We start from the raw sequence: 288,358 nt of genomic DNA, 5'->3' as shown, positions 1-288,358 counted from the left end.
TGAATGTGTCCTTCCCTCTCATGGTCTTGACTTTTCAGAAATTTAAAGCTCCTTTAATGCTATCAACTCTGTCCTCCTCTCTGCACACACACAGAAGAACACACATAGCACAGATTTCAGACACACATAATGCACACACGCATGCCCACACACACAGAGCAAAGATTTATTGCTCTGGAAATGTTAGCTCTTCTACAATTCTTTGAAAAGTGAGAGATTCCCCTCCAGGGATGGAGCTGGAGGGAATTGGTTGGGGGAGAGAGAAAGGCCTGCATATTCAGGCAGCCCACCCAGGCTCCAGGCATCTGGTGGGAATGGGGTAGGTCAGGAAAGGGGAAGGAGCCAACATAAATCACAAAGGTTGGCAGACTGGAAATGCCACTTTTCCTTTGAGAGAGCTAAGGCTTTAGAGTCCTTGCAGGGATTCAGATGCTTCAGGGCTTTATCAAAACATCTGGTCAATCTGCAGGTGGATAAGCACCTCCATAGGAAAGCTCTCATTTCCAGAAGCAGAAGCTGCAAAGCAGTGAATCTCAAGGTGGAGACAACAGCTCAGTAAGTTACCTGGGGAGTTGGTACAAACTACACATGCCCATTCCTGAGACTCTAAGAGGCATGTCAGGCCTCCAAGGCCAGCTTGCCTAACTTTAAAAGCTCCCAGTGGGGCTTCCCTGGTGGCGCAGTGGTTGAGAGTCCGCCTGCCGATGCAGGGGACACGGGTTTGTGCCCCGGTCCGGGAAGATCCCACATGCTGCGGAGCGGCTGGGTCCATGAGCCACGGCCGCTGAGCCTTTGCGTCCGGAGGCTATGCTCCACAACGGGAGAGGCCACAGCAGTGAGAGGCCCGCGTACCGCAAAAAAAAAAAAGCTCCCAGTGATCCCATTACGTCGTCACTGTAAAGTCTTCCTGATACTGGTTTTAACTCCACGATCTGGGCTGCCACACACACATACAGGAGGGATGGAACCTGGCTCTGAAATGTGCAATACCAGGTTGATTGGAAGCCCAGCTGCCTGGGCAAGGAAACTAGAAGGAGGAGCCCAAAGATCTCCACAGACTTCTGGGAAAGAGTCGGGACAATATTTTAGCGTATCCCTGAGAGCTCTAAATCTTCTTGCTACTCATAATGGCTGCATCTAAAGTTGTCAAAAGCAAATGCAATCTTGGATAGCATCTCTAAGAGTTTAGGGTATGACGAAGAAGACAGTGCAGACCTGCTGCCCTCCACCTGTCAAGCCACCCAGGGAAGGAGACTGTGTTCAGTTCTGGGTACCACTTTATAAGAGGAAGGTGATAAGCCACAACTCATCCAGAGGACAGCAGTGAGCACACTGCAGGTTCTGGAGGGCTGTCACATGAGCAAGAAGAAAGGGGTTCATTAATAAGGAAAGCAGAAGGCTAAAGTGAGCAGCACAACCTTCAGGGCTCTGAAAGGCTGTGCCAGGAGGAGAAGAGGTTGTTCTGTATAGCTACAGGAGGAACAAGTGAGAGGAATGAAGGGAAAGGCAGTGCAATAAGCATTTCACAAATATCACCATTCAGCCCTTACCACAACCCTATGAGGTAAGTGTTTTCATACCCATTTTCCAGACAGGCAAACTGAGGCTTGATCATTTAAATAATTTATCCAAGTTAGCCAGTTCCCACTGGAAAAGAATTACATTCCAGTCCACATCTGTGTGATTCCCAGCCCTATTCTTTCCATTACTCCATAAAAGAAAATTTACCCCAGGAGCAAAAATTAGAGGAAAGATCGTGATTCAACATAAGAAAGAATTGTGCTGGGTGCTATCAGTGCCTCACCCCAGCCCGTACCCCAAGGTCTTTCCTAGTTGTGCATCCATCTCCCCAGGTGCTGAAGAGTGTTGACTAGTAAATGCTATCTGCTCCCTTCTCGGGAGATTTGTCCTCTAGCAAACAAAAAGCTAGCCCCTTGCCCCACACCAGACTCCCCACACTGCATACCTCAGCCAATGACTGACTGGCTGACACAGAGATACAAAAGGCTGGACCCCTGAGCTCCCAGCAGGACCGACTCTGTGGTGTACTCATGCTCCAGAGCATCCTGTGGGACGAGACTGCGGCTAGTGGCCAGCAGTGCTCATTATTACTAGCATTATCCCCTGCCTGATTCACTCTCCTGAGCATACTCCCCCACTTGCAGAAGAATCCCCATTTAGAGCTGTGCTTCTGGAGAAACCCTAAGGTGCCTTACACCACTGGCTTCTTAGAGTCCGCAATTCAAGGTGTCCAAAGGGTGTGAGTTTGCAATGAAGAATCAAAAGAAGGGATGGGAGATTTATAATAGGGAGGGAAGGTTGCTAAGGGAGAACTCAGGGTCCAACACTGTTCTTGCCCTGCAGAGTTGCAACCTCAAACACTCCCCTGAGAGCAGTGTGGTTGACTGAGCCCCAGCCCTAGGCTTCACCCTCATGGCTTGGGTGATATATGGTTACAGCACAACTTTATTCCCTGGTAGAGTTTCTATTTAGCATTCATAAAATGTTCCAACCCAGGGGTCAAAAGAGAGAAAAATAAAGGGAAGGAATACAATTAAGCAGAATCATTTCTTGTAAATACACTAAAAAGAAATCGTTTCTCTTTCCCTTTCTTCCTCCCACACATGGATCAACAGAATCGTCTACTAAGCCAAACTCTATGGATGTGGTTGTCCGCAGTCTGAATGTGGAATGGGGTTGTGGTGGATTTGGAAGTGTGCTTCTCCAATCCCCCTTCAATGAAGGATTTCCGGCCCCAGTTGCTGGAAGTGCTGGAAGCAGATAGCCTTCAACTGTCAGCTTTCAGGTGTTGCCTTTGCTGCAGAGAGCCACCGCACCAGGGTCACACTTTTGTCCATGTGGTCCACATCCAGTGACCAATTCATGCAAGAATACAGAGGCCTGGCCATCTCAGCCCGACTTAGGACAGCCCCTGTGGTCCCCACTCCCTGGCTGCTCATGCCCAGATGGGATCCCCTCTCCTTGAATGACTTGCTTCTAACAGACAGAATATGGCAAAGTGATGGGATGTCACATCTGTGACTAACTTACAAAGACTATGACTGCCAAATTGCTAGCTCTCTCTCTCTCTCTCTCTCTCTCTCTCTCTCTCTCTTCTTGGAACCCTCTCTTGCCCTTTATCCTGCTCACTGTCTTGTGAGATGCCGTATGCAGAGGCCCACAAAGAACAGAGCAGGACTTTTACCAGTAGCTTGTGATGAACTAATAGCCCAGGAGAAACTGAATCCAGCCAACAAATACGTGAGTGGGCTTGGAAGTAGAGTCTCCTGAGCCGAGCTTTCAGATGAGACCACAGCCCCAGCTAACCTGACTGCAACCCTGTGAGAGCTCCTGAAGCAGAAAATCCAGTTAAACCATGCCCAGATCCCTGACTCACAGAGGCTGTGAGATAAGCTTTGGGTTCAGTGTTCCTGAACAATAAATAACTAATACAACCCTGAGGAGGTATTCTAGCTCCAAAGCTCCCCACAGGGTCAGCTGAGGCTACTACTGGACCTTCATTAAAGTAAGAAGGAATACACCCACCTTTTTAAGGGATACACTCCCTCTAGCCCCTCTATTAAGGAATACACTCCCTCTAGCCCCCTAATAATCTTCTACTAAGGAATACACTCCCTCTAGCCCCCTAATATTCTCCCTTTCCCCTCCCTTCCATGGATGTTGATGCCAAGAGCGTTCCTTAATAACCATCATGTAAGTTAAACTCCCTCCCTGACTCTGCTTCCTGGAGTCCCCAGCCTGTGACAGGGCTCATCCAATAAACATCTTATGGAATAACTGCAGCCTCCAAATGCAATTCTGGTTTAGTCGTATTTAGTAACATCCCTAAAAAATACATGATTCCATTCAATTCGGTACATATTTATCAAGTGCAAAAGTGAACAAGGCTGACAGATGTGGTCACTGGCCTCAGGATCTTATCACCTACTGGGGAAGACCAGCATTCAACAAGTAATTAATGAACTATGAGTACAAACCTTCAGACTCTTGAAGAAGAAGGATCGAGAGTTAGCATCTCATCTTTCCTAATCCATTTTCTTCCTCCTCCTCCAAAAAGAGAGATGGAAAGGGCACCAATCTGTCTACTTCACCCCAGATGATCTTCTCTTCCGATGCAGAACTGGGAAGCCCACATTCTCCCCAGGGTCATACTCTCAGGACAAGGCTGGGACTTCTACCCCTGAACTAGAGTGAGCCAATGAGTCTCTTGATATGCTGTAGATTTTTGGGAGCTCCCCCAAATGTTAAAGAATAACCTAGGGGTGAGGAATCTCCAGATCAATCTGTACCCAGTGAATCTTCTGGGCCCTGGGGGTCAGCCAAAGTACATCAGCATGTCCTTTCCCATAAGTGACATAAGAGAGAGAAGAATGTTGGAGAATGTCTCAACCAAAATACCAGGACACGGTCCCCTACCGTGATCCTAACCAAAATCATTACCACTTGAGGAGCTGTGTTTTATTTGCCATCTTCTTCATAGCATTTAACATTACATGAATTATGGTACCCATTTGTTTACTTTTTTATTGTGTGTATTCACTTAGAATGTAAGTTTCTTGACGGCAAGGATTTAGATTGTCCACTGCAATGTTTCTAGTGGCTAGAGCAATCCTAAGCCATAGGTGGAATTTGATGAGCATTGGTTGAATGAAGGAGTCAATGAATGAACGAGTGAATGAATGAGTGAATAGTTTAGGGCCAACCTTGGGATCCTCGGATCTTGCTCCATTTTAACAGTATAGAAGCTCTAGAGGAATGGAGAGAGGGGGTATCCCCACATAGCAAGAGCTCTGGCTGAAGAAGCACAGGAGATGTTTTAATACTAGGCACTTTTTGTCATTTATTCCTCACAACAAACCTATGAGGTAGCGCTCTGATCTTCATTTTACAGGTGAGAAAACTGATGAATAGAAAAGTGAAGAAAATTCTCCAAAGTCACACAGCTGGAAAGTCACAGCCAAAGTTTAAACTCAGATCTCTCTGACCCCAAAGCCTTAGCTCTTTTCCTTCGGCCTACCTTACCAAGACTGGATTTACAGACACAACAAAAGTATAATCCATTTATTTCAACAAATACTTTCGTACCACCAAAGGTATGTCAACTGTAGGCCCTTTAATAGCAGGAACTGAGTCTGCCTTTACTCATAATTGATCCCCAAGCCTGGGACCATGCCTGGCACAGAGTCAGTGCTCAATAAATATTTGGTGAATGAAATATGTGCTAGGTGCCTAGACTACATAAAACAGCCACCATTGCTTTCCTCATAACGCTTAGAATATAGTGGGGCCACAACCACACAGGAACACACCAGAAAGGATGATTATGAGAAGAATTTATTGAGCATTTGCTATGTATAAAGTGCTCTTCTAAGCAGTTTTCACTGATTAATTTATTTAATCCTTTCAGCAGCCCTTTGTGTTTGGTACTACTATGATCCTTAATTTACAGATGAATGAATGGAAGCCTGGAGAAGTTAAATAGCTTGCTGAAGATCACAAAGCTAGTGAGTGGCAGAGGCGGGATTTGAATCCAATCAGTGTGGCTCTGCACCTGTGCTCCAGCCATAGGGCTCTCTACTGCCTCTGTAGGATAGACCATGATGATCACAACAGAAGTGGGTACCTGAATGCTGAGAATTCCTAAAGGCATTTGATAGCATGAACTGAGAGAGAAGTGGATTGACACATATATTAGTCCACTCAGCTGCCATAGCAAAATACCACAGACTAGGGAGCTTAAAAATAGAAATTTATTTTCTCACAGTTCTGGAGATTGGAAATCCAACATCAAGGTATCAGCAGAGTTAGTTTCTCCTGAGACCTCCCTCTTGGGCTTGCAGATGGTGGCCTTCTTGCTGTGTCTCACGTGGCCTTTTCTCAAGGCCTTTGCATGTGGAATGTACGTCCCAGGTGTCCCTTCTACTTCTTATAAGGACACCAGTCATAGTGGATTAGCGTCCCACCCTTACAACCTCACAAACCCTAATTACCTCTTTAAAAGCCATGTCCTCAAAAACAATTACATTGGGAGTTAGGGCTTTAACATACGAACATAGGGGCAGGGGAGGGGCACAATTCAATCCATAACAACCCTGTTTGAAATACAGCACCGTCAAAAATACAGGCTTCACATCTGAAGCAACATGGATGGATCTAGAGATGATCATACTAGGTGAAGTAAGTCAGACAGAGAAAGACAAATATCATATGACATCACTTATTTGTGGAATCTAAAAAAAGATACAAATGAATGTTTTACAAAACAGAAGCAGACTCACAGACATAGAAAACAAACTTATGGTTACCAAAGGGGGAGGGGTGGGGGGTTGGGATAAACTAGGAGTTTGGGATTAAGAGATACACACTATTATATCTAAAATAGATAAACAACAAGGACCTGCTGTATAGCACAGGGAACTATATTCAACATCTTGTAATAACTTATAATGGAAAAGAATCTGAAAAAGAATATATGTATATATATATATATATATATATACACACACACACATATATATATATATATATCTGAATCGCTTTGCTGTATACCTGAAGCTAACGCAATATTGTAAATCAACTATACTTCAATTAAAAACTTGAAAAAAATTACAGGCTTCATATATCCCCAGTGAGAGCTTCCACAAGCCCTGTGAGACCAAGCACAGCCACAGGTCAGGAGCAGAGCCATGTCTCTGTCCTGATTTGATCCATCCGTCCCCTGCCCCTCTGATCTCTGATCTCTCATAGCCCTGACAGATGGAACCCCAGTTACACACACAGACACACCAACACCCACACCTCTCCCAAGTTCTCAACCACTAGTCTGTCTTTCAGAGCCCCCTACTGTGGTCAGAACTGGTTTTCTCAGTGGCCCAGCTCAATCAGTCTCCACACATAGATCACACATGGATTAAGAGATAAATAAGTACCACCCACTCCCACCTCATCCATCATTTAGAACCAATCTTTCATGGGGAAGGGACAGCACGTGCCATAGTGGCTCAGTACAGAACTTAGGTCACATGGAGTTGGATTTACATCTCCCTTCTCCCACTCTCAGTCTATAGCACTACTCCAGAGAGCATCATTCTGTCACCTCCAGGGGATGCCATTCACAAACTGCAATGTGAATGATGCCCCCAGAGTGTGGGCAGGCCATAGTCCTACCCACTAACTAGCTTTAAACTAGTAGTTCTACTTGAGCAAGTGCTTAACAATCTGATCCTCAGTTTCCTTTATTTATAAAGTGACTACTTTAATGTCTACATCACCAACTTATTATTTTTAAGGTCACCTAATCTAGGATCAGGCCCACACAAGGACTGTCAGAGGGACTTGTTTTAAGGGCTTCATGAAAAGAAGTCTACAAGCCAAAAGTTTCCCGTCCCTACCCATGAGCTTTACTTAATTTGCCAGCCAATCTCAAACCCAGGTAGTTTTTACTACCTAAGTTCTTCATGGAAAGGAGTGAAGTTGAGGAGAACAAAGCCACTATGGGACAGCTGAAGTTTGGATTAGAATGATAAGGAGCCATCCCCACCATCCACTCCTAACCTGCCCCCATCGGACTAGGGTTATGCCACCTCATCCTCAGAATAGGGGAACCATGAGACTCTCACCCCTACTCTTCAGACAAGGGATTTGAATATAGAATTAACAAGGATAAGAGTTGGATATGAAGGAAAATAATCTCTTACATTTTTATCATGTTGTACATGTCATATAGTCTGTTGTAAGTGGCTCTTCCCAACTAGGGTTCTGGGAGACAGTTATGCTCTAAGGCTAAAGGGCAGACGCCTTCATACATACAAGCATACACATCATACGTAATGAATTGACTTCTCTCCTTCTCATGGTACTATCTATGTACCAAGGTTAAGAGAATTGAGAAAATCGTCACTCAAGTTGCCTTCAGTGTTCCTTAGTTAGGATGAGGAACCCAGGAGATAAACAAGGAAGACAACATTATTCCCAATTTACCGATGAGAAAACTGAGTTTAGAGAGGTGAGTCACCCATGGTGACAAGACAAATAAGTGACAGAAGTAGAATTTGGTCTCCAAACTCCAAACCAAATGCTCCCAAAGGCACTCACATAGGTGCCTAAGATGTGTCTTATCAGCAACTGTAATCCTCAATCACGTGAGCGGGAGCTCAGAGACTTTCAAGGAGAAAGGGACTTAAAGTTCATCTGCTACAATGCTCTCATTTTACAGATGAGAAAACATCGTAACAGGTGTCATTGCAATGTCCACTTCTCTCTAATGAGGTTGTTTCCACATTCCAGTTAATAGTCCATATTAATGTAACTTTTCTAATGTGGACATAATGGATTCTGCTAAATAAAAAAGATGCAGTGGTATCTATTCTTTTTCATTCATTGAATCACTTTGCTGTACACCTGAAACTAATGCAACATTGTTAATCAACTATACTCCAATATAATATAAATTTTATTAAAATAATAACAATGATAAAAGTAGAAAAAATGCAATGGTAACAGATGGATTCAACAAGTCCTGTCTTTTTAGTGACATATTTATGTTCAGTGCCCTGGCTGGCCAGAAACTAGCAGTGTGACCTGAGGAAAGTCACTTCAACCTTTCCAGGCTGGAGTTTCCTCATTCAGATAATGAGGAGTTTGGATTGGAGGATTTACTTTCCATTAAGGTCCCTTCCAACTCTAAAATCCCTTACCTGTGAAAGTACTTTAAGAGGTCATCTACTACAGCCATCCCTACCCCAAACCATTGTTGAAGAGCAGTTTTAGTCCCACTTCATCGTTCTTTGTGTCTCTCCTTCTGCAGATGGCTTTGGAGAAGGCACGTTTTTAAAACCTGTAAGGTCCAAGCAACATTAACTCCAAACAGCCAGGCCAGCCCTTCAGACATTAAAAGACAAGAGTGTCCCATTCCCCAGATGCAGCCCTAAGGCACCCAGCTCTGTGCCAGAGTGATGTCTACACTCACATTGGCAGAGCCCTCTTCCTCAGACACCCAAGATTTACTGCTCTAACCTGAGGCAGCCACCTGCTTCTGAGCCTCTCTACCCTGGAAAGGAAGCTAGGTACAAGGTATTCCCAGCAGCTCAGTTTCATGTGGTCAAAGTCTGTCTGATGGTGGCAATTCTTCTACGAGAGAAAGAATATCAGGTGTCCAAAGGGGTTATTGAAAATAGGAAGTCAGTGTATAGAGTCCAATAGACACTAAGAAGATGACAACAGCAGGTAACAAGTTGGACAAGACAAAATATGATGGGATTTAGAAACGCAGAGCTTCACTCAAAATTGAGGGTTTTTTTTTAATAATTTGTATTTGAGGAAGTATAAAAATACAGAAAGTAAAAAGAAAGAAAATTAAACTAGGTAAAAAACACCCATAGTTTCTCCACTCAATTAAAAATTAGCATTTTGTTACATGACTCCCTAAATGATAAAAAGAAATAAAACAGAATAAAAGATGAAGCATCCTCTATAGCCTACTCTCTGGAGCTCCCCTTCCCCCAAGACCCCTGTAAAGTCAGACACATACCACACACACACACACACATACACACACACACACACGCATGCATATGTGCACACACACGGGCATACTTAGTCATAAGACCATTCTCATGAATTTAGGGTCTAATCTTTTAACACATTTCATAACTCAGTTTTTGTTTATATATCTAGATCAGATTCATTTAAGGGAGCATGAAATGCTCTGTAATAACGAATCACAATCTCTGAGTTTTTACTTACTGGTGATGCCTTATGGGGATTTTTGCACTTAAGATACCTCTTGCTTATTCTAAAATATATGGTTTCCATTACACAAATGTATATATATTTGCAAATTTATATATATGTACATAGGTAATATAATATGCCTATTTATCCCACTAATGATAAGGCACTTCTAATCAGAGGTTCACTCACAAATACCTGCACTACTTCTCTTAGCGATTCTTTGGATTCCCGTGTCTGCCCTCAGGTCCATATAAACACTCAGTCCTTGTCTGGCATAAAAAAGTTATAGTATCAGAGGTTTACATCTGGTTTTAACTAGAGAACTAATGGATAAAATCTTGTTTGTCTTTTGACATTTCCTTAAAATAAGAAAAAGTAGTCAGTCCCATTTCATGATGGGGCCACTGAAACAATGTCATTATTGTCATAAATAGAGAAGGATCAGAGAAGTACCAGGTCCAAAACTTACAGTCTTTCCTGACCTTAATCAGGCAAACAATCATACAGACAAGTGAAACACTGCCTTGAAGGCTCTTCAAGACCTACTTCCGGATCTCAAGAGCTACTTCATCCTCTGGTTTTGCAGTTGAACCACAGCGCATGGGGAAAGTGCTCAAGTGCTGGGAAGGGGGATGGAAAGTCAAGTTCCGGACTTGGGGTGCTTGACTTCCCAAGTCATGTGAGGTCCATCCTAGAAAGCTGGGAGTGAGCGTCAGGTTCTAGCCATAAATCCTAGAGGCGGAACCCTGATTTTCAAATGATACTCCATGGAGCAAAGGAGATGACTATGGAGCAAAGTAGTGACTATGTCAAGCACTGTGTTGAAATACTGAGGCCACTTTCAGGCTCTACAACAAAGAATTCTGTGATCAGTTAGCGATGTCTGCCATTGTCACTGAGGGAAAATATCATGATGTTACCTGTATGCAACTTCTATATTGAAAGAAACTATCAAAATTAAAATGTTAATATTCCTATTAGATGCCAACTGGTTTCTTTATAACACTCTTCTTCAAACGTTCATTTTCATTCTCCCTAAAAAGTTTTTGAATATCTATGTATTTTTTTAGTTGACATCTAAAATTTTTCATCCTAAGTTTAGAATCACAAAGGGTGTGATTTATGGGATGTTATAAATATTAATATTTTAAGATAAATACTAATATTAGTCTTGTAAGTATATGAGATGGAATTTAAGTAACAATTTAATAGCCACCATTATCCATTTTTTTAAATAAATGAGCAACCCTTTATGTCAGAATATTTGCAACACTCCTTTTCCTCCTTGATTTTAGTTTCTTTCTATTTCTCTGAAAGTTTTTATCCTAATTAATATAATATTTTATTTGCATAAAAGTGTTTTATCATAATTCACTGCAATAAAATATGTTTAAGTATTTGATAACTCTAAGGCTTTAAGAGTTTTTAAATTTTCTCCTGGATTGAGTTATTGTTATATTTATTAATATAAAATTGATCAAAATAACATGAATATATTAAAATTTTCTTAAATAAATGAGCAACCCTTTATGTCAGAATATTTGCAACACTCCTTTTCCTCCTTGATTTTAGTTTCTTTCTATTTCTCTGAAAGTTTTTATCCTAATTAATATAATATTTTATTTGCATAAAAGTGTTTTATCATAATTCACTGCAATAAAATATGTTTAAGTATTTGATAACTCTAAGGCTTTAAGAGTTTTTAAATTTTCTCCTGGATTGAGTTATTGTTATATTTATTAATATAAAATTGATCAAAATAACATGAATATATTAAAATTTTCACAAAATAATTATTAAACAAATGTCATTTTTAAAATTACATCTTTTCATAAGATTGATGAGGCTGGTTTTTTAAATTAGGTCTTCTATATGCGGATAAAATTACTTATAGCTAGACTGAGACAGTTTAGGATCTGTTTAGGAAAATTGTGAAAGATTTTGACATGGGCAAAAGAGATTTTGGGGTGTTCTTTCAATGAAAATCTGTGTGTTGCCTAGAAAGATGCCTCTGCTCCCACGAAGGTTATCTGATTCCATAGGGTTACATGACTTTGGTTGTCTTTGACAGTTTACAACTCTGCAAACTGTAACACATTGAAAGTAATAAAAACTATTCTTGTCCGTAGAAAATGTAAACTAATTCTGTCCAACAGAGATACAATTGATTTCTGCTTTTTAGAAAACATGATTCCAAACATTAGATTCCATTGCCCTAGAAGATTATAAGCAGTATTGCATCTATTAGCAGATTCATTACAACATTTATGATTGCCTGTGTATATGTATGTCAGGATTTTTCCTTTTTGAAAATTATGTTGTAAATCAGTTATATTTCTACTTTTTTTATAGACAAAAGCACTAAGAAAATTTGTTCATATATATGAGATAGATAGATAGATAGATAGATAGATAGATAGATAGATAGATGATAGGTAGATGAGAATGGAAGTTTAGTTACAGCAAAGTCACTCTATCTGATGTTCTGAGTATAGGTCAAAAATCATATAATAATCTACAATCAAAATTTATTTTAATGGTCTTAGAACTAAACTCAATTTAGTCCTCCTTCAGTTTTGAGCCCCAGGGAAAGACTCCGAATGGGAGAAAGTTATTCATTTACTTTGTAAAGTGGAAGCAGGGTGCTCGTAAATAAGAAGGTAGGAGAGAAACACTACAGGCCTGTTTTAAGAGAGAGAAATTTTAGGAGAGAACGTGTGTAGGAATTGAGGATATTGATATTGATTCCCTTAAAAGTTCTCTGGAAAGTCTTTGTGAACCTTCATGAACATACATGCACAATGTGAAGAGCATTCCTTGAAGTCATCTGGGAGAAAAGCCACTCCATGCAGAGCAGTTGAATTCAACAGAACCAGCTGAGAGTCCTCCAGACTTTGACTTTGTTTCCCAATTTTCAATCTTTCCTTCCTTCCTGATTTACTTCTAGCATCCACCTTGCTGGACTCCAGGTTTCTTCCAGCAATTTCTGTACAAGTCTTGGTTGCTTTGCCTCTGGGATATGAACTGACTCAGTCTTTGATTCACTAATGCCCTAAACTCACCTGACCCTTTTTGTTTGCTTTTCTGCACAATCTTCCCCTTATGCCAGGAAGTGTTTACAAAATGCTTTTTAGGCTTCCACCTCCAAAGTTTTCAGGCACTAAAACTTGTGAGAGTAGAGGCCCAGAACACCGCACAAAGAGCACAAATTTATTGTCTCATGCTCTAGCTTAAACTTTCACTTGAACTTTGCCTTCTATTTCGCAGTTTGTCAGCATCCATCTTAGTTTTCTAAGATATTTAAAATCACCTGCCACTGAATAAAAATGATTCTCAAAGAGGAAATATCAGGATTATCTTGTGACTTAGAGTACCTCCTTGCGTTTCACCAGGAAGTTCTGTTTAAAAAGTGTCTCACGAAGCCATTAAAAACCATGACATGACACGTAATCAGGTCAGACTTAGCAGAGAGCAGGCCCTGAGAGAATGAAGCATAAGTTAGGTAAGTTTTAAATTTGGGAAGAAGGTGGATAAGAAGGTTGGGAACATACAACCCTTCCATTACAAATGGATGTTGTAATGGAGTCCTAGACAGTTGTGGGGGAAAACGTCCTGGAGTAATGGATACCCGGAGAAAGAAGGCACTAGGAAGGCATGGCAAGAGGAGAAGGAAGGGTGCAGTAGAAATATACAAAGGATAAAGTTAGATTGTTCACGATTTTGGACAGTCATCCTCCAGATCAACAAAGTTGTAGTCAATAGCACATAATATAGGGAGGAGACAGAGCTAACGCTTTTATTCAGACTTCTAAAGAGCATAACCCAAAAACTAGCCTCCTTTGAAATGACAGCTTCAAAAATAGCTCCTGAGTCAGGAGTGATCTAAGCAAGAACGTCACTTTAGGAGGTGGCAAGAGAAACACTGAATCTTCCTCACCAGAGAGGACAATTTCAACCTCTCCTTTTATCCCAGGCAGAATTAGAAATATACACTCATTATTTCCAAGGTTGCAGGGGGAGAAATAAAAACAGCCTATTATCATCATACCTCATTTGCAGAATGGACAAGAGAGAACACATAGCCCAGAGGAAAATGGGCATCCTCTTCAGGTCCTTGGGATGATGGGATCTGCTCCATCCTTGAAGCCCAGCAGAGGGAGGACCTACTCCCACAGGTTCACGTACAGCAGGGACCAAGACATTAGCTTGCTTTGTTGATAATAATTTTATTGGCCCCCATCAGCCTCTAAATCATGGAGCATCTAACTGATAATGCACTATGATGAATGGGCTGAATACCTATCAGAAGTTCAATAATTATTGATCCAAGGGCAAGGTTGGGACAACTGATGGAAGCCACACATATGGAGAAGGCTTTATTGCTGCCCTCAAGGAGTCTTCCTTCTAATGCATGCAAGATGGTCAATAGCCAAGTCCTTTAAATATGTCCATAGTGGGGACTTCCCTGGTGGTGCAGTGGTTAAGAATCCACTTGCCAATGCAGAGGACATGGGTTTGATCCCTGGTCCGGGAAGATCCCACATGCCACAGAACAACTAAGCCTGTGTGCCACAACTACTGAGCCTACATGCCACAACTACTGAAGCCCACGCACCTAGAGCCCTTGCTCTGCAACAAGAGAAACCACTGCAATGAGAAGCCCGTGTACTACAATGAAGAGTAGCCTCCACCAGCTGCAACTAGAGAGAGCCCACGTGCAGCAACGAAGTCCCAACGCAGCCAAAAATAAATAGATAAATTTATTTTTTTAAATGTCCTTAGTGCATATAGGATCAATCCATCAATATTTATATATTATTCATCCACTTTGTATCAAGCACCACACTAGACGCTATGAGATTCTCAAAGAAGCAAAAGATTTGCAACCTGACTTGAAAATGTTCACAAGCTGGTTGGGCAAATGGGATTCACCCACGTGTGACATTTGTTGAGCAACAAAGAGTCAAAATGTTTCACAGGCAGGAATGGGTGTTCAGAAAAATGAGGGGTCAGTGAGGTCTGGAACAGTCCCAGAAGGTTTTATGGAAAAAGAGACATTTAGCCAAGCCAGAAGAATAATTAGTATTTGGGCAGAGCTGAGAGAGAAGACACACTTTACAAAGACAGCAGTTGGGGTAGAGGCACTGAGGAAACAACAGCCATAACAGGAATTGGGAGCATGGAAGGAACACCAAAGATGGGGCATGATGGTGTGGACAGTCTGTGTCAGGAGTGGTGGGAAACAGAGTCAGATTAAGGAAGGTCAGGCAGAGAAGGTAGGCTTGACAAGGTCATCAAAAGAGGTTATGATTGGGCTTCCCTGGTGGTGCAGTGGTTGAGAGTCCGCCTGCCGATGCAGGGGACATGGGTTTGTGCCCTGGTCCAGGAAGATCCCACATGCCGCAGAGCGGCTGGGCCCGTGAGCCATGACCGCTGAGCCTGCGCGTCCGGAGCCTGTGCTCCACAACAGGAGAGGCCACAACAGTGAGAGGCCCGTGTACCACAAAAAAAAAAAAAAAAAAAAAAAAAAAAAAAATTAGCTCTTGAGTAAGGAAAGGACATAGAAAAGCAAAGTTTTGAAAAGAGCATCTTGAAATAAGTGTGTTAATCTAATTGGATATGAGTTTTATCTTGAAGCCTAACCTGGAGAAAATGCTGGAAAAGGTAAGCCCCAAACTCAATTTGCAGTGTTCACAGTGCCATGTGCACAGCAGTTGGTCTTCATTCAGTCGTGCGTTCAGAAAACATGGAGTACCTACTATGTTCCAGGCACTGTGCTTGGCACTAGGAGTACAAATATAATGAATAAAATATCATTCTTTTCCTTGAGTCCACAAACTGCTCACCTTGGCTCTGTTAGACTGAATTGGTCACAATTCTTTATGCATGACACAAGCAGCAGTTTAAAGTGTGCTTGTGTGGTTGGATAAGCTCTCTTGAGCTTCTGCTATCTTGATGAGAAGAGCTTCCCCCACACACCTCCTGCCCCTTCAGGCTGGACCCAGAATGAACATGTATAGAGCAGAGTTTCCCAGCCAATCCATGGACCTGAAGCCTGGAGGAACATCAGCTGACCAGCAGATATACAAGAAATAAATGCCTATTGTTACAAGTCGGTAAGTGTTTGTGTTTGTTATACAGCAATAGCTGACTGATACACTTGCTCTCAAGGCCCTCCCTAATCAACCCACAGTCTACATTTCCAACCTTATCTCCTACTTCCCCTCTACACATATCTTACAGTCCAAGTAAAGTGGACTATTCACTTGGCCCTCAACCAACCCTGCTTTCCCACATTCGTGTCTTTATTTGATTCAAATCTCACTACCAACATCATTGTATCTCTGCCTATCAAAATCCTACTCATCTCATGTGCTACCTTCCTCTAAAGCTTTTCCTAATTCTAACTGTAGAGATGTGAACCACCCTAGACTGGCTCAACCCTATCTCCTCACCCCCAGCCCTACTCACTTGTCTTACATCCAGGCCAGACTTACCTTAGTGATAGCTCATGTTGTTTCTATGGTTACAAAGCCCAAGCCACCACTGCTGCCACCACAGACCAAAAGGCACTCACGGTTAAAAACTGACCATGTCTGTGCACTGGACAGACTGGACCCACTGAGGCTCTGGCCTCCCAAGCGACCCCCTGAAGGCTGGATAGCACAACCCCAAATTGGGAGGAAGTTGGTGTCCACGGAGCAGACTTTAGCTAAAGACAAAGAGGAGAGAGGTAAGAGCTCCCTCTTCCTTTTTTATGACTTTTCCATGCAGTATCTCTGGATATGGCCCATGTGATGGAGCAGCCATCTAGTTCCCTGCAAAGCTGCAACCAGCTTAGCAATGCACCACCTTGCATTTGCTTTCCCTTCCTGCCTCACTTCCCTTTTTGCCTCACTGCTGTTTCCCTGGGATTGCACCCCCAATAGAGTGTTACATTATAAGATTTTGTTTCTGGTTCTTTTTTCCTAGAACTTCAGCTGACACACTAAATAAATATGATCTCTTCTTCCTTTGCCCCCAAATGGTACTTTTAACATGTCATTGATGATACTCTTTTCATTCTGCTTTGTGTTAAAGCTATTTCTGATGGATCCACCCACATCATTTGCTATGTACTTTATATGTAGTGGGCACTCAATAGTGCTATAGTTAAATGAAATTAAATTTATATCATTAAATTCAAGTCAATGAGTAAAAACAATCATTCTAGTATCAAAATATATTTGTCCCATTGGTCCCATGAACTATATTACCTTCAGAACTCTACTCCAATTTCTGCTTTTCTCAGAAGTATTGACACAAAACAATGTTTTGTTCCATTAGACCTCACTATAAATAGAAATATGAATACTTGCAACAACTTCGTGGGGATGCAGAAAGGCAGAGAAAACATGTGGCTAATTAAGGACTGGGCAGGGGACAGTTAATATTTCTAAATCCTTAATAGAATAACAGAGTTACCACCCCCTTGCCAGCATCATGACAACGTCCTCCTTCCACCTCTGTGTAAAGAGTACTTCTAGATGTTTCCAAACACAGCATGTTCTCATAAATCACAGTGGCATTAACTGAATCACCTTAGACTCACAATCTATCACTACAATGATAACAACAGGAAAAATATTACAAAATCCAATGCATTATTGATGCATTGTGTAACAAATGCCCATTCAGTAATTACACTCCCTCCTATTAAAAATGCCGGGTAGTGTAATTGGCAAGAATTAAAATGTTTGCTATAAAAATAAATTTGAGGATTTTCTCCTTTTTAAATTTTTATTGGAGTGTAGTTGATTTACAATGTTGTCCTAGTTTCAGGTGTACAGCAAAGTGAATCAGTTACACATATACATATAGCCACTCTCTTTTTAGATTCTTTTCCTGAGGATTTTCTGATTCAAATGCACTGTTGTTGTAACGTTGGGCATATTTATGCCAGGATACTTACAAGCACCATTACCTCAGCATAAGCAGTGATTCACTTGTTGTTTTTACCCACTCTCCATAACCCCCTTCCCATGCCTCCACCGCCAAATCCTCACTTGTGGCCCACTCTCTGTAGAGGATCCTTTTCTTATGGCCAGAGGCTTAGGGCATGGCAAAGTGAGTAACAACAAGTCAGGGTCCCAAAATGGGACAAAAACAGGGAAGATTTCCAAAACGCTGTACATGGCTCTCCAGAAAAGAGCATGGATAGAGCCACAGTGACAGGACAGCTAACGGACAACAGTCCTCCTCCCCTGAACTCGTGGTTTGGAGCCCCACAACCAACTGGGGTTCGGGGGGGATAATCTCCATGTGGAAAGGATTCATCGTGGCCACAAATCAATCTTAAACAGCCCACCCCACCAACATAAATGCTCTGGAAGGTCACATCCTCCCATCCAGACTTCACCCCACAGGTTGCCTTCTTGTGGTTTCCTTTGCCCTCTGAGTATGGTTCACTTTCATGCATTTCCCAGAATAATCATTTTGCAAACAGAAGAGCAGGTGATACAGTGTTCTGGGATCCTGAGAAAGCCAGGGATAGGGGCAGGGGAGGAGCAGCCTTTGAGCAAAGGAGGTTTCAGTTCCATGAGACATGTAGACACTTTCTTATTAACAGATAAACAGGACTTTTTAAAGTTTCATTTGGCTGAAAACATTATTTTGAAACAGACCCTTTCTACCATTTACAACTAGAAATGTTTTATTCCTAGACTCAGAAAAAGTGAGAGTAAAAGATAATTCCCTGGGGGACATTGACAACCTGGACCCTGTGAATGAAGATGAACTGGGTAAGGAGGAGCCTGGAAGATTTGCTCTATCAAGAACAGTTAAGGGGACTCAAGCACTGTTCTAGATTGAATTGGCTCTCCCAGAAAAGACATGTCTAAGTCCTCACCCCCAGAACCACAGAACGGGACCTTATTTGGAAATAGGGCTGTTGCAGATATAATTACTTAAGATGAGGTCATACCGGCATAGGGTAGACCCTTAATCTAATATGACTGGTGTCCTGATAAGAAAGGGAGAGAGACACAGAGGGAAGATGGCCATGTGAAGACACAGAGACACAGGGAGGATGCCATGAGAAGATGCAAGCAAAGATTGGAGTGATGCCATTACAAGCCAAGGAACTCCAAGGATCATCTGCCATCACCAGAAGCTAGGAGAGAAGCATGGAACAGATTCTCCCTCGGAAGGGTCCAACACCGCTGACACCTTGATTTCAGACTTCTACATTCTAGAACTACGTAAGAATAAGTTTCTGTTTTTTTAAGCCACCCAGTTCATGGTGCTTTGTTACAGCAACCATAAGAAACCAGTATGGATGCTGACCATGGAAAAGCTGTCTCCCCACATGAGAATGACTGCTACATAAAACAGGGTGTATACTACCTCTGTGTGGAGTCAGCAAGAAGAAACAGGATCACTGGTTGCAAGACACAGCTCAACATAAAAAGAATCATGTAGGGGCTTCCCTGGTGGCGCAGTGGTTGAGAGTCCGTCTGCCGATGCGAGAGACACGGGTTCGTGCCCCGGTCCGGGAAGATCCCACATGCCGCGGAGCGGCTGGGCCCGTGAGCCATGGCCGCTGAGCCTGCGCGTCCGGAGCCTGTGCTCCACAACAGGAGAGGCCACAACAGTGAGAGGCCCGCGTATCGCAAAAAAAAAAAAAAAGAATCATGTAACAATTAGAGCTGCTTACCTAACTGAGTGTGGACCACCCAGAAGTCCATGAGACCCTTCACTGTATTTTGACTGTTCCTACAGAATCTAGATGACATTTTATAAGGGCGATGGTACAAGGGGTTCATAGTTAAGATGATATTTTCACCTCTAAGATGTTTTAATTCTGTGTGGTTTTCACAGATATGGTTTACCACCATCCCCATCCTGATTCCCCAAGGAGAGCCATAGGGTTTAATGAGTCTCTGTACACCTGTACCTATTTGCCCTGAGGTGCTGGTGTATTATACATGTTTGCTAACATATTTGCATTTCTTATTTTGTTTCATGATGCTGGTAACAGAATGGGTATGCATTTCCTAAGAACCCACCCGTTTTGTTTTGTTTTGTTTTGTTTTGTTTTTTGACAGGAGGTAATGCTGTGATATGCTGATGGTAATGGGAAGTGGTGGCTGGCTTGCAGATGGATGATCAAGATTAAAAACAGAAAAAAAAGAAAAGAAAAAAAAAAGCTTTGCATCAGGACACAGGACGCTGTTTAATCCATGGTGAGAAGGCTTGTATGTCTTGTACTAACAATTACCTAAAACCAGTCAAGACAATTCCTGGCACTTTTTTGGTTGCTTTTCTCATCTTTGAAATAAAATGCTATTTGCATTCCTTAAAAATCTAAGCAGTGAGATGAGTAAAATGTCTTACAGTTAATGAGTTACATTTAAACCTGAGCAGCAACTCCGTGTGATCTCCAAGTCTAACAGACCAGGGAGGTCTTGTAAATGAAATTGCTATTCAGCAAACATGTGTCCTTGGCGGTCCCTATTGGAGGACAGTCAGTGGGAAAACAAAAACAAGGAAAACCAATTACTGCAATTTGTACACCAAGAAGGACTGCATTCGATCTATGCGTAGAAAAATTCCTGGGTACAAATGGAAAAATGGCACTTAAGTGGTTTCACCATCATTTTTACTGATGACTTTTCACAAGTATCAAAAGGCAGAGGATGAGAAGTGAGGGAAAAGGGCTTACGGTAACAGCAAGTTACTTCCAGCCTCTGGTTTGGATTACTCTACCCCATAACGACTACAGTGAAATGGGTTCTTTAGTTGATAGGAAAGAGAGTGAGAGATTGTTAATGATTAGTTAAACCAAGTGACTCTGTCCTCTGTTTCCACCCCAGCTGGATATTCTACAACAACTCAATTCTGACACTAACCATCCAGGGTTATTACCAAACTCCACAGACTTAAAAACTCAGCCCTCCACAAGAACACCCTTATTCCAGCTTCCAGACACAAGTTTCAGGGGTCCCCAGGCCACCCACATGTCTGACAAAATTGTTACAAATTTGGGGGTTCCCAGGACCCCCTCAGGTTCAATAATTCACTGGAACAACTCACAGAACTCCAGAAATTGCTAAGTTACAATTGCAGTTTATTACAGAGGGTCCACACAGGGCTGGGTCTGGGAGGGAGTCAGAGCCTCCGTGCCCTTCCCCTGTAGAATCAAGTACATCCCTGTGCCAGCACATCAGTGTGTTCTTTAGCCAGGAAGCTCCACTGAGCTTCAGTGGACAGAGTTTTTGTTGGCATTTGATTACCCAGGCATAACTGATTCAGTCATTGGCCACATGATTGAACTCAATCTCCAGCCCCCTCCCTTCCTCAGACGGTGAGTTGGTCCAAGGTTCCAACCTTCTGATCACGTGTCTGGTCTCTCTGGTGACCAATATCCATCTTGAAGCTAAGGAGGGATCCACCACAATTCACCTCATTAGCATTACCAAGGCACTCCTTCACTCAGGAAATTCCAAGGGTTTGTGAAGCTCTGTGCCAGGAACCAGGGAAAAACACCCCCAAATTCAATCACCGAGGTCGACCACTAAAGACCCAGTCCCATCCAATCTCTTGTGTTCACCACACACTTGACCAGCACAGGTGTTTTACAGGGAACCCAAGACATCTGGCCTCACCCCGTCCCTAGGCAGGGACGCACTCAGTTATTCTTCTATCTGATATAACCTTTTAAAAAATGTCATCAACTTGACCTCACAGTATCTTCTATAGTACTGTGCTAAATGCAAAGCAGCTGCCATCTGCAGTAGTAAGAGGAAAGGGACAGACAGAATCGTTGAGCCTGGGTTCTGTCATCAACTCTCTCTAGGCTCAAGTGAGGACAGACCTAGGAATGAAGCCCTGTGCTTGTTCTGTTAATAGACATATGGTTTTGGAAGAACTCAAATGTAAGCAGTTATTCCTCTTTACTAAAAACTCTGAAACCAATCACTAACATTTCGTGAGCACTTAAGCATTTTATATGTATTTAATTATTCAAGCCCCTCAAATATCTTATGAGATATTAACCAATCCCCTCTTGATGGACATTTAGATTGCTTCTGAAGTTTTTCTTAACAAAAGCAGTATTACAATGCAAAACAAGGGTAAACCCCAAGGTTTGGGTGTCATGAACCAAAACTTCAGCCACTTATTATTATCCCCATTTTATAAATGAGGAAACCAAGGCACAAAGAAAATAAGGATTATGGTTAAAATTTCAAAAAATATGAAAGATATTAAACGATAAGTTAAAATCCCCCTCCCTCTCTGACCCTCAGACTATTCACTAAAATTAATAACTATTAAAATTTCATTGTGAATCCTTCCTTATTTTAAGAATATCATTCAGTTAGGACAGTAAAATAGATGATAGACAGAGAGATAGATAGCTCTTTTCTTTATAAAAATGGAATCATAGTAAAATATATGTTCCTTTTTTACTTAATGTTATTAATTGGCTATTTCTCCATATAAGCACGTACAAATTTACCTTACTCTCCTTAACGATATATCATGATGTATTTAATCCATCCCCTCTTGATAGACATTTACATTGTTGCCAATTTTTTTCTTAGTAAAGCAATATTACAGTGAATGATGAGGGTAAACACCGAGGTCTGAGTATCATAAACCAGCACCTCATTTATCTCTCATCTCTCATCCAAAGCCGTGGTAGAATCACAGATACCCTCACAATACTGGCCCTGAGACAGCCTCAGAGTCTGTGCCCCAGCAGTGTTCACGAAGCTCTGCAAGAAGCATCTTGGGTCTGTGTTTCTGCTCAGTGCAGGAATGCAGACCCCAATCAGGGAGCTGTCCCTCCCACCAAAACAAAGTAGAAGGTAAAACTTCCCAGTATTTCAAAACAACAGAGAACACAGAAATAAAACACCCAAGCAGTTGGTCAAAACACAGAATACTTATATCAGAGGAAAGCCCAAAACCTGACCTGGACCTTCCATGGGGGGAGGAGCATCCTGAGGGGAAAGGGCAGGTACTTCAGAGTCAGGAGCCACTGCAACCCTGCCTTTTACCAGTGATCTGACCCGAGCATTAGCCCCATTTCCTGATGTCTAAAAGGCAAAAAGGAATAATAATTTGGGGCATACGGAGGAAAAATTTATGAAGAAATGTTACATAAAGTACTGTGATACCAGCTAATGATACCTTCCAAATATTCCCTCACATATGCCCAGGTAGCCAGAGATGTTTGTTATCATCTTGTCTATGCAACACTTCATTCAGGCACTTTACATCTGCAATCTGCTTCATCCTGTAGTAAAGATGAAAGTGGGCAAAACCTTCCCCAGTTTACCTATGGAGAAAGCATGGAAAAGTAGAGAAGTATGTAAGGGGCAGGCGGATATAGTTATAGCTGAAGGCACTTGACAAGGAGAACCAGAACCAGAATGCTGCTGGCTGCCAGCTCAGAGGGCTTTTTCTAGTCATTTACATCCTGTTTTTTGCTGTGGACATCAGCACATAATATAATGCCATGTTCTATCATCTCTGAACTGGAGTAAAAGATGTAGCAAAAAAAAAAAGATGTAGCAAAGTGTATCATTATCATGTACCCACTTTTGTGACTCTATTTTCCCCGTTTTCCTGTGGTGGCTTAATTCCCCTGGAGGCACTGTTTTCATTCTACAATCATTAGCTGCAGACATGAGTTGCAAGGATTAGAGAGCCACAGTCAATCTGCGTGATAGATGGTGGTCCTGTGTTCTTGCCTCTCCTGGCCGGGGCAGCTCATGTCCTGCCAGAACCAGACCCCAGAGCAGCAGGCTCCACATAAGAACAAATGAACCTCCATCAGCTTAATGCAGGGCATGATCCAAGGATACTGAGTGTTAATAGGCTGGATTCCCTCTCTGGAGAGTCTAAAGACAGGGATCAGAAGTGAAAGGATTAATAATGCTGAAGAGTTCCTAGGCACTTAGTACGATGATTCATCAGCTTTATAAAGCACTTAGCAAGACCATTGCAGAGTTAATATATACACTTTCAACGCAGAATGGCACAGAGCAAAAACATAGACTCAGACTTCAAAGAGCTGGTTTCTAGTCCAAGACCTGCCACTTTCTAGCTGTGAGAGCTCAGGCAAGTGTCTTACCTCTCTGGGCCACAGTTTACTTATCTGCAAAACGGCGATAAACGATACCTGACTTGTCTACCTCTGAGATTGTTGGGAGAATCAAGCAAGATCACTCACGTGACAGTGTTTTATGAACTCGGAGATACGACATAAAGTGGTTTCGATGACACAATGAGAGTGACGAATGATGGATCGATTGATTGATTGATTGATAGCGTCCTTCCTTCCCAGACCTACCACAGTCCTCATTATCATATTCATCGTTTTGGGTTTTTTTTTTTTTTTTTTTTTTGCGGTGTTCGGGCCTCTCACTGTTGTGGCCTCTCCCGTTGCAGAGCACAGGCTCCGGACGCGCAGGCTCAGCGGCCATGGCTCACGGGCCCAGCCGCTCCGCGGCATGTGGGATCTTCCCGGACCGGGGCACGAACCCATGTCCCCTGCATCGGCAGGCGGACTCTCAACCACTGCGCCACCAGGGAAGCCCCATATTCATCTTCTGTGAACAGAAGAATCACGATTAGACTTTTGTGAAACAGATTTACTCCTCACGTTCTTTCTATAAATGAGTTTTAGGTAATAATCCTGCACTGAACTTTCATAGCGGGAAGAGACTAGATTCCAGAATTCCCCACTTTTCCAAGACCCAGTCAAGAGGCAATGGGAAGTTTGACGCCGTGTCCTCTCGGCTAAAGGTCAATGTCTGTGAGCAACTAGTAAGTTCAGGCATATCTCTCTTTCCCGTGCTAAATTTTCAATTAAAAGGACTTGTCATCAGAACCATTAGCTTTGAAAATTGGTTTGCTGAGCCTGACTCCCTGGCTTGATCGGCAATATTTTGCAAATTTAAATGTAATTTGCAGAATTGCAAGTATACTTTTATTTCCTGAAGTCTGTAAAGAAGACAAATGTCCTTGTTCTGGGAAAGAATCACAGGCACTATAAAATTTCTTTTTTTTTCTTACTTGTTCTCACCACAAAAAAGAAATGATAATTATGTGTCATGAAAACGGTATTGGCTAACACTATGATGGCAATCATATTGCAATCTATAATTGCAATCATATTGCAATCTATAGCACAGGGAACTCTACTCAATGCTCTGTGGTGACCTAATTTATCAGATCAGCACGTTGTACACCCCAAACTTACACAATGTTGTATGTCAGTTACATCTCAGTAAAATAGCTATATGATAGATTGATAGGTAGATGGATAAATAATCAACAAACAACTTAATCCCTGGGACCCATGATGGAAAAGAAAACTATGTTGCAGAGGTGATCAAGTTAAGGATCTTGAGATGGAGAGACTGCCCTGCCAGTATTATCCAAGTGAGCCCTAGATATAATCGCATGTGTCATATAAGAGCAAGGCAGCAGATTTGACACAGACATACAGAGGAGAAGGCAGTGTGACCAGGCACAGAGGCTGCGATTGGAGTGATGCAGCCATGAGCCAAGGAAGGTCCCAGCCACCCAGCTGGACGAGGCAAGGAATGGTTTCTCCCCTAGAACCTCCTGAGGGGACACAGCTCAGCCAACACCTTGATTTCAGTTTAACTACACTGATTTCAGACCTCTGGCTTCTGGTACTGTGAGAGAGTAAATTTCTGTTGTTATCAAGTTGTGGCCATTTGTTACAGCAGCCACGGGAAACTCATACATTGATGTTAGGAATCAATAATTCCAGGGTAATCGGAAAGATGTGCAATTATAAAAATCAAAGAAATTAAATATACTGTACATACTACTATTAAAATTAAGTTGAAACTATCAATATGAACTCGTGGATTCTTAAACAAGATATTGCATTGACTCTAAGAGTTACCTTTTCGGTTAGCCTTTTACTGAAGTGTAATTAACATATAGCATTGTGTTGGTTTCCGATGTACAACATAATGATTCAATGTTTGTCTGCACTGTGAAATGATCACCGCAAGATGTCTAGCCAACATCTGTCACCTTACATGGAGTTGACCCTTGAACAATACAGGGTTTAGGGACGTCAACCCCCCACACAGTCTAAAATCTGTGCATAATTTTGCAGTCGGCCCTCTCCTCCACAACCATGGTTCCACATCCCTGAATTCAACTAACCATGTACATCTAGTACTGTAATATGTATTTAGTGAAAAAATTTGTGTATAGGTGGACCTTGCAGTTCAAATCCATGTTGTTCAAAGGTCAACTATGGTTACAAAAATGTTTTCTTGTGACAAGAACTTTTAAGATTTATTCTCTTAGCCACTTTTCAATCTGTAATACAGATTAGCTATAGTCACCATGCTGTACATTACATTTTATATGTTTTTACTTATTTATTTTATTTTTTTAAGTTAATTTTTATTGGGGTAGAGTTGCTTTACAATGTTGTGTTAGTTTCTTCTGTACAGCAAAGTGAATCAGTTATACATATACATATATCCCCTCTTTTTTGGATTTCCTTCCCATTTAGGTCACCACAGAGCATTGAGTAGAGTTCCCTGTGCTATACAGTAGGTTCTTGTTAGTTATCTATTTTATACATAGTAGTTGTATATATGTCAATCCCAATTTCCCAATTCATCCCACCCTCCACCCACCCCTTGGTGTCCATAAGTTTGTCCTCTACATCTGTGTCTCTGTTTCTGCTTTGTGAATAAGTTCATCTGTACCATTTTTCTACTTTCCACGTATAAGCAATATTATATGATATTTGTTTTTCTCTTTCTGACTTACTTTACTCTATATGACAGTCTCTAGGTCCATCCACGTCTCTGCAGATGGCACAATTTCATTCCTTTTTATGGCTGAGTAATACACCATTGTATATATGTACACATCTTCTTTATCCATTCCCCTGTTGATGGACATTTTGGTTGCTTCCATGTCCTGGCTATTGTAAATAGTGTTACACTGTTTGTGGGACTGTAAATTGGTACAGCCACTATGGAGGTTCCTTAAAAAACTGAAAATAGAACTACCATATGACCCAGCAATCCCACTCCTGGGTATATACCCAGAGAAACCCATAGTTCAAAAAGATACATGCACCCCAGTGTTCATTTACTTATTTATTTTATATAAAGTATTATTCTTCCTTTAACAGATATATTAACCCTAAAGACTAATGCAACTCTTTCTCATTCCTCTGACAGAGTAGAGTGTTAGGGGACAGGAGGTTGGCTGTTCCTGGTTGTTCAGTTCCTTGGGGTCCAGGGTGGAGCCCATGGAGGGCGGGAGGGGGTCACAGAGGTGAGACCAGTGAGGAGAGTCATGTGCCGTGTCCTGCAGGAGAGCCGGAGCCAAATTGGAAATGGATGTCAGACCAAGCTGTCAACCCTGAGGATTTAGCCAGCAATGGAATAAAGACAATGGACCAAAAAGGGACATCGAGCAATGAGAATATGTCCCAGCGTCACTATCTATGGGACCACCTTATCAATTGCTAGCATCCATTTGCCAATGTGCGCCAGGATGACCTAAGTGAATTAAGATGATGTAATACTTTGTGAGTTGCATGACTCCAGAAATCTGCTCATCTAAATATTTTAAAATACCTTGTTTAAAATGTGGTTCTTTACTCTATAATATGGAATCGAAAAGGTACAGTGTGGGACTAGCAATTATCTGATCAATCTCCCTGCCTATAGGCAGTCTTCCTTCATTTATTTCAAGCAGACAAAGGTCTATCCTTAAGAAGTCTGAAGAAGACAAACTCACAGCTTCCCCAGGTAATTTTCCTATAAATTTAATCATGTTTACCAAAAGAGACTTCTCCTGGGATTGTGCTTCCCAGTTCTAAAATCACCAAGCCCATATTTGCCTTCCCTCCTCCATTTTTTCTTGATCTCTGCTATATTTTCCTAATGACCCCTTCCCATGTAGCTCTTCTAACACACTAAATTTGCTTTTTACTTCCAGTGGCATCAAAATAGATATTATACACTTAAAGATGTATGTGCCAGAGACTATGTAAACAGCCAAGTCTAAACTTGACTTGTTTATCAGGCAGGAAGACAGAAGCTCCCTGGCACCTAACTCAGGACATGTGCACAATTAGAACCAAAAGTGCACTGTACCCAGTCCAGCTGGACACATGCCATGGCTTAAGCCAAGAAAGTGAGCATTGGAGCCCCATCCAGACCTGTAACACACGAGCTCTTACAAGGAGGCTCAGCACTAATCTCCCCTTCTGGCAGGTCACAGTCCTTATGCCAAGCATTCCAATGACACTCCTTTTCTGGTCCTTCCTCAAAGAAGGAGCTGGGGATACTGCCAAGAATCACATCTTGCATCTGAAAGATGGATCCCAGAGACATGTGTGCACTGATACCAGGGTTGGGTCTTACGGTGCTAAACTTCCAGATTCTATTTAGAGGAAGGAAAGCTGCTTCCAGCTTCCCAATCACCTTCCTGTCTCCCCAGTACTCTCTCCCCACAAACACATACACACACATGTAAGGTCATGGACAAATGTCTATTAGCCTCCTGGAGGAAGTGTGACACTGTCTGCAAGACTACAGAGGTTCCATTTGTATTTTGAATTGTTTTATTAGGGCAAGAATTTGTTACAAGTGTAGCATACACATACACATGTGACATATCCCTGGTAGGCATTCCCTCTGTTGCACAGATTCATTTATCCAACAGAGCGCTGGTATCCTTAGGAATCGAAGTAGTTGTGGCATCAGTAGTAATAGCTAATAGCTACCATTTATTAACTGCCTCCTATGTATTAGATATTGTTCTGAGTGCTTTACATCCATAATTTCCAATCATCACGTTCACACTTTGACTTGAGTTTTTGCTTCTTCTTCTACTGATGCTGAAATGGAGGCTCAGAGAAGCTTAGACACATGATCAAAGTCACACTGCTCACCAGCAGAGACAGAGCCAGGATGCAGGTCCAGCTCCATTCTGGTCCAATGCCTGGGCTCTTCACACTGCGCCACAACCAACCCCTTCTCACAGTGAGAACAAGGTGGAAAAAGGAATGTGGGTTCCAAGTCCAACCTGTCTGTTAACTAAATCTCCTTGGATGTAATTTATGACCCCAGTACTTGGTTGAAATAGAGTTGGCCTCTTTTATGACTTTTTTCTCGCTTGCAGGCATTTTGGCTCTCTTCTCTGAGTGCTTTTCTCTTTTCTTAATCTACTTGTAGCATGAGAATATTTGCACATATAAATAACACCCCCTCATTTGCATCTTACCAAGACACAAGTCAAAATGCTCTTGCGTATATTATCCATCTTCCACTCTATGTTCTCCTCTGCTTTGCCAGTTCCATGTTTTCTTTTTCTTTTTCCTTTTTCCAATGCAGCCATGTAGGATAAATAATACACTTGCTCTACAATTGAAAATTAATCTGAAAACAGAGGGCTAAGTCGTACAGTATGTGAGGAGGACAGGTCCCGGGGAACATTTCATCTCCCTCCTTATATTAAATGGTTTCACCAGATGTTATGAATGTGAGGATATAAACTTTAACCCCCAGAAGTCTGAGTTAATAAAATTTTTTTAATTAAAAATAACAGAATAAGGGCTACTGTAAGTGGGAAAAATTGCCAAGCTATAGACTATGTTATTTAATAATAGGCTCTACATCTCCAGATTATCATTAATTTTATGAACCTAGACACTTTATAAAACATTGATCTATTTAATAGTCTTCTTCTCTCTACCTGAAACAATCATACTCTCTTCCCTGCTCTACTTTTCCCTCCCCTGGCTAATTTCACTCATCCTTTGGGGCTCATGTTAACTATCACTTTTCCAAGAAGTCTATAGACTCCCCAGGTCTGGGTTAGAAGACCTGCCTATGGACCCACAAAGCACTGTATTCTCCCCCCATTATAGCCCTTTAAGTCCTCACTCACAGTCCTTTCCACTCTTACTCGTCACCAAATCCTAGACGATACGCATGTCCATGAAGATAAACCACCCACGTGATGATACATCCAGCAATGTGATCTTGAAGTTCATGGATCTCCCTAACTCTGCTCATTTACTCCACTGCATTTGGACCACCCATCCTCATGGCCACACCTGGTTTTGTCATCACCCAAAAATCTTGAACTCCAATATGTTACTCTCTGGCCATTCTGCTAGCCTTTAAGTTCCCGTAGTTTCTCATTCCTACTACACTTACTCCCTGGCCTTACAGAGTATTCTAGTCTCTTGGCTTCTCAAACTTTTGCAGTCAGCAGTACTTTTCCTTCCCATCCAAGTCTACATCCCTGAATAGGTTACCTGAACTATCTTGTCTGTTAACCTTGATTACCTTGCATTGTTATCTGTCTACCACATTACTTAGGAATATTCCAACCCTGAGTCAACCCTCCAATCCTCCTTCTCCATCCCTGTATCCACCAGCTGCACCACTGACAAAAATCAGGCAGCTCTCAGGATTGGTTCCGCTACATATTCTTGGCTTCAAAATTCATCTGAGCTCTAACACCAACCAGCAAACCTTTGACTTGTCCTTGGTCAGTCCCTTTTTCCATTCTCTGCAATAATTATTCCAAATGTTTACCATTCTCTTTCTATCCCTTAGATTCCTTTCTTTCAGTGGATGATCTTACCTCATTCTTCATCAGTGAAGCTGAGGTTATGAAGTGTGATCTTCCTCATCTTTTCTCACAATTATCTGTTAATTTATTTACACCCATATCAGTTTTGATTCCTTCCCTCCAACCTCAGAAGATGTGGTATCCTTCCACCTAGGACCTTGCTCTTATCTCCCTGGACATGATCTCCTCCAGAAACCTCCATAACTTACCCCCCATTCCATGAAGAACATGAAAGAAACAAAAAACAATATACCAGCCTTCAAATAATTTAAAATCTGCTTAGAAAGACAAGGTGGAGAGACATTGGGCCAAATAATAAAGCAGATGAGTAAAATCCTCAGCCTAGTATTGTCTCATGAATCTACTACCCAATCATAAAAAGTCAACACTGAAAAGGACTACAAGGTCATCAAATGCCTCTGTTCCAGGCAGGCATCCAACTAAATGGACCAAGAAAGATAGTTGTCTCATCGCCCATTAAAATGCTCCAGAGATGGAAATTCCAACAAGTTTCCATTCCAAATTGGCAGTTGAACTTCCCCCAGGAGCATTCAGAAGAGATGTATTTTGACGGTGAGCCAAACCTTTCAATTGTCTCCTATTTCTTAAAATGCCTCATTCAAAAAGACCACAAGGCAATCAACTAAAATTACTTTCTGGAAATGAATAACGTGAAACTCTGGGAAAGTACAGTCAGCCCCGGGACTATCAGAGTTACAATAGATAAATTTCTTCTTGGAGGACTTGAAGATAACTTACAAGAGTAGGGTGATCTTTGCCTGGTATCTGAGAGTAACCATATCTGGAGAGTGAGACATACACGCACACGTGTGCACGTGCACGCACACACACACACGCACACACACATGCACACACACACGCACACACACACAGCTTACTTTGCCCCAGCCAGAATCTCTGATGTCCTTCTCTCCCTTCCTCTGCTTTTTCATTTCTCCCTGGGAGACTCAGTCTGAAGCTTTGATATTTGCCCAGCCTGCTTGATGGAAGTCATCCAACTTCCATCAGTGACTGATAAAGGCCTTGCAACAAGGTCATTATTCCTGGACAGTCAGCCAAACCCAATGCAGCAGTCACAAGGCTGATGCTCTCTATTAGCCATGGAGTAACTCCACTTTTCCTCTAGCCTACAGCATCACAGATGCGAGACACAGCGAGACACTGGAACCTAAGAGCGAGGACCACTGCACAGGGGCAGCCAGAATCCCCCAAAGAAGATTCCTGCCAGTGAATGTGAGACCATCTGTAATAGTCATTAGTAAAGTAAAGCCATGTTTTAAAGCTCCTGCTTATACGATTTAGCCAAACTTTATGTCCAAGATATATAGCCCCCAGATTTTCCACTCCTAAAATAGTCTTCCTTCTTGGAAGGATTTAGTCACTGAAATACATGAAGAAGGCTTGAAGTTATTGGGAAACAGTGTGGTGGTATGTATTAAAGGGCAGGGAACCCAATTAAGGACAGGACTGAGAACCTGGACCTGTCTCCACCACTAATGTACGTACAACAGTGACCAAGTTGGAGTTCTCTGTATCCGTGACCACAAAATAAAGAAAAATAAGGAACACAATGCAGGTAACTAGAAGTAAATTATATATATATATATATATATATATATACACACACACATATATATAATTCATATATAATATATGTGAATATATATACATATATATCCATGACATTATTACTGCTGCACATGTATAAAATGGACCTTACGTTTAATAAAAAGAACTAAATAATTTGATGACTAAATTTATTCATTTCAAATCATCTGCTCCTTCCATCAACTTTGAGAAGCATCATGGCATGAAAGGAAAGAGTACTATATGGGGAGTCATCTAAATTCATTTCACCAGTGAGAAATCCAAGACCCAGAGAAATTAGATGACTTATCCAAGATCTCACAGCTTTTAAATGGCCAAGTCCAAATTCCAGCCCAGGTCTTCTGATTCCAAAATATGGTTCATTCTCTACGAAAGGAAAATGCTGCAGGTTCTGCACAACTTATCACTGAAACTTACCAGTTATTGCCCCTCCTAGAATATTCTTCCAAATTACAACACCACATGGATCTTGCTGAGCAAATTCTATATCAAATTTAAAGCCTCCCTGACTTTAAAGCTCTACCTGTTTGAACAGGTTCAGTGTCTCCAGTCTCAGTACTAAATATATGGAATTCTGTACAATTTTTCGGTTTGTATGACAGCTATTCAAAAAGAACAGGGCTCAGAGGAATTGCTGGTACAACAGGTGTAGTTTGGGATTTTGCAAGGAGCTCAGTACCCTATTAGAAATGTGTATTTGGCATTACCTATGACTGTTTTGCTATGGTCTTTAAGAAAAAAAGGCCACTTTTCTAGACCATAATGGTCAAAGAGTTCTCTATGGAAAGAGTTTTAAACAAAATACTGTTGGGCAGATATAGATCACCAACTTACATGAAGTTCTTTGGAATATAATTACCTATTAAAAGGAATGGATTAAAGCAGTGTTGTCCAATACAAATATAATGCAATTAATTTCATATCTTCTGGTAGCCACAATTTTAAAAAGTAAAAGGAAATAGGTGAAATTAATTTTAATAATATATGTTATTTAAATTCAGTGCATCCAAAATATTATCATTTCAACATGCAATCAACAAAAAAATTATTAACAAGATAGTTTACATCCTTTTTATTTTCATTCTAAGTCCTGGAAATCTGGATTAGCCACATTTCAAGTGCTCAATACCCACATGTGGCTAGTGGCTACTGTATGGAACAGAGCAAGGTTAGAGAAATCTATTCATTCAAGGGGATGCTCATGGTGTGTTTTTAGGGGGGAAGTGTAAGGTAGAGGATATTAGATAGTAAGAGTTCATGTTTAAGGGGAAAAAGGAACCTACACATATCAGGTGTATTTATGTAGGCTTGGATAAGTATGAAGAAAGATGTTAAAGAGTATATGCATCAGGCTTTTATACGATTTGAATGGGCTGGGTGGTAGATAGAATATTACTAGCTATTTTACATACATCTTTGTATTGTTTCACCATTACAATGAGTCTGTATTACTTTTTTACTTTGTCTTCAATCTACCAAATAGATTGGCAAAAGTTGGGGGGCAATGGGTTTAAGAAGAGGAGAATTTTAGTTGATATAACAATCAGAGCACAAGCTTTCAGAAAGAAAGCAAATTAAAGAAATTTTATATTTAACTCAACACACTTAATGGCAAAAACAAATCTGTTTGGAGATGATGTAGAAAAATAATAAGTTGTTACTCGAACTTTAGAATCAAAGAATATTGGAGAATCAGAAGTCAACTCCTCCTCCTGCCCCATCAAAGAAATTCTTCCACCTCAGCTTGAAAGGAAAACATTTGGTGTCTTACCAGATATAGCCAGCGCTAAAAGGTCACTCCTTTGCCAGGAATCCCATTCCAAACCAACTGCCTTCCTAACCCAAGTTTCTCTTCACATTTCAAATGAAAACACCAGAATTTAACAAGTCAGTTAATAGCAGGAAGAAGTAAAAAGACATTGTCCCAGTCAGACCAAGGCCAAAGGCTGCTTTGAGAAATGGATAGTGGACGGCAGGGTATCAATATAGTTCTGAAGGTAGATGAGGATCACCAAGCCCAAACCCATCCCAGCAGAGAGGGGCCAGGCAACGGCTAGAGAAAGGAGTTCAAGGAGGGCTCAGAGTAGATCCCCAAGATCACCCTCACCACTACCCCTTGACAAATCTTCTGCCTATTCCTGTAATTCATCAAATTATGGCTTAATCTTTGCACACGGCAAAGTAAAATGGAAAACTGTGTCAATAAAAATGCTGACAAAAATACGGCCTAAAACATACACCTGGATGATTCAGAGAAATTAATTGGAAACAAGAGTTGGCTAAATAACTGGTTCTCCATTCCACTGAGGTTAGGAAAGCAGGTCCCTTAAAAACAAGATAGAATGGAAGCCTTAAACTTCTTTTAAAAAATAAAATCTTAATAATAAAAGAAAGAAAGCATGACAACTCTTTTCCCATTCAGCTGAAATTATTTTCCATAGTCCTTTCCTGAAGATTATTCTCCACATCCTGCTGTAATCAACATAAGAGACTTGCACTTACAAATCAACTCATCCATGAGCCATATCAAATGATGAGCTAATGCCTTTTGCTCTGGCAGACTCTCTTACTAACATGTGAAAGAGACTCCCACAATGACTCAATACCAGAGTTCTGAAAAGAATAAATCAGCAGACACTGGTGACTTTTTTAAAAAGTCAGCTGTGGGACTTCCCTGGTGGTGCCGTGGTTAAGAATCCACCTGCCAATGCAAGGGACACAGGTTCAAGCCCTAGTCCAGGAAGATCCCACATGCCATGGAGCAACTAAGCCTGTGCACCATGACTACTAAGCCTGTGATCTAGAGCCCACAAGCCACAACTACTGAGCCCGTGTGCCCCAACTACTGAAGCCCACACGCCTAGAGCCCGTGCTCCACAACAAGAGAAGCCACCACGATGAGAAGCCCGCACACTGCAATGAAGACCCAATGAAGCCAAAAATAAATAAATAAATAAAAAATTTTTAAACTCCCTAAACCAACCACTTGAGAGTAAAGGGCAGCCTGGGACATCCATCATACTGAAATAAATGCAACACCACCCCGTGACGGCATGGTGTGAGGCACAAGGAGAGGGGAACACTAAGGGTCTCTGTCCTCAAAGAGCTTCAGTTCAACCAGAGCCCTCAGATGGACGAACATGGAAAGTCAGCTCTAGCAATCCCTGAAATAGGCCAAGTAACAAGTGGGGTTGGCTGGGGACAGTCTCAGTGTGTTGTCCCACCATAAAGATTAACAGTCTTCCTTCCCACCCTCCCAAGAAAAAAAAAGCTCCCTCTGCTTAAATAAATAAAGTCAGCTGTATGGAATCAAGGTCTAAGGAAAGGAAGCAAGGAAAGAAGAGACAGACAGAGGACATGGATAAAGCATGATGGGTGGAAATGAGTAGTGAGACATGTAACAGAGCTTCAGTTTGCTATTTGCAGTTAATCATAGCTCTCTGATGCTATAAGTCCCTATTCCAGAAAAAAAAAAAAAAAAGACAGCAGAGTGGGAAGACCCTGAATTTACCTTCTCCCACAGACATCAAAATTACAACTACTTACAGAGCAACTATTTATGAGAATGTCCTAATGATTAGCAGAAAAGAGTTCCCACAACTAAAGACACAGAAAAGGAACCAGAACAAGATTAGTAAGGGGGCAAAGATCTAGTATAGTCAGGACCCACACCCCAGGTCAGCGCCTGACACATGGGAGGAATATCACAATCATACATGCCCTCCCCAAGAAGCTAGGGGTCTGAGCCTCACATTCAGCTCCCCATCCTGAGGTCTCCCATTAGGAAAATGAAACCCTAGAATGTCTGGCTTTGAAGGTCAGCAGGGCCTGCATGTGGACAACCAGAGGGCTATAGGAAACAGAGACATCACTCTTAAATGTGCACACAAAATCTCACACACTCCAAGGCCAGTGCAGAAGCAGTAGTTTGAAAGGAGCCTGGGTCAGACCCACTTGCTGATCTTGGACAGCCTCCTGGTGAGGCAGGAGGCAACTGGGACAACCCCCCCCCCCCAAGGATGGAGACACTGGCAGCAGTCATTTCGGGGAGCTTGTTCTACAGTGATAACACAAATGGTAGCAAGCCACAAGTTTTGGAATCCTCCCTCTAGCCTATAAGCATCAGGGACATGGCTCCACCCACCAAGAGGCTGGAACCAGCCCGGAGCCCCTCTGGACTGTGCAGACAACTACAAAAGAAGCGTAACTCACCCTCCAGCAGACCTGCAGCCATTGCACAAGACATGGCCTTGTAGCAAACCACGGTGGGGTTCATCCCTGCCTGCCAGTGTGCTCACAAAAGTATAAACCTCCAGTCATACAATAAGCAAGCCATGGAGATGTAATATACAGCATATGGAATATGGTCAATAATATTGTAATAACTTTGCATGGGGACAGATAGTTACCAGACTTATCGTGGTGATCATTTCATAATGTATGAAAATGTCAAATCACTATGTAGTACACCTGAAACTAATATAATATTGTATGTCAACTATTTCGATAAAGAGAGAGGCAGAGAGAGAGAAGTTCAAGAGAGTGTGCAAATAAAAACATTCTAGATATATATTGCTTAGGGAAAAAGCATTGTCATTGTCTTTTGGAGTCTCATGACTGTCTCTTCCAGTGTCTCCCTTTGGTAGCATTTGAGGCATTTTAAGACTTCCATGATGTCAAAACTTGATGGTAATGTGATTTATTCCCAATATTCCTTGATTCCCCTAGTAGCTCATTATGAATCCATCATATATTAACTTGTCTAACGTCTTGGACTTTTCTGTAATCTCAATCTGTGATGTGTTTTAGAGAATAATAGTTCCATATAATAGAGTCAGTGAAGACTTTGCTTGTGTTTGTCCTTAAAGCTGTTTCTCTCAGGCTTTAAGGGTTGCCTCTAAATTCTGTTACTGTGAAACTTACCATCAAGCCCATGTTTGTGCTATGTTTGCTCCCTTATAGTTTTCTTAACTTCTAGTGTTCCACCCTCAACCTGTACATACAGGACAGCCAGAAAAACAGACAGATTGGACTGTTATTATTTCTGCCTGGAAGGGTTTCACAGTGGATGATTTTCTACCAGAAAAAAAAAAAAAAACAAACTTTAAAAGCCTTAGCCTCACATTAAGTCTCCACTTTATATCAAGGTATGAGGTCGATATGGAACTTCCAGGAAAGAATATAAATAGAAAAGTGACAAGAAACATGGAACCTATTTAACAAATTGTTTGCTAGACTAAGAGCTTTAATCACCTGTCCCTAGATCTTTATCTTCTTACCTCCTACCTATCCTCTGGTTTAAGATTCAGTATCACTTCCCCCAGAAAGCCTCCATGACCCACCAGGTCCAGGTTGTAAGCTCTCAAGGGCCCCTATAACACCTTCTCACTCGCCATTTCATCATTATATTATAGTTGCCTTTTATTTATCTGTACCATGTTCCCTGAACCAGACCATAACTCCCATGGCAGTCTTGGTTTCAGACATTATGTCCAGTGCCCATCACAGTGCCCCCAGACAGTGCAATAAATAGGTGAGAAATGCATGGATGAGCCATTTTATCATAAATAACAAACTTTTTGACTGCATTAACAGAACAATGTAATGTGCATCCTTAAAAATGTATAAGCCATGTGTGACCAGGTCCCATATGAAGCCTCCATCACACTATCCACTCCCCTTACAGCAGGGCTCAACACCTCAATATACCCCCAAAATTGATTAAAATTCATCCTTCATTAATAAAAATGAATACTGTATTGAAGAGTTCATAGGAAGACAAGGAATGAGGTTTACATTCTCATACCATAAGGAAAATTTTCTTTAAAATCCCCTGCATACTTTTCTATTCTTTCCCATGAAGTTCTCCTAATAGCCACATCACCCATCTTCTCTTCTCACGGCCCCCTTTCCAGCCTCGGAAGCCCCCTGGACACAGCCCCCTTCCTCTCTCAGCCCTTCCTCAGCTTCTGTCCAAATCCATGCTTTAGGTAGCAAAGATTCATTCCAACTTGCATTTGCCCCATCATCACCCAGCCCAACAAATAAATGCTTCACCTTGGGATCCACCCTCATTAGAAAGCTGAACTATATATCAAAATTACATAAGCTTCCCCTGAAACCTACTTATAGATTGCAAGTTCATAGAGGGTAGAGATCATGTCCACTTAACCAGTCAGACAAATTCCACATCCGATCAACCTTCTTGGCTTCCACTCCTGAAAGATTTGACAAAAAGATCTTTCCTTTTATTCTATGTATTCTGTGATCATCACCTGTCCACTCAGAAGTGGGAGGGGACAGGGGTTTCAGCAGAAATTGTTTTTAAATACATTTCAAGAACCTTGAAATACCTCTTACCAAGTGGGCATCAAATACTTTGAAAACTAATCATCTCAGTCAAGGTTCAATCAGAAAAGCAGAAGAAGTAGGAGCTTATATTAAGAGATTCATTACAAGAAATTACCTATGCAGTTGTGGGCACTGGCTGAGCACACCGATATCCCTAAGGCAGTGAGTCAGGAAAGAAAGATCTCAGCGTTACCGAACTCAGGTCGGGCTGCTCACCGCTAAAAAATCAATGCTCGAGAGAGAGACAAATGTTGGTAGAAAGGAAAGATGCTTTTAATCAGAATGCCAGCAATCTGGGGAGATGGTGGACTCAGTGTCCCCCAAAAACCATCTCCGAAGATTCTGCTCGGCCATGAAAGTTTTTAAAGGGAAAAGGGGAAGTAATCTCAATCAGGGGGTCAGGGTCATTACCGTGAGATAGGGGGTCAGGGTCATTACCGTGCCCCACTGTGTGCGGGCTTGTGTGCAGGCTTGTTGACGCCTTGTATCCTCCTCTAGATATTATCTTGTTCACACAGTTTAGTCACACAGTTTGGGAGATTACTAAAGGGGAAGCTAGGGAAGAGATCTAGTCATCTGTTAATCACTTATTCTTCACTTCCACTTACTTGATCTACGGAGAGAACCAACAGCTTAGGCAAGGTATTGTGTGATCAAAAGATTTGAAAGGTGTGCTTGGGCCAGAGGTGAGTGGAGCATGGGGGGGAGGGGGGGACCTGGTTAAAGGTTAGTGACAAGACCAAAGGGGTCTCCCGCAGAGAGCTCTTTCCTGCCCAAAGCTGCTTACGTGGGGCTGGAATCCACAGGCACAGACTCAAGCTGTCATCCAAGAGCAGAATTCCTTCTTCCCCTTGGGAAGCCGCAGCCCTGCTTTTAAGGCCTTCTACCTGATTCAGTCATGTCCCCCGCAGGTGATCCAGCATGATCTCTCTTAGTTAAAGTCACTTCCTTGGGGGCAACATGATAGATAATTATATCTGCAAAATGCCATCACAGCAAGACCTAGATTAGTGTTTGTTGAATAACTGGGGACAGTAGCCTACACAAGTTGACACATCAAAGAAGCCGTCACACCATAGTAAACGCAATAAGAAGAAGAAGATGCACCTGTGGATCATTCCAGGCCACACACTTCACATACGTTATCTCTTCTACTTGTCACCATCACTCAATGTGACATCACAATTAGGGTTAAAATGCCATTGGGAAGGCAGCAGCTTGTACAATACTCTGATACATTTTAGAGTTATTAGCCAAGTGCTCTCTGTTAGTACAGACAGGAACATGAAGGGTGGAGAGGAAATTCCTCCTCCAGCATCTAGCGGAAAACGTGACAAAAGGCTCCTGGTTGGTGCCCCTGTACCCCATCCACCAGGGCCCACCTCCCACTTCCTCATTCAGGGACTGTTCATCAAGGGACTTCAGGGGCCAAAGACTTAGTACAGAAATTTAATGCAGACCAGGGTTTCTCGGCTGCATCATTACTGACGTTTGGGGCTGAAGAATTCTTTGTTGAGGTGCTGTCCAGTGCATAGATAGGACATTTAGCAGCATCCCTGGCCTCTGCCCACTAGCTGCCAGTAGCAAACCCCCTCCCTCTAGTTTTGACAACCAAAAATGTCTCCAGGTGATGCCAAATGCCCCTGGATATGGGGAGGAGGGAGAGCAAAATCCTGTTGAGGACCACTGGTGTAGACCAAGAGTTCACACAGATGACACCTGCAAGGAAAGTGTGGAGGCTACAACGTGATCACTCCAAACTAGAGGTCAGTGGTCTCTCTCCAGGAATGCACCCGTTATTTGGGAATACAGTGTACTCTCGCCTTCAGGCATACTCTGCTCCCTCAGCTACCTGTCCTCTTTGCCTGGATAATTTCCAATTGTCTTTCAGACTCTCTGAGCACCTCAAGTCTGGGAAAGGTGCCCCTCCCATGTGTCCCCCACAGAGGCATTCATTGCCTGGTCTCCTGCCTGTCTCCCCCACTAGATGTATGTTCCATTCCAGCACTAGCTGTGTCTTACTCAGCACTCCATCGCCTACGCCTATCACAGTGCCTAAGACTGGTGCTCAATTAATACTCTTTTCTTGATAATACTAAAATCTAAATTTTATTACCTTTTTACCCCGTGCCAGGCACTGTGTTAAGAAAGAATGAAAGGGTAACTTGTTAATGAGGAATGAATGAATATTGAATGGGAAACCTGATATAAGCTACATGTTATCCATCATGGTCAGAATTATACTAATTATCTCAATACTGAGCATATTCCTAAATATGCAATGCAAAGACTAACAATTTGTAAAGAATTCGTACCCTGCTGTGATATTGTGATTATAATAAATATATATTTGGGTCATCCTTCAGGGTTCCTGGCTCAGCTCCCAAAACCCTTGGAATTTCCTGAAAAATAAGAGAAATGGGATCACTTTTTGTTATAATATTTTGTCCTTTGTCCTCATTTCTTGAAATCCCTTCAGAGCCCTCAAGGTGAAATGGGTATCACGTTATCAGCCCCTTTCCACCACAATTGAGTTTATGTTAATGAGGGGACTTTGGGAAATCACCTAAGAATGGGGGCTGGTTGCCAGGGGAACCAACCTGAATAGATGGTTGGAATTTTTAGTCCCACCCCTTGATTTCTGGGGAGGCAGAGGGGCTGGATGTTGAATCAGTCACCAGTGGCTAATGATTTAATCCATCATGCCAATGTAATGAATCCTCCATAAAAACCCCCAAAAAGGACAAGTTTTGAATAGCTTCCAGGTTGGTGAACCAGAACACTTCCATGTGCCATTGTGTTGGGACCCAAATTCCGTTAGGACAGAAGCTCCTTTGCTCGGGAACTCACCCTATGTATCTCTTCACCTGGTTGTTAATTCCTATCCTTTACCATCCTTTGTATTAAACCAGAAATCAAGTGACTTAACTGGTTTCCTGAGTTTTGTGAGCCCCTCTAGCAAATTAATTGAACCCAGCGAAGGGGTTGTGGTCACCTCTGATCTATAGCCAGTCGGTCAGAAGCACAAATGACAACCCGGACTTACAATTGGCATCTGAAGTGGCGGGCAGTCTTGTGGGACTGAACTCTGAGCCTGAGGGATCTGACACTATCTCCACGTAGATAGTGTCAGATGGAGTTGAACTGTAGGTCACCCTGCTGGTGTCTGAGAACTGCTTGATGGTGTGGAGAAGAAAGCCCCTACATTGTCATCGGTCCCAGAATTGAACCTATGAAATACATCTTACATTTAAACTTCAGTGAACATAGTTTGTCCATCCATAATAATATGGGGGTGCACATTTAAGGTATTTCCATCTTTCAGAGACATAAGTAGGAATATCAGTTATCACGTTTCACTTATGGGGGATGAGTCGCTTGATATTCAGTTCTTGTTGATAGAACACTGGACAAACAGCCTTTTCTGAGGCAAAGACATGGTTTCTACAGGAACTTAGTCACTTTTGAACCCCTGAACCATAATAAAAGGATCACCAATTTTCCTTTCCCCCAAAAGGCAGTTACCATGGGCCCGAAGAGACATTTCTATTCTGTACTTAGCCTAGATTTTACACAAGGGACTAAAATGTTGTATTATTTGAGCCCAATCCATCAAAACTAATGAGCCTCCTGCACTTTATGGTCCCTCCTCTCCATCATAAGCTATTATCGGTGACCTAGGTATCCTCCCCTTTCCAGAGCTGCCCAGGGGCTCAGCTACATAACTCGGGCATAACTGCCTCGTAGTCTTGCAAGCAGCCCTGCATGTTTGTGCAGATGGCCGTGCTGAGAAGCAATTCGTCAGATGGCTCCAAAGAGCTCTGTGCACTTAAGGATATGCAATCTGGAAAAGCCCCAAGCCCAGACAGTGTACCCAGTGCTCTCCATTCAGGCCTTCCAGTGATCATTGGCTCAGCCCTGTTCCTCCAGTGGTGAGAGGAGTGACCTAGAAGGAGAGGGACAGGTGTGCTCCTGTGTTGGAGAAGTAACCTCGAATAAATATTCATGAGAAGAAAATCAATTATCCACCTTATGTGCCACCTGCCCTACCAACCCAACTTAGCCCACACCTGTGGGAAGCAGAAGGGGGCATACACCCAAATCACGACTTCCCCTCGAAGGCACTCACGGAGTCCAAGGGTCCAACGCCAAACCAGGAATTTTGGCACACCTGACCTGAGAAGATGGAATTTTGTGTGCGTGACCTTTAAAACAGGAACCAAAGCCACAGAAAGATGACATGGGGTAATGGAAAGAGCAAAGCTTTCTGAGTCAGACTAGCCTGGGCTCAAATCCCAGCGTTAACCCTTCTTAACTCCTGCCGCTTAGTACTGATTAGCTGGACAGCCTCACCATCCATCCTCACCTGCATAGTAGCGAGAGACACCTACATGTGTCGAGGGCTGGGAGACAGGACAGAGGGACTGAGATAACAAATAAGAAGCATCCAAGCGTGGCTGAAATGAACAGCTATCAGTTCCTCCTGTCCCCAAGGATACCATGTCATGGGGGAGAGACTCGATTTGCCAGTGTCAAAACCATTAACACTGATTGCCTAGTGGTGGACGAAAGTATGCAATTCCTAGAAGTTTATTGGCTCCCCACAGGACTTTTTAAGGACTTGACATATTTAAAGGATTTGGTATTAATATAAAATATTTCTTGACTATTTTTCAGTTGTTTTAAATAATGTAGGTCATTGCATAAATTCTTTATTTCTGCATCCAGAGCTATGACAAGGTCAAGGCCACCAGGTTTACCCAGCATTAAAACATTTAGAGGGCTTCCCTGGTGGCGCAGTGGTTGACAGTCCGCCTGCCGAGGCAGGGGATACGGGTTCATGCCCCGGTCGGGGAAGATCCCACATGCCGCTTAGCCGCTGGGCCCGTGAACCATGGCCGCTGAGCCTGCGCGTCTGGAGCCTGTACTCCGCAACGGGAGAAGCCACAACAGTGAGAGGCCGCGTACCGCGAAACAAACAAAAAAAAAGAAAACATTTAGAACACCTCAAAATTATAAACTGTTCTTTCAAAAGTGTTTTACGAAATGGCGGAAATGAATAGAACCAGAGAGCCGAGGTCAAGAGCAAAGACCCCCATTCACCCAGGGGCCCCTTCTGAGCTCAGGGACTGTAGTCCCACGCTCACACCCCACCCTCCTCTGCACCACGCCCAATGGGAGGCAAAGGATGGTCTCCATTGCCCCCAAGCTGATATTCCCTGGCAGTACACGATCCCCAACCTCATGAAGCCATCCGAAAGCAGACTCTGGCTTCCTACAATGAAAATTCCATCTTTCAACATCATTCCAAGTGGGTGGGGTAGGAGAGATGGCAGTTAAATCGGGGGACCCTATGAAGAAGACGATTTCTATTCTAACTGCTTATGATTTGCATCCAGGCTGTCCCCTTTTTTGCTTTGTCTTTTTTCCCAGTTTGTTCATCTGAGTGTGTGTTTGAAAAACCCAGGGAATAGAAGGAGGAAGAGAAAGGATTTGGGTGACTGATTACTCCACTCGATAAACACCCTGGGCTCACGATTCAATGATGCCAAGAGAGAATCGAATTATTCTAATTCTGGGCTGTGGAACCACTTTCCTTTGCCAAAGCAGAATAGGGAGCAAGTCGTTGGAGGCACCTAGGCCCCTTCCTGCCTTTCAGACAGCCAGGTGGCCATCGCTGCTGCCTCCAAGCAGAGACAGATGTCAACCACCAGAGCCTCTGTAACCTGGAATTCTGCTTTTACATCGAAATTTCTCACCCTCCTCACAGGGAGGGGGACCAAAGTTTGACTCAGTGTTGCAAGCTGGCTTCACCCATGTGACACACCTGCCCTCTCCCAGCCTGTCCACAACATTCACACCTCCCACTGATGGCCGTGACTGCCCCTCAGCTCCCAGACCCACCCAATTCCCCCAAATAGAGATGGACAGTTTGCAAGAGAAAAGGCAGCAAACAAGAGACCTCTCTGCAGTCTCACCACCTCTCCTACCCTGAGGGGAGAAACACACACACGCCAGCCCATCATCAGAAGCCTGAAGTATCTATGTTAGAACCTCAGCCTTTGAACCCATGAAACTTCATGCCTGAGGGTGGGAACAGAATGCAGGTTTTCCCCTCAAACCTGGAGTTGTGCAGAGTAGGGCAGCCCGGAAGAGGCAGGGGAGGGAAGGAGGAGAAAAAGAAAAAAGTTGGGGGCTTCCCTGGTGGCGCAGTGGTTGAGAATCTGCCTGCTAATGCAGGGGACACGGGTTCGAGCCCTGGTCTGGGAGGATCCCACATGTCGCGAAGCAATTAGGCCCGTGAGCCACAACTACTGAGCCTGCGCGTCTAGAGCCTGTGTTCCGCAATAAGAGAGGCCGCGATAGTGAGAGGCTCGCTCACAGCGATGAAGAGTGGCCCCTGCTCGCCGCAACTGGAGAAAGCCCTTGCACAGAAACGAAGACCCAACACAGCAAAAATAAATAATAAAAAGAAAAAAAAGAAAAAAGTTGGTTCATAAGACCCTGCTGTTTGGGGTCAAGACCCAAGGCAAGTCTTCTTTTTTGCAAGTTCATGACCATCCTCCTCCACCATAGCCTTTCTAAGGGTTTTGAGAAAGAGACCTAGAAGGAAACTGTAGCTCCTTCCCTGCCCTTGACTCTCTGGAAGCCCTCTCCATCTCAACCCCTGGGCCCACACAGCCTGGCCCTGGCCTCACCTGTGACATGTGTACACTCCTCGCTGCCCCTCTCTCCGAGGTCCCTTGGTACCCAGCCTTTCCTCCCTCCTGCCTTTTGCTTGTAGGCCCATATGCTCATTGGCTGTGCGCACCCAGCTGTATCCCAGTCCTGTCCATTGGAAACACCCCTTGATCCAGCTGATCCTGGGGAGACCTCAATGAACGGTCAACTCAGAGCACAAGAAGGAACTCATGAGGCCACGGAGCTTGTGTTTGTCATCATCGTCCCAGGTTCTCTTCCATACATTTTCCTGTTTCCATTCCATAAAAACCATGATGAAGGTCATTGAGGGTGATGAAGAGAAATAGGAAAAAGCAAATAAAGCCCTCGTGTCTGGGGACGCATGGGCCTCAGTCCGCAGGCAGAGCTGCTAGAGTGACATGCGGCCTCAGGCCAGTGTTTATCAGCAGAGCCTGGCCCAACGGCAGCGTCAAAGGGAGGCTGAAGGATTAGAGAAGGGCAAGATGGATGCGGCCCCTGTGAGTAGTGTAGAGGTCAGCAAGTCACCCTGTCCAGCTATAAATACACGAGGTGTGACATCTTGACAAATGTGGAGATCTCCCTTATTTTCTTTTTTTTTTTTTTTTTTTTTGCGGTACGCGGGCCTCTCACTGCTGTGGCCTCTCCTGTTGTGGAGCACAGACTCTGGACATGCAGGCTCAGCGGCCATGGCTCACGGGCCCAGCCCCTCTGCAGCATGTGGGATCTTCCCGGACCGGGGCACGAACCCGTGTCCCCTGCATCGGCAGGCGGACTCTCAACCACTGCACCACCAGGGAAGCTCCCTCCCTTATTTTCTTTTTGATGGCAACTCTGGACATATTGCAACCCAGTCGCTGTATATAAATATTCAGGCCCTGACAGCTCCACAGAATGCCTTTCCCCACCCAACACGGGTATTCTCTGTTGCAGCCTGCGACTCGAAGCTGGGACAGAGTTAGCCTTCAGGCACCAGCAGGAAGGTGGCTCCACCACAGCTGGGAAAAGGGCTCACTTGTCTGCCCCACAGGTTTGGGAAGAAGTAAGGATCCTGAAGGGTCCTGCCATCACCTCCACACTGCCTGAGCCACGTGGTGAACAGTCATATTAAGTTTCAGCTTTAGATGTAGCACATGGCTTTGCAAAAGTCTGGAGAGAGGCCTTGTCATCCCCTCTCCCACTGTCTTTCCGGGAAAAGAGACGGCGGTTAAGATGATAAATCTTATGCCCCTTAGACAAAACCAAGCCCATGATTCTCCGCCAAAGATAATTTCGTTCTCCATGCAGTGACTCAGCATAACATCTGTTATATTAAAGGTATTTGAACGTCCTCTTCCCTACCCTGTATCCTTGAACCGTGGTCTTTGTTTCTGCTTTTCTACTCCCTGCCCCAAGCCTGCATCCAAGAGCTTGTGTTTTCCATCCAGGGGAAGTTCCTCCCCAACCCTCACTGACTACAGAAACCTCCTTATTCTCTTTCACACATTGTTACCTCTGCCTGGAATGTCCTTCTCTCCCTCCTTGCCCTTTTGTCCAACAAGAAATTCCCACTTCCAAGCTCAGCTGGGAACCCCGCTTCCAGGTTGTGCTGACCCCTCGCTGCCTTCCCACCTTGGAAGTAAGCGCCTCTCCTAAAGCCTTGACTACACTGTTTTGCAATTACATGTTTACATGTGTCCTCCCAGGAGTATCTGATTTTGTTCGTCTTTATTTTCTTCATTGCTCTGCCCCCAGCCGGCATGAGAAGCATTTTAGATGAATTGAATACACTGACCAAGACCCTGGTCTCTCTACTTAATTCTCCAACTCTCTCCCAAGACCAGCATTATTCAGCCACAGCTGCATTCCCGCCCTGCTTTTCAGAGCACGGAGGGAAGTCGTGAAGGGTGTTCATCATCCCTGACAGTTTTCTATCACACCTCTCACTCTAGATAACCTCCTAGCACAGGCCACCTAAAAAAAATATTTTTAAACTATGCTTTGGAAACCAGGTTTGGTAGCAAAACCCCTTTGTCACACCAGGAGGGTCAACAACACACTAGGAGAGAGTCAGAAGAGGGACAAGCAGAAGGACCTCGGATCCTGACTTAGCAGCAGCGATGCCCTGAGGATGCCAGCCCTGTGCCAGCTCCCCAAGCCCCAGGGCAGACCCTTCCCCCCGAGGGCCTTTAGGCAGAAGCACCTCCCACACAGGGCATCTGAGGATGGAGGGCAGCCCACAGGGAACAGGCTTCTTCATCAGACATGTTTACCCTGCTGCCTGCTGGTGGGCAACTATTCTTTACCAGAACTAGACGATACATTTCATAACCCACCAGAACTTCAGCAGATGGAAAACTTGATGGGGATGACGATGAAAGAATCACTTGAAGGGGGAGGGATAAATTGGGAGATAAGGATTGATTTATACACACTACTATCTATAAAATAGATAACTAATAAGGACCTACTGTATAGCACAGGGAACTCTACTCAGTACTCTGTAATGGCCTGTATGGGAAAAGAATCATAAAGAAAAAAAAAAGAGTGGCTATATGTATATGTACAACTGATTCACTTTGCTGTACACCTGAAAACTAACACAATATTGTAAATCAACTGTACTCCAATAAAAATTTGAAAAAAAAGAAAAAGGGCTTCCCTGGTGGCGCAGTGGTTGAGAGTCCGCCTGCCGATGCAGGGGACACGGGTTCGTGCCCCGGTCCGGGAAGATCCCACGTGCCGCGGAGCGGCTAGGCCCGTGAGCCATGGCCGCTGAGCCTGCGCGTCCGGAGCCTGTGCTCCGCAGCGGGAGAGGCCACAACAGTGAGAGGTCCGCGTAGCACAAAAAAAAAAAAAAAAAATTAAAAAGAATCACTCTAAATAGGAGGATCATAATATAGGCTGTGGGCCTCTGTTAACCCATCTAAATATCTCTGTACTCCAGACTCAAGGGCAGCCGCCTCTTCAGCACAATAAGTCCTAAATTTATGGGACCTGGCCACCTCTCAAACATTTCTCTTATCAGAGGGATGTTCCTACAAGGTGGAAGGTCTTGACTGCCTCCATCAGGAAGAAAAAAACATCAAACTTGCACGTGACTGACCCTCAAACTAAGTCCTTCAGTGTTTCCCATCTATCGCCCTTCTGCCTCCTTGGTTAAAAATGGGAATGGCATTATGAATTGGCGAAGTAAAAGGAGAACGTGATCCGGAGTAACAGAGACCAAGGTTCCAATCTCAGCTCCACCATTTACTACCTGTGTAACCTGGAGCAAGCTCCTTGATCTTGCCAAACCTCATGTTCTTCATCTGTAAAAGGTGAATGAAAGTGTACATTTCAGAAGGCTAATGTAAGAAACAACCTAATGTCTATAAAGCATCTAGCAGGTTTCCTGCAATGGAAGAACTTCAGTAAATGCTACTCCCTTCACTTTGACCCAGGTTCCCAGAAGGTAGGTGTTACATGTGTAAAAAGGGCTTCATAGGCAAATAAATTTGGAACATGCTTGGTTAGACAACTTTAAACCCATTTCTTCTCTGCAGGACTTTTCAGAGCTTTTAACCTGCCAACATGAGCTGTGAATCTCCAGGAGGTACTAGAGTACCGAGGCTTCCCAGGCCACTGTGACCACAAAACCCTCTTCATAGACACCACTCGGGGGCAGTGCTCTGCGGCTTATCATTTAGGAAATGATGCTTTCAATTAAAGAGAATAGAGCAACTAGATGCCACACTGTTCAGACGACCTCTTCTGGAATATGTAAATAGCCACTGGTTCCCTTTAGGGAAACCATCATCAAAGTAGAGAAGTCAAACTCAGTTTACTGCATAAAAGGAGTGCTTATCCCAGCCCTAACTTTCTGCTAGACATGGACCATCTAGCAGCACCCGCTGCCTCAGCTTCACTGCTAATTATCTCTGCTGATGTTTCCCAGCACTTGCTTTTCTGGAAGAAACAGGGGCCAAAAATAAAAGCAGAGGGGTGAATGATTAGGCATTTTTTTTAGGTGTTTGTCTGATTGGATGCCTCATATATGAATGTACTCTAAATAGGGATTTCTGGCCCAATTTGTAGCAACAGAGAAATTTTCAGCCATTTTATTAAGTTCTCACACCCTCGTAAAGGAAGCAGGCTAAAGACTTGCGTGCCCGGTTGGCAGAGTTAGAAACCGACAGCCAGACAGTGCAGCTGGAGAGCAAACCACCATGAGAGGAGGGCATAGCCTCCCTGAGGCTCTGATTTAGAGGCTTAACATTGTCTTCTATTGTCATCGTCACTTCTACTCATCAGTTGCGGATCCTGGCAAGTTGTGAAACACGGCCAAGCCTGCTTGTAAGTAAATGTCACCCTGCAGAGGAAGGGAATTAACATGCATGCTCCGTCTTTCCAAAACTATCTGCCAGGTGTGAAGAGCCCCTCTAGACGCTGTGGTCCAATCAAGCTCTGCCTAGTGACCTGCCTACAAGCTTCACACGAGGTTGTGGATTAGATGCAAGGACAGTTTATCCCTTCATGCAGATGAGAATGTCAGACGGCTCGCCATCACCACCGTCCCCTGAATCCCGGGGCACACTTAATCCCGCCGCTAAATCAAATGCAAAGCATAATGGTATCGACTTGGGCCAGGTGGAGGCGAGAGCTTTAAAAATAAGTGTTAATGTTACCAAGTTGCAACCTCAATATCCCCCTGTCCCCGCGTACCCCTCCCAGCTCCCTCCAGCTGCCTTCTTCTCAGTATCATCCCATGCCTAGAGCAGTGCCTGCTCCAACAAAACACACTGTCATTTCTGCAGAATGAAGAACCATCTGTTGAGCTCTTATGCTAGGAAGCCCTGTGTGGGGATCTTATCCTCACACCAGCTCTGCTAAATAGATAGTCTTCCCATTTGACAGATGATAAAATCATGGCTCGGACACATTCAAAACATACCCAAGGATGCTCTCGCAGCATCTATATCCCAGGCAAGGCCAGAGAGGACTGAGGAACTGGACAGCCAACCTCCCTGTGTCTGAAGTGGTAGACACCTGACTCAGTCACTGTTGAGTTGCCATTCCAGGAACTTCGAATATCGTTGAAAATGGGAAACAGTAATGCTGCATTTGTAATCTTGACACAATAATTTCCCTCATCCATCAAGTGCTTCCTATTTGCCAGGCATTATTCTGCATAATTTATATATGTTACATATTTAATCCTCACAACAACGTAATTAACTAGGTATGATTCTTGTCTCTCATTTCAGGGAGGAGAAGACTAAAGTAAATTAAGGTCAAATGAATTTTGAAACATGCAAGAGCCAGAATTCAAATCCAGACAAGGCAGCCTGGCTCCAGAGCCCACACAGACTCCAAGCCCTCCATTTTCCCATCCTCCTGCTTTACTCTCATGGCAGGGAGGACTTCTTTTCTCATTAGATTAAGCGTAGTGACCAAATTTTATTCACCTTGTATATATGTGTATGTATAAACACACACAAACACACCCTTAGCACAATACATGGCACATAAGTGCCTCGTAAAATTTTAATTCTTACATTAGTTAACTCTACCTGACTGTCTCTTTTATGTTCCTAATTTGTAAGTGAGAAATCATGTATTATTTTGGTCCCATTTTCATAGGTAAGAGGTTGCCTTATCTCTTTCCAAACAGCTTTCAGAACTCATCAAAAAATAAGAAGGGAATCCACCTGGAACAAAATAGCAGAAGCCACATCTGAAAATAAGCTCTTCCTAACAAACACACCAAACTCTCAGGAGGAAGTTTAGGGAAGCAATTTGGAGAATTGATATGACTCACTTTCACCAGTGATCATCGACAAACTACCTGCTGAGGGCTGAAGAAAATCTAGGAGCTTCTGTCCTGCAAGATCTTGACAAGACCTGCTTCAGCCCTGACTGCCACTAAAACCACCTGGGAAACTTCAAATAAATGATGCTCAGGCCCACTCAGAGGCCAATTTTGTTGGTCCGGGGAGGGGCGGGGCGGGGGGGTTCCCCTCTGGCACATCAGCCTCTTGTAAAAGCTTCCAGGTAAATGTAGCCAAGGTCAAGCCTCAATATACTGCATTCAGAGCGGGACAGATTTGTCGGTGGAAAGACTCAAAGAATGTTCCTTACAAATACAGCCCAAAGCGTAGGTCCTCACTTTGGAATGGTGTTGCGTTTTCATTCAGTTTTTCAGGGCATCTTCACAAACAGAAGGTGTATTGGTGGGTGGCTGACCTCTGCCCACCGAGAAGGCAGAGAACTGAGGTAAGTCCATTGCAGAGACAGGTCAGTGGCAGGTGAAGACTTGAAAAATCACCGGCTCACCATCTATGGGGTCAACCTGGCACTCCCCAGCCCACCACATGGAAACAGCTTCTGCCCCCAGCCCCACCCCAGGACACCTGGTAACAGTCCAGCCAGCACAGCCCACGGTGGAAACCCCAGGGGATGCTCACAACACAACGTCTGAACTGTCCACTGCTGCACACCCAGGGCCTGGAACAATGCCTGGCACGTAGTAGGTTCTCATTAAACATATGTCAAATGAGTCATAATATCGGGAACACTTCAAGCAGGACAGTCAACAAATTCTCAAAAAGTCTGTGGGAGGAAAATAACTCAAATGACTAAGGCCACAAATATTCCAAAAGCACTCGACTCAACCAACAAACATTTCCAAACTATTATATATAGAATGGATAAAAATACAAGGTCCTACTGTATAGCACAGGAAACGATATTCAATATCCTGTGATAAACCATGGAAAAGAATATTAAAAAGAATGTGTATATTATATATATAACTGATTCACTTTGCTGTACAGCAGAAATTAACACAACATTGTAAATCAACTATACCATCAATTTTCAAAATAATAATAAATAAACAAACAAGCATTTCATCAGAGCAACTAAGAGCTTAAAAAAACTACATATTTTTATGATTTCATATATTTTATGTAATGTCCAGGCATGTGCTCAGCATTGTATAAATAGGTATTTATACACAGTCTAACCTAAGCTTCAGAGTAACTAAAAGCTTCAGAGTTACAAAGAGGTAGAAACTAGTATTAACTCGACTTGAATGTTACCAATGAGGAAACTGCAGCTTATAAAGTAACTTGGCCAAAGTCGAGCAGTGAGTAAATGGTGGGGCTGCCTGATGTGGAGTCTGTGCCTTCTCACCTCACTCCTCCAAGACAAGGTATGGAATACTCTGGATTAGAGACTCACAGCTGCAGGGAGAACTAGAAAAAAACAGAGCATGGATGACCACAGACTAGGTCCTCCACCCCCTACCCCAGGTTCGGGGTGTTGAGGGCAACAATATGACCTTGTGATGGTTTCAGGGAAGCAGCTGTAAATCCTCTCAATCCTCCCAGATCCAGGAGCCCAGGATGGAGTCAGTGAGGTGATTCAGTTGATTCCCAATCTCTCTAGCAAGACTCTAGAGAGAAGTGTCCCCACCTTCCTTGGGTCTCTCCCACCTGTGTCAGCCTCCCTCATCACAGAAGAAGGAATCAACACCACGGAGACCACCTGCACTTGGTCCTTGGAGGCTGGGGTGGAGGCAATGGTGAGGTCATGGAGGGAACTGTGGCATGATTCAGACTACAGCAACTGTAATCAACCTCGGTATGAATATTCGTGTCTCACCCAATCACTCACCTGCAGAACAACTTAATAGCCCAAGCAGACCCTTCAAACGAAATAGTGTTGTAGATCTACTAACACGTGAGCGGTAGGAGGCTCACATTCACCCATCCTGCACCTGTCAGCTCTTCTCTCCTTCCCTTCCTCCCTCGCTCCTCATGCCCCCTCACCTGTGTTCCTGAGCACCCTATACCCACACATCTCTGAATGAGTCCGTGCACACGGCAGATGAGTCATTCATGTATGTATCTGTCTCTTCTGCTAAGCTGGGATACCCTCAGGGCAAGGTCCAGGTCTTAGGTATCAGTAGATCTCCAACATCTTGCCCTGTTCCTGGCATGTGATTTGTCCTCACGTTGGTGGTCCGGGTTAAAGTCCAACCATCAAGCCAAAGTGAGCAACATTACCGAGGTCTTAGATGTCAGAAGGTCCTTGTGCCTTTACAGGGGTTCAGCATAAGCTGTTAAAATATAAATCAGAATACATGGGATCCCTCTTAGGCCAACTTTCCTTCCCTAGACACCCCACCACTTCAGCCTTCTCCAGGTCTCTGACCCACAGAGGCACAATGAAGCACTTTCTTTCTTTTTTTTTTATTTTAAGATTCTTTTGATGTGGACCATTTTTAAAGTCTTTATTGAATTTGTTACAATATTGCTTCTGTTTTATGTTTTGGTTTTTTGGCCACGAGGCATGTGGGATCTTAGTTCCCCAACCAGGGATCGAACACACACCCCCTGCATTGGAAGACAAAGTCCTAACCACTGGACCACCAGGGAAGCCCCACAATGAAGCATTTTCATCACTGTGATGACTCATTAATACAGACACACAGATTGGCCTATTCGCCAGTGCACGTGAAAAACTAGATATGGAAAAGGAAAAAATTGATCCCAGGGCAAGGAGTTTGCACAGCTTATATTTATCCAAATTATTTTGGCTTTATTACCACACTGCAAAGTCTACAAGACATGGAAGCAACTTAAATATCCATCAACAGATGAATGTCTAAAGAAGATGTGGTGTGTGTGTGTATACACACACACACACACACACACACACATATATATATATATATATATATATATATATATATATGTAATGGAATATCACTCAGCCATAAAACAGAATGAAATAATGCCATTTGCAGAAACATGGATGGACCTAGAGGTTATCATAGAAGTCAGTCAGACAAATACAAATATATGATATAACTTATATGTGGCATCTTTAAAAAACGATACAAATGAATTTATTTATGAAATAGACACTCAGACATAGAATACAAACTTACAGTTAGCACAGGGGAAAGGGGGAAACAAAGATAAATTAGGAGTTTGGGATTAACAGAAACACACTGCTATATTAAAAATAGATAAACAACAAGTACCTACTGTATAACACAGGGAACTATATTCAATATCTTGTAATGACCTATAATGGAAAAGAATCTGAAAAAGAATAAATATATATATAATATATATATATGAATCACTTTGCTATATATACCTAAAAGTAATATAACATCATAAATTAACTATACTTCAATTTAAAACTAAATAAATAAAATGAAAAAAAAAATGCAGAATTCTGGTAATGGGCAAGTTTAAACCAAGACCCACTCCTGCAGTTACTTGCAATTACCACTTACTGCTTGAGTCTGCAGTGAGCTGTGTAGAACTAGCCAGTGTTCCCCTGGGGCTCTGCATGCCACCTGATGAGATCTCTGGTGCCACCTGCAGCCTCCCGATGCCATCTCCATCCTCAGTAAGGCAGAGAGAGTGAGGGTAGTAATGTGAGGTGTGAGAGAGGGAGAGGGTGCATATAATAATGAGATGAAAATGGAGGTGAGGCCTTGTGTGAGCAGCCTGGTGACAGCAGATAGAAGTATAAGAAGGATCCTGACTTCTTGGCCTGTAAAACGTTCTGAGCACCTCAATTCCAACGGGACTTGGAACTCAACACTGCCAAGCAATTCTCAGGTACCAGCTGGGTGTCCTACAATTCGACTCAGTCTTGACACTATTTACACAGAGATAGCATTAGATCCCACACGTTAAGGGCTCAGTCACAGTATCACAGCCTAGCATTCAGTCATCCAACAAGACTGGAGTCAAACCCCAGGTCACCATGTACGAGCTGTGAAACTTTGCGCAAGCCCCTGCCTGTAAACTGGGTTATCATGACTGCATGTCATGGGGCCACCATGAGGATGAAGTTACTAACCGTATATAACTGTGTTGGAACAGTGTCTGGCACATCATAGGCGTCATAAGTTTGTTACTGTCATTATCTGGATTTTAGTCCACATTTCTGATCACCTAAGTGGCATCAAACTCTCTTAGCCCTAGTTCATTCAACTTTCCATCATTCATTCAAGAGATACCTCTTTTTATTTTTTTGAATTTTTTAAATTTATTTTTTATACGGCAGGTTCTTATTAGTTATCTATTTTATACATATTAGTGTATACATGTCAATCCCAATCTCCCAATTCATCACACCACCACCACCACCCCCCGCCGCTTTCCCCCCTTGGTGTCCATACGTTTGTTCTCTACATCTGTGTCTCTATTTCTGCCCTGCAAACCGGTTCATCTGTACCATTTTTCTAGGTTCCACATATATGCGTCACTATACGATATTTGTTTTTAAGAGATACCTCTTAAGTACACAATAAATTGAACTACCTGATCATCTCCGTACTTGCCCTCAGGACTTTCCCACCTAGACCATATTTCCTTCTCTGCACGGCCAAATCCAAACTCTTTGAATTCCCAACCACCTCCCCTATGAAGCCTTCCAGGTTAATCCCAGTGGGTGTGGCCCCCTCCTCAATTCACAGGGCACTTCACTTTTCCTCTCATATAGCATTTAATACTGTATAGCTCAAACCTTAGCTTGAAGCTCCCTAAGGGCAGAACCAGTATGTTATTCATCCATATGTTTCCCACAGTATAATCTCTCACATCTAGTATGGAGTCAGTAAATAAGTGTGGAATAAATGAAGGAGAATTTAGGCTAGCAACCAGGAGAAAGAGGCTCTCTGGCCTCTTACAAGAACCTGTTTAAAGAAACAGGAGATCATCAATTCAATTCCCCTCCCCCAGAATTGACGCCAAAATCTCAGCTTCTTTGTCCACCGGTGCCAAATTGAATCTCGGAGACAGAGTTTGGGGTGACGTAGAAAAGGATAGTTTTATTACTTTGCCAGGCAAAGGGGGAACACAGCAGGCTCCTGCCTCATAAAACTACGTGTTCCCCACTTGGAGAGGATAGTGAGAAGTTTTATAGTAATGGTTCAAAGAGGGCGTGATCAGCTCATGGACATTATTCTGATGGGTTGGTGGTGAGGTAAGTAGGAGTCAGCATCATCAACCTTCAGGTTCCAACTGGTCTGGGGTCTACATGCTTGTGGGCAGCATACCATTGTTAATCGTTAACTTCTCCCACCTGGAGGGGGGTTCAGTATCTGCAAAACAGCTCAAAGATATTGTTCTGTGTATCCATTGATGGGGAACCAGGACCCTGCCCCAAGGATGCACTATTGTTTCTCTTGACTGTTCCTCCCCTGTCTCTGAAAACCCTCCCTTCCCTAATTAGCAACTGTTTGAACCTGCCCTTGGAACTCAGGGGAGGTCATGGAGGCTGAATGAAGCCTATGTCCTGTAATCAAGAAATGGGGGACACGGAAAGGCTTTTGTGCCCAGGAGGCCCACAGGGTCCTGCTCGGTTTCATGAGGCCTTCCCATATGCCCATAGCACATAGTTCAAACCTTCTTTGCCCTCCCTAAAAACTGCACAGTCTCTCAAGGCCTACCACCTCATGGCACACTTTACCATTATCCTGGGGCCACCGGAGTGAATGCCTCTGTTTCTCCCACTTACGCCCATCCTCCCCCCTTCCCCACATTGCTAGGAGACCCAGCCTTCTTCCTTCCAAAGGCTGCCCTTTCCTGGGCTCAGGACCCTGTTCCTTATTTTGATTTCTCCCAATCTTGCCCTCTCCCTCCAGCATCTTCCCTCTAAATTTCCATAAATTATTTCTCCTTTGCTTACCAGGATCAGCTCTGCCCAGGGCAACCTTGGGCAATTCACTTAACCTCAGCTATAAACATTAAGATGATAAAACCCATCTCTCAGATAACATTAGGTCTCCTTGAGAACAGAGATCACTTATTTTTACTCTTATTTGGGCATTCCTCAATATCTTGCAATGGGTCTGGCATATACTAGGTATTCAATAGATGAGACAAACATAAGATTAATGAGTAAGTCCCAGTATGAGTTAATCAAACCTCCCATATTAATTGAATCAGTTTTTCTCTGAGGAAGAGCATTTGACGTTAACACCTCACTCCCAATCAAGTGAGAAAATCCCGGCTGGGCCCCTTATCTCAGAAGGAGTCTTTTTTTAAAAATTTTTATTGGACTATAGCTGATTTACGGTGTTGTGTTAGTTTCAGGTGTACAGCAGAGTGATTCAGTTATATGTATATGTATATCCACTCTTTTGTACATTCTTTTCCCATATAGCTCATTACAGAGTATTGAGTTCCATGTGCTATATAGTAGGTCCTTATTAGTTTTCTATTTTATATATAGTAGTGTGTAATGTCAATCCCTATCTCCCAACTTATCCCTCACAGCCTCTTTCCCCCCAGTAACCATAAGTTTGTTTTCTAAATCTGTGACTCTATTTCTGTTTTGTAAATAAGTTCATTTGTACCATTTTTTTAGATTCCACATATAAATAATATCATACGATACTTGTTTTTCTCAGTCTGACTTACTTCACTCAGTATGGTAATCTCTAGGTCCCTTCATGTTACTGCAAATGGCATTATTTCATTCTTCTTTATGGCTGAGTAATATTCCAGTGAATATATGTACCACATCTCTCCCCATTCCTCTGTCGATGGACATTTAGGTTGCTTAAGGAAACCATAAACAAAATGAAAAGACAACCCTCAGAATGGGAGAAAATATTTGCAAACAAAGCGACTGACAAGGGATTAATCTCCAAAATATACAAACAGTTCATGCAACTCAATATCAAAAAAAAAAAAACAACAACAATGCAATCAACAAACGGGTGGAAGATCTAAATAGACATTTCTCCAAAAAAGACATACAGATGGCCAAAAAGCACATGAAAAGATGCTGAACATCACTAATTATGAGAGAAATGCAAATCAAAACTACAATGAGGTATCACCTCACACCGGTCAGCATGGCCATCATCAAAAAATCTACAAACAATAAATGCTGGAGAGGGTGTAGAGAAAAGGGAAACCTCCTACACTGTTGGTGAGAATGTAAATTGGTACAGGCACTATGGAGAACAGTATGGAGGTTCCTTAAAATCTAAAAATAGAGCTACCATATGACCCAGCAATTCCACTACTGGGCATATATCCGGAGTAAACAATAATTCAAAAAGCTACATGCACCCCGATGTTCATTGCAGCACTATTTATAATAGCCAAGTCATGGAAGAGTCTTTTAGATTCAGATCAAAATGTGATGCTATCGTCCAGATAGCAATGCCATCCCTAAGCCTCTCACATCTCTAGGCAGAGCTGAGCTGCTGGGCAAGTTCACGACTCTCATCAAAGTGTAATAGATCTTGATCAATTATAAGACTTCAGTCATTTATGGGAACAGAATGTTTATGCTGTTGCATTGTATTAATCTGATTTCTTTGGGCTGGTATATAAATATTATTTGTCAGTATAAATAATTTGTTATATCAACTTGCTGGTTTTACTCATCTGTAAATCCTGAGTCTCTAAAAACCCTGATGTGTGATTCATGTACCCATGCCTCCTCTATCCTAAGGGACAGAAAGAAGCCTTTCCTGTCACACATGCTGCCCTCTTAAACTGCCATCCTGGCTCTCACCTCCCTTTCCTTATCAAACCCTGGTCACAGTAACTTGAGTCATGCCCTCCCATACCTGAAGCTCCTGAAATGGGGGTCACCCTCTCCCATTCAGCTGCATCCTCCAATCCCACTGCCAGATTGGTTAGCATTTTCTTGGACTTTTCTGCAAGATTTCAACCCACTAAGCAGCCCCTCTTTCCTCATTCTCTTGCCTCGGTTGCCGGGACACGACAGCACCTCCTGGCCCCCTTTCTCCCTCATCCCTAACCCACCCTTGTCCCCCAAGTTCCAGCCTCAGACCTCTGACCCCTCATTCCTGAAGAGCTCACTTATGCTTTGGCTCCCACCTCCCCTTCATGAGGACACAACCTCCAACTCGGGCCCCTCTAGGCTCCAGGCTGGAATTTCCAGCAGCGCCCTGGACACCTGCACCTGGGCGTCCTGCCAGCTCCATGTTTCTAACACTGGATTCCTCATCATCTTCCCCAAAGCACATTCCCAGTCAGAGATGCCACGTCTCTGTCCATCCACTTGTTCCGCAAGCACAGGGCAGGTCATGCAGCAGCGGGCAGTATATCCGGCCCTCGCCCTCAGGGATGAGAGAACTCAGACAGTAATCAAAGAAATAGATATAAACTACAACGCAGATGGTGATGAAAGAAAATACAGCAGGCTTCAGAGACAGCTGCAGTGAGAGGCTCTATTTTACACGGATGTTCATCGCGCTCGGTCAAGATGCGCTCCTCCAATAAGTGAGTCTGGAGAGAGAAGAGAAGATCTCACCGCGGGACGCATTGATGTCTAGAGAGGAGGGGAGGCAGCCTGGGAGACCGAGAAGGAGCTGCTAGGGTAGTAAGAGGACAACGAGGAATGAGGGCCTCGAGGCAAAGGCAGGAAAAGTGTTTCAGGAAGGTCAACCGAGGCCAGTGCCCCAGTGGGGTGAAGACTGAGAATAGACCCTTGGATCCGGCAACATGGAGGTCACAGAGACGAGACAGGGGTAGATTCAGTGGCGTGTGGAGGAGATGGGTGAGAGAACGAGAGGTGAGGGACGAGCTAGAAACAGCAAGTCTTCCGCGGAGCTTTGCAAAGAACTGGAGCAGCAGCTAAAAGAAAACAAAATCTAGGGTGGGGTTTGTTACTTTGGGAGGTTACCGCATATTATTTGTATGCTGGTGTAATCCAGTGGAGGAGGAAAATGTGTGGGGCAAAGAGAAGAGGTCGTTGCAGAAGCAAAGCACTTGATGGAAGAGAAGGTTTAGGACCCGGCACGCCTGTGGACAGCGTGCTTTCAAGAGGAGCAGGAAAGGGTCTCGTTGACACCTCCCTAAAGCCCTAATCTCGCCTCTAATCTACACTCCAGATTCTTCAGTTTTGAATCAATGGCCAAACATGGTCTTTTATTCACCCCATACTGTCGATCACTTTCACCGCTTGGTTTTTGCTCTCACTGCCCTCACTCACAGCTTTATTATTACAAGTCTTCTTCTCTATAAAATATGTTTGCTTCAGCGTTCAAAGCACAATCACAGGGAGCCCTCGCCTGCCCAGATGGGCAGGCCAAGAAGTTTCTCCCCATCGCTGGACATGGTCTGTGGAGAAGGGGCGCTCCTTGAGGCCTGTTCCCGCAATCATGGCCCTCCAGATGCTGGTCTCCGCTGCCTCCTGCCCATCTGGGCTCCCTGATGGAGCCCAGAGAATGAAAGCAGGGCAAAGAGAAGGCCCCCAGGAGCCACAGCTGCTGTGACAGGTGCTCTCCACACTCACCCACGGATCCCAAGACCACCAGACCTCTCGTCTTCTGACCTGTTCATTCAGCAGAAACAGCCTAGACCAGGTGCAATGGCTCTTAGCAATGACCTCTTTCCAGCCACAAATTCTTTAGGGAACAAGTACAGCTCTGCGGATGCCTAAAATCAGTCCTGGCTTCTCCCATGGCTTTGCATGAAGGTGTGTACCTGGCAGGCACAAGCCAAACACTGCTGAAGCTGCTCCCCCACTGCCACAGCTGGGAGTCACCCTGCAGGGTCAAGGGTAGCTCATCCCCAGCGTTGGAGGTGCCCCAGGCCTTCACACAATGAGTCTGGGACTGAGAAAGGAGGAAGATGCTCTTTCTCCCAGCCCAAGGACTGTCTTACTCTTGCCCAGGATGATTGACCGTTGAAACATCAATTTCTTGAACAGTAAAATCCCATCCCTACCTGTAAGGACCTGGCCATTTTCTAGGAGCTCAACGATAAAATAATCCAACATGGGTATATTTTCCAAAGTCTAAGCTATTCAGGCCTCTCAATGGCTTGTCAATGAAGGTAATGCTAAATTTTATACAGATAAACCCCCAAATATTAAGAGTTAATCCAAAAGAAGTTAATTATTGCTCTCATAAAATCCACTGGGTACTGGAGAGGTGGATGGAGCGCTGGTCCATATAGTCATTCAGGATCCAGGCTAAGCGAGCGTCAGGCATCTTCAATACCCGGCTTCCAAGGTCACTGCAGTGCAATTCTGACACCAACTATCTAGACTCAGCAAAGACCCCACAAGCTTAGGGCATGGCCCCCACTTAAGACACCAGCTGCCAGCTCAGGCCACCCACACTTCTGCCCAACTAGCTACAAATTCGGAGGTCTTCACAACCCCCTCAGGCTTGATAATTCACTAGAATGACTTGCACAACTTAGAAAATTACTGTATTTGCAATTACAGTTTTATTATAAAGGATACAAATCAAGACCAGCCAAATGAAGGCAAGGTCTGGGAGGGTCTCAAATGTGGAGCTTCCATGTCTTCTCCCCAGGGAATCAGGATGTGTCACCCTTCTGCCACATCACACCAACCAGGAAGCTCACCCAATCTCAGCATCCAGGGTTTCCATGGGGGTTTCATTACATAGGCACGATTGATTGAATCATTGGTCACATGATGGAACTCAATCTCCAGCACCACCACCCCCATCCCTTTCCCAGAAGTCAGGAGATCAGGCTGATATCACATGACTCAAAACTTCCATCTTCTGACCCCATGGTTGTTCTTTCCCATGGCCAGCAGCCAACTGAAACTATCAGCGTGCCCATAATGGGTCACCTCATTAGCACAAACCCAGCTGTGGTCCCAGGGCCCATCATGAATAACAAAGACAAAAGCTCCGTCACCTTGGTCCTCAACACCCACCTGGCTGATAACAGAAGAGAGAAAGTAGACAATTTCCCAAGAAGTAGGTATGAGCCAGGCCTGGAGGTGATGTACGTGGCCACACCTAATTGCAAGAGGATCTGGAAATTTTGGTCTAACTGTATTCCCAGGAAGAAGAGAAAACAGATTTGTTGAACAGTAATGCCACAAGGATACCTTATTAACCTGGGATAATAATATTTGCCTTAGAGGGACAGGCTGAGGATAAGAGATTATAAAGTTTCTTAGCATATTACTTGGTACATGATGGGCAAATGACTAGCCTCCTAACTATTCTCCCTTCTTCCTTTCTCCCTGATCTGTCTTCTCTCTATTCTTTTCTACCCTTTGTTTCCTCTTTAATATTTCTGAAAGTTCTACTTTTCTCAAATCTTTCCCTACTCCCCACCCCATCTGGAGAACTTTGACAGTTCCCCCGTTGCCTTCAGGGCAAAGTCCAAACTCCAGAATCTGGCATTAAGGCTCCCACCCCAAATTTCCTACTCCCCCACCAGTAACCCCCCATCATGAAACAACTCCTGCTCTCAGAACATATCATGCAGGTCTGCTTCAATTAGATTCTATCTGATCTCTGGCCCCGCCCAAATCATACACATATTTCAAGACCTAACTCATTTCCCAGTTTCTCCGTGAACCTCTCCTGTCCACCCAGGTGTCACTCCCTCAGACTGAATATGTCATCTCTTCCTACTGGGCATTTGTGATACTTCTTCATATTATTCATTAACTTCCATCTGTGTAAGTCTTCTTACCGCAACTCTATTCTAATTCCCTGAGGGCAAGAACCGTGTCCTGTACTCCTTGCATCTCTCTAGGTTACCTAGGGCAGCACTTTTTTGCAGAAAAGAGACCTAAATAAGTACATGTTGATTGAGGCATGAACTTCAATAGTACAATGTACTAGGAAGAGTTCAGATCTGAGCCTAAAATCCAATTACAACATTTTCAAGCTGCATAATCAGAGACAAGGTCATCCTTGAAGACATCTCTACATCAAGGCTAATTAGTGCTACCAGACAGGGCGGTTGTGAGTAGTAAGTGAGATAAACGTAGGTAACGCACCTCGTGGGTCCCTAAAACACAGTGTGCCCTCAACAACTGTTAGTTCCCTTGCCCAGCCACCCTACCTGAAACTGACGACACAGAATGACCTGGCAAAGCTGACAAATGTACTTTACATTCCACAGCTCAAAGATCCTGGCCCCAGGGAGGAGGGTGGGGCTCAGCTCTTTTGACAATATGTGGAAGACAAGTTGCCCTTTGACTCTCAGGAGACCTGAAACGAGGTTTGGGAGATGGTGAGATGCTAGCAAGTTCAAAATCAGAGTTATTTCAAGAATCATTTGCATCTCAAAGATTTGATTTCAGCAGGGAGCTGGAGACTGTCCACCACTCTGTCACTTTGGCAGGAAGGTGAATGTTCAGCCCCGAAGAATCATTGGCCCAGACAGCCCTGGTTTAATAGCCCAGCAGTAAGGGGACTGGCCTGTCCCAAACCAAATGGGGGAGCATGGGGGCTCACTCGCTCAGGCCTGGACCAGCAAGCTCATGTCCCGCTTCCATGCTGAAAGATGTCTTAAAATGGCCCTTACGAGAGCCACCCTGTGGGACACCCAGTTTAGTCCATGGCTCTTTATAACACGATGAATGTGTGCAACTCGGGATAAAAATAAAGCCCTGCACCTACATGGAGTAGATGTATATCTGTATGTCCTTTGAATTATCATCAGTGATTGAACGAGAACTCATTGCATATTCTTTCCAGAGCAGCCTCTAGGCACTTTCTAATCCGAGGGAAAAGGCAGAGTCTCTGCTTCTCATATGGGGCAGTTGAGTCTCCTGCCTACCTGCTTTCTCAGAGACCTGAGTTAGCCTCCCAGCTCTACCACCCACCTGCCCCAGGACTTTCCGAAGTGATTCACCTTCATTTCCTCAGATGTACTGACCTTGCACGTGCCGTGAGCATTAACTGAGAAAGCTGATGTCCCTAAAGTGCTAGCAGTGCCCCGACTGCGCCATCCATGAGAGCTCTCAGTACATTATTACACGTCAGGAAACTGAAGAGCAGAGACTAAATTGTAACAGTTTATTAAGCATATGTAGGGACCGAGTCTGGGCAGACACAAGCAAAAATGAAAAGGGACTGAATTGGTGGGAATGGCATCAGCCCATCTCAAATCGAGGCCCCTCTACTGGCTTGAACACTTCTTCTGACATCACGTGTGGCTGTCTGGCCACCTGATTTGCAAACCTTCTAGGTTCTGATCGATGTGCATGCCTTTGGAGAAGTTCAGGCCCTCTCGCAACCATCCTGCCCATTTAATCTACATTTTACAGATGAGAGCAGAACATGAAGGCATCAGTGAAATGACATTTCCAAGGTCAAAGGGCTAGTTGGTGGCAGAGCTAGAATGCAGGACTGTTGGGTCTGCAGCCACCCTCTCAATCCCGTACCTGCCTTTCTAAAGCCCTGACCCACGTGGGACTTCACAGTAGCGGCTACAGATTGTGGAGACCAGTGGCAAGATGATTGTGAATCTGCATCAGAGCCAGTGAGTCCAAATCCATTTACAATTGGGTTGGAGAGACCGCATGGTAACTGCTGGGCAGAGGGACCAATGAGAAGTTTGGCCCCATCACCATGACAACATGCAAACAGCACTTCCTCCTCTCCAGTCCCATCCATGGCCACCTGGGATCTTCACTCTGCTTACCTTCTAACGTGGGCCAGAAAAGTGATCCCTATTCTAACTGGTAAAAAACCTGAGGGTCAAAAAAAGTGGCATGGCTGCCTAAGTGCAGGGCCAGGCCGCTCGTAATTCAGGAAGAGCCAACCAGACAATTAGAAGGGTCTTCGCATGACGACTACACTTTTATGCAACAGTCGTGACAGAGGCACATCAGTGCCAGATCCCAGGCCTATGGCTGAGCTCAGCTGCTTCTCATTCTCTTCTGAGGCCAGGCCTGCTGGGAGGTTTCATTTAATTGTGTATTTTTATCATTTGATATATGTAGCCAGATGCCTGTAAGCAATAAATGCCCTTTTCCATCAGTTCCAGCAAGAAAATGTACCTGCCACGGTAGTATTTGCTTCATTGGGCTGCTGACTTATTTTAAGAACTAAATCTTTCCTGTTACTATATTTTTCACTCTGGGGTGCATGTACTCCAAGACTGACATTAATAACTTAACACGGAAGGCACCGTCCTCTCGCGTGAGAACGTAGCGCCACCTAGTGTCCATTCTTTCAACCGCAGCCAAGATAAGTAACGGTGGTTAACCTTGACAAAAGTTTTGTGCTCTCAAGGAGAATCTCTACGCGCATTCTTCTCTTCTCGCATAATAGAGCTTGCCTAGCAGTATTATATTTGTGTTATTTTTAATATAAATAAGTTAAGACACAAGGCTCCAACAAGAAAGCTGAGTAAGTTTTCTACTTGCCAGCTCCGGGTCATACTTTCCAACTTGGGTGGCTGTCATTTATAAACGATGAGCTCATGAGAGACGAGGACTAATGCAACCCCCAGGTGCCCAAAGCACAACCGTGGAGAAAGGCAGCCCTCCCGCGGGACCTGATGCAATCGTCTTGGCTTCACTTAGCCTTTCATACCAGCGACTCTAAGCTCTGGATGCAGTATTATCCTCACAGCACCCCTAAGGAGTATAAATCTCCGTGTTATTATTACCTGCAGGAACTCATATGTAAGAGGTGTTAAGTCTTTCCTCTGTGGCAGCTACCCAGAGATGGGGCTGTTTACAGCCCCTGTAAACTCAGCGCCCCTTTGCTCCCCTGCCAGTGCAAGAACCAAAATCTATCATCCCGTTATCACTCAATGGTTCTGGCCTTCAAGCTCCCCATTCTTTTCAGATATCTAGAGCAGAGTTTCTCGACCATCAAACCAGAGTTTGGCACCATTGAGTTGGATGACTTTGTTTGGCGGGGGGGTGGCCTGTCCTGTGCACCATGAATGTTTAGCAGCATCCCTAGTCTCTACCCACTAGATGCCAGTAGCATCCCTCTCCCCCGTTATGATAATCAAAATATCTCTAGACAATGCCAAGTGTTCCCTGGGCATGAAAAATCACCCTTAGTTAAGAACCACTCTTCTAGAAGGCAAGTACATAGAAATATAAAACAGTAATACTAACAACAACTACTACTACTGCCACTGCTACCATTTAAAAGGCACAAATTGCGTGCTAAGGGGTTTATGACATTATCTTATTTAATCTTCACAACCAAGAAACCAGTTTGTGTTGACTCTCTGAGGAAATACATTACAGATAAAGAGACTGGAGCTCAGAGATGTCAGGTAATGTGGCCAAGGTCACACAGCCGGCAGTGGCAGAGTTACCATTTAAAACCAGGCTTTTGTGACTCCAAGCCCTGAGCTCATCACCACTTCCAGATCCTGGGACCACAGATCACGAGTGTCTCTGGAACAGTCTTGATTGTCCACAGTCCTTCTAGAGTGTGCTAGCACCATTAAAATAATATATCCAGATTTAGGTTTAAAGACATAAAAACTGTAGCTCTTCTCTGTAAGAAAATCAATCCAAAGTGTTATGGCAGAAGAGATTTTGCTCCAGGGGAAAGCCCTGGGTCTGGGTTCAGACCCTGTGGCCAATAATTGACTATATGGCCTTTATTTGGGGTGAATTATTTAAGCTCTCAAAGTCTCTGTTTATTCATCTACAAGATAAAAAGGGTGGGTTAAATGAGGTTTTCAACCCTGGATGCACACTAAAATCAGGGAGCATACTAAAAGGAATGCCTAGGAGTCACCCGAAACCAATTAAAGCAGAATTTCTGGGGCCTGGGCAATAACATTTCTAAGCCCCCAGGTAACTCAGGGTGCGGCCAGAACTGAGACTCATGGGACTAAGCCCCTCAAGTTCTGTGTTTCTACCTTAGGACCCAACTCCCCTTAGACGGGAGGTCCTCTTTTCCCCCTTCCACAACACACAAAGCTGTTTCGGGGGTGCCTAGCTTCTCTGTCTCCTAAGACTGTCCCAAAAGCCTTGAACAATTTCCTGGGACCTCCTCAGTGTCTCAACTGCCCTCCAGTCCCTGAACTCAACATTTCCAGCCTCTCATCCTACCAACCCAAAGTCTGGAAATCCCACCCCACTGTCTATGGCAGGTGGTGGGTGGAAACTCCTTCTACAAAAGGCTGCAAAGAGCAGGGAACATGAAAGAAGACAGCTGACAGCTGCGTCCAAGAAAGACTATCCCCCGCCTGGCCTCACTGAGCGCTTGCCCGGCCTGACTTTAATAAGGTTAATTCTAATCCGTGGTCTTTGGGGAGGTGAGAGAATCTCCTCTTTCTGGACATGACTCACTGCCTCCTATAGCAGCTCAAAGAAGAGTGATAACATCTCACTCAGCAGGTCCCCGAGAGGAGCTCTGGATGCAGAAATGGGGCTGCATCCCCTCTTTTGCCTCCTGCCACCTCCGTTTCCCACAGACGATAGGAGGGCTTCACTCAGTACTTCTAGGTACAAATGAGTAATAAAAGTAATTTACATCAGTACGCGCTCCCCAGACACCAGGCTCCGGATAGAGTATTTACACGCACTGCTTCATTTCTTCTTCCCAAGTACCCGCATGAGAAGGCATATTGTTATTAACATCATCATTATCCCCATTTTACAAATGAGGAAAGCGAGTTGTCTGCATTCACTCTTCCTGTTCCTCAGCCTTGGTCCCCATGATGCCACCAACTATCTGAATGATGGCGGTTTCCCACCGGCCCATGAGATCTACAGGGACAGGGACCACATCCGGTTTGGTTCACCACTGACCCCCAGACTGGCAGGAAAAGAGCCAGAATTCAGGCTCAGGTAGGCTGGGCCCTGCGTGCCTGGACAGTCTGTAAAGAAGGCTGAGAAACCATTTCCTGGGAGCTGAGCCACCTGTCAGGAGTGTGGACCATGACGGACACGAAAGAGAGAATCGAAGGAGGATAAATGGCCGGTGGTGTCAAGTGCCGCCAAGACACCGAGGTTTTATCCATGACAAGGCCAGGGAGGGTCATTTCAGGGGAGCTCTGGGGTAGAAGGGAGCTGGAGAGTTGAATGAGTGGGAGGTGAGGAACGGAAAGAACTGTTACCAAGTCCAAGTTTGTACTGCTCTCCGCAAGACGGGCCAATAAATCAAGAGACAAATTGTTGGGGCAAGAAATAGGGACTTTATTTGGAAAGCCAGCAGACCAAGAAGATGGCGGACTAGTGTCCCAAAGAACCATCCTCCTCAAGTTGGAATTCAGGCTTCTTTTCTACTAAAAGAGGAGGGGGGAGAGTCCTGGTTGCAGCCAAACTCCAGAGGAGATGTGTTAATTGCTTCCTCCCTGCAGCCATTCACACATGGGCCTGGTCCTGTGAGCTAAACAAAGGTATTTTAGCTTAATGCTCATTACCTTGGAGGCAGGGTTCCCAGAGAGGGGCCATTATGTATAATTTAAGCTTTAGTGATTAACTTGTAACAGAATACAAAGTGTCTTCCTTATTATGGAACAAGTGAAGACAACTCCCTAGGGTGGAGGGAGAGTTTGTTTTGGTTTGTTTTGTCTTGTTTTATTATGCTTTTTGTGAGAGAGGCTCCAGCATGTTAAAAGCTGATGGGAAGTGTCCAGTGGAGACTGAGAGGCTGAATGTTCGAGGAATAGAGGGCAGAGTAGGTATTGCAGGTCCCCGGCTGTCTCTGCCACAGCCAGAGGGAAGGCCAGAGGGCCGACCAGACCTCGCAGGTCCACGTGGTGGTGGTACCTGAAGGGGAAGTGAGTCTGGCCCTGGGCTGGCATCTTTACACCAGAATTTTGTTCTACCCTCACGACCACCCTGAGAAGGATGGACACTTTAGCCCCTCTGCACAAGTGAAAAAAACGGATCCTCAAAAGTTAGGTAACTTCGGTGCAGCCAGCAGAGGGCGGAGCTGGGCTGGGCACCAGGCCCCTCTGACAATGAAGACTGAGCTGGTCCATGGTGCAGCCTGGAGCCCTCTGCAGTCAGCAAAAGGTGACCAGGACCAGGTGTCACTAGATTCAAACTCAGTTACCAGACCCCAGAGTCCCTGGTCTTCCCAGTGCCCTGCCCTCCCCCTGCACTTTGATCTGCAAGTGACCAACTTTCACCCTCCCGGAGTGAGCCAGTCTTTGTTGGCTCAGCAGCTCATGAACAGATGCCAGGACCAGCGGCACCAACCAAATGAGACCTTGTCTGAGCTAGTAAACTAGCTCAGCAGGTGGTGGGGCTAGGGGTGCATCTTCTCCAGCCTCTTTGGTCTTCACCCCTCCAGAGTCCTCCCTCCCAGAACAACCTAAACACCAGCGACCCCGGTCCCACCACTAACTGGCCGTGCGCCCTGACCCAATGACACCCCCGCGCGGCTGGTGCACACCTAGCTCCAGACTCAGAATTGAAGCGCGTGCATCGATCCCATCCAAAAGGCCAGCAATCTGATTAAAATCCTGTCTGAGAGAGGTCTATTTTGCATGAGATGGGACCAACATCCAGGAGATGAATTTTGTTACAATGATTTTAATAAGCATGTGCATTCCATCGGGCATAGGGCAGGGAGGCATTCGCTCTTGAACTGCCCCCAGGAAGGTCAGACTCTGCCCACCCATGTGTGGGACGCATCTGGCCTGTTAAAATCAAACACAGGGCTTCCCTGGTGGCGCAGTGGTTGAGAATCCGCCTGCCGGTGCAGGGGACACGGGTTAGTGCCCCGGTCCGGGAGGATCCCACGTGCCGCGGAGCGGCTGGGCCCGTGAGCCATGGCCGCTGAGCCTGCGCGTCCGGAGCCTGTGCTCCGCAACAGGAGAGGCCACAGCAGTCAGAGGCCCGCGTACCGCAAAAAAATAAATAAATAAATAAAAATTCAAACACAGAGACCAGACTCACAAAGTCCCTGAGCAGACAAGACCAGTTTAGTTATACAAGCAAAGCTTAATTTAGCTTCTTTTGCAAAACAAGCAAAAGGTTAACTTGACCTAGATCACTTCTTCCTTATGCTGCTGAAAATCAGAAGCAAAACATAAACTGTTCCCCAAAACTGATACGAGGTAACCAAGAAACCAATTCTTTTTCATTTCAGAAAATTCTAATATTGTAAACAATTCTAATACTGTAACCAATCGCTGTGAAGAATCAACAGTCACGGACTCCACACTATATAAGCTGCTCTATAGCAATATTCCTTGGAGCCTCATAACATGGTTCGGTTTCAGTGCTCCCCATTTGCAAACCATCTTTTTGGTGCGTGAACAATACTCTTACTATTTACTGCTTCAGTGATTCATTGGTTTTACTTCTGTTTTTTTTTTCTGAACTCTTGACAGCTGGAAGCGGTATGGGTCCGGGTTGTTGAGAAGAGCTGTGTGCCCTGAGTCATTCTAAAGGATGCTACAGCCCCTCCCACCAAGGGTCTGGGCAAATAGAGGAGAGGGTCATCTAGGACTCAGGGTCCCTGACCCCAGCATCCCAGATTCTGAGCCCCTGAGCCCCTCCTGTGTCCTGAGTTCCTATCAACCTGGGGGTGGGGGGGAGGTGCGGGTCAGAGTTCAGACACCTGGGCCAGGCAGCCAGCTTCACTGGACACCAAGAACATTGCAATGCACTCGGGTATTTATCCCTCCTCTCTAGCACTAAATGGAAACCTGGATGGCAGGGATTCCTATTCTGCTCATTTTGAATCTCCTGTAACTAGACAACCCTGTATGCTCTATGCTTCCTGAGACATGGGGCCACACTCCCTAACTGCTGTCACTTCCACTTGTGAATCTGTGTTGGGTTTATAAAGCAATAGGGTCCTCGGCTTCCTGCCCCTCCCCTTCTTTAGTGTTGTTCCTCTCTCTCTCCAAGCCCAGACTCTGGGGTTCTCCCAGCTAAGGGGTCCTATTCCCACCCCACACCCCTAGATCACTTGTGGGTGGGTGTACAGAGGGACCAGATCCCAGGGAGGACCCTCCAATTTCCTCCCTCTCTTCACATCCTGGCCCTCGGGTCCCCACTGAAGAGCCTACCTTTCATCGTGGACGTCAGCCCCTTCCCCTCCCGGGTCCAAACTTCCTCATCTTCAAAATGAAGCGCAGGCTACATAAACTTGAAAGTCCCCCCTGACCCTTACACCTCACATCCTCACCTGATTTTGGATGGGATAGAATAAGGCCTGCTCCCGGGACAGCGGATGCAGGAACAGTGATGCCAAGGACAGTGCAGCAGAGCCGCTGCCCCAGGTGGGTGGAGAGCTGACCTCCGTCCTACTTCCCCACCTCCCGGATGCAGGTGACTCAGCCCTGCACAGCTGGAGAGAAAGGAGAGCTTGTGGGTGACGGCAAGCAAAGCAAACTGCCATGCAGACTGCTGTCTTACAGAAAAAAAAAAAACAAACACAGCATAGTTGAGGGACTTCTGTTTCCATGTCCTCCTCTCCCTTCACCCAAACTGGACCTTGGAGGCCTTCCCTGCTCCCAGTGCCTCAAGCCGGAATCTCCCCCTGAGATGTTCTGCTCTGGGTCAACCATAGACTAGGGGGAGATGTTCAGCCTATGAAGAACAACGCCTATCAGGTTTGTATCTGGCACTTCACAATCTCTGACCACTGTCAAGTTCACAACTGTGTTGAATCCCCCAAAGTGCTCTGAGATAGAGCCAGAATGATGGCCTCCATTTTACAGGTGGTGAAAGGGCTTGAGCTAGGGCTCGATGGAGGGGGTCAAGAGAAGGAGGAAGGGGGCTTCCCTGGTGGCGCAGTGGTTGAGAGTCCGCCTGCCAATGCAGGGGACACAGGTTCGTGTCCCGGTCCGGGAAGATCCCGCATGCCGCAGGGCGGCTGGGTCCATGAGCCATGGCCGCTGAGCCTGCGCGTCCGGAGCCTGTGCTCCGCCACGGGAGAGGCCACAACAGTGAGAGGCTCGCGTACCACTAAAAAAAAAAAAAAAAAAAAAAAGAGAAGGAGGAAGGGATATAAAATTAAATATAAAACCCTCCCAGACATGGTCCTCTAATGCCGTGTTACTTATGAGCAAATTACAGTCTTTATAGGATGCCCACCCTACTGATCTTTCATCCTGTCCTTCATCCTACAGTTCAGAAGTTTGAGTTGAGAGGAGAGGGTCCATTTTTCCGTCACATCCCACCCGTGGCTGCCTGCAGATCCTCTTCACCAGGGCTGTGGGGAAGGCTGGTGCAGGTGAAAATCGCTAGTGAAGCTCCCACTGGCCAGAAGCAGCATGGGATCAAGAGAATGGAGGGATGCCTTGCTGCTGCCTTGATTCAATGCCTGATCTACTTGTTACAGGTTAACTTGTGTCCCCTCAAAATTCTCATGTGGCAGTCTTAACCCCCAGTACCTCACAATGTGGCCTGTTTGGAGACAGAGTCTTTACAGAGGTAATCAAGTTAAAGTGAGATCACTAGGGTGGATCCTAATCCAACATAACTGGTGTCCTTATAAAAAGGGAAATTTGAACACAGAAATGGACACATATAGAGGAAAGAGACACTGGGAGAGGACAGCCATCTACAAGCCAAGGAGAGAGGCCTGGGTGGGATCCTTCCTCAAAACCCTCGGAAGGAAACAACCCTGCCAACACCTTGAATTTGGACTTGTGGCCTCCAGAACTGTAAGACAATGCGTTTCTATTGTTTAAGCCCCACCGTGTTTGATATTTTGCCAGGGCTAGAAACAAATGCACTCCTCAAAATCACCTCAGATGGAAAATAAGCCAGTTCTTGGTGCTTTTGGCAAGATGACGTGAGACATTAAAATCAGGCTAAGATGTTACAAGCAGAAGAAGCCACGTAAAATGAGAAATGGAGGGGTTTCCTAGGCTTGCTTGAGAGGGAGGAGAAGTTTGTATGCAAACAATGAAACTACCCGAGGAGTTTGCCCTTTATCCTTAGAACAATGAGAAGCCCCTGGAGGCTCCTGGAGCAGAGGGAGGAGGAAAGCCTCGCAATAGGCCAATCAATCTCAGAGCAAAGGGCGGGGAAACAGGACAATAAGAAAATCCGATAGGCCGAGGAAACTAAAGGGTGTTAAAATTTCCAACTTGTATGGAGAGGCTGTGGAAGTGGAAGTAAAGGAAAATGATGACACGACACCTCCCAAAACGTCTCCCTGATTTCTCCTGGCTCACAAAATGAACATCATCGTAGATGTCATTCATTCAGCATTTATTGAGCACCTACTGTATGCTAGACACTATTCTAGATGCTGGGAATACAGCGGGGAATAAAACAAAAACCCTTGGCCTCAAAGAAGGAACATCCTAACCTGGAGAGAATAATAGACATAATATTAAGCGCAGGGCTTCCCTGGTGGCGCAGTGGTTGAGAGTCCACCTTCCGATGCAGGGGACAAGGGTTCGTGCCCCGGTCCGGGAGGATCCCACATGCCGCGGAGCAGCTGGGCCCGTGGGCCATGGCCGCTGAGCCTGCGCGTCCGGAGCCTGTGCTCCGCAACGGGAGAGGCCACAACAGTGAGAGGCCCGCGTACCGCAAATAATAATAATAATAAGCACATTATCTAGAAGGAAAGAAAGCTAAGTAGCATGGGGCAAAAGGGCAGGATAAGGAGGACAGTGCAGCTTTAAAGGGGCAGGGGGTGGGTGTCTTGTTGAGAAACGGAATGTGAGCAGACACCTGAAGAAGGTGAGGGAGAGAAGCCTGCAGACCACTGCGAGCGGGCGACCACCATCCTCCTTCGCGCGGTGACGGGTCATGCTGCGGGCATAATTTCATCCCCTCAGTAAAGAGTTAATTAAGCAAAAGGAAATAAGGCATCGTTTCATGATCCCAATCATTAAAAAAAGAGCAGGGACAGAGCTTTACTTATTCACTCTAATGTCTAATAGTATGTAATTAATAAATGTGTTGAATCAATTAATTCATCGATAATCAATAACTTATTTAATTTATAAGAACCAAAGACACCCCCCATAACTTCCTTATAAGTGCAAAACTTGATACAATTTGTCATATAAACACTAGATTGGAGAATTTTTAAGACGTAAAGGTACCACTCATAACGTCGTCGGAACATTATTTCATTTTTGCATTTTCCCTTCCAGCACTTATCTGTATGCATAACTTATCGTAGGTATGATTTAGTATTTTGTAATCATAAAATTTTGAGACTGGGCTTTTTTCTACTTATTATGCTGTCTTTATAATTGTCACTGATAGGGGATGCACAGGGTCAGTTTCAGACTGCCAGAAAGCAATGCTGCTTCCAATGTCCCTGAACTACAGAAGTGCAGGTAGAAGGCAGGCTCCATAGCTCAGTGGTTAGAGCACTGGTCTTGTAAACCAGGGGTCGCGAGTTCGATCCTCGCTGGGGCCTCGTGTTCGTTCGTGCTATTTTTTAAAATCGTCCTGTGTAAACACCCACCAAAATGCAAAGTGATTTCTGAAAACGTTACTTCTGGCAGGATTAAAAGTTACTCCTCAAATGCAAATCATGAGCATCCTTACTGTGCTTTAGAAGTGACCCGGAAGAGAAAATCCTGGAATGCAACAAAGAGCAGGAAAAAGAAAAGAAAAGCGGTCCTCTGCGACCTAGCGCTACCCGGACCTGCGGCCCAAGAACCGGCAAAAAGGAGGCGCGAGGCTCCACCGGCTAGTTTTCAACGCCCTGCAGACCCCCAGCACTGAGTTACAAAAGGAAAAGGGGCGGCCGGCGCTGGGAACTCGACCTCCGGCGGGGCGCGCGGGGCGCGCGGAGGCAGTGCGGCGCTTGCAGTTACGCCACGAGGCCGGCGGGCGGCGCTGTGGCCAGGCTCCCACTCTCCTGTTCCCGGCCGGCGAGTGCACCTTCCGACACTATTCCCGGGGCTCAGAGAATGGCCAGCGTGGCCTGGACTGAGGCCCGCGCTGTGATGACACGTGGCAGCCCTGGCTTCGGAGCCCAGCCTGGCTCCAAGGTCCTGCCCCCTTCGAGAGGAAGGGGGAGCGATTCATAAAAATAGTCTCGGGCGGTTTGGGAAGCCAAGTTTTGCAACCGGTTTCATTTCTCCGTTTTTTCCCTGAATTCCAGAATGTCGCGTGACAGTAGGGTCACGAGAGCCTTTTCTGAATAAATGAATTCTCTCCACCCAGGATTTCTTGATAAAGGATTGTCTGTAAAGTAGCCACTAGCCACATGTGGCCACTGAGTGCCTGAAACGTGGATATTCCGGATTGAGATGTGCTGAAAGGATAAAATACACACACATTGGATTTAGAAAATTTAGTACCAAAAAAAAAAGTGAACTGTCCCATTAGTAATTTTTAATTGATTACATATTGAAACGATTATACTGTAATATATTGGATTAATTAAAATAAATACATTAAATTTACCTATTTTTTTAATGTGGCTACTAGAAAAATTTTAATTACGTGTGTGGCTCCCATTTGCAGCTCTCATATTTCTGTTGGATGATGTGGGTTCAAGGAGCCAGGGTCCTGTGACCTTGAGTTCAAGGTTAATTCTTAACCCGTGCTCACACCAGGTAAACCTTTCATCTCTGGGTCTCCCAGAGCCAGTACTGTGCCTGGCAAGCAGTAAGCATGGCATTGGTTGAAATGAAATCACATATCTCCCCAACGTAATCTAAAACTCCACAAAGAACAAGAGAATGTTTTTGTTTTTGTTTTCTAACACCTTTATTGGAGTATAATTGCTTTACAATGGTGTGTTAGTTTCTGCTTTATAACAAAGTGAATCAGCTATACATATACATACATCCCCATATCTCTTCCCTCTTGCGTCTCCCTCCCACCCTCCCTATCCCACCCCTATAGGTGGTCACAAAGCACCAGCTGATCTCCCTGTGCTATGTGGCTGCTTCCCACTAGCTGTCTATTTTACATTTGGTAGTGTATATATGTCCATGCCACTCTCTCACTTCGTCCTGGCTTACCCTCCCCCTACCCCATGGTGTCCTGAAGTCCATTAAGAGAATGTATTTCTTAAAGTGCGTTAGTTTTGAGAATGATGTAACTGTAAGAATTTCTACCTTGGCTTGCAAGATTTTAGCTCTGGAAAAACACACATGCTTTTGTTGGTTATTTTGCCCTTCTATGGTCTGGATATGTGCTGCTAGGAGTGCTGGGAGACAAGTGGTCAGAGTGCCTTCAGGAAATAGGCCCCATTTATGCAGGAAAATATATACATAATTATCACATAAGGGGCATCATTTCACTGGCGCTGAATGCCTTTTTGCAAAGCCATTTCAGATCCTCAAATACCTTAATACCAAGACTCCTTACCCTGGCTTTACGTGGTCATCAAGTAACAGAGTTAGTAAGAAAAAGATGCAATCCAGTCCCATCTCCCTCCAGCCATTCCCAGCCCTCATGTTTCATCCCCTTCACCCCCTCCTGCCGGTTTCTATAAAGAACAAGCACATGCATGCGTGCATTTTTCTGAACCTTTCAACTCCTCAGGCTCTAAGGAAGTTGAATACATGTTGGCTGTGACCTAGTGGTTGTTTTCTCACAGTCCTACCCCTTCATGAAAGTTCACGGGCATTGCCAGCCACCTTCCAAAAAATAAAGCCACTTTGCCGGAGAGGAATACCCTGCCTCTCCCCCAGGTTCCCAGCATTTCAGGGTACCTGTTCAGTGCCCTTCTCTAGACCCGCTATCCTCCTGTTGAAAAGCTGTGTTCAGAAAGCCTTGAATTTGATGGATGTGGTCCTCTACTTTAACAGATGAATTCTGAGCACCTTTCTCTCAGGGCTCAAAACACTTTCCAGTGTTTAGGACTCTGCTCTTTCACTGTTGAGGGTGCAGGTTCAATCCCTGGTTGGGGAACTAAGATCCCACAAGCTGCCCAGCATGGCCAAATAAATAAATTCATTAAATTAAATAAAAGCATGACCAAAAAAACCCACTTCCAGGCCAGAGCCTTTTTTTTTTAATTGAAGTATAGTTGACTTACAATACTGTGTTAGTTTCAGGTGTACAGCAAAGTGATTCAGTTATATATATACATTTTTTTCAGATTGTTTTCCATTATAGGTTATTACAAGATATGGAATATAGTCGTCTGTGTTATACGTAAATCCTTGTTGCTTATCTATTTTATGTATAGCAATTTGTATCTGTTAATCCCATACTCTAATTTATCCCTCCCCACCTTCTTTTCCCTTTGGTGACCATAAGTTTGTTTTCTGTGTCTGCAATCTGTTTCTGTTTTATATATAGATTCACTTGTATTATTTTTTTAGATTCCATGTATAAGTGATATCATATAATATTTGTCTTTCTCTGCCTAACTTCACTTAGTATAATATTCTCAAGGTCCATTCACATTGCTGCAAATGGCAATATTTCATTCTTTTTTATGACTAATAGTCCATTGTGTGTATGTGTGTGTATACATACACACACACACACACACACACACACACACTCACATATATATATATATAATATATATCACATCTCCTTAAACCAATTGTCTGTTGATGGGCACTTGGGTTGTTTCCATGTCTTGGTTATTGTAAATAGTAATGCTATGAATATTGGGGTGCATGTGTCTTTCCAATTAGAGTTTTCATCTTTTCTGGGTATATGCTCAGGAATGGGATTGCTGGATCATATCGTAACTTTGTTTTTAGTTTTCTAAGAAACCTCCACACTGTTATCCATAGCGGTTGCACCAATTTACATTCCCACCAACAGTGTAAGAAGGTTCCCTTTTCTCCACATCCTCTTCAGCATTTATTATTGTAGACTTTTTAATAACCAGTGTGAGGTGATACCTCATTGTAGTTTTGATTTGCAGTTCTCTAATAATTAGCGATGTTGAGCATCTTTTCATATGCCTGTTGGCCATCTGTATGTCTTCTTTGGAGAAATGTCTGTTTAGGTCTTCTTCCCATTTTTTGATTGGATTGTTTGTTTTTTTGATATTGAGTTGTGTGAACTGTTTGTATATTCTGGATATTAACCCCTTGTCAGTCACATAATTTGCAAATATTTTCTCCCATTTCATAGGTTGTCTTTTAGTTTTGTTGATGGTTTCCTTTGCTGTGCAAAAGCTTTTAAGTTAGATTAGGCCCCATTTTTTAATTTTTGCTTTTAATGCTTTTGCCTCGGGAAACTGAGCTAAGAAAATATTGTCATGACTTATGTCAGAGAATGTTTTGCCTATGTTCTCTTCTTGCAGTTTTATGATGTCATGTCTTATATTTAGGTCTTTGAACTATTTCAAGTTTATTTTTGTGTATGATGTGAGGGTGTGTTCTAATTTCATTGAGTTACATAGAGCTGTCCAGTTTTCCCAACACTTGCTGAAGAGACTGTCTTTTCTCCATTGTGTATTCTTGCCTCCTTTGTCATAGCTTAATTGACCATAGGTAAGTAAATTTATTTCTGGGCTTTCTATTCCATTCCATCAATCTATATGTCTGATTTGTGCTAATACCACACTGTTTTGATTACTGCAGCTTTGTAGTATTGTCTGATGTTTGGGAGGGTTATACCTCCAGCTTTGTTCTTTTTCCTCAGGATTGCTTTGGTAATTCTGGGCCTTTTGTGGTTCCATATAAATTTTAGGATTATTTATTCTAGTTCTGAGAAAAGTGTCATGGTTATTTCGATAGCGATCACATTAAATCTGTAAATTGCTTTGGGTAGTATGGCCATTTTAACAATATTAATTCTTCCAATTCAAGAGCATGGGATATCTTTCCATTTCTTGAATCATCTTCAATTTTCTTTATCAATGTTTTAAAGTTTTCAACATATAGGTCTTTCACCTCCTTGGTTGAGTTTATTCCTAGGTTTGTTTGTTTGTTTTTAACACAATTTTAAACAGTTTGGTTTTTTTTTTTACTTTCTCTTTCTGATATTTCATTGTTAGTGTTAAATACAACAGATTTCTGTGAATTAATCTTGTATCCTGCTACCTTGCTGAATTCAGTTATTAGTTCTAATAGTTTTTGCATGGAGTCTTTAGGGTTCTCTATATAGAGGACCATGTCATCTGCAAGTAATGACAATTTTACCTCTTCCCTTCCAATTTGGATACATTTTATTTGTTTCTCTTGTCTGATTGCTGTGGCTAGAACTTCCAATACTATGTTAAATAGAAGTGGTGAGAGTGGGCATCCTTGTCATGTTCCTGAATTTAGCAGGAAGGCTTTCAGCTTTTCGCCATTGAGTATCATGTTGGCTGTGGGTTTGTCATACATGGCTTTTGTTGAGATATGTTCCCTCTACCCACTTTGGTGAGAGTCGTTATCATGAATGGATGCTGAATTTTATCAAATGCTTTTTCTGTACCTATTGAGAAAGTCATATGGTTTTGTCTTTTCTTTTGTTAGATCACATTGATTGATTTCCATACGTTGAACCATCCTTACAACTCTGGAATGAATCCAACTTGATCATGTTGTATGATCCTTCTTATGTATTGCTGGATTCAGTTTGCTAATATTTTGTTGAGGATTTTTGCATTTATATTCATGAAATAGGGCCAGACCCTATTTTTGCCACACGTCTTTGAAGAAAGATTGTACAGGAAAAAAATGAGACAGAGTGAGCTCATATATTCTTTCCAGAGGTTAGATCCAGTCTCCCTGAACTGCACCAGGATTTTCAGCCATCTTTCAACAAAATGATGCAGGGTGTAAGCCCTCCCATCTTTATGTTGATATCTTCATCTGAGAAGCTAAAACTGTAAAATATCAGGGTAGGTCAGACCCTGAAGTTCATTTCTATCCTGGAGAGTGTGTACAGAGAATGTCGCCCGCCATTTCAGTAAACAAAGGGTGTTGTGGCTATAAGCCATCAGCCACTGCAGCCTCCCCTGACAGTGCACCCTGAGGAGAATTCAGGATGGAGAAAAACAGGAGACTGGCTCTAGAGAGTTAAGATGCATACCTAAGGAATAATTTCAGTGAGCCCAGACTCTTGCATCTTCCCATACATAGAAAAGCACTAAGATCTTTAACTTGAAATGTCTCTTTGTTGTGATTAGCATTAATCTTTTGATGTTCAACCACATGTTGTTTGTTTGTTTGTTTGTCTGTTTGTTTTCAGCAAAAACTCCCATATATCCTGGCTCCTCACTTACCTCTTTGGAACAGCCCCTGAGAGCTAACTGAGAGGCTGCTATCCTGTGCTATAGTCCTCAGTAAGTCTGCCAAATAAAGTATAATTCTCAACTTTTAGATTGTGTGATTTTTTTCAGTCAACTAGAGTGTTCATAAGAGCTACAAAGGTAGGCAAAAGTAAAGAAAAGCAAAACCATGAGACAGGGCAAAGGAAGGTAGATAAGAGATGATCTAAAAATGATCTTCAGAAAGTGATGACCAGTGTTTTGCATCGTTAATAAAGAGAAAGCAAGAGGAAGAGAATCAGAGAAGTTTGGTGTATTTAGATTAGGTTAGGTTACCCTACAAATGGAGTTTGCTAAAGAAACAAAATGGAATCTACTTCTTTGGAAGTCTAAAATAACCTGTCCAGGATATGTCCAATCTCATCTAAAGCAAGGATCACGTGACCTCTAAAAGTCCTTAACAACCCGGGCATTTTTGTTTTCGTTCTGCTTAAGTCAAATTGCCTATACCGTTCTGGATGCTTTGCACAATTTGGAGAACTTCTTGAAGACAGGGGTCATTTCCTCTCTTAGCCCTTTCATTCCTCAAATACCTGGTTAAAAGCTACCAACCCTCATTGAGGCCCCTCCAGGGAGGCAAGTTCACTGGAGGTTGACAGGGGCATTGGCTCAAGTCCAGCTGAACAATTCCCTGCTCCCTGGCTGCTGTGGTCTAGGGCACATGGCTTAACCTCACCAAGCCTCACTTCCCTCACCTTCAACATAAATTATATGGCAACACATAAGAAGCAAGGTTTTGAGGTTTCAGATAATATAACATATGAACTTAGCACACAGTAGGTATGCAAAAAGTAGTCACGTTTATTATGCTATTTGTCAGGGCAAAATAGTAGGCACTGGAGGTACAGAACAGGACCTAACCTTATTCAGACCCTGATCTTTAAAGGGGGCAAAGGAGATGACCATTTTAGAGGGGCTCTCCAAGCTCAAAGAAGCTTGTCTATTGGAGCAAGTGTTGATTTACTACCTTAGGTCAAAGGCATTTACAAAGCAAAACATAAACACACAGTGGAATTCCAAGCAGGTTTACAGACTAGTGCACATGAGTAGCCAGGTGCCCTGGCAACATGGGGTTTGGTCTCCCCGCAGAAGCAGACAAGGAGCATCCGTTTAGATGGAAAAATTCCCGTGGACAGGACAACCGTGCCGCCTAAATCAAGCTCTCTCCGCCGGTTTCCACCTCCACCCCTGGCTTCCCATGCGTCTAAGGTCACCTTCAGCAGTAGCAGCTTCCGCGTGGCAAGGTGGTTCTCTGGGCACTCGTCCCCTGACCTGCCACCATGACCGAAGAGGCAGAGGGACACTTCTGCCAGCTCGCCTCCACTGTGCCAACTGGCTGCCTCTGCCTCGGGGGCATCTCGGGCTCTTCTTTCTCTTCCCCTGGGGGCCTGGGGACCACGCTGTAGCTCTCTGCTTTGCACCAGACCTTGGAAACGTCTTCCCGCTGCTTGTGGCAGAAGCCGGCTTCTTGGAGGAGCCTTTCTGAGATGAGGTCCAGTCTGGACTGGAAGCTAAAGTTGCATTGGACAGTTTCTTAGCAGCTTCCTCGGACTTCTTCTTTAGCAAGTCCAAGACCATTTCTGGGAAACAAGCGTTTATTTAGGAGAAATATTAGTTCTGGAAAGTAGCTCGAAGGGAAGTGCCGCCCAGGAAGCCTATGCCCACTTGAGGGTTCTTGAATATAAATTCTTTTGAAGTTAATATGTTTAATTCCCTGGCCTTGATCTAAATAGATTACTTTTGTAATGGGATCACTCCAGAGATGCATGGCTCTAGAATAGTTCCCTGAAGATACTGTCCCTCCCCTGTAAGTCTTTCCTGACTACCCTCCCGGGAGGAAGAGGTTCTCACTCTGAGGGCCTTCTCAGTCCCCTGGGCATGCTTCTAGCCAGAACCTCAATGCTATATTTATTTCTTCATTTGCCTGTGCTACATGCCCTCCTCTCCTTTGATTCTAGACTCCTACAGGTCAGGTTCACTGCTGTATCCTCAGGGATTGGCACAGGGACTGCCACAAAGTAAGTACTAAGTGAATGAATGAATACTTGAATGAACAAATGAATGAAAGAATGAATGACAGCAGGTCACAGCAGAAGGAGGTGCTGCCACCTCTCACCCTGGTACACAGAGGAGACATACAGACCACAGGTAATCCTCAGCCAGAGGATAAGCCTTAGGTGAGAAAATAAGACCTGCCACCCCGGGATTGCCGCTGTTTGCAGATGGCACTGTGCCGGCACCTGGATGCCAAGGCCTGAGCCTAAAGACAGAGAGGGACTCACTAGCAAGTGGCCTGAACTGGACCCCGCTTACTCTTGGTTTTCACCGGCACTGGCTTGTACTTGCGCTTACCTGGATGTGCTCGCCTAAAAACAGAGAGAAAAAGTGAGGATACAAGACTCTGAAGATGGAACCATGAAATTCCGGTCACCAAAAGGCATACATGTGCAAGAACTGGGTTCAGCCCTCCCTTATCCATAGGGATGGGACAGATGTAACAGGAAATCTGCGATGAGCTCAGACAGAGAGGAGAAAGGACATGGACATCACAGGGACACTGTAGTGAGGCACTTCGGGGACAGTGCCTGGGGGGGGGTTGGAGCATGGGCTTGGCAACAGAGAGAATAGGGTACAAATCCTGGGGACCATGGGCAAGTAAACCTTGCTAAGTTTCGATTTTCGCTTCTGTAAAATAGAAAAAGTAATATCACCCATCCTCACAGGGAGACAAGGAGGATTAAATAAGAACTGTGTGCTTGGCACACCATAAGCGATTGATATATAATTTTTTAAATTATTTTTTTGTTTGTTTTTGTTTTTGTTTTTTTGTGGTACGCGGGCCTCTCACCACTGTGGCCTCTCCCGTCGCGGAGCACAGGCTCCGGACGCGCAGGCTCAGCGGCCATGGCTCACAGGCCCAGCCGCTCCACGGCATGTGGGATCTTCCAGGACCAGGGCACGAACCTGTGTCCCCTGCATCAGCAGGTGGACTCTCAACCACTGCGCCACCAGGGAAGCCCTAAATTATTTTTTAAATGAGATTTTAAAAAAACGATTGGAGCAGTGCTCAGCACATACAAAAGTGATTCCCTTTAAAGAAAATCTCTTCAGATACTCATGGCACGGCCCCTTAAGTAATGGCAGACTCTCTGCCTCCTAGTATTCTGATTCTCAAACTGTTGTCCCCTGGGTGCACCTTCTGAAACAAAAGGGACTTTGCAGACTAGGTGGTAAAGCTGAGATTCAAACCCAGCATCCAGGGTCTATGATTCTAAGGGAAGGGCAGAAGGAAAAGGTGGAAGGGTAAAAGCATACATAAATAAACCAACTGCTCCTTAGAATGCTGGGGGAGGTGCATTTAGTGCAAAGACGGGCTAAAGAAGTAAGCAGAGCAGAATCTGGACCCACTGCTACAGAAGTTTGTACAATTCAAGTCGTCATTATAACTGAAGTGAATAGGTAGTGCTGAAATGATTGAGCCACAAAGAGGAATGCGTTCCTATCCTCTGTCACCTCTTACTAGCTCTACCTCGGGCAAGTGATCAAAGGTAGCTAGGCTCAGTTACCTAATCTGTAGATTGAGGGTGTTACCCTGTCTCACTGGGATTCTGCCAGCATCAAATGTCAGCCTGCACACACAGCACCCAGCACAGTGCCTGCGACACAGAAATGACTCCATAAATGTCAACTGAGAGAAAGGTGCATGAGAAAGGGTGTCTTCAGCATGGTGCAGCCTTTACAGTTGCTTTATGATTGATCTCTCATGCCACTAGAGGTAAGCTAAATTATCCCCCAGCCAAATCAGGAAACTGTCAAAGGAAAGAAAAAGGGATTCACATAGGAAACCTGTTGATAGAAAGAGCAGAAAACTCCCCGCCCAGGCACCTTCAGCCTCTGGAAGCACTTCAAAGACCCTGGGTTTGCTTCATCCCTCAAGCACAGGAGATCTGCATGGAGTAGACCCAGCAGTGGGGACAGCCAGTCCCTAATTCACCCCTGACAACGCTGCACTCCACCAGGAGAGCCCCTGGGCACAACCTCAGGGACTGAGTCTCTTCTGGGAACATCTGAGAACACCAAACCCAAGCCCAGTTGCCAAGGGGAGCTGTGCTGGGCTGGGCTTCTGAGCCCTCACCAGCAGCAAATGTACTCTGAACACCACCCCGGATATGGTAACAGACGCCTCACAGGGAAGTCTTCGTCTGCAGGTCTACCTTCAAGCTGATTCACGGGGAGACTTTCTGGCTTTGGGTAAAAATCCTGAGATAAATCCCGCGCACTGCCCAGAGCTCTGAGGATGGATACACTGGATCACTCCCCCAGGGACAGATACGGACACACCTTCAACAACCTCACAGATGGGAGGCTGTAGTATGGCTTTTGCCTGATGAGTTGAAGGTTGGTTAGTCTCTGAGAAAGGTGGGCAGAGAAGCAGAGTTAAACATCATAGAGTCTACCAAGTGAATAAATACTCTCACTGAATTCCAGGAAGGATCAGGTGGAGACACTGAGAAACCTGACAGTTTTAGATACAGCTCCCAGGGATTGGTCCCAGGACCTCACAGATACCAAAACCCACTGATGCTTAAGTCCCTTATGTGATATGGTATGGTGTTCAGCATATAACCTACGCATTCTCCATATACTTTAAATCATCTCTAGATTACTTGTGATACCTAACACAATGTAAATGCTATGTAAATAATTGTAAATAAATATAACTGCTATGTAATTAGCTGTAAATATGACATAAATAGTTGCCAGGGCATGGCAAGTTCAAGTTTTGCTTTCTGTAATTTTCTGGAATTTTAAAAAATATTTTTGATCCACAGTTGGTTGAATCCACAGACGTGGAATCCATGGATACGGAGGGCCAACTGTATGTGCCAAAGACCAGCCCATGGGATAGGGCGGCAGGGGTGTACACCCACTGTCAGATGATCCCAGACAGAAGTTTCCAGAAGCATATTTAAAAAAAAAAAAAAAAAAACAAGACAGGAGCCACAGGTCTGGACTAGTCATCCTAGAAAGGCTCAAGATCCTCATTTCCAACCACAAAGAGACCATTTCCCAAATATTCCATAATTCCTACAGATGCATTGTCCTACACATTTGTCTGCCCAATCTGCTTTTTTTTGTTTTAATGTATTTATTTGGTTACGCCGGGTCTTAGTTGTGGCACGTGGGCTCCTTAGTTGCAGCTCACTGGCTCCTTAGTTGCAGCGTGCATGTGATATCTAGTTCCCTGACCAGGGATCGAACTCGGCCCCCCTGCAATTGGGAGCTCAGAGTGTTAACCACTGCGCCACCAGGGAAGTCCCAGACCAATCTGCTTTGCATCTAAAAGAAAGATACCCTCCGTTGATCATATCTGGTAATTCTTGGGGAGTGAGGACTGTTTTTCTGACCTGCCATGGCGATAAAGATGAATTCCAATCACCTGAGAAGAAAAGGTAACCCAAGTCTCACCTCGATGGGTCAACAAATTTGTAAATGGATCCATGCGGTGTGTAGGCGCTCGGGTAAGAGGTGGCCAGGAAGTAGAGCTCCCCTGATAAAACAGGAACAGGCCATCAAGGACAGGACACAAGGCCGGGCCAAGACAGCTGAACACAGAGAAAATCATCACCAGGGGTTGTGGCCCTGAAATGCGTGAGCCCCAGGAAGGGGTCCCTGAAATCCTGACTGACAGTGAGGCCTCAAGGTCTGTGAGCTCCCCAAGGAGAAAGTCCATCTTAGCCCCCCAGACCGGCTTGGGGTGTCCCCCAGCAGAGGCACGTTTCTGTTCATGTTCCCTGAGCCAAAGGGCTTCTCATTTATCACCTCTTTGCTTTCAGAAACTTCACCTCAGTGAGCCTCCATCTCCCTCCCCAGTTCTCCACTACTGATAAGGAAGTCTCCGTAAAGCCCAGAGATAGGCAAGCCACAGGCTGAGGACCACTTATTAGATACTTTACATTCTATTACCCCTTCCTTACTGTGTTAGTCCCCTTCCCCCATCTCACCGTGTCCTCCAGCTCCACCTTCTTCAGTCTTGGGTTCCTTATTTCCTGTGACACCCTCCACTCCTCGGCACCCCCTTGGTCTTCTCCACACCCCACAGAAATCACCTCCACCCACTGTCTTCCTCATCTCTTTTACCAGGGACCCCTTTTTCCTCCCATTTCCTCATGTTTGAACTCCAGAAAACACTGCTCCCTTCTCATGGTAAGTACCTCATTCCACCTCGTTTCACGGTTCCCTGTGAGGGACAGTGCAGGGTTTATGAGCCCAACTTTGGGTAGATAAAACTGAGTTTGAAATCTGATAGCACCCATTACCATCTGTGTTGTCTTGGGCAGCCTCTCCACCTGGGTAACGCTCGTGTTATTTATTCACTTGTAAAAGGGAGATAAGAATACCCTCCCTGATTATTAGGTATTAAATGAGAAAGTGTTCAGTCATCCGCAGTTCCTCTTACTTCCTTATGTCTCTGTTCCCTAAAGCCTGGCACCGTGACAGTTTTGTGAGCCTGACACAACTTTTATGCTATCGCACTGGGTTTAATGCACTTGCTGTTGTGTGCTTTACACAAGCTCTCTCTCAAGCTTATGGAAGGAAACGTCTTAATAAGGTAAAAATTGGAAAAGCCTAGAGCTTTAGACATCTCTGAGCTAGTTAAACAATCTTCTTCCTTGAATTCGTGGAGAGCAGTGACTAATGTTTGCCTCGGGCCGAGTGTGAGAGACTGATGTTCTTTGCAGAGGTGACAAGGTAACACACAACAAGGTAACACACAAGGTAACAACTGAATAATAGACTTTGGTTTTGTGTATTGACAAACTGTATTTATAACCTTCCCCTTGTAAGGGGGTCTGAGGACTTAGGACAAACCCTTCCCTAGAGGCAGTTTGCCCCTCTGATTAGAAACCCCAGGTACCATCCAAGATGATGCTGACATTAGATAAATGAGGTGCCTACCAACTGTCTGCATGTGCACAGGTCACCCTCGGGCAAAGGTCCCTTCAAACCACGCAAACAATTTCTGGTCTAAAAGGAGAATTGGAAACCCTGCATTGCTGCATATTCCCTACACATGACTACAGTTGGTGTAAATTCTGGGTTCCAAACATGCCATAGATTTGGACATGCATGTATTTTCAGGGGAAGACAATGCTAGAAGTGAATGTCATCTGTAGGGTCTGACATTTTTTAAAAATGTATTTTAGGGCAAAAAACTATAACAGGCCATGTAAAGCAAAATGCATGCAATGTGAATTTACTGCAAGCTTTGTGACCTCAGCCAGTCCTCCTGAGGCTGTGCTTCAGTGACTGACATTCAGAAATCCAACCCATCAGAACTCAGCCACGGGTAGCCCCATACCCGCCACTCACTCATTTATTTATTCACTCGTTTATTTGTGCCAGCTGTTGGTTAGAAGGACTCGGGAAATAAACTGTAGCAACAGTGAAGGCAGAGCTCTGGTGCAACTAAAATGTGGCTTATCTCAAGCGGGTGACTAATAGTAAAATAATGAAATAATACTGAGTTCTAAACAGGTCAATAATGGGAAAGACTATAACACATGCAGAAAACCTGAATCACTCTTTGCAAAAACACAAAAGCAAGCAACTCTGGAAGAAAATAACTTGCCTCGGGGACAGCCTCCCTGGCTTTAGGGCTGCCCTTGGGCAAAGTCTGGCTTGGGAACACTTTGGCAAGTCCACTCCATCCAATTCAGCCAAGGACACTTAGTTTTGTCTGCCAGATGTACTTGAGTGGTATTCAAAAACTGCCTTGTTTTCTCCTGCGAGAAGTCTACCAGCTCAACAAACCAAATCTTCAAAACCTGGGTATTCTGTGGCATCCTGAAAAGGAGCAAGCCACAGAATGTGGCAGCCCAGGGGCCCCAGGCAGGTGGCCTCCAAGGGTCTCCAGCCTCAGGGGCTCCAGCTTCCTTTGGGCACCAGCAGGAGACAGGGCCCCACCATGGCCTGTGGCTTTCACATCATCTACTTTCCACTGAGCATCACAGGCCAGCCTGTGGTTTCTCTGCTTTTTAGTATGTTTGGACTTCCAATTTGGAACTCACAAAGACTTTTCTCTATTAAGAACGCTTAAATTTTCCAAAATATCCTCTCCTACAAAATATTCATCCTGGGCTTCCCGGTGGGGCAGTGGTTGAGAGTCCGGCTGCAGATGCAGGGGACACGGGTTTGAGCCCCGGTCTGTAAGGATCCCACATGCCGTGGAGCGGTTGGGCCTGTGAACCATGACCGCTGGGCCTGCGCGTCCAGAGCCTGTGCTCCGCGACGGAAGAGGCCACAACGGTGAGAGGCCCGCGTACCGCAAAAACAAAACGAAACAAAACAAAAAAATATTCATCCTGAACTATCTATTCACAAGCTAGCTGAGAGGAAACGGTGCAGCTGCTGACTGGTTTTCTTTATGTCCCACTCAAGTGAAGCTCCTGTACAGCCACCAGTGGCTCAGAGTAGAAAGTGGGAAACCATCAAGGCTTTGGTTTACACTTGTAGAGTCCTGTGTCTCGAAGGGACCCCTAAGAGATCATTTTATTCTCTTCCTTGCCTCCAAGCATGGCTAGGTGCAGTGCCAAATACCGGAAGGATCACAGGCCTTGTTACCACTTACATAAACAAAATAAAAATTTAACTTTCAAATTGACACATAACTTATGTAAAGCTGAAGTTAAAACCTCATTTTCTGATTTCAAAATTTGAGGATATTTACTAAAGCTGAGTCTCTCTCTCTCTCTCCCTCCCTCCCTCCCCACCGCTCTTATGTGCACGCATGCCTTGCTTTGCTGATGCCCTTAACATATGCCTAATCTCTCTAATGAGTAGCCTCCTACCTAGCTGTCTACCCTTTTCTCAGATCTCTCAGGAAAGAAATTCTCCCTTGTTCATTCACAGAAGTTGCCTAACAAACTGTTGGCAGCGTCAGGAAGAGCCCAGCCCAGCCGGTGGATCATCAGAGGTACCTTCTCTCAGGCAACACCAACAGGATAAACACCCACACTGCCTGCCCCACTGTTGGCCCTGTCCACATTTGTATAATTGCAGATTAGAATAAAATCAGGAAGGAAGGAGTACATGCACCTCCTTCATAGTCAAAGAATTGAAAAGACTACAGTGTAGACCTTGGCCTGCCCTGCATAGAGCTGTGCAGTTCAACAAAGAAGGGGTAAGTCGGCATAGTCACTCTGTTTCCTCATTGGTGAAATAAACATAACAGTTACATCATGGGGGTGTTGTGATTACTAAATAAGATTTGAAAATGTAAAGTGCTTAGAACAATATCCAGTACATTATAAAAGGTGACTAGGGCTTCCCTGGTGGCGCAGTGGTTGACAGTCCGCCTGCCGATGCAGGGGACATGGGTTCGTGCCCCGGTCCGGGAAGATCCCACATGCCACGGAGCGGCTGGGCCTGTGAGCCATGACCACTGAGCCTGCGCGTCCGGAGCCTGTGCTCCGCAATGGGAGAGGCCACAGCAGTGAGAGGCCCATGTCTCCCAAAAAAAAAAAAAAAAGTGACTAGATTACAGTGAAAATAGAAAAAGTGGTAGTTGCTTTTTCAATAACAATAATAAGAGTAATAATAACAATCGCAATAATAATGATTATTATGGTAATAAATGTTCAGTTCACAATGCCTGTGATTATCTAAGTTCCAGTAAGCAGAAATAGAATAACCTTGTACGTTTGTTACCTGCTTCATCTTCAGCAAAGGAGATGAGAAAACTGCTGTATGTGCTGATCAACCCTGGGAAGGCACAGGACTCAGTGTTGCCCAGGCACATGTCCTGTTTCTCCCATTTCTTGGTTTTTCTATCTTCCTGCAAAGCCATAAGTCGACTAGATGAAAAGCAAAACCTTATATTTTAGGAATCCATATTTCCACCCTGCAGGATATTTTTTCCTCCTAGGATCAAGGAATCCTTGACTACCAGGAGTGAGTCTCCCATAGGAGACCAATAACTAGCCTCTCTCAGGAATCAAAAGAGCTGTTGCAGAAATATTTCAGTCACCCACTTGCCCTAGATGGGGAAGTTCACTTGCTATTATAAGAGGAGCTTGGTGCCCTGTGAAGGTTGCACCACTACAAAAGACTAATCTAATTTTTATTAACTGGTGAGTTGCTCAACACCTCTAAGCCTCTATAAAATCTATCAATCTATAAAATGGGGGATGGTAAGAGAATTTACCATAGGCAAGCATTGTGAATGTTAAATAAGATAATATATATAAATATCTCACTAAGTGTCTGGCATACAGTGAGGGCTCAAAACCAGTAGCTGGGGCTCAGCCTTACTCTCCGCTCTACAAGAACTCTCAGTCCCTTCCTTCGGGCAGCCACACAGAGGTCAGTCTATCACTTCTTCATGCTCTTTTCAATCCCCTAACCTGTCTATATGGGAAGAGAGAGACAAGGCAGAAAGGAGAAGGAAAGAAGGCAGCATGGTAGAGTGAAAGAGCAGGAGTGTAAGATCAGTTAGAACTGAGCCGTTCATCTGACCAGATATCAGTAACTTAACAGCCTTGCGTCACAGCTTCCTGCAAGGATGAGAATTCCCGTGTTCATGGTAAAGGGCCTGGGATCTAATGGTCACGCAATAATCAGAGGCTGCTATTACATTTAATATACTGATATTATCTAAAATCATTTCTCAAACCCTTACGGCTGCCGGCCTTTGCTTACCCTCTGTAAACTCAAGCAAGCATGGTTCCAGGTATAACTGTAAGGTGGGTGGCTGTAGCCATGAAGAAGCCATGGACTCAAGAAGCTAACTTGGGTTAACCTCAGTAATCAACAATGACTCCTTTATCATCATTATAAGCTAGTAGCTCTAAACCCAGGAAAGCTCCCCTGTATCATCTCAGAGGACTGATTGGCAACATTTTGAAACACAGTACACAGCTGCAGATTCTCGTGGGTATGCCTCACCTCTCCGATTTGGGATCAGCTTTGCTGGGATCTGCCCGAGAAAGCTTCATCTCACTAATCCGGATCTTTTCGACCCTCTTCTTGCCCAGACATGAATAATAAATATAGAACTTGCGGTTGCGGTGGAATTGGGGATGAAAAGCCAAGCCCAGGAAGCCTCTCTCATCCCCCATCCAGGGAGTGATCAGCACGATGCTCTTGAGGTCCAGGAAGGGTTGCTCCAGGCGACTCCCATCAGGCAGATAGACCCCCACCTGCTCGGCCACGAGGAGGTGACGGGTGCCGTCCCCAGCGTGGACCATGGAGACCGGGTTCCTCAGCCCGCTGGCCACAGGCAGCCCCGAGGGTCCTCGGCCACCACCCCCAGGTTGCGGTTGAGATGGTCACTCCTCAGGACGTTAGGGAAGCAGTGGTCCTTGTCGGGAAGGTTGAGGAGCTATTAGAAGCGCGCGCCATCCTTTTCATGGGGATTCCTGGAGGTGGCGGTCATTGGTGACCAGGGAGACTGCGGAGCGGCAGTTAGAGTGGAATGCAGAGCAGTAGTCAGAGCAGAGGTCGGGAAGGTTCCGGGGGGGGCGTCCGCGGGTTCTCAGCATCATAGCGGTGGGCTGCGCAGCGCGAGCACTCCTGGAAAAGAAGAGGCAGCTCAGCCCCAGCGGGCAGACGGACCACGGTGGAGCTGGAACCAGTTTTTGAGCAAACAGTGGGAAAAAAGATCTGGGAAAGAACCAGGATTCTGGAGCTCCTGTTACCAACTACTGGTAAAGTTCCTCTCTGGGACCCAAATTTTCTACCCAGTTAATGCTTCTGGAAAGCAGAAAGGAAAAAAAAAAAAAAAAAAGCCTCATATTCATTACACCATCTCTAGCATTTTAAGTTCATTATTGACATATAGTTTTATTAAACGATCAATTTTTTCTAAAAAAGAGAGAGTACCAAATGTCTCCATCTTCCCCTTTATCCTAAATGCTGTGTCTGTAAGATTTAATTTCTTTCTGCACATCTGAAGCAATGTGGCGAGGGTTTTTACATTTGTTGAATCTCACTGTTGGATCCGTAGTGTTAATAACTTAATTTTCTGTGCTTTTCCATACGTTCAAAATATTGTATAATTTAAAAATAAAATGATCAAAGTGAACACGCTACATCATTCCCAGGGATTAGGCATCTAGCAATTTCTTCCCTTATTTATTAAAAATATTGAAGTGTTTAATATACACAAAACACCATGCTGGGAGCCACACAAATTTAAATGGTGGCTATGGGGCCATATGACTGCTCTTTACAAACATACAAGGACTGTGAACCAAAGGAATATCGCTACTCGGGCCTCCCTAAACTATAGCGTTTTCTAGGAGGAAAATAGAATATTGTGGGCAGACAACCAACTCTCAATAGTGACGAAAGGCAGAGGCAAGTGAGATGAGGAAAGTAAGAAAGACCAATTTAAAGGGGGTAGTTTGGGGCTGTGGAGTAGGGCAGGGTCCTCTGGCCCAGAACCCGCTTCTGGTCACTGATGCCTCCCCCAGGGCCGTCTCATTCACGTCTGTTCTCTCATCACTTTAACAGAGGGACCAGCAGCATTTCTCAGATATGTTGAGTTCCCCATTCTTTCTTATTTCAGCCCTGATTGCAGACTGCAGAGTGACTTCTTGGTTATCAGAAAGAGCAGAAGAGAGAGCCCAGAGAGTCACAGCATCTCTCCCTGGGCTGTTGTCTGCTTCTATTCAGGATACGTGTCAGAGCTGCTGACAAGAAGCCATACGAACCGCTCTGAGTCCCTGGCTGAGCTGTCCACCCCTGGGGAGTAGAAAGAAGAGAGATGGAAGACAAAAATAAGGGTGAAATACCCAGGAGCAAAGGAGGCTGTGGACATATAATCACTACCATGGCACACTCTTATGCAGCAATTTAGAGCCTGCACAGTTGCCTTTTACTCAATCAGCTCAGTAACTATCATTTCTCTGTCTTAGAAAATGAAGGCCCGGGCTTCCCCGGTGGCGCCGTGGTTGAGAGTCCGCCTGCCGATGCAGGGGACATGGGTTCGTGCCCCGGTCCGGGAAGATCCCACATGCCGCGGAGCGGCTGGGCCCGTGAGCCATGGCCGCTGAGCCTGCGCGTCCGGAGCCTGTGCTCCGCAACGGGAGAGGCCGCAACAGTGAGAGGCCTGCGTACAGCAAAAAAAAAAAAAAAAGGAAAATGAAGGCCCAGGAAGAGTCTCTATTGTGTGCCAAGCACTGTCCTCTGCACGGGGGCTATGACAGTGAGCAAGGTGTACAAAGGCTCTGTTCTAATGGGCCTTACGCTTGCCCCAGGTCAGAGAACCATTGAGTGGATGGGCGAGGGCTGTTGTGACTCTACTTTGGCGTGGTGTGATCCAAAGGGCACGAGACTTGGAGCCTGAGCCTCCGGATTTGTGCCCCGACACTGTTTGACCTTCAGTAAGTCCTTTAAAACTCCTGATTCCTCATCAGTAAAATGGGGGTCCTAATAGCTGCCTACAGGATCATTGCTGGGAACACACCACGTGTGGGGGGGGGGAAGAAAGAGGGAGAATAAAGTTGTGAATTTTAATAGACACTTGTAGCTTATTCTTTTTTGTTTCATTTTTGGTTTTGTTTTTAATTTTATTGAAGTATAGTTGGTTTACAATGTTGTGTTAATTTCTGCTGTACAGCAAAGTGATTCAGTTATACATATATATATTCTTTTTCGCATTCTTTCCCATTATGGACATGTGTAGGTTATTCTTATTCCTCAAATTCTTAAAACTGGAGAGCTGTTGAATTTGGCTTTCTGAAACCTCACCCAAAAGGGAAGGGGGAGGCAGGAGAGAGGGAGGGAAGAGACATTTTTATCAGGAGAATATCTCAGAAATTAAGAGTCTCAGTGTTGCTCATAAGAGCCCAGCTTCTGCCCAGATGGTTTTCCCAGAGTTAATTCTCCAGGAAACAGACAAGGGGTGGAACCCGAGGTAAGAGAGGACAGCCCGGAGCGATGCCTCACAGGTGGCTGGCTTCTGTGCCAGCCTCTTCTATGTTCCCTTCACTGGGAGTTGGGGTGGCCCGTTGGCTCTGGAATCACAGCAGGAGAGCCAAGTAATTGTGCTGACATGCCCAGGCGGGTCTCAGATCAAAGGTCTGCCTGGATTTGCTGTGTCTCACCCCCAGCACATCATGAGAACACTCCTCACAGCAACCTCTTTCACCTGCTCTCCAACACAGACTCTCCCCTGTACCCCTGAAGCCCTCTTCCCACAAAGTCAGTGTGTGCAGTCTGCATCCAGCGTGGGTTCGGGCTGAGACCTACTGAGGTGATGTCTGCCAAGCATGTGGGTTTTGGCTACTGGAGAGCCAGGAGAAGCAGAACCTCTGAGTCATTGCCACTCAGCAGCTTGAAGCTCTCCTAGGCCAGGTCTGGAAAGCTGGGGAGAGCCCCCATCATCACACCAGAGACCCCCGGCACAAATGACCAGGATGAGGGCTGCATCCCCACAGATGCCACCACTTCCCCCATGCGCTCTGTGAGCACCACAGATGTGTGCTGTGCTCAGCTCTCAGAGACCTGCAGGGAGGACCCAGACCACGGCTGCCCAGACAGCTCCATGAAGAATACCAATCGCATTCTTCTGGGGCCTGAGAAAGCATCAGGGCCCGCAGAACCCCAGAGGGAGAGCTTTGGGAAATCTGTGGAAACCAAACTCCACCTCAGTGTGTCTGTGCAGAGCCCAAAGCCCCAGGTGGAGGCAGCTGGCAGGTGAGCAAGCTTCTAAAGGGCTTTTAAAATACAAACGTTTTTGTAACTAAGAGAAAAGTCAAGGGGAGGGAGTCCTTAGAATGATCCCTGGGGTACTGTTCAACATCATACCTCGTTGAATGTTGCTTTTTAAAACATAATACAGCATCAGTAATTCATTGGTGGCTGTGCTTGATTCCACGGGGTTGTTTGCTCGAAGTTCAGATAATGTCATTGCTCTGGAAGCCTTGGGCGGGAGGAGCTACACTTGGACCAACTTCCGCCAGTGAATCTACAGCCCTGAGGCCTCGAAATGGGAGGTGACCGTTTTACCCTGTGACGTGTAAGAATGAGTGCATTCTCTTGTTCCGTGTAGGACCTGAGAGTACTTTTTGATTGTACTAACGTTTGTCTCAGTTTTCCTTTGCCATGAAAAAAAAAATTGAGTCCAAAGGAATGCCTCCTTTTTGGAAAATAATTTTAAATGATCCTGTTTACAGAATTAGAACTCGGCATTAAAAAAATTAACTTGGACATATGAAAACACAAATCTTCCTACCTACCCAGGACATGTAAATCAGATCTTATTGCTTTGGGCAGAGTGATTACAAAATTAGCAGGGAGAGGACTGGCTTGCCAGGTCCATCAGATGTAATGACAGCATGAATTTCTCATTATTAAAATATGTAATATTTCAGATGGGACTGCATATTTTAGATATAATACCATAATACATGTGGTTATGTAATAATTATGCAGTAATTAATTTTATCATAGATGTCTCAATGTCAGTTCCGTAGGTTTGTATGAGCATGTGCAAAGCATTAGGCTGGAAGAGGAATGTTGAACAGAAAACTGATGCACGAAACAAACTTTTGCAAGAAATTTATGCTCTGAGAAGAAAAGTTAAAATAAATTTCCAAATAATACAAGGCAGATTATATTAAGATAATAAGGAAGGAGCAAACTGCCAGTGGATTCCAAGGAGGGAGAGATGACATCAGGCTGGAGGGGACAAAGAAAAAAGTCTTAATGAAAGTTGATCAGGGTATTGAGATAAGGTACAGATGGGGAAGAACGGAGGACAAATTTTGACTGTGAGGTGAGCTTAGGAGATAAACCTGGAACCACCAGCTGGGCCAAGACCGAGTATCTGAAATCACTTTAGCTCTCACTTTTGAAGCAGACATGATATTTCCTTTAAAAATTATTGTGTTAATTTGCTAGGGCTGCCGTAACAAAGTACCACAAACTGCGAGGCTTCAATAACAGACATTTATAGTCTCACAGTTCTGGAGGCTGGAAGTCTTGAGATCAAGGTGTCGGCAGGGTGGGTTCCTTCTGAGGGCCAGGAGGGAGAATCTGGCCCCCGTCCCTCCCCTAGCTTTTCAGGGTTTACCAGCAATGTTTTGCATTCCTTAGCTTGTAGAAACATCACCCCAATATCTGTCGTTGTGTTCATACAACTTTCTCCCTGTGTGCATGTCTGTGTCCAATTTCCCCTTTTATAAAGACATCAGTCAGATTAGCGCTCACTTTAATGGTCTTATTTTAACTTGATTAACTCTATAAAGATCCAATCTCCAAATAAAGTCACATTCTGAGGTACTGGGGGTTAGGATTTCAATGCGTTGGGGACACACAATTCATCCCATAGCAGTTACACACACACACACACGTTTCCTATGGCAAATGACTTTTTTTTTTTTAATATATCTATTTATTTATTTTTGGCTGCGTTGGGTCTTCGTTGCTGCACGTGGGCTTTCTCTAGTTGCAGCGAGCAGGGGTTACTCTTCATTGCGGTTCGCGGGCTTCTCATTGCGGTGGCTTCTCTTGTTGCAGACCATGGGCTCTACGCACACGGGCTTCAGTAGTTGTGGCATGCGGGCTCAGTAGTTGTGGCTCGTGGGCTCTAGGACGCACGGACTTCAGTAGTTGTGGCGCACGGGCTTAGCTGCTCTGCGGCATGCGGGATCTTCCCCGGCCAGGGTTCGAACCTGTGTCCCCTGCATTGGCAGGTGGATTCTTAACCACTGCGCCACCAGGGAAGCCCAGCAAGTGCCTTTTAAAAACGATATTGTGAGGTTAAGGTCTGGTGTTTATCCTAGAATCAGGTCATGGAATAAAATAGAGAAAAGATAAAAAGAAATGCTCCAGCTCAGTAGCCTTGCATATAGTTTACTGATTTCTCTGGCATCTATCTGCCTTCTCTCACAGTCTGAAAATGAGCAGGCGCGTTTAAGCTTAGGGAAAGTATTAACAATTCTTCTCATTTGCATTATGTACTATAGTTTATGAAGTATTTTCTCACTTCATCTCATGTGATCTTCACAATAATTCTATTAGCTAAGCAGGGTAGATATGCCATTACCAATGTATAGACAAGTGGCTTAAGTCTGAGAGGTTTCATGAAACATTTAGGGTCATGCTTTAGGTGACCGCAAAAGATGGCAAGAAAGTTTAGGTGTTCTGAATTACATCCCAGATTTTTCTCATTCCATCATGATGTATAAAAGTATTTTTTTAAAAAGAAAGTACACGAACTTCCCTGGTAGTCCAGTGGGTAAGATTCTGCACTCCCAATGCAGGCAGCCCAGGTTCGATCCCTGGTTGGGGAACTAGATCCCACATGCATGCCGCAACTAAGAGTCCACATGCCACAACTAAGAAGCCCGCATATGGCAACTAAAGATCCTGCATGCTGCAACTAAGACCCAGCACAACCAAAATGAATAAATATTAAAATAAAAATAAAAAAGAAACTACAGCAATCAATTTTACTTGTCTCCATTCTGTAGGTAAAGAAACAATGAAAGCATATGATAAACCCAGGATTCAAACCTAACAGTCTCCTGAGGCCCTACCCTTGGCAGAAATTCACCAAGATTATTACTGCCTATGGGACAGGTGCACTCAGTCCATAACTTTCATAAATTTTCATTCAGTTCTACTCAATATTTAATAAACCAGAAATTCTGTTAGGTGTTGGTGATATGGAGATTATTAAGGCTAGGTAATATACTACTGAGAAAGACAGATGTACAAAGACCATTAAACAATGTGGTGATTTCACAAGAGTCTGTATGGGGAGGGATCAGTGAGGACACAGAGAGGGAACCTTCCATGCCCAGGAGAAAGGATGGGTGATGGATCCCCTCTATTCTTTTTCCTGCCCCCTAGCTCAGGGCGCTACAGGTTATAAACATGACTAAACTGGAAGGCAGTACACAGAGTGTGACCTTTGGAACCACACTGATCGGGTTATAGTTCCTGGAGCCAGCACCTACCAGCTGTGACCCTGGGCAAGTGACTTAATCTCTGAAGACACCACTTTCTTGTTAAGATAGGGATAATTCATAGGGACTGCAGTGATGAGATGATGAATGTAAAGCCCAAAGTGCTTGATAAATTTTAGCCATTATGACTCATGAAACTAGCTTTTAGTGGGCTTAAAAATTTTCACAGTTGGAAAAAAATTTCACATTGCTCTTATTGCACAATTAGATACAAACATTTGATAACCATATCTACTCATTTCTCCTTCATTCTCACCTCCATCCTGCTAGGGACCATGAGAATTCATAAATCCTATTTAGAGTTTTTTGACTATAGGTTTCAGGGAGTAGATGCCCTGACGATCTTGGCTTAGGCTTTGAGATTCTGTCCACATCCTCTGGGAATTTCACCCTTATAGTGTTGATCTTATACGGAACTCCTTTACCACCCAAGCATGGACTCTCAGTGGTGAAGCTGACCCTATTCATTGGTAGTTTTCACTTGCTTTACTTTGGTTCTGTGGGGCACCTACTTGTTTCACACAAATATTATAAAGTTGGGTAGTTATTTGTTGACAGTCATTTATTTACAAAGTATAAAATATCGAATTATTGACAAAGCATAATTTGTCCCCTAATTTTCTGACAGATGGTTTGAAATTGGTAGGAATATAAGCCAATGGGGAAAACGTGCGGTTTGCCACCTTAATATTGGACTTGCTCTGAAGTTAAGGAGCCTTCATGGAACTCAAATACTAGTTATCTGAACAGTAAATGTATATGAGCCAAGACAGTTTTCAAGAAGCACTTACTCCACCAGTTACCACAACATATTAGAAAGCTCAGCTGATATTCCAGGAAAGTTGTTCTTGGCTTCTGAGCAAAGCTTTCCAATGGGCTTCCTGTATGACCCTGGGACACTATTTCTCCACTGTCCAGCTACCTACTTTTGCATTCTGGTTTCCAAGAGCAAGGAGAGGGACACAGTAGTTCTAGAACATGTCTTAGATTGCTGTGCAAGGCAAACAAGCAAAACCAACAAAGCTAGAATCCTTTAAAGTTAGGCCAGTGCCAGCTAAAAGCAACCAGGCCCCTCCTACCCTCTCTGACCCAAATGAGTCCTCCAGAGTCAAAGGTAGCTCTCTACCAGAGGTCACTTAACTCCACACTGCCATGTCTTACTACCAAAAGAGAAAGAGAAGGAGTTCTTTTCTAAATCCTTCTCTGTTTCCTCAACAGAATTCATCACCAATATGTTCTTCATGGTGGTAAACCTAACATAGACCATTTGCATCTAAACGAATACACACGCTCATTTAACAGTCCCACAAGTTATATTTCATTACACAATTATCAGAGGCAAATTATCTGCAAACAGCAATAACTGCTGTAGAGCTATATGCTCTGATTAAACAAATATATTTTTATTTGAAGATTATTCCTTAATAAATGTTACATTTAACAGTACAAAAAAAAAGGAAAAATATATTTACAAAGAGCAAAGGCAATGAGACTGTTTCTTCAGCTATAACCGATAGTAAAAGAAAATATAACTTTTTCATAGCCAAATAAGCTACCTTCTTAAAATATCAAATAAATAAATACATTTAAAGCTATCAACTGAGTTACTATTCTGTAGCTACTAATCTGAAGTAACTAAAATTCAGTATCAGAGTCCTGGATTTACAATGCTGTATTTTTTCACTGATTTCTTCATCTGCTTAATTTTCTTCTTTAAGACTTGATGATCTTGTTTTGAAATATTCCGAAAGTATCTACAACCTAAGAAACAAAACAAGGCAAAATAAAAAGTTTTAATACTTATCATCAAATTCTTCAAGTATATTTCTACATTTTAAAAATTTTGCTTCAACTCTGGCATACTGATGATTCTAAAAGTAGAAGGATTTGTATTATCTACACCGATATGTCTAAGCCCGTTCTCAGAGCTGTCACCAATGAAATGTACTGCTTCCTACATACAAAAATATTTCTGATGCATCATAATTAAAGCATATACTTTAGCTTGTTTTCTACCTTCCCTCCTAAACCTTAGTTAAGGTGATATGCATATTATATATATTCATGTATTAAATGAGCCTTCTCCAGAAGCAAACTACTAGAGCTTCCTTCTCAATGATAAGTTGGTAAAAGAGCCAAAGATGCATTTATGACAATAAGGAAGTTCTCTGTAGAAAACCCTGATGTGAAGAATTAGAATAAACAAATCATAGGTTAGAAGAAATCAAAAATTTAATCTAGTCATTCCTGCCATCTAGCAGGCAGCTGGATGGTGATCATGCAGATATGCCAAAGGTGCCAAAGGTGCTCATCAGAAGTTCTACCTGCTTTTCATAGTCTTACAATGCTAAGAGGATCACTAGTTAAGTATTTCAGAGACATGAATCAAATTCCTGTAAGAAAAATGTAAACTGGATATTATAAGAGATTTTCTCTATTTAATAAATGAGACCATAAAAAACATAGGAAAAATTAATTTTATTACAGTCTCAGTTTGCATTTATTCATATTCTCTGGGAACTTGCTAGAATATATATTGTACCTAGAGTAACAATTTTTTTTTTTTTTTTTTTTTTTTTTTGCAGTACGCGGGCCTCTCACTGTTGCGGCCTCTCCCACTGCAGAGCACAGGCTCCGGACGCACAGGCTCAGTGGCCATGGCTCACGGGCCCAGCTGCTCTGCGGCATGTGGGATCCTCCCAGACCCAGGCATGAACCCATGTCCCCTGCATCGGCAGGCGGACTCTCAACCACTGCGCCACCAGGGAAGCCCTAGAGCAACAATTTTATTATCCCTGAAAATAGTAAGGTGAGAACTGCTAATATTTTATTAGCTGGGAAGCAGTGGCGTGTGTGGTGTTATATAATAATTTGTGTTTCTAAACACATCTACCACTTTAGCAAAAACAAAATACTTTGTACACAGATTTCTGCTTCAGTCTAGAATACAGAAAACTGGAAAAAACTCTGCTACCAATCTAACACAGAGAAAAAGCCAAATAAACTACAATTCCTAACTTCAAGCCCACCAAGCTAAAGTCACAGGGCAGCCAAGCAGCCTGAACTGTTGGGAGGAAAGGCCCCTCCAAGGAGAAATGGGCCTGGTTCACCTTGAGCAGAGCATGGGAGGAAGGGCAGCCACCATACCCTACTCCAAGCTCAAAGCAAAGGGAGGCCACGACTAAAATTCGAATCCCAGGATGTACTGAGGGTAACCAGATCAAGAACAAAACCCAGCACAACCCCTAATAGACTGACTCAACCCCCATACTAACACCCTGAAAGAAGAAAAGGTGAGCCCATTCTCAGACATTTTATGCCTGATATTCGCAGGATACCTCAGAATGTATAAAGCACTTTGATGTGATGTTTGTGTGATGCTTAACAATCCTGTAAGCAAATAGGGCAGGTGTTACACTGCCCATCTCAAACAGAAGGACCCCAAAGGTTAACTGCTTGACCTAAGTGACATGGCAAGTAAGGGACAGAATTGGAAGTTAACCCAGGTCTCCAGACCCCACTCAAACACAGGTACCTTTTGATATCTGTACCAGGAACCTCTACACTCATAAAGTAGAAAGTCACAGTCCAAATCACATTTGTTTCTTGTCATCAGTACATCAGAGAGAAATTTTAAAAACTACTTTCATGTTTGCTAATCCCTTTCCTCCCATAAAATCAGTATTTTACTAATCTAAGTAACCATCTGAAACATTAACTGAGAATACTAATTCCAAATCCATACAAATTATATCTAAACCGACCTGAAGAATCTCTTTAGGATACTTTAAACTCCCTGGCCACACAGTGCTTACTCATGGCCACTGCGAGGTCACTTTCTTCACCTCTGGACATGTTCTGTGACAGTCTCATTTCAGTACTGGCTACCTTTCTATATTTCAGTGGTACAAAGCAGGTAAGAGTTTTAACAGCCAAGATATTCCCCAAAGAAAAGACCAATTTCCCTTTCTTTTAAGAGGACTTTTAAGTAAGTTAATAGGAGGTATTTTTTTTTTCTTTTCTGAAGGGAAGAAAATGTCTCATCCTTACAGCAACAGGTAAGTAAATATAAATAACATAAAGCTGTCATAAAAAAATGAGGTCAATAAAGAATATTTTTCTATGTCTAATATAGTAGATAATCTCAGTAAACTTTCTCTACAGCACAGCCAAATGGTCATTTGCTGTGAAAACGGTGCATCCTTTATCTTAATGGCCCCTAAAGATACTCAAGCTAGAGCATAAAAACCAATGACGATCAACAATATGAAATCACTGTTTCTAATCCACGGAAATTCCCTACAAGCAGATCACCTGGCCCGAATTCAGTATTATTTTTCCACTCAGCAGTTATTTTTCCAGCATCTAATACCCTTAGATACTGTTTAGGTAAACTCTAATATGAATGAATGGTCACACTTTGCAATTTCAAAATCACCTGAAAGCTATGGCTAGATAAAAAGAAAACAAAACATGTACCTTTTCCTAACAATAACCCAGCTACCAAAGCTTTCTCACAAGCCAAAGCTTTATCTTCCTTCCAATCACTTTTTGCCCAAAAGTAGCTGAAGTGAAAGCTTGGCCACCAGTTTTTCCTGGAGTTCCACTCTTCTTGAACCCAGGCAAGATGACTCCTGGAAAAGAAAAGTGTCAAAAGGGAAGGTCAGTGATGGAGACAGACCTATAGTGTCAGAATCTGAACTTAAGTAGGGTCTGTGGAAAGATGACAAGGAAGATGATTCCAAACTAGCTTCCAAGTATGGCCATGGCATAGCACACGCATGAAAGCAAATCCTTTTTCGTCCTCTTTGATCTCCACGTCCCATTTTCCATTTAATGAAAGAGCCAGTTCAGTACAGCACAGCAGTTAACAGCATAGACTCTAAGGTCAAAATCTCAGATTCAAATCCCAGATCTTCCATCTACTATCTATGTGATCTTCGGCACATTGCTTAATCTTTCTGAGCCTCAATTTCCTTGAGGATATTAATGGTGCCCATCTCGTAGCACTGTTATTAGGATTAAACTGGTCCATAGTATAGCAAGTGTCATATAAAGCTCTTTGCATGCTGTCTGGTACAAAGTACATTTTCAACAAATGTTAGCTATTGTTATTTATTTCTTAAAAGTTACTTTAAAACCTTACTTTAAAATTATATGCTACAAAGAATTACTATCCAAATTAAGATGGCATTATTATACAAACACAGGAACACATAGGTTTGACAGTTGAACCCAGGCAGTGCTAAGTATTCCTCAATAATTTAATAGAGCAAAGACCTATTTGCCCCTGTGGCAAAACTTCTAGAGGTTTAAAAAGTGAGCAGCACATTTCTTTGCCTTCAAGAACCTTGGGGTTAGTAAGGGTTTGTACAGTGCTTTAGATCTGGAAAGTGGTTTACAGGGAGCACATCAACATATCACACCAAAAATACTTCCTAATCAAGACTGTTCTAAGGTCAAGTCAGGTCTGAAGCCTGAAGCAAGTTCCCACTGATAATGAATTTCCTAAGCAACTAAAATGGATATAATAAATCAATGAAATTTAATTTTTGTGATATCCTTTATTCTCTCACACACAAGGTAAATGACAAGGGCCACTCCTTTTCTTTTACTCAAGATGTGGCACTGATGATTATTTTGATCAGAGGGATAGCTTTAGATACGCAGCTCACAAGGGACTTAATAAATATTTGCTGAATGAATAACCATGACGATTTTATGAGGTCCTAAAAAACCCCACTGAAAATGACTGAGAACTGTTGGGAGAAAAGCTGCTTCCCATGTGATCTTACAAGTTGATGACACAAATCACAAACAGCTTTACAAAGAATCTAGTGAAGAGTGGAGGTGACCTCCTCTGGTCCCTATTTCCAATTAGAAAGCACAAACTTAGCTCTTAGCAGAGTAGTGGTAAGGGCTATTACCCAATTTGATAGCACAAAAAATCTGGATAGAATTTTTGTATGTTTTACTTGTGACTTCCTATTTCCTGTTCTTCTGACGTACTCAGAAGAAAACAGCTGAAGACACAGTTCAAGAAATCCAAAAACACAGAACTTTATTAGCTAAAATATTATAAAACATTATTTATGCTGATCCAGTAATAAACACTGTATGTTTCTTACTTACCCCATTAAAGTCTGTCTGAGATATCTTGCCAAATATTTCCAAGCAGTTATATTTTTAGTGCATCCAGCAAAATCTAAGACTCCAAATAATACCTCCAACCCCAGTTTATGGTGTTCTTCGTTTTCTGCAATGGTCACAACAGTTAGAGTTTACAGAAAGCACTGAAGAGCACAAAGCTAAAAGATTATATTCCACTGATAAAGTATCACTGAATCATAAGCCTTCTAGTTTGATTAACAGTTTAAAACAATTCATTATGATCATACTCTCCTGTGATGAATCTGAAGAATTTGATAATTTAGTCCACATTATTGAAGGCAGGGTGGTGAGTCTGACCTCTACATGGGTTTATACTACTGAGAACATTACTTAAGGTACTGGCCCTATTTGGGCATTTTATATATGTTCTCTTCTATTAGGAGAAGAACCGAGGTAGTCCCAGTACCTACTGGACTTAGCAAGCGGATTTCCTATGAAGAATTATGTTCTTTTCTACACTGAGGTGAATCCCAGTAAAGATTAAAATGAGCTGAATCATATAAATTGAAGCCATTTTTTTTTTGCAACCATTGCCTAAATTCTATAGCAGAGGTCAGCACACTTTTTCTGTAAAGGGCCAGACACTATTTAAGTTTTGCAAGCCTTACAGGCTGTCATAACTACTCAACACTACTGTCATAGGGCAAAAGCAGCCATAGACTGCTTTTATATTTTTGTATATAAATAAATGGACATGACTGTGCTCCAACAGAACTTGATTTATGGAAATAGGCAAGAGGGGACTTCCCTGGTGGTGCAGTGATTAAGAATTCGCCTGCCAATGCAGGGGACACAGGTTCTACCCCTGTTCCAGTAAGATCACACATGCCACGGAGCAACTAAACCCGTGCACCACAACTACTGAGCCTGCGCTCTAGAGCCTGCGCACCACAACTACTGAAGCCCGTGCACCTAGAGCCCGTGCTCCGCAACAAGAGAAGCCACCGCGATGAGAAGCCCACGCACTGCAACCAAGAGTAGTCCCCACTTGCCATAACTAGAGAAGGCCCGGGTGCAGCAACGAAGACCTAATGCAGAAAGAAAGAAAGAAAAGAAAGGAAGGAAGGAAGAAAGAAAGAAATATTAAAAAAAAAACAAAACAGGCAAGAGGTGGTTCTGGCCCATAGCCACAGTCTGCTGAGCCCCAGTCTACAGTCTGTCTGCACAAAGAGATTTAAAACAAACTACTTACCTGATTTTCTCAGTAATCTATGGAATTCTAACATCAGTTTATGAGATGGTACAATCTGATACAAAATCTGGAAGAAAGGATAATCTTGTAATTTTTACACATTCGAAAGGCGTTTCTCTAATTTCAGCTTACTTTCAAATAAAGTTCTTACTATCTAATATGCCCTTGGTAAAGGAATCAAGGATTTAAAAGATACTTTGCTTTTTTTTTTTTTCTTGCGGTACACGGGCCTCTCACTGTTGTGGCCTCTCCCGTTGTGGAGCACAGGCTCCGGACGCGCAGGCTCAGCAGCCATGGCTCACGGGCCCAGCCGCTACGCTGCATGTGAGATCTTCCCGGACCGGGGCATGCACCCGTGTCCCCTGCATTGGCAGGCGGACTCTCAACCACTGCGCCACCAGGGAAGCCCGAAAGATACTTTGCTTTTATCCAGTCCAACTCTGGTATAGAAAGGTGTTCTACGTAAAGCTATTTAAAAAAAAAAAAAAAAATCCCTCCTAATAACAAGCTAGTTGGTTGGGAGGGTGGGGGGATGTGGATAGACGGAGACATTTTATTTTCTCTATACTTATACTGTTCACCACACTTAACCACTTAATTTCTTTTCAGTAGCCAGGACTGAGGAAAAAAAATAAAAAGAGAATCAATATCACATAGGAAAGATATTTAATATTTATTGATCACAAAAGGTCACAGAATATACAAAACAAAACCCAAAAAAGGCAAGGCTAGTTATTTTGGAAGACTGTATTCATGAACACAGTACATTAAGAGTATTCAAGTCAATATTTTTACAATCTTTTTACACAATAGGGACAAGTTAAAGGTTTTTCTTTCTAAAAATAGGATGGACAATTTTTATGAATATGCAAAAAATAGGATTGAAAGTATATTTCTCACTTAAACACATTTAATATTAGAGATGAATTTATTCTGTCTGCTGCTGAGGTAATTTAACCTTACACTGAAATAATTTCCCACAAAATGAAAAGTAAATTTGTTAATTTCTCTTAATAGTTTTTAAATTAGAGATCAATCAACATGATCAATATACCAATATCAGAGAGTATTATTAAAACTCAGTTTTTACAAAATCACATTTTCTTTTTTGATTTAGGGAATTCTGTATATGGTTCAATTCACTTATTGAAATACAACATATGTACTAGAAAGGTACACAAATCATGAGTGTGCCATTCAATAAACTTTCACAAGTTATACACACTCACATAATCAGCACCCAGATCAAAAGATAGAACACTATCAGAACTCTGGAAGTCTTTCATCAGTTTTGTAAAATTCTTAGCCATTGACTCATTAAATATTGTCTTTGCCTGTTTGTTTGCCTTTGAACCCCGTTCTCTCTCCTTTCCCTTGGCTCCAATTACAAGTAGTTCAGACCTTTCACCAAGTCCTTTGTACACTCTTTTCTGCACTTATCCTTTTTGCTCTTCCTTCTTTAGCCTGATTTTCTACACAGTTCATTAATCCTCTCTTCTGCTATGTTCAATCTATTTAAACCCATTTATTGAGTTAATTTCAAATACTGTATTTTTCAAAAGGAAAACCAGAATTTCTCTAAATCTATCTTGTCTTGAAGATAAGTGTTGAATACAGTGATTTTCTATTCCATTTTTTAAAGTCTTTTCAGAACACCATTAATGAAAGACAACCTGAGTGAAGTTCAGCATCTTGCTTTTGTTGTAACTGTCCTTAGTATTTTCTTGCACAAATGGGTAAAGAGAAATCTTGAAGAATAAAATTAAAATAGCAACTTTAAAAGTATATTACGCAGTTTGCAAGTAAGACTGTGGTACTGATATTAAGATAGACATATAAAAAAAAAAAAAAAAAAAAAAAAGATAGACATATAAATCAATGGAACAGAATTCAGTGTCCAGAAATAAACCATATATATCCATGATCAATTGATTTTGACAATGGTGCCAAGACAATTCAATGGGAGTAAGAAAATTCCTTTCAACAAACAGTGCTGGGACAACTGGATATCCACATGGCAAAAAATGAAACTAGACCACTACATCACACCATATACAAAAATTAACTCAAAATGGATCAAAGACCTAAAGGTAAAAACTAAAATTATAAAACTGTGAAGAAAACCTAGGTGTAAATATGTGTTACCTTAGATTAGGCAATAGTTTCGTAGATATGACACAACTAAAGCACAAGCAACCAAAGGAAGAACAGTAAATTGGACTTTATCAAAATGAATCATTTTTGTGCTTCAAAGAACACTATCAAGGGAACTCCCTGGTGGTCCAGTGGTTAGGACTCGGCACTTTCACTGCCGAGGGCCTGGGTTCAATCCCTCGTGGGGGAACTAAAATCCCGCAAGCCGCACCACTCAGCCAAAAAAAACCCATTATGAAGAAAGATAAAGATAACCCACAAAAAGGGAGAAAACAGAAAATAGCTGCAGATCATATACCTGATAAGGGTCTAGTACCCAGAATATATATAAAGAACTCTTACATGTCAACAACAAAAAGATAAGCAACCCAATTAAAAAATGGGCAAAGGAATATTTCTCCAAAGAACATAAATGAATCGCCCATTAGCACATGAAAAGTTGGTCAACATCGTTAGTCATTAGGGAAATGCAAATCAAACCCACAATAAGATACTACTTCCCATCTACTAGGATGGCCATAATAATAATAATAATAATACAGTGACAAATACGAGCGAGGATGTGGAGTAATCAGAACCCTCATACATTGCTGGGGAGAACGTAAAGTTGTGCAGCTCCTTGGCAAAACAGCTTGGCAATTCCTCACAAAGTGAAACATAAAGTTAGCATATTCTGGTGATTCAGCTTCAAGGTATGTATACCCAAGAGAACTGAAAACGTATGTCCCACAAAAAGTTCTACACAAAAGTTCACAGAAGTATTATTCATAATAGCTGAAAAGTAAAAACAACACAAATGTCTATCAATTGGTTAATGGATAAACAAATGTTGTATATTCATACAGTGGAATAATATTGAGATATAAAAAGGAATGAAGTACTGACACATGCTACAACATGGATGAACTTAAAAATATGCTAAGTGAAAGAAACCATTCACAAAAGGCCACATATTGTATGACTCCATTTATATGAAATGTCCAGAATAGACAAATCTATAGAGACAGAAAATAGATTAGTGGTTACCTAGGGTTTGGGTGGAGAGGGTAGGTGTGGGCTAATGGGCACAGTGTTTCTTTGGGGGGGGTCATTAAATGTTCTATAATAGATTATGATAATGGTTGCACAACACTGTACATATACTAAAAAAATTGGATTGTGCATTTAAAACAGTGAATTTTATGTTATGTAAATTCCATCTCAAAAAAGCTGTTAAGAAAATGTAAAGTGCCTTGAATCAAGAATAAACCAGATTTTCTTTAAAAACATTTTTTTAAGTATTATGCAGTAAAACAAAGCCTGTTGAAAACTTTATAAAATGTACAGTTTCCACATCTGAAGGTTTGATAATGTCAATTTTGATGACTATACAAGTAAAGATTAGAGCTAATTGGCTTTTTAAAAGGAAGATTGGTAGAAAAGGATTTTTCTCAGTTATTTGTATAGGCTGAAAAGGACCTTTCTTTTTCCTCTAAAATATGATTAGAAACTGACCATGAAATATATAAAGAACTCCTAAATTCAATAACAAAAAACTGAAACACCTAGTTCAAAAAAGGAATGTAAACAGACATTTCTCCAAAGAAGGTACACAAATAACCACTAAGCACATGAAAAGATGCTCAACATCACTACCCTCAGGAAAATGCAAACCAAAATAAAAATGAGATACCGCTTCGTACACCTCAGGAGATCTATTATCAACTTCTTAAAAAAGAAAAGTAACAAAGTGTTGGTGAGGATGTGGAGAAATTTAAACCCTCATGCACTGCTGGTGGGAATGTAAAATGGTACAGCTGCTATGGAGACAGCTTGATGGTTCCTCAAAAGGTTAAACAAAGAAGTATCATATGATCCAGCAATTCCACTCCTAGGTATATACTTAAAATAACTGAAAGCAGGGACTCAGACACATACTGTACACCAATGCTCATAGTGGAGTTATCCACAAGAGCCAAAAACTGAAAACAACCCAAATGTCTACCAAGAGATGAATGGATAAATAAAATGTGGAATATATTTGTATAATATATATAATATTCTATTATATATATATATATATATATATAATAGAATATTATTCAGGCTTTAAAAGGAAGGAAATTCTGATACATGTTATAACATGGATGAATCTTGATAACATTATGAAATAAGCAAGACATAAAAGGACAAATACTGTATGATTCCACTTAGATGAGGTTCCTAGAACGAGCAAATTTATAAAGAGACAGAAAGTAGAATAGAGGTTGCTGTATGCCTGAAACTAACACAGTATTGTAAATCGATTATACTTCAATATATTTTTTAAAAAAAAGTAGAATAGAGGTTACTAGGGGTTGGGGGAGGCTACTGTTTAATGGATACAGAGTTTCTGTTTGTGATGATGAAAAAGTTCAGGAAGTAGACAGTGGTGATGGCTGCACAAAATTGTGCATGTACTTAATGGTAATGCCATTAAAATGTGCACTTGAGGGACTTCCCTGGTGGTTCAGTGGTTCAGACTTCGAGCTTCCAATGCAGGGGGCACAGGTTCAATTCCTGATCAGGGAACTAAGATCCCAGATGCCACATAGCACGGCCAAAAAAAAAGAAAAAATGTGCACTTGAAAATGGTTAAAATGGTAAATTTCATATTACATATATTTTACCACAATAAAAAAAATTTTAAGGAATACCATATACAGTAACAATCCCAAACTTGAAAGACTTAGGGGTAAATTTAACAAAATATATACACTAAAAACTTCAAAACATTTCAGAGAGAAATAAAATACCTAAATTAATGGAGAGACATACCATGTTCACAGTTTGGAAATCTCAGTATTACTAAGATGTCTATTCTCTCAAAATTGATCTACAGATTCAAAATCCCAACAAGATATTTTTTGTAGCAACTGACAAACTGATTTTAAAATGTACACGAAAAGTCAAAAGACCTAGAGAAGCTAAAAGCAATTTTGAAAAAGGACAAATTTGTATGACTTCCATGACATGATTCCAAGACTCGCTGTAAAGCTACCATAGTCAGGATGTGTGGTATTGGTATACAAATGGAAATACACATCACTAGAACACAATAGAGTCTATATGCATGGTCAATTGATTTTCAACCAAGTTACCAATGTAATTCAACAGGGAAAGGATAGTCTTTTCAACGACACTTACCTCACACTACACAAAAAAATCAGCTCAAAACCTGTCCCAGACCTAAACATAAAACTGTAACACTTCTCGAAAAAAAAACACAGAAGAGAATCTTCATTATCCTGGAGTAGGCAAAGATTTCTTAGACAAAAAATACTAACTGTAAAAGAAAAATGAGTAAATTGTACTTAATCAAAATTAGAAATTTCTGCTCTTTGAAAGATACGGTAAAGAAAACAAAAAGGCAAGCCACAGACTGGGAGAACATATTTACCATCCATATACCTGACAAAGGACTTGTACCCAGATTATATTTAAAAACTTCCAAATCAATAAGACAAATAAGAGAAACTGAACTTTCATACTTTGATGGTGGGAATGTCAATGGTATAGTCTCCTCAGAAAACAGCTGGGCAGTTTCTTAAGTTAAATATATACCTTCCAGCAATTCTAGTCTTAGGTAACTACCAAAGAAAAATGAAAATATATGTGCACACAAAAACTTGTACATGAATGTTCACAGTGGTATTCATAATAGCCAAAGAGTGAAAATAACCCAAATGTCCATCAAGAAGTGAATGTATAAAAATGGAATAATACTCAGCAGTAATAAGGAAAAAATTACTGATACAATAATATGGATAAATCTCAAAAACATTCTACTGAGCAAGAAAATCCAGACCTAAAGAAAAAAAAAAGAGTACATACTGTCAGATTTCATTTATATGAAATTCTAGAAGAGATAAAACTAATCTATAGTGACAGAAAACAGATCAGTGACTGCCTGGGGCCAAGAGTACATGGGCGGCTTGGCTGCAAAGGGAAATGAGGGACTTTCTAGGGTGACGGAAATGTTCAATATCTTAATTATTATGGTGTTACATGGATGCATATATTTGTAAAAATGCATCCCAGTGTACATTTAAAATATCTGTTTTATTGTATGTAAGTTAAATTTCAATAAAGATGATTTCCTAAAAAAAAAAGCAATGCAGAACTTTCCAACCAGGGTGACAAAACAGTTTCTGAAATATTGATCCTCTCCCCTCCGTCTCACTTGGGCAGAAGATGGGGGAATGGTAGTGATGGGGGGGTCTGCCAGGAGGTTGCAGCCTCCTGTCTTTACCTCAGTGTGCCATACATACACTGTCATTTTCTCTGGATGTTACAACATGAAAGTTGCAAAGCAGTGACCTAAGAATGTCTTAAAGTAGATCCCCAAACCTGTTCAAACACTGACATAAAAATTCTCTACCTTAAGCACACTTATCAGTTTCTCTCTTGGTGCCTTCTCTCTCTTTAAAAAGTTGTATAAGTAGATATGAGCATTTGGATTTGATGGGAACTTTTCATCATAGGCGTAATTGGTAAGAACCTCTCGGGCTCCATCTTGATCCCCATAGAATTCCAGCATCTATATAAAATAAGTCATGATATCTTAGCTAAATTCTGTAAGATAGCTATATGAAATATCATGTACAACTTAACTTTATTGATGAGCACAAAAAAAGTCATACAACTGTAAAACAGCATTTACTATATAGGGAACAATAGTGATGCCAGTTTTTGCTTCCACCAGCATATGTTACAACCTCCATAGAACACAGAAGATCATAAAAAAGGCCTACATGGTTTCCCATTTTTCCCTTATTGTATTTCGTTACTGAAAAATGCAGCAACTTCAACATAAGAAGTGTTCCTATGAGAAATAAAGTCTTCAAAGTAGGGCACATTAGGACCAAAAAAAGACCATACGATGCAACTAACCTCAGTGCCCTACATAACTTTAGCCACAAAAGGAGTGCATAAGGAATTATAATTCCTTTCCTTTCATTCCTTCCCATCCTGACACAGGAATTTCCAGATTCACTAGCATACGGTTTCAGAGATTATCTTCGGACAGCATAATTATCACTTTAGCACTAATGAAACTTTCAAAAAGCAAGGGACTTCAGCATCCATGGATACTGAGGGACTACTGTATTTGGCCATGACACATTATCCAATGGTGAAAATAAACACAGTAACGTTTACAGTATATTGGTAAAATAAACAAAACTTATTCAGACCAAAAAGAAGCATCATATTCTTGTAATTTTTAAACAATTTTTTCCATTAGTTCCTTTCTGATCAATAAAGATTAAGCTTATAACAAAATGAAACTAATAAAACCTTATGAAAAGTTTACTTACCTCTACATAACTCTTCACAAAAGGGTCCCAAACTCCAGGAATTTGAATCAATGCACAAAGGTTTATAGATGTCTTCCAGCTGTGGTTGAGCATATTCTGGGACGCTGTGTTGTAAGCATAATCATCCTCATCTGTCCAAAGACAAAAGATTTTTTAAAGTATTCAGTACTGAGGACTTCTGCAGAATCAGTACTCAGTAAACTACCCACAAGAAAAGCTCAGACCCTGATGGCTTCACTAGTGAATTCTAACAATCACTTCAAGTATAGTACTAATTCATCACAAACTCTCCCCCTAAAAAAGGACAGAGAGAAAACACTTCGCAACTGATCTATGAGATCAGAATCACCCTGATACCAAAACCAGACAAAGACAACACAGGAAAATTACAGACCAATATCTCTTATAAGTATAGATGCAAAAATTCTCAACAAGATACTAGCAAACTGAATCTAGCAACACATAAAGTGGGATCTATTCCAGGAATGCAAGGTTGTTTAACACCTGAAATCAATTAATACAATATTCCAAATCAATAGGATAATGACAAAAACCTCATAACCATCTCAATTGTTCCAGAAAAAGCATTTGGCAAAATTCAATAACCTTTCATGATAGACACACTGAACATCTAGGAAAAGAAGCAAGTTCTTCAATCTGGTAAAGGGCATCTTATGAAAAACCCACAACTAATATCAGAATTGATGGTGAATGACTGCATGCAAGAGAGAATGTCCCCTCTTGCAACTTCTATTCAACATTATAATGGAGGTTCTAGGCAGGGCAATTCAACAAGAAAACAATACAAACAATGTCCAGATTGGAAAGGAAGAAGTAAAACTATCTCTACTTGCAGATGACATGATCTTGTACATGGAAAATCCTAAGAATACATTAAAAACTTATTATAACTAATAAATGAGTTGAAAGTTGCATAATATAAAATCAACGCACAATAGTCAATTGTGTATCTATATACTTGCAATGAACAATCCAAAAATGAAATTAGGAAAATAATGCCATTTACAATAGCATCAAAAATGATAAACTACTTAGGTATGAATTTTACAAAAGAGACATAAAATTATAGTCTGAAAAGTAGTATTGTTCAAGGAAATTAAAGAAGACCTAAATAAATGGAAAAGACATCCTGTGTTCATGGGTTGGAAGATTTATTAAATTAATCTATAGCTTTAATGCAATTCTTATCAAAGTCCCAGCTGGCTTGTTTGCATAAATGACAAGCTGATCCTATAATCCATATGGAAATGCAAGGGACCAGGAATAGCCAAAACAATCTTTAAAAAGAAGAACAAATTTGGAGGATTCACACTGTGACCTCAAAAGTTACTATAAAGCTACAGTAATTAAGACTGTGATATGGGCATAAGTATGGATATATATAGATCAATGGAAGAAAATTTAGAGTCCACAAATAAAACTTCATATATGGGCAACTGATTTTTGATAAGGGTACCAAGACAATTCAGTGGGAAAATAATAGCCTTTTCAATAAATATGCTGGAACAACTGAACACCCACATGCAAGATAAAGTTGAACCCCTACCCACCTCACATGATATAAAAAAATTAACTCAAAATGAATTAGATAACAACTGTAAAACTATATAACTCTCAGAAGAAAACATAAGTCTAAATCTTCGTGACCTTGGAGTAGGCAAAGGCTTCTTGGATTCAACAACAAAAGCACAAGCAACAAAAGAAAAAAACAAACAACTTCATCAAAATTAAAACCTTTTGTGACTCAAAAAACACCAGGAAAGTAAAAAAGATAACCCACAGAATAGAAAACAAACATTTCCAAATCCTACACCTATCTGAAAAGGGACTTGTACCTAGAATATATAAAGAACTCTTATAACTTAATAATAAAATAATAAGTAATTCAATTAAAATAGGAGAAAAGGATCTGAATGCAAATTTCTCCAAAGAAGATATACAAATGGCCCACAAGCACATGAAAAGATGCTCAACATTATTAGTCTCTAGGGAAATGCAAATCAAAACCACAAGATACTACTTCACACCCAGCAGGACAGCTATATCAAAGACAGATAATGGCAAGTGTTGGGAAGGACGTGGAGAAATTAGTACCCTCCTCATACACTGCTGGTAGGAACGGAAAATGGCACAGCTGCTTTGGAAAGAAAACAGTCCAGAGGTCCCTCAAAAGTTCACAGCAACATTATTCAAAATAGCCAAAAAGCAGAGAACAACCCAAATGTCCATCACCCGATAATGGACACATAAATGTGGTATATCTATACAATGGAATATTAATAAATAAAATAAATAAAAAGGAATGAAGTGCCATTACATGCTACAATGTGGGTGAACCTTTAAAAACATAAGGCTAAGTGAAAGAAGTCAGTAACAAAGAAGTCAGTCCTACATATTTTAGGACTCCATTGTATGAACTGTCCAGAATAGATAGATCTCTAGAGACAGAAAGTAGTTTAGTGGTTGCCTAGGACAGGAGGAACTGGGAAGAGTCGAGAGTTACTGCTAATGGCTACAGCATTTCTTTTTGGGGTGATAAAAGTGTTCTAAAATTGATTGTGGTAATGGATGCACAACTATGAATATTCCACAAACCACTGAATTTATACTTTAAGTGGGTGAATCATATTAAGAATCAGATCTCAATTCTTAATAAAGCTGTTGTTCTTAAAAAAAACATGATTACCACACCCAATAAATTGGTGACATGAAAACTCTGACAATAACAAATAATGAGGAGAAGACAGACAAAAGAAAGTCCAAATCAGACTACTAGTGGAATATAAATTGGTAACCACTTTGGAAAGAGTTCAGCCTATTATACAGTAAAGCTGAAGACACACATACTCTGTGACAACAATTCTACTCCTAGAAATACACGCATATGTGTATCACTACACATGCCCAAGAATTTCAAAGCAGCATTAATTATAATAGCCCCAAACTATTAACAACCTAAATGGTCATCAATATATAGAAGGAATAAATAAACTGCATGAATATCATACAATGTATGGTTTTACAACAATAAAAATGAACAAACTAGAGCTAATTCAACTATATGAACACATGTTAAATGCTGAACAAAATATGCAAGGCCCCAAAAGAATATATACAGTGTGAATCGAAATATGACACTGAGATATAGGCAAAACTAAATTACAGATACATACTTGAGTGGTAAAAGTATTTAAAGAAAACAAGAGAGTAATTACCCTTAAAGTCAGGACAGTCTTCTTGAGACACTGGGAGGAGGTGTGATTAGGCACACATGGGGAACTTTTAGGGGGTCAGCAATGTTGCGATCCTTAATCTGGGTGTAGTTACATGGATGTTTGCTTTACAATTATCCATTCTACCAGACATTTGTTTTACACACTGTTTCAGGATATATTTCACAATCTTAAAGGTTTAAAAAGAGAATCAGTCTTTCGAAAGCAACAGCTGATAGAAGCACAAAACACTTTTTGGTACCAGTGCCACTTTTTGGCCAAAAAAGTAGCCCCCACCCCCAAACAGGGATTGGTATTCTCTTCCCAGTGGGTCAATTGAATAAATATCAATATGAACCTGGAAATGAAGTGGTAACAGGAAAGTAGGTATGAAATGATATCCAAAAAAATGGTTAAGAAAGAAAGGCAGATCCCTGAGTAAGTACAAGTTAGGTATGGATTTACCATGGAAGGGGATTCCCAGCCACCAAGTACATCAAAGCCAACGAGCACAGGCCACAGCAGCAAGGAAAAATCCCAAACCAGCTCTGAGCATACATTCACATGTTCCATTCTTTTGAGTTGGTTATACAGAACTAGTCCTAACTTTTTTTTCTCATTAAACAGAAACATGAGGTTAAAGACAATCTAAAGAGCGCCACATATTATCCCATCTTTATCTCTTGTTGCTATAGAAGAGTGTCAGCTGCAGAAGGTACTGAATTATCTATCCATGGGAGTGATGGTGTAAATGCCACATTCCAACTGCTTTAATCATCATATATTTGCTTGAGTACTACTTAAAGTGTAGGAAGAAAAGTAAATACTGACTTTAAAACTTACCTAAATCAGTATCAGCAAGCCTTTACGGCAGGCATTATGGCAAGGTTAGCAAAAGAAACAGAGGACAGATATATGACCTCAAAAGACTGATGAGTCTAGACAGGGAGATACAACAAAAAACACACATGAAAAAACTTAGAATGACTAAAAAGCAAGAGGTGAAGAGCCAAATGATATAGGCTGAACATGCAGCTGATACGTTAGACTTAAGGTAAAAGAAGGTGGGGTCTAATGAGTCTTGAAGGGCAGATGGCATTCTAGAGGAGGAGAATGCACAAAGGCCTCACAATATTATCATGATGAAGACAGCATTTCAGAAGTGTCTTGGGGGAGATCAAAGATGGGAAACAGGGGCTTCCCTGGTGGTGCAGTGGTTGAGAGTCCACCTGCAGATGCAGGGGACATGGGTTAATGCCCCTGTCCGGGAAGGTCCCACATGCCGCGGAGCGACTGGGCCCGTGAGCCATGGCCGCTGAGCCTGCGCGTCCGGAGCCTGTGCTCCGCAACGGGAGAGGCCACAACAATGAGAGGCCCGCGTACCGCAAAAAAAAAAAAAAAAAAAAAAGATGGGAAACAGGAAGGGAATTTTGAGATTAGTAAGCCCACATGCCCAGAGACCAAGGAAATACTATCACATAAGGACAGTAAGGAAACACTGCTTAACACAAATGATGTGATAAATGTCAGAACTGAGACTTGGGTGGAGGATGTGAAAATAGAAAGGAAGGGGTCATTCCTAGAGGAGTTATGGAGAAAAACTATACAAGCGGAAAAAAGTACAGAGAATGATCACACAGCTCCAAAGAACAGAAATTTAGGGACAGGAGAGGATGACATCACCACGGAAAGTCAGTTTGAAAAGAACACATAGTCAATTTTTGGGGTGGCCAGTAAATCAAGAAAACTGTCTGTTCTGACCTTTATACAGAAGTGAAACAACATTATCTTGCCCTACTCTTTAAACATATTTTCCTAAGAAACAACATTATGAAACAAACTAAACTCCACTGTAAACACAGAGGAAATAATGCTTCTTATATGCAATAATGCCTGCTGAAGAAAATTTGTAACCTATCGTAGAAATCATGTTTAAGAAAGCAGTGAATCTAAAATGGTCATGAACTTAATCTATAAATCACCTAACTGATGTCTGAAAAGTTTTTTTAAATATCAGAAATTTTATAAAGGATGATCAAGAATTTTACATCCACAGAAATGTCTGTTCTCTGTACTATCTGGATAAAGCCAAGCTTGGAAGTAGGGGAATTAGATTACTCCTCCAGACCCCTTCTGTCCCTCTGAGTCAGTCTTACTACTTATTACTCATATTCACTCACCAAGCTGAGACAATTCCATCTTCTTTTTAGACCAAATATAATACTGCAAAAGCCCTTTATAGGCTTGAATAAGGTTGATTAACACTTCCTGAGAAGACGACTTTTCACCGTATCGCCATGTCTCTGCCTGGCTGAGATTTCTGTTCGCATCCTCAAGCATACCATGATGCAGAAGGTATAATGCATGTTGTAAGGAGATCTGCAACAATAAGAAAAAGCCCACAGTCATATAGGTCATTAGATAACCCTTAGTCAAAAAGCTCAGTAAATATATGACACATTCAGGCTAAGACCCTGGTAGGACACAAATGTTGGAGCAATATTGTCCTCATTATCAAAAATTTCAATCTAGCAGAAAGACAAATGAAAAATTATCATTATGTAAATGAGAACTAAATTATATAAACTTACAAACAGAAGGCAGTGTGAAAAGAACAGGGACATTGAAGACAGAGTCCGGGCTCAAATGCTATTTTAAAGCTACATAAACCTGAGTAAGTTACTCTCACCCTTTGTGAGTCTCCTCTTTTATATGGAACAATTATTATTAACCCTTTTGAAGGGCATTAAGGGGATTAAGTGAGATGATATATTTGTATACCACCTAATACCTAGTTTAGCCCATAGCAGACAATAAATTATTTTATACATGTTCTATAAACTCAGAGAAAACATCTTAATAAGGGGTGTTGAAGAATGGCACTGGTTCAAATGGAAAGTGTATGCCTGATACAGGAGAAGCAATAAGAATAATTCCACACAGAAGGGAGGGGCAATATAGGTGTGGTAATCTTAATAAGAGGTACAAACTAATATGTGTAAAATAAGCTACAAGGATACATTGTACAACACAGGGAATATAGCCAATATTTTACAATAACTGTAAATGGAGTATAAGCTTTAAAAATTGTAAATCACTATACTGTACACCTGTAACTTACACAGTATTATACAGCAACTATACTTCAATTAAAAAAAAAAGAATAATTACACAAAGAACGAGCAACACAAATAGGGAGGACATTAAGGAGGAGAATGATGGGAAGTACAGTTAATCATCTGAACAGAGTCAGAGTTCAAACCTTCATCTTAAACTACTGTAATAATTTCTCAACTGGTGTCTCTAATCCTGCCCCCGCTACAATCCATCTTCCACGTGACCGCCAAGGAAATCTCATTAGTCATTTGTGTAAAATCCTTCAACAGTTCCCATTGCCTATAGAATAAAAATCTAAGCTCCTTAGAAATGGCACACAGAGTTCAGCTTCCCCTGGCTTCTACCCACATGATTTTTAGAGTAACTAAAGCATTAGACACAGAGCTATTAAACTCTTTATTATCTCCTGCCATGCTAGACTACTCTTTCCCACAGTATGCACTGTGAATACCCACTAGCTTTATCAGACTCATCTCAAGCCTCACTTCCTTTCTTTTCCGACTCCCCTATTCATTCAATCCCAGCCCTTTCCAAAATTCCAGAGAGCCGACCATTTTCCACTTTGTCTTCTCCCTGTACAGTACACTTCTACTATGGCACCCATAACCATTTATTCCATTTACATGCCTGTCTCCCCCTACTGCAAGAACCATGGCTAGCACATTGTCTGGAAAACAGCAGCAAGTGTTTTTAAAATCGTTAACAGCAAAACATGTTTTATTGCCTATCCTAACTACCACCCTCAGACTCCAGAGTATGAAATAAGGCTCCTCTCAGGTTTCTTTACTTCAACTGAGTAGATTCCATGAGCTTAAAAGGATCTAGCCAATAATTTACTTAAAACTCTACCTTCCCTCCCCAATCAAATGGCTATCCAGTTTCTCCCTGAAAGAAGAAAATGGGAGCACACAACACCAAGGCAGACTATTCCCTTTTTCCAATTGTTCACTTACAAAATTCTTCCTAAAGTAGAACCATATGCTGCCTCCATTTAGTTTCTACTTGTAATGTATGTGGTCTACCAGAAAATAAGATCATAAGGGAGAACATGGCACGTAAGAGAAGCAAAAAATTTTTCTTAAATTAATAAAATCTGAAAAGAATCCTAAACTAGGTAAAATCATTTTTCAAAATTAGAGAGCAGTGGGATTATAAAATGCTACAGCCACTATGGGAAACACTTTGGTGAGTCCTAAAAAAGTTAAACATAGAATTATATGTTCATACATACTTTATATATATATAATATATATATTTGTATATATGACAAAAAATATGATCCAGCAGTTCTAGTCCTAGGTATATATCCAAAGGAATTGAAAGCAGGAACTCAAACAGATACTTGCACGCCAATGTTCACTGCAGTGTTATTCACAATGGCCAAAAGATGGAAACAACCAAACAAGAGACGAAAGGATAAACAAAATTTCACAGATACATACAATAGAATATTACATTGTATTGAGCCACAGAAAGGGATAAAGTCTGATACATGCCAACACATGGATAAATCTTGAAAACTTTATGCTAAGCGAAACAGCAGAACATAAAAGGACATATATTATATAATTCCACTTATATGAAATACCTAGAATAGGCAAATGCATAGACACAGAAAACAGATCGGAGGTTACCAGGGTCTGGGAGGAGGAAGGAATGAGGAGTTATTGCTTAATGGGTACAGAGTTTCTATTTGGGGTGATGCAAAAGTTTTGGAAATACTAGTGAGGGTTACACAACAATGTGAATGTAATTAATGCCACTGAATTACACACTTAAAAATGGTTAGATTACCACATTTTATGTTATACATATTTTACAGCAGTTTAAAACTATTTGGAAAATAGGAAAAGTAAAAACAAAAAACCAGAGGGTAAATATTTTAGGCTTTGCAGGCCATATGGTCTCTATCACAACTCTGCCATTGTCCTACTAAAAGCAGCTACTGACAATATGGAGATGAATAGGTGTGGCAATGTTCCAATAAAACTTTGTTTGGAGGCACTGAAAAAAAATTAAAAAGCAAAGCATTTAAAAATTTTATTGAGAAAGTGCTTTTAGTCTCATATATACCAGAGAGAGGGAGATGTCATAACATTTTGGAGTGTGTCAATTCTTTTGGATAAGGCTTTTATTAAAGGAGAAAGTTCCACCTAAACATTAGAAACATTGAAACATTTTCACACATGGATCAGAAGAGTCAATATTGTGAAAATGTCCTTACTACCTAAAGCAATCTGTAGATTCAATGCAATCCCTATCAAAATACCCATGGCATTTTTTACAAAAATAGAAAAAAATAATCCTACAATTTGTATGGAACCACAAAAGACCCTGAATAGCCAAAACAACCTTGAGAAAGAACAAAGCTACAGGTATCACCTGTCCTGATTTCAATCTATATTACCAAGCTACAGTAATCAAAACAGGATGGTACTGGCATAAAAACAGACACATCAGACAAGTGGAACAGAACTGGGAGTCCAAAAATAAAACCATCCATATATCGTCAACTAATATTTGACAAGGAAGCCAAGAATACTCAAAGGGCAAAGGACAGTCTCTTCAATGAATGTTGTTGGGAAAACTAGATATTTACATGCAAAAGAATGAAACTGGACCCCTAACTTACACCACTCACAAAAATTAACTCAAAATGGATTAAGGACTTAAAGGTAAGATCTGAAACTATAAAACTCTTAGAAGAAAATAGAGAAAAAAATTCCTTGATATTGGTCTTGGCAATGATTTTTTAGGGTGTGACACCGAAAGCACAAGCAATAAAAGCAAGAATAAACAAGTGGGACTACATCAAACTAAAATGCTTCTGCACAGCAAAGGAAGCCATCAACAAAATGAAAATGCAGCCTACTGAATAGGAGAGAATATTTGCAAATAAAGTATCTGATAAGGGGTTAATACCCAAAATATATAAAGAATTCATACAACTCAATAGCAAACACAACAAAAAACACATTACAATTAAAAATGGGCAGAGGACTTGAATAGACATTTTCCCAAAGAAGATACACAAATGGCCAAAAAGTACATGAAAAGGTGCTCAACATCACTGTCAGGGAAATACAAATCAAAACTACAATGAGACATCACCTCACACCTGTCAGAATGGCTAGCATCAAAAAGACAAGAGATAACAAGTGCTGGTGAGGATGTGGATAAACAAGAACCTTTGTATACTGCTGGTGTACATTCTCTTCAGGATGTAAAGTGGTCCAGCCACTATGCAGAATGGTATGGAGGTTCCTCAAACAAATTAAAAATAGATCCACCATATGAGTCAGCAATCCACTTTTGCATATATATCCAAAGGTGAAATCACTATCTCGACAAGAAATCTGCACTCCCATGTTCACTGCAGCACGATTCACAAAAGCCCAGACATGGAAGCAATCTAAGTAAGCACTGATGGAAGAATGGATAAGGAAAATGTTACACACACACACACACACACACATACACACACACACACACACACGATGGAATATTATTCAGCCACACAAAAGAATGAAATATTGCCATTTGTGACTACATGTATGGGCTCTGAGGGCATTATGCTTAGTGAAATAAGTCAGACAGAAAATCGTAATATTGTATGATCGCACTTTTATGTGGAATCTACAAACATCCGACCCATAGAAAGAGAGTAAAATGCTGGCCACAGGCTGAGGGGTGGAGAAATGGGGAAATGTTGGTCAAAGGACACAAACTTTCAATCATAAGATGAGTAAGTTTGAGGATCTAATGTACAGCATGGTGACTATAGCATTGTTAACTTGAAAACTGCTATGAGGATAGAGCTTTAACATTCTCACCATGACAACAACAACAAAACGGTAATTATGTGAGGGGATGGAGGCATTAACTAACCTCATTATGGTAAACATTTGGCAATATATCCATGCATCAAATCATCACATTTTACACCTTAAACTTACACGATATATGTCAATTATATCTCAACAAAGCTGGAAACAATTTTTTTCTCCAGTATTCAAATTCCCAATTTGTTTAGCTGTTTCCCTTTTCCAAAAGCATCAATTCTCAGAGATCTCAACTGACTTAAGTAAACATATTAGAATTTGGCCCATCATCATAATGAAGCACAACTGCCATCTCTGAAGGACTGACTCTGGCAGCCAGAGATACACAAAGAGAAGATACTTTCACTCAGACAACGTGGTAGGCAACAGGAAATGAAAAAGTAAATGGTTCTCACGATGCTGCTTTCTTTCAGCTTCTCTTATTGACCCAGGTGTCTTACCCCGTTTCTCATGCTTTTTACATTACCTACCTCATCACTGAGACAAGCAATTTTTAGAAATGAATGCCGCAGATGTAAATTCACAAAACCTATATACTCACCTTCAAGTAATTCATGACACCAATATTTTTCATCCGGTCAGCAAAGGTATTGAAAGTCTCCACACTGCTTTTGGGATGATAATAAAGAATTTCACTTCCAAGCCTCCAAATAATCTGTCAAAACAGAAATTACTAACAAAACTGTAAAATCCTTGCCTTAACCAATATCTAAGAAAGCTATTTTTTTCTGATTACAGCGTTAAAAAACCACCTATAGTTCCTTTTTCTAGACACCACTACCGTCAACATTTTACTGTACTTTACCCAGTGAAACTAATATTATATCTTATGGGATAAAAATCTTTTCTGCTGATTAAGTGAAAATACCAGGTAACTATAATAGTAGTTAGTAGTCTAAAGAAGGTAAGCAGTTAAGATACATATTGAAATAACATTTTTAACTAGTATAGCAGGAAGAATATTAATGTCAGAAAACTTGGGTTCTATTAATATTGGCTTCTTCACTGCTCTCAGCCTCATCTTTATTATCTACCAAATGAGAGCTATGGACTAGATGTTTCTTGAGATCCTATCAAGTATCTACAACTATTGACTATATTTAGTCTATATTTAGAGCTCCAATTTAAGAATTTTCATCAGCTATGGACAAATTTTAATAAAAATATTTTCACCCTAGACCACCAAAACTTTGGTGACAGAACTTGGAGCTCTTCTTTTGCATGGTCTATTCTCTTACCCCAATTTAAAGTACTTCAGTAACAGTGACTTCAAAGTAAATTTAAGTGGATTTTAAATCAATTCTTTCTCTGAACATACATACTGATTGTTTTGTGTAATCGTAATACTCATCTTCCCAACTCAGAAAGACCAAGATTTCATTTACAGAACACCAAATTGCAGTATTTTGATGCTTAAAGAAAATGTGGAGATTATCCTATCACAGTGGTTCTTAAACCTTGTTGTATGTAAGAATTACCTGGGACACCACTTAAAAATAAATATTCTAGGGATTCAGACTTCAGTTCAGTAGAACTGGAGTGCAGCACAGGAATCTGTATTTTAAACAAAAGCCCTATATGATTTAAACAGAGCCCAAACAAGTGTCTGGAAACCACTGATTTAATTCTTTCATTTTGTAAAACAAACTCTGGACCAAAAGAGACTGTAACTTGCCCAATGTTTTACAGATCTATATAACTTTAGTCCATTACTAAACTTTCAATCAATGGTTAAATTTTTTTCTTTAATATTTTTTGTCTCTATTAAATATCTAACTGATGCAATGGTTACTGTAATAGTAAAAGCTACTTGAGATATTCATGTGAAGTTATTTGTGGATAAACTGTCTTTTACAGAATAAATTTAACAATATATGCCAGGCACTGTTCTAGATCCTTGCCCTTGTGGAATTTACATTCTATTGTAGAGAGACTGACAATAACCAAGAAATACAATAATTAAATTGGCAAGTATTATGCGAAAAGAATGAAGCAGGATAAAGGGATCAGGAGTGCCAGCTGGAAAGTGAAGGGGGTTGGTGTGCAGTTGCAATTTTATTTTATTTATTTATTTATTTATTTATTTATTTATTTATTTATTTTTGGCTGCGTTGGGTCTTCGTTCCTGCGCACAGGCTTTCTCTAGTTGCGGTGAGCGGTGGCTCTCTTCATTGTGGTGCGCAGGCTTCTCATTGCGGTGGCTTCTCTTGTTGCGGAGCACGGGCTCTAGGCACGCGAGTTTCAGTAGTCGTGGTTCGCGGGCTCTGGAGCACAGGCTCAGTAGTTGTGGCACATGGGCTTGCTCCACGGCATGTGGGATCTTCCCGGACCAGGACTCGAACCCGTGTCCCCAGCATTGGCAGGTGGATTCTTAACCACTGCACCACCAGGGAAGCCCCAGTTACAATTTTAAATAGTCAAGGTAGGGCCCACTGAAGGTATGACTTGAAGGAGGGTGACCATAGTGATATCTGAAGAAAGACCTTCCTAGGTAAAAGAAATAGCAAAGGCAAAGGCGATCAGGAAGGAGTATGGTTGTTCAAGGAAGAGCAAGGAGGCCAGTGAGGTTGGAGAAGGAAAAGCAAGTTGGACAGTAATAGGAGATGAGGTCAAAGGGGGAAAGGGAGTGGGCAGAGCACACAGAACTTGCAGGCAATCGGAAAGACTCTGGCTCTTACTCTGAGTGAAATGGGAAGACACTGTAGTGTTTTCAGTAGAGGAGTGACATGATTTGACTTATGTTTTAAAAGGACTATGCTGGGCTTCCCTGGTGGCGCAGTGGTTGAGAGTCCGCCTGCCGATGCAGGGGACACGGGTTCGTGCCCCGGTCCGGGAAGATCCCACATGCCGCGGAGAGGCTGGGCCCATGGCCGCTGAGCCTGCGCGTCTGGAGCTTGTGCTCCGCAACGGGAGAGGCCACAACAGTGAGAAGCCCGCGTACCACAAAAAAAAAAAAAAAGGACTATGCTGCATCATTAATCATTAGGAAAATGCCAACCAAAGCTACAATGAGATACCACTTCACAACCACTAGGATGGCTAAAATCAAGAAGACAGACAATAATACGGTTGGCGATGATGTAGGGATGTTGGGACCCTCGTATATGGCTTGTGGGAACGTAAAATGGTGCAGTCACTCTGGAAAACAGTCTAGTGGTTCCTTAAGAGGTTACATGTATTTTATGCCCTAGCAATGCCACTCCTAGGTATACACCCAAGAGAAATTACAACAAACATCCGTACAAAAACTTGTACATCAAAAAAAAATCTTGTACATAAATGTTCAAAGCAGCAGTATTCGTAGTAACCAAAAGTGGAAACTACCCAAATGTCTAAAAACTGATGAATTGATACATAAAATGAGATAAAGCCATACACTGGAATATTATTTTGCAATAAAAAGAAATGATGTACTAATATGCTACAATATGGAAAGGCTTGAAAACATTATGTTCAGTGAAAGAATTCATTCACAAAAAGCCATATGCTATATGATTCCATTTATATGAAATGTCCAGAATAGAAAGTAGGTAAGTGGTTGCCAGGGGCTGGGGGTTGGAAAGGAGCAACTACAAGTGGGTACAGGGTATCTTCTGGGCAAGACAAAAACTGTTCTAAATTTAGATTGCCGTAATGGTTGCACATCTCTGTGCAATTGAACTGAACTGTTCAATTTAAATGGGCAAGTTGTATGGTGTGTTAATATATCTCAATAAAACCAGCTTTTTTTTTTTAAAAAAAGGATCAGTCTGGTTATGCTTAAAATAGACTGCGGGGGTGGGGGAGGGCAAGAAGTCATCTAAGTGAGGTGATAGGGACTTGAGGCCAGGCGCAGCAATGGAGGAGGTGAGAAGTACTCAGAATGCAGGGAGCGTGCTTTCAAAGTAGAGCTAACAGGGTTTTCTGATGGTTTGGATATGGGGTATAAAAGAAAAAACACCCCAGAGTTTGGCCCTCGCAATTAGATACATAAAGGAAATGTCATCTGAGATGAGGAAAATTCGGCTGGACAGGGAATATCAGAAGAGCTAGTTTAGATATGTTACTATGATATGACATACCATACTAGCTGATATTAGACATCAAGAGGTGACGTTGAGTAGACAGTTGGATACAGAAATCTGGACTTGAAGAGAGATGTCAGGACCCCAGATACACAATTGGGGATCGCCAGCATGCAGACTGAATGTAAGGCTATGAAACTGAATGAGATCATCAAGAGTGAGTTCAGATAACGATAACAACTAAGGGTTAGAGTTCGTGGGTAGTCCCACGTCAGAAAGCAAAGGAGAAGAGGAGCAATCAGAAAAGGAGACTGAGGAATGGCCAGTGAGGTAGGAGAAAAAACTGAGAGTATCACATCCTGGAAGCCAGACAAAGAAGCTATGTCACACAGGAGGGAATGATCTACTATGTTTAATATTGCTGACAGATCAAGTTAGATGAGCACTGAGAATCTGCCACCGGATTCAGCAACATGGAGATCACTGTTGACCTTAACAAAGCAACTTGGTAAAAATGGTGATGGCTGGTGGGTAGTCTAACTGGAAAGGGTTTGGAATGGATGGGTACACAAAACTCTCTCAAGGAGTTTTGCTGAAAGGCAGAATGGAGAAATGGGGCACAGCCTGTGGAAGAAGTAGGGGTCAAGAGATGATGCTAAATGGGAGAAATAACAACACGTTTGCTTGAAAATGGGGAACGTCCTACAGAAAGGGGAAAATAAGGACACAGGGAAAGAATTATTTAAATGAATGAGTATTGGGGAATCTGAAAATTCAGATTTAAAACTATTTTTGTCTCCTTTAAAATGATAATAGGAAAAAGAAGTGTGCAAAAAAACGTCCTCATACGAACTCTCTACCCAAAACCACTTTTAGTAGCTTTTAGTAAAATCAATCAATAGCAAAAGCTATTCTGGGTGAAGTTCAAAAGGCAGAAAACTCCCAGGATTCTGTCCTATCTTCCAGCAGACTCAGACCTTACTTACCTCTGGTGCAATCTGTCTCTTGTTGCTATCTGAATCTTCCAAGATCTGAAAGTAACTGTGCATGTATTCTGCAGCTCGCTGCCACTGGTGCTTCAGCAGAGCTTCTTGGATAAGACTTAAACAAGCACTTGTTGTCTGAGCAAAATCCTTCTCCTGTTTTCCTCCAGTCGCTATCAGGGTTAAAGAGGAGAGTCTTGACCCACAGTGACCCCAAATCAACAATTCAAGAAACATTTCTGATAAGCATAGTTTTAACAAGTAGAGCAGTAGGTATTACTTAACCCAACCCATCCCCAATTCCAAAGCTGGTTCCATTTGAAACAAACTCTTCCACCCATTTTAACTAGTTTTAGCAAATGAAAAAAATGTCTAATTAGAAGATGTCAATTTGACATTCTCGGGCTACCGAGATCACCAGATCCTTCAAATCTGATTCAACTGTCCTTTCATCCTTGCACTAAACAATCTGGGAAGAATCTCTTAAAGAGGGCCCCAAAAGCACAGTCCCAAGTATTTAGAATGGGTAAAAATCATCAGGGTCATCCTAGGAAAGTATGGTCTTTTTTACCTACCTATGTTCTGAAAACACCAAGAGGTGCACTTTTATTTTTTAAGGACCGAGTTCCCAGTAACTCAATGATGTAAATGCAAATGAGATTATAATAACTGTAGACATTGGCATTTATATCTCTAAAGTATTGACAATCCTCTTGTTAAGAATATTTGTGCTTAGTTACAAGCCCGGTTATGAGTAACAGGTGGCATATTGCCACCTCTTCTCTTCCCACGCTACTAAAGACGCGTACAGGCCAGCAGTCTTCCATTTGGGGTACCCTCACCCCTGGGAGTACACAGAGACTAATAAGTACCATGCAAAGATAGTTTTACAGCAATCAACTTGCAGATCTTCAACTTTCTCACATACTCTTTCCTAAAGTTGATCTCCTAGGAAACTGTGCCTATATACAAGGCTTCATGATCAAAATCATTATATTTTACCTTAAGGTGAAAATACAGGTGTTGAGTGTTGAGAAAGTGAACGACTCTAACACATCCATTTGCAAGTCAGGTGATTTTTAATTCTTTGCTTATCAAAACTGTAGAACCTAATAATTTTTTATTTTAGATCACTATGTAATTTTTTCATAGATAATTCAGAAGGAATCCAAAGACCTGATACATTGCTATAATTAAACCCCATTCATTGCCAGCTAGTTACTTATGTGACTAAACTTTCTCAGAATGTCCACCAATTAAAACAAAATACGGTAGAATTGAAGCTAAATCTTTTCTCATTCTAGGAATACGTAATATTCATCCACAGACATAAGAACTGGAAAAAAGTGATAACCTTACCCATTTTATTGAGATAAATAAGCAATAAAAATTTACCTTTAATACTTAAAATTTAACAAAACTTGTAACACTACTTATGTTATTTTGATTAGGTGGGTACAAAACTCAATTACAATGATTTCTCAATCCAGAAGAGATTTTAATACTTAAAACCTTACAGGATATTAGCAAAAATTAATTAAATGTAGATACATACTTTATGGCAAGAATAAAAGTATAAAAGAAAAAGGAACAATATAAAATTTCCATCTATTAAAAGCTTTTTCATAAATACTAAATGGATGATAAAGGTATCACATCCCTATATTATTTAGATTCCACCAAATTATTTTTTAAGTCACATGATAATTTCATTTAAAAGTGCCAATATATGCCGAAAATTATGCCTTTTGCAACTCTCAAACTTATACAAGTTTTAGATGGCACCTTAAAACTGTGCAAGATAGTACCTAATTCTTCAGGGGAAAAAAAAGTAGAATACTATATCTCTCTTTTTTTTTTCCCTTAAATATTTATTTATTTGGCTGTACCGGGTCTTAGTAGTGGCATGCAGCATCTTCATTGCAGCACGCGGGATCTTCAGTTGCTGTGTGCCAGATCTTTTAGTTGCCGCATGCAGGATCTAATTCCCTGACCAGGGATCAAACCAGGGGCCCCTGCATTGGGAGCACAGAGTCTTAACGGCTGGACCACCAGGGAAGTCCCAAAGACTGTTTCTCTTGACCAGTGCTTTTCAAACTTTTTAAATGTACATACAAATCACCTGGGGATCCTGATGTAGTCTTAGTATCCCCAGGGAGCTTATTAGAAATGCAGAATACTATGTCCCACCTACCTCTCTGAATTAGAAGCTGCATTTAACAGGATCTACACCCAAACTCCCAGTATCAGCAGCAACACCAGGCAGCTAGGCCAAGAAAGTGACAAAATACCTCTTCCCTAAAACCTCGGTTATTCACCTAAAGGAAAACTGATCTCAGGCCGGACTCCCTTCTACCTCTCAAGTTTTCACAGCTCAAACTGGAAATCAACTTTAGACTAGGATACATAAATCCTTGGAAAATTCCCCTCCTGTCTTCCAACTGAGCCTAATTACCTCAGGAGTAGCTCTCATTTCACCCTTTGTGAGCAAAAGATAATCTTATTTGTTGCTGATAAACTTTAAGAATAACTGTCAAGGAAAATAAATTTGATGGAATGAGGTACAATAAAGAACCAGTGCCATCAACCTAATTTCTAATTTCCTTGAAATAACCTGGAAACTCGTCAGCCTGTCAACGAATATATTTTGAGCACTACCATAGCCAAGCAGTATTCTAAGTGCTCAACATACAGCTTTATTCCAGATTGGTGCCCACCTTCAAAGTTTTTATTCTAGGGGACACACCCTTCAAAACGCCAAAAGAAATTTAAGAGAATAAAATATAAATAATTGTTAGGCAATTGTGTTTTCCTGTTATGGTTAATTACCACTACAATGTCAATACTACCTGCAACTATATTCTCATTGCAGACAGGAAGTATTTGGGGTTTAACAGGCTATCTGTAATATATAAAACATGTCTAAGCATGTAAATTCTGGTCTTAAACCTACTTGTTTGTGGACTGACTCAAGCTCACTATAGAACACTGGTGACAGACACATGTCCAGGTACGCCTTAAAACTAGCAGAAACTTTAGATTACTAGTTCCCTACAAGGGGTGTGGTAGCATCCCCTCTGAAGTACCATTCATTCAAACCTGGCTCAAACCATGTACATTAATTCAGCAAAAATAAAATGAGGAAAGAGGAAGTAAACTATTATTTTTCAACACTCACTATGCATGAGGCTCTATGCTAGGCACTTTACATATATTATCCCTTTTTTCAATATATGTATCTCAATGTAGGCTTTGAGATCAGATAGGCCTGGATTTGACTCCTGATACCAGCATTAAGAATTTTAACTTCTTCTGAAGTTCAGTTCCCTCATCTCTAAAATGCCTAGCACATAGATTTACTGAGGATTAATTTACTGAGATAATTAAATGAGATGGTATTTAGATTAAAAAATAAAGAAATAAGAGCTAAACTCTAGGAGCCAGGGAATCTCAGTCAAGGGGAAAGAAAGCCAGGCTAAGAAAGATATATTTGTGGGCAATTAGAAAAGTCCTGGTTCAAATGTATTCCCAGGACTACACGACCCAACATGCCAACATACAGACAACTGCTTCTTTTATATATTCTGATAAGGAATTTATTCCATAGAAAAACTTGTTTATTTCTACATTAGATGAAAATAGAAGAAAATATTCCTTTCTTAAAATCTATTATAGATCAATTCTATTAGGGCTTATTTCAATGCAATTCAACAGAAACTTCTGGTATGTACTCCTCAGTGGTAGAGATCATATCTTCTTCAACTACGTATCCCCAATATTTAACCAATGCCAGGGATATAATAAATGCTCAGTAAGTATTACTGGGGGGGGAAAAAGTGTATCTATCGTAATACAGACTGTTATTAATTCAAAGGAAAAGAATTCTAAAAGAAAAAAAGAATCTATTTTTATTATTTCTTTTTTATTAACAGCCTAAAAAAAAATCCTCATACAGTCTTATTTTGAAACTTGAACCAGCTTGGTTATCCATTTTTGTACCCATATTGAATCTTATCATCTCCTTGCATTAGAGCGGAAATGGTTATATGTTATTTTACTTACCTATGGTTTCTATATGCTTTTGGAGCCAAGGAAAACACATCCCTGTACCAGAGGGCGCACGCGGTTCCCCCTGTTCATCCTCTGTTGTGGGCCTTATCAATTCTTCACTGAAATCACTCATACCTATTCCAGACTGAGAATATCAGTTACTTTTTGTACATCTTAATCCACAGGCTTCTCAGTTATACAGAAAGACAGCCATCTTTTATCTAATAAATATCAATGATCAACAAAATTAATTGTACCTGGTAGTTCCTTTAAAGTAAGAAATGAATTTAATTATGTCAGCAGCAGCCAAAATCAATGACCCATTAAAAAAAAAAGACAACTGCAACTACTACTATATTCCAAGAAGATACAAAGATAGATAAGATACTAACTTTTTAAGTTAAAAAAAGTCATCTAGGGGAAGAAACATCAAAATAATGTATAATAAAACAATATGACAAATAATAACAGTAGTAGTTAACATTTATGGGGCCCTTTCTATACACCAGGGCTACAAGTATCTAATTTAATCCTTACAGAAATCCGGAGATAAGTGGTATTACTTTCTTCCATTTTCATGCTGAAAAAAACTGAAGGGCTCAGTGAAACTATGTAATCTGGCTCAGTGTCACAAAAAGGTGAGGACAATACTCTGGTAACTAGAACATCAAACACACTTGGCATGTACAGAGTTTGGCGGAAGGCAGATGGCGGGAAAAGAATCTACAAAAACAGCCTTGTGCCAAGCTGAGTTTGGAGTTAACCGTCCAGATGCTCAGGACCCCTCTCCCTCCTTCCACATATCCAATTGATTATTAGGTCCTGCTGGTACTACCTGCTAGTACTTCTATCTTCTCTCTGCTCCGCAACTCTACACCACTCCCCTGGCTCGGGACACCTTCAAACTGTGTCTGGATTGCTGCATTAGCTTTCTAACTATTTACCCTGCCTCAAATTTGGCTTCTCCACATCACAACCCGAATAAACCTTTCAAAATCAAATTCTGGGGCTTCCCTAGTGGCGGAGTGGTTGAGAGTCCGCCTGCCGATGCAGGGTACACGGGTTCGTGCCCCGGTCCGGGAAGATTCCACGTGCCGCGGAGCGGCTAGGCCCGTGAGTCATGGCCGCTGAGCCTGCGCGTCCGGAGCCTGTGCTCCGCAACGGGAGAGGCCACAACAGTGAGAGGCCTGCGTACCGCAAAAAAAAAAAAAAAAAAAAAATCAAATTCTGTGGTTACGAGCACAGAATTTGAAATAACACTTGAGTTTGAACCCGACTCACACGTATTTTAAGGAGTCATTCCAGAAGAAGCTCTCCCTTCCCAAATTCTCAAAGCCTAAACTGGTGTCTTGCAGTTGTCACGGTAACCAAAGCTGCCCCACCCCTCCAGGCTCGCCCTCAGAACTCAAGGTTTCAGAGGATCAGGAGAAAATATGAGGAGAACACAGGTGAATCCTACTACAGCCATTCCCGTTCCACTGTGAACGCAGGCAATGAGGTGGAAGACAACCGCGGGACTTACCTGACTAAAGCCAGAGTTCTTCTGCGACACCAAACTCAGTCTCCAGACTGCGGACGAGCGTGGGCAAACTCTCACAGAGTTAGCGGCTTGAGAGCGAAAGTGCAACACCTGACCCCGGCGTTCCGGCGGCGCGCAGGCGCAGCCCCGCCCCTAACTCCCGATTGGGCGCTGGAGGCGCCTCGACCCGGAAGTGACCCGGAAGTGGCCGTGTACAGCCTCCTTCCCATTGGATTGGATCCAGGTGTACATCTTAATCTGTCTGAGCGGAAAGAGGTGGGAGACTTTAATTGCAAATGAAGATTAATGCAACGTGAGGTCGGCTGGATGAGGGTAACAGTCCAAATAGCAGAATGTCACTTTGCCCGAGTAGTTCCCCGTACGACGACCTTCCAGTTACTGCTTGGCTTGCTGGCGCGAGCAGCGAGCCTCGGAGGCGCGGCTCGTGGACCTAACAAGATAAATCTCTGCATAGCCTGTTAATTGCTTCCTTGAAATCTTTTTTCTTTTTCATTAAAGGTTTAGCTTTGAATTTAAATGACCCTGACTGCTTCCCCAAAATTTGGACGAAAATATCTTTTCCTTCTCAGCGGCAGTGGTTCTGTGCACTGGTCTGGAGTCACTTTTCATGAGGAACGTTGACGAACTTATGAAATAAGGGTTGAAAGTAAGATGGTTAAATGTGAAATGAGGGGAAATTGAGGGGTTCTAGGGAAGATGATCCTGGAAAAGCAGAGACTCGTTGGAACACAATATTTCCAAAATTTGGGGGTTCATCTGTGAAGGAAGAGTCAGACTTTTTTCGTAGCATCAGAGAACGGAACTAGGACTAAATAGTGAAAGTTAAAGAGAAGCAGCTTTAAAGTCATTACAAGAGTTTTGTTCATAACTAAGGCTGCACAAATAATGGCATGGGCTCCCACAGGAATCTTTTGAGTTTCCCCTGCCCTGAAAGTGAATCATTTGAGCAGAATCACAATACTGTACAGGTGATTAAAGGGTCTAGTGAGAGTTTGTACAGGGATTTCTTAAAATGCTGAAATACTTGATTATATGTTGTCTTCATAAATACTGTGCAGTAGCTATGGGCTTGTGAGAAAAATTCTCCTGCTGCTTTTTGTGTCATAAATCCTTGGTCTCACTCAAGCCCCTGCTCTAACTCCACAGGCAAGGCTGATAAATGACAGTTGTGGTCCAAGAGGACACACAGAAAATAATATAGCCATACTTTTCTAGTATAAAGGTTTGGTCTGGCTACATTTCTTCCCTTGCTATGAAGTATAATTTCGCCAAAGCCAAACTAGAATGGATTTTATCTGGCTAGAAATTCATGCTCCCACAAAAATGGGGAAGATTTTTCCGATTTACCTTAACATTATCAGACAACTGTAGACAACAGTAGACAAAAGACAGAAAGTTAAGAACTAACATTGATATCTTTCTGTGCTCTACCTACCTCTTTCATTTTCCATGGTACAATTCTGGTAGAAAATGTGTTGGAGAGAAGAGAGTAAAAAGAAAATGACTATACTACTGATAGCATTAAACAAGATTAAAGAAAAAGAAATGGCATGACAAAAATGCAAACATAAAACAAAGCAAAGCATACCAAAGACTTCTAGATTCCAATCTAAGCGAAAACATGTTCTAAGGAACAAAAAGATGTTCTTACAATTGCATTGTGCCAAAGAGCAACTTAACATGATGAATTACATTTTTTTTAAAACTACAAACTCTTATTTAGACAATATTATTCCCACAAACCTTTCAGTTATTCCTGTGAAGCTTTATCAGATTCCCTGCAATCTAATAGTTTCAGATACCAATTAGAAAGATTAGATTCACCTGAAAATTCTCTAGAACAGATACTTCGTAAATCTCATTAAAATGCACTTCACCAGGTTTTCTCACCTCTGACATGAGACAGTGTCAAGATTTCCAGTCCTAAGTGCCCCTCTATAAGGAAGAGACCTTGGCCCAAGACAACTAACAGCTCCTTGATCTTATTCCATAAAATTCATTCTAGCCATAAAAGAAAAATCATTTGTGTAGGTTTTTTGCTGACCTTTAGCTTACAATCTGCAGCAGGGGTCAACAAACTCTTTCTCTAAAGAGACAGTAAATATTTTAGACTCTGTAGGTGATACAGTCTCTCTATCACCACTACTATTTAACTCCTGTTGCCGCACAGAAGCAGTCATAGATAAATGTAAGTGAATGAGAATGTGTTCTAATAGAACTTTATTTACAGAAACAGGTGGCAGGCTGGATTTGGCCTATTGGCCATAGTTTGCCAACAGTTGCTCTAGAGTACCAAGTAATGTTTATGCTCACAACAGATTCGATTAGTATACATACATACATACATAAAATTTTAAAGATACATGATCATATTAGTGATGATTGTTGTATCCAAAAGATATCTATACTAAAAATAATTACTGGTATCATCATACATCTCGATCATTATGGTAGTCACTGACTATATTGCTTCTCCTGGGTGCTTTAACATACAACTGGTAGCTGTTAATGCCGAGGAGTAACTCCATTCTATTGTGGAGAAACCTGGTTATAAGGGGTAAATGAGATCAGCCATCATGAAGATGATGTATATTTACTTAATTACAATATTTTTTTTACCGCCCCACCTCGCGGCTTGTGGGATCTTAGTTCCCCCACCAGGGATCAATCCCAGGCCACGGCAAGGAAATAACCAAGTCCTAACCGCTAGACCACCAGGGAATTCCCACTTAATGACAATTATTATCCAAATAACTCTACATACTGCATCTCAACCTATATTCTCCTAAGTTTTAATTGAGAAGCATGTTCTTTTGTTAAGAATAAAGGGGAAAAAAATCCTCTACAGTCATTCCAAATAATTCAAAATATATCCATGATTTTACTATTAATACAAAGAAAAAAATACAATTAATTCGGGTGTAAATTTAAGATAAGATAGTGTGGAAGAGGGAACAAATGTGGGAATGTGGAAGTAGAACAATATAAGACCCCTCTCAGAGAAGAGAAAATTAAATTCAGACATGTAAGACATCTAGTAAGGTAGTATTAGCTTTAATTATATATATATATATATATATATATATATATATAAAATCTCCCTTGTAGATCCAAGTAACTTTGATATATAGGGATTTTTTTCTTAGGTTGATATTATAATTTGTTTCTTTTACAGAATATTCACAACCGCAGGTGCTTTGTTAACTGATCAGATTTTAACAAAAGTCTTAAGCAGTGCTTCTCAACTGGGAGGTTTGTGTCCTTTCTACCGGGGGTTGTGGCTGCATGGGGGCAATTTTTATTTTGTTACCATGACTAAGGATGGTACTAAAATTTCATAGCCAGGGCTAGGGTTTTTGTATATCCTGCAACTGGTAGGAATGTTCCACCCAAAATGACAATAGAGCTCTAGTGAGAAACATTTGCCTAAACAAGTAACATGTTCTGCAACTGTTTTCCTACAGTTCAACCTAAGGGGATAAGGGCTCTTGTGCAAATTGTTTTATTACACATTTAAATGTCATTCTTGGTTTTTTTATGTTTGCCAAGAATAGTAAATGTGTTTAAGGTAATTATGAAAAATAAATGATAACAAAATAACAAAAGTCTGATTGCAAACAAAAAAATTGGAGGTTTTGAGATAATCACCATCATTCTTTCTCTTTCCACAGAAGTTCCAAGAGAGGTTGGCCAAAAATATTTTAAATCCTAAAACACAATTTTAAGCTTTGCTTTTCTTTAAAATGTATACAAAATAATGTGCAAATATGTATAATATATGTTTTGGATCTGGTGTTAATATTTAATCCCTGCTTTCTAGAGCTGTGCTGCCTTTAAATGTGCCTACATTGAGATGTACTGTAAGTGTAAAATACACACCAGATTTCAAAAGTATCATATGAAATAAAGAATATAGCATGTCTCATTAATAATTATTATATTTATTACAAGTTGAGATGATATTTTGGATATATTGGATTAAATAAAATTTATTATTAAAATTAATTTCATCTGTTTTGATTTTAATGTGACTTCTAGAAAATTTAAATGACATATGTAGCTGACATTATATTGCTATTGGACAGCATTGTTCTAGAGAATCAGTGAGAACTAAGGGAAATATCAAGTTATATTTAGATTCTCTGTTTAGTCATTCTAGTTTGATGTCATTGATTCATCCTGTTACGTATTCCATACCGTTTCAAATCCCACATAGAATTAAATTGGAATGAGCTTTTGTACTTGCAGAGAATTCTTACTCTTTCCGTGTGCAATTGCTTAGGATCCACTCTTGAGTGCAGTCTTCATAATGGTATTTATGTTCTGGTTCCTAATTTATACTGCTTGTATCAATCAAAATGCTGAACCTTCAGGAGGTTTGCTGTATATGATCTGTAACATCTGCTGTGATTGTATGTTACATCAAGGGCATATTTTCTCCCTCTCAGATCTCAATGTCTCCTTCCAGAAGGCACGTTTGACCTCACAAGCACACTTTGGGGGTTCTGTTACCCTCCATGCTACCTTTTAGTAAGAAGGGAACAGTTTCCATGGTAGAGGTACTATCAAAAAATGTCTCCTCTGTGACAAAGTCATTGATTTGCTGAGAGTCTTGCACCATCAACCATTCCTATTGGCTGTAAGAGTCTGAAGTTCTGCTGTTTAATTATTTAAACAACATAAATGGGCAACATTTTAATATATTATCCCATTGCTTCTATGTATGTATTTATTTATTTATGGCTGCGTTGGGTCAGTTGCTAAGCGTGGGCTTTCTCTAGTTACTGTGAGCGGGGGCTACTCTTCCTTGCGGTGCGCGGGCTTCTCATTGTGGTGGCTTCTCTTGTTGCGGAGCACGGGCTCTAGGCACGTGGGCTCAGTAGTTGTGGCTCATGGGCTCTAGAGTGCAGGCTCAGTAGTTGTGGCGTTCCACGGCATGTGGGATCTTCCCAGACCAGGAGTCAAACCCACATCCCCTGCATTGGCGGGTGGATTCTTAACCACTGCACCAGGAGGGAAGTCCCTCCCATTGCTTCTTATAGAAACGTTATGAAGTTTTACCATGAGCCCCAATGTTATAGGCAAGGAACCTGAGACTCAGAAAAGTTAGCAAGTTGCCTAAGGTCACACAATTAGACTTCTGATACCTAGTTTAATGCTTTTGACTACATTCTCTGCCTATGCTATTGTCCTAGTAAGGAAGTAATTCCTATCTGAAAACCATAAATAGGTAAAGCCAGTTTAAACTGCGGAAATTGTGTTGTCCAGGCCCTACCCTGGAATTTGTTCTGTATTTATTCAAAGCACCAAATATTTGACTTCTGTGAAAATAGTGCCAAGGTAAATTAGGCAGAACCAGAAACAAGAACTTCTATATAAGCCTATGTGTTACTGGCAATTTCAGATGTTTGAGTTTCTTTCTTCGTTCAGTAGAAATGGGAATAATATTTGTCAGGACTAGACAAACAGTACGTGGTGATAGGAGACCTTGCCTTGTATATGACGCACTCCCAGGAGAACATACCCTTTGACATGACTTTGACGTGGCTTTTTAATTGTAGGGAAAGGATTTAACTCTACTGGCCATGCCCAACACAAATCTTCATTCTCCTTGGCTTTTAGAACAGGATACTTGCTTAAATTCCACTTCAGTTATATGATCCCTTTACTAAAAGTCTGATAGCTTTCTGTTTTTTATTCTAAGTCTAAATTATTATGCTTGATTAATAATCTTTCAAAATCCGACCTACCCTAGCCACCCAAATTTAACTCCCACTACTTTTTAACAGGATCATTTCACTCCAGTAAGATTAGGTCTCATTACTGTGGTCTTTTCTCTTATGTTTCTTTATGTCCATCCCTAGTCTCCCTGCTCTATCAGTAAGCAACCACCATCATAGATTAGTTAGAATTTTCTAGAATTTTATATAGATGCAGTTTTACAGTGTGTATTATTTTTGGGGTCTGTGTTATTTCACTCAGAATTTCTTTGTTGTTGCTAGTATCAATAGTTCCTTGTTATTGCTGAGCCATATGCCAACATTTAACATCCATTTAGCTGTTGATGGACAGCTGTTTTTTGTTTGTTTGTTTTTGTTTTTTGTGTTTTTTTATTATTACCAATGAAGCCACCATGAACATTTGCAAACAAGTCTTGGTGTGGACATATACTTTTATTTCTCTTGAGTGAATACGCAGGAGTGGAAAGACTGCATTCATATGATAAGGTGTAATTTTTAAAGAAATTGTCAAACTGTTTTCCAAAGTGGTTGAATCATTTTAAATTATAACCAGCAGCGTTATGAGAGAGCCAATTATCCTCATCCTTGGTAACATCTGTTATCAGTCTTTTAAATCAGACATCAGTCTTTTAAATTTTAGCCATTCCAGCGGATATGCAATAATATCTCATTATGGTTTTGATTTGCACTTCCCTAATGACTAATGGTATTCAATATCTTTTCTTACATTAATACATACCTGCCACACTTGTATCTTCTTTAGTGAAGTGTCTGTTCAAATTTTTGACCCACTTGTTTCAAATTGGTTTTTTTGTCTTCTTATTAATAAGTTGTAATAGTTATTTATATATTCTAGATACAATTCCTCTGTTGAATGTATGTTTTGCAAATATTTTCTCCCAGTCTGTGGTTTACCTTTCCATTTTCATAACAGTGAATAGAAGTGAGAGCAAACTTTTTAAAATTTTATTTATTTTATTTTTGGTTGCATTGGGTCTTCGTTGCTGTATATGGGATTTCTCTAGTTGCGGAGAGCGGGGGCTACTCTTCACTGCGGTGCACAGGCTTCTCATTGCGGTGGCTTCTCTTGTTGAGGCGCACGGGCTCCAGAGCGCAGGCTCAGTAGATTGTAGCACACGGGCTTAGTTGATCCGCGGCATTTGGGATCTTCCTGGACCAGGGCTCAAACCCGTGTCCCCTGCATTGGCAGGCGGATTCTTAACCACTGCACCACCAGGGAAGCCCCAAAGCAAACGTTTTTATTTTTATAAAGCCCATATTACTGATTTATTTATTTTAGAGTTTGTGGGTTTTGTGTGTATTTTTGAAATCTTGGCAAACCTGAGATTACAAACATTTTCTCCTATGTTCTCTTCAATAAGTTGTTCTTACATTTAGGTCAATGACCTATTTCCAGTGAGTTTTTGTATATGGTGTATAGTAAGGGTTGAGGTTGATTTTTTTTTTTTTTTAACCTATGGCTATTCAATTGTTTCAGCACCATTTATTATAAAGATTAACATTTTTCCATTGAACTGCCTTGGCATGTTTGTTGAAAATCAGTTGCCTATATATGTGTAGGTTTATTTCTAGACTGTCTATTCTGTTCTGTGGACCTATTGTGTGTCTGCTTACACCAATATCACACTATTATAATTAATGTAACTATAATAGGTCTTTTTCTTTGCTTCAAAATAGTAATATATTTTTAATACCACCTCATTAAAGAGCTAGCCCACTTCTTCCCAAAATCATCAGAACATTTTTTCAACTTTAGAGTACATTAAGGCCAGAGACGTATTTTCTTTTTTTTTTTTTAAACATCTTTACTGGAGTATAATTGCTTTACAATCGTGTGTTAGTTTCTGCTTTATAGCAAAGTGAATCAGTTATACATATACATATGTTCCCATATCTCCTCCCTCTTGCATCTCCCTCCAACCCACTCTCATTATCCCACCCCTCCAGGTGGTCACAAACCACCGAGCTGATCTCCCTGTGCTATGCGACTGCTTCCCACTAGCTATCTGTTTTACACTTGGTCGTGTATATATGTCCATGCCACTCTCTCACTTTGTCACAGCTTACCCTTCCCCCTCCCCATATCTTCAAGTCCATTCTCTAGTAGGTCTGTGTCTTTATTCCCGTCTTACCCCTAGGTTCTTCATGACCTTTTTTTTCCCCCTTAGATTCCATATATATGTGTTAGTATACGGTATTTGTTTTTCTCTTTCTGACTTACTTCACTCTGTATGGCAGACTCTAGGTCCATCCACCTCACTACAAATATCTCAATTTCATTTCTTTTTATGGCTGAGTAATATTCCATTGTATATATGTGCCACATCTTCTTTATCCATTCATCCAATGATGGACACTTAGGTTGCTTCCATGTCCTGGCTATTGTAAATAGAGCTGCAATGAACATTTTGGTACATGACTCTTTTTGAATTATGGTTTTCTCAGGGTATATGCCCAGTAGTGGGATTGCTGGGTTGTATGGTAGTTCTATTTTTAGTGGTTTTTTTTTTTTTTAACATCTTTATTGGGGTATAATTGCTTTACAATGGTGTGTTAGTTTCTGCTTTATAACAAAGTGAATCAGTTATACATATACATATGTTCCCATATGTCTTCCCTCTTGCGTCTCCCTCCTCCCACCCTCCCTATCCCACCCCTCCAGGCTGTCACAAAACACCGAGCCAATATCCCTGTGCCATGCGGCTGCTTCCCACTAGCTATCTACCTTATGTTTGTTAGTGTGTATATGTCCATGACTCTCTCTCGCCCTGTCACAGCTCACCCTTCCCCCTCCCCATATCCTCAAGTCCGTTCTCCAGTAGGTCTGCATCTTTATTCCTGTCTTACCCCTAGGTTCTTCATGACATTTTTTTTTTCTTAAATTCCATATATATGTATTAGCATACGGTATTTGTCTTTTTCTTTCTGACTTACTTCACTCTGTATGACAGACTCTAGGTCTATCCACCTCATTAAAAATAGCTCAATTTCGTTTCTTTTTATGGCTGAGTAATATTCCATTGTATATATGTGCCCATCTTCTTAATCCATTCATCCGATGATGGGCACTTAGGTTGCTTCCATCTCCGGGCTATTGTAAATAGAGCTGCAATGAACATTTTGGTACATGACTCTTTTTGAATTTTGGTTTTCTCAGGGTATATGCCCAGTAGTGGGATTGCTGGGTCATATGGTAGTTCTATTTGTAGTTTTTGAAGGAACCTCCATACTGTTCTCCATAGTGGCTGAACCAATTCACATTCCCACCAGCAGTGCAAGAGTGTTCCATTTTCTCCACACCCTCTCCAGCATTTATTGTTCCTAGATTTTTTGATGATGGCCATTCTGACCGGTGGGACATGATATCTCATTGTACTTTTGATTTGCATTTCTCTAATGATTAATGATGTTGAGCATTCTTTCATGTGTTTGTTGGCAATCTGTATATCTTCTTTGGAGAAATGTCTATTTAGGTCTTCTGCCCATTTTTGGATGGGGCTGTTTGTTTATTGTTATTGAGCTGCATGAGCTGCTTGTAAATCTTGGAGATTAATCCTTTGTCAGTTGCTTCATTTGCAAATATTTTCTCCCATTCTGAGGGTTGTCTTTTGGTCTTGTTTATGGTTTCCTTTGCTGTGCAAAAGCTTTGAAGTGTCATTAGGTCCCATTTGTTTATTTTTGTTTTTATTTCCCTTTCTCTAGGAGGTGGGTCAAAAAGGATCTTGCTGTGATTTATGTCATAGAGTGTTCTGCCTATATTTTCCTCTAAGCGTTTGATAGTGTCTCGCCTTACATTTAGGTCTTTAATCCATTTTGAGTTTATTTTTGTGTATGGTGTTAGGGACTGTTCTAATTTCATACTTTTACATGTACCGGTCCAGTTTTCCCAGCACCACTTATTGAAGAGGCTGTCTTTTCTCCACTGTATATTCTTGCCTCCTTTATCAAAGATAAGGTGACCATATGTGCGTGGGTTTATCTCTGGGCTTTCTATCCTGTTCCATTGATCTATATTTCTGTTTTTGTGCCAGTACCATACTGTCTTGATGACTGTAGCTTTGTAGTATAGTCTGAAGTCAGGGAGCCTGATTCCTCCAGCTCCATTTTTCATTCTCAACACTATTTTGGCTATTTGGGGTCTTTTGTGTTTCCATACAAATTGTGAAATTTTTTGTTTGCTAGTTCTGTGAAAAATGCCAATGGTAGTTTGATAGGGATTGCATTGAATCTGTAGATTGCTTTGGGTAGTAGAGTCATTTTCACAATGTTGATTCTTCCAATCCAAGAACATGGTGTACCTCTCCATCTATTTGTATCATCTTTAATTTCTTTCATCAATGTCTTATAATTTTCTGCATACAGGTCTTTTGTCTCCTTAGGTAGATTTATTCCTAGATATTTTATTCTTTTTCTTGCAATGGTAAATGGCAGTTTTCTTAATTTCACTTTCAGATTTTTCATCATTAGTGTATAGGAATGCCAGAGATTTCTGTGCATTAATTTTGTATCCTGCTACTTCACCAAATTCATTGATTAGCTCTAGTAGTTTTCTGGTAGCATCTTTAGGATTCTCTATGTATAGTGTCATGTCATCTGCAAACAGTGACAGCATTACTTCTTTTCTGATTTGGATTCTTTTTATTTCTTTTTCTTCTCTGATTGCTGTGGCTAAAACTTCCAAAACTATGTTGAATAATAGTGGTGAGAGTGGGCAACCTTGTCTTATTCCTGATCTTAGTGGAAATAGTTTTAGTTTTTTACCATTGAGGACGAAGTTGGCTGTGGGTTTGTCATATATGGCCTTTATTATGTTGAGGAAAGTTCCCTCTATGCCTACTTTCTGCAGGGTTTTTATCATAAATGGGTGTTGAATTTTGTGGAAAGCTTTTTCTGCATCTATTGAGATGATCATACGGTTTTTGTCCTTCAATTTGTCAATATGATTTATCACATTGATTGATATGTGTATATTGAAGAATCCATGCATTCCTGGGATAAACCCCACTTGATTATGGTGTATGATCCTTTTAATATGCTGTTGGATTCTGTTTGCTAGTATTTTGTTGAGGATTTTGCATCTATGTTCATCAGTGATATTGGCCTTTAGTTTTCTTTCTTTGTGACATCTTTGTCTTGTTTTGGTATCAGGGTGATGTTGGCTTCGTAGAATGAGGTTGGGAGTGGTCCTCCCTCTGCTATAGTTTGGAAGACTTAGAGAAGGACAGGTGTTAGCTCTTCTCTAAATATTTGATAGAATTCACCTGTGAAGCCATCTGGTCCTGGAACTTTTGTTTGTTGGAAGATTTTTAATCAGAGTCTCAATTTCAGTGCTTGTGATTGGTCTGTTTATATTTTCTATTTCTTCCTGGTTCAGTCTCAGAAGGTTGTGCTTTTCTAAGAACGTGTCCATTTCTTCCAGGTTGTCCATTTTATTGACATACACTTGCTTGTAGTAATCTCTCATGATCCTTTGTATTTCTGCAGTGTCAGTTGTTACTTCTCCTTTTTCATTTCTAATTTTATTGATTTGAGTCTTCTCCCTTTTTTCTTGATGAGTCTGGCTAATGGTTTATCAATTTTGTTTATTGTCTCAAAGAACCAGCTTTTAGTTTTATGGATCTTTGCTATTGTTTCCTTCACTTCTTTTTCATTTATTTCTGATCTGATCTTTATGATTTCTTTCCTTCTGCTAACTTTGGGGGGCTTTTTATTTCTTCTTTCTCTAATTGCTTTACATGTAAGGCTAGGCTGTTTATTTGAGATGTTTCTTGAGGTAGGATTGTATTGCTATAAACTTCCCTCTTAGAACTTCTTTTGCTACATCCCACAGGTTTTGAGTCATCGTGTTTTCATTGTCATTTGTTTCTAGGTATTTATTGATTTCCTCTTTGATTTCTTCAGTGATCTCTTGGTTATTAAGTAGTGTATTGTTTAGTCTCCATGTGTTTGTATTTTTTACTGCTTTTTTCCTGTAATTGATATCTAGTCTCATAGCGTTGTGGTCGGAAAAGATACTTGATATGATTTCAATTTTCTTAAATTTACCAAGGCTTGGTCTGTGACCCAAGGTATGATCCATCCTGGAGAATGCTCCCTGAGAACTTGAGAAAAGAGTGTATTCTGTTGTTTTTGGACAGAATGTCCTATAAATATCAATTAAGTCCATCTTGTTTAATGTATCATTTAAAGCTTATGTTTCCTTATTTATTCTCATTCTGGATGATCCATCCATTGGTGAAAGGGGGTGTCAAAGTCCCCCACTGTGATTGTGTTACTGTCAATTTCCCCTTTTATGGCTGTTAGCATTTGCCTTATGTATTGAGGTGCTACTATGTTGGCTGTATAAATATCTACAGTTGTTATATCTTCCTCTTGGATTGATCCCTTGGTCGTTATGTAGTGTCCTTCTTTGTCTCTTGTAATAGTCTTTATTTTAAAGTCTACTTTGTCTGACATGAGAATTGCTACTCCAGCTTTCTTCTGATTTCCATTTGCATGGAATATCTTTTTCCATCCCCTCACTTTCAGTCTGTATGTGTCCCTAGGTCTTAAGTGGGTCTCTTGTAGACAGCATATATATGGGTCTTATTTTTGTATCCGTTTAGCCAGTCTATGTCTTTTGGTTGGACCATTTAATCCATTTACATTTAAGGTAATTATCGATATGTATTTTCCTATTAACATTTTCTTAACTGTTTTGGGTTTGTTATTGTAGGTCTTTTCCTTCTCTTGTGTCTTCTGCCTAGAGAAGTTCCTTTAGCATTTGTTGTAAAGCTGGTTTGGTGGTGCTGAATTCTCTTAGCTTTTGCTTGTCTGTAAAGGTTTTAATTTCTCCGTCAAATCTGAATGAGATCCTTGCTGGGTAGATTAATCTTGGTTGTAGGTTTTTCCCTTTCATCACTTTAAATATGTCCTGCCACTCCCTCCTGGCTTGCAGAGTTTCTGCTGAAAGATCAGCTGTTAACCTTATGGGGATTCCCTTGTATGTTATTTCTTGCTTTTCCCTTGCTGCTTTGAATATATTTTCTTTGTATTTAATTTTTGAGAGTTTGATTAATATGTGTCTTGGCGTGTTTCTTCTTGGATTTTCCTGTGTGGGCCTCTGCACCTCCTGGACTTGATGAACTATTTCCTTTCTCATATTAGGGAAGTTTTCAACTATAATCTCTTCAAATATTTTTTCAGTCCCTTTCTTTTTCTCTTCTTCTCCTCGGACCCCTATAATTCGATTATTGGTGCATTTAATGTTCTCCTAGATGTCTCTAAGACTATCCTCAATTCTTTTCATTCTCTTTTCTTTATTCTTCTCTGCAGTAGTTATTTCCAGTATTTTATCTTCCAGGTCACTTATCCATTCTTCTACCTCAGTTATTTTGCTGTTGATTCCTTCTAGAGAATTTTAAATTTCATTTATTGTGTTGTTCATCATTGTTTTCTTTTCAATTCTTCTAGGTCCTTGTTAAACGTTTCTTGTATTTTCTCTATCCATTTCCACGATTTTGGATCATCTTTACTATCATTACCCCGAATTCTTTTTCAGGTAGACTGCGTATTTCCTCTTCATTTGTTTGGTCTGGTGGGTTTTTACCTTGCTCCTTCATCTGCTGTGTGTTTCTCTGTCTTCTCATTTTGCTTCACTTCCTGTTTTTGGGGTCTCCTGTTTGCAGGCTGCAGGTTCGTAGTTCCCGTTGTTTTTGGTGTCTGCCCCCAGTGGCTAAGGTTGGTTCAGTGGGTTGTGTAGGCTTTTTGGTGGAGGGGACTAGTGCCTGTGTTCTGGTGGATGAGGCTGGATCTTATCTTTCTGGTGGGCAGGACCGTGTCCGGTGGTGTGGTTTGGGGTGTCTGCCACCTTATTATGATTTTAGGTAGTCTCTCTGATAATGGGTGGGGTTGTGTTCCTGTCTTGCTAGTTGTTTGCCATAGGGTGTCAAGCACTGTAGCTTGCTGGTCATTGAGTGGAGCTGGGTCTTAGCGTTGTGATGGAGAGCTCTGGGAGAGCTTTCGCTGTTTGGTATTACATGGAGCCAGGAGGTCTCCGGTGGACCAATGTTCTGAACTCGGACTCCCACCTGAGAGGCACAGGCCTGACACCCGGCCAGAGCACCAAGACCCTGTCAGCCACATGGCTCAGAAGAAAAGGGAGAAAGAAGGAAAGAAAGAAAGAAAGGGGGGGGAGGGAGGGAGGGAGGAAGAAAGAGAAAGAAAGAAAGAAAATAAGTTATTAAAAATAAAAGAAATTAAAAAGTAATAAAAAGAAATAAAGAAAGAAGGAAGAGAGCAATCATACCAAAAAACAAATCCACCAATGTTAAGAAGTGTTAAAAACTATACTAAAAAAAAAAAGGAAAAACAGAACCCTAGGACAAATGGTAAAAGCAAAGATATACAGACAAAAATCACACAAAGAAGCATACACATACACACTCACAAAAAGAGAAGAAGGAAAAAAAATTATATGTCTATATATTAAAAAAAAAGGAAGAGAACAACAAAATCAATAAACAGATCTACCAATGATAATAAACTCTAAATACTAAACTAAGATAAACATAAAGCCAGGGATAAATTAGATGCAGAAAGCAAACCCCAAGTCTACAGTTGCTCCCAAAGTTCACTGCCTCAATTTTGGGATGATTTGTTTTCTATTCAGCTATTCCACAGATGCAGGTACATCGAGTTGACTGTGGAGATTTAATCTGCTGTTCCTGAGGCTGCTGGGAGATGTTTCCCTTTCTCTTCTTTGTTCGCACAGCTCCTGGGGTTCAGCTTTGGATTTGGCCCCGCCTCTCTGTGTAGGTCGCCTGAGGGCGTCTGTTCTTCGCCCAGACAGGGCGGGGTTCAAGTAGCAGCTGATTACTGTGCTCTGGCTCACTCAGGCCAGGGTGGGGGCGGGGTACGGAATGCGGGGTGAGCCTGCTGCCGCAGAGGCCAGTGCCACGTTGCAACAGCCAGAGGAGCGCTGTGTGTTCTCCCGGGAAACTTGTCCCTGAATCATGGGACCCTGGCAGTGGCGGGCTGCACAGGCTCCCAGGAGGGGAGGTGTGGCTAGTGACCTGTGCTTGCACACAGGCTTCTTGGTGGCTGCAGGAGCAGCCTTAGCGTTTCATGCCCGTCTCTGGTGTCTGTGCTGATAGCTGTGGCTTGCTTCTGTCTCTGGAGCTCATTTAGGCGGTGATCTGAATACCCTCTCCTCGCGCACCCCAAAACAATGGTCTCTTGCCTCTTAGGCAGGTCCAGACTTTTCCCTGGAGTCCCTCCCAGATAGCTGTGGCACACTAGCCCCTTCAGGCTGTGTTCACGCAGCCAACCCCAGTCCTCTCCCTGGGGTCTGACCTCCGAAGCCTGAGCCTCAGCTCCCAGCCCCATCCCACCATCCACCCCGGCGGGTGACCAGACAAGCCTCTCGGGCTGGTGAGTGCTGGTCGGCATGATCCTCTGTGCGGGAATCTCTCCACTTTGCCCTCTGCACCCCTGTTGCTGCATTCTCCTCTGTGACGCCAAAGCTTCCCCCTGCCCACCCCCTGTCTCCACCAGTGAAGAGGCTTCCTAGTGTGTGGAAACTTTTCCTCCTTCACAGCTCCCTCCCTGAGGTGCAGGTCCTATCCCTATTTATTGTCTCTGTTTTTTCTTTTTTCTTTTGCCCTACCCAGGTACGTGGGGAGTTTCTTGCCTTTTGGGAAGTCTGAGATCTTCTGCCAGAATTCAGTAGGTGTTCTGTAGGAGTTGTTCCACATGTAGATGTATTTCTGGTGTATTTGTGGGGAGGAAGGTGATCTCCACATCTTACTCCTCCGCCATCTTGAAGGTTTCCCTATTATAGTCTTCTTAGTGGATATGAAATGATAGCTTATTGTAGTTTTGATAGTTCATTGTGGTTTTGATTTCCTAATGGCTAATCATGTTATCTTTTCATCTACTTATTGACCATTACATATTTTCTTTGGAGAAATGTCTATTCAAATTGTTTGCCTATTTTTAACTAGGTTATTTGTCTTTTTATTATTAAACTTAAAAAGTTCCTTATATATTCTAGATCTAAGTCCCTTATCAGATATATGAATGACAAATATGGTTGGCTTTTCACTGTCTTGATTAGATCCTTTGAAGAGCAGAGGTTTTAAATTTGATGAAGTCCAATTTATCTATTTTTTATTTGGTTGCTTATGCTTTTAGGGTCATACCTAAGTCATCATTGACTACTCCAAGATTTCTCCCTATGTTTTCTTCAAGGATTTTCAATCTTCCCAATTTTACATTTAAGACTGTGATCCCGGGTTCGAGCCCTGGTCTGGGAGGATCCCATATGCCGCGGAGCGACTGGGCCCGTGAGCCACAACTACTGAGCCTGCGCGTCTGGAGCCTGTGCTCCGCAACAAGAGAGGCCGTGATAGTGAGAGGCCCGCGCACCGTGATGAAGAGTGGCCCCCGCTTGCCACAACTAGAGAAAGCCCTCGCACAAAAACGAAGACCCAACACAGCCAAAATAAATAAATAAATTAATAAACTCCTACCCCCCCCCCCAAAAAAAAGACTGTGATCCAATTTGAGTTAATTTTTGTATGTGGCTAAGGTAGGGTTCAATTTTATTCTTTTGCATGTAGATATTCAATTGTCCCAGCACCACATGTTGAAAAGACTTCACCTTATCTTTGAAAAATATTTTCATGTGATATACAACGCCAGAATTTCATATTTTACCCCCAGCACTTTAAATATATTGATCTTCTGTCTTCTGGCTTGCATGTTTCCAAAGAGAAATTTATCTTTACTCCTATGTACATAGTGTGTCTGTTTTCTCTAGATGAGTTTCAATTTTTTTTTTCATTACCACTGGTTTTAAGCAATTTGACATGCATCGATCTAATTTTATTCATGCTTCTTGTGTTTGGGGTTTGTTGAGCTTCTTAGATCTGTGAGCTTTCATCTTATTTGGAATGCTTTCATTCATTATTTCTTCAAACACCTTTTCTGTCTCCTACCTCCTTTAGGGACCCCAATTACATAAATATTGGGCTAACCGAAGGCATCCCCACTGATGCTCTGTTCATTTCTTTTAGTCTCTTTGTCTCATTTTGCAAAGTTTATATAACTATGTCTTCAAGTTCACTAATATTTTCTTCTTCTGTGCCTAATCTGCTGTCAATTCCGTCCAGTGTATTTTTCATGTCAGCCATTGGTTTATTCACCTAAGTTTGATTTGGATCATTTTTCTATCCTCTGCGTTTTCCTTTACACATTTATGCTTTCCTACAGAATCTTGAACATGTGAAATATAATTGTGTTAATGTCCTGTGTAATAATTCTATCATCTGTGTCATTTTGGAACATTCCTATTGATTTTTCTTTTCATTATGGTTTGTATTTTCCTGCTCCTTTGCATGCTTCATAATTTTTTTTTTGTATTCCAGACATTGTGAATTTACCTTGTTGAGTGTTGGATATTTTGTACTCTTTTAAATAATCTTGACCTCTGTTCTGGAATGCAGTTAATTTACTTGAAAACATTTTTATCTTTTCAAGGCTTGTTTTCAAGCCTTGTTAGGCAGGATAAGAGTAGCTTTAGATCTTAGGCTGATTTTTCCCTTTACTGAGTACTCTACCTGATGCACTGAATATGACAGGTTTTTCACTGTGGCTAGTGAAAATACAAACTATTCTCTACTGCAGTGATTGTTCTCCTTGTCCTCTCATTGGTTCTTTCCCTGGCCTCAGGTAGCTCCTCACACACAGGCAGTTATCATCACTCAGTTGAAGACTTGAGAGAAACCTTCTGCAGATCTCTGGAGCTCTCTCTGCAAAGTTCTCTTTTTTTCCATGTAGCTCTCTTCTCTCCTGTACTCTTCCCTTATGCATTCCAGCTGTTTTGGCCTCCCCAAACTTTCAAATCTGTCTCTTCAACTCAAGGAGATCACCTGTTTGCGTTTCCCTTTTCTGGTTGTGTCCTGGAAACTTTATATGGGAAGTAAGTTGGGACAATCATAGCACTCACGTCATTTGTTCCACTTATCCTAGGGGTCACTGCCTATACTGCTTGTTGTTCAATGTCTAAAAATTATCATTTCATATATTTTGTCTAGTTTTCTAGATATTGAATTGAAGCACAGAGGGAGGGTAAATCTAGTCCCTGTTACTCCCTCTAGACTGGAAGCTGTAGTCCTTAAGAAATGTTTTATCCTATTCTCTGGACTCTGAGTGGTTTCGGCATTGGGAATAGACTGGCTTATTTCTGATAACTTCAGTGTTAAGCCTTATGGATGTTCCTGGGTAGGCACGATGGGAGGTTTACAATGGTATATGTTATTATGCTGTCTTCTATTTGTTTCAGATGTACTTGTGTTGTTTTCTCAATCAGATTGCAAACTCTCTAAGGTCAGGGACCCTCCATACCTTATATTTTGTGCTCAGCCCCCCACCAAACTAGACACATTTATTTTTTGCCTTTTACTCAACCTTTACTTAGTGAAAATTCCATTTGAGGTGTTAACAAATAATGCACTTGAGATTAGAATTTGTGTTGAACATCTGTGGGTTTTTTTTTTTGTTTTTTTGTTTTTTTTTCTGTGTTGTGTCTTCATTTCTGTGCGAGGGCTTTCTCTAGTTGTGGCAAGCGGGGGCCACTCTTCATCGCGGTGCCTGGGCCTCTCACTATCGCGGCCTCTCTTGTTGCGGAGCACAGGCTCCAGACGCGCAGGCTCAGTAGTTGTGGCTCACGGGCCTAGTTGCTCAGCAGCATGTGGGATCCTCCCAGACCAGGGCTCGAACCCGTGTCCCCTGAATTAGCAGGCAGATTCTTAACCACTGCACCACCAGGGAAGCCCTGAACATCTGTGTTTAAATGCTATGAGTAAAACTGAATGCTGATTCATTCACTATAATTATATATATGCAGGCCGGAAGAACTGCTACCACCAGTCTCACTGTGGTCAGCTGAGATTTTTTTTGATTAGCCACCAAACTTGTTAATATCTCTTTAAGGCAATAATAATAGTAAAAAATAATGCACATAAACCCCTAGAAAATCTACAAACTAAGCAGCCATTTCCTTAGTAACTGAGTACTCCCACTCCTCATATAAAAGCATACGTGAAAATCAGTCAAATTAAATATTAGTGAAGTGATACTCAGGTCATTTTGGAATTTTGCTTTTTCCACCAATGAATTGTCATTAATACTACTCTAAATAGAAATAAGAAAAATTCCAAAATGACCTCTTTATCTGCTTTAATATTCCGATAAGATACAGGAAAAGAGTGTAGTGCAATTCCTTTCACTCCCTCCACAAAAAATATGCCCTCGATCAACAGTGCATATATTCCAAGTTTTGTTTCCAGTGTTGAGTATGCCGCTGAAGGGAAAACAGAAAATGCCTTGCTCTCATGGCATATTCCCTCTCGGTGCTATTTATATATGGAGCCTCCATGTAGGTTAATAGTGTAGTATATTTACAATACGTGAGGAATTATGGGTTCATCTATCAAATCATTTGTTGAGTACCTCATACATTCTAGACATTTTAGACATTTTCCTTGGAGATTATGTTACACAATGAGTAAGGCAAAATCCTTTCTCCCGTGAAACTTATATTTGGGGGAGGGGGGCAGTCAAATAGATAAACAAATGTCAGGCAGGTGGTAACTGCTCTGAAGAAAAATAAAGCAGGGTGATGGGCTAGGTAATCATGGGAAGGAGCTCTTGTTTATGAACAGTGATCAGGGAAGGCACCTCTAATAAGATATGGTATTGTTACAGACTCTTGATGAAGTGAGCGAACTAGTTAGCCAAGCAGACTATTTAGGGGAACTGTTCCAGGCTGAGGGAAAATTGCAAGTGCAAATGCTCTGATGCAGGAGTGGGCTTGGTGTATTTGAGTGAAACTAACAGAGCCAGGGGAGAGTGCTAGGAAATGGGGGTAAAAGGGATGAGCAGGGTCAGATCAAATAAGACAGTGCAGTCCATAATAAAGTCATTGCATTTGACTTGGAAGTGGAAAGCTAGAGGAAGGTTTTGGGTAGAGGAGAGACATTTATATCAGGAAATGATCGCTCTGGCTGCTATTGAGACAATAGGCTTTGGGAGGGCAGGGCAGAGGCAGGGAGAACAGTGAGGAGGCTACTGCTGTCTTTCAGCTGAGAGATGATGGTGGCTTGGCCTGCAATGTTAGCATAGGAGATGGTGAGGAGTGGTCAGATCCTGGACGTATTTCAAATGCTTATGCTGAGTGAAAGAAGTCAGACAAAAAAGAATACATAATGTATGATTCGATTTATATCAAATTCTAGCAACGATTCAATACAAATCAATCTGTAGCAACAGAAGGTTGTTTGGAGACAGGCAGGGGAGGGGAGGGAGGGATTGCAAAGAAGCATGAGAACTCTTTGGGGTAATGGATATGTTAATTACCTTGATTGTGGTGGTGGTCTCACGAGTGTGTATGTGTCAAAACTTATCAAGTTGTAAACTATACATGTGTGCAATTTATTGTATGTCAATTACACCTCAGTAAAGCAATTCAAAGAGAGTGCCCAGGATGGTCTGATGGACTGGACTTGGGGTATGAGACAAAGAGAAGTCAGGAACAGTTTGTAAGCTTTTGACTTGAACACCTGGAAAATAGAATTAAATGGCCAGTTATTGAGATAGGGAAGATTGAAAGGAGCATGGTTTGAGAGAGAAAATAAGAAGTTTGCTTTTCAACATATGAAGTTGGAGATGCCTATTAGACACACCCAAGGTTCTAAAGCAATGAAACACAGAGTAGAAAAGAAAAGAAGAACTCCTCATGGCACTGCTATTTGGACAGTCACCTAATCGATTATACATTCTCTCCAGATAGCATGGAAACGACACTGGACCAATGGGACATCTCATGGCCCCTATAGATAAACAACTGTGAACATCTCTCATCTTTGCCTTTATTCAGCATTATGGTTTGCATGGATGGGCCACATTCTTTCCTCTTGCTTTGAAAGAAACTAGTCAGTTTGGGAAACCAACTAATGCATTCGATTGGCATTCAAGGTTGATAAATAGCCTTGGCAGAGACAACAGTGAGAAGACCCTGGTCACAGACAAAGGCAATGTACTCATCTTGAAAATGAAGATAGTGGTAGGACCTACTGTTGTTGTGAAGACACATTAAACAAATTGGTATGTGTATATATATATATGAGTACATACCTTAGAATAACACTTGGACGTTAAGAAACCGCTCAATAAATGTTAGCCGCTGTTGATTAGCTTTTTCCTCCTAACGACATTTATTCTTTAGTCGTTTTGATGTGAGTTGTTTCCACTAAACTGTGGGCTTTTTTAGACAAAGGCCTGATATCTTGTCTGTTGATCTACGTGTTTCCCCTCACCATCCTAATGCTTTGTCCAGCGTCTGGCCTGAATTAATAGCGTAAAAGGGAAGCTCAATATATTTGCATTGAATTAAATTATTCTCCCCTTATGGATAAAGACCCCCAAATCTGAAGATCTCAGCATGAGGACCCATTGCCCACCTCCAACTCCCAGGGCCGGGGGTGGGGATAAAGAGCAAGCAGGCCACTGGCTCTATTGTACGTCACCGACCCACCATTCCACTGACACCTCCCTTTCCTAATATAAGGGGGTCATGGGATGGGGCCCCCCAAAACCGCTGGGAGTCCGAATAAGAGGGAATCTCGAACTGGAGACGATCAGTGGTAAATCGTGGGTGGGATTTGGTAGTTCGGAAAAGGAAGTACCAAACCAGGAAGAGGGGTGAGGGTGAGCAAGCTTGGGACGAACCAGAAATCAGAAGCTGCAAGAAGGTGTCAAAGAAGACCTGCTGTTGGGATGGCGCGGGGTCGGGGGATCCAAAGTCGCAGAGAGGGGTGGGCCAGGGAGGTAGTCTGGCGGAGGGTCGACTGCGAAAGGACAGGGGCAAAGGCAGACGATTGGACGAGGGAGAAGATAAGAGTCCCGGTTGCCAAGGCAGCAACCGGAGGAGAAAGCCTTGGGAAGGAGGTGCGAGTGCTGGTCCTCCTCCTCCTCCCGGACCCCCTCCATCCCCTCCCGGAGGCCGTGCTGACGTGTCCGCCAGGGACTCACACCCTGGCGGACACCGCCCCTCCCCGCCGCGCGTCCCCCCGCCCCCCGCGCTCCGCCCCCCGCCCCGCCCGGGCCGCCTCCTTCGCGTCACCGGCTCCGCGAGGTGACCACAACATGGCTGCGGCGCCGGGGCTCCTCTTGTGGCTGCTCCTGCTCAGGCCGCTCTGGCGGGTACCCGGGCAGCCGGACCCGGACACCGTCCGGCGCTTCTCGCAGCACAAACTCTGCGCGGACGACGAATGCAGCAGTGAGTGCCCGGGAGGGCGGCGCGGGGGCGGGGGCTCGGCCGCGCACCAAGCCGGCCGGGGGGCCGCAGGCCGGGCGGGCGGAGCGCCGAGGTGGGCGAGCCCCGGGTCCTTGCGTCTGTCTCCTCCGGCCCTGCCGGCGCCCGCGGCCCCAGCCGTGGGGGGGCTGCACCTCCCACTTGTTGCCAGCTGTTCATTTTTCCTTCGCCGACGGAGGCGGGGGTGGGTGGGGGGTCGGGGGTGGCCCCCGGTTTCACAGCGTCCCCTCCCCCGGCCCGCCCCGGCTCCGAGGAAGGATGGGGTGGCGCGCCACTCTCCTTGGTCTCCCCGCGCTGCCCGCGAGCGCTATCTTGCTCCCTCGGCGGGGACCTCGCTGGGTGCAGTCCGGGGGCAGATGCGCTAAGGGCTCGGTGGGCGCCTTCCCTGCGGCAGGTTGCTGGTGGAGCTCGGGAAAGGCTTCCTGGCGCTGCCCCTTTGCCCCTCTGCTTCACTGGGATTCGGGGCTCGGACCACCTTTTGAACAGGGATTGGAGTTTAGGTTTGGGACGAGCCCGGAGTCCAGGCTTGCGGTGTGTTCCAAGGTCTCCTCCCCGGCTCTGCCTCAGTTCTGTCATTTCTGTGCTTGGAAGGCTCCTGCAAACAGCCAGACAGGGAGGGCACCGGAAAGGCCAAAATCTTTCGTTCTCGAAAGAGGCCACCTGGGACCAGCAGCCTCCTCTTTGCGCAGGAAGCGGAATGATTCCCTAACCGCGAATTGGGGGTGGGAGGGTGGACCGTGGGCGTTGAGGAGGGCAGAGAGCCCCAAACTCAGGTGAAGAGGATTGTTAAAGTAAAAACGGTAAATACTGCAAGAGTTTTATAAATCCAGCTCGCTTCAGCCTTAATCATTATTGCTCTTGGGCTGTCTTCCTGTGTATTTGCCGGACAAGTATCATCCTTGTGGCCTCCCAGCCGGTCTCAGATAACCTTGTAAACTTACCGATAACCACTTCAGAAACGGTTGTTCATCTGTTGTAACCAGTACCTATAGAAAAATGTTCGTTCTGAGGAGGCCGAAGCCTACAGTTTAGCTATTTATATTCAAAATGGGTGTTATTTGAAACCAAGTTTCACAATTTGAAGAAGTGTAGCACTGCCAGCCGTTAGAGGAAAGAAAGGAGTCAGTCTTTGATTTGTGTTAAGCCATTCCTAGAAGTAACCCTAGGACTGATGTAAATAAACGCCACGAAAGTGGAGCAACTTCCATGAATTGTTCCTGCAGTTTTCTCAGCGTAAATCCGGGTTATTAGCAAGCAGGGTTGGATATAGCAGATGTTTGCTATTCATTGCTTTCAAGCAGTATCCTACCTGGGTTCCTCAAAACCAGTTACCTAGAGAATCACATCACTGATGCTTCCTTAGTATGGAGACATGGTGTTGGAAGGGCCCGTGGCAGTCACATAACTTGAGAAATGGCATGTGTCGAAACAGATGTAACCAAACACAACAGGCAGCAGCTAGAGCAGGCTCTGGGTCTGTGTTCTGTTGCATAAAGTGTTTACTTAGTAAGGTGTGTGCCTGTGAGCTGTCCTTGTGTGCTTTTCAGATAGCTGTTCCTCAGTATGCATATGTTGTCATCTGATTTATTATTACAAATCTGCAGTGATCTCTTTTAAGGGGGAATAAGAGATACATTGCTGTTTCCAATTCTGATAGAATTCCCAGTCTTAAATTGTCCATCACCTTCACCTTGGCCTCTCACCTAATTGTATCTGAATTAGGATGCTGACATGTATTAAAATAATAAGATTTTAGCTTTAAAATCCAAATAACCCCCTTTAAATCTATATGTTTGTCCCTCAAATACGTATTTAAAGATGTGCTTTAATGTACTTATTGCTAATTGGCTGTTAGAGAAAGTGTTATTTCCATTTCATTCTTCTTTTTCTCTGCTGCTTAATTGCATTTATTGTCCATTTCATCTTACATTAGAAACTGTGTATTTGGCCAACAAAAAGAAAAATATTGCTTCTACCAATTTCTAGATTGAGTGTGATTTGTCCTGCATTTTAAGACTGAAGGTAACTACTAAACAATTCTCATAGTTTTGCTTATCCCTGCCACATATGATTTTGTTTATAGAAACAAAAGCCACTTGCCTACTTTTGATTTTGTTTATAGAAATAAATAAACCTTAATGTTGGGTATAGTCAACATTATATACTTTCAGAAAAATAATATCTTGTAATGTGATTGGATCCATAATAGGGTGTGATGTCCTTTCCCATTATCCATATACTGAGGGAGAGAGCAACTTGACTGCAAATGAAATGGACAGTGTTTACTGCTGCGTGGTAGCAGTTACAGCCACTTAAAGATAGGGCCTTTTAGTGGTTAGTTCAAGTTAATTGACCCCTTGGGGGTTCTTGGGTGCTCTCCCCAATTACCTATTACCTCTGCATTTAGTCATGCTTACACTAGTACCATCTGCGCTCGAATTTACCCAACTGCAAAATGAAGCTTTTCATGATTATGAAACAGCAAAGACTGAGGACTAGATGGTTAGAGAGGGAACCAAGAGTTTCACTTGAGACCAGCCATGTGTGGCGGTGGACGCATTGGGAAAGTTTCCCTCTCTCCTGTCTACTTGCAGGGGGATTCATGATTTATAATGAATAAAGCTCTATAGATGCTTTGAGCATATGAGTTGAAAGTGATTGGTTCCAGAGAGTACTGGAGAAACTTTATTGTTGTTTACAGTGGATTCTTATATTTCCTGATCAGCCACTATGGACTGTGGAAGTTGAATCCTGATATCTGCTTGTTTTTTTTCTCTCTTTATATACAGTGTTAATGTACCGGGGTGAGGCTCTGGAAGATTTTACAGGCCCGGATTGTCGTTTTGTGAATTTTAAAAAAGGTGACCCTGTATATGTCTACTATAAACTGGCAGGGGGATCGCCTGAAGTTTGGGCTGGAAGTGTAAGTAAAAATTTGACATACTTAATTTTCTTCCTTTTTATTGGCTTGTTTAGCGCTGCAAATTTTTTTTTTTTTTTGGCTGCATTGGGTCTTCGTTGCTGTTCGCGGGCTTTCTCTAGTTGCGGCGAGCGGGGACTGCTCTTCGTTGCGGTGCGCGGGCTTCTTGTGGCTTTGCTTGTTGCAGAGCACAGGCTCTAGCCGCACAGGCTTCAGTAGTTGTGGCTCGCGGGCTCTAGAGCGCAGGCTCAGTAGTTGTGGCATGTGGGCTTAGTTGCTCTGCAGCATGTGAGATCTTCCCGGGCCAGGGCTCGAACCTGTGTCCCCTGAATTGGCCGGTGGATTCTTAACCACTGTGCCACCAGGGAAGCCAGCACTGTAAATTTAAGAAACTGTTTCTTGAGGTCTTTGATGGAGTTAACCTGTCCTCTCTGCTAGACTGTGGAAAAAGAGGATGGTCTGTGTCCCCAGCTGGGGACACAGAAAAGGGACTTAAACAGAACTGAACTGCTTCTGGCTATCACTCCTCAGCATCAAGTTCTAGGCCTTACTAGCCACAGATGCTCCATACGTAGTAAATAAGGATGTGGTGGATATATATACAATAGAGTATTATTCAGCCATAAAAAGACTGCAGTCTTGCCATTTGCAACAACATGGATGGATCTGGAGGGTGTTGTGCTTCGTGAAATATGGCAGAGAAAGACAAATACTGTATGTTACCACTTATAAGTAGACTGTAAAAAGTAAAACGAATGAATGTAACAAAGCAGAAGCAGACTCACAGATGCCGGAAACAAACTAGTTGTTACCGATGGTGAAACCTGAAAAATCTTAACTTCATTGTTTCAAAAAGGAAGTATCTGTGGCCTTAATCCTGTAAAGTATGGGCAAGGTAGTGTTTCAGGTATTCACGTATGGAGTTAATTTTAAAAATAATTTTTTTCTAAATTATTCACATACCTAATCATGTGTGCTGTTTCTGTTAAAAAAGCAAAGTATCATTTTCACTGTGTGCTTTCTTGTTTGTTGCTTGTTTTGCTTGCAGCTGCTGGGGCACCCTTTTCCTGCTTTTTTGGACAATTGCTCCCCCAGGTTCACTGAAGCAGCTCTATTCCCAGCCAGCTCTGTGGGTGCCAGGACAGCAGACATGGAAATCATTGACTTTGTCATGCTTTGATGTTTTTAATGAGGAGATTCACTACGAGTGACCTGATTGGGAGGCTTACGAGCTCTTGTCCTTTCCTTTTTATGTGATGTGTGGACTGGTTATTTACTGAAAGTAGTAAGAGTCCTCAATGCCCTTAGGATTGTACAAACTCGGAGAAACACCCAGTCCCAAATGTGAAAAGTTTTACTCTCAATAAAACACCAAACAAACAACAGGAAAGAGGGCTTGAGAATCCCCCATCGGGAAGATTCGATTTATTTTGCTGGCAGTCCAGATTCCTAGGGAGGAGTCTTGTAAGACCAACTGGTCAGGTACAGCCCTTGTATTTAGGCAGGACCCCAGTTGAATCACCATATTCAAAGAAGAATCTATTCTGTTTCTTTCAAGTCTACAGCGTGAGATTTCTACTCTTGGAACATTTTTTCCAAGTCCCTAGGCTGCATTTTTCATGTAGTGGTGAAGCTGGAGCGTTTGGATAAATGAACTTGACTTTGCATTTTCCCTCTTCCACACCTTTGCTCACGACCATATTCACGTCTAGAAAGCCTGCCAATCTTTCTGGTTCCCAACTCTGACCCTGCCTTCCTAGGGAAGCACTGCCCTCAGCTCCCAGCCAGAAGGGATCTTTGCTGTCTAATAATTGTTTAGGTGGCACTTTGTTTGCACTGCTTATGTGGCGTTCCTTTTACTGCCTTGCTTTGTAGTTAATGTGTGTACAGTCTTACCTCCTGTGGAGTCAAAAGCTCTGTAACGGCAGGGCCCATATCTTACCCATTTTCCTTGTGAATATTTCCTTTCAGGGCAGTGGCACTTATTTACATTTGTCCTAATAGTAGCCTATGCAGATTTTGTTCTCTTGAAACAATTCCCTTCCCTTGCCTTCCCCTCCCTTCCCCTGCCTTCCCTTCCCTTCCCCTTTCCCTTTCCCTTCCCTTCGCTTCCCCTTCCCCTTTCCCTTTCCCTTTTCCTCCCCTTGCCTTCCCTTCCCTTGCCTTGCCTTCCCTTGCCTTCCCTTCCCTTCCCTCCTCTTCCCTCCCTCCCCTTCCCTTTTCTTTCTTTTCCCAAATCAACTCAGCAGTTCCTTGGCAGAGATGATATACGGAAGCAAAATTAGATATAAAGCTTACTTTCAGTCATGAGGGCCCATGATTCTGCATCTTTTTGTCAGATCATAAGAAACGGGACCCACTCAATGTAAAAATACGGAGTTTTTTATTGACCTATGGTCTCAGTTGACAAAGATTATACAAAGATAAATGTATTTCCTCTCTTCACAGAGCTCTGATTTCTTTCCCTTTTCCATATTCTCTCAATAAAATAAAATTTTCCTGAGAAGGAAGTAAATGTATTTTCCCTCAGTCTCCTGTCTCATTTCATGAACCTTATAGTTAAGGAAATTAAAAACTATCTCTCCTGAGCTATCAGAATGGTTCTTGTTTTTATTTCTTAGTTTTCATCCTGCAGCTTCTTTTTGTTTCTTAGAGTTTCAGACTTTAGCTGCCAGTGTAGCAATTTAAAATTGCCTTGTCTTATCTAATCTTCAAGGCAGTATTCTACTAAAACTGGCTTTCACATAGTTGCCAGATACAACAAGAGCCCTGGTAATGAGGATATTTTAGGAGTTAGTGATAAGATAGCCTTTTTTTTTCTTTTTGTGCATTTGATCTGCATGTCAATCTCCTTTAATGATTGGAAAGAGATCTGCTTCTCCCTTTCAGACTGTAGCTAGTAAAAGACAGCATATGTTTCTCAAGAGGACAAACTTAATATATCTTAGTGGTTAGTGCTATAGATAAATGGGATAATCTTCTATAGAGGTTTACTTTGCAAGAAACTAAGCTTGCTGTGTAGTTAGTATGAATTTTATTTTCTCCCCAAATACTTGAAAATCCATTTGTTGAAAAACCTAGTATAGCCCATGATATCAATAAATATTTGCCTTTTGTTGTAGTGGTCATGCATTTCAGAAATGTTTTTTTTTTCTTATTAATTTTCATGGCTTTTTTTTTGTTGTTGGTGTGGTTCTTTTTGGCTGCATTGGGTCTTCATTGAGGTGTGCGGGCTTCTCATTGCCATGGCTTCTCTTTTTGCGGAGCGCGGGTGGCTTTCAGTAGTTGCCACGCATGGGCTCGGTAGTTGCCGCGCATGGGCTCAGTAGTTGCCGCGCATGGGCTCTAGGGCGCGCAGGCTTTAGTAGTTGCGGTGCGCAGGCTTAGTTGCTCCGCGGCATGTGGGATCTTCCCGGGCCAGGGATCGAACCCGTGTCCCCTGCATTGGCAGGCGGATTCTTAACCACTGTGCCACCAGGGAAGTCCCCTCATGGCTTTTGTTTATTGGTTTAAGAAAGACTTCTAAGTACTGGTTTATGAGTGATACTGTGAAATGTGCAGATAAATTCTTGTTAGAGGTTATTTGGAATTGTTTCTATCCAACCTTGATTTACATAGTTTTAATCACATAATATACAATAATTTTCTCTTATGCAGATCTTCTAGCTACTTCAGAAATCTCACTTTATGTGCCCTGTGTTTAAAATTAAGCTGAATGTTGAAAGAAAACTTCAGTGGTTTTAGAAAAGTTGCCTTTACAACATTCTGTACTTAATTTTTATTGGAATAATAATCTCTGTAATCGTAATAGCAACATGCATCTCTTGTGGTTATATCTACCTATCTTTATATTTCCTCTCACTACTAAGAAGTCTCTCGTTTATATTTCTTCTACAGAATTTTGATTGATATTCATTTCTTTTGCCCATTTAATATAGGTTGGGCGTACTTTTGGATATTTTCCAAAGGATTTAATCCGCGTAGTCCATGAATATACTCAAGAAGAGCTACAAGTTCCAACAGATGTAAGTTGTGGACTTTTTGTTGTTATTGTTCTCAATTATAAATTGGTTTATAACTTCATCAGTTACATTCAATTAAGTATTTTTGCAAGTCTTTGAATGTGTTTTGATCAAAAAAAGTTAACATCTGTGTATCAGATTTTAATTTATTAGACACCTTTAAAGAAAGGAAGGAAGGAAGGAAGAAAAGTTTGAAAAGAATTTACGGGAGACTTTATATCATAATCTGATAGTTATATGTTGAAGCAGGTGTTCTTATATAAGGCTATGTATACTTGCTCAGGATTTTTCTTTGCTACTTTATGTGAGGAAAAAAGGAAGAAGAATTCAATATCTTTGTATTTAGTTATTAAATTTAGGAGGCAAATACTTTTTTTACAAGTAAGATGAGGTGTCTCACTTTGAAAACTACTCATTGAATAGCTTTTAGACATTTTAAGTATATAGAGATCAGGTTAAATTAATCAAACCCCAAATTATACTAGGTTTTCTTACTGACTGTAATGATTTAAGGGATTAGAGTTATGTGATAGATTTTGGAAAAGGGAACCTGCGCATTTCAGATGAGGTCCAGCCTCAAATCTGCAAGGTCCTGACTGCACAGTCTGTAAAGCATTCATCCAGGGTGCACCAACTTAAAATAGCTTTGTGATGACAAGGATTTTGTGCTCTGGGATCCTCATTCCAGCTGATTATTTTCTGGAGTTTTAAAATGTATAAGAATTGATGCCCACCTTCAAATGGAAATCTTTGAATAACTCTTTGGTGTTGCTGCAAGAGCATGTGAGCTGCTGGCCTGGGGCACTTCTCAGCTGAGCTCGGCAGAATGGATGAAGTCATAGAGCCACTGCTGTTCTTGAAATTTCCTTGTCTTTTCGAGGGACATGAAATCAGCCCTATTGCCTGTTAGGCTTCACTCCTAATGAAGATGCTGCTGGGAGGGAAATACGTATGAGACAGCAGCTCACTGGTCACAGAGACCTCACTTGTTGGGGATTCTGCCTTCTCATTGTACCTCTCACTACATGCTTCCCTCAACATTACGAAATGGCTTAGAAATGCACGCGATGGGAAGAGGAATCATTCATCCTTACCACACTTGTTAGGTCTCTCCAGAGTATTGTGAGAGTTTAGTTAGGAGAAGGAGATTATCTTTGTTGGCTTTTTAACTTTTCCTTCTGTTTGCGACCCATTTTATGTCAATTTGTTTACTAGCAAGAGGAAAGGAAGAATATAGACTTACAGGTAGTCTAAAAGCAGATCTTATTGACAGCTAATCAGAACCCTGATTTAAAGTAGAATATATCCCTCACTGAATCTTGTTTTCAAGGTGTATTTGTGGTGATAGTTAAGTGGGGAGCCCCTTGACACCATTCTCTGTTCCTTAACATTTTTACTTCCCCTGCACCTGTATTTCAGTAAGATGCTTCTTATGCTGAGTTATCTTTCCCAATCCAAGGAAAAAATGAGCCAGAAATCTGTTGTAGACTTAGAGCCTGTCAGCTAGGTGATTCTCCCTGTTTCCAGCTGGGTAAGCAGAGAAGCACAGCCTAGAGGGGAGGATGATGGAGACGCTGGGTGGTCTTCCAGCTTCTCCTGGGCAGATTAGTGTGAGGTAAATTCCCAGAACATCAGGCATAGGTATTGGAAGTCGGGGGACCCAATAAATGATACCCTACTTTTCCCTACTTGTGCTTAGAACAAATCGAGAAACCCAGGAGTCAGGTAGATGGGGACCAAAATGTCACCATTACTTACTGGTAAAGCTTTTTGGAGAACATGGCTCAAGTGTGCGGAAATTAATGGGCTTTTGAACATTGTAGTCTAGAATAAGACAGACTTACCCAGCCACAGGCAGAGCTAGCCAAGTGGGGGTCTCCCCAAGGGAGGCTGTCCTTGTAAAACTGACAGCATGGAAGAGAGAGGGCGTGTATTCCTTCCATCCAGTCTCAAGCAGAAAGCAGGGATGGTGCAGAACAAACCCACCAGCCACATAAATCATTCCTCCCCTGGGGAAAAGAGAATGAAGGGAAGCCAGGAGGAGCATTGCTCAGGTAGAAGTCCTTCCTCATGGAAGCAGGAAGCCAGGGAAAAGTGGGTTCCACCCTCCTATCTCCTGACTCCCCAAGGTTGGCACAAAAGCCCCTCTAGAGCCAAACGTGAATTTGAGATCATCGCTGTCATTAGCCTGGGTAAGCGTTTGCTCTTGTGACACTCGGTTAGTGACACACTAATGTTTTCCTTTCCCTTGCAGGAGACAGATTTTGTTTGTTTTGATGGGGGAAGAGATGATTTTGATAATTATAACGTAGAAGAACTTCTAGGATTCTTGGAATTGTACGATTCTGCCACTGGAGATTCTGCGGAAGTTAAACAAGAAACTTCTCGGCATGTGGAAGAACCTCGTGAAGCGTCTAAGGGAAGTGACCCTGAACCTGAGCCAGTAGAACCCAACTCAGAGGAAAGTGAAAGTATATTATCAGAAAACACTAAGGAATTCAGGGAAAGACATGAGGCTCAAAAGAGCCACCCCCATGTAAATAGTCAAACGGGTCATGCTCAGGGAGAGCGGTCTTCATTTGAACCTTTTGGAGAAATGCTGCAAGATAAGTTAAAAGTGCCAGAAAGTGAAAACAACAAAACCAGCAATAGTTCTCAGGTCTCGAAGGAACAGGAGAGGATTGACGCTTACAAACTTCTGAAAACAGAAATGACTCTGGACTTGAAAACCAAATTTGGCTCAACTGCCGACGCACTCGTGTCAGATGACGAGACAACCAGACTTGTTACTTCGTTAGAGGACGATTTTGTTGAGGAATTGGATGCTGAGTATTACACAGTGGGGAAGGAAGAAGAGGAGAGTAAAGAAAACTTGGATGAGCTGCCATTACTAACCTTTATAGGTGGAGAAGATACGAAAGCTCCAGCGAGCTCTGGAGTTGAGAAACATTCAACAGAGAAAGAGCAGAATTCAAATGAAGAGCAGAAAGTTGAGGAAACTCAGACCCCTGGCATCAAAAACGGTGATAAAAATATACTAACAACCTGGGAAGATACCATCTTCTCTGATGTCACAGAAGGTAAAGAAAACACGGGTATGGATTTACAGAGTACTGAATCAAAGGAAGGAGAGGAAGGGGATGATGCGTTAGTCCTGGACAGCAAACTGGGGAAACCACAGCCAGCAGTAGATCATACTGACCCTGAAAAGGCAGCAGACGGCCTTTTGAATGTAGAAGTCCCTAAAGCAAATAATGACCAAGACCCAGAAGTGGACACAGAACTTCACATTAAAGGAAAAGGGAGGAAGATTGAGGAACCCAAGAGGGACCTGGTGCAGGATGAGGTAGGATTAGAGGATGAGATGCGAGAAGGCACGGCTGTGCGTGGTTCTCCTCAAAGCGGCCACCTCAGCTCTTCGCCAGCTGCTGAAAAGGGTACGGAAACATTAAAACCAGCCTTTGCTAACCAGGAGAATGACCTAAAAGGAGCAGCCGTTCATATCGCAAAAGAAATGCTCCGTGAAGAGAAGCCTGGGGGGCGGAGTTTGGAAGGTGCCTCGGAGAGGGAATTGGTACCTGAAGCGGCAGGGAATCAAAGGGACGAGGGAAAGATTAAACAGGAGTCCGTGGGTGTGGCACCAGTCTTGGGCGGTCATCAGCATAATGCTTCCAAAGAGAGCATGCAGGAAGTAGATGGTTCGGTAAACAGACCGAAACCACGCATGCTTTCGGGGGAGCATCCAGGTGAGGAACTTATAAAGGAATGGCTTCTTAAACCTCAAAATCAGACTAGGTCCTCCCCCCCAGGTGAAATTGGTTTGCCAAGAAAACCGGAAGAGGGTCCCATTCTGGGAAGAAATCTTTCCTGGCAGCAAGGAGATATGGCTGCCGCAGTTCATAAGCAAGCGAGGGAGAAGAGAAGCCTCTCTGGGGAAGAGGTCACAGAGGTCACAGCGGACACCTCAGATGAAGGGCACCAGCCACTGCCGGCCACACAGGAGGTGGGAAGAACGGGCCAAACTGGTAGCACAGAAGGACCAGGTTTCCACACTGAAAATCCAGAAGCAGAAGATGACGATTACAGCCCCGAAGAGCTACTGGAGGATGAAAATGCTGTGAGTGCAAAACGGTCTAAAGAAAAAAGCCCTGAGATTCAGGACAAGAGGTTAGATGTTGACCTTCAAGTCCCTGAAAAAGCTGTTTTAGGTGCCATTAAGACTGATCCTGAAACTGAAGAAAACAAAGAAGAAACTAGTAATATATTGGAAAATGAAAGAAAAAATGAGACTGCAGGTAAAGGGGTAGACAGTCTAGGCAGGGACCCAGGTAGTGTGGATCAGAAAGCACAGAGACCCCCTGAAGGAAGTGACTTTCCTGGCAAGAAAGAAAATCAGACTCCAGAGTTCAGTGAAGCGTCTCAGAATAAAGATCCTGATTCTCTTAAAGAAGACAGCCTTGAGGAACACCTGCAGACCTCAGGGCTCGCAGAGAAGCCTGGCATAGAACTCTTGAAAGAGGATGAGAAGGATGTACAGAACCTCGTGGATGCAGGAAGCCAGGGGTCCGCTTCTGAGGACCGTGATGACGACCCATTCCCCTGGGCTCCACATACACCCATACGGCCTGAGCACAGCGTCCACATGGAGGACTTGCCCATAATCAACAGTTTCTTTAAAGATCAGCAGTCTCTGCAGCGGTTCCAGAAGTACTTTGACGTCCATAAGCTGGAAGCCATGTTCCAGGAAATGTCATCCAAGCTGAAGTTGGCACAGCGGGAGAGCCTGCCCTATAATGTGGAGAAAGTCCTAGATAAGGTCTTCCGTGCTTGCGAGTCACACATTCTGAGCGAGGCAGAGAAGATGCTCGATGCTCGTGTGATGGAAAACAGAGACCTGGGGATGAAGGACAGTAGCATGTTAGAAGAGGCTGCGGTGCTAGATGATGTTCAAGACCTGATCTATTTTGTCAGGTACAGACACTCCACGGTGGAGGAGACTGCACCCCTGGCAGTGGCACAGCCTGCAGAGGAAGGCTGGGGTGGACCAGCGGAAGGTGAGGCGCCCACCTATGGCCTTGTAGGGTTGGGCTTGAGAAACGGGTGTGGGGACCAGGGGACTGCTGAAGCACCTCGTGCCGTGCTTGTAAAGCTCAGTCCACAGGTGCCAGCGTGCCCAGAGGTGAGGGGCAGCACGGGGACGCCCACACGGCCCTTCCCGCCTTCTTTCTTGGAGGCTGGAGCGTGGATAAGGATTTCTTGCCCTGTTTTCCCTTAGACAGTGAGACTGGTAGCATTCTCAAAAAGAAACATCATAAAAAGAGAAAGATAGGAACAAGAAAATGACGCACAAAGTAGACCTGTTAACAGCGTACAAGTTTCATGAAAGGGCTTTTTTGAACACGTAGAATAACTGCTGTCTGTCCAGGGACGGACTGGCATAACTTTTAACTCGATGCCTTGCCCGAGTTTCTTCATTCCCTCCAGCTTTCATCTTTGATGGATGCCATGTTCTTTCCTGCCTCTTTGGGGCAGTCACTTAGGTAGTTAAATTCTGCCAGGCCCTCGGGTTCTCGCATGCAGCTTGATCAAGGATCAAACCAGGATGCAGAGCCTTCTAACACAGCGCTTGGCGGAGAAGCCGTTGAGGAAATAGTGATTGGACTGACGCTGAGCCAGCATCCTAGATAAGCTGATTCTTAGCTCCATACTCGTTTCTCTGTCCCCATGCTTTTCAAATGGAGGCATTTGAACTGAGGGTATACGGCAGACTAACAGGGGGACATAAAGCCACAGAAAAAATGTATCTTCCCAGAATGCCAGTTTGGAGACGGGAACGTTTTTGCTTTTAATCAAAGCAGCTGTATTTTGGATTAGAATGCAAAACTCAAATGAATTTTCAGGGTAAACTATGAGGTTTCAAAGAAATTCACCTTTGCTGTGGGGCGCATTGGGCTGTGTGCTCTGAGCCTCTTAGGGACAGAAATGAGTTCACTCCTTCTGACTCTTGGAGGTACTTTGAAAATATTTGAAAGGTACTTCAGAGAGCTGCCTTTGTACGTAACGCCCTTCTCTGGGCTAGCTCTGTGAAACAAGCATGCTTGTGTATGAAGGGGGCCTGTTATTTCTGGGTAGAATAGACGTCTCCTATTTCTGCTCTTGACTGGAATTCCCTTTTGCACATTTATCTGTGTGGGCATATGTTGGTTTGCTAAGAGAAGTTAGGCTTATTGAAGTCCCTACCATAAATATATTTATTTATGAAATACTTCGGGATGAGGGGTTTTCTTGTTTTGTTTTGTTTGTGTGTTTTGCCACGTGGCTTGTGTAGTCTTAGTTCCCGGACCAGGGATTGAACCTGGGCCATGGCAGTGAAAGCACAGTAGCCCTAACCGCTGGACCACCAGGGAATTCCCGGGATGAGGGTTTCTTTGTCAATTTCATTGTGTAGCTTAGGCATCTGTGAAGTGAAAGGAAAGCAACTGAAACTCTTTTTTTTCCTTGCCCAGTTGTGCCCCACGGGATGCTAGCACACTGAGGGCAAGGGGTGAGGGGCCCTGGAGATGTGTGGTGAGGGGCTGCTGGAGGGGGGCTGTCTTCGAGCTTTGCCAGCCCAGTGCGTTCTTCTCCCCTACAGACATACAACCACCGCTGGAGGAGAATATTCCACGGGAAAACACAGAAGTTCTTACAATGCAGATTCCTGAAGAGCCCAGCCACGTGGATCAACCTGTGACCAGTGACATGGGTACATCAGAAGTGTCCCAGGAGCCAAATACCGAGACAGCCGGAGACCCAGGTAAAGCTTGCTAATTTTTCTCTACAAAGTAGAAGCCTATTCTAAAGAAGCCCTCCTAGGAGATTTGTTGCTAAAGGTAGGAAATAGAGGGGAGAATAACACAGGTGGGAATGCATAAAAAGTAGGAAATCCCAGAACTAACAGAAAAAGTAGGAGTCAAGACAGGTGGAGGTCAATCATACGAAGCAGGTCAGAGACCGTAACTAACCTACCAACCAGTGCTTGGCTAGCATTAGCTTATGCAAGTAACTTAAATCTAAAACACTATTCTTAAAACGCCTACTGGTCAAAAACAGTAGTTTTCTGCCAGACCAACAGCTGCAGAAACTCTGGGGCTGGAGACGGGCAATCTGTTTAACAAGCAGTCCAGGGAATTCTGATCTGTTACAAGTTAAAGTTTGAGAACCACTGCTCTGAAACTCACAAATTCTCCTTTCCCTTCATCTGCCCCTCCCCTCCAATAGAGTACATTGTAGCTTAGTTCTTTTGTTAATTTGCTACCTGGCCATAGAAGTTTTTTTTAAAACAGTGAGGGGATATTTATGTCTAGATATACTATAAGATGAGAGGAAACAGTACAGAATTTTTGCAGTACATAACGGCCCAGTGTAGAGGGACCCCTGTGAATAGTACTTAATCACTGAGCACAGTAAACATCCAGTGGGAGAGCAACTCATTTCATTTGGATTGAGGAAGTTGTTTTAAAAATAGAGTTTGAAAGAATGCAACCCAAGTATTAGTATCAACAGCTTTCTGATTTTTGTGTAGTCACTCATTTTACCAATAAATCAGAACAGCTGATTGTGTTATTTTGTCTATCCAATATGGCAATATGAATCATTACCATTTTATGTTTTTAGAGGTCATGGTCTCTAACCATAGGTAAAGCATTACCCTGTGATACCACAGGCCCGGCAGCACTGGGCTGCCCCCCTGATTTACCCCCCTTTGAAATATAGGAGAGGTCACAGCAGGAAGAGGAATTCAGCTAATTTGAGAAGAAATGGCGTATTAGAGGGCTCCTATGTTCCAGAGGACATTGCATTCATGTATAATACTCTCTACTTCTAAACTCTTGTAACTCAAAAAGGTTCTGCTTGTTGAGAATGAGTCATATATCAATAAGACTTATTATTCTCTTGCTTAAAAACATGCAGGGGTAGGAAAGATTTTGCTTGCAGAATTAAAAACGGGTTTTGCCTTGTCCTTTAAGTTCCAGCACAAAATGGCATCAACTACCTTTAGAGGCTGATCTTCCCAAATGGTCCTTCATGCATCTCAGGTGTTGAGGTGCTGACCTGATTGGGAAAACCTCACCAGTGGTCAGATTCATAGGTCAATAGCAACGGAATCTCGGGGCTGGAAGAGATCTGAGTGGCAACTAGTCCAACTTCTCACTAATTGCTTCTTGGACTCCTAGCTGTTTATAAGAAGCACCCCAGACCCAAATAACTCATCCTGAAATCTCCTCCCTACCACTCCGTCACGTGGAGATCCTTTCAGGAAGAGCTGGAATTCGAGCTTTTTCACAGAGCTGCAAGCTAGGCCCCCACCTTGTAAGCAGTCCCCTTTCATCTGTCTTGGTGTTTACCATATTCCCTTTTGTGCAGCTGTCATTCATCCATTCAGTAAGCAGTTACTGAGTGCCTGCCAGGTGCGAGATGCTGGTGCTGACTATGGGTGCAAGTCTGCAAACTAACGCTCTTTTTTGTTGTTTTTAATTTTCAGTTTTGTTTATTTACATATTCTCTCACGTAAAAGGGAACAGAAATCCATCAGTTTTTTTTTTTTTTTTTTTTGCGGTACGCGGGCCTCTCACTGTTGTGGCCTCTCCCATTGCAGAGCACAGGCTCCGGACGCGCAGGCTCAGCGGCCATGGCTCACAGGCGCAGCTGCTCTGCGGCATGTGGGATCCTCCCAGACCGGGGCACGAACCCGTGTCCCCTGCATCGGCAGGCGGACTCTCAACCACTGCGCCACCAGGGAAGCCCAATCCATCAGTTTTTAACCGACTCAGAATTACAGTTTTCCAGATTTAAAAAAGACCATCCATTTGTATAGATTTACTAACCCTCTTTTCTTACTCATTGTTTGCCTGAAGTTTCTAATAGAGTGCTTTACCAGCACTAAATAAATCTTTGTTAAATGTGACAGTGTGTATATGGCAAAAGCATAAAATTCTGGTTTTCTCAGTCCCCATGAGTCTACATTGTTCAGATAGCAGTTGCATTGCCAGGGAAGTGATGGAGGGGGACTGCTGGTGGGGAGAGTGGGTTGGAGATGATGTTCACTTTATAATCGAGGATGTGATGGCTCTAATGGGGGTCCTGAAATGTTTTTATATAATTGTCTTCAGGGGAAGCACATATCCAGGCAGAGTGACTGGTATTTAGTGGGCACTCAATAAATATTTTACATGAAGAGAAACAAATCTTATTCTGAAGCATAAATAAAGTATTAGCTTTCTCCCTCAATTTTAGGGATAATTACAACAGAAGGCCCTCCTATCGATGCTGTTGATGCAAAAGAGCAACTGGAAACAAATGCTGAAGAACCATCAAGTGTCACACTTTTGGAAAATGCAATTCTTTTCATATATTCATTCGTGTTTTATTTAACTGAGACGGTAAGTCTGACATACAATTTCTTCAAATAGAATGTTGATCATTACAGTTTTCAAGTTGATTTTAAGCATGAGATGAAGAACTTAAAATGTCTGTATGAAAACTACTCCTGAGCCTTTGAAGGTAGCCTCTGAAACAAGCCGCAGGTGTGTGATGTTGGTTGGTGGGTTCTTAGCTCAGTTCAGCACTTGAGAAGGATGTGCTGCCTGCCAGCACTAGACGTATGCACACCTGTAAAACGCGGTTCTTCCCTCGAGCACCTTTCAGTCTAGCAGGGAGATAAGGACACTGACTTGAAACACTGTATGCTATGGGAAGGGAGAGAAGTATTTACCTGATGGTGGAATAATATGTTGAATAAATTAATTCACTGAGGTGGGAGGACGGTCAGAGAAGGTCAGATGTTAGCCGAGACATGTTTTGAGCAGGGTTGAAGGACCCGTGTGAGTTGGATGTGTAGTTTGTTGTTGAATAGGACCGGGGGAGATGCAGTCACACGGAAGAAGGCCTGTTTGAAGAGTTGGGACTTGAAGAAAAGGTTACTTGGGGAAGCCAGGGAAGCGTTAGTCGGTGTTATCCAAGTATAGAGTTAGAGGGTCATGGTCTTTTGGAGGGAGATGGGCACACATAAAGGAAGTTGTGTGTCATGATAAGTGATGTTAGGGCTGGAGATCCTTTGAAGGCTTTAAGGAGGAAAGAAGTATGGTCATATTTGTGCTTAGAGTCACTTATGGCAGAATATTTATTCAGATTTATCTGTCTGAGTCCTGATCCAAATGAGACATTTAATCTGTCCAGAAGCTTAAGCTTTTTAGGACTTAGCACCCCCTTGTGGTATTTGTTGAAATTCGACGTTCTTCTTGGTAAGTATGGGAATTTCGAGCAAACTTTCCGAATTTGGAGACAAAGTTGCCCTTGGAGCTATAGAGAAAGTATTGTCTCCAGCAAAACTATTTTTCCTTTAGGTTCTGTTATTTCAAGCCTTTTGTAGGAAAAGGGTTATTTTTTGTTATTTCAAACGCAGGGGCTTTGAGTGAGGATGGTCCGGTTTCAAATCCCAGGTTTATCATTTAGAAGCCTGGGCAAATTACTAAGTTTGAACCTCAGCTTCCTCATCTTTAAAATGCAGAGAATGCCTACTCCAGTTGTTGTAAGAATGAAATGAACTGATAATGTCAAGTGTCTCATGTAGTGCCTGGCATTTTATAGGATCTCATCCCCTGCCTACTTCTCATTTGGATGGTCGGAGTGCAGTGTAAAGACATTGAATACCTGGGGAATTCAGGAGAAAGGCCACCAGGATGGGAAAGATGGAGGAAAACCAAACCATTTTTCAGTTTTCTCCATGGTTGTGGTAGCGGCAGCCTCCCCGGTGATGGTGTGCATGACTTGTGCAGTTAGAATAATGAAATTTTCAGTGATTAAGGCAGTCTTAGAATTCACATTTGGCTATCAGCATGAATCATCATCACCTCTAAAATTTAACAGCCTCCAAATGTGGGAGGAATTCTTCATTCATTTTATTTGTGGATAGGCACAGAGCCCTGTTCTAGTCCTGGGCTGGGGGACACAGATGTGGTAGAGGATACAGTCTCTGCTTGAGGGATGGTGGGAGAAGACGCAGACATGAATAGCAAGAGAAAAGGGCGCACGTTACAAACTAACAATGATTTGAAAGGTATTGTCAGGAAAGTATTTTGATGGCCCAGTATGTACAGAGTATTGTGCTAGGAATAAAAGAGTCTAAGAGGTATGAAGCATCTTTCTGATTTCTGAAAGGCTTAAAAAGGGGTGTATCAAATCTATATGAAAATTGGAAAAATGGAAAACATGAAATCGCTTTCGTGAATTATCAAATAAGTAGTATAGATAATTATTTGATAGAGCTGGGGAATAATGGGGTGCCGACTTGTTTGGAAAAACTGCACCAGAAGTCAGATGCATAGATCAACAGTTAATGGAATCTCAGGGCTTGGAGAGATCTGAGAGAACAATTAGTCCAACTTCTCAGTAACTGCAGTAATTTCCTCTACTACAGCCCTGACCAGTAGTTAGGGGGTCTGGGCATCAAAAATTCCTAGTGTGATCAACCTACCTTATAAGGCTACACATTGCTCTGTTGGCTAGTTCATTCTTATATTGACTCCAAATTTTCCTCCATATGATTTTTTTTTCTCCTAGAATCTAATTCCTTTTCTATATAGTAATCTTTTAAATATTTGAAGTTATTGCTTTAATTTTTGGGGTTTTTTTTTAGTGTTTTAGCATGGAAAAATTTCAAAATAGTAATAGTAAAGAGAGAGAAGAGTAAAATGAAATCATGGGCCCATCACTCGGCTTAATGGTAATTCCTTAATATCACCCATTATTTGACACATTTCAAAATCCCCTCCCCTCCTTTTAAAATTATTCTTACTTAATTTGGGATCTTGTTGAAGTCCAAAAGTTATAAGGGGTTGATATAAGCCTTAAATCAACTTTAATCAGATATATATTACATATAACAAAGTGTACCCATTTTAGGAATATGGCTCAGTGAATTTTAACAAATGTATACACCCGTGTAAAAACAACCGTAAGCAAATAAGGAACATTTCCTTCGTTTGAAAAAGTTCTCTTGCGTACCTTCCCAATATATCCCGCGAACTCCAGGCAACCACTGACAGAACTTTTTCTCAAATAGATTAGCTTTTCCTGTTGTAGAATTACAATTATAAATGGATTTATAGTTAGGATTGAAATTTGCTCAGTCACATGGAAAGTTTATTTTATCTTAGAAACTGCCATACTGTTCTCAAGGATGAATGTACCATTTTATACTTCCACTAACAATGTCTAAAACTTCCAGTTGGTCACATATTTGCTAACACCTGGTATTATCAGTCTTAAATTGTAGACATTCTAGTGGGTGTGTCTTTGAGGTTTTAATTGTATTTCCTGATGCTTTATGATGTTGAGCGCTTTTTCATGTGGCCATACTTTTTTGTGGGTTTATGTGTGAAATAGCTCTTCAAATCTTTTGCCCCTCTTTATTTATTTATGTTTTTTTCAATTTAATTTTTATTGGAGTACAGTTGATTTACAATGTTGTGTGTTTCAGGTGTACAGCAAAGTGAATCAGTTATACATGTACATATATCCACTCTTTTTAAGATTCTTTTCCCATATAGGCCATTACAGAGTATTGTGTAGTGTTCCCTGTGCTATACGGCAGGTCCTTATTGGTTATCTATTCTGTATATAGTAGCATGTATATGTCAATCCCAATCTTCCAATTTATCCCTCCCCCCTTCTTACCCCCTGGTAACCATAAGTTTGTTTTCTACATCTTTAACTATTTTTAGATAAGTTCATTTTTTAGATAAGTTCATTTGTACCCTTTTTTTAGATTCCACATATAAGTGGTATCATGTATCTCTGAATGACTTACTTCACTCAGTATGACAATCTCTAGGTCCATTCATATTGCTGCAAATGGCATTATTTTGTTGCCCTCCTTTAAACTGGGTTTTTTTCTTTCTAAATATTAAGGTCTAAGGGTTCTTTATATTCGTATAGTTTAGATACAACTCCTTTGTCAGTACATATTGCAAATAATTTCTTCCAGACTCTGGCTTGGCCTTTCAATCTCTTAACATTGCCTTTTAAAGAGCAGATTTTTAACTGTTTTATTAATGTTTACTTTTATGTAAAGTGCTTTTTATTTCCTGCCTAAGGAATCTTAGGCATTTCCAATGACATGAATATTTTCTCATGTTTTCTTCTAGAAGTTTTATAGTTATACCTTTCACGATTAAGTCTTTGTTCCATTTTGAGTTAATTTTTGTGAATGATGTGAGGTAAAGGTCAGGTTTCATTCCCTCACACCCCCCTCAGATGGATATCCATTTGCTCCCATACCATTTCTTTCCCCTTCAAATTACTTGGCACCTTGAGGTGAAATCAGTTGACCATATATGCATGTCTCTTGCTGGACTTTATTCTGTTCCACTGATCTCTATTTCTGTCCTGAGACAATACCACACGCTTTTAATTACTACAGCTTTATAATAGGTCTTGCAGTCAGGTAGTTCTTTTGCAAAATTGTTTTGGCTACCGCATTTCCATGTACATTTTAGAATCAACTTATCAGTTGCTACAAAAAAGCTTGCTGAGAGTTTGATTGTTATTATATTGAATCTATAGATGAGTTTGGGAAGAACTGATATCAACAAATATTAAGGCTTCTATTTAAGTTCATCTCTGCATTCATTTAGATCTTCAATTTCTCTAAACGATGATTTGTAGTTTTCACTGTACAAGTTTCATGTGTATTTTGTTTATGTATGCCATGTATTTCATGGTTTTTGATGTGAATGGTACCTTTTTTGCATTTTGTTTACAATTACTTTTTTTGCTGATGTGTAGAAATACAGTTGACTTTTGTATGTTGACCTTGTACCGTACTACATTTACTTATTATCTTAGTACTTATTTACTAAATTATCTATTATTTCTAGAGGGAGTTGTAGATTTCATAGGATTCTCTGTGTAGATGATCATGTCATCTGTGAATAAACACACCTTTTTAAAAAGATTAATTAAAGCATAATTTACATCTCGTAAAATTCACCCTTTCTGTGTACAGTTCTATGAGTTTTCAGATTATTTTTTCAAAAAATTTTTGTGTCCCCTTTCTCTTGCCTCTCCTTCTAGGACTCTAACTATACATATGTTAGTTCACTTTATGTAGTTCCACAGGTCACTGAGGCTCTGTTCTTTTTTGTTGTTGTTTTTTAGCCCTTTTATGTCTTTGCTTCAGTTTAAGTACTTCCTGTTGCTGTCTTCAAGTTCATTGATCTTTTCTTTTGTGGAATCTAATCTGTTGTTAAGCCCATCAGGTGAATTTTTTATTCCTGATATTTTATTTTTTAGCTCTAAAAGTTCCACTCAGTCCTATTTTTTTTTTTTTTTTTTTTTTGCTGTACGAGGACCTCTAACTGTTGTGGCCTCTCCCGTTGCGGAGCACAGGCTCTAGACGCGCAGGCTCAGCGGCCATGGCTCACGCGCCCAGCCGCTCTGCAGCATGTGGGATCTTCCCGGACCAGGGCACGAACACATGTCCCCTGCATTGGCAGGCAGACTCTCAACCACTGCACCACCAGGGAAGCCCCTCAGTCCTATTTTATATCTTCCATTTCTCTCCTTAGTATGGTCATTTAAAAAAAAATTCTTAAATATATTTTATGACTCTTTTAAAGCCCTTTAAAGCTAATATTCTGTCATCTCTTGCAATTTCTTGGTCTGTTTTTACTTATCTCTTAGTTATGGCATACATTTTCCTGCTTTTTTCCATGTCTAAAGTTTTTTTTTTTTGGTTTGTTTCTGTTTGTTTTTTGGATGCTAGGCGCTGTGGATGTGAATGTTGTTGGGTGCCTGGGTTTTGCTGGCTTCCTTTAAAAAGGATTGAAGTTTGTTTTGCTAAGCTGTTAAGTTACTTGATGATCAGCTTGATCCTTTCTAGTCTTAATTTTTAAGATCTGTTAGGAGGTGTAGTATATGTATAGTCTTTACTCCAGGGCTAGTGTTTCCCTACTATGATGACATTATTCTTCTGTAATATACTAAATGCCTTGAGCATTCATTAATGTTAATTCATGCTGACTAGCTGAAATACAAATGTCTCCCAGCCCTGTGATAACTGGGAATTGTTCGGCTTCCAGCCTCCTTATAGTTGTTCTTTTTGCCTGTCATTGTTCTTTGCTGATCCTCAAGGAATCCTGCTTACACAGGTGCTGCTTTGAGTTCAGCCCAAGACTGAAGGAGTCATCCTTGTAGATTTCTGGAACTCTTTCTTTGTAGTTTTCATCTTTCTGGTAACTTTCCCTGCATATTTCAGGCACCTCAGTCTCCCTGAGCTCTGATCTCTGCCTCCTAGTGAGACTGGTGTACTCTGCTTTGGTTCTCCCTGCCTGTACTGAGGTCTAGAAAGTGCCTCTAGGTAGAAAGCTGGGTGATCACAGGGCTCACCTCATTTGTTTCCCTTCTCTCAGGAGTCACAATTGTGTGCTGCCTATTGTTCTGTTTCTGAAAAACTATTTTTTTCACATATTTTGTCCAGTTTTCTAGTTATTTTCAGTGGGAGGGCAAGTATCAGATTAGTTACTCTGTCTATAGATGTCTCCTTTTTGTTTGTTGAAATGTATTCACTGAAGAAACAGGTTTGGCTGCTAGGGGGTATCATAGTGTGGATTTTGCTAACTGCATTCCCCTAGTACAATTGAACATTTTCCCTTGTTCTTTATATTTCTTGGGAATTGGTTGGTCAGATTGGTAGTCAGATTCAGTTTCAATTTTGTTTGGCAAGAATACTTAATAGAAGATCTATACTTCTATCAGGAGGCAGCTAATGTCTAAATGTCCCTCTTCTTTTGATGTTACTAGTCATTGGTGACATTGACTAAATCTGTATCATAGACTGCAGAATGGTAATTGACTGTATTACTCCTACTTCATGTAAAGGCTGGGATACTTCTACAAAGAGAAATTTACAATCAACTATGCTTTACACTGAGATTTGGTGTGTATAGTTAAGGCAGTATAAATATTTGATTCTTTCTGTTTAAACAGTTTTCAAAATAATGAGTTGTCTTCCCAGCATTATCCAGAGATTCCCAGAGGCTTTTGTGTGTGTGTCTCTTCTAATTCTTTTTTAAGAATCATTATGATGTCATGAATTTGAAAATATTTAGTGTGTTACAATCCACTGTAGTTATTATTCTTATCAGTGCTCAATTTCCCCCATTGTTGGTCAGTGGGAGCCTCTTCAGCTTGGCTCCTGGGCCCTTTTGACACCACCTCATGGTCACTGATACCTTCCTTGCTTTCTAGTGTAACTAGATGTTCCAAGCTCATTTTGTACATTTTCTGCCCAGATCTCGAAGGAGCTATTTCTCTAAAGAGCCCTGGTTCCTTTTAGTGGGAAATGGTATTTAGAGGCAACATTCTGGGTACTAAGATTGCTTATTGCTTTTGAGTTGGCCATCAGGTCTAGGCCTTTTTTAGAGGACAAAGCTAGGAAATATGTGGGGATTTTCTTATGTGAATATTCATCATGATGCCATGTGGATGCTCCCAATCAGAATTAAGGATGCTAGTGGAATTTAAGCTAACCACATCTATCTGACATTGTATTTTCTTTCTCCAGTGTTGGAAATCTCAGTTTTTACTAACATCAACATAATTATTTACCTTATTTTACAATGTTCACATAACAGTATTAAAAATACCAATATCAACACTGCCACCAGCGATACGTTATTGAAAATATTGCAAGGATGTTTTGCAATTCTTTTTGTCTTTAACCTATATCCCACTAGGGTATGCCTGAAATAATCCCTTAATGTTGTTCTGCCACCAGCTTGATACACAGTTAGGTTAATTGTTTCATATGTGCTTTCAATTTTTAGGGATTTTTTAAAGATTTTTTATTTTATAATTATCTAACATTTACAAGAGCCCAAGTCAATTTGTAAAACAAGGTCTATTCAGAGAAGTCTAACTCTTGTCCTAGTGTTATCCAACCTGTTGATACCCTCCTCTATAGGTATTTAAAAAATTAATTTCATCATCTACCCTACCATTAAAAAATAAGCAAATGATTTCTGCATCTAGCCAAGATAGATTTTTAGGTACCAGCTTTACCCTCCTAACTGAAACAGCTAAAAAGAAAAAATCAGACAAAATACATGAAACAACAGTTTTCAAGTCATCAGGTAACAAAGGACAGTAATTCCTGAAAGATAGGGAACAGATGCCATGAGGGCTACAATTGTTACATTTTATTGCCTTGAGAAAGTTCCCAGCCTGTGGCACAGAATGGAGGAACCCTGAGTTAAGGGGATGGAGCTGAAAGTCCAGGGAAAGCAAAGCAGCTAGAATTCCCAGCGCCGAGTACCAAAAGGAGAGCACTACACAGAGAGAGAACACTAGGGATCTTTGAGAGGTCCCCTTCGAGTATTCCTCAGAGTACTGATCAGCACGTGAGTGTGACAAGACTATTCAAGGTCAGAGAAACACATCAGTTGCTGACACAGGGCCAGGAACAGTACCTGCTAACTCTAGGGGAATTGGGTAGAGTTTCAGAAGGGTCTTGCCTCAGACTAAATGTTGCTCATGCCTTACATAACTAATCTTAAAAGCAAGACCCAAAAGAATCAAATTGTTTCCCAGTAATTTACCTGCATCCCAGGACAAAGCTTAAGAATATCTGCTGTATTAGTTAGGGTTCTCTAGAGAAACAGAACCAAGAGTATATACACATAGGTAGAGATTTATTACAGGGAATTGACTTACACAGAGATGGAGGCTGAGAAGTCCCACAGTATACAGTCTGCAAGCTGGAGACCCCACAGAGCTGGTGTTGTAATCAGTCCAAAGTCCAATGGCCTGGGGAGCCGATGACGAGATTCTAGTCTAGGTCTGAGGGCCTGAGAAGCAGGAGCACCAAGAATAGAAGACTGATGTTCCAGCTCAAGAAATCAGGGAAGACGGGACAAATTCCTTCTTCTGTACTTTTTTCTATTCAGGCCCTCAGTGGACTGGATGATGCCCACACTGGAGAGGGCAACGTACTTTACTGATTCCATCAATTCAAATGCTAATTTCATCTGGAAACACACACAGACATATCCCAAAATGACATTTAATCTGGGTACCCCATGATCAGCCAAACTGACATAAAAAATTCACCATCACGTTTATTCATAATGTATGGCATCCAGTCAAAGATTACCAGGCATGCGAAGAGGTGAGAAAAGATGACTCATGATGAGGAGAAAAATCAGCCAGTCAAAACCAACCAGGAGGGCTTCCCTGGTGGCACAGTGGTTGAGAGTCCGCCTGCCGATGCAGGGGACACGGGTTTGTGCCCCGGTCCGGGAAGGTCCCACATGCCGCGGAGCGGCTGGGCCCGTGAGCCATGGCCGCTGAGCCTGCACGTCCGGAGCCTGTGCTCCGCAACGGGAGAGGCCACAGCAGTGAGAGGCCCGCGCACCACACACACACAAAAAAAAACAACCAAGAATTGCCAGAGATGTTAGAATTAGGCAACAATACTGAACAGTTATTATTACCATTTAAGTAGAGACATGAAAGTTTTTTTTTTTTTTTTAAAGACCCAAATCAAACTTCTAAAGATGAACTGCCTGAGGTGATAAATATACTGGGTGGGATTAATACTAGACTAAACATTGTAGGTGAAAAGATTAGTGAACTTGAAGATACAGCAATAGAAGCTATCCACAATGAAACATACAGGAGAAAAAAGACTCAAGAAAAATGAACATGTCGTCATTGAGCTGTGGGGACACTTTCAAGCACTGTAATAAATGTATAACTGGAATCCCTGCAGGAAAGGATAGAAGGGGTGTCCAGAAAATTATTTGAAGAAATAATGGGCGAAAATTTTCCAAAATTTATGAAAACTATAGACCCACAGATCTAAGAAAGTCAATGAAACCCAAGTACAAGAAGCATGAAGAAAACTACACCAAGACATATCATAGTCAAGTTGATGAAAATAAGTGATAAAGAGCAATCTTAAAAGCAGCTAGATAAAAGAGATTTTAGGAAGTAAGATAAGGTTGACGTCAGGTTTCTTGTTGGAAACAAGGAATGGGAGAATGCAGTAGAATAATATCTTCCAATATACTTCAAGGACTTCCCTGGTGGCGCAGTGGTTAAGAATCCGCCTGCCAATTCAGGGGACATGGGTTCAAGCCCTGGTCCGGGAAGATCCCACATGCTGCGGAGCAACTAAGCCCATGTGCCACAACTACTGAGCCTGCGCTCTAGGACCCGTGAGCCACAACTACTGAGCCCATGTGCCTAGAGCCTGTGCTCCGCAACAAAGATAAGCTACCGCGATGAGAAGCCCGTGCACAGCAACAAAGAATAGCCCCTGCTCGCCACAACTGCAGAAAGCCCACGCACAGCAACAAAGACCCAACACAGCCAAAAAATCAATTAATTAATTAATTAAAAAATATTTGTATATACTTCAAGAGCAATATTGTTAATCTCCAATAGCATACCCAGCAAAATAATTTTCAAAAACAAAGATTAAATGAAGATTTTTTTTTCCAACATACAAGAGCTGAAAGAATTCACCAGCACATCTGCACCATAAGAAATGTTAAAAAGGGCTTCCCTGGTGGCGCAGTGGTTGGGAGTCCGCCTGCCGATGCAGGGGACCCGGGTTCGTGCCCCGGTCCGGGAAGATCCCACATGTTGCGGAGCGGCTGGGCCCGTGAGCCGTGGCCGCTGAGCCTGCGCGTCCGGAGCCTGTGCTCCGCAACGGGAGAGGCCACAGCAGTGAGAGGCCCGCCTACCGCAAAAAAAAAAAAAAAAAAGAAATGTTAAAGGAAGACCTTTAGGCATAAGGAAAATGACAACAGATGGAAATTATGGAGCTACACAAAGGAGTGAAGAATGCAGAAATGGTAGCCATATGGGTAAATATATAAAATGATTATCTCATTATTTAAATATCTTTAAAAGTTAATTTACTGTTTAAAGAAAAATATTATTAATGTACTATGGGGTTTAGAAAATATGTAAAAATAAAACGTATGACAACAATAGTTTAAAGGTCAGGAGAGGGAAAAGTGGTAATAACTCTTGTGTAAAATTCTTATTGCATATATGAAGTAGTATAGTATCACTTGAAGGTAGACTGATAAGCTAAAGATGTATAGTATAAACTCTGAAGTAACCACTAGAATAACAAAACAAGGAGTTATAGCTAATAAACCAACAAAGGAGATAAAATAGAATCATTAAAAGGCTTGATTCAAAAGAAGGCAGAATTGGGGAAAAAGGGAACAAAGAACAGATGGGACAAATAGAACAAAGAAAAGATGCTAGGCTTAAACTTAATCATATCAAGCCACAGACTAGGAAGGAATCATTGCAAAGCATATATCTCATAAAGGACTTATATCCCAAATATATAAAGAACTCTCAAAACTCATTAATAAGAAAACTGATAACCCAGTAAAATAACAGCACCAGAGAAGATACGTGATGTGGACAGCAGATAAGCACAGTAAAAAAAAAAAAAAGCTCAACATCATTAATTATGAGAGAAATGCAGATTTAAACCACCCTGAGTTATCACTGCACACAGTAGAATGACTAAAATTAAAAAGACAAAGTGTTGGAGAAGATGTGGAGGAACTGGAAATATACACTGCTGGTGGGGATATTAAAATGGTACAACCACCTTGGAAAACACTTTGTCAGTTTCTTAAAAAGGTGGACATACGCCTGTCAGATGATCCAGCCATCCCTCTGCTAAGCATTTACCCCAAAGAAAAATAAGTTATACATCCATAGAAGGCCTTGTTATGTCAATCTTCATTGCAGCTCAATTTGTAAAAGTCAAAAACTGGAAAAAACCCAAATGTCTATCAGCAGGTGAGTAAGTAAATAAATTGTGGTTTATCCCTACAATGAAACACTACTCAGCAGTAAAAACCAATGACCTACTGATATATGCAGCAACATGGATGGATCTCAATTTATACTGAGTGAGAGAAGCCAGAGAAAATAGAATACATAGTGAATTATTCCATATATATAAAACTTCAGGAAATGCAGACTAATCCATTAGGACAGAAATTCTGTGACAAGTGGTGGGAGGTAGGGTTACCAAGGAGATGAGACTTTTGGAGGTGAAGGATATGTTCATTATCTTGAATGTGATGATAGGTTCACAGATGCACTCATCTTACCCGGATGTGCACTTTAAATATGTGCAGTTTATTGCATGTCACTTTTCCCTCAAAGCTGGAAAAAAAAATAACTTCTCCTTTTATTTTTTTAGATAAAAATATACTTTTCTCCACCCCCTTTTAAAAAGATATGTATATTCTAGACATCATACCCTAGCAGTATATAGAATTATTTAATTTCTTTTTTCCAGTTTCGCAGTACAGTTGACTCTTGAACAATACGAGTTGGAATCGTTTGGATCCCTAATTGTACGCGGATTGTTTTCACTAAATGCATACTGCAGTATTATACAATCTGCAGTTGGTTGAATCCTCAGATGCAGAAGGAGGATACCAAGGAAACTCGCGTAAGGAGGGCCCACTGACTATAAATTGTACGGAGATTTTTGACTATTCAGTGGGTTTGTACCCCTAATCTCTGTGTCGTTCAGTGGTCAACTGTATACTTTAGTGTATTCAACAACTCTTCTGTCGATGGACACTTTGGTTATTTCCAGTCTTTTGTTATTATAAATAATGCTGGAATAACATGGTTTTGTGCATATATCTTTCCAGCATTTGTTCTTATGTTTCTCGTATTTTTGAGATAGAACTTTCGAAGTTGGATTGTTGCATCAGTAGGTAATTACACAGGTAATTTTGGGAGACGTTGCCAGATTACTGTTTATAGGGGTTGTTATCATTTTGTATAATGATCAGTGCATAAGAGTACCCATTTCCTCTGCATTCTCTCACTAAGAATATGTTGTCAAATGTTTGGATCTTGCGAATATAAGTGAGAAATGGTATCTCAGTGTGGGTTTAATTTGTATTTCTTTCATTATGAGTGAGACAGAGCATGGTTCCCTGTTTGTGAGCTATTCCTACTTTTCCTGAGGACTATCTATTCATTTTTTCAGCTCATTTTACTATAGGTTTGCTGGCCATTTTCTCTATTTGTAAAGTTCTTTATATTTTAGGAATACTAACCCTTTGTAATATGTTACAAATATGTTTTCCGCAGGTTTTCATAGTCAGGCTTTGTTTATTTTGTATTTTTGTGTCCACGGGCTGGACACTTTTTTTTTTTTTTTTCCAAGTAATCAAGGTTACAAATCTTTTCGCTTGGCTTTTGAGACCTAATTAGGAAGGTTTTGTTCACTCGTAATACATCCATATTTTTTTGGTAGTAGTTGTTTGTTCTCATTTTTTACATTCAGGTTTCTGACCCATTTGGAATGTATTCTTGTGAATAGTGAGAAAAAGATCGAATTATTATTTTCCATTTGGTTATCCAGTTAGGCCAACACCACCTTATTAAATAAAAAGTCTTTTTCCTCCAACTGACTGTTACTGTATGCAGAGTTGCCAACGCAGTTGGGCCTATTTCTAGATTTCCTGTTCTGTTCCATGGTTTGTCTATTACTGGGCCAGTACCAATAATAGATTATTATAGACATAATAATGTTTTAATTACAGAGCCTGCTTAAACCGCCTGCCTACCTTCCACCCATGCCATGCCCTTCTTTTTCAGGCTTTTCCTGCTTGATTGTTCTAATGAATTGGCTTTATATTCAACTCATAGACATACCTTTAAAGATCTGCAAACATCGTCCCCCCGCCCCAGGTTAAATATCCTTAGTTTCTTCCACTTTCAGAACGCAATTTCCAGGCTCCTCCTTGCCCTTTCCCACAAGTCCTATAACCCTAAAATGTGGGACCCAGAACTGACCTCATTGGCATAGGTGTGGTAATGACAAGATTCCCTAGAATTACACTTTTTAAAGGGGCATCGGCACGAATGTGGGACAGTGTGGACATTTGGAGTCCAGGAAGGGCAAAAGCAAGCAGGACTGGAGCGGGCTGGGAAGGAACCTGGCCCGAGAGACGGCGGCCGAGGCAGGGAGTGGTCCATCGAGGGAGCGGGAACGGCTGATCTGTCTGAGCATTTTAGGGCAGGTGCCCGGCGTCTCAGTACCTGGTGACAAAAGGATCCAGCTCTGGGCGAGAGTTAAGTGGCTGGCCTTTCTCCTTTCCCCCAGCCCCCGCCCACTCTCCTCCTTCTCGAAGCTCCCAGGCCCATGGAACAGCGCTTTTTTTCCCAGTTCCTGCCGCAGGTGAGCCCCTTCATCTTCACCTCGTTACTTGGTTTCTTCCGCGGAGGTCTCTTCGCTCTGCTCCCCCGCCCCACTCGACCATTGGTTTCTTCCGCTACGGCCCCGCCTACGGCGGGCCCGGCCTCCGTAGACTCGTGTACTTCCGCCCGGGGCCGTGTCTGATGACGTGTTTTACAGGAGGAGTAGGGCGAAAGTGCAAGCTGCCGGGGCAGGCGAAGTTCAGCCCCAGGTTCCGCCCCCTGAGCCGGGTCCTTTCCGAAGGAGGAAACGGTGACAGAGAGGGGGTCCGGTGTCGTCCCGCGGGGAAGTGTCGTCTCCGCTCCGCTGTCCCGTCACGATGGACTCAGTTCCTGCCACTGTGCCTTCTGTCCCCTCTTCCCCGGGGGACCCGGAGCTTCTGGGACCCCTGTCGGTGCTCTACGCTGCGCTCATCGGCAGGCTCCTGGAGGTGATGGGCCCCCGCTCCCAGCTCTGGCAGGCGGGTGGACGAGTTCTGAGCGGACGGGTACACTGACTGACGGGGCGAAGAGGAAATAGAGTGTGTCAGGCCCGAAGCGGGCGGGACGTTTCGGTGCTGTTTAAGGAGATGATGGGAGTGTGTTTGAGAAGGTTTTGTCGCGTGTTCATTTTTTAATTACTTACGATGTGCCAGGCACTGTGTTACTTTCTGGTACACAGTCGTAATCAAAACAAGCGAGCGTCATCACGTCCCTATGGCTCCTTTTCATGTCATCCTCCGCACCTTTGGGGGATGGGGCCAATATGATAGTTAACTTCTACAGGGCCGTGAAAACAGTGTAGAAGCAGACAGGAGTTTAATGCGCTGTCGTTGAGGAAACTTTTAAAATGAAAACATTGGGTTTATAGAAGACAGTTAAATTCAGAGCAGTCTGTCTAAACCAGTTAGTTATCAGGAAGTGCAGTTTCTCAGCGTTTGTCTTTCTGTGAGTAGAAAACAATATTTCAAATCTTAGAGGAAAAGCTGATATTTGCGTTGTTCATTATCGCTTAGGTTTTATTTGCAGCCCTGAAAGATTCTATAGTATGTTTCAACTTTTTGTTTTATGTGGCTTAAGTCATAAAAACCAGCTAAGAGAAAAGTATGATCCAGAGGGATTCGAGCCACGTGTTGGACAACATGATGTGTAGGGCTTATTGCAAAATGGAAATATATGCTCAATGTAAAGACAGATTTATAATGTTTTAAAATACGTCAAGCCAAACAAGAAATAGGAAGCCGCCAGTATCCTCTTTTTATTGAAGCAGTGGAAACTATTGAAGAACTTTGAGGGGATCGCTATGTAATGGAGTTTGAATTAGATTACTGTGGATGATTCTCTGTGACTGCTTTATTGTAAATTTCTGTCAGGTTTCCCACAATTTCTAATATCTCTATTTCAGCTAGTTGCTACATTGCCTGATGATGTTCAGCCTGGGCCTGATTTTTACGGACTGCCCTGGAAGCCTGTACTTACCACTGCCTTCTTAGGAATTGTTTCATTTGCCATTTTCTTCTGGAGAACTGTCCTTGCTGTGAGTAAATAAAATTAACGTATACCTTTAGACTCATAAATACAGGACTGTTTTATAATCACTTGCCCTTTTGTTTATTTTTTAGTTACTAAGTTGAACACAAATTAATATTTATAATCCAAGCTAACAGTGTAATCTTTGTTGGTAAAGACATAGGTGAACAAGACGGCATGTGTATAATCTCAATGGGAAAACTTCAGTTTATAAGTCAGAAGCATTAAAAATGTTCATGTCCTTTTATATAGTATAATACCATATCTAATAGTCTATTCTAAAGAAGTAACCGATCATACATTAGCGATCTTGTATAGGGTGTTAAAAATGGAACCGTGTTTATTAGAGTAAAAACTTCACAGAACCTAAATGATCCATCATGGGGGGCTTATTAAATTATTGTTCATCTATATAATGAGGTATTAGGCAGCTCTTAAAATTTATGTATTCCAAAGACATTGGGGCACAGAGAGTGCTCACAATTTAATGTTAAGTGGAAAAAAGCAGAAACCCAGACTTTAAAGTGTAGATAAACTGTGTATTATATAAACGCATATATACGTACAGAAAAAATGCTGCAAATGGTAAAAATATTTATCAGGAGAAGAGGTAAATTTTCAGTCCTTTTCCTTATATATATCTGTTTCACAGATTTTTCTAATTTGATCATGTGCTGTTGTGTTCAGAAAACATCTTTTTATTTGGAAATACGTATTATATAGTGTCCAAAGACACACTATTAAAATTTTTATTCCTTGGGGTCTTTTTCTGTGTATAATTTGTCTTTCATGCTTTATATATATATATATATATATATATATATATATGTATTTTCGTACAGATACATGCTTATGATTCTGTTTCGTGGTCATCTAACATAATTGAGGAAGAAGTTATTCTGTGTAAATGAGCTTTGCAGATGAAAAGCTTTCAGTTTCAGTTGAAGCTTAACAGTTAAATGGCCAAAAGCATTGGATGAGTACCATTCTAAACTTTGAGTATTCTGATTTCTTAATTTTATCAGACATATCATTGTTAATAAGCTTTCTCCTTGCACAAGTGATTGTAAAATCACTTAAAAAGAAGGGTCTTTTGCCTGGATTCTTGTGAAGACTCCTTAAACCTCATGGGGCCTTTCCTCAGATACAAGGAAAAAGAATAGAAAGGGTGAACAGAAGGGAAAACGGTGAAAACGTTTTCTGTTTCCCACTCTTAATTCTCCCATCTCAAAAACCCTGACATGGCTTAGATTTTTACAAGGTTATATAGGCTTTATGTCCTAACTGCTGCCCTGCAGCCTCAACATTTGGGACCTTGGTCCCTACTCTCATTGCCTGCTTGTTGCATCTTCCTGCTTTCCCTCGCCTGTTGATTTGGGTGAAAGGAGGAAAAAGGAAGCTTACTCCCTCATTAGCAAGGCTGTGACATTAGAGAAATAGTTATTTATTTCTGTGCTGGAACTCTGAATGCAGTTTCCTATAACAGCATCGTTAAAAATGGTATTAGATACTGTAATAATATTGAGATCATGGATGATTTGTGGACTGATCTGAGCATCTCATCACCATTTATGATGTTTGACAAGGGAAGTAAGTTCTGGGTTACAAAGACATTTAGTAACACTTTTTTTAAAAATTGAGTACTGCTTGTATTTTATTCTCCTGTAATTCGGTGCTGTCTTTAGGAGATGATTTAGAAGATGTTAGCTGTTATTTCTCTCATTGCTTGTGTATTTTCCTGTAGCAGTCTTCTTTTCCCTTTTAGATTTATGACTGCTATTTTTAGGGGGTTGGGAAAATCAGAGGCTGCAGTCTGTTAGATTTCTAAATTCACCCAATAGCCAACTTTGATTAGGAATTCTAAGATGTTTTCTCATTCATGAAAGAGGCATATCTTAGGACAACAATCATGCCTTTAATTTTGTTTCCTCAGAGTCTTTTTCGATTATCATTGTTTCTAGATCTCATTCTGGCTATTTGGGGTTGTCAAATAAATGATTTGGATGAGTGAAGCATTAGTATGCTTAATATGAAACCACTATTCCTCTTCACTTTTTTTAAATTGAGAAATAATTGACTAGTAACATTATATTAGTTTCAGGTGTACAAATAATAATTTGATATTTGTATATATTGCAAAATGATTGCCAATAAGTCTAGTTATTAACATCTGTCACCAATACATAGTTACAAGATGTTTTTTCCCCTTTTCCCCCCTTTAAGATCTGCTCTCTTAGCAACTTCCATGTATATAATAATCCCTTTCCAATATGGAACTTAAGTCCTCTTTTAATAAGATTGGTGCTCATTGAAAAGATACATGAATGTATCTTTTTTATTTATTTTTGGCTGAGTTGGGTCTTTATTGCTGTGCGCGTGCTTTCTGTAGTTGTGGTGAGCGGGGGCTACTCTTGATTGCAGCACGCAAGCTTCTCGTGGTGGCGTCTCTTGTTGCAGAGCACAGGCTCTAGGCACGTGGGCTTCAGTAGTTGTGGCATGCGTGTTCAGTAGTTGTGGCTCGCGGTCTCTAGAGCGCAGGCTCATTAGTTGTGGTGCACGGGCTTAGTTGCTCCATGGCATGTGGGATCTTCCCGGAGCAGGGATCAAACCTGTGTCCCCTGCATTGGCAGGCGGATTCTTAAACACTGCGCCTCTAGGGAAGTCCCCGTGAACGTATCTTTAGTTGCAAAAATAAGGTATTTACCTTAGTGCTTTTATCTATCATAAACTATTAATGAAGTATCACTACCAATTAAATTTGAAATTTTTTTAGCCTTTTCTTATTTTTTAATCCTGTGGATCCTTATGCTGAACCAAACCATTATTAAATTTTCATTCTGTTATGATTTGACTATTGTGTTAAGAACTGTAATATTTCTATTAATAAGATGTCTTGATATCAAGTTTAATTTTATTTCTCTCTCTTTTAGGTAAAGAATAGAGTATATCAAGGTAAATATTCAGGCTTATTTTGTTACTTGTACTATTCCCTCAGTGCTGGTATTTGATATGAGTTTTGTGTAAGCTAACAGTAGATATGGTGACTTCTGATCTCTGATTGACTTATTAACTCCTGAACATTTTACTAATCCTAGGTTGCTAGCTTAGATGACAGAGTAGATGGTGATGCGAGTAGATGAGATAGGAGTTGAGGTGGCAGCAGGGAGAAGAGGATTCGGCTTGGGCAGATTGACTTTGAATGTTGAAGTAGTGCAATTTATTACCTGTGAACAGTGTTCCTGTGCTAATGGTTTATTCAGTACAGTAAATATGTATTTAAGTAGATAATTTGAGGAATAGCGGTATGTCAGTATGCTTGCATTTTCTATTTCTATTTACAAATGGCATATATTTGAAATGATCACATTTTCTGAGAAGAAAGGTGCTCATGAAGGAGAAAGACATTGAGCTAAAACATTTTACTGTATTTCCTGTCTTTGAAATAAATTTAAATTGGAATCTCATTGAAGTAAGTGTTCTTATTATGTTTTTCTTAAATTTTAATATTTTTACACCCTTAGTGCTGTTAACCACAGTTTGCTTTTTAAAGGCATAATAGTTAATCCTGAGTTCATTTCCCTCAGAGTGCCAGATAGCATGTCTTTGCTGCTAATGCATTGGGTAATTCAATTTTTGATGATTTTATGGATTTCTCCCCCTTTTCAGTCACTGAACAGCAAATTTCTGAGAAGTTGAAGAATATCATGAAAGAAAATGCAGAGCTTGTACAAAAATTATCAAGTTATGAGCAGAAGGTATTAATTATTCTTTTAGTTTTTTTCCCCCTGTGGTTCCAGCTCGAATTATTTCCTCCTGTCTTATAGTTCAGTTGTTATGGTGGGTTTTTTTGTTGTTTTTTTTTTTCTTCGGTACGTGGGCCTCTCACTGCTCTGGCCTCTCCCATTGTGGAGCACAGGTTCCGGACGCGCAGGCTCAGCGGCCATGGCTCACGGGCCCAGCCGCTCCATGGCATGTGGGATCTTCCCGGACTGGGGCACAAACCCGTGTCCCCTGCATCGGCAGGCAGACTCTCAACCACTGCGCCACCAGGGAAGTCCTGTTACGGTGTTTTTAAATCATATTAAAACATTTTTTTTTTAATCTCCTACAAACTATCCAAACGTGAAGTAGCCATCATATGTGTAAAGTACTGCTTGCTTCTCTGAGGGATCTCCTATTTGGAGATAAGTGTTTTTTTTTTTTCTTTTGGCTGTATGGCCCGACATGTGGGTTCTTCCCGGACCAGGGATCGAACCTGTGCCCCCTGCAGTGGAAGTGTGGAGTCTTAACCACTGAACCACCGGGGAAGTCCTGGAGATAAGTTTTGGTAGCACTATAATTTATGTTTCTAAATTTTGAATGCTTTATTTTATTTAGATCAAGGAATCAAAGAAACATGTTCAAGAAACCAAGAAACAAAACATGATTCTCTCTGACGAAGCAATTAGATTTAAGGTAAAAATCCCTTTTCTTTTTGAGATTGCATTCTAAAGACAAAAGAAAAATAATGAGTAATTATTATTAATACCTTTTTTTTGTAGGATAAAATCAAGAATCTTGAAGAAACTAATGAAATTCTGGGTGACAGAGCTAAAAGTTTGCGTGCTATGTTAGAATCTGAGAGAGAACAGAATGCGAAGAATCAGGACTTGGTAAGAGTTTTGCTGTTAAGTGTTACTGTAAATTGGCTTTTCAACTATTTTGTAGGTTGGATGAGATGAACTCTGCATTTTCCCATGCTTTAACTCGAATAATATTGGTTGGGAGTCGGGGAAGTTGAACCTACTTCTATGCATTTTCGTGGAATTTTAAATGCTAATACCCCAAGTTATTAATTTTACAGGCCTCAGGAGTATTTTTGTCCTCAGCCCTGGGTAATTTTCATATTGCTTGGCTCTGCCCTTTGAAACATGTAGAGCAAATAAGAAATAGTTGCCCCTTTGAGTGGTCTTAGTACTTTGTTTTGATTTGTTTTTGCATGGTTCTTTTCTAAAAATAAACTTTAAATGCTAGAACAGTTTTTTGTTTTTTTTAAAATTTATCTTTGGCTGAGTTGGGTCTCCATTTCTGGGCGTGGGCTTTCTCTAGCTGCGGCGAGCGGGGGCTACCCTTCGTTGTGTTGCGCAGGCTTCTCAGTGCTGTGGCTTCTCTTGTTGCGGAGCATGGGCTCTGGGTGCTCAGGCTTCAGTAGTTGTGGTGCACGGGCTTAGTTGCCCCGCAGAATGCAGGATCTTCTTGGACCAGGGCTCGAACCTGTGTCCCCTGCATTGGCAGGCAGATTCTTAACCACTGCACCACCAGGGAAGTCCCTACAACAGTTTTTGATTTATATAAAAGTTGGAAAGATAGTAGAGAGGGTTCCCATATATTGCACACCCAGTTAAGCTTGATCACCTGGCTGAGGTAGTATTTGCCAGGTTTCTCTGCTATGAAGTTAACCCTTTTTCCATCCTCTGCATATTGTACTCTTTGGAAGGAAGTTACTGTGCACAACCCACAGTTAAAGAGTGAAGAGTTATGCTCCACCTCCTTGACATGTTCCTTGATAAGTTTTGGAATTCTGTATCTGAGATTTGGCTCTTCCCCCTCAAGTCCAGCCATTTTTAGTTTAGCAAGAGAACTTTTAAGTGACCTTGGGATTTTTTTCTCTACCACTAGGAAAAATCATTGATTTGAACTGGTTTACTTGAATTATTTTTCATTTTCTTTCCTTTGACTTTTTTGTCTCGTCATGTACCACATTATTTCATAACTAGGAAAGTTGTGGATGGTATGAAATATTTATGTCTTCAGTATTTTCTTTCCTCATGTCTTTACATTGTTGACTTTTCTCCTAGGCCAAGACTGGATCATCTGCTTTTACCTGCTATCTAGGGGATGGCTCTGCGATGTGTTTTGTTAATGTTTCTTCTTTTTATCATATATCCCAGTGTTTCTACTGAAATTCTAATACATTTTTGTGTTCTTATTCCCATGGCAGATATCAGAAAACAAGAAATCTGTACAGAAGTTAAAAGATGTTATTTCAATGAATGCCTCAGAATTTTCAGAGGTAAAGCTCTGTACAATTCCTGCAAGATACATTAATATGATGTCTTAGTATTTTGAGGAGCAAACATTTGATGTGTGCTAGAAAATGCAAAAGACAAAAACCGTATGTCTAATTGGGAAAGTAACTTTTTATGTGTTTTTCTTTGGAATTTTTGCATTAATAGAAGTGTTTTGCATTAGGTTCAAATTGCCCTTAATGAAGCTAAACTTAGTGAAGAGAAAGTGAGGTCTGAATGCCATCGGGTTCAAGAAGAAAATGCTAGACTTAAGAAGAAGAAGGAGCAGGTAAAGGAAAGTTAACATCATAGATTATGTAACTAGGAAACCAGATATCATTACCGCTTGAATATCTTTTCTTGGATATGGTTTTTAAGGAAATGAAGTATGTATGCAGGATTCAATTTTTAGATATGCAGAGTTTAAACTGTGCTCCCCAAATTGAGTGCATGTGTACATTCTCCATCTGTTCTAGGTTTTCTGTTCTTTTGTACAATTCCTTGCAGCTATCAGAATGTTTAGTCTTTGTCTCATCCAGCACCAGCCAAATATTAACTTGAATAGCCTCAAGAGGGCGATGGACTCGCTTCTTAGACCCAAAGAATTAGGTATTTATTACCCTCCTTTGAGCAGTTACTGTTTCTCTGACCAAGGGACGGTTACATGATCTGGAGTCTGGGCTTGGTAGGCAGGGAGACGTACCCTTCTATTCCTACTGGAAGTGAATTATTTGAACTGGCTGCAATTTTCTGAAGGATGCAATACACTAGATCAGTGTCCTTGACAGCTCTTAGGTTCTCATTGCAGTTCTGAGGGATGGAGTCACTCTCCATCCCTTAACCAAGGCCATGGTATAGTCCCTAATGACGAGCCAAGGAGAAGCATGGCTCATTTTTTGTGGTCTTGCTGTCTCCAGTGCAAAAGCCATAACGTTTAGAAATTGATGTGTTTTAACTTTGCAGTTGCAGCAAGAAATCAAAGACTGGAGTAAATCACATGCTGAGCTCAGTGAACAAATCAGATCATTTGAGAAGTCTCAGAAAGATTTGGAAGTAGTTCTCACTCACAAAGATGATAATATTAATGTGAGTTCATTCTCCTGAATACGTGCTGAATTCTCATGAATTCTCATGAATCTGGGTAATTGAAATTGAGAGGCTCTTTCTCATAAATATCATTTTGCTTCTTTTCTAGGCTTTGACTAATTGCATTACACAGTTGAATCAGTTAGATTGTGAATCTGAATCTGAGGGTCAAAATAAAGGAGGAAATGAATCAGATGAATTAGCAAATGGAGAAGTGGGAGGTAAGATTGGTTTCAGGGAGGTTGGACCTCTTTTTGCCTTCTAGTCTCTAAGGACACTGATGCTTTTTTCAGCGGTCTGAATGTCCTCTTTAGGGTTAAAGCTGTAGACGCCTGTCACTGAATTTGTACAGTTGGCCCTCTGAATCTGTGGGTTCACATCCGTGGATTGACCCAACTGCAGGTTGAAAATATTTGGAGAAAAAATATTCCAGATAGTTCAAAAAAGCAAAACTTTATTTTGCTGCATGCCAGCAGCTGTTTACGTAACATTTACATTGTTTAAGGTATTATAAGTAACTTAGAGATGAAGTATGTGGGAAGATGTGTGTAGGTTATGTGCAAATGCTGTGTCATTTTATATAAGGGACTCGAGCATCCACAGATTTTGGTTTCCTGTGGGGGGCGGGGGAGGGGGTCCTGGAGCCAATCTCTTGTGGATACCAAGGGACGACGATACAGGTCTGTATGCGTTGGGCAGAGGTGGGTTGCTGGCTTGTGGTACAGCAGTAGGTGTGCACTGGAGCCAGAGCAGCACCAGTCCTGTCTCCCAGCGCTGTGTACTGAACGCTCCTCAGTAGGAGAAACTTCTTTCTGAACTTCATGCTTATCATTTCTGTAGTTCTGTGGTTTTAGGGCCACAACCAATGTCAAAAGTACCGAGCGGTTGGAGCCGTAAACTTAACTAAGCAGTTAGAGTGGAGGCTAAAGGGAAAGAGTGTTTACTGACGAGAGAAATGTTTGTAGACACTCTATCTCAAGTTGGAGATTGTTCACATTGTGGGTGTTTTAACCTACACCTGGTAGCAGATTCAAGGGGAGAGCAGAGGAATGAGTCTTTCTAAATAAGATATTTGACTGGGGGCAGGTAGATCTGAGAGAGAAGAAGGAACTTTACTTCACATATCCCTTCTTGCTCAAATACAGCATGGATAATATTTTTATTGTACAAACTGGGAATTCTTTTTTTCAACCTAAGTTTGCACATCTCTTAAAAGTCAAATAGCTGAATCAGTTCTTTTCGTTAGTTTGTTTTTTCATTGAATGTTTGAACATGATAATTGTTTGGGGGAAATTAAGAAAATATAGTTAAACAGCAAGGAAGGAAAGAGCACTGAAATCCTTTTGTTTCTTAGGTGACCGGAGTGAGAAGGTGAAAAAGCAGATTAAGCAGATGATGGACATTTCTCGGGTATAATCCTTTTTATAGAGTACTCTAAGTGCCTGTGAATTCTTACTATGCCTCACTTTTAAGACTGTTTCTCTCTTCTGCAAATTTTAGACACAGACTGCAATATCAGTAGTTGAAGAGGATCTAAAACTTTTACAATTTAAACTTAGAGCCTCCATGTCCACTAAATGTAACCTGGAAGGTAGGTTGCTTCTTGAAAAGAAATTGCCACTGGGAAAATAAAGAGTGGCTTCCTGTTTCCATGTTCTCACCCCCCTTAACGCTGGCCTCCTCAGTAAGTTCTCCAGTTTTTGTGCACACAAAGCTCAAATGTTTTATCCCTTACAGACCAAATAAAGAAATTAGAGGAGGATCGCAATTCCCTGCAGTCTGCCAAAGCTGTACTGGAAGATGAATGCAAAACACTGAGGCAGAAAGTGGAGATTCTGAATGAGCTCTATCAGCAGAAGGAGATGGCTCTGCAAAAGTAAGGTTTTCGTGGTTCATTGTTAACAATGTTGTCATCTAGCTCAATGTCTGTACTACTATAGATAATCTTGTCTTTTTTAAAGACTGTTTATAGTTTTTTCTGCCTATAATTAGTATAGATTTGTCTTTCTTCCTTTCTGCCTTGTTTCCCATAACTTGCAATTTTTTTTCCATTTTAACTAATTGTCAGCAATTGTTGCCTGTAATTTACTTGAAGCATAGTAGTTGTGCTACTATAGTAACATAATAGTAGTAGTAGTAGTAGTAGTAGTAGTAGTTATGATACCCCATAGTAGTTATGCATAGTAGTTATGCTACTAACTAACAGGTACTAAGAGTTGCTGTTCTGGAAGTGCTTCTTTTGACGATTCATACCCTTTCTGAGGCTCCACCACTTAACTCCACTTTTCTTTTGCTGTTGTTAGTTATATCATTCTGATTTGTCTTGCATTTGTTCTACTAGTTTTTAATATAGCCTTTAAAAATCCTGAGTGATTGGTATGACATGATTTTAAATAGAATAAATACTTCAAAAGGAGTACTTAGTTACTGACAGTATTGTAAGTTTTGGACTTAATATAGTCAATATTCAGACTGTACATATATAATATGTAATTGTGGCAAGGTTGTTGGGAGTTTGGGATATAGAAATGCTTGTTTCATCCTCAGAGCAACTTATGAGATAGGTACAATTATTATTTGTATATTAAGTATAGGAGGCTGAGGCTCAGAGAGACTAAGTAACTTACCCAGTATCACATCGTAGTGAAGCAGGGCCTTGTACTAGGTTTTTCTGACTCTATAGCACATGCCCCTAACTTTTTAACTGCATGTGTTCTAAATGACAACCATATGGAAACCATAAAAAAAAAAAAAAGAAATACCTGTTTCATGTGTACGTTTAGGTATTAATCTTTTGAAATATACATCTCAAATTTGGAGTTAGATATCTTTTGAAAGATATACTTTCATAGTTCAAGTTTTCTCCACCAAAAATACCTGAATCCTCTAAAAGAGTTTATTGGTGGTGGTTGCGATTTGTGTTTGCTCCTATACTTCACTCTTTGGCATTTATAGCAGTCTATGAGCAGGCTTATTTTGCTAAGCAAATTTAATCTTTTTCATATGCTTAGGTTGCTATTGCCAGATGCCATTAAACATTGGAACCATACCACTAACTTTTTCTCTGATTCTTTGCTCACCAAGAAATTAGTTTAGATTTTCCAAGTTTTATTCAGGCTAGCTCTAAATACCTGACTTCCTTCAGATAAATATTTCCCATTTCATTATTTATTATTATTTTTTAAAAAGCACTTCTCTGGCGACTTCCCTGGTGGCTCAGTGGATAAGACTCTGCACTCCCAGTGCACGGGGCCTGGGTTCGACCCCTGGTCAGGGAACTAGATCCCACATGCATGCCACAACTAAGAGTTCGCATGCCACAACTGAGGAGCCTGCGAGCCACAACTAAGGAGCCCGCGAGCTACAACTAAGACCCCACGCAGCCAAATAAATAAATAAATAAATATTGGGGGGAAAAAGGGCACTTCTCTGCCACCAGTAGTCATCTGAATCACCTCAATGGCAATTGTCTTTCTTTATGATATAATCAGTGTGGCAATATTTTATTCAATTCCTCCAGCGTCCATTCAGTCACCATGTCCGGGCACAAATTGCTTGCACTTCATCCCCAAAGCCACTGTGTGTGCTCAGGCCCAAGTCATCTTTTCTGCCAGCCCTTAACTAATCACCTATCTCCAGTTTCTCTTTCTTAAACCTCTTCTTCCAAGTCTACAGCTGCTAGAAGGAACTTTCTAAAATACAAGTCCTTGTGTATCATCATGTGGTTTAAAATCTGTCGAGGAGGCCCCTCCATTCCCTTCAGGGTCAATTTCCGACTGTTTGGCAAACACACAGGGCCCCTCAGCTGTCCTGAGCTGCCTCTCCAGGTGCATCTCCTGCAGTCCTTCTGATGCAGCCTGACCTGACCACAGTTCCTTCATGCCACTCTGAGCTTCTGTGTAGTTATACATGCTGCTTTTTCTGTAGTAAAAATGTCCTTTTACATTATTTCCACCTGGCAATCTCCTGCCTACTCAAATGTTTATGTTCCTTAAAATCTTTTCTAGAGTGAGTTGTGGCATAAATAAATAAATAGGTGAGTACTCATTTTTTCCTTATAATGTAATTCCTAAATGTATATTTAGGTTTAAATCTACATATTGGTATTTGCTTTCTATTTGATGGCCTGTTCTGTGTTCCTTTTTCTCTTCTTTCTGTCTTTTGGATTATTTGAATATTTTTAATAATTCTATTTTTCCCCTGTGTAAGCTTGGTAGTTATTGGTTGCTTTACTTGTCTTCATATACTTACCCTAAAGACCGCAGCATGTATCCTGGACTTAGTCAATAGATTTGCCTCTTTCTGGGCTTTAACTCCCTCCTGAGTTAAGATGCTCCTGCCTCTTTAATTCTTTGTATACTTAAACTCCACAAGGTGTTTTCATTGTCTATTACAGTGCTTCCCGGCCAGTATTCACTTGATTTACACACATACTTACACAGGCGTACCTGGTTTTATTGCACTTTGCTTTATTGCGCTTTGCAGATACCGCATTTCTTACACATTGAAGGTTCGTGGCCACCCCGTGTCAAGCAAGTCTTTCGGCACCATTTTTCCAACAGCATTTGCTCACTTTGTGTCTCTGTCACATTTTGGTAATTCTCGCAGTATTTCAAACTTTTTCATTATTATATTTGTTATGGTGATCTGTGATCAGTGATCTTTAATGTTACTTTAAAGATTATGAAGGCTCGGACGATGGTTAGCATATTTCAGCAGTAAAGTATTTGATAGTTAAGGCTTGTATGTTGTTCTTCAGACACAATGCTTTTGCACACTTTATAATAGACTACAGTATAGTGTAAACATAACTTTCACATGCACTGGGAAACCAGAAAATTCCGAAACTCACTCTCTTTCTCCGCTTTATTGTGGTGGTCTGGAACTGAACCTTCAATATCTCTGAGGTCTGCTTGTAGTTCCTGTAGTTCTTTATCCTCTCCTACACCTTTGGTCTTCCATTTGGGGTCACTTTCATTCTACTTGAAGAATGTCCTTTAGTGACGGATTTCATCGGCTTATCTTTGTGTGAAAACGTCTTTATTTTGACTTCACTTTTTAAGGATATTCTGCTGGCTCTGGGATTTTTGCAGTTATTTAATTCCAGCACTTTAAAGATAACCAGTTAGTTTCTGGTTGTGAAGTTTCTTGAAGGAATCCAGTGTCACTCTTACTTTCCCTGTTCAGATGTCTCACCCCTGCTGTTGCTGCCTTTAAAAGTTCTCTTTCGGTTTTTCAGCAGTTTTATTGGGCGGTGCCTAGGTTTGGATGTTTGGGTTTGGGTTTCTCTTCTCCTTCCCTAACTATTTTGCATTTATGCTGTTTGAGGTCATCAGCACATCCTGAATTTTGGGGTCTTTCTCCATATGTTGATTCTGCCTCATTCTCTCTTCTTCTGAGATTCCATTTAAACCTTTTTAAAAATAATTTCCCCTATGTCTGCTACATTCTTACCTATATTTGCTTCATTCTGGATTTTTTTTCTGACCTGTCTTCCAGTGTGCTAACATCTCACTTCAGTTATCAAATCTGCTACTAAAATCATTCATTGAGTTCTTAATTCCAGTTACTGTGTTTCAGTTTTATAGTTTCTAATCCTTTGCTGAAATTTGTAATCTTGACTTTCGCTTCCATGAATGTATAAGGCACAGTTATTTTAAAGTCTGTGTGATAATTCCATTATGTGGATCCTCGATGGGTCATTCCTCTTGTCTTTTAGATTTTAATCACAGTGTCTTGTGGGGTGCCTAGACAGTTTTGATTGAGTGGCAAACATTGTAGAGGGAATTGGAGGCCTAGAATGGTGTTGTTTTCCTAGAGAAAAGATTCGAGTTTATTTCTAGCAGGTGGTCATTATTTTAATCCAGTCAGCAATAGAGGTCATTCAAAAATGGCTTAGTTCTGGACTTCCTGGTGGCACAGTGGTTAAGAATCCGCCTGTCAATGCAGGGGACACGGGTTCGAGCCCTGGTCCGGGAAGATCCCACATGCCGCAGAGCAACTAAGCCCGTGCACCACAACTACTGAGCCTGCGAGCCACAACTACTGAGCCCGCATGCCACAGCTACTGAAGCCAGCATGCCTAGAGTCTGTGCTTCACAACAAGAGAAGCCACTGCAATGAGAAGCCTGCACACCTCAACAAAGAGCAGCCCCCGCTCGCCACAAGTAGAGAAAGCCTGCATGCAGCAACAAAGACCCAACGCAGCCAAAAAAAAAAAAAAAAGGTCTTAGTTCCTACAAAGGACACTGCATTGCTCATTTGGTACTCCAAGTGCACAGCTCTTTCTAGCCTCAACCTAAAGCCCAGGGCTTTTACTAGGGTCCCTCTCAGTGGTAGTCCTGAGCTCCACTTCATTTTCTATGATCCAGGAATATTTTGAAAACTCGATTCAGTAGCCTCCTTATATCTCTACATTGTCTTAAGTGCATGGGTGAACCTAGGGGAAAAGTGGCTTCAGATGCCAGGCTTATTTGTAATTCTGAGATTCCTTTTTTTTTTTTTTTTTTAACTAGACCTTGGCCTCATATATTAGCTTACTAGCTAATATATTAGCTCTCTGATGCCTTAAAGCATGTTCTTTATATTTTTGTCGAATGTTCTATTTATTTTCAGTGTTCTCAGACTAACTCATTCATTCCTGGAAGCAAAATTCTCTCTGATCTTTTTTCAAGACCCAGTTTTCTTACATCTCTTCCTGAGTTAGGGATTGTTCTGTTGTTAGGTACATCGTTCATACATTAAACTGCGAACTCAGTGTAGGGATAGTACTTTGCCCATATTTTTATCTTTAGCATCTTACTAGGTAAAGTATGTTATAGCTATTCATAAGACATATGCTGAGTATTGAATGGACAATTACAAAAGAATATACAACCCTTTTTCTCTTTGATTACTAACTGTTTTTACTATAGCTCTTCTGATTATGCTTCTGTTTCATAGAAATTGTCTCAGGTTTCTTTTGAATCAGAACTATGGTCAAAGAAGTACAAGGGTAACAAGAAAATAGCATTTTAAAGCCATGTTGCTACCATTGCAATCTCTGTTATAGTAGATAGATATCTTGAGCTCCAAGGTTAGTAGGTTAAAACCAGTTTCCAGTAGATGATACTCTGATTATGGGACAGCTTAGATTCTTTTTCTATCCAGTAGACATGGCCAATTCTAAGATTTTTCTCTTTCCTTTAATCATAATTCTATTGAAATAGGCAGTAGGAGTCCCACATCTGAAGTGTGGAATTAATCTGTGGTTAATTCCACAATTAGAAGACGTTCTAAAAGGCTTTTGGGGGGCTAATTATCATGGTACCAGTCTTGGATTGAAAAATAATCCTTCCAAGATTGAAGTAAGAGAAGTAATTACAGGTCTTTCCGTGGTAGAAATAAGAGCAATAATTATCCCCTGCTCTATCCTAATAAGTTTAATTGTGTTAGGTTGATCAGCCCTGGCTTACCACATTGAAGTAAAATGAGCTTTCATTGTCTCAGACACAGGAAACTTGGGGCACAGAGTGTTTTTTCCATTTGTTTGTTTCATTTACTAGTGAGTAGAGAATTATGAGGAAAAGTTTTAAAATGCAGGTGATTTGCCAACAGGCCAGAGTTTGATTTTTATCCATAAGTGGCAGGTTTGAATTCCTTCCTATGACTTGTTTGTATGTGTGTTTTAGAGAGGCTGGGAAGTAACAAGGCATTCAGACAGACGGCTGGGAGAGCAAGAGAAACACTTTCATTTGACAACTGATTTTATCTTAGGAAATTGAGTCAAGAAGAGTATGAGCGGCAAGAAAAAGAGCAGCGGCTGTCAGCTGCAGATGAAAAGGCGCTTTTGGCGGCAGAGGAGGTGAAAACTTACAAGTGAGTTCAGCTTCTGAGGAGGGTGTCAGTGGCTGATGAAACTACTGTTGGCTTTTAAAAAAAAAACTGTTTTACACTGTGTAGAACAAAATGGCATAGAAGCAGAAATAAGTGGTCAAAAGATTTAATTAACATGAGAAAAAATAAATTTTAAGTTAACAAAGGAAAAAGTGTTAAATTCACAGAAATTTCCTTACACCCAATACTGACAAGACTGTAAGGGAAATTGGTTCATGCCAACAGTTCTGAGTGGTTTTATATATCAGAGAAATTCTTTTTGGAAGGCAGTTTGCTGTATGATGTATTTAAAAAAACATTAAAATGATTATGCCGGGGCTTCCCTGGTGGCGCAGTGGTTAAGAATCCGCCTGCCAAGGCAGGGGACATAGGTTCGGGTCCTGGTCCGGGAAGATCCCACATGCCACGGAGCAGCTAAGCCCGTGTGCCACAACTACTGAGCCTGCGCTCTAGAACCCGCGGGCCACAACTACTGAGCCCACGTGCCACAACTACTGAAGCCCACACGCCTAGAGCCCGTGCTCCGCAACAAGAGAAGCCACCGCAATGAGAAGCCCTTGTACCGCAACAAAGACTAGCCCCCACTCGCTGCAACTAGAGAAAGCCCGCATGCAGCAAAGACCCAGTGCAGCCAAAAATATAATTAATTAATTAATTAATTAAAAAAAAATGATCATGCCATTTGATAGACCCAGTAATCATAGCTCTGGGAAATTTTCTGTGGATATAATTAAAGGAAGAAAAAGCTTTATGGAGAAAAATATTTATAGTGGGATTGTTTGAGAACATATTGAAGAGAACAGTTAAGGAAATTATAAGGTATCAGTTCAAAATCTCCAGCTATTAAATAATAAGGAAGGAAATTATGCAGTATTAGTTTTGATCACAGTGTACTCTTATTACAGCCATGTAGAATGTGTTTTTATACATATGGATGAAGTCTGAAAGGGTACAGCTGTAGCTGTTAGAGTAAAGGGAACATGGCGAGATTGTTTAAAATATTATTCAGTTGTGCTCTAAATGATAAAAGCAAGTTTAATTCTTAGGCGGAGAATTGAAGAAATGGAGGAAGAATTACAGAAAACAGAGCGCTCATTTAAAAACCAGGTAATAATTATACTTCCCTACAGCAGCAGACTTCTTTGCTTTCTAATACATATTATTATAATGAATCTCTGAACATATTTTTTGATGTGTTATCTTTTTCAGATCGCTACTCATGAGAAAAAAGCTCACGATAACTGGGTAAGATTTTTTTTTTCTTTTCTTTATTTTGTGTGTTGTCTACCACAGCTTATTTTGGATATTTTTTTTCTCCAATAGCTCAAAGCTCGTGCTGCAGAAAGAGCTATAGCTGAAGAGAAAAGAGAAGCTGCCAACTTGAGACACAAGTATGTGATTTTAAAACATATTTTCAGTGTGTTTTTAGAGTTTCTAAAGGCTGTGCTGTGTGGTATCCAATAAGGAATTAATTTTCTGTTTCATATTTAAATCCATTCTTTCTCTATATTCAAGATTACTGGAACTAACCCAAAAGATGGCAAGGCTGCAAGAAGAACCTTTGATCATAAAACCAATGCCAGGAAGACCCAACACACAGAACCTTCCACGGAGAGGTAGGGAGCACTTTTAAAGGGCTGCAGTCTATTTTTTGGTGGAAAACGTGTTTAAATTACTTTTTATTCCTGAATATGTGTGTGATATTCATGATGCCCTAGAAATAATCCCAAGAACTTAGAAAAAAAAGGTTCACTTAAAGTGGTAATTATTGCCCGTTGTCTTCAGGTCCTCTGAGCCAGAATGGCTCTTTCGGCCCATCTCCTGTGAGTGGTGGAGAATGCTCCCCGCCACTGACAGCAGACCCACCTGCAAGACCTCTGTCTGCTACGCTTAACCGAAGAGAGATGCCGCGAAGTGAATTTGGTGAGCATTGACGTGTTACCTTGCAGTGAACTGTTTCAAGAGCTTTTTCCTTCTTTGAGAATTCTGATGCAAGCAGCAGTTGAGAATTTGGGTCTGTCCAATATATGAAGAAGGAAATTTCTTAATTTTGTCTTGGTGGATAGTCTATTTTAGATGTGCTTTAGAACAAAAAGCACTGATTTATTATTATAACAATACTATTTGTCATGTATAAGTGTATATGTAAAACAAATATATAAATATCATTTATTCTTATTGTTTCTTTTCAGATTTTTGCTGTGAAGTATAGGCCTTTATCTTTAAACTTCTGTTGAGTTCCTCTCTTGAATAATATAAAAGTAGCCTTAAAACTATATAATTTATGCAGTGTACATCTGTTTCTCATTAATGTGAAATGCTATGAGTCTGTTTCTAATCATAAATATGTCTATAATACTTGGTAAGATATGGAAGTCAGATTACATATAGACTGAAAAAACAGCCTATACAATTGCCTGTAGCTTGAAGTACCTGACCAGTGCTATTAATGTGCAGGTCTTTGAATCCAAGATAGTTCTTATTTTAATTCTTTAAGTTTGTGCATAAATAGTTAGTGATTTCTCCTCATATGTATTGGGAGACCCGCTTTGAATTTTGCTTTCTGGGTAGAACTGAAACCTGACCTGTCCACAATTGGTTTATTCTGAAAAATTCATGCAAGGGCTGTTATTTCTCTCTCAAGGGTCAGTGGATGGGCCTCTACCTCGTCCTCGATGGTCATCTGAGGCATCTGGGAAACCCTCTGCCTCTGGTAAGGGACCTAAGTGTGTTCAAAGAGTCTCAAATTGTGGAGGAGGTGGGTAGAGGACTTTGTATTCTTCTTCAGAGAGTGTACAAGTCAGAATAAGTCTAAATCAGTTCTCTGGCCTCCCACAGATCCAGAATCTGGTGCAGCTCCCATGATGAACAGTAGCTCAAGAAGCTCTTCCCCCTCTAAGGTGATGGATGAGGGCAAGGTAAATTCTGCGGTCATTTTGAATTGTAATTAGGTATTTCAGGAAAACATCTAACTTTTTCTACAACGCCCTCTCTTTGCCTCATCCATCTCCCCTTTGTGTGTTCTGTTATGTCTATACCATCTCATTTACTTTTTGAAAAAGCAAACTGTTCCCCAAGAGCCTGAAGGCCCTTCAGTTCCCAGCATTATGTCTTTGGCTGAGCATCCAGCAGCACTAAGTACTTGTAGGTTGAACTGGGCTTTTTACTTGGTGTATTTCTGGAAAGGAGCTGAGGAGCATGACACTAACCTGCTTTGCTTTAAATTGCATGGCAATACTGACCTTACTGTTGACTTGGAAGTGTTGCTGGGTTGCTGAAGTCTGGTTGCTTGGTTGGTTTTCACTCCTTTTTCCTGTTCTGGTTAGGTGATTAATCTCTTTAGAGCATCTGTTGTAGTTAACCTTAAAATGTGAAAAGTCATCACTTCAGTTCTGTATTGTGTGCTTCGGTGTTGAGTGCTCTAAGGCAAATCAGTTCATCATACACTGTGTAAATTCATCATTATTATGTATTTGTTTGGAAGTGTGCTATTTAAGAATATCTTGGGCTTCCCTGGTGGCACAGTGGTTGAGAGTCCGCCTGCCGATGCAGGGGACACGGGTTCGTGCCCTGGTCCGGGAAGATCCCACATGCCGCGGAGCGGCTGGGCCCGTGAGCCATGGCCGCTGAGCCTGCGCGTCTGGAGCCTGTGCTCCGCAACGGGAGAGGCCACAAGAGTGAGAGGCCCGCGTACTGCAAAAAAAAAAAAAGAATATCTCTAGTGGTATACCAGGCAAGCCCTGTTTTGAATAATCTGAAATTACAGATCAGTAACAGAGGATGTTTGCTGTAAGTGAAGTACTGAGTAGTGGAAATCTTTAATTACCTGTTGTGCCAGTTCCCAGCAGTAGCCTTAAATTATGTTCACATAAGTGTATTCTCTTGTAACTTGTGTAGCTGCGACAGCTGGTAAGTCCTCTGATTGTACCTCACAGTGCTTTACTGTGTTGACATCAAGATACATATTTTCATTATTGAGAATTTCCAACCCAGCTTCCGTAGGGAAGGATTGGTCAGCACCTCGTAATGTGAAGGACAGCGTTACTGGTGAATGGGGGTGGATGCTGGAGCTGTGCCTGCTGAACTTGTATATATAACGTTATCTCTGTTGGGAAATACTTGCGAGTTCCAGTACAGGACTCCAGGAATACACATCGCTTGAGAGCTCTTTGTGTCCCAGGGCAGCCTGGCTAAGACCCAAGACCCCTTTGAAGTAGCAGACTGACTTCAAAGACAGTAGAGCCTCCTCTGATAGCGGGGGCAGAGGAGGAAGAGCACTGGCTTGGAGTCAGGCTGATGGTGGATTCCAGCCCAGCCTCTTACGTGCTGTATGGCCTTCAGCAAGGTATCTAATGCTCTCTGTGCCTCTGTTCCCTCATGTTTAAAGCAAGGTGAGATCTTACAACACATGAAAGGAAATTGAAGGTACTCTGAATATTAGCTCTTCTTACATGTAGAAAATGGATTTTTCATTCCCTTTTGTTCTTTCCACTCTTAATATGGAGAAATGAGCTATTGTGGTGACGGGAGGGAGGGGCTGCCCTAGAAGCAGTTTACTGTGTGTATGGTATGATTGTTAGTTCTTAGTTGGGAATCGCCTCTGTTAAGATCCTTTGACAGTCCTCTTGCATCCTCTTCTGTTTGCCCATACGAGCAATAATATGATTATGGTGGAAGTGTTCACTCCTCTGACATTCTTTGAACCCGCCTGAGCTGTCAGTGGGACAGATAGGAGGGGTAGAGTTTTGTTGCCATAGCTCGCTCTTTGGACAAGTGCCTGACATCTGCTTCATTGGGTTTTAGCTTTTACTGGTGTTGGTGCTTTTATCTGTCATATCCAAGCATTTCAGAACTTTCATTACTTCTCCTTTGCAGGTTAATACGGCTGCAAAAGGGCCCCCTCCTTTTCCAGGGCCACCCCTCATGAGCTCCCCCGTGGGAGGCCCTCTACTGCCGCCCATTCGATACGGACCACCTCCTCAACTCTGCGGGCCTTTTGGGCCTCGGCCACTTCCTCCGCCCTTTGGTATGATGATTGAACGGTAGTAATGGACTTGTGAAGTGTATTCATCTTTTCCCTCTAATCCTTGATAAAATTTTAACAGTTGCTATGCAGGGCTGTGCAATGAAAGGGTAAAGCTGGCTGAATACATTTGAACTTTTCTGCCAGTTTCTCAGGACCCATGGGGTGCTGCATAATCTCCCTGTACTGAGATGGGCAGTAGGTATCTCTTGTAGACAAGGGAAAATGGGCTGTTCATAGAAAGTCAGAAATATTATTTCTGCCTATGTTTCTTGAACAGCTCCGGCTACATACTAGGCTCCGTAATGGATGGAATTAACTCTCCTAACTCCAGGAGCTTAAGGTGTCCTATAGGACACATACATACATTATATACAACATCAAACTTGTAATCACCATAATGGAAGTATAAGCAACGGGTCACAGAGTATAAAAGAAGGCAAGATTAATCCATCACTCCCCACCTTGGGAGTAAATAGGAAGGAAATGTTAAAGAGAAGGTAGAATGTAATCGCTACTAGGTAGAATGTTGCTGAATTAGGTGGAGCTGGAAGGCCTTTCCCAGCAGGGCAGACACCTTGATTTTGATGGCATATGTAGGTCCATGCTGACTACTGCATGAGTTTTTAATTGATACAGTAACAGTGGAATTCCCTTATCAAAATTTACTAACAGTGAAGCCCTTATTTCATAATCTATTGTCTTAGTATGATATATAGTACTTCTAAGTACAAATCAAGCTCTTGTGAGATAAAGACAGCAGAATCGTGTTGTTGAAAAAAACCACAAGCTAGGTAGAGCCACGTTTAAATCCAGCCTATGTTGCTTCATGGCTGGCTGGCTACAGGCATGTAACTTAAACTTGCTGAGCCTCAGTTTGCCTCATCTATAAAGTGGGGATGCCACCACCTGACTTCCAGGGGTATGAGGAATTAAAGATTAACATACATGGAATCATCTAAATTTAGATATGTTCATATGTAGTTACATGACTGAATTTTATTTTTTCCAGGTCCTGGTTTGCGTCCACCACTAGGCTTAAGAGAATATGCACCAGGTGTTCCACCAGGAAAACGGGACCTGCCTCTTGACCCTCGAGAATTCTTAGCAGGACACGCACCTTTTAGACCTTTAGGCTCTCTTGGCCCAAGAGAGTACTTTATCCCTGGTACCCGATTACCACCCCCAACCCATGGCCCCCAGGATTACCCACCTTCCTCTGCTGTAAGAGACTCACCGGCTTCCGGCTCCAGAGGTGAGCCCCCGCCTGCCTCTCAGAGCACTAGCCAGGGCTGTTCGCAGGCTTTCAAACAGAGCCCGTAACTGACCTCGGACATTTAGTCTGAGAGAAAGTGGACTGTGCACTGTTCATGACAGTAGAGGATTTTCACTGGCTTCAAAATCCAAAAGTTGATTTTAAAAGGTTTGTTTTTAGAACTAAGCTGCCCTGGCAGTGTGCATTTTTGAGCCAAACAGTTAAAAAATATCATTTCCCCCGCCCCAAAGTAAAAATCACCTTGTGAGCTAGAGCCTCCTTACAACCTTGAAATGTGCAATACAGAGTACCTGTGTTTTAGTTAATGTATATATGTAACTGCTGAATGATTTAGGATGCCGCGAAAAATACGAACATTTCCTGTGGAAATGCTATAAGAACATGTATTTCCATTTATTATCCTATTTTTAGTGTACACCAGTTGAATACACAGCAACCGTATTTATAAGCTTGATTTTTAAAAAATATCTGGTCGCAACGACTGTTACGCTAAAAATGTTTACTAAAAGATCACTAAACTTTTATCTCTCCTCTTGCTGAAGTTCTTTGTAGTAACAGTTCATAAAAATTTGGTTATTAATATTTCCCAACTGTCTGTTGATTCATTGTTTTCTCACGAGACTTGTACCATTTTGGAAACATGTAAACTCAAGCTCCCAGAACTGAAGATGGTGACCTGGCAGCACACTTCCCTGGCTCACCGCTCATGAGTTCAACCTCAAAGTCACCGGGAAGCACCACAACTGATATGTCTTCCTTCTACTTCAGAGAAGTCAGTTCGCCAATTTGGACAGCATTCACGTGCTTTCTGTGGCTCTGCCTGGTTGAGAATGGTTTTCTGAGTATGCGTTTACATGTAGCAAGAATTGTTTGACCTGATATTGTTGCTTTTACCGTTCTTGCGTTAGGGTGCATAACAGAAAAATGAAAATGATGTGTCATGACCATAAAAGTAAGAAAATTTCTTTTAAAAAATGCAGAGAGTCTGTTATTTCTCCTGTACCTTGCCGCTGACTTTCAAGGAGTATGGCGAAAAAGGGCAAAGAGTAGGTAATACGATGAGAAAGAATGATTTAGGATTGTGAGGCTTGTAACATGCCCTAGGTCAGCAACCATGGGCTGAACTCAGTTCTTTTTGTTGATTGATCCTATTCCAAAATTCATATTTGAATACTGGCCCCTCTATTTAAAAATCAGTAAATCTGAGAATCTAGGATTGCATCATACTTGCTATACATTACTTGTACCAGGTCTTTTAAACAATGTTTCTAAGAACTAACTCATCAGACACTTTAAACTATAGTAACTTTGTAGCACATTTCAAGAAGTTTTAAGATTTCAATTAAATCAGAATTATAAAAGGTTGATATTGTTGTTCACGGCTAGATCATACTCCCGCATTCTCTGAAGTTCTGTGATGTAATGATACTACTGAAGTCTGCACCGTGACTTGTCACCATTAGGATATTTAATCCTCTTAGAATACCTTATAAGATAAAGCAAATGCTTCACTGTGAAACAAAATTTTTTCTTTCTACTAAACTAAAAGATGCCACTTTAGAAAGATACGGACCGTTGAAAGAAGACAACTCTTCCAAAGTTCATAACGAATACATAAGGAGTTTTTCAGGAAAAGAGAATTCCATCTCTGTGTCCTGTTTATTATCAAGAATTAAGAGGAAAACTCCATAGTTAACAGCATAGGTTATTTTTAACCATGTAAAATAAAAAGATTAAGTCACAAAGACAGCTTTTGAGTATATCAATCTCTTCAGGACGTGAAATAATAGTGAAGTTAAGATAAATTTTTTAAATAGTATTTAAATATAGATTACACCAGTTAGGAAGATAATATAGTAGCAAAGGTAAATTAAATCTATCTCAACATCAAATCCTGCAGTCTTTTTCTTTTTTAACCTCTACAGCCTTTTTGGTGTTTATTCTGTGTTTCATATTGAGTTGTAGAGAACTGCCACCTGTGGCTTAGCCGAGCGGCCCCAGACTTGCCGTCCCTGCCGCCTCTCAGAGACCTCTGTTTGCACCCCTTCGGCAGCCCAGCCCAGGCAAGCTGCCAATTTGGAGAGGGTGTGGGGGGCATCACCCTGAGTCACAGCAGCCCCAACTGGCTTGAAAATTACGTCTGTTTCAGAAGTCATCTCCAGCTAACTGACTGTCTTTCTGGGCTTAGTTGCTAAAGTCATCTCAGTTACCGAGCAGCAGCGTTTCAGCCTGGAAGTCTGCTGTAGTTGTGGTTACTATTCAATGGCTGATCTTTTCATCGAAAAGTAAATAATAATTTGTGGGATGTGGAGTATTCTGTGTCTACTGCTTCGAGACAGTCGCTCGTTTTGTTATTTCATTCAGGTCTGAATTACAAAGCTAAGCTAATCAGCCGTGTTCGATTTAAGCTTCTTTAACACTGATGAAAGGCATTTGTAGTTCATCTAAACCATACTTTTGTGAATGACAGCAGATGTGACAAACTATCACCTTGATATACATGTCTTTATGGTCTATGAGAAAAGAGAAAGAACAATGTATCAGTTTTGCTACATTTTAATGGTAGGTTTTTTAAGGGGTTATTTTTAGGTCTTGTCAGCAACATCAAACAAAAGGTACTGAGTACTCCACAGGGTACAGAGCGCTGCCAAGCACCTCAGAAAATGTACGTGACATGGAGAACGTGTGGTTCTTGCCCCCTGAGGAGCTTACAGTCTGGGGCGGGCAGGGCACGGGGCTGACAACTCACAGTCTAAGAGTTGAGTGAACAACAAAGTAATTTATTAAGGCAAATTCCTCATCCCCTCAAGCTACTGTGGATGGAATCATCTGGAATTAAACTAATCAAGAGGGAAGCAAGACTAAATTGAGTTGAGAATTCTTCAGGCTCATACAGTTTTTTAACATCCATCATAGTAAACAGAACTGACCTAACAGACAACTGAAAGTGGAGACTAGATCTCTTGAAGTGCAAGGGCTAGAACTTAATTGTGGTTACTTATTTTAAAAAGCAAACATACTGAACGGTATTGACTAGGCTTATTACACGAGTTTAAAAGTAGGCCAAGTACTGGCACCGCGTTCCCCTCATGCTAGCATTGGTCATTTGAAATAGTGAATATTAAATATGTGGGCTCCACATCTAACCCACAGAATGCCCACCCCAAATCTTAAATGTTCTGTGTATTAAATATCCACCTTGTGTGTTCTATGAAAGTTTTATTTATGCCCCATTATTAAGTCAAAAGAATGTAAATAGTCAAATTATAAAAAGCTAATGACCTGCAATATTTCCATATGGATGAATGTCAGTATATCTACATAGGAAATAAATGGCAATCCTATCTACCTATATAAAAAAAAAAATAGAATCTCTCCAGATTTGCATACTCATCACTATAAGAAGAGGTATGCAGGTTTTAAGGTTTCACAATCAGTTGTCAGAAAAACAGCAGTTATTCCTGCGGTATCTTGTTAGCATCTGACTCAAATTATTTTTAGGTTATACATGACTTAGAAGACATTATAAACCCACTAAGAATTTGTAATTATTCTGAGATGGTTCCATCACTAACCCCAGAATCACTATCAGAAAGAGTAACGATCTGATGTAGAAAAAAGCTAATCAACATGACTAAAAATATGCTCACTTTCAGAAAAACGATCCGGTCATCTGGAAAAATCACAGCTACCACCTGCGAACACGCCCATATGGGATGCTGATTTGGCCAAGGCACACTGTTTCTAAGCAGGAGAACCATGAGATCAGGGTGAATCAAGGCCGTCTCTGAGGAGCAGCCTATAAATTTCCAGACTGACCTTGGGCAGCATAATTGGTCCAATTCCTCTCAAAGCAGTTTCATACTGTCCTACCCACATCAACCCAAAGTTTGACATTAACTCAAAAAACCGAAGAGCATATTGGAGCAGAAGTGGACAGGTGTGTAAACTCTAGCACACTCTTATTGCTGTATTAAGTGTGAAGGTGAGCACATTCCACCCACAACAGTGTCGTTCCAGGAAGCAGGGCAGGAATAGTGGCAAATTAGAGAAGAGGCTATTCATTGCACAATTAATAGAAAAGTGAAAATGTTTTAAGATCTACAATAAGCCTGTATCCAAAGGAGTCTTTACATCAGTGACGTGCTGGACTTTGAATTCTGTGCTACAGCTTTGTAATGGACTCACTCTGGCCTGCTGGCCTGGGTACGGCTTGCTTCCTGCCTGTTGAAGGGCGAATGTGCTACACAGAGCTAGGATGGTTTCTACTGAGTGGTAAGATTCACAGAAGTTCCAGGGTATTCATGTCAGGATCATTCCTTGTGCAAAGTTTGATGCAGATGAAGATAAAGTGGTTTCTTGGTCAATAACTGCAATTTCTTTCTTTTAAAGTCAGTGGGTTTCTTGTATCTGTAACCACAATAGAAAAGCCATTGATAACTGATCTATTCCAAGGTTACATATTAAGAAGAGAGAGTAGTCACCGTTAAATTAGTACTAATTCTGTACGTGCATCACTTACAGTTCTATTACAATTGGCCCAGGTTTAATTTCATCCATCTCCATGAAAGCAAAACATTTGGTGCTGGTAAACCTTTTTTTAGGCTTGTAGTGTTTGAATTCAAAGAAAATAGCTGCACCTAAGGAATTAAAGCAAAGCAGATTAGCCACAGACAGCACATTTCTAGTGTCAATAAATTTTCTTTGATCACCAGAAGCCTATGAACAAGCAACAATTGTCATAATTTTACAAAGTAACCTCTGTCAGACAATCTCTCTGATGACACGACTGACTATGGCTGCCACCCCAAAACTCATCTGTACCTGAATAGAGGGACATGTCTCCGTATCATCCTATTCTACGGAGTAGAGCAAAACTTCTTGAGCCAGAATGACTCAAGAATGTAAATAAGTTCATCCACAGGTAGAATTATAAAATATTAAGAATAGAAAATACTACCAAAAAACCCCCACAGAAGATACTTGTTAAGTATTAACACTACTCATAGAAACGCATTAAGTAGAAAAGGCATGTAAAAGAGTTCATCAAAAAATCCAAACTTAGTTTCTCGAAACAAAAACTCAAAAACTCAGTTTTTGGGAGTCTGAACAACAGCTGGTTCAGTTTTTAATTGTTAACTGCTTCCTAATACCTTTCTCAGTGTCCAAAGCCCTGTTTTGTTTTTCCTGGAATGACATGTGCTTGTGTGAAGACAGCGCTAAGCAAGACGAGGGCTTAGAGAGCACGCCTATCCCACCCCTCCCCCAGTGAACAAGTGGTGATGAAACATGTAGATAGTTTTCTCTCCCCAAAGCCCAACAGATAAGCTCTCTCCCCCTCCCCACAGAGAAAAGCTAAAAACAGAATAATAAATCGCCTCGTCTGTGTAGCCAAGAACAATTAATTTCTAAAGGCAACGAAAGAGACGGAAGGACGTCAGGGTCTCCCTGTTATCTGGCTCCTTATTAACAAAGGCTTAACCAGAGCGGTGCTGGATCTTGCTTTGCTTTTAAAGACAACTAACATACGTCTAATACTTTCACTGATGACAAAACTCACAAGTGACCAGTTTAACAATGTTCAGAAATGTGTGCACAGCCCTGGCACCTGGGTCCAAACGGAGCGCTTCACATGTCAAGGAAGGAAAGAAAAGCCAATCACTTAGGAGACAAAGGGATGTGCGTGAGGGAGAGATGGGCGTATTTATTTATTTATTTGCCGAGCCGCGTGGCTTGTGGGATCTTGGTTCCCCGACCAGGGATTGAATCCGGACCCCAGCAATGAAAGTACCAAGTCCTAAGCACTGGACCGCCAGGGAATTCCAGAGATGGGCATATTTAGCATCTGCTACCAACACACACGAAAGGATTACAATTGTTAGGTTACCGGTGACCTCGGTCCCCAGGTGTATGACCCTGCCATGTCCACAAGAGAGTAGCTTCTCTTCTCCCTTCCACGGCAATAACAGAGGCATTTTATTATTTAAAAACCTCATAGATCTTTAAGATAGCAGATCACATTTCTTAGTCTCTTCAGCTATGGAACCCATCTCCTTGTCATCGTGATTGTGTCTGAGGTCTGAATAAATGTGAAAATAAAGTCACATTTGAAAACAGCATTAAAGTCCAAGTATGATACCATCATTTTAAGGAAGTTAAAAAAATTTTATTACTCATCTGTAGATAATATACTTCCTGCATTGCTGGTATGCACAGCTCTATATTTCATGGCATTTATAAGAAAGGACAAAATGTAAAATGAGAATAGCCCAGGAAGATTAACTTAAATGCTTATAAACATCAAGCATACTCATTAGCATTAGTCTCAGTTAAAATGACAGTCACTGGACATAACAGATTCAAAGCTGGAGAATAAAGACTCACATTCTGAATACAGTTCTACTTTTAGCATCACAAACCTTTGGTTAATTTTTCAACATGCTTCTGGAGCTCAATGTCCACATTAAAATGAACATACGTATCTTCTTTTCTTGAAGCCACGGGAGTGTCCTGCACAGGAGTTAAATCTATGCCATTCAGATCTAGGGAGGAAAAAACAATTTCTGCTTCGGGCCTTCGAATACAAAGACGTAAAAACTGCAAAGGGTTGTGTTTCCTGAAGAGGCAAAAGCCGAGAGGAGATTCTGAGGCCAATAAAGACCCATGTCTGGGGTGAGCAGGTACCTGAAGGCGGCTGGTTTCCAGGGTCATGTGGAGGGCACGGAGTAGAGAGGGTGGGAGACCCCCATGGATAGGAGGAGGAAGCCGCCTTACACATCACAAAATTGGATCCTTCCTAGTTAAGAGGTGTCTTCTGATGACACAGGCCAGTATAGTTTTGTGAATTACATTTGGGGACGTAATATACCACAGTGGTGCTCCTACCCGTTTCCCAACCTTGATCGCGTGCATGACACGGAAAGGCCTATAAATCTAACATTATCAGAATTCCCCTGCTGTATTCAAGTCAGAGTACCAAACAATGGACACGACAGCTGCCAAGGAAACCTTTCCATGAATGAACACTTCTTACATATATTACTTAAATTCTGGTTCTATTTGCTATAACATAAGCTGATTTACAATAACCAGATGGCACACTATGTACGGTATACTGCTGTAATCTCTGGAGCCAGGAATCATCCAGTTTAATCTAATTCAACACAGACTCATTTAATGACTACTCAGTGTTCATGTATTATTCAACAGACCCATCTTAGGGACCTTAAAGCAAGAGAGTATGTTTGATTACTTCAGTTCCTAAAGATATTTAAATAAAACATGTTTCAGTTCAACCATATGCAAAGGTAACATAATATCTACATTTCATTTCATTTTTTTTGTATTTTACAGTGTTCGTTCCTGAATGAGAGATGTAGTTTTGTGTAGGGTATAAATACTTTCCAGTAGACCATGGATTTGAGAACCAGTAACATCAGAAGTTAAAGTATCACAGCATTAGTGCTATGGATCATGGTCTCTCCATGTTAACATTTTTGTCTGTGGCCAAAATCCTTTTTCTTTTATTTGGTACTAATGAACCCATGGGTCTGAATATTTCTATGATTGGTAAAAGTTCCCTCCATTTAATTTCAGTCCATACCTGTTTGATTTGTCTCAGACTTCAGATTTATTAACTGTAGACTGGATTAACTGTGCAGTTATTTCTGAATAATAGTATGACAACTTCATCTTCAATCACCCAATAATTACTTTTAAAAGACTGTTGAGTGCTTTAAATAAAGTGCTGTATAAAATGCTTGGCAACGACAAAACAATTCAATCACTGTGGCTTCCCTCTTAAACCAATGACCAAAAAAGTTGTTTTCAAGGAAAAAAATGGTTTGCCATTGGATAGAAAAAAACAAATCCTAAGAGTAATCATGCTTAATGACGACGGTAACATAGTTAAGTATAAGAAATACATCACTCGTCTAATGTCCCGCAGGATTATGTTCAGGGCGTGGATGTCTATGGACGCGTCCTATTTCCCTGTCTCCACTCATGACTAATTGAAGGCCTGATTCTCATCCACCTCTGCACAGCTGTCCTATGTACAAACCTCTCTTGGACAGGAACGAGAGGACCTGAAGTGGAGGCGTGGGAAAACAGAAGAACACTGGGCTTTGCAAAGAAAACCACACACCCTTGGAAGGTGGGGGACATTTTTAAAACCTGTTTTCTGAAGGATGCATCTGCTGTTAAAGACAGTGTGTCTGTCTAGTCAGCACCCTTGACAGAATTTTAAGAATAAAAAGATATACACAAAGAAAAAGCTAAAAGCAAATATGATTGTAAGTTATGGATAGGGAAGTATTTTTAGTAAATCTCTCAGAAATGTTTGGTGAAGGAATGATGACCACCTCTTCCCAGGGATTTCGCCTCACTGTAAAATCAACTAAAATAAGTTGTCACAGATATAAAACATCCCCTCCCGCTCCCCACCAAAAAAGTTCCAAATGAGAAGCAACATTATAAAATTCCCCAGAGGGAAGATAGATTATACATAGTTATTTACCTTTTACACTAACTGTGATATAGGGATCAATGCATTGCCCAGCATCTTTCAGGCCAATTTTCTCAATTCTGATAGTGAGTAATGTCATTCCTGGTTCTGATGGCAACCTTGGTAATAAAGTACCTGGCAACGGAGAAATAGCAATAAAAATGAGCTCCACCAATAATTTCAAAGTAAATATTTTAACAACATAGAGAAGATATAGATTTGCTCTTAACTGGCTTAGTAACTAGCCAGGCATCATTTTGGTTTCCAAAACTTAGAGACACTTGATGTTATTCTTCTCACACAAATGCTTAATTAGACACAAGATACATCTACACCTCCATACTTCATATTCAACACTAAAGCATAAATTACTAACTCAAGTTTGTTAAAATTCCAATCCAGGAAGCCCAATTACAAATTACCACGTAATTAAGAATGTACATAATATATATGCTTCACATTTACTCCTATATAATATACTCCATATCTCAACATGAAGTGGTAGAACAAGGACACAAAAAGCTTTATAAACATTTGTTACGTATTTCTAAAGTTTGAAAAATTTAATACCAGAATCAATAAATCTTTCAGCTACTATTAATCTTTCAGGAAATAATGTATAACTTAATATTTACATATTTAATTGAATAACTTTACAGTGTAATTTCCCACTTCTTTCTTCCTCCTATTCTGTATGATCTATCCTCTCAGAAATCAGTCCTACTGAGAATGCCACATAAAACCACAAGAGTAATTGTATGTTTGAAATCTTTTCCATAGATCAATTAAATTTTTTAAAACTGAAAAACCACCCAGAACCACACAAGAGCATTCCCCACCAAGAAAATGATGTGAAGAAAGAGATCGACTGTAGTTTGTTCATTTATTTCAAATAATCGATGAAGAACAGATGCAAACAAAAGTTGATTTTAATTTAATATGTATATAGTACCACAACTTACAGAATCTAACATTTATAAAGGACTTTGGTTGACACTCTTCAAGTTTCTATCCAACAATGTGTTATTCTACTTTTAATGAGGAAGTATTTGAAGTACAGGAATCAATCAACTTACCATGTTCAAAATATATTATCAATACATTTGACTGCAAATGTGCTTGAGGGAATTTTAGGGGGCAATGAAAATGTTCTCAAATTGGATCACACTGATAGATGCACAACACTATAGATTTATCAAAAGTGACTGAATTGTACACTTAGAATGAGTGAATTTTATGACATGAAAATTACTATAGAAATCCAAGAGTTCTTAACTGGTGATACCTGTTAAAAATTTTTTTTGACTAATGACAAGGTAGAAGTATAAAAAGCAGAAAAACCAAAATGGGACATTCAAAGCAGTATTTAATACTGTTTCACATTACTTTTTCACATGAAATATTTTGCCATATTTCAACACATTTTCAATTTTCACAAGTTTTCTTACATTAAAGATAAAAGGTCTTTACTGCACCCACTGTCTATTCTTTAAAAAAAATTTAAATTGCGAATCTAACACATATCCAGAAAAGCAAATAAAACAAGTGTACAGCTTAATGAAATGCCGGAGAGCAAGCATCCATGTAACCAACAATGAGGTCAAAAAATAAAGCATGACCTCAGGAGTTCCCTTCTATCCCCACCCAATGCTCTTCTGAATTCCTCCTCACTACCCTGCCTTTTAAAATCGCTACTAAAAAGCATCCCTGTATAATTGTTTTGCCTGCTTTTGAACTTGAGATTTATCCAATTGTTGTCAGTTGCTGTAATTTGTTCATTTTTATGATTTTCCAGAATTAGTATAGTATAGAGGTTGTACAAATATACCAGTTTTTGTATCCATTCTTCTGTTGACAGGTATTTGAGTTGCTTCAAGTTTTTGGAAATTGTTAACAAAGCTGCTGCAAACATTCTTGGATACATGCTCTGCTCCACCTAAGCACACATTCCCCAAGGGAGGACTTACTGAGTCACATGATATATCATGTTTGCTATGTAATTATGAACTATTTTCCAAAGTGGTCATGTCAGTTTCTGCTCCTAGTACAATCTCCATTGTTCCACATCCTCACTAGCACTTGGGAGTTGTCAGATTCTTCTTTTTGGCCAAGTTAGGTGTAGAGAAATACCAATCTAGTCTTAAGCTCATTTTGCCAATGATTAATGAGCTGAGCACCTTTTCATTTAAAAATAAGCATTTGTATTTCCCTTTTCCTAAAGTATCTATTCAATTATTTTGCCCACTTTACTACTGAAATGCTCACCTTTTAAAAATATATACTATTTATTTATTTATTTTGGCTGCGCTGGGTCTTAGTTGCAGCATGCAGAATCCTTAGTTGTGGCATGCATGCAGGATCTAGTTCCCTGACCAGGGATCAAACCCGGGGGCCCTGAATTGGGAGCATGGAGTTTCACCCACTGGACCAGCAGGGAAGTCCCTGAAATGTTCACCTTTTTCTTAATGATTTGTAGGAGTCCTCTAATATTTTGACATGAGCTTTTTGTTGGATACATGTTTTACAAATAATTTCTCAGTGGCTTTCCTTTTTTAAAAAAAACCTGTATAGTGAAGGGTAACATATTAAAATGTGTACGAATTCTAGGCACAGCTTAATGAATTTTCACAAAGTGAACACACCTGTGTGACTAGCACCATATCCAGGAAAGAAAGATATTACCAGCATACTAGGAGCTTGACTTGTGCCCCCAAATCACTCTCTCTCCCAAGAGATAACAGCTATTCTTGACTTTTAATACCAAGATCAGTCTTTGCATGTTTAGAATGCCTTTTCTGTTTATGGTGTCTTCTGATTATGGTAAAGTCTTAATGTTAATGTATTCAAATTTCTCAATCTCTAAATTCCTTTAGAGTCAGTGCTTTCTGTGTCCTATTCAAGAAATCTTTCCCCACTCCAAGGTCATGAAGGTATTCTTATAAGAGCTTTTTTGTTTTGCCATTCACATTTCATTCTATAATCCACACAGAATTAATTTTTGGCTATGGTGTGTGGTAGGAGCCCAATCCCATTCTAATCCACATGGACACTCAATTGTCCCAGCACTACTTACTTATTAGGCTGTCATCTCACCCATGTATCTGCAGTGGCATTTTGATCATAAATCAAGTGTGGGTCTCTTTCCGGGCTCCCCATTCTCTCACTGGACTATTTCTTGCCCTTGCACCACTACCGTAAGTGTCTTACTATAATTTTACAAAAAGTCTTGACATTCGGTAAAGCAAATTCTCCCGCCTTGACATTATTCTTCAAGAGTCTTAACTACTTTTAGCCCTTTGCATTTCCATGTAAATTATAACACAACAGCTGTCAAGTTCTTAAAAACAAAACACACAAAAACACAAAACATCAAATAACAAAAACACTGTTGGGACTGCAGTGAAGTTCAGATCAATTTTAGAAACAGTCACATCTTTACAAATTGCTTCTTCCAACCCATGAACTGGAATATATTTCTCCATTATTTAAGACTTCTTAATTTCTCTCAATAAAGTTCTGCTTTCTTCACATGGGTCTTATACTTCTCATTGGATTTATTAAACTATATTGATATTTTCTGATATTATTATAAATGTTATTTCATTTTCTAAGCAACTGTTGATTGTTTATAAAGATAAAATCAATTCTTTTTTGGTACATAATTTTTAAAAAATCAAGGTACAATTCACATACAACATTATATTAGTTTCAAGTGTACAACATAATGATTTGATATTTGTATATTGCAAAATGATCACAATAAGCCTATAGAATCAATTCTTATGTACAGATTTTACATCCAGGAACCATGCTAAACTCTCTTACTATCTTTTTTTTTAATTTAATTTTTATTTACTTTTGGCTGCATTGGGTCTTCGTTGCTGTGCGCAGACTTTCTCTAGTTGTGGCGAGTGGGGGCTACTCTTCCTTGCGGTGCGCAGGCTTCTCATTGCAGTGGCTTCGCTTGTTGCAGAGCACAGGCTCGAGGCGTGCGGGCTTCAGTAGTTGTGGCTCGCGGGCTCTAGAGTGCAGGCTTGGTAGTTGTGGCCCACGGGCTTGGCTGCTCTGCGGCATGTGGGATCTTCCCGGACCAGGGCTCAAACCCATGTCCCCTGAATTGGCAGGTGGATTCTTAACCACTGGACCGCCAGGAAGCCCCTCTCTTACTATTTCTAATTATTTACCTATAGGCGCTTTTGCATGTTCTACACACATTTTCATAAAATCTACAAATAATTTTTATCTTTTACTTCTGTTTTTGGTCCTAGTGCACTGATGAAAAGAGGTCATAGTAGGCACTATGTCTTGTTATTGATCTGAAAAGGAATGCTTCAAGTATGATTTTGGCTCAAAGCATCCCTTAGAGAACCCCCAGAGAACTGTTCTGTTTTCAGTCTGCTAGAATTTTTAAAAATCAGGAAGAGATTTAGAATTTAAACCTTTCTGCATCTATTCAGAGGATTATGAGATTTTCCTCCTTAATCTGCTAATGTGAATTGCCTTGATATATTTTACTCATTGAACAATATGTTCTGAAAAATCATCAGTTCATGGAGATTTTCCTGATTATTATCTATAGTATTCTACAGTATTATTCAGCTAACCTACATATGACAGGTTGTTTCTAATATTTTATTATTACAGATTACACCATAATAAACAACCTGGCGCATATGCAAATATTTTCTTCATATTCTTAGAGGTGTATCTTGAGAATAAATTCCTAGAAGTGAGATTGCTGGGCCTAAGAGTAAATGTGTACTTCTGATGTTATTGTTAAATATTGCTGAATTCCCCTCCAAAGGGACTGTACTATTGTGTATTCCTACCAGTGATGAATGAGCATCTGTCACAGCCTAAGCAACAGTAGTTTTAATTTGCATGTCTCTTATTATAAGTTGAGTATCTTTTCATATGTTTAAGGGCTATTTGTACATCTTTGTGTGACTGTATGTACGTGTGTACTGTCTGTTCATGTCTTTTGCCCAGTCTTTTAATGTGCTTGTTGGTTTTTGTTGTTGCAACTTAAAATTTTTATTTATATGTTAAGGATGTCAGCCCCTTGTCTTTTTTACTTTGACTATGGCTTTCTTTCTTTGACAGTCAAAAGGTAATTTCTTATCCAATATTCAAAGTCAATGATATGAGACTATGTTTTTCCCAAGTTAACGTTAAAACTGGTTTCTACCTTTGGATGAATCATTTCATAATCTATAACTGTCTAGCTCTTTTAGTTGAAATGAATGAATGGGATGACATTTCTTTCCTCATTACCAACAAACCTTTTTGCCTCAGACCACACTAAAATCTAATCTAACCACTAAATATATTTCTAACAATTCAATATAAAGGCAGTGATTTCAAGCTGCAAGTTAATTTATTCAGCTTCATTATTCTATAATTGAAGGTAGTATGAAAACATTCCATCATGAAGGTTCAGTTTCACCCTCATTACACCTATTAAAGAGCATCTGCAAGCTGACAATAAAATGAAGACGACAAATGATATAAAAAGGTGAATATTCAAGGTATTTCATGATGGTTTCCAATGTGCTCTCTCCCTGTATGACCAACTCCTACACACTCGGAGTCTCAGTTCAGGCTAGATTCCCTGTGCTGAACTCCCTTAGCCTTCTTTTTTTTGTTTATCCATAACACACTGTGCACATCTCTAACCATACTTATGTACTGTTGGCTTTGTCTTGTTGACTACATAGTAAGCTTCTTGAAAGACAAATCTGGGTAACCACTCATTTTTTTTATTGTTTGGCATTAGTAATAAACAGATCCTTTTTGAGTTAATGTATTGTTGAATAAATAAATGAATTTCACAGCTCTAAAGGTTATATTATGTTCTAGTAAACAAATGGCTAGATAATATATATATTATATATGTATCGATGCACTGTCTTATATGACATGTGCGTGAAAGAAGATAAAATACTAGCATAATACCATACCACCTGCAGCTCCTGGGTTAGATGAGAAAGGTAGCATGTTTATGTATCAAAGGTAAAACCATATGATAATCAGAAATCAAAGCACTACATTAAAAGAAGATTTCTAAATGAACAACTAAAATATTCAACTATATAAAGTAACAGGAGAACAAGCAACTACACTTGTAAAACTTGAAGACTATAATCAGGATAAGAAAAGAAATGATCATACATGATCTGGTATAGACTAAGCTTTTCCAGCTAGAATAATTTGCTATTAAATCTAGAGCAAGGATCAAAAATAACAAATGTTCTTCTATGTGGTAGCACTGCATAAACAACAGATAATCAATGCTTACAGAACACTTAACTACATGCCAGGCAATGTTCTAACTTTATATGTGTCAACTCATTTAATCCTCACAATAATTCTATGATATAGGTGTTAATGTCAGTCCCATTTAGTTAGCAGAAGGTGAAAACTGGGGCACAGAAAAGTTACGTAACTTGTCCATTATCACACAGCAGTCTGACCCTAGAGTCCATGCTTCTAACTGCCACGTCCCATTTGCCACTTTTGTAATTTAATTGTCCACAAAGCCTAAAAAGGACCTGCAGGATAATCTGCATCTCAAGGTCCTTAACGTAAGTCCCCTTGCCATGTAACATACATGCTCACAGGCTCTGGGGATTGGAATATGGATGTCTTCGGGGAGCCATACAGGTAACTGCCTAAACCAGGATTTCTCAACCAGGTTTCCACAGAATCCTAGGGGTGTGCTGGAGCTGTGGCTAGGAGCTCCACAAAAGAGAGTGATTAAGAAGGAATAAACGCCACCTGAACTTTGTGCACTGAGCAATGCGTGTTCACTGTGAGGGACAGAGACTGGGCAGTCCCTACAGCAACTCTATTATTGGTCTTTGAGCCTCATATGGCAATGGGCAGTAGGACCACGTTCATCTGGTTGGATTCATTTTTAGTTTTTCATGCGAGAAAGGGGCAGCCACTGGCAGCTGGTAAGCTCTACAGTGCATGGAGGAAGGCCGCCCGGTGCTGTCAGCCTCTTCTGATTTACCTGCCCTACCTCCCCAGTGTACCACCAACTGGAGCAAACATGTCCTACTGCTGTCAAAGAAAACTGGGGGGAATTATTTGATTCAATGTGGCTTCTGAAGAAGAGGTATGAGCTAGGAGAGGAGGATTCCAAACCTAAGCCTACAGATGATACTAATAAGGTAACAAAAACGAATCACAAGCTCCAGGGTCATTTTACTGCACTAGGGCAATAGGGGACACACCAAAGTCCACCTTGATGATGAAAACTATTTATCAATATGTTGTATTTGGACCAGTAATCCAACTTGTCCTATTCCATAGTGCATCAACTGTAGAAGACAATTTATGAACGCAGCTATGGCTCCACAAACATACAAAAAAATCACTTAACTACAAATCACAACCATTGACAAGGTGCTAATATTTTGAGGTTCTAACAGCCATTTAAAATAAACAGAGTAAAGGGAACCCTCTTACACTGTTGGTGGGAATGTAAATTGATACAGCCACTATGCAGAACAGTATGGAGATTCCTTAAAAAACTAAAAATAGAACTACCATACGACCCAGCAATCCCACTACTGGGCATATACCCTGAGAAAACCATAATTCAAAAAGAGTCATGTACCAAAATGTTCATTGCAGCTCTATTTACAATAGCCAGGAGATGGAAGCAACCTAATGTCCATCATCGGATGAATGGATAAAGAAGATGTGGCACATATATACAATGGAATATTACTCAGCCATAAAAAGAAATGAAATTGAGTTATTTGTAGTGAGGTGGATGGACCTAGAGTCTGTCATACAGAGTGAAGTAAGTCAGAAAGAGAAAAACAAATACCATATGCTAACACATATATATGGTATCTAAAAAAAAAAATGGTCCTGAAGAACCTCGGGGCAGAAGCAGAGGAGCAGCTGCAGTCCTCGTCCTTCACCTACAACTCCTCTGTTCCAAGGGAAGCTGATAACACTGCAGAACCTACCGTAAGGAGGATCTCCTCACATGGACTGGTTGGTTCTCTGTATGGGGCCAAGACACTCTGGAAGAGAGAGATTTCGGAGAACCAGACTAGGAATGGACCGCCAGCCCAGAGACCAGGAGTCTGCGTGTTAAGTCCACAGAAGAAAAGAGAGGTTACACGGAAACTGAAGTCAATGAAATCCTTTAAGACCCTGTCCTCACATGATTTTTCTTCCTGGTCTATAATGAAAAATGGCATGATGGTCTTTGTTCCAAAACAGTAGTATATCATCACCTAGACAAGACTCCTAAAGAGGCAATGACTTTTTGGATAATTACTGAGAATGATCTCTTTTGAAATCCCTATGATTTGAGTTTGCTTATTAAGTAACTTTATTTGCTTGACGTTTTATGTGATATTGTACAGATGTTCCCACGGGTGTTGGTTCTAAAATAAGAGGTGAGTTGGTCCTTATTTTGCCTTAGTGCTTCGGAAATTAAACATCACTAACAAGGAGTATATTAATTTTTTTATCCACACTTACAGCAGAATTCAGTCAGGTGTCCAAAATGTAGCCTAAGCAATATCATATATATGTGATAATACATATAATCTTGTTCGTTTTCATTGCTTTAAATTTGTAATACTTGTAACTAAACTCACATATCTAGTACTACTGACACAGATTCTCTGTCATCCAAATTTCTTTCTTTTTTTAAAATTAATTAATTAATTTATTTAGGCTGTACCGGGTCTCAGTTGTGGCATGTGGGCTTCTTAGTTGCAGCATACGGGTTTCCTAGTTGCGGCATGCAAACTCTTAGTTGCAGCATGCATGCAGGATCTAGTTCCCCAACCAGGGATCAAACCCAGGCCCCCTGCATTGGGAGCACGGAGTCTTACCCACTGGACCACCAGGGAAATCCCTGTCACCCAATATTTTTTAAGTGCACATTTCTTTGTGCTGCTAAAGCATGATAAAAAAAAAAAGGACATACATGATAATACTTTGCATTTAAGTAGCATTTTTTTTTCTTTCAAGAAAAATACTTTAGTTATTCTGGGATAATTTTAAACACGATTTAAGATAATGATATTGTTCAAACCAGCCACAATATTTGGTAGATAGGTAACATATTAAATTTGTCTTCAAGTTCTGGCAATAGATAATCTTTGCAACTGACATTGCAGGTAGATAAAAAGTTATGGAGGGACCATTTATTTGTTTTGAAATACTGAATTCAATTTAGAGGTAGAAATTGTAGTAAAACATTAAAATACACATACAAGTTCTTCTAGTAAGTAATTTATTGTCTAGCAGTTGAGGAAAATGGGTTCCTCTAAGCTTTCACAAAAAAAGAGCTTGAAAAACTGTTAAGATGTTTGTTCGTGTTTAAAACTGCTTTAAAAGTTTGAAAAAAATCTTAGGGGCCATTATCATTTAAATAATATTGTATCTAGGTCTATGAAATTATAATTATAGCTCATTGAAGTTGTTTGCATACATAAAGAGTATATCAGTGTCACTATCACATTTTGGAAAAAAAAATAATAAACACACATCCAAAAAGTCTAGAAGGAGTCAGTGGGCATGTGCTTCATGTAGAAATGCTAGTTTAAAAAGGGCAATCCATCATTCCCTACAGCAAGCAAGGGAGAGTTCCCCACAGGTGTCTGAGTTGCAAGGTTGAATTGCCAGAGTACTTTCAAGAAAGGAGGCCAGATGTTGCCGGGTGCTTTGAAGATGAGGGCTGCAGGAGGTAGCATACTTAACAGACATTTCATATGAACCAGTCTCTGCAAAGCTCTGAAGAAAGCCCTTTAACTTCAAGTGACAGGATTCTTGGATTTAAAAGAAAAAGAATTAACTTTAAAAGGAAATCCTGAAATATTTCCATAACTACTTGGGCTCGAGAGAGAGAGAAAATATAAATAAGTCTTACATCTTATTAAAAACCAGTCTGGAGAACAAGAGAACAAAATCAAAGAGTTATTTTCCTTCCCTTTACATACTAATAAATGCCTGGGTGAGGAACACTTTCTCTGATTCCTCTGCACAGCCTGAGAACTTGAGATTTTGGGAGAAGAAAAAGAACTTAGTGAGCTGTGGTCTAACCATACCCTTGAGATGATATTTCACCGCTGTGCTCCTAGGCATGCTCTGGATTTCTGTGAAAGAAGGATGCCCTGATAGTCATAGGAAAGCAATGAACATTTTGCTGCAATTTTCAACTTCTTATATGTGTGAGCAAGAAAAAACTTCATTTCAACTGAAAATGAAATTCATGTTTGCTTATTTCTCAAGTTCAACTCAGAATTGAGTACTTGTGCAGGAAAAGCCAAGCACAGGTTTCACGCTGAAGAGGTAAATTTCATTCTTTATTTTTAGTTTCAAAAATAAACATGTTTTATGCATATTTAAGCCTATATAAGAGCTCAAAAAACCAACACATTTGTATAATTTTGAACCTGCTAAGCCTATGTTTGAGTTTAATCACGTCATTCAGTAAAAAAATGTTTTTTAAAATCTTGAAAATTGTGTCTTGGCTATTTTTTATTCATATTTATTGGGCTTATGATTTTAAGAGCTCTATATTCAGCAATGTCAATACATTTTTAGGCCATAAAAAACACGTTATAAATTTATATCCTTGATTTAAATGAAATCTACCAAGCCTACCTTTAGAAGAATTAAATCCTACTTTGGCTTAATCCAATTATTTAACAAAAATTTATGATGTTTGCCATATGAGTTTTTTACATTTTGAAAAGGAAAAAGATTAATATCAAAAAAGGTAAGATAATATCTACCTCCCCCCCTCCCCCCATTAAAGGCTGGCTAAAAAGTCGCTTTCAGTTTTAAATGGGAAAAAACGATTCTGGGTCCTACCACATCTGCACACCATACCTTATTCCTCATCAGCCTCACAGTGGTGCTGGTTACAGACCTGTAGGCGTTTGTCAGCACGCATAAACCTGCACACTAAAAAGGGTGAATGTTGTATATGTAAGTGACACCTCAATAAACGTGACTTTCAAAAAAAGTCACAACAAACTTACAATTCAGTAACTTATATAAAAACAAAGATAATAAATTAAAAGTCACAACAATTCCCAGAACTATCTTGCCACCAAATGCAAACACAGCCTAGGCATAACTAAAATCTTGGATTCTCTCAGAATAACAAGGAAAATAAAACGTTTCCTGCTTTACAGTTAAGTTAAAGGTTAAATGCCATCTTGTTATTTTGATGATGTCAATGAATATAATTTTACGAGTCATTTTTTAATGACACCTATAGGTCGTGGACAATAATGACCCCAAACTAAAAACAGCTAATTAAACTACATGTACTCGTTCAAAAAAGAAATTCAGAGAATAGAAGGGTTCAGTAAGCCTTCTGTACCTCTGAAATGAAATATCACAATGCTATATCAGTTTACAAAAATCTATTCAGTTTGGGCTTACTCTTACATAGCAAATGGATTTAATTTATGGCAGAAGTTTCTTTTCAACTGAGCAAACTGAACCTCATAAAAACCTTGATCTGTATGTTTCATGGCTTACATCATCTGCTTTAAAGATCTTGTTTGCTACAGAAGTACAGCAAGTGAGCAAACAACCAAGTCAGATAGAAATTTATAGTACTGGAAGCTACGGCAATGATAATATGTGGTTTGCAAAGGGAATAACAACTATTCAGTTAGTAAAACAGCGAGATAATTTCTCTCACCATCTCAGCAATTTTGAAATTTCCTACATATATGACAAAAACAAGAAAAATACATCTCTTTTTTCATAAAGCAAGGTACATTAGGAATAATGCCCTATACCAAAGAAACATTATTAACAGTAAGAGCTACCATCTACAGTAATTGTCCCAATAATCCTATAGTGTAGGTATTGTTATCTCCATTGAAAGATGATGATGATGAGAATAATCACCTCACTAATATTCAGCATGTAACAGGTACTGTGCTAAAAGCTTTATATGCTGTACCTTGTTTAGTCTTCACAGGAACCTTATGAGTAGGCATGATTATCATCCCATTTTATAAATAAAGAAATTGAGGTTGAACTGGTTTAAGAATAGGTGCAACTAGTAATGGACAGAGATTAGACTCAAGCCCAGTGTCTGTTGGTTCAAGTCTATGTTGCTTCAACTCCATAATGCCTCCTCCCCAAGGGGCATTATAAACACTGGAATATCACTATTATTACTGTAGTACTTTATTGCACTTCACAGGTATCTCATTTTTTACAAACTGAACATCTGTGGTAACACTGTGTCAAGCAAGCAAGCCAGTCTACTGGCGCCATTTTTCTGACAGCATTTGTTCACTTCATGTCTCTTTTGTCACATTTTGATAATTCTTGCAATATTTCAAACTTTTTCATTATTGTTACAGTGATCTGTGATCACTGATCTTGATGTTACCACTGGAACCACAGATGTGGTGGAAATAGCAAGAGAACTAGAATTAGAAGTGGAGCCGGAAGATGTGACTGAATTGCTGCCATCTCAAAAAACTTTAACAGATGAGGAATTGCTTCGTACAGATGAGCAAAGAAAGTGGTTTCTTGAGATGGAATCTACTCCTGGTGAAGATGCTGTGAAGACTGTTAAAATGGCAACAAAAAATTTAGACCATTACAAAGACTTAGTTGATAGACAGTGGCAAGGTTTGAGAGACTTGACACCAATTTTGAAAGAAGTTCTACTATGGGTGAAGTGCCATTAAATAGCACTGCATGCTAGAGAGAAACTGTGAAAGGAAGAGTCAACCTAGGTGGCAAACTTCACTGTGCTCTGATTTTAAGAAGGTGCCACAGCTGCCCCAACCTTCTGCGACCACCACCCTGATCAGTCAGCAGCCGTCAACGTTAGACAAAACTCTCCACCAGCAAGAAGGTTACAACTAGCTGAAGGTTCAGATGAGGGCTAGCATTTTTTTAACAATAAAGTTTTTTTCTTTTTTTAATATTTGTTTATTTATTTATTTCTGGCTGTGTCGGGTCTTGGCTGTGGCACCCAGGCTCCTCTCTAGTTGTGGAGCGTGGTTACCAGAGCGTGCAAGCTCAGTAGTTGCAGTGCATGGGCTCCAGAGCACGTGGGCTATGTAGTTGCAGCAAGTGAGCTCTCTAGTTGTGGCACACGGGCTCAGTAGTTGCGGCGCGTGGGCTTAGCTGCCCCACGGCATGTGGGATCTTAGTTCCCTGAGCAGGGATCGAACCCGAGTCCCCTGCGCTGGAAGGCAGATTCTTAACCACTGGACCACCAAGGAAGTCCCAGCAATAAAGTATATTTTTAATCAAAGTATGTACCTTGTTTTTTTAGACATAATGCTATCACACGCTTAACACAGACTATAGTGTACACGTAACTTTTATATGTACTGGGAAATCAATAAATCTGTGTGACTCGCTTTCTTGCAATACTCACTTTATTGTGGTGGTCTGGAACCAAACCTGCAGCATCTCCGAGGTCTGCCTGTACTTTTATTACCAAGAAAGTTATCAGGATAATACATAAATTGTATCTAGCTGTATTTTAAAGCTTCTGGCGTCTATTTTAAAATACATCACAATATATCAGTATAGTACACTAAAGTGAACTATTATAGTTTACCAGAAATGAAAACTGTGTACTGTATAAGAACAGAACAGAATAAAACAGTAATTGGGAGAAGCAAGAAATTTATCCAGGGTGGCTGCCTAGGTTACTGACAGAGAGGGAAGATCTTCTGTAAACAAAAAAGCCTTGCCATATGTTATTTGCTTTCCTAAAACAAGATGGGAAGAAAAGGGCATTTGCTTAGTATTCATTCTCCCTGGGTCCAGTTTTAATGACCACAATTTGATTAATTAAAGAAGTACTTACAACAGTGTACAGAAAAGAGTTAACATAGCAGGTCTGAGACTGTTACTCTTACAGAGGCCTGAGTACAAGGTCGACCCCTGACTAGAGTCTGGGAATCTGGATTTTGGGAGTGTTCCTACTATCCTCTGATAAGAATGGTCACTATGCCTAAGTTAATTTTACAAACAACATGGTTTATGCTGAATTATCTGCTTTCCTTCTAGGAGTCTGGAATTTTGGTCAGTGCTAGGCAGAGGGTGTCTATGTGATCAGCCGCCAGTAACAGCTCTGGGCATGGAGCCTATAACGCGCATCCCGCTTCCCTAGTGGACACTTCACATGTGTCATTACAACCTGGCACCAGAGGAATCAAGCACAAGCTATGTGACTCCACTGGAAAAGGACTCTTGGAAGCTTGCACCTGGTTTCCCCCAGACTTCGCTCATGCACCTTTTCCCTTTGCTGACTTTGTTTTTGTATTCTTTCTCTGGAATAAATCACAGCTGTGAGTACAATCACATGGTGAGTCCTGTGAGTCCTCCTAGTGAATCTCCAAACGCGAAGGTGGTCTTTGGAACCCCAAAACAGACAGTAAGATACTTTCAGACTATACTTATAAAACAGCTACTGCCCAAAACATGACCATTTGCTTAAGGTTGGCATGAACCCTGAAGAGGTTTTACTCTCTACTAGCAAATACCAAAATAAGTTCCAAACACCTTGGCCTTGTATTGAGTTAAGTAATGTATATTTTTAACAAGTGATACTCACCAGGAACTCTAGCAGGAAAGGCATCAGGAGACCCTGCTCCAGCACCACCCTCTTCTTCATCTTCTTCAAATTCCAAATTCTCTTCTTCACCAGGTGCTAAAATTCTTCTACATGCAAAAGGACAGAAAAAAGAGTGAGCTACAAAACTAAATATACTAGAGAAGCCTCATAGCTACTCATTTCCTAGGTAAGATGTTGATATAAAAAATGCTGACATAAAATGCTAATATGTTACTACTAATGATATCAGTATACCAACATTGATATAAAACATCCAGAAATCTCTGAAAAATAGGTATAAAATAAGATGATAGAATAAGAAGACAAATATTGGTGCTTATTTATTTTACCTTAAGGGGACAGGCTGAACATCAAATGGGAATTCTTTATTATATGTAAGAATATTCTTTAGGACTAGAATAAAAAGAGAAAGACATATGAATTATCTCATGAATCAAAATAAACAATTTTATTGTCAACGACTGATTTTTAGTAAATTTTACTATGCCTATTAATACTTTTTTAAAAATTCCCAATCTTATCATCATCCAGAGCCATAAACCATTGACTATCTTAGCAAAATGAAAATATCCATACTCCAAGTACCAGTAATTTCAGAGTATTGTTAGACCTCCAAGGAGAGTTACTTCTAGAGTCTCAGAGTCCTTATGGAAGATGAACCCCGAAATAGTTCTATGTACAAAGTCCTAGGTGAGACATGGGGCACCAGAGAAGAGAGTAACTCCTCCCTGGAGTATTTAAATTAAAAGATTGGTGTCAAAGATGACCAATGAGAGGGACATGAGCATATCTTATTCTACGTCCTGATTAGACTTCCCCTCAACTCCATAAAACTGGTAAAGTTTATAGTAGTGAGGTTATAATTCTCATATGCATTTTACCATAGTTTATTACAAATGTGTAATATATACATACATATATGTACATATATTCTTACATACACACACACACACACACACACACACACACACACACACACAAAGAGGGATTTATCCCCAAGAGAAGTCTTCAAACAACATGGTACCACCTCCTGTATTACGGTTGTGGTCAATGACTATATCCTGGCATGTAAACTTAAAGAGAGGTGCTATATGTAACTTAGTGCTTCATATCTGGTCTCATGGATTCCCAGTAACTACCTGCAACTATATGAAGGTGAAGTAATAGCATTAATTGGGCAACCCAAAATATTTCTATGATTTTATACTCAACTTATTCAGTCTCGCTAAGTTTGGAGTCCTGCAGTTGAGAGCTAAAATAGGTATGGAGTTGTCATCCCCAAAAAGGAAATCCCTGTGTACAGGTTGCAATTATATGCCTTACTCCAATCGGAGTTGGATGTGTTTATTAGACTTCTTCTAACATATGCACTCCTACTAAGCCCTTCGGGGAAAGAAGTCTGAGACTTGGGTCTAGATTCTCACTCATTCTTATTCTCTCTCCCTCTCCAACTCTTACCCTCATTCTTCCTCTCTTTTTCTTCTCCTCAACAAACGTGCACTGAGTGCTAAAGATATGGCAGTGATAGAGACAGAGGGTTCTTGCCCTCATATGTGGATCTTAGATCCTAGTCAGAAAAGCAGACAATAATAAGGCAACAAATAAACAAGATAATGTTAAGACTGCAATTAGTGTAATGAAGGACACAGAGGATGCTTGTGTACGTAGAATAGAGGGATAACTTCAGCTGAGGTGAACAGGGTAGGCCTCTCAAACCTGAATTACTAGAAGACATTTGAGCCATGACCTGGATGAGAGGAAATGTCCACAAGTAGCTCTGGGGCAAGGGCTCTCCAAGAATTAGAGAACAAGCTAGAGCAACAACAAAGGCTCTGGGGCAGGAGCTTGTTCAAGGAATAGAATGGACCGTAGAGCTTAAGTCTGATAAGCAAGGGGGAAGTAGCAAAAGCTCTGAAATCAGATCTTAGCCCTACGAGGATGTTAATGACTTGAGCATTCACATAACTACTCTGAATCTCCGTTTCCCCAGTTCTAAAACCAGAATACCATTTCCTTCCCAGACTGTTGAGAAAATTAAATTAAATAACACAGTATATGACATTGCATGGGAACATTTAAAGTACCATAAAAGTATAATTCTACATTACTATATGGTAATTTATTTCTCCATAGTTTTCCCTATCTGGCTGACTAGAATCCTATTATTTCAGATCTCACTAAGAAGGACTATTTTTAAAATTATAAAACTATCCTCTCTAAGCTTGGTGCATGAATGTTCCTTGTAAGCTATTCATTCAACTCAAATATCAATTAATTCATCAGTCCCCAACCTTTCTGGCATCAGGGACCGGTTTCATGGAAGACAATTTTTCCACAGACCGGGGGTGAGGGAGGGGAGATGGTTCAGGTGGTAATGCGAGCGATGGGGAGCGACGGGGAGCGGGAGATGAAGCTTCGCTCGCTCACCGCCGGCCACTCACGTCCTGCTGTGAAGCCCGGTTCCTCACAGGCCACAGACCAATACTGGTCTGCGGCCCAGGGGTTGGGGACCCCTGAATTAATCACTTACACAGTATTATGCTAGATATTGAGAACAGGGAATGGGTGACACACAAAAAAAAAGATCATGTATATCAGAAATGATCACATTTTAATAATAAAAAGGAAAAATCAAACCTTAAAATATGTACAAAACAACATCAATTAAAAAGTTGAAAATCATATTAGTCATTAAGAATATCTTAAATTTGTATTATAATAGAAGAATTAAACAGTATTTTCTTTCCTTAGGTATCAATGCTTTGAAAAGGAAATGTCTGTTTTGCAGTAATAGCCTCTCCTTTATTTTGTATTTATAAGTATAGAGTATATCAGATATTTAATTTGTGTGAATAACTTTGGGAGAAAAATAACAGCTCCTTTCTCCCTTTCTGTAAATGTAGGATAGGTTTCCATTTTCACCAACTATGGAATAACAGGGATTCTAACGTCCTTTTAAAATAGGGTTCTACATAAACTTTACATAGGATTTTTCTTCTGACACTAATATTAATATTTTAGGAGGATTTAGAGAAGAGAGAAGCAAGTTTATAATTCCATGGAAGGTATTATCATGAGCATGGAGTCTACAACCATTGGGGTCTAACTGGCTCATCCAGTAGAAATCACACACACAGGCCCACGCTCTACTGGTAAGAACTCAGCACTCTCAGCCTGCTGTCGTGGAGCAGGCCCTGCAACCTCCTGAAGCTGACACTCTAAAAATCTCACAGACACACACCCCAGATGTATTCTTCTTTTGTGGCTGACATTTTTCATTTTTGTGGTAGGCAAAAATGAGCAAGTGCTTCCCATCTGAAAGGTTATTTTTTTAATTATGTGAGAAGATTCCCTGAAGACATTCAACTTAAAAATCTGCCGCGTTCAAACTATAGGCAGAGCGTTGAATGAGGCTCTGTGGGGAAAATACAGAGGCTATTTACAATCTTCTTGAGGAGAGAAATAAATATAAGTGAGAAAAATACAGGGAAGACTACAATGGTGGCTATAAAAAGTGCTCCTAGAAAGGACATGAAGTAGAGTTTAATTATGGCTAGGGAAAGCACGGAAAGCTTTCAGAGAAAGGTGGGATTTCTTCGGGTCTTTCAAAGATGAATTAATGGAAGGGAACTTTACAGTTTATGGGGCTGTCACGGGGGGACAAGTTTGAATAAGAAGTATTCTGCTACTAAGGATTAACATAAGAAAATCAAGTAACTGGTACTTTCAAGATCTTAGTTTTAGTATGAATTTCAGACAGGATTATATTTTTAAAACTTTGAAAGGAAAAATACATTAGCAAAATAAACCAACTAGGACTAACATGTTGAAAGACACAGTCATTCATTAATTTTCCTTTCCTTAACATTCTTAGAAGAGGCAGAGGTCAGCTTGACTAAGAACACTGAATCTGAAATATAGTCAAACACCAATTTATAGAAAATGTTTAATTCCGATAAAATAATTAACTCATAACAAGTGCCTAGATTTTATAAATTCAAAATTAATTACAGAGCATATCCTACTGAGATACAATATACACATTTATGTTCCTTTTAGAGGCAACAGCAAATTAAAATCATCTAAAAAAATAATAAGTACCAGGAAGGGAGAAGTCCAAATGAGAAGAATTATATAAATTCAAACTATAACAAAATGAATCCCAATAATACTCTTTCCTTTCCATTTGCACACCAAATCTTAAAAAAAATAAAAAATAAACAAATAAACAAAGTAGAAGACTAATGCAGATTTTAGTCCAATCTTCCACTAAGATACGGGCCAAAAATCTCTCAGGAACTTGACCTGAAGAACCATGCTATTTAGGATTGTTGCCAATACTGCACCATTCCAAGTATTAATAACAGAGTGCAGTGGTAGGAATGCAGGCTTTGAGATCACTTAGAACCCTGGTCAAAATCCGGTTCTGGCATTTACAAGCTGTAAGATCACGGGCAAGTGTCAGTAAGCAAAATGCCGTTGAGACGATTTATCTGAGAGCTTGGCATACTGCTGCTACTCGAAAAAATGGCAACCGTTATTACCAACGAGAAGGTCTATGAGGCCATAGGAGGAATAACTGAGCGAGTCTATGGAAAGAGATAATAAACATCTGAGTATAAGCGTTTACAAACTTTACAGTCACCCTACATACCTAACAGGTTCTTAAGTTTTATTTGGAAACAAACTGAAAAGAAATGGAAAATAGTGACTAGGTAAGGATCCCAAATCCTAATTATTCTTATCATTTAAAAGTGAACGTTATGATTTTCTTTAGAAACATTATATAACTCAGACATCCTAACTGCAGCTGAAATCTTTTTTTTAAAGCCATCAATGTGCTTTTCTTAAAATAATCTTATATATAGCCAGTTGCAAAAGACCATACATTATATGATTCCATTTATACGAAATGTTCAGAACAGGCAAATTTATAGAGACAAAAAGTAGATTAGTGGTTGCCTAGGGCTGGGAATTGGGGGAAGCTGGAGGGAAATGACTGAATGCTAACGGATAAAGGGTTTCTTTATGGGGTGATAAAAATGTCCTAAAATTGACTATGGTGATATTCAATACTTGTGCCCTTGCTTATATTTCAAACATTTCCTCTAAGAGAACATTCATTTGAACCAGCAAAAAAGCTTCATCTAGCAGCAACCTAACCACCAAAATATTTGAAGGAATTGTTTATCTCAAAAAAACTTTCAGGAAGGAAAATGAGGACAACAAGGAAATATTTTATAGAGCAGACCAAACAGCTGGACTGCAGTTTTCAGTGACATGCTGTATAAATAGGCATCAATGACTATAAATTTATATTTTCCAGTAGACTCTACTGTAAATGTTTACCGAAGTAATTTAATTATAGTCTTATTAAAGAGATTAAAACAAAATAAAGTCTAAAACAGATAGATGAGGTACGACATAGAATCAAATAATTTTTCATATTCTATAATGAAAGTGAACCAAAGAATAATTACTATAAATATTATAGGAATTATAAAAGCACAAAAAAATTACATAGGACTAGATATTAACAGAAATGACTCAAATCAGCATCTCTGCTAAATAACCTTAATATCCATAACAGCTCAAATATTTTTCTAAAGGAGTATCACTAAAAAATATAAAACAAAACTTACTTGGTTCTAGCTTCTTCAGATCCTCCAGTTTAAATTCTTCTTGGGACTGTGTGGACTGAATTTAAAACATGCGTATTACATATTTTTATTACAAAGATTTCACTGCACCCTATGTCTTTTAAGTGGTTGACGACATATTCAAAAAGTGGCCAAAATAAATGAATCTATTTCTTGCTTTCAGGGTAAAAAAAAAAAAAAAAAAATTCCAAACTGGTTTTTGTTTTTGTGTTTTTTGGAACATTCAGGCTAAAAATAACAGAAAAAAAATTGAAGTCATATCTTTTATTTTTACAGTTTATATAATATGAACTAAATCTTTTAATATGAGTTTAACCCACCAATTCTTATTGTTATAAAACCTTTGTGAGACAATACTGCTTTTGGCATGAATGCTAATATTTTATCAGAATAGTTCACAATAATTTCTTTTCCTTATATTAAAAAGTTGGAGGGGGGGAACCTATTTACCTGTAAAGCTGCACTTCGTAATTCCAAGCATGTTGCAATTTTGCCTATGGTTTTCTGAAGGAAAAAGAAAAAGCTATAAATACCAAATATATCATAACTGTTAGTTGTCCAAATCATCAAGTTAATTTTCATTGATAAGCAATCTATAATTTTAAAAAATAAGTTAAATTTTACTTCTTTTAGCATCTTGCAGACTTTGGAGGCGAGAAACAGGAGGTAAAGGTCTGGGATCGGGCAGAGAAGGTGAGTATATATTCGCTCCTAACCTAATGTGCCAAAACCAATTTTAAATCAAGTTTGCTTTGATGATAGCTTTAGATATGATTTAAAGGGCAATGAAAAGGACTTCAAGCATCTTCCCTCCTAAGCTTTACCTTTTCTTCTTCTCCATAAAGTCTGATATCCACTAAAAGACTTAAAAACAAAAATATCTGAAAGTTAGCACAGTGGTTAATTTAATTTTGACTCAAATCAAATCTCGACTTGTTCAATTAAATATATCAACAGTACTAAGCAGAATCAATACTTGTGATAAATGGTGGTAAATTTTACAGTCAGATCTGAGCTATAAAATGGATACAAGTGATAAGGCATAGTACCTGTCTTTAATAAGCGCATGTTTCTATTATATAAGACACATTCAGAATCACTGTAACATAAAGCAGAGGCACTTGATTCTATAGGGCTTCAGCGAGCTAAGCGGTAATATGTCCTGGAGAAACAGGACAAGAATCGGAATTAGGATTCAAGCCCCAGTGACTGGGAGGATTTCTAAAACTAACGTACTAGGAAAATTGTCATGGTTCAGTTGTCTGAAGTCCCAAACTGAAGCAGGGGGAGAAAGGTTTGAAATGTGAAATGCGTGTGTTGGGGGAGGGAGGTCATTATAAAGGGGACCTTCTAGGACCAGCTGCAAAATCTGTTATTACTTTAGCAATAAATCATACAGATAGTTTCTGGACAGAAGAATGACTATCAGATTTGCCCTTTAAGAAGACTGCTGTGTGGGCTCCCCTGGTGGCGCAGTGGTTGAGAGTCCGCCTGCCGATGCAGGGGACATGGGTTCGTGCCCCGGTCTGGGAGGATCCCACGTGCCACGGAGCGGCTGGGCCCGTGAGAGGCCCGTGTACCGCAAAAACAAAAAAAAAAATAATAAGACTGTTGTGATAAGAGTATCCATAGGGTGAAGGAGAAAAGGGAAAAGACTAAAGGTAAGATCAATCAGGTTATTTCAACTGTCTATGTAAACAGTAATCAGAACAAGAACATGAATGACTAGGGTTGAAATGAAAAGGAGACGCATAGAACAAGTATCTGCAAGAGCAGGCAGCAGCTGAATTATGCCCATCAAGATTTTTAAATCCTTCCTAATAAAAAGGAATAAATCCTGACAATAAAAGTGAAGTATATATGTACAATATTTGCAATGCCTTCACAAAAAAAATATTCTGGAAAAAAAAGGATGTTTTTCTATATATACTGACGACCTGCAAAAGTTTAGTCAATTAGATTTGGTGGTTTTCTCTTTCATCAATTTTCTTTGGAAGATAAATGAGGAGCAAAGAGGAGTAACAACTATTGTCCTGGTACCTGGCACCCAGGCTAGATGGCACTACGCAATTATCACGTGGACCATAAACAGCTGGGATAGTTCACAAAATAAAACACTAATTCTACAAATAACAAATGCTAGAGAGGATGTGGAGAAAAGGGAACCCTCCTACACTGTTGGTAGGAATGTAAATTGGTGCAGCCACTATGGCAAACAGTATGGATGTTCCTTAAAAAACTAAAAATAGGGTTGCCATATGATCCAGCAATCCCACCCCTAGGCATATATCTGGAGAAAACTATAATTAGAAAAGATACATGCACCCCAATGTTCACAGCAGCACTATTCACAATAGCCAAGACACAGAAGCAAGGTAAATAAATGTCCATCAACAGACGAATGGATAAAGAAGATGTGGTATATATATATACAATGGAATACTCCTCAGCCATAAAAAAGAATGAAATAATGCCATTTGCAGCAACATGGATGGACCTAGAGATTATCATACTAAGTGAAGTAAGTCAGAAAGAGAAAGACAAACACCATATGATATCACTTATGGAATCTAAAATATGACACAAATGAACTTATTTATGAAACAGAAACAGACTCACAGACATAGAAAACAAACTTATGGTTACCAAAGGTGAAAGGGGGAAGGATAAATTAGGAGCTGGGGATTAGCAAAGTACTATATGTAAAACAGATAAACAATAAGGTCCTACTGTATAGCACAGGGAACTATATTCAGTATCCTGTTATAAACCATAATGGGAAAGAATATGAAAAAGAATATGTATATATTGATATATATATCAATATGTATAACTGAATCACTTTGCTGTACACCAGAAGCTAACACAACATCGTAAATCAAGTATACTTCAATAAAAAATTTTTTTTAATTTAAAAATATATAAATAAATAAACCACAACTGAGCAAAAGACATGACTCTTGGTCAAGGAACAAGTAACAAAATTTAACTATCTCCACAGTATTTAAAAATGTCTTTTAATCTTAATATAAGAGTTTATAAAATGTCAAATTTTATTTTGAAATTTTACATTTAAATATTATATTTAATAGAACTGCTGCAAAAGGAATCAAGATAATCACAGATTTATTTACCCTCTGAAAGAGCTGTTGTGGAGCAACCAGCAACAATCTTTTCTACATAAAATCTAATAACCTCAGATCATTGTTCATATATATCACTCAAATCTGACAAAACTAGTAAATAATTTTAACTATAAATATAATTACATAGTAACAGTAATAGCTAACAACTATTGAGCAGTTACTAAATGACAGACTCTGCTAAGTGATTTACACACATTACGTCATTTAATCCTGACTACAACCCTATGAGTTAGATACAACTATTTTATAGATGTGAAAACAGAAGACAGGTTAAGCAACTTGCCCTGGACATCAGTATATTCTATACAATAGCAATATATACAACAAAGTAATACACTTATTTTAATACCATTTGGCCATACTTTTTATGTTCTTTAAAAAATGGTTTTGAAAAAGGGTTGTCTGTATTAAGGGACACGTACCAGTAAGTCTTTAAAAATACTAGTTAACTCCTTTTCCTTCTTTACTATACAATCCATCTGATTTGATGTTTTTAACATTTAAGGTAAAATGTAGTTTAACAACTGTAAGTCCACTAATAATCTATTTTAAATTTAAATATTTCTTCAAGTTAAGCAGAAGCAACAGTTTTTTACACAGAATCTACTGAACTATGGCAAAATACCAATAAGCATTATTCATAACTATTTTAAGGGACCACACCCAACATCAGTATTAAAAAAGGAGTGAAACACTATCATTTTCAGCTGTAGCAAAACATGCAGCATTTATTGATGTCAAAATCAAGTGCTTGCTACTGTAATTATTTCAACTTTCTTAGAAAGAAATGGTTCAGAAAAATTATTAAGAAGCACAAAGTCATATGTGTCAGAATATAAATATTGACTATTAACTAATACACATTAAGACTAAGCACTCAAAGTGAAGTTTAATTTTAGAAAGATTTAAATAATTAGCACTTCATTCAAATTAACTGCTTATACCTACTGTGGTATAGAAATGGAAAATGTTGTCATTTTCAGAATACTGCCTACTTTACTTTGTCACTTGCTAGGGAAATGGACAACTCAAAAAGAGTGGTGAAAGGAAAAGATGAAATAGAAATATACAAATAAAGAGCAAAAGTAATTTTGCTAAAACATATCAAGGAGAAATATGTTGAAAAAATACACATTGTTAAAGTAGTAGAGTCTCAATCCAGACTTAATTTTTTACATTTAGACAGCCAGTCGTCTACTCTTTAGATGGCGGGGGTGGGGAGGAAAGAAAGGAAGAGAGGGAGGAGGCAGTGGAAAGTGGGGACCTATAAAATGTAAAACAAGCATATAGTGCTGGAATTCTCATTACCACTAAATTTGATTCAAAACAGGGAAAAACTTTCTAAGCATCATGAGACAGGATGTTCTAGTCTGTCCAGAAACTTACATGAGAAAATCTACTACACCAAAGCAGGGAATTTAACGGAATGAAAGCTTTTGGCAGCTATTTTTTGGCTACTAAACCCTGTTGTTATAATGACAAAACTATTAAGAAATGAAATGAAAGCTATGTCAACTGATCATGAGGGAAGATCAAATAAGAATTATAAACTTGCTTTTTTTTCCACCAGAAATCTTTCAGAATATTTTGAATAGAAAAGCCATATGAAGATTTTTTACCATCAACTAATAAACTTTAGAGAGATCAGTAGCTCTGCTTTAGAGTTCTTCAGATTTAAAATAAATATTGTGAAGATATATATGTTATTCTCTAAAAAAATAGGATTCCTCTAATCTTAAAATAATCATATACAAATAAATATCAATAACTTAAGATCTAACAAAGCATTTATTCATCAAATGTTTTTGAAATCTTACTGTGAACTAACAGTAGAAAGCTTCATAAAGAAAGCACTTTAGAAATATAGTGGTTTTTAAAAATCTTCTTTCAAAGTTCCACAAATTATTAAATGGTTGGCATAATTCTAAAACCTGTCACTGCTACAAAAACATTTAAAATAGTAAAAGCATAAAGAATATAATTCCAAATAGAAAACATATAGAACAATTTTGCTTAGAATAATGTAAGGAACATTCTCCATTTTCCCCTTTTAAGGAAAACACAATCGAATTTCTTCTCCTTTGGCTTACATGCCAGGTCTGGCATTCAATTAATTTTGCAGACCTAACAGTTGGTTTCAAAATTTCCCATAACATGTTCTTTAGACCCAATGAAATATTATAAAGGGAGGAGGAGGGAGACTTTCAAAAGCCAACAAATCTAAGAAATACTCCACTACCCAAACTCTTTAAAACTCCAACATACACGTTAGCATACTAAAAGCCCTGACAAGTCACAAACTCTGTTCATATAACATCTATTAATTTTTCAGAGTCAATGTTCTCCAGATAATGTCTGGGAAATCTTTGTTTTTCTAATCATTTATTAACTTAGAGCCTCTACGTTTTTCCTTATGTGACATTGAAATAAGGCCTACAATGCCAATATGAGGTTTCTGGCTCGTTGTGAATGCTTCACCTGTATTTTTAAAGAAATTTTTTTTTTAAAGAATTTGTAAATGCATACGACTTGCCTTATATTCATAATGTAGTACAGAGTGATTTGGGGGTCCTTCTCCAAGCCCAAGGAATAGGGAGGCAGGCACAACCTCTCTCTGTAGTCACTACTGGCAGCCACATTTGCCTCCTAAGCAGGTTTATAAATAATAAATACCTCAGAAATCACACCTCGAGGAGGGGAGGAGGAACAGACTACCTCAAAGGTGGAGGTCATTTGAAGATTTAGGGATACGTTTCAAGATCATTTAGAGTTATCTAATCCCTCATTTCATACATAAGGAAATTAAGGCCCAGCGACAGAGACTGGATTCAAGACCAAGTCTTCTGACTCCAGATCTCAGGCTCATTCCTTTAGGTCATGGTGCCTCCTGGGCCTTGTGGAGGGTGAGATCTGTGTAAGCTGAAAAAAGACAGCAGCCAGGTGCCTACTAAGAACAGCTATAAATTAAAGATTGAATACACAGCACTGTCAAACATCCCAGCTTCACCCTTAGAAAGTTAAAGAAAATTAAGAAAAAGCTAATTTTTTCTGGTTAGTCTAATCATCAGAATATGATAAAGCTCATTTCTTGATGACATTTTTTAAAAACTTTAGTATGTTTTAGGTCAAATCAATTTATATTTGAGGTCGTGTTGCTCATAGAACCTAAACCTAAGCAACAGATGTTGGAGACAAGGCAAACAGGTGATTAAAATATGGCTGTCATTAAACTTTTTAATTTCCTAAGCTTTCATTTTGTTTCTATAGTCATAACACACTTTGTTAGCTGTTAATTTACATACTCAGATATTTGAGATTGTTTCAAAACATAGATGTTTAAACTCCCAAATCTGTGATGCCAGCTGATCACTTCCTTAGCAATTCGTAGACAGATTTCACAAATCTTAGAGGTGATAAAGCATATAGTCCTTCTTCCTTTCCTTTTGCAAACCGGACAATTCCTCTGTGGTAATTATTTTCCAGGGCTAAAATCCTAAGTTTCCTAAATCTATTGTGGATATTAGCAATTATTAAGGAAAAAAGAAAAATATACTTTAAAATTTTAAAACTTCTATTACTTTTTAAAATACAAAATAAAGATACACTAGATGACACAGACCCAAAAACGTTTTATTAGTTATTTTTTTAAATTTTATCTTATTTATTTTTTTGTACAGCAGGTTTGTGTTTTTTTGATTTTTGAATTTTATTTATTTTTTTACACGGCAGGTTCTTACTAGTTATACATTTTATACATATTAGTGTATACATGTCAATTCCAATCTCCCAATTCGTCCCACCACCACTGCCCCTGCCACTTTCCCCGCTTGGTGTCCACATGTTTGTTCTCTACATCTGTGTCTCTATTTCTGCCCTGCAAACCGGTTCAACAGACCCCAAATATTTTTAAAATGCAAACATACTAACTTGTGTAAGAAATATGACTGACCCTAATTTTTGGTGTTTTTTTCTTTTCAAAGATTTATAAAGATGAATCAAATGAATACAGGCCTAAGGACTAAAACCAATTTGCTTAGGTTTACTTGAAGAGTGTGCAAAGAATCACTCCCACTCCCACTCCTTGTACAAAAAGAGAATAAAAGCAAATTAAGTCACCATAGTTTTTACAATGTATTAAGAAATGGGAGGAAAGCTGACATGAATTTTTTCATTATCTACGAGATTAAAATTTAACTTAACATTAGATACCTTGAGCCAGGAAAAATAAGAATTGTTTCCTCCCATTTCTTCTCACTGTTTTACAGTAAGGCTTCTTAAAATATCCCACTTTTCACAATCTCTAGCAGTACAGGGAATCAATCTGATACACTAAAATTTTAATTCAAGGAGAAAGAGCACCCTTGAAACATTTTGCAACTTTATGCATTTATTTTGTTGATGGATTCTTATGCTAAATTCTTGACTTGAACTAATTATTTTTCAGTGGTGGCTTTTTTTTTCGTTTGTTTTGTTTTTTTGTTTGTTTTCAGAGGAGGTGGAGAAGGAGGTAAGGAAGTTCTGAGTTAAGTAAGTACTGAGGTGGGATGCAATTACTCACAATCAAACTCCAGTCTCTGGTACCCCTTCCTTCCCAACCAAAGTGTGGATGGTCTCCACTAAATGTCTAAATGGCTGAGTAAAGAAATTTATTAAGTAAGAAATTCATTACATGGTAAATCATGTGGTATCTCTAAAGTAATTACTTAATGTTCAGCAAAGCATAATCAGTATCATTCTTTGTACTTAAGTATAACAGTTTTTGTTGTTTGTTTTTGCTTAATGGACTCAAAAGACAGAACCCTTTTCATTTGGAATCTGATGTATCTAGAGATTATTTTATGGTACCTTTTGTTCTTCTGTGAACTCAGAATTATTGTGTTGAGCTTGGGCCTCTTTTTGTAGGTGTCTTGCTAATCTGTAAGAAGAAAAAACATTCTTTAAAATTGAAGGAAAGCAAACTATTTCAAGTGAAACACGATAAAATAATTTAATTCTTAAAGAGTGAAGTACAATAACACTTTTCTTCTGTTTTCAAAGTATAAATCTACATTATCTTTAGAATCTAACTCTTTATACAATGACAATGGAAATAAGATACTTTTCATACCATTTCACTGGGACAAATTTCAGCTCTAGACAGCAAAAACAGAATCATAGAGGTGGAAAGAATCTCAAATGACATCGAATTCAACTTTCCTTAGTACACACGAATTTCTTCTACAACAAGCCAAGAGCAGTTGTCCAGATTTGGCTTAAACACTTCCAGTGAGCACCAATTAATAGTACCAGCCAGAGGTACTTTATCAGTCTATCATTAATTTGCTGATAAGATTAGTTCAAATTACAGCCATGACAAAGTGATGATACTCTATCAAATTATACTTTTGAACGTATTTTTCATGGCAAATAAAGAAAATCCTCTACCAATCAGACATGGAAATCACTGTTTGCTCAGTTATCATCATACTTAACAGCAGCTAGGCCTAGGATGAGTTTTCAAGGATGGATCTGTGTTACAAGTCTAAGCTCAACTCTTACAGCTAAACAATAAAAAGAAAAATAACTCAATTTAAAAATGAGTAAAAGGTTTGATTGAACAGACATTTCTCCAAAGAATATATAAAAATGGCCAATAAGTACATGGCTATCATCTCATTAGTTATTAGGGACATACAAATTAAAACCACAATGACATACAACTTCACACCCACCAGGATGGGTATAATTTTTAAAAAGAGGGAGAAAAAGTACAATGGGTATTGGCAAGGATGTGGAAATCGGAACCCTACCACTGGAACTGATGGTAGGAATGTAAAATGGTACAGTCACTGTGGAAAACAGTTTGGCAGTTCCTTAAAAAGTTAAGCATAGGGGGCTTCCCTGGTGGCGCAGTGTCCCCCGATGCAGGGGACACGGGTTCGTGCCCCGGTCCGGGAAGATCCCACATGCCGCGGAGCGGCTAGGCCCCTAAGCCATGGCCACTGAGCCTGTGCTCCACAAAGGGAGAGGCCACAACAGTGAGAGGCCCGCGTACCGCAAAAAAAAAAAAAAAAAAAAAAAAAAAAAGTTAAGCATAGAGTTACCATATAACCCAGCAGTTTCAAAATCCTAGGTATATTCCCAAGAGAACAGAAAACATGTTCACACTCACACACACAAAAACTGTACACGAATGATCACAGGAGCAGCATTATGCGTGATTAGCCAAAAACTGGAAATACCTAAAATGTCCATTAACTGATGAACGGATAAACAAAATGTGGCGCACACATTCAAAGGAATGTTATTTGGCCATAAAGAGGAATGAAATACTGATACATGCTACAACATGAATGAACCTCAAAGACATTATGCTAAATGAAAGAAGCCATATAAAAGATCATATATTATATGATTCCATTTACATGAAATATCCAGAATAGATAAAGCCATAGAGATAGAAGGCAGATTAGTGGTTGCCAGGGGCTGGGGAAATGAGAGAATTGGAAGTGACCCATATCAGGTAAAGGGTTTCTTTTGAGAGTGATGGAAATGTTCTGGAATTAGATAGTGGTGATGGTGGCATAACATTGTGAACATACTAAACACTAACAAATTGTACAACTTTACAGTGATAAATTTCATGTTACGTGATATTTATTTTAATTTTTAAAAACTTGCAGGGGGGAAAAAAGAAAACAAAGAATTGAAAGGATGTTTTTGGTGAGACATTTTGTAACTACAAAAGAATTTTAAACTATAATTCCCAAGCATACTATACTATCCTAGGTGGGGAACGGAGGCAGGGATACAAAGGGTAGCAAGTGCTAGATTTCCCACCAAGCCGTTGCAAAAGACAGTTCACCAAGTTTCCAAAAAGTCTTAGATGGAAGTTCTAATCTATATAATCATGTCTTTAAAGATCAAGAGTAAAGTTCACATGATGACCTCTATCTAATCTATGAAAGGTCTGCATCCTCTTTATCATAACGCAAGAAACTCCTACATAAAATCATAACGTTTGCCAGGATAGCTCCACCATGTTACTTAATCAAAGTGCTTCCATCCATTTATTTCTTTTCCCCCAAAACTGGAAACCCCAGAATATTTGTCCTAAAATGTCATTCATAGACCCACTCTATGGATTTTATACAGGAATAAGTACAATTAGAAACAGCCATAGCCATACTTGTCCCGTACTTGGTTTCCTTTCTAACTTTTGCTGGCCTACCATCTACGTAGAGTTCTCTTCAGGAATCACAGTCTACACTTAACAATGTCAACTACACATCCCTGAATTCAGGGACGTTACACTGTTGCACAGTTTCTTTATTTGACAAGTTCTACACACAATATGCCAATAGTGACTGTAAACCTAAGCAGGTCACTGTCAGAAGAAAGGATATAGCTCTAAACTCCTGCTCAAATGCTAGCAGTCAGTAGACAATGATGTTAAATTCAAACAGAATCCTGTTTTTAAAAATTAGGCAACAGGCTGGAGGAAATATTTGCAAATCATATATCCTATCTGATGAAGAACTGATATCCAGAAAATACAAAGAACTCTTCTAATTCAATAGGGAAAAGACAAACAACTCAATTTAAAAATAGGCAAAAGGTATGAAGAGACACTTTACAAACAAGATTTACAGGGAAAATAAGCATCATAAGAAAAGACACTCAGTATTACTAGTCGTAAGAGAAAAGCAAATGAAAACCACAGTGAAGTACACTACGTACCCACTAGAATGGCTATAGTCAAAGAGACACACAATAACAAATGCTATCAATGTAGAGAAACAGGAACTGTCATATATTGCTGGTAGAAATGTAAAATGGTGCACCCAGGTTGACCAACCAGTTTCCCTTTAAAAATTACACATAAATTTACCATATGAGCCAGGAATTCCACTCCTACATCTCTACCCAAGAAGAATGAAAATATACGTGCACCCAGGCTTACACGTGAATGTTCACAGCAGCATTAATGATAACAGTCAAAAAGTAGAAACAACTCAAATGTCTACCAAGTAGTGAATGGATACACAAAATGTGGTATACCCATACAATGCAACACTACTCAGCAGTAACAAGGAACAAGGTACTGATACATACAACAACATGGATAACTTCAAACACATTATGCTAAATGAAAGAAGCCACATACAGATCACATATCACATGATTCAATTTACGCGAAATGTCCAGAAGAAGTTTCATTTCATCTTCAGAGACAGAATATAGATTAACGGCTGCCTGGGGTTAGGGTGGGAACATGGAATGACTGCAAATGTGCATAAGGGATCTTTGTGGGGTGATGGAAATGTTCTAAAGTTTGATTGTAATGATGGCTGCACAACTTGGTAAATTTACTAAAAGTTCACTGAATTGTAAACATAAAATGCTGAATTTCACTGTATATAAATTATACCTCAATAAAGTTATTTTTAAAAACTTTTTGTAAAACCTAGGCAAAAAAATTAATTTTCTAGGGCTTCCTTGGTGGCACAGTGGTTAAGAATCCACCTGCCAGTGCAGGGGACACGGGTTTGAGCCCTGGTCCAGGAAGATCCCACATGCCGCGGAGCAAGTAAGCCCGTGCGTCACAACTACGGAGCCTGCACTCTAGAGCCCGCAAGCCACAACTACTGAGCCTGTGTGCCACAACTACGCTTCAGCCCACGTGCCGAGAGCCCGTGCTCCTCAACAAGAGAAGCCACTGCAATGAGAAGCCCGCACACCACAATGAAGAGTAGCCCCCGCTCGCCGCAACTAGATAAAGCCCGGGCACAGCAACGAAGACCCAACTCAGCCAAAATTAAATAAATAAATAAAATTAATTTTTAAAAAATTTTAATTTTTTAAGCCCATAAATGATTGCACCATTTTAAGACAAAGTGAGACATAAATCTGTCCACTGAGGGAAAATCCCCCTGCTCTGGGTATCAGATGAGCAGGTAAGAGTTGACATTCTATTAGTAAAGGTAAAAAACCTATCAAATATTTTTCTCTAGAGAATAACCTCAGTTTCCAAGGGTGCCTACAGGTAATACAGGACTGCTCTCAAGGGGAAGTTTTAAATATCCTTAAAGCACATAAATAAGTGGCCCACAGAAACCCCACAGCAATCCATGACAGAAACAAGTGCTTCTCAAACTATTTAGAGTGAAGAACTAGTTTTTTCCCCCGCAATCTGTTCCAGGCTAATACTTTTATAAAATAAAATAAAAACTATCATTAAGATGTCACACCACAATGAAATTCCTAAATTTTTTTTTTTTTTTTTTGCAGTACGCGGGCCTCTCACTGCTGTGGCCTCTCCCGTTGCAGAGCACAGGCTCTGGATGCGCAGACTCAGCGGCCATTGCTCACGGGCCCAGCCGCTCCGTGGCATGTGGGATCTTCCCGGACCAGGACACGAACCCATGTCCCCTGCATCGGCAGGCAGACTCTCAACCACTGCGCCACCAGGGAAGCCCGAAATTCCTAAATTTTAAATCCCCATTTCTTTATTTATCTCGTTGCAGACCAGCAAGGATGTGGGACCACACCTTGAGAGGCACTGACACAAGGCATAAAAAGGATGATTAACAGGGCTTATCCTATCTTCAAACTCACCCATTCATTTAACAAATACTTATTGAGCATCTGTGTGCCGGATTAATGCCTCAGGACTGATCCTGTGAAATAGCTGATTCTAGGCAGCAGAGTCCATGCCACTCTACCCTAAGTTAGGGGGCAGGTACCCCCAGGGTGCTGAAAGAGGTGGCCTGCTAGAGGGAGTTGTTTTTAATTGATCATGTATATTTTAGATAGCAATTTTAGTTTTGACATAATTTGCTTAAATCTTCCAACAGTACTGTGGCATCAACTCCTTAATGCTCCCACAGCATATTCCTGAATCAAGCCATTCACTAGAATACAACAATTATATAATATCTAAATAAATAATTACTTGATAACAGTCTAGTGCTACTCTGGACACTACGTATACAGTAGAGAACAAAATAGACAACCCCTCCTATACCCTGTTTTCAAAGAGCTTACATTCAAGTGGGGAGAGAGACAACCAACCAAATGAATACATAAAATATATTGTACTTTAGATGGTGATAAATACTATAGAAAAAATTAAGCAGGATTGGGGGTTGGATCTGCAAGACTGAGGTAGAGGGAGTGGGAGTGGACAGCATACTTAACTGGACAAAGAGGGTCTCGCAGAGGTAATATTTGGACAAAGACCTGAAGGAGGTGATCAATCGGCCCAAGCAGATAATGGGGGAAGAGTGTTCCAGAAAAAGTACAAAAGCCCTAAGGCAGAAGCAAGCTTCAGGAAACAGCAAGAAGTGTGGCAGCACTTACTCTTTTCCTACTTCTGTAATAGCAATACCTATTTATTCTAAAATCCTCCAGCATTTCTCACAATGAAAAATAAATAAATAAATAAATAAAATCCTCCATTAGACTCAATACTTTGAGGATGGATATCAAATCTTATTCATTTCTATACGCCCAGCTCTCACTTGCTGAGAGATGAACTGTTTAAGCTGTGATATTCTTACCTTACGATAAGTACAAACACGTCCACTCCCGCCCCCACAAGGTCCCCATCCCATGAATTCACTCCTGTGTGTTGCACAGCTGTAAAGACACAGCTGCCTCTGCGGTCAGAAAGGCCAGTTCTCCCAGACTTCTTCTAGCTCAGTATCTAGTCAGTTACTAAATCCCATCCATTCTTTTTCACATCATTTAGTGGCCCCTAAATGGTCTCCTTTTCTCACAGATAATTCAAATTAAAAAAAGACAACTGGCCTTCATTTTTTTTTTTTTTTTTTTTTAGTTGCCACATGCGGGCTCAGTAGTTGTGGTGCATGGGCTTAGTTGCTCCACGGCATGTGGGATCTTCCCGGACCAGGGCTCGAACCCACGTCCCCTGCATTGGCAGGCGGACTCCCAACCACTGTGCCACCAGGGAAGCCCCTGGCCTTCATTTTTGAGTGTATTAATTTTAAAGTCAACATCGTGTATGTAGCCTGTATGTTTACAAAATTTAAGCCAATCATCACATATTTCTTTTCAAATTTGACACTGGTGGTTTTTATAGTAATTTTAGAATTACTACTCTGAATCATTAAGTTCAAGGTTAGTAATGAGGTTCAACAATAGATTTGTTGGTGCCTATTACTCTCTTGCTGAGATATTTTTAGAAATTCCAGCTAAACAGCTTGCATATTCAATTTTCCTTTGTAATTTCAATTGGACATGGTATTCTTCACTTTCCATTGTGAGGTCTGCTGCTGAGTGCCAACAGCTGCCATGTCCCACCATCACAAGTGAGAGACAGCTTTAGATTTCAGGCTATGCAAGTTTAGTTAACGCAGAATGAGTATATATGGGTGTTCACTATCTAACCGGCTACAGTATGGAAGGATACATTCTCTGGGAATGAAGGAAGTCTTCTAATTTGTCCAATTCACTTATACAACGCATCTTTAATAAATGCCTTAAACACTACATAGTAGAGCAGACAGGATTTGGAACTGGGGGAAAAAAAAAAAACCCAGACTTCAGCAGTATAGTTTTGTGACCTAGGTAATCCAGTTAACCTGAGCTTCAGTTTCCTCATTTGCAAAATGAAAATAATAATATTCTCACCGAGCAGTTACAAGAGTAAAGTGAAATCAAGTGAAAGTGCAAAACAAATGACAGTAGTTGTTACACATGGCAAAATGGCCCAAACTATGGTGGTTTTCAGGGCTTTTGAAAACTACAGGCAATTCAAAGTCAGTAAGATGAGATAGAGAACATCCACGCACTTAAATTATCTTAATGGCCAGATAAACACAAGTAACTATTGTAGAAAAAGAATACAGGATTTAGATCTTCCAAGCACTAATCGTGTATTCTTTCCAAAAGATGCTGGGGCGGGGGGGGGGTGGGGTGGATTTTACTTACACATGGTTTCGAACAATAACTTGCTTTAAACCAAGAAGTAATTACTGGCAACAGTTTGCAAACAACAGCATTTTAGCAGGCAGTTCCTATTTTCAGTAAAATGTACAAGAAACTATAAGCAAGGTTTAATATATACGCAAACCTTGTCTTTTAATTTTAAAAACACCGCTGAAGTTTTGGGAGGAAACCATAAAGGGAAAGAAATCGGACTTGGGTAGATCAAAGAACCTGGTGCTCACATGTACCCTGCGGCTATACATTATACACAGGAAAAGGAGGGACCCAAGGAGGCGGTGGTGACTCCTGTGCGTGGTCTATTAATTCACATTTTGCTCTCTTCTGTTCACATCCTGCAGGGACTCCACCCAGAGCAACCGAGCGAGGGGGTGGGTAGGACTCACCCAGCCTAGCAAATAACAGTCCCAGAAACCGAAACGGAATCGAGGTGAATTGGGAAAACACGGCTCCCCAGAAAGAGGGGTGGAGAAGGGGCGCGAGAGGAGACCTTTCTTTGGGCTGAGGAGATACCTCCGGCCTCGCTGCCTCCTGGGGGCACTCCCTCACCTCCCCTCAATCGCCACCAGTTCCCTCCTGCCCTACACAGGGGAGGAGGAAGGCACCGTACACAGAGCGAGGCCCCTCATCCCGGGGACGTGGGCGGAGAACACACAAGTATTCCTCCGAGATTCTAAAAGAGAAACTGAGGGGCGGCAACCTGAGAGAGGCGGAGGAGAGGGGAAAAGGAAACTGACTGCAGAGCGGGGGACCCATGAGACGGTGGCAAGGAACTCAGTAGGTAGCCTGAATGGGCTGGCGCCCCAGGAAAGAAGGGCTACCTGTTGCACGGAACTGGCCCTGCTGAGGCGGAGAGCAAAAAACCCCAGAGACCGGACCTTGGTCTCCAGGGCCAGTGGGACCTCAGCCCCAGCGCCTGCGGGGCCCCACCCTGAGAAGCCTTGGCTGCAGATACAGTGATGAGAGACACCGACAGAAAGAAGCGGGAGGCGGCCGACTGGAGCCGGTCTGGCCCGCTCCCGCGGTTAGTCACTCACATCTGATACTCGTCTATCGCCTCCACCAGCTGGCCCCAAGAGTCGAAGTCGGCGCCTCTCCTAAAACTGGCGCCCCAGCGCTGCAGCAGACTTCGGGTCACCTCCGACATGGCCGGTCCCCACCCCGTCCCCTCCCGCCCCTACCCCAGCAAGGCCGGGCTCTAGGGCGCCATCCTCCCCGGGCCTGGCCCCGACATTAACAGGGCCAAGAGGAACCGCTACGGCCACCGCCACCACCCGCCAAGGAGCCGCCCAAGCCCATTTGCCGCCACAGCCAAACTTTGCGGCTCTGAAGCGGCCGCCCCGCCGAGGCTCCGCCCCCGAGGCTCCGCCTCGTGTTAGGTTGAGGCCGCCCCGCTCCACCGAGCGGCCGCCATTGTTATTGCGGCATTCTTCCTCGGGGTGGGAGGCTCGGCCATCTCTGCTCTTTGTCTCTGAAGGAGACCGCAGCTCAAGAGGGAAGACTGTGGAGCAATATCTAATAAAGGACTAAGGAACGGAGTGTTTTAAGGGGACTGCGACAACGCGGCAGCCTCAACCCAAGAGCGGCGCGCACTGCCGCCTCGGTAGCTGTCATGGCCGCCCTGACCACGTGATCGGCTCCCGCAGGCCTGGTTTCCGTCGCTCAAATTCGGTAATCCGGGCTCTGCGACTCCCTCCCTTTCTCGTTTGAGGACTCGGACACTGCCTTTCTTCCCTCTGGAGGGGTGCTGTACAGACATCGAGAAATCCGGTAAGTATGTCATGAGGATGGGCGTTTCCCAGTACTATCCCTACCCGTGTCGTCTCCCCGGAGTCCCAAGCAATAGAGTCAAGGTTTTTACACAGGTTCCATAGACTCCCTGATAGTGGTCCCCAAAAGTCTCCTTCAAGTGTTTCAAGGCACTAGAAGGAGATTTTGGGGGACCACTATCCGGGAGTCTATGGAACCTGTGTAAAAAGTGCCTTGGAACAAACGAGAGAAAGAAATTCACATTAGCCCCACGAATCAACGGTATTAACAGCTATATTCACTGAATCGCCTTGCCCGCGTCTCCACTAGCAGTTGGGGGCGGGGGGAGGGTCTTATGGCTGCATAGGAGTTTGTTTAGGCACCTTCTGCCCGCCTCTCCCGGGTAGATAGTATCGGCTTTCCATGAAAATGCCTGTTCAGGAGGGGCACGCTAAGGTGTGCGCCTGCGCAAGGTCTTAACGGCGTTAAACCAGACGGGGCCCGGGAGGAAGAGGCTGGGTGGTAAACAGGAAGTGGACGTTGGGAGCTCGCGGGCGGTAGGTTCGTCGCGGGACCCAGGGTCTCCGGAGTGGGGAACCCTTGTCGGTAATCGGACTCTTCCTGTGGCCTCGGCTTAGGTGGCAGCCTCGATCCGACTGTTGTGCTGGTGGCTTCAACGGCACCCTTCTTTGCACCTACAGGTGGGTGTGTCTTCCTTTTACCCCCGCCCTTCGAATTCTTGAAAACTGGAGTGCGGGTCTCTGACCAGACAGATTGGGTAGGGAGGGGTAGAGAACACGGTACTTTCCGTCTTCGGTCCTGAAGTAAAGATATACAGAACTTAAGACATTTTCATCCAGGACGTGGGAGGCCGCCTTAAAAGAGTATTTGTGGAAAATTTGTCACGGTCAAGTGTATTGTGTGTCATTATCTCTGGGAGGCTTGGTTTATATGCACAGAGATGCAGTATTAGTTTACTTAGGTTATAAAGGAGATTTACGTGGATGATATTTAGAAGGTTATATATTTTTGAAGGACTTGTTAAATGTTTTGAGGTACTCAAATGAACTTGCTCAATTTTTCATTGAATACACAGTGCGTTTCCTCATCCTTAAATAGCTGGTGCTCTCCAAAGACGGTTTTGCCATGAATAAATATGGTAAGGGAGGTGCATAAAGTAGATATTTTTTACACTGTGCAGCCCACGTTTTTTTCCCCGATAAGAAAAATCCATGGACAACATTGTATATAATGCTTTCAAATTAATTAAATCTTACCGATTTTGTCTCCCACTTCCCGAAATCTAATTGCCATATTTAAGTCTTCACCTACACCTTCCTGTATTATCTTCGGTATCTTCCCAAGGACTTTTAAGCAAGTGACACACTCCTGTTTTCTTTTCTTTTTTAACCTGAAAGGTGTGGAACTTAATTTTTTTTAATTGGCATTTCACTTAGGTAGTTTTTTAAATGTTTTGGTTTTTAAGGATAGACATTTTTTTAAATTTATTGAAGTATAGTTGACTTACAGTGTTTGATTTCTCCTGTACAGCAAAGTGACTCAGTTATGCATATATACATTCTTTTTCATTATGGTTTGTCACAGGATATTGAATATGGTTCCCTGTGCTATACAGTAGGATTCTGTTGTTTATCCATCCTGTATATACTAGTTTGCATCTGCTAATCCCAAACTCCCAGTCCTTCCCTCCCCTACCTGCCCTCCCCCTTGTCAACCACAAGTATGTTCTAAGGATAGATATTATTATTATTATTATTTTTAACCAACTAAACTGAGTTTATTAGGGACTAGCAGAGAAATCACAATCAGCGATATGCAAAGATGGGTGACCATAAGCAAATACAGAGAACAAGCAAGGGGAGCATGCTTTTATAGGGAAAAGAGGAGAGTTGGGAGGGGCTGTAATAACCAGAGAGTCCATTGGAGGAACCCGGGAGTCCAGAGTATGGAGGCTTCTCATTGGTAGGCCTGCTACAGTCTGACTGGCTGAGCTGCCATGGATGGAGAGAAGTTTTCTTCTTCCTTCTGATAGTAACCTAGAGGTACCTTCCTGTCAGAGATGTAGGTTTACTTCTCTCCTGTTAACTGAGGTCTCCTAGCGGGACCTGAGAGCCCCCCCCTACAGGCCTGTCCCAACTCCAACTCTACCTGAGGTTTCTTCAGTTACACATGCTAAATATGTTCATAATTCAGCCATTTTTTACCGTTTTAAGGATAGATTTTATTGATCAAGTATCATGTGGGGTTTTTTATCATGAAAATATTGATTCTTATTAGCTATTCTGTGGAAAGTATATTTATTATAGAACACATGCTACAGCCAATCAGTTGGCATCAGCAATATCATGTGGGAGATACAGTTAATTTAAAACCTATTTCTGTCAAGTAATCTTAGCAGTCTAAATAAGGGTCACCATTTAAACCTCTTTCGGAATCACGTTCCTCTGCTCCTGTGCCCTTCTCATTTGCAGCTGTCCAACCAAAGTCAAGTACTCCGCTCCTCAAAAGTGTAGTTTGGGGACCAGCAGCATCAGCGTCTCAGGTCCTACCCCAGAATGTTGAATTAGAACTTCATTTTAACAAGAAGCCCCCACCTCCTGCCCCGACGTGATTTTTATACACATTAAAGTTTAAACATTACTGCTCCAATATCTTCAGCATTGCAGTTAGTGTGAGCACATTTACAAATGCTGTTTTTTTAATAGGCCTGATCTAAGCATAGGCTGCTATAAACAGACAGTTAAAACGAGATTGATGTATGGCAGTGAGGCATTTTATTTATGTGTATGTCTGTTTTATATATGTTTTATATTAAAATGTATATATCCTGTAGTAATTTTCAACTTTTACTTTAAAAAATATTTTAATATGATTTACACTGCTTATTAAATGTTTTATCTTTAATTTTTATACATTTGTTTTTTGTCAATAGGAAACACCTGGAGAGAATGACACATTGGTTTCATAGGAACCCATTAAAAGCCACAGCTCCTGTCCCTTTTAACTATTATGGCGTAGTCACTGGCCCTGCTGCTTCAAAAATTTGCAGGTAAGCTTTGATTGAGCCCCCCATGGATACGAGGTACTTTTTTAGGGTCATGCAGAAGTATGTAACACACTGTCCCTAACCTTAGACTCCTTATAAACTTACAAATGACATGTGAAAAGTTAAATCATAGATTATTTTAACTGGGTCCTCAAGTTTAGGTCAGTGAGTGAGTCCCAGAGAGGCTAAACAGTCACAATTAAAAGAGTTCAGCTATATGTTACAACAGTACAAGAGACTCCACAAAGTCATATATGGATATTGTTCATTGGCCAGATAGTAAATTAATTGAGTTCTGAGCAGGGAGAGGTCCCTATGACCTGAAATAGCCTTCGGAGTGTTCAGTAGCAGAGAGGACTTGAGCTGGGGTTTAACTGCATTGTATGGCTTAGATCAGGGGTCGCCAGACGGTGTCCTGCAGATTGGCCCAGTGTTTGTTTTCATAAAAATAAGTTTTTATTAGAACATAGCGCCCCCCCATTTATTTACATATTGTCTATGGCTGCCTTTCCTCTGTACAGTAAGATTGAGTATTCCCAGGGGAGACTTTATGACCTACTAGGCCTAGAATATTTATCTTCAGGTCCTTTGCTGACCCCTGACTTAAGATAGTAAGAAGGGAGAGGAGAAAGTCATTTCTGTTAGGTAAACCTTTGTTCTAGGGAGTATGAGTAGAGCAGTTTAACTGGCACAAAAGAGATAGATGCAAGAGAGATTTCGAAGGAGGCATCAGCTGGCCAGATGTCTCATTTGCTCTGGAAAGTTGAAAAGGATTCATTTAGTCTATGAGATACAGAACCTAGATGATCAAGACATTGGTGGTACCAGTAAAGGAAAACCAAGAGAATTGCTACTTTTTGTGAAAAGAAGTAATTGGAGCAAAAGGTTGATCTAGACCAGGGGTTTCTGTAAAGGGCTAAATAGTAAATATTTTAGGCTCTGTGGGCTACACACAGTCACTATTAGATATTCTTCTTTGTTCATTTTTGCAAAATTAAGCTGTGGGTCGTATAAAAACAAGTTACAGGTTGTACTTTGCCAACCCCTAATCCTAGACATTGGTCCTAGCTTAACCGTTTTATCTGTAGCATTGGGCAAGTCTCTTACTAATTACTCATCTGTAAAATTAATAACCTAAATTAGATACTTCTAAGGTACACTTTTCTCGAATTCTGTCATTTTAATATGAATATAATTTTGCACAAGTTGGTTTGCAGGTGATGATTGAATGCCTACTTGGAAATAGCTAGCAAAGTATTTGAGTCTAGAATAGGCCTTAAGGATTCAAATTCTGGGGACTTCCCTGGCGGTCCAGTGGTTAAGACTCTGCGCTTCCAATGCAGGGGGCCCGGGTTCAATCCCTGGTTGGGGAACTAAGATCCCACATGTTGCGTGGCATGGCCAAAAGGAAAAAAATTCAGATTTTTTTCCGAGTCCAAGAATTACCCCTCCCAGCTTTTAATTAAATAACTCAACAATGACAGATTCATAAGGTAGCCCATCCCATTTTGGGTCAGCTGTATATAGTTGTTACTATATACTTTCTTGGAATCAGCCTCCTTAGAGCTGGTACCAATAAACATTCCATCTAGACCATTCAGGTTTAAGTTTGTGCTCCTTTATAAACATCAGTGCTACTTACAGTCCTTCTAAATCTTAAAATATTTGAAATGTTAGTATTACTTCACTCGACACAGAAATTTGAGTATATGCTTTATCCCAGACACTAAGTTCTGGGTATACAGTCCCTACTGTCTTGGTGCTTACAATTTAAATTTAGTCTTTAGTCATTTACACCCAATTGTCTTTAGTCATGGTCCATGTAATATGATTTCTGGATCCCTCGCTAAGCAAGTCGCCTTCTGAAAGAAGATGTGTAACTGGAACAGGACCAAGTTAGAGCTGATAATGTAGATCTAGGATTAGATGTAGTTATACTCGTAGATGAGACCTCAGAAGAGAGAAGAGCAGAAAGCCAAAGACTGAACATTGCTGGAGGTGGGCATATGAAGGGAACACGGAAGAAAATAGAGAAGGAACTTTTAGAGATAGGAGAATCTGGAAAATTTGGCGTTATTGGAATCAAGGGAGAAAAGAATTTTGAGAAAGAAACAATAAATGTCTGCAACATTTATTGCTGCAGAGAAGCAAAGGAGAATGGAGACGAGGGAGCAGTTTTAAAATGACTAGTGGTCACGTGTTTTGGCATGTTTGTGTGTGTGTTGTACTATAGAATGCAATTTTAAAATATGGTTTTGTACTTAAGTACATTTTGACATGTCAAATTTTGAAATTGTAAGGGGCTACTAAAATTATGTACAAATGTTAAATTTCCATTTTTCAAAAAACTTCTATTGTGAACTAGTCAGATTAATTTACTCATTCGTAATTCTTTCCTCCCGTCTTAAAAGCTTGTGTTAGTTTGATTTTTTAAAATTAAAACTTGCCGTGTATCTTTATTATATAATTGTATTCATGATTGCTCCTTTAGTTGGACTGAGTTTATTTTAGTACAACTTTTAAAACAATTGTTACTGGAAATTTCACTTACCTCCAGTGTTAGTCCAATTAAATTCATTCCTGTATACTTAGTAATATCTTAGAGGAAGGGGTGTGTGTGTGTGTGTGTGTGTGTGTGTGTGTGTGTGTGTGTGTGTTTAAGCTTTTACAGTTGAAACTTTTAAGCCACTTTTACATAGATTCATTGTAATACAGCTTACTTAACATTACTCTTTCTGTCTCATTTAAGTGACTTGAGATCATCTAGAGCACGACTGCTTGAATTGTTCACTGATTTGAACTGTAATCCACAAATGATGAAGAATGCAGCAGATTCATATTTTTCACTTTTACAAGGTTAGTTATTTAAATCAATTTAAGTTTTTAAAAGTCAACTATGTAGAAGTTCATATTTGATTCTTAGACTTTTCAGATTTGAATAGTTTAGTCTTCTAGGTTATATTCTTCAGTATGCTTGAGTATCAGAAATGTGAGAATGTAAAGGTAGTATGTGGTCTTTCTAACATTTTGAAAATTAAATGTGTGCATATTTCATATTATGTTACCTTAGGAGAAGGGTATAGAGGGGCTGGGAGTTTCATTCGGGTATCTGAAAAAGTCATTCTCCGAAAAATGTTCTAAACAGACACGTGATATTTCCTGTAAAACTGAAAATGTTTTCTACCTTTTTATAGGTTTCATTAACTCATTGGATGAATCTACCCAAGAAAGCAAGTTACGATATATTCAGAATTTCAAGTGGACCGATACATTACAGGGACAGGTTCCAAGGTAAGCAGCACCAACAGTACTAAATTCAAGCCATTTTTGTAACTGTTTAGCTAGTGATTAACTTGTAGCCTCAATGTAGAAGAAGTAAAATGTAAGTCTGATCAGCATTTTGCCTTATCAGGAAATTAATATAAACCTTTTGACCTAAACTCCTAATGCAGTCTATTAAGTACAAACAGAATTTGTTTCTTCTGGACCAAATCATTTTTGAGATAATCAATATAAATGTTAACTAGATTGAACAGCCTTGACTTTTAATAACACACAAAGAATAGTTTGGGAATTTGAAACCCAAACCTAGATTTTGGTCTTTGCCTCCATCCAAGCAGAGCAGAACTTTGCTTTCTCCACTACTTTCCTTTTCTGATGGATAGTTCAGATGTCTCTGGTCAATCTCCTTCTTTCATTCTCCCCAGTTCCACCCCAGCTCCATACTCTTTTGACTGACAGTACTGTGTTCGTTTTTCTTCCTAATTTCACTGTTTCTGCTCTTTTTAAAAACTTCCCCTCAGAACTTTCTCATCATTCACTTGAAACTAGTTAGATCTAATTATAACAGGAAACCAATCATAATGGTGCTAAATTTTTAACTACTTTTTTTTTTAAACACCATTGGGTTGTTTAAATAGTTACATATCTTTATCTCAATTTGCTTTAGAATTAACCGTTTTATAAAATCAGAAGGGAAGGAAATGGGGATCGGCAAACAACCAGGGCAGGCATTACAGTGGAAGGAGTGTGGACTTTGGATTCATACACACGTAGATCAGCCTCAGAGCTTCTCCTGTGTGAACATCTGCTTCCTCAACTGTATGTTGGGGTTACAGGTATAGGGCTTTTGTGAGGAACAGAATAGGAAATTTTGTATTAAGGGGCTGATATAATGCCAGGCATTAATAGACATTCAATAAATGTTAGTTTCCTTCCTTCCTTCCTTGGGAATATTGTATATAATAGAATTCATAAATTGGGTAGGAAGTTGTGGACTGTGGGTCCTTTCCAAATTTTAATATTCTGGGATACCAAGGTTTTCCAAGTAAGCCTTTGTTTTCTGTTTTGCTTTATGTACCCCTTTGTATTTCATCTAAAATTAAGAAATATTTTCCTTAAAAACTTTTTTTTAAAGAATCAAACCTCTACCATTGTTACATTACAAAACTTTGGCAGATTCTAAAGTGTTTTGTATTACATAAATTTGGCAGTTTTCCCCACCATGCTAAATTTTCATTCCTTGTGACAGCATTTCTCAGCATAGTTTTATGAGACAGTGAAGAATTATGTGATAAAGGCTTTAAGTTATACTGTTGAGTATTCAGTACATCTGAGATTTTTAAGTTATTTAATCCTTGATTGCTACTTACTCAATGAAAAGTGTGCTGTGAGTATATCTTCTGAAAAATGTTTTTTCAACTGTATACACTCTTAACTACTACCTAGATGTGGTACAATAGAAATGGAGTGTTTGGGAGCAAGGCAGATTGAAATAAACGAAGGGTAAACAGGAGAGAGCTATTCATGAGACCCCATAAAAATTAGCAAAACTATCTTATTATTTAAAGATAAAGTTATAAATTAGATATGCCTCTTAGATCACCATTACTAGAATTACTAGATGTAATTAGTAGATGTAATTCATTGGAAAGTTCCCAGTGCTGGAAAGAATAAGCCATTAAACTATGCATTAAATTTTTTTAGCATGGTATACTGTTTTAAGGAGTTTGTTCATAACTGTCATATTTTTGTATGTTATAATGTATATTAAACAGGATAGTTTATAAGGTATTTTTTAATTACATGTTTTGTAACAAATCTTTTTTTTTTTAATCTAAAAAGTTTCCATGTCTCTGTTCCTTCTAAGATGGAGGCAGCAATTAAATAAAAAATACAAAGCAGAATCATGATTCTTGTTTCTTCCCTTTGGGTAATTTTTCTGTATCTTTATTAGTATTATATGTGTAATAAGGGTATTACTTCAGGTTTTTTACTTCATCATTTGAGATAAGTGAGATAATGTGTATAAAGAATTTTCAGGGTCTCATCAGAACAACAGTGAATAAAAATATTATTTGCTTTGTGAGCTTTTTGCCATCTTTGTGTCATGTTTAGTTATAGAATCTGGAGGAAACAAATAAGATATAAAATACACTTATTTTTGAGACCTTTTTCTTTGTAGTATACCAATTGGCTTGGCATTCAGAATCTTCTGCAGTTTCACATCAGCTTGGCTTTTTGCTCTCCTGCTCCTCGATTTCTCTCTATGAACTGGCAACTTCAAGCTAGTTGGGTTACTGCCACCAGAAAAATCTTTATCCTTTCTTGTGCGTTAACAGCATCATTCCCTCATCTGGGATGTCCTTCTGCTTCCCTTCTAGCCATCTTTCAAGGCACAATTCAAACTCTGTTTATACCATTAAGCCTTCTTTAACCGTTCTAGCCTGAAATGATCTCTCCTCTGAAATCCATTTTCTTAAAATGTGGTGTAAGAATCACCTGCTCCAGAATCAACTGGATACTTGTTAAAAATGCAGATTCTGGGCACTTCCCAGACTTTCTTTGTGGGATAAGTTCCAGTAATCTGTATTTTTAAAACTATTCAATGTACAATAACCTTTGGGAACTACTATTCTCATATTTACTATTATGAAGTACATCGTGGACCATTATGTTTAGTCATTCAGTGTTAATTGTGTGTGTGTGTGCTTGTGTCTTACCTCCCAACTTATATTAAACACAAGGACTCTTCATTTTTTCAGTTAGCATTTAGCTCTTTATGATTTTGTGTAAGACGTATAGCAGGCTTCGTATAGAGATATCTCAGTCGTTGACAGTACTTAATGATCATGTTTATAATTCTAGTGCCCAGCAGGATGCTGTCTTTGAATTAATTTCCATGGGATTTAATGTAGCTTTATGGTATACCAAATATGCTTCAAGACTGGCTGGAAAAGAAAAGTAAGTTAAAAGGGAAGGGTTATGTGCATATTATTATTTTTCAAACGTATGGAGCTTCATTATTAAAAAGTCTAGGCTACTGATAAAAAGTATCACTTCTGATAAATGTAAGGTTGCCTCATAAAGCTAATATTTTAAGTATCAGAATTATGGAGCCCACTGTTAAAAGGGAAAACATTTTTAATAATCTTGTCATGGGGGTGGTCTTTCTGAATAAAACCCCAAACCAAGAAAAGGGCTGACTATTTGACCACGTAAAGTACCATAAACAAAGTTAGAAAACAAATGACAGATTGGTCAAAAAAACTGCAGTGCATGTGACAAATTGTTTTTATAATGCTTTTACAAATCAACAGGGAAAAGATCAACAAATCGAAAATAAACAGGCAATTCACAGAAAAATACAAAGCCTTATAAGTTTGTGAAAGATGTTTTGAAGGATTAAGGAACTGTGAAATAAAATGAGATACAGTTTTTATAATAGTACAACTGGATATTAGCAATATGAAACTGGCAACTATCAACTGTGATGCGCCTGAACATGGGAAAAATATGCAGCCATTTAAGAATGGAGCTGAATTCTATGTGCTGATGTAAAATTGTCTCTGAAGTAATTTAGGTGATTAAAAACAAGAGCAGAGTGGTGAATATTGTGTACATATGTGTTTTTAAAGTATGTGCATGCATTAAATGTATATTGATTTTTATGCTTGTTTATGCACAGAAGATTATCTGGAAGGAAAAAGAAGAAGCCTTTGTCCAGACCCCTAAACAGGAGCTCTCTTTTTCACTTGTAGTATCTTCTCTTTGGATATTTTTCATGTGCATTTGTTAGTTTTTTAAGTGTCAAAAAGAAGAAAACGTAGTGAAAAACACAAATGACTAACTTCTGTGGTTTTATGAGAATGTATTAGTTGTTGGTTTTAATACCAGAAACGGGATTCATCCTGTAACTAATGTAACCACTATGTTTCAGCATAACAGAGGATGAAGCAAAAGAAGTCCATCGAAGCTTAAAAGTTGCAGCTGGGATTTTTAAACATTTAAAGGTAAAATAATAATAATAAAATATATTCTTAATGCTTTAATTGTTGAATAATTTTTATTTAATTCTTTGCGGGGTGGGGTGAAGGAATTATTTCATCATGTAGAAAAAACTAGTATGTGTTCTGTTTTCCTTATGTTAAGTACCTTGTTGATGAGTGCAGCCAATTACAGAATATTAAGTGTTTCCACTTCAGAAAATCATCAGTGAATTTTACAATTAGACGATGCAAGTGGTACTTCACTGCTTATTTTTCAGTCTCTTCTGAAAAGATGAGAGAAAACAAAGCACAAAAATTGATAGTTCTGAGCATTTCCCTTGCTGTATGCAGCAGTTGCCAGGAGCCATCATGATTCTGCAAAACCAGATTTTCTGAGTATATTCTCTGTATTTCAGTGAAAATGCCAGCGGGGCAATCAGTACACACTAATTACATTAAATTGCTTGGAGATGTGATGAGAATTAGGGGAAAGACTAATGTATTTTCTAACCAGAATTACCCCCACCCCATTCTAATTAAACTACTATTTACTGAAGGCTCCTGGAGGCCAGTGTTGCATTTTCTCATGATAAGATAGTTTTACAGTGATGAAAAAGCTGTGATCCTGAGTGAGCTACAGAACTGTAGTCTTCTTTATATCTGCTATTATTAATGTGAATGAACAGTTCCGGCTCATGCAAAAGGGAAATTTGGTTTCCGTTTCCGTTAAACATTTTCTAAGTTGAGAATATGACTTGCATATCTAAGCAATTTATTATGACCCAAATTTTGCTCTTGAATTTCTTATTTTTACAAAAATTTATAAAAAGCTTTAAAAGTTTTAGTGTACAGGAACTTTTATTCTCTGTAAGCTTAACATTGCTCCATTTTACACTTTTGTTTGTACCCTAAATTTCTGAAAAATCCCCAAATTGAATATCTCATAACTTCAGTTTTCTAACATCTGAGTTAAAATAAAATTTGGCTTCTTTGTTTTTTTTTTTCTTTCTCTCAGGAAAGTCATATCCCAAAATTAATTACACCCGCAGAAAAAGGGAGGGATTTAGAGGCACGACTCATAGAAGCTTACATTATCCAATGTCAAGCCGAAGCTCAAGAAGGTATCTTAAATATTGTAAGATTTTTTTTAAGAAAGTCTATATTGGCATTTAGTTCTTTTTTTTAAAATCAGAATTAGCTGGAATTGCTGGAGTTTCAGGATTTGAGAAATTTATAGTGAGGAATTTAAAAAATTGATTTTTACCTTTAGCATTTGCCTTCATTTTTCATTAGCTGGAAAAGGCCTTACAGTTTAATGATTCTTTTTAAGAGGATTTTGATTTCATGCCATTTCTGGCAGCATAATTAAGTCTATAACTCATCTTTCCCCCCACTCTACCTTGCTCATTTCTTTTCTGCTTCCACTGTTTGGCTTACCTTGAAATCTTTGCCTTTCAGTGGCAGGAAATAAATGAAGACTTATGTGAAAACAATAAAGAAACTTTGTTGGCTTTTGTTTTTCTTTATTTCAAACTCCAGTGCCCTGGAAGTATTTGTTTCCTCTTACATCATGCGATTTTGTAGTAGGGGTTTTCTGTGATTAGTAATTGGCTAGTGATTTATTTAAGGAAGTGGTATCAGAACCAACAAGCTCAGTGTTTTCTGCTTGTTTATGTTTGCATTTTCTGTAGCTTACTTTTCATGTTAAAACTTTTAACAAACTGTATTAAAGTCCCGAATAGATATCAGACTGTCTTTTGCTATTATAATTGAACTTAAGGTAAATGCAAGTGAACTTAATCATACATTCACTTCATTGTGTTTTGGTTATAGTAACAATTGCTCGAGCAATTGAACTGAAACATGCTCCTGTACTAATTGCTGCTCTGGCATATGAAACAGCCAATTTCTATCAAAAAGCTGGTAAGTTCTATTTTTAGTCTTTAGATTTTCACAAAGCAAAAGGACTCTCAGATTGTTTCATCTTTTGCAAAGCTGTAGTAATAGCTGCACTATTTTATTAATCTTGTTTAAAAGAAAATAAAAGAATTAGAGCTGTTCACGGTTAATATGCTCCATAACTTCTAGTGAAAAGGATGATGCTGTCCTTTTTAACCAATTACATCTAATAATTAAACAGCTGTTTTTCTTTTGAAATGTTTTTGGTCTTTATAACAACCTTGTAGTTACTATCCTTATTTAGACAAGAAACTGAAATCCAGAGAATTAACATAACTAATCTGTAATTTAACTGCTAGCAGGTGGGAGGCTGAGACTAGCACTCAGATCTTCTCCTTAACGTATTATTCTTTTCAGTCACTTATTTAGGAAACATGCATATGTTTCTATTTATCAGATGGTTACTCTTTTAGTTGCTGGGTATACAGATTCACAGTCTAGGGAAGGAGACAAACATGTAACCACATTATTATAGCATGAAATGAGGTGTGGTTACAGGGGTGAATTAAAAACCTAAAGGATCTGGGCATGCTAGAGAAGGCTTTCTAGAGGAAGGTGGTGGTTTAGCCTTATTTTGAAATAAAAATAGAAATTCTAGGTTTGCTGGGATGCTTTAGCATATGGGAAGAGTAGAACATTCTGTAGTATGTACAGAGATTAGAAAGAACTTAGCACATTATAGGACTGAGACATGTTTTAGCTGAAACAGGATGAGAGCTAGGAGCAAAGGTTACGAAAGTGTGCATATGTGAGGCTATGAAATGGTCTGTAAGCCTGTCTGAGAAGTTTGGCCTTCATTTGGTAGGTATTTGGGACCCCTTAAAAGGTATAGTAAAGTCAATCTGACTTGACTGGACTTGAATTTAAGAAAGGTCCCTATCATTGCAAGATGAGAAATGGGCTTACTAGTGAAGGAGTAGTAGGCTGACTCTACTCAGATTATAATCATTTCTTCCTAAGTACTATGGAAGAAATGATGAAGGTTTTGACAAAGATAGCAGAGTAGGAAATGGAGAGGAAGAAATACATTCGAAAGGTGTTTGGCAGGATATATGAGCATGTGTGTTTTATACAAGATGCAGGGATGGAGTGGTGAATGAGGGTTAGAGTATCCTTGCTTCTGACTTGGGTGACTAGATTACTCTTGGCATTGCTGTATTATGAAAAAGGTTGGAAATAGATACTATAATAGTATTCATATTTACTTTGAAGTTCTTAGTCATTGCTATTTTTATCATTATCTCAAACTTAAATTGCATTAACCATCAAATCTAAATAAATAAGTAAATAAAATAAATCACTTTAAATAAAGCAAGGGGTTTTTTTTGTGGTTTTTTTTTTGTGGTACGCGGGCCTCTCACTGTTGTGGCCTCTCCCGCTGCGGAGCACAGGCTCCGGACACACAGGCTCAGCGGCCATGTCTCACAGGCCCAGCCGCTCCGCGGCATGTGGGATCTTCCCGCACTGTGTCCCCTGCATCGGCAGGCAGACTCCCAACCACTGCGCCACCAGGGAAGCCCAAAGCGAGGTTTTTAAAGTGTAAATACTTGAGTTTTAGACTTGAATGGTCTTTTAGCATCTGAACACATAAGCTATAAGTCTCCTAGTGAATCAGGGTGAAATTATATTTTGCTTTTTAAAATGTAACTTTAGATCATGCTTTATCCAGTTTGGAGCCTGCATACTCTGCTAAATGGAGAAAATATCTTCACTTGAAAATGTGTTTCTACACAGCTTATGTAAGTATTTTTAGCCCAGAAACAATGTAAATTACTGTCTCTCCAGCCCCTCGAGCACCAGTTCTGTCATCTCGCCTGACTCTTCGTTAGCATTTTACAGATAATGGACAGCTCTCAGTAAATGTTCCCTGATAGTCAGTGCAGCCATTGTGGAGTAAAGCGAGTGGAAGGAGATGATGTAGAGCTGGGTTATAGCAATGGAATTACTGTTTGATTCAAACCCACTTTTAAGCTGGAACCTTCTGCAAACTTCATGAGAATTCTCTCATTTCATCCTGTTCACTGAGAAAGATATTTACTAATGCTAATCTAAAGACTTACCCATACAGTGTATCACCTGGGTTGGTGAAGAATCATAAATAAGATTTCTTATACCTTATAATCTGCTTTCAAACACACTGCATAAGACCATGTGCAAGCCCTGCATTGATGGTAGACATTTAAAGAATAAGCATGTTCTATTCCAGCCTGGTAACATTTTTCTTAAGACCTGTTTAATCCTTAACCTCAAATCCTTCCTCCTTCTCCCTCTTTGTTAGCACACTAATTTCCCTCCTTTATCCCCTCTGCCCTAATTTTAAAAACAGGTTTCAGCAAATAGTTTTTGCTCTCAGTCCATGGTTAGAAGGCTAGTTTGGCTCAAGGCTTGACATAATTCCACTTTATATACCAACAGAGATGGGGGGAAGCTTATTCAAGTAAAGAGATGTAAGGGACTGCATTGATACTTCAAACAATGGACAAAGGCATTTCTTTGTCTGATGCATATAGAAAACGATGATAGTGGAAAGCATCATTTGAGGAGAGAATGAATAAAAATTTCTTTCTTTTATCAGGCTTATTGTTATCATGGTCAGACTTTGTTGGCTAGTGATAAATGTGGTGAAGCAATCAGGTCTCTTCAAGAGGCAGAAAAATGTAAGTATTCCTGCCAGAATATTAACTCCTCTTTTAAAAACTAATGTTTAATCATAAAGGGGATGGGCAGTTAAAAGAGGTTTTGGCGGAGTTCATGAAAGGGAATGAGAATCAGTGAAGTAATTGGAGAAAAGAAAAAAGTGCTTCGAAAACCTAGAACTTGTAGAAAATACCTACCTACCCCTTATACTATTGTTGGTAGTGCTCTTATGCTAGTTAAAGAGCATCTCTGATTAATAGCCTTTTTAGTATAAATAATCAATAATTATAATCAAATGACTGTTTATCCTTTTCACGTGCAGTTTATGCAAAGGCAGAAGCATTATGCAAAGAATATGGAGAAACCAAAGGCCCTGGACCAACAGTCAAACCTTCAGGACACTTGTTCTTTAGGAAACTTGGAAATCTTGTGAAGAACACCCTTGAAAAATGTCAGAGAGAAAATGGATTTATGTGAGTACAGCTCAGTATGATTTTAGTAGTCGGTATAGTATTTGCAGTTGGCCCTCTGTAATCTGTGGGTTCCACATCCACAGTTCAACCAACCGCAGATTGAAAATATATGGGGGGGCAGGGAGGGGGGATTCTAGAAAGTCCTTAAAAGCAAAACTTCAATTTGCTGCAGGCCAGCAACTATTTACATAGCATTTACATTCTATTAGGTATTATAAGTAACCTAGAGATGATTTAAAGTTTACGGGAGGATGTGCGTAGGTTATATGCAAATACTACTTCACTTTACGTAAGGGACTTAAGCATCTCTGGATTTTGGTATCTGCCGGGGTCCCAGAACCAATCCCCCGAAGATACCGAGGGACGAACGTATTTATAATGTTTAAATAATAATATTGTTTTAATAATATCACAGTTTGTTAGTCTCTATTCCCATACATTTTATATCAAGTTGCATTGAAGTTGAGCATTAATTTTCTATTTAAATTGGTGATAGAATTCACTTGTGTTAGACCTAACTTTTATTCTGCTTTTGATGATAACATATTAAAGCAGGTTTAAAAATTCAAACATGAATTATTAACATATAGCCCACTTCTACTGTCCTAACTTTCTCTTACCTTTGTTTCCCTGCCATTCTTTCTCTGTGTGTTATATATACATACCTTCTCTTGGCATACTCATCTCATTCTCTTTTCAGCCACGTATAAAGCAGGGAAATTCATTTCCTGTCAGTTCTGTTTAGGCCTGTCAAGCAGTTTTCCATTATTAAATCAGTGTTGTTCAAACTGTAGATCAGTACCTATGGAGGTTGTAGAATCAATTTTGTCCCTGCTTTTTGTCTTGCATTCTTCCCTTTATATTCTGCATCTGGTCATGCTGTGCTTTCACATCCTTGAACGTGCCCAGTTTAACTTTTATCACTTCCTTTGGAAAGCATCTCTGACCCCCCAAATCTGCCCCTCTTTTAATTGCCCCTCTTTTGTGTTCTCACGGCACTCCACATCCCTCATAGCTTCAGTTACATTGCACAGTTGTTGACAGGGTTTCTTGACTTTGTCACCTACTCATCTGTAAACTACGTGAGACAGGAAATTGTTCTCTATGCAATTCACCATTAAATTGTCATTTCCTTGCACAAGATCTTGGACATAAATAGACACTCAAATAGTTAACAAATAACTGAATGAATTGCTGTTTCCATTGCTTTTTACAGTTACTTTCAAAAAGTTCCAACAGAAGCCCCACAGCTGGAACTCAAAGCAGTTTATGGTCTCGTAGAACCTGTACCTTTCGAATTTCCTCCTACAAGTGTGCACTGGACACCAGAAACGTTGGCTGCTTTTGATCTCACCCAAAGACCCAAGGATGACAGTGTACGGGATTGGGTTTTTTCCATTCATTCACAAAAATTTCAAAAGAGAATTCAGACTTCACAGTTTGATATTGTTCTCTATTTAAATAGATACATGTATTTGTCTAAATGTTAAATTAGCTAATTACAGTGCTTGGTGTAAAATCTGAACTCTTTCAGAGGTAAACCTCTAGGCGCTAATTGTCTTCTGATTTTTTACATAGTTGACTTATGTTGTTTTCAACACATTATCTTGCCTTTTTACAATTCGTCAGAGCCTCCTTTAAGAAGAGTGTGGGAGGACAGGTCTAAAAAGGATGGCTCATCCATGTTTATATTGCTATAGCAATGCTGTTTTTGATTCAGCATAGTGCGTGGTATTTGAAGATTTGACCTAATTTCAACATTCTGTGACATCATCCAGGGGTAAAATTAGACTGCTTTTATTCATTTGTATCTAAGTACATCTTAGTGTACTAAACCAAATGGTAGATTAAGTGGAAATTTTGAGGTTTAGCTACCAAAAGAGAGGGGGTCTGTGAAAAAAGGGGTGGGAATTATTTTGTAGCCATAGATGCTTCCTTGAAATTTTTTTTTTAATATAATTTCCTACCCATACTAAAACCATTATTCCTTAAAATAACAGTTTTTGCATCCTGTTCAGCATCTTAAATAATGTCCTAAGAGGTAGCCTGTTACTGTCACAAGTAATCTTCAAACTTGAGGGTTCCATGTACACAGGTTGATGGCTCAGTTTCTCCCTCCTCAGAAAGAGTAAGAGTACCATTAGCTTGATTTTTGCCTACCCATCAGGTTTTCGTCTTCACTGAAATGTTGCTTTCCTGTTATGTCTTTAATTGAATTGGTTTGTATGTAGCTCCTGGCACAGCTTTGTTAGTCTCCGTGCTGTGTATTTTAGTATATCATCTTTATATTAGTCTGAAGTGGAATAGATCTAGTGTTTGTTTTCCAGATCTTAGTTTATGTACTTACACTGTATTTTTCTTTCTCCATAGGCTAAACCCAAACCAGAAGAAGTGGTGAAACCTGTGAAAGAACCAGATATCAAACCTCAGAAGGACACTGGGTGCTACATCTCCTAAAATACATTGATACAGTGTGCACTTTGAATTTTCTTCCAGATAAGATAAACCATGGAACTTCATCTTTCTTGAAATGATTTCTCTGAAGCCTATAGATTAATTTAGTACATTCAGAGGGAATCTGCCTTCAGTTTATTTGTTCTTGATTTTTAACACAGTGGAAGTGTTTCATGCTTTGTTTCCGAACTCCTTTTTAATCAGGACAACCTGTGAAAAATTTTTATTGTGCTTCTAAAGGGCATATTTGGGGGTTGGGTTTTTCTTCCTGAACTCTGGGTAGTAGTAAGTTTCAGGTTAATACACTATAGGCCAGAATCATGTGGTTTCAGGTGTGTTTTTCTGTCTTCACAAAAAAAAGTTTATTTTCCTTCCTCTTATTTGATACCAGAAGAATGACAGGAGTCAGTTTTTAACAGACAAGGTTTTTTACCCCTCTCCGTTATGTCAGTTGTAGCACAGACTTGTTATCTTCTGTGTCAGTTACCTTTTCTGGTTGGGGGAAAAAAAATCACTTTTAGTTAAAGATGAAAAAATCTTCATACCAAATCCCTTATACATGTTAGAATCTATAATTTACTTAGAAATCAGTATTTATAGGTATGTTGAGACCATTTAAGAGCTTACTCTTATGCTGATAGCCCTGTACTTCATTTCAGTCTCAGTAAGCAAACCTACAATATTTTTTAAAGTACTTTTTTCTAATGGGTTTTTTACTTAGGGGATAGAACTTGGTAACAGCTCTTAGTATTTGTGTGAGAAGACAGAGTGAAAATGTTTTCGCAGAAGTCAAATAATGCATGATGAAAAGAAAGAACTTTAAGCCTAAACAAGATCGGTTGTCCTGAATTACACTGGTAAATCTCTACTACTTTGTTACAGAAGTTAGAGTAAAATGCCTTTGTTAACCTGATTTCAGTGTACATGGTTTTTATATAGTTTTCTAATACACTTATCCTGTCAGAATTGTATTGCTTTAGGCCAAAGGCCATAGCAGAAACTTAGAGAGCAAACAGGTACAGTATATCTTAAAAATACCTTGTAATATTTGAAATAGTTTAGTATATACACAAACCTGGGAAATAGCGGATACATAATACTTTAATTTAAAAAAATCACACATGTAGGTTTATCTTCTTTTGATTATTCTCCTGGGGCATCACCTAATTTTTCTCTTATAAATGACAGATTGGTTCAAATAATAGAAGTAGTAATAGTAGGGTATGTTGAGAGCTTACTTTGTGCCAGGCACTGTGCTGAGCACTTACATAGATAAACCTTTGAACCCACACGGCAATTCTGTGACAAATAAGTAAAATCTGCATAAAGTATTGAGATAGGAATAAACATTTCATTATGAAAAGTAGATTATACCTATCTGAATATTGTGTTAAAATAAATGATTACTTAAATCATAGTTTATACTCATGGGAAAAAAAGCTACATAGAATCAGTGAGGTTTTTTTTTTAATGTATGGAAATGCTAATTACTCCTTGCTATATAACATTTAATATTTGAAGCTGCAGTTTTCAGAATCAGTGGAGTAATAACTGAACAGACATTTATTTTGTCGTTTATAGAAAAAACACTTAAATTTCCCTGTATTTTTGTGCTCTATGCCATTTACTGACAAAACTTTAAACCGTACTTGATGTAAGCTTATTACTCTTGGCCTGTAAGATCTATTTATTTTAGAAACTAGTGCTTATTAGTTACTAAGTTTTCCCATTTGAAAATTTAGTAACTAGGCTAAATTTATTGACATAATATGTGTCAATTTCACATATTGACATTTTTATGGGTCATACTTCCATATATGGAATGAAAACATGTAATATGCTCAGTGCTTCTGTAAAGTGCAGTAAATACTGGTGTTACATTTAATCAATAATTGGCAACTTTAAGGTAAGCAGATAGTAAATATTCTGTTGACTCAGCAAAGGTGACACTTTGACTAGCTATCCCATTATATATAATATTCTTTGAAATCGTCTTTGAAATTTGGGGAAGTGAATAAATGTAAAGAAATTGCATGAATGTCATAGATGTAATAACTATTTGTGTTAACTATTGCATACTTAGTTTAAACCAGATATGACAACTAACATATCCTGCTAAAAGTGTTGTTAATATACTGAATTATCTATTTATGAAAATAAAAGTGATTCTACTTCCAATTTCATTGGAATTTTTGTTTTTCAATAATATGTTTATTAAGCCAGTAACAAGGTTAATACAATGTAAAATCATATTTCTTCACAGTTGTATTTTAAAATGACAGATGCATTTGCATCAGTTGTTTTATGCTACATGAATTCATTAAACACTCAACGCTCCTTGACCTATTTGGTTTCTACTTATGCTTATTGGTACTTACCACCTTTTAATCTTGAAGTAGGGTTTCAGTCAGCCTGCATATATTTTTATTCACAGTATTATCCAGCATGCTACAGTCTTGTATACGGTGGTGAGCTAAGCTAGAGACCTTATCGTTATTGCTGTACAGTACTCTGCAGAAAACTTTGTACTTTGGAAACTTTGAGGTAGCATTTTCAGTACTATATAAATGTACTCAAATAAAATCATATTCAGAAATATTTCCTTCTAGAGTAATCATGCTTTAGAAAACGAGGCATTTTTTGTCTCGATATGTGCGTAAAAATAAACTTGTGTCATTTGGTTTACTATACTTTTGTATCTAAAGACTTTAATCTGATATTTGAGTAATTTGCTTCGAATTTACATTCTTGTTTTAAAAAATGTTTTTGTAGTAAACTAAAGGGATTAAAATAGTTAATCTGGAGGGGGCGCCTACTCTGAATTATAGAACAGAAAGCGGTGTTGGATTGTATTTACCCAAAAGGCCAGAACTTATGCGATTCAGCATATCTGATGACTGTGATGTGCTTGAGGTGGGTGTAAGCTCATAGCTCCCTCGTAAGAGTGCTCCCCAGAGAAAACGTTAGATCACCCAGCGGCTTGATATTGTCCAGAGCTTCTCTGGTCGTTTTCCTCAAGCTATTGATCTCAGCCTTCTGGGGCTGACTGGGCAGGGACTAAGGTGGCTGGACCTCCCAGGCTGGTCACCTCCAGAATGTCAATGCATTTCCTAGATCATCTGCTATGACGTAGGAAAAGTTGAGAAACACCCCAATAGGACAGGCATGTCAGTAATGTCACTCTTATCTGGTGGCTGGGTGCCTGTTTATGGTCTAATACTGAAAATAAAGGTAGAAGAGTCCGGCCAGGTGATGTTCTGTCAGCATTTCTCAAGGAGGAGCAGTGGTTTGTTTATACATGTGTTTGTTTATTCAGATTTCACATATGTCCTCCACAGAATGCCTCACTCTGCCTGCCTGGGGTGAGTCACCAGTTGGAGTGGGCCCATCTCCTCAGGTGAAATGGCGTGGAGAAACTGGCAGTGAATGCTGTGCTGTGAAGGTGTGAAGTGGGGCTTTGGCTGTCCCATCCTTGCTTTTACCAGAGGCTCAGCCTTCGGACGCCCTCAAGGGAAGAGGGAAAGGGAGGAGGGGGCACCGCAGGCCCAGGCAAACAAGGCTGACGCACTCTTGGTAGTTACCCAGGGCCCGTTCCGTTAACCTGGTTCATTTGAAAAAAAAAAAACTTTTTTTTTTTGATTAATGAAAACTGGAAGAACTTTAGGAAATTTGAGGTATTATACTTTACCAAAGTTAAATGCCAAGATGTAGAACTAGTGTGTTATTTTGTTGATAGAGCTAACAGTGCTGTGTTTCAGTGAGGGAGTTAATTGAAATAATGAGTGTGTAAGTGTAATGAAAAAATATTATAAGGTAGCCATTTTAACATCAGGAAGTAAACACAATTATAAGACTGTTCTCTTTATTTTTCCAATCTATTATATAGTACCTTCCCCCACCCATTGAAGTGAACTGACCGTATGATTCATTTATTAAACAAATACTGAGTTCCAACTGTGTCAGGTACTGTAGTGGCAGGAGGTAAATAAGGCAGGGAGCACACAGGTAAAACCCTTTCCACCCTGGCTGGTGGGCGGGGCAGAGAAGGAAGGGAAGAGGGAAACAAAAACAGGATAAGTGAAATATAGATTGTGTTCAATGTTGATAAGTACTAAGGAGACAAAACAATGACGTAAGCTGTCGAGTAGTGGTGGTGGTGAACGAAGTCAGCTGGTTCTTTGAACGACTGGAGCCCCGGGAAGACCTCGAGCCAAAGACCTGAAGGAAGTGAGGGAACAAAGTCTAAGGGAAGACAGACTCATCCAGAGAACAGCCCGCACAACGTCCCTGCAGGGCAGAGAGCCTGTGTGGTCAGGGAACGGCAGTAAGAGGGCCAGTGGCTGGAATGAGACAGGGGCAGCTCAGGGGGAAGGTATCAGTAGAACAAAATGGGGCCAGAAAAGTACTGGGGCCAGATCTACAACCCTGTAGGCCATTGTAAGGACTTTGGCTTTTACTCAGGGTGAGACGAGAACCCACTGGAGAGTTTTAAGTAGAGAAGTGACATGGTATGATTTAACATTTAACAACTCTGACTGCTTTTTTGAGTGTAGATGGTAGGAAGCCAATTAGCAGACTGCTGCAATAATCCAGGTGACAGATGATGGCTTAGACCAGCGTGGTGGCAGTGGAATGGTGGTATTAAGACTCTGGCAATAACCCAGAGAACTTCCTGTTGGATTTGATGTGAGGTGTGATTAAAGGAGAAGAATCAAGAATGTCTCCAATGTTTTTGGCCTGAGGATCTGGAAGAATAGGGTTGCCTTTATTGAAATGGGAAGACTGCCAGAGGAGTAGATGTGAGTGTGTGAGTGGGAGCTGGGTGAGTGTGTGGGGTAGTTTCGGGAAGGAGAAGGGTGCACTGAAAGTATGAGCAGAAGGTTTAGACATGGATTGAGTTGTCTGTTAGCCGTCCAAAAAGAGACATCAAGAAGAGACTTCAAGTAGACGGTAGATCTATGCATCTGAGATTCAGGGAGATAAAAATGTTGGCTATAAATGTGTGTGTAGATAGTATTTAAAGCCATAGGGCTGGGACTTCCCTGATGGCACAGTGGTTAAGAATCTGCCCGCCAATGTGGGGGACACGGGTTCAAGCCCTGGTCCAGGAAAATCCCACATGCTGCAGAGCACTTAAGCCCGGGCACCACAACTACTGAAGCCCGTGCACCTAGAGCCCGTGCTCCACAAGAGAAGCCCCTGCTCGCCACAACTAGAGAAAGCTTGCACGCAGCAACAAAGACCCAATGCAGCCAAAAATAAATAAATAACTTTATTTAAAAAAAAAAAAAAAAAGCCATAGGGCCAAATGAGTAGGTGAGTCCAAGAGCTGAGCCCTGGTGTACTCCAGTATTGAAAGGTCAGGGAGATTATACGGTATGTTAATTACATTATATACTTGGGAACAATCCTTGATAAACTAGATTTGGGTTTTTAAAGAAAAAACTAGAGGCTCTCCTACGAATTAAACTGAGGTACAAAGCATGTTGTGGGGAATACTTGACCCTCTGAAATATCACTTCCAAAACATCCCAGTCTAGGTACTTGGTGTGAAGTTGGCAACGCTCCCAAGATTTTGGTAAATAAAAAATAAGTAGATTCTACGCAGTTCAGTATTGAGCCCCTTCTATATTGACACACACTGTGATTACAAAGACGAATTTTGCATAGCATATCCTGAAATGTCCATTAGGTGGCAGAAAAGCATTCACTAAATCGCCAGGTAGGTCGGTCTCTCTCTCTCTCTCTCTCTCTCTCTCTCTCTCTCTCTCTCTCTCTCTCTCCCTCTCCCCTCCTTTCTCCTCCCCCGTCTCTCTTGCCCACTCTGCTCCTTTAGCACTATCTTTTAAAGACGAATATGTCAATTTAATGCACAACACTATTTTGCAAAACAAACTACTGTTTTCTTCAGAAAGCCAACAGATATCACTAGTCTGTAATATAACAGGGGTGAACCAGGTGAATGGGGGCTTGGGGTGCTTCATTTGGTTCAGAAATGTATGACTTGGGAGATGGTCTGGAAAGGAGTAAATTGACTATAATGAGACTGTTAGGCCTTATTCTTAAACTTTTGATGTGTAAGCTTTTCAGCTGGGGGCAAAGCAGGGAGGCCTCAGAAAGCAGAAAGCAAAAAAAATCCTCCTGTAAGAAAATAAGCAAGACTTCTTAGCCCAAGCTTGGCTACTGGAGCTTTCTGCAGTACACCACATGACTAAATCACAAGTCTGTTCAATTCAAATTTATTTACTTTTGGCTGTGTTGGGTCTTCGTTGCTGCGCGCGGGCTTTCTCTAGTTGTGGCGAGCGGGGGGCTACTCTTCGCTGCGGTGTGCTAGCTTCTCATTGTGGTGGCTTCTCTTGTTGCGGAGCACGGGCTCTAGGCACGCGGGCTCAGTAGTCGTGGCTCGGGGGCTCTAGAGCGCAGGCTCAGTAGTTGTGGCGCACGGGCTTAGTTGCTCCAGGGTATGTGGGATCTTCCCAGACCAGGGCTCGAACCCATGTCCCCTACATTGGCAGGAGGATTCTTTTTTTTTTTTTTTTTGCGGCTCCGGATGCGCAGGCTCAGCGTCTGGCTCACGGGCCCAGCCGCTCCGCGGCATGCGGGATCTTCCCGGACCGGGGCACGAACCCGTGTCCCCTGCATCAGCAGGCGGACTCTCAACCACTGCGCCACCAGGGAAGCCCTGGCAGGAGGATTCTTAACCACTGCGCCACCAGGGAAATCCCACAAGTCTGTTCAATTTAGAAGTCACATTTCTTCCTGCTCTCCTTCAGGCACTGGTCCCCAAACTGGCCTGCCCATTGCAATCACCAGGGAAGCCTCAAAAATAATTGAGACCCATGTCCCACCCCAATAGACTGTGGGTCTCGGGTGTGTCCTGGCCTTGGAATTTTAAAAAAGGACTCCCAGGTAATCCTAACATGAAGACAAGTTTGAGGGCCACTGGGTTTATTTAATGCTGCACGTGTAAACATAACTCACCTTCCCACAACTCAAATTCGTTCCGCCCTGTAAGACACACGCAAGAGAAACTTTCCACGTCAGCACAAAGGCTAGTTGTATTAATTTGTCATCTACCGAACAAATTCTAACACCAAATTTTGCACTACTTTCAAAACCAAAGCCAATTAAAGCAATGAAAGAAAAAGCAGAGGAATAATGGTGAGTTGTTTTTTGAAAATGTTTTTATTTTCTTCTGATTGTTATAGAGCATATTTTATTTCTCATGGCATTGAAAATATTTACTTTTGCAATACTGTTATACTCGGCATATTTTAAACACCAAGTTAAGATCTTTTTTTTTTTTTTCTGCTCTTTGGCATCAGAAACTAAGTAGTTCTAGTTTACTTCTCACCAAATAGTTTTAGTTTACTTCTCACCAAGGTTCTTTTGTGATACACTGCCACTAAGTCAGTCAGGGAAAACCATTAATATATCATTTAAGACTCCTCAGGGGACCCTGGGCTGAGAAGGTCTCACATCACCTTGCTTTGGATAACAAATTTAACCCTTGACAGGCTTTTTGTAACTCTGACCTTTAACAATGGCATTGTACAAATAAGATTTGGTGACTGATTCATGCATACATAAACATATGTATGTATGAATATATATTTATATGTATATTCAATCCTGTGTTTATTGCCCATAAAACTTTTAAAAAGTCAATCTGTGGTCTTCATTTTGATAGATGGCTGATAATTGATTCACTCATATGTATTATGATTACTGACTTATTTGGAATTATTTCTAATATTTTATTGGTGTTTTCATTAATCATGCTTTTCCTTTGCTCTCTTTATCCCCTTTTTCCTGCCTTCTGTTGGAGTGTTTATTTCCTTTTTTTTTTTCTTCTACTGGTTTTGAAGCCATACATTCTAATTCCATTATTTTGCTAGTCACTTTAAATTGTCAGCATGCATACTTATCCTCTCCAAAGTATTCCAAAACAATACTTAAAGAGGTCAACCCCTCATATTTTTGTTATTGTTAGCTAATACTTAATACTTCTTTGTTTTTATACTGTGCTCTACCAAAGTAGTGTTTTTAAGAGTCACTATTAAGAGTTTCACTTTGTTTACTTTTTCGTTTACATTTGTTTCTTGCATCTCACTCTTACTTCTGCGTTCACTTTCCTTCTATTTGACACAGAATCTTATTCATTGTTCAGTGAAGATGCAGGAATGCTTAACTCAGTTTCTATAGGTCGTAAAATGTCATTGTTTTACTCTCAAAAATTGTTCATCTGGATATTGAATTCTTTATGACAATAATCAACTGTCTTCTGGGCTCAGTTGTTGCTGATTTGAAGTTAGCCTTTAGCCTAATCTGCCTTATCTATTATAAATTTTAAGATTTTCTATAATTTCTATGATCTAGGTTTGATTTTATTTTTTTATCCCTCTAGTATTCTTCATGTTTCTCATATTTGAAGATTTGTGTCTTTCTTCAAATATGGAAAATCCATAGCCATTACCTCTTCAAACATCACCTCCCCCATTATTTCTGTTCACATCTTCTGGAACTCCCATTAAAAGTATATTGAACTTTCTCATCTATTCTTAGCTCATAACTTTTCTTTCATGTTAACAATATATATATATATGTACATATATATATATATCTTTATGCTGTTTATGAGAGATTTCCTCAGATTTCTTCACTATGTTTAATCTACATCCAACCTATCCTATGTTCCCATATATTTCATTTCTGGAATTTCTGTTTGGTTCCTTTTCAAATCAACCTGTTCCTTTTGGATACTATAATGTTTTGCTTCCTTTATCGCTTTGAATATATTAACCATGTTCATTTTATTTTTAATTTTATTTATTTATTTATGGCTGTGTTGGGTCTTCGTTTCTGTGCGAGGGCTTTCTCTAGTTGCGGCAAGTGGGGGCCACTCTTCATCGCGGTGCGCGGGCCTCTCACTATCGCGGCCTCTCTTGTTGCGGAGTCCAGACGCGCAGGCTCAGTAATTGTGGCTCACGGGCCTAGTTGCTCCACAGCATGTGGGATCTTCCCAGACCAGGGCTCGAACCTGTGTCCCCTGCATTGGCAGGCAGATTCTCAACCACTGCACCACTAGGGAAGCCCAACCATGTTCATTTTTAAAGTTTCATGTTGTTCTATTATTCCTAATTCTTGGATGAGGACTCTCCCATTTTTTTCATTTCATTTGCTGAACCCTCCTCATGATGGTTGGTTTCCTCATGTGATTTGTAAGTTTTTGCAATGAGCGCATCCTTGGCCAGGGTTATTTGTAGTGGAGGTCCAGTGTTCCCTGTCCTGTTGAAGCCTGCCTCCAGGGTGACTTTGCATTTGCATCTGAGAGTTCTGTGGGCTGCACTGCTTCCAGGTTACTCAGCTTCGCTTCAGGTCCTTATAGGTCTTTATACCGTATGAGGGCTATGAATTTGGGCCCCGTACCAGTATGGGGTCCCGGCCTCGGGCTCCAATTTTTTTTCAGGTGACTATTTCTACCCAAGTTGCCAGGAGATGACAAATTATTTTGCCACTTTTGCAGGCCAACAGGTAGTTTTACTCGTCCATGTTTTGTAGCTAAGATAGTACTTTATTATCTTAGTTTTATGCAGGTAGCTTTACTTCAGCTCCCCACACTCATGGGATTTGTGATTTAGACTCTCTCCTCTCTGCGCCAGTATTAAAACTCTAGCCCCAAGGCCTATACCTCGTTCTGAAACCCCAGGAACTCTCTCCGCTTCAGCTCACCTGTATGAGTTTGAGTTTCCTCTCTTTTTCTGACACCTGGGTTAGCTTTCTTCCTTTCTTCCTTTCCTTCTCTTTTTCCCCCTCCTTCTTCCCTCCCTCACTCCCTTCCTTCCCCTTCGTCTCTCTGACTCTCTTTCTTACTTCCTTAGTGCAGCCTGATTTAATGTTTTGTTTGTTTCATTTTATCCCGCATTTCTGTGTGTTTGGAACAGGAAGAAAACTTCTTCCACATCAGCTCAGCCTGTCATGTTTGCTGATATAATCTTAAAATATATTAAATATTAAGATAAGAGTGTACTTACTACGTTGGAACAGTGCCTGATATATATACATCATTATGTAAGTGATAAGTACTTGACGATAGCTAGCTTTTATTAAATACTTACTGTTTTCTAAGAATTGTTCTGAGCCTGTATGTGTCTTTACTCATTTACTCCTTAATTTTACAAGGTTGGTACTATATTCACACACATTTTCAAATTATATTATTCTTATTTTATAGATGAAGAAACCAAGACACTGGAATATCAAGCAACAGGATTTTGAACCTAGACAGTCTGGCTCCAAGCTCGTCAGCTTTATTAAGATTTAGCTTAAATAAAATTAAGTCTAGATTTTGATTCGTTTTGACAAATGTGTACACAGTCGAGTAACCACTACTACAAACATACTATCTCTTAGAACAATTCCATCACCCCAAAAAGTTCCCTTTACCCGTTCGTAGTTAATCTCCTCCCACAGCCTCTCACCCCTAGCAAACACCAATCTGTTTTCTACCACTGTAATTTTGCCTTTTCTAAAATTTCACGTAAGTAGAATCATACAGTGTCTGGCTTCTTTTACTTAGCAAAATGCTTCTGAGATTCCTTCAGGGTATTGCAAACATTAGTTGTCCGTTACTTTTAATTGCTGAGCAGTATTCTGCTGAATAGATATACCACATTTTGTTTATCTTTTACCAGTTAATGGATATTTGGATTGTTTTCAGTTTGGAGCTCTTACAAATACAGCTGCTATGAATGTTCACATACAAATCTTTAGATGAATATATATCTTCATTTCTCTTGGGAAAATATCTAGACATGGAATTACAAGATTACATGGTAAGTATATGTTTGACCTCTAAGAAACTGTCCCAACTGTTTTCCGAAGTGGCCATACTAGTTGCAGTCCCACCGGCAAGCAATCTATGAGAGTTCTAGTTGCTTCACTTACCCCTCAACATTTAGTACTGTTAGTCTTTTTAATTTTCTCCTTCTAGTGACTATGTTGTGATATCGCATATGGTTTCTATTTGCAATTGTCTAATGACTATGACATTGAGCACTTCTCCTAAGTTTATTTGGCATCTGTAAATTTTTGGGAAAGTGCCTATTCAAATTCTTTGCCCTTATTTTAATTGAGTTGTTTATATTTTATAAATTTCAGTTATTTTTTATATATTCTGAAAATAAGTCCCTTTTCAGACATATTCTTGGCAAATATTTTCACCTGTCTGTGCAAAGTCTGTACTCTTTATCACTGCTTATAGTGCTCCTCGGTATTTATCGAAATGATTGAGGAATTTCCATAGGGCGATGGCCCCTTCCTACCCCTACCAGCAACTGCAGCTTTTGCAATTAATAAGGGATAAAGGAATCCTGTTGACATGTTTGTTTGAAGACCCAAAGTTCACATTTTCACTACTAATTGAATCTTTTCTGTTTTGGTACAGAACTAAACTGTCTTCTCTTGGATTTGAAGAACTGATGAGATCATAGCTGCCATTACCTCTGAACTCTCTGTCTTTACAATCCATTGAAAATGATCAGACACGTCTCTGCTATATAAATACTGTCCTGGGCAGATTGTCTTAAGGCGTCCTGTTTTTCATTTACCAGTTTTTTCCTTATGGAAAAAGACAGTTTCCAGCAGTTAGAACTAGAAAAGGGTAGACCTTCCCAAAGGAGGACTCCCAGCAGAGTTATCCATTTTGTTGATGGTGACATCATGGAAGAATATAGCACAGAGGAAGAGGAAGAAAAAGAGGAACAGAGAACAAATTCAACACTTGATCCTGTAAGCTTAGAATATCATTATTAGCGAACATGGGGGCTGAGTGAATGCGAAATTAAGGCAGATGAGGTTTGTGGAAAACACAGTTTTAAGCTAATTCCTTGCTCTCCTTGGTTTGCTTTCTACAGCCAAGTACAATCAACTTATAATTTTGATAATCTTAGGTTTCTCATCTATGAGAGAAAATGGAACCTATTACGAAGCATTTTGAAACGTCTACACTGCAGACTGCAGTCACCACTCCTGTTATTAATTTATGCTGATTTGGTTTCTCTTTTTTTTTCAGTCTAAACCTTCATGGGGGTCCTACCTATGGTTTTGGGCAGGGCGAATAGCAAGGACCTCATTTTCTAGTAAGTACTGCTAAGGTTATTTTTTTCTGTCCTAAATATAGACTTACAGACCCTCAGAGTTAGATGGGACTTCCAGTGGTTTAATCCACTCCGTGGCATTCTGAAGAACTGGTCGCTTCCATATCTACGCTTGAACATTCCCGAAGGCATAGAACCTCACATCTTCAGGCAGACCCTCCCATCTTTTCTCAACTCTTTTTAGTAAATTCTATCTTCTATTCTATCTTCTTTTAAAGTTCTTTGCATTGATCCTAGTTGTCTTTTTAAAAGCCAGACAACACCAGTCCAGGTTCCTCTTTCATAGAATTTCAAATATTTGAAGACAGTAGTCAGTCCTCCCTGAGGTGACTCTTCACCTGAACAAACTTCCAAGTTTTTTCTTTTTTCAACTGTTACCTGACACAGTTCCAAGTTCCCTTTTCATAATCACTCTATTATAAACAATTTTAGTGATCCCTCCCAAGGACATAATGAATAGCCTAAGTGGCTATTTACAAGAGACAAAATACTAAATCTGATTTTGTTTGACTTTCATCAGTTTTTTAAAAATCACAATTGGCAACAGGTAATGACTCATTTCTTTCTAACTCGCATATGCTTGTGTATGTGATGGGGGGAAACAACTTTAAGAATCTGAGAAAATATAAAATACAGCTCTTAGGAATTGATCTTCATTCATTCATTCAGTAAACATTCACTGAGTGCTCACGTATGCTCAGCACTGTGAGGACCCTGGGACACAAAGACAAATGACAGTCTTTGCTTTCAGGGGCCTTAATAGTCAATGGGTAATATAGGCCGGTAAACACGCCCATCATGATAATTTGTTGTTACAACCTCCATGGCGGGAGGAGTGTAGGGACTATAGACTGAGATACTCAGGAATGTTGATGTACAGAGGAGACATCTTAAGGATGCTATGAAAGTATGTCTGGCCAAGGCCAGCTTGGGGACCATGAAAGTGACCAAGGGGTCTTTAAATCACATTAAAAGTAATGATAAGGGAGATTTAGTCAGACGGTATGAGCCCTAAGTGCTTTTTGATCAAGGTGGAAGGTTTGTAATTTGGAAGTTACTTTAGAGACCCAGGTGAATACTGACCTTACCTCAACCAAAATATGTTGGCAGAAGAAATGCCGCCTTCCAGAGACTTCTATGCTTTAGTTAGGGCAAGACTGTTTGAAGAGGTGAGATATTTTGGAGGGAGGGAGCCTTAGAGATTAGATCAGGTAAAAGAAGCAAAACTCAGTACAGTAATATGAGCGTGTGAAGGAGAACAGGGACTACAGTGATTTCTATGTTGGGCTTTGACTTCAGATGACAGGGGCAGAACACACAGGGAATCAGTCAGCCTTCAGGGTTCCAAATGGAACTGTAGCCTGAAAGGGCTTCTGCCGGGGGCTTCCAGATTGTAGTGAAGGCATAAATACGCTAACAGTCTGATCTTTACACAGAGACTTTGGTTAGAGCTGGAACCCAGACGACACTGGTAATTAATTTTTTCCATGTAAGACTCTAGTAGGTCATAAACAGGAAAACTTCCTGAGATTTATTCTAATGTTTTAGAAACTTCTCTTATGCACATGTACTAGGCACTGTGGCAAACAAACATTACAGAGCTAGAGTATTTTTGAAAGGATAAAGCACATTAAATACTGTATGAGCAGTTTCTTCAGAAGTGGAATGAATCATGGGAATCAGAAAGTCCTATAACTGGGGGAGGCACATCAGAAGTCCTATACTTTTACAGGAGAACATCTCTAGGAGAGACCTTTTTGGAAACCCCTCATTATTCATGCTAAACCTTTATCCCTAACTCTAACAATCCCTGAGGCTGCAGGCCACCTTGATATTGTAACTGAAGGCAGACAAGGAAAGTCTTAAATTGCTGCTAGGAAGGAGTTGTTTTGATGCACGGAAAAGTTTCTGACATGGGTCTCAGTAACACTGGATTTAATTTGGGGTATACTTTGCAACATACTCACAGCTGATGATCAGATGATACACATGGGGATAGGCAACATCTGTTCTGATTGCTCAGGACCTGTACCTGTTATTAAGTATTTTGAAAATCTCCCCTGATATATTCATCTGGAAAGGATAGTTTACATGTAATCCTATGTGAAGACAGAAGATTTAACAAATTCCCTTTGAGTCCTAGGACTTTTTGAGGGTCTGGAGCAATTGAAATCTTTTGTCAGCCTTGAAGTTAAGTATAGTAATAGGCCATTTGAGGGCAAGTTGAAACTTGAGTTTAAGCTTTAATTATTATTATTTTTTTTTTGCGGTACGTGGCCTCTCACTGTTGTGGCCTCTCCCGTTGCGGAGCACAGGCTCCGGATGTGCAGGCTTAGCGGCCACAGCTCACGGGCCCAGCCGCTCCGCGGCATGTGGGATCCTCCTGGACTGGGGCACGAACCCGCGTCCCCTGCATCGGCAGGCGGACTCTCAACCACTGCGCCACCAGGGAAGCCCTAAACTTTAATTATTAATTCAGTTTACCAAAGCGTTTTTCTTTCTTCTAGCATGTGAATTCCTTGGTGGAAGATTTGCTCTCTTCTTTGGTCTTAATCAACCCAAATACCAGTATGTGTTAAATGAGTACTACAGAACACAAAATAAGGTATGTGACATCCCGCTGGGGACACCAAGAGCCCTGAGATGGGAATGTTGGTTGTTCCTGATTTGGGCCCTTACAGAGGAGTATTTTCCCACCTGGTAATTCATGTAACTGCAGTTTCACTGAGCTCCCATGGTCAGACTGACTGCTTTTTCCAATGCCTCTCACCCCATGGTGCTTATTCATATTTGCCTCTCTTGTGTGAAGTTAGAAGGTCCTGAGATAGTTCGTAGATGGTAGTCGAGTGTGAAGCCTGAGACCGCATAAAGGGAAAGCTTCTTATAAGACTGTCTCTATAAGAGGGGGAGATCAGAGGTATTGGGTTTACTGTTAAACATTTCCTTATTTCTCTCTGTATCAGGAAAGTGACAAGGAAAGTGAAGGGAACGGATCAAAGGCCCAACCAGCCAATGTTCCCAATGAAAAGTGTCACCTGGAGGCTGGGGCCCGAGAGTATGGAACGAGACAACAGGACATTGCCGAGGGCATTCCTCAGTGGAGTATCTCATCCAGCGAGGGCCTGATGGCAGATTCCAGCTCCTAATGGGCAGCGGGGCTATAGTTCCCCTGGATCTCTCATCCTCAGTCATTGATTACCACGGCAGCAGCACCACAGGTAGCACTTCTGAGCCAGATCTGATCTCAATCTCTTTGTGATTTATTCTCCAGCAGCCAGGAATTGTAAACAATCATAAGAACAATTGTGGATTCTTTCTCAATGTAAATTTTTATTTATAAGGCCAGCAACCCAACTCTACCCCAGTGATATAAGTCCTGTCCGTCAGTTGTGGGCTACTAGTATTGACATTTGTACAGTAGTATAAATGCCTTAAGGAACTTGGGCACAGGAGTTTTAGGCTGAAACTCTTTGTCACGTGGCGAGGGTATAGAAAAGGACCCTCTGTTCCTCAAAAGAAACTCTGGGCATTATGAAGTCTAAATCCTTTCAGGGTTTGACATAAGCCGTGTCCTTCGCAATAGCTATGTTGGCTTACTCGGGGCTTGCTTTGCAATAAGCAAACATTGCTAATAACTCTGTTTCAACATAGCAGTCTTTGAGAGTTGGGTGCATTTCTCCCCAAACACGTCAAAAATAAATAAACAAACAATCTAAGCTCTAGAAAAAGTATTTGGAAAAAGTGAATGATTCTCTCATTTACTTGTCAACAAATTTTCAAAAACTGTAAAGATCAGACATGGAAATCATAGCTGGATAACACAGGTTGCTCTGGCGAAAGGTAGCTGTGATATAGAAAAACACAGGTTTTGCAGTAAAAAGACCTGAGTTCAAGTCTCAATTCTGCTTTTTACTAGTCGTGTGATTTTAGGTGTCTAAATCTCTGAGCCCCAGTCTCTTTCTTTGTAAAATAGGGGTGGCATTTATTTGTTTCTCAAGGGTTACTGTTAAACTAAATGA

At 40.7% G+C, this 288,358-nt stretch overlaps 6 protein-coding genes, 1 long non-coding RNA gene and 1 other non-coding gene across 13 annotated transcripts; 5 read left to right on the top strand and 3 right to left on the bottom strand.

The window, feature by feature from the left end:
* Positions 1 to 74,064: 74,064 nt before the first annotated feature.
* TRNAT-UGU lies at positions 74,065 to 74,137 on the top strand. Its single transcript has one exon. It is a non-coding gene; the product is annotated as a tRNA-Thr (tRNA).
* Positions 74,138 to 81,064: 6,927 nt separating this feature from the next.
* HHIPL2 (HHIP like 2) lies at positions 81,065 to 94,372 on the bottom strand. Its single transcript, XM_032609676.1, is given in 11 exon segments — positions 81,065 to 81,489; positions 82,192 to 82,207; positions 82,209 to 82,275; positions 85,379 to 85,460; positions 89,621 to 89,766; positions 90,857 to 91,190; positions 91,193 to 91,322; positions 91,324 to 91,431; positions 91,433 to 91,535; positions 92,593 to 92,656; positions 94,306 to 94,372. Coding segments are annotated over 11 exon segments (1,542 nt in total).
* Positions 94,373 to 98,485: 4,113 nt separating this feature from the next.
* Positions 98,486 to 133,592, bottom strand: TAF1A (TATA-box binding protein associated factor, RNA polymerase I subunit A). 3 transcript variants are annotated; one of them, XM_032653165.1, is made up of 11 exons: positions 133,495 to 133,592; positions 131,985 to 132,117; positions 127,926 to 128,095; positions 123,477 to 123,590; positions 118,157 to 118,355; positions 112,744 to 112,874; positions 111,807 to 111,965; positions 105,254 to 105,320; positions 104,023 to 104,146; positions 102,370 to 102,524; positions 99,278 to 99,651 (listed from the first exon to the last, which is right to left on the bottom strand). In XM_032653165.1, the coding sequence occupies exons 2-11, from the start codon at positions 132,103 to 132,105 to the stop codon at positions 99,539 to 99,541; spliced, it is 1,353 nt and encodes a 450-aa protein (XP_032509056.1). In that variant the 5' UTR covers positions 132,106 to 132,117; positions 133,495 to 133,592; the 3' UTR covers positions 99,278 to 99,538. The 3 variants fall into 3 exon arrangements, with proteins under 3 accessions (XP_032509071.1, XP_032509056.1, XP_032509065.1); XM_032653174.1 differs by having other exon boundaries at positions 131,985 to 132,107; positions 133,495 to 133,580; XM_032653180.1 differs by lacking the exons at positions 131,985 to 132,117; positions 133,495 to 133,592 and adding an exon at positions 129,812 to 129,916 and having other exon boundaries at positions 98,486 to 99,651.
* A 151-nt stretch (positions 133,593 to 133,743) lies between these two features.
* LOC116761682 lies at positions 133,744 to 137,437 on the top strand. Its single transcript, XR_004352078.1, has 3 exons — positions 133,744 to 134,158; positions 136,688 to 136,764; positions 137,184 to 137,437. It is a non-coding gene; the product is annotated as an uncharacterized LOC116761682 (long non-coding RNA).
* Positions 137,438 to 155,434: 17,997 nt separating this feature from the next.
* Positions 155,435 to 209,671, top strand: MIA3 (MIA SH3 domain ER export factor 3). 2 transcript variants are annotated; one of them, XM_032632877.1, is made up of 28 exons: positions 155,435 to 155,595; positions 158,421 to 158,554; positions 162,490 to 162,576; positions 164,828 to 167,627; positions 169,208 to 169,369; positions 171,850 to 171,995; positions 187,265 to 187,396; positions 190,320 to 190,341; positions 191,056 to 191,144; positions 191,767 to 191,844; positions 191,931 to 192,041; positions 193,370 to 193,441; positions 193,621 to 193,725; positions 194,400 to 194,522; positions 194,632 to 194,743; positions 195,877 to 195,932; positions 196,023 to 196,113; positions 196,260 to 196,398; positions 202,278 to 202,379; positions 203,444 to 203,504; positions 203,607 to 203,642; positions 203,721 to 203,788; positions 203,913 to 204,013; positions 204,183 to 204,320; positions 205,042 to 205,110; positions 205,236 to 205,315; positions 207,273 to 207,423; positions 208,433 to 209,671. In XM_032632877.1, the coding sequence occupies exons 1-28, from the start codon at positions 155,463 to 155,465 to the stop codon at positions 208,741 to 208,743; spliced, it is 5,709 nt and encodes a 1,902-aa protein (XP_032488768.1). In that variant the 5' UTR covers positions 155,435 to 155,462; the 3' UTR covers positions 208,744 to 209,671. The 2 variants fall into 2 exon arrangements, with proteins under 2 accessions (XP_032488768.1, XP_032488777.1); XM_032632886.1 differs by lacking the exons at positions 155,435 to 155,595; positions 158,421 to 158,554; positions 162,490 to 162,576; ... (1 more) ...; positions 169,208 to 169,369; positions 171,850 to 171,995 and adding an exon at positions 186,027 to 186,311 and having other exon boundaries at positions 208,433 to 209,281.
* A 1,565-nt stretch (positions 209,672 to 211,236) lies between these two features.
* AIDA (axin interactor, dorsalization associated) lies at positions 211,237 to 253,897 on the bottom strand. Of its 2 annotated transcripts, none has more exons than XM_032632921.1 (10): positions 253,612 to 253,897; positions 245,471 to 245,540; positions 237,930 to 237,983; positions 237,462 to 237,516; positions 232,149 to 232,212; positions 231,799 to 231,905; positions 217,215 to 217,337; positions 215,116 to 215,238; positions 213,219 to 213,336; positions 211,237 to 213,106 (listed from the first exon to the last, which is right to left on the bottom strand). In XM_032632921.1, exons 1-10 carry the CDS (start codon positions 253,719 to 253,721, stop codon positions 213,010 to 213,012), a joined length of 921 nt encoding a protein of 306 aa, XP_032488812.1. In that variant the 5' UTR covers positions 253,722 to 253,897; the 3' UTR covers positions 211,237 to 213,009. The 2 variants fall into 2 exon arrangements, with proteins under 2 accessions (XP_032488812.1, XP_032488820.1); XM_032632929.1 differs by having other exon boundaries at positions 231,799 to 231,902; positions 253,612 to 253,896.
* Positions 253,898 to 253,993: 96 nt separating this feature from the next.
* Positions 253,994 to 274,779, top strand: BROX (BRO1 domain and CAAX motif containing). Of its 2 annotated transcripts, XM_032632910.1 has the most exons (14): positions 254,254 to 254,344; positions 254,962 to 255,024; positions 257,277 to 257,393; positions 260,140 to 260,246; positions 260,585 to 260,681; positions 263,538 to 263,633; positions 264,610 to 264,682; positions 265,674 to 265,779; positions 266,492 to 266,581; positions 268,271 to 268,356; positions 269,193 to 269,274; positions 269,577 to 269,727; positions 270,944 to 271,103; positions 272,098 to 274,779. In XM_032632910.1, the coding sequence occupies exons 3-14, from the start codon at positions 257,293 to 257,295 to the stop codon at positions 272,182 to 272,184; spliced, it is 1,236 nt and encodes a 411-aa protein (XP_032488801.1). In that variant the 5' UTR covers positions 254,254 to 254,344; positions 254,962 to 255,024; positions 257,277 to 257,292; the 3' UTR covers positions 272,185 to 274,779. The 2 variants fall into 2 exon arrangements, with proteins under 2 accessions (XP_032488792.1, XP_032488801.1); XM_032632901.1 differs by lacking the exon at positions 254,962 to 255,024 and having other exon boundaries at positions 253,994 to 254,344.
* A 9,024-nt stretch (positions 274,780 to 283,803) lies between these two features.
* Positions 283,804 to 287,957, top strand: FAM177B (family with sequence similarity 177 member B). The gene is made up of 4 exons (XM_032611750.1): positions 283,804 to 283,971; positions 284,255 to 284,321; positions 286,847 to 286,944; positions 287,303 to 287,957. The coding sequence occupies exons 1-4, from the start codon at positions 283,804 to 283,806 to the stop codon at positions 287,483 to 287,485; spliced, it is 516 nt and encodes a 171-aa protein (XP_032467641.1). The 3' UTR covers positions 287,486 to 287,957.
* Positions 287,958 to 288,358: the final 401 nt, after the last annotated feature.

The sequence above is a fragment of the Phocoena sinus genome, chromosome 1 (assembly GCF_008692025.1).
Source record: "Phocoena sinus isolate mPhoSin1 chromosome 1, mPhoSin1.pri, whole genome shotgun sequence".
NCBI classification, from domain to species: Eukaryota; Metazoa; Chordata; class Mammalia; order Artiodactyla; family Phocoenidae; genus Phocoena; species Phocoena sinus.
Note: the sequence above shows the minus strand (reverse complement) of the source record. Positions and strands in the feature narration are given on the sequence as shown.

Coding starts and splice junctions, on each gene's coding strand:
- TAF1A (XM_032653165.1), bottom strand. CDS start 132,105: ATGAGTGATTTCAGTGAAGAATTGATAAGGCCCACAACAGAGGATGAA. Junction 128,096..131,984: donor AAAGCATATAGAAACCATAG/GTAAGTAAAATA, acceptor TAACCCTGATAG/CGACTGGAGGAAAACAGGAG. Junction 111,966..112,743: donor TTGTGAAGAGTTATGTAGAG/GTAAGTAAACTT, acceptor TATTTTATATAG/ATGCTGGAATTCTATGGGGA.
- MIA3 (XM_032632877.1), top strand. CDS start 155,463: ATGGCTGCGGCGCCGGGGCTCCTCTTGTGGCTGCTCCTGCTCAGGCCG. Junction 169,370..171,849: donor CGAGACAGCCGGAGACCCAG/GTAAAGCTTGCT, acceptor CCTCAATTTTAG/GGATAATTACAACAGAAGGC. Junction 191,145..191,766: donor TATCAAGTTATGAGCAGAAG/GTATTAATTATT, acceptor TATTTTATTTAG/ATCAAGGAATCAAAGAAACA.
- AIDA (XM_032632921.1), bottom strand. CDS start 253,721: ATGTCGGAGGTGACCCGAAGTCTGCTGCAGCGCTGGGGCGCCAGTTTT. Junction 231,906..232,148: donor GTTCAGCCTGTCCCCTTAAG/GTAAAATAAATA, acceptor TTTTGCATGTAG/AAGAATTTTAGCACCTGGTG. Junction 213,337..215,115: donor TGTTGAAAAATTAACCAAAG/GTTTGTGATGCT, acceptor TTAATTCCTTAG/GTGCAGCTATTTTCTTTGAA.
- BROX (XM_032632901.1), top strand. CDS start 257,293: ATGACACATTGGTTTCATAGGAACCCATTAAAAGCCACAGCTCCTGTC. Junction 266,582..268,270: donor CAATTTCTATCAAAAAGCTG/GTAAGTTCTATT, acceptor ATGTAACTTTAG/ATCATGCTTTATCCAGTTTG. Junction 271,104..272,097: donor AAAGACCCAAGGATGACAGT/GTACGGGATTGG, acceptor CTTTCTCCATAG/GCTAAACCCAAACCAGAAGA.
- FAM177B (XM_032611750.1), top strand. CDS start 283,804: ATGGAAAAAGACAGTTTCCAGCAGTTAGAACTAGAAAAGGGTAGACCT. Junction 284,322..286,846: donor AGCAAGGACCTCATTTTCTA/GTAAGTACTGCT, acceptor TCTTTCTTCTAG/CATGTGAATTCCTTGGTGGA. Junction 286,945..287,302: donor ACTACAGAACACAAAATAAG/GTATGTGACATC, acceptor TCTCTGTATCAG/GAAAGTGACAAGGAAAGTGA.